The following is a 269,225-nucleotide window of genomic DNA, read 5'->3' as shown; positions in this document are numbered from 1 at the left end:
GGTATCCAAAACGCAATGCTTGGACCTTGGGGACCTTCCATAGAGTACGGCGACGTGCTAAGTAGAGGAATTATATACAAAGTACTATCTAATCGAGAGTAAAAACCACGTTAGGGAAAACCTCTCGTTAAATAGCTGAACACTTGTAAACCCCCTAAAAGCAATTCATAGTGCTGTGCGTCGAGTTTTCTCTCGACAACTGTCGAATACGTGTGGCCCTACGGGCGGCCTCGATCCGTATAGTACAAACATCGTTCTCTTTCGTCGAAGAGCTAAGAAGGCTCGCGTTCTTAGCCCTTGGATAGAGCCGGTGTGTTTGCAGAACGCTCTTTCGAAGGCGCAATACCGTGTTTACTGCGTAAGGGTTTAGCGCTTGGAAAATCGATTTAATAGTTTGTATGTAAACTTTTAGCTTTGTACGTCTCCGTACCCTTTAAAAGGTCTTAAGACGAGGAGCGCATGCTACGCTTATAATCCGCTAGACGTCGATAAATACGATAATAAACAACAATTTCCAGTCTTCCTCCTCCTCCCGTGCTTCCTCCCCATCTCGACGATTACCGTTTCGCGTCCCGGCTGGATCCCTCGCCACCACTACCACTACTGCCACTGCTGCCACCCCGCGTTGGACAAATCTCTCGCCTCCTCCTCCTCCTCCGCTTTGCTACAACGCAGCAGATCATTCGTCTCGCTCGAGTAATCAGGCACAGGCGCTTCGCCAGATATAATAGGCAGGTACAAACGCGAGAAGGAGAAAGGGGCCATGTTCATCCATCCATCCAGCGTGTACACAAGCAGACTAGCGACTATTTCCCCAGGACGCTGTTGTTGCGGAACCTCAAGATATGCTTCGGCCATAGGCGGAGGCGGAGGCGGAAAGCGAAACGTCGAAGACATCCCATGGAAGCTATCGATAGAAGATGCCGTTGGCGTACGTAGGAGAGAGATCAAGCCTTGGCGACATGGTCGACAGGTCTGACATAGGAGCTGAAGATCTCGTGACGACTTACTTCACGTTGGGCCACTGTTGATGTCCTATAGATGGATGACAGGCATTTTGGATAGTTGCGTGTATCGAGCTGTCTATCGTGGAAGCGGGCAGAGAAAAGATGCAAAGAATGCACAAATTGACATGAAGAGATCAGACGAGAAACTCTAGATCTCTGTACTTGCTACTCCTTCATGAGTTGTTCACAGCGGACTAGTATTATTTCGAGGAGCTTTATATATTATGATATAGTTGATTTCGATTCTTACATCGCGGAATGGATGCCGTTCAACATAACACTCACTCTGCACGCAATGAACCGAACCGGTGCCCGACCTCGACCTACTAGAGAGAATCTGCGACTGTTGATTGGAGTCGCCGAGACAGGTAGAAGCGCGTTTCACCGACTGGCTGACCAGATGTGGAAAAGTCGTAGTCACATAGCAGAAGGATGAGGATGATCTGGATGATCTGGATCACCTGACGGCGCCAGGGAGGATTTCAGAAGCGGACGTGACGGGAGGGCTATTGATACTATCAGTCCTGTGTGTCTCAGAAATTGGCAGAGGAATCTCTGAAAATCTGAGGAAGAAGAGATGTAAAACGAGAATTCCACGCATATGGCTTGTGTAACATGCCATTCTGTCAGACTTATAAGGCCAGTGACATGTCACGGTATACGCGAGGCCGTGGCAAAGATCGAAGAAGAAAGGCTGGCTGAGCGCTATCAAGCATAGATGCGAGACAAGACGTAGGAAAGGTGAATCTAGAAACCACAGAAGTAAGCAAAAGGAAGACAGAATGCAAACAAACCACTTGATACCTTGTTGACTATTCCAATGTCAAGATCTATCAAGCCAATTAAGACATGAGGCCTGATATTGCTGGATGCTAAAGACCAAATCGTTGAGGTCATATTGCGAATGCTCTTATTTCCTTGGTGTCCGGGTCCGTGGTATATGATAGATAGTTCCCCTCAAGCTCCCTTGGCATACATAGCTTACTGCGCGCGCATCTCCTGAACTCCATACTACCGTAATGGATCCCAAACAAAGCCTTTAGCATGCCAGCCAGCCGTTCGTCAAGTCGTGTCAGTTCCGCAATCACTCACATCTAGTAACCTTCCTTCCAGATCTCCTTCCTATACCCCTCGGTCAACCTAGGATCCTCGCCATATTTCTCCTGCCAGCCCACGAAACCCCTATCCAGCACGTAGACCTTCTGCTCATTCTGCTCCGCTCCCTCTACATCCTCCCAATCCCCGTCTTTCTCTCCCTCTCCCTCTCCCTCTCCTTCCTTATCCTTATTTTTCTTCAGAACCTGGCCAACACCACTCCCGCGATCCAGGTTCGCAGCCAGGCCTAGCAGCCTGTCCCGTTCCCGGATGTATCTTAGAGCAGCAGAGGGGCCTCGTTGCTGGGAGAGGGCGCAGTGGAAGACGACTGTTTCCTTGTCTTTGAGCTTGCGGACTAGTTCGGGGATCTTGTGGTCGAGAGTGTTTGAGGGAGCGTGGATGGAGTGTTTGATGTGGCCGCCGATATGATCTGTGTCCTGTCAGCGACGTTCAGATCAACAGGTTGAATGAGACGGCAGACCATCATCTCGGACATCGACGATGGCGATAGTGGATGGAGGGGTAGCAGCGTCGACGTTGGATGTTGCTGTGGAGAGAATTATCTTGGAGAGGTCGGTAGAGGAGAGCCGAGGGAGATTAGCAACGGAGTGCATAGACATCTTGCGCATCAGTTACTTTGGGTAGGGTTGTGTTGCGATGCTGAGATTTGAGATGTCTGATATTATTGTTGTTGCTATCGTTGTCGCTAAAGATTCAGAAGCTTGGACTTCGTGGCTTGGCGAGAAGACTATATCAACATATCATGCCCTTCCATTGACAACACCCTACCTTAGAATATGCGCTACAACCACCTTTCTTCGCTTTAAATTATTCTATAGAGACAAGCCCTCCGTTAGCTATCCTACTCCGATGGTCAACAGGCCGTTGTTGAACATACCTTGATATACACTCTATACATATGTATATATGTGCACATGTGATGCCCAGTAGCAGAAGAGGTCCAGCATCTTGTCTTACATGCGCTATCAGCCCTCCGGAAAACGTCATTGCAAGTACATTTATTCGAACCTCAAAAAAAAAATCTTCAAGTTTATCTAACCCGCGATAGGTGATGGCGCTGAGCTCTGCTTCAACTGCCTAAAATCCCGCGCTCATTACGAGCGAATATGAGGCCGATGCAAAGCTTATGGCGGTACAATAGAGTCTCAAAGACTCTGTGCTCATCAGACGGTACGACCACCAAGCCGCAATGCGGAGTCTGTTCCGCTAGTAGAGACCTCTCAGTCTCTGGCAGCTCCTAATCAACGAGATACAAGTCTTATTTATCTGTTGAAAACATGCCTCCTTTACATCCTCATTCAAACTTTCAAAAGAAAAAATTCCCTATGCCTTTTTCAACGAGATACACACAATCACCATGGGCAGACTGGGTGGTCTTCTACATCAGTGTGCCGCAGCAAGCATCGCTACGTGCGCTTTCCTAGCTATCGGGCTACCATACGAGCGAGTGTATGAGTAACATTAGCATCGAGGTACCTCGATCAATCCATTTCATAGCCAACCTTGGTGCAAGCTAGGCAGCTCGGTCACCGAAGAACCCTTCCTCACTGTACCAAAGTGGGTGGTCCATATCTCTTCTTACAGTGACAAAACCGCAACTGTTCATTCTCAAGCACAGATCAGGCTGTATCCCCGCCACGAACTAGATCTTCTACTTTATTCTTGCGATGACGCTTTTTCTTTCGTGTGCCAACATTGGATAGAGGTTATATTTGCTGTTTGTAATTCGAAATTTATTGCGACGTTTTCTTAGGGAGGGGAGGGGGGGTTGCTATTTTGGGGAGCCCAGAAACGCAGTTCAAGGAGCCGGGTGTGGGGGGGGGGGGGGGGGGGGGGGGGGGGGGGGGCTTTTTTTTTTTTTTTTTTTTTTTTTTTTAGCGGCGCCAGGAAATCCGATCAAGACTGAAGTGGGAATAATCCTGATTTTGGACAATGACGAGACGAAAATGACGACTGAGGTACGTTTTGAAGGCGTTATGCATGATGGTGGGAAAGAGGTCACAAGTGAGAGTGTACTCCTCGACGTTAGTGAAAATGGGTACTGAATCGCTGCGATATATTATTCGGCAAGACTAATATTAAGCGATCATATAAATTTCTATGTGACAGAGAGTACTCAAGTTTGGAAATCGACAAACCGTCAAGTGTTTACGAAGCGCCACTTCGATGATGCAAAGATAGGTGGACAAAGAAGAAACAAAATGGGCATAACGAGTATCTATCCATTTTAATCCCCGATATATGGTATCTTTCCTTCCAACCTTGAGCTCCAAATCATCTCAAACATTTATGCAAACTCCGCATAGAAACGCCACTGACCCAATTATATATAGAAATAAGCAACTTCTCGTCCAAGGCCAGCTACCTCAATACTCCGCCTCCTCCTTTCTCAAATCGTCTCCCCTCTACCTCCTTCCCGTCGACCCGCTTCAAACATCCTCGGTCGCGGTCTCAATGCGCGTCTTCTGCGGCCGCACCCTGCCAGGCCCACTCTGGGCCACAAGTCTAGTCCTGCTGAACCGTCCGCCGTTTAACGAAAGGCACCGAATACGCCATGGCGCTCGACCTCAGGATCAATTCCATATGGCCTTCGAGTGTCTCCTCCTACCATCGTGCCTCCCGCGCCGCGATGATCAAACCCCCCGCTCCGTGCAGCTGATTCTGGCTCGCGTCATCGTGCTCGTCCTCGTCGTCCTCCCCGCCGCAGGTCTGCGGATCCTCACTCAAGTCACGTCGATATGACTGATCAAACAAAGAGTTATTAGCTTTATGATAGTCTTCAGATGGGCCTCTTGCTCGCCTACCTTTTCCTTTGCCGAGAAGCCCCTTGACCCGCTGGCTCAGGGATCGCCTCACTCCACCTCGCTTCTTCTCCTGCTCCCCACTGGCCTCGGAGCCACGGCCGACTTTGTATCCCGATACCCTCACGAACGACGAGCTGTCGTGGGAATGGTGCTATGGAGGCGGGTCTCTCATCACCAGGTGTCCCAAGTCGGTCCACTAGGTGCTCTGGGACGCCAGGAACTCCTCCATGGTCGTGTGCAGCGCCATGGCGTTCACGATGTCGTACGGCGACCGCGCGTCCGAGCCTGGGGCCAGGCCGTTGATCGAGAAGCCCGTGGCGCCGGACGGGGCGAAGAGGTCGAGGAATTGGGGCACTTCTCTCTCGTTGGGTAAGGGGCCGTTGTTATTGGTTGGTGGTGGTGGTGGTGGTGGTGCTGCTGCTGCTGCTGCTGATTCCTCTCCTGGCGTTGGTTCTGGCGAGGAGCGACCTCGGGGCTTGAGCTTTTGGATGATCGCCTTGATCATCGACTTCTTGTCTGCTTCTTGTTGGTTAGTACAGCTCTTTTTGTTGGGGGTTTTTGATGCTCGGGGGGGAGGGGGGGGAGGGGGTGGCTCACTTTTTCGGGCGGATGGGGTTTGAGAATCTCTGATAGGCGACATGATTTCGAGAGGTCGATGTATAGATGTATAGGTGTATAGATGTATAGATGTATAGATGTATAGATGTATAGATGTATAGATGTATAGATATATAGATATATAGATATATTTATATTAAATGTGTGTATAGTCGTACAAGAAGTCCAGATGCATAAGGTAGATAGATGTACATTAAAATATGTATGTATATAGACGTCTCGAACTCCAGCGTGTAGGAGTCTCGACCGGCAGATATACGAACGTATGAAAATATCCTGATCTGGCAACAGCCGGGGAAACGGCAAGGGAATTTATAGCTCTTTTCTCTGCCGATGGGGAGTAGCTCTCGACCTGCCTTCTGGCTATCGTCGCGCGCTCCTGGACTATCTCCGATCGTTGTCGGTTTTGTCTTTTTTTTTTTTTTTTTCCCTCAAGCCTTGCATTAGAGGGACGCTTGACGAAAGAGAAAGAGAAAAAAAAAAGAAAAAAAAAAAAGGATTGCATTGTGGAGGCTAGCTCTCGAGCTTTACAGGTACGGGTTAGCCACAACGGCGGAGACGCAAGCCATCTTCTCTGCTTTCCCTGGTACCCTCCCTCCCTCCCTTTTTTTTTCTGTTTTTTTTTCCCCCCCCTTTTTCTTGTTTTGAGAATTAGACCACTCGATCAACACCTGACGGAAGGAAAAAAAAAAAAAAAAAATATATATATATATTTTTTTCCGTACTGTAGATGCTACCTACCGAGCTCTCCTCTCCAAGCGTATGTAGGCCGGCCCCCCGAGGGCAGAGACTGGCGCGGGTCCGACCTTCGCCCAGAACCTCTCCCGCGCCGTGGACCCTCTCGACGCGTGGTGGGGGGTCTTCTCCGACGCGGCTCGCGGTGTGTACCGGTACGCCTGCTGGAGAGCAGTCAGTTAGCACGCATGGTGAGGTCCTCTGCGAGGGCTCTCCGCTTCTACTCGCGGCGCTCTTCTCGGCCGTGGGGGGGTGATGATGATGATGGTCACGGAAGGAGAAGTTGGGAGATGGGTTTCGCTAGTGGCGTCTTTGACGTCTGATCGCTGGGCTTGCTCGGCGCCGTTATGGATCGCTGGGGCGCTGGTACCGAAGCAGGGCGGCGCACGGGTGAGGGGCGGGGGGGTGGTGTTTTATCTTACTGCTGCTATTCCTCAGCTGCCTCGGTAGCGAGCTGGATTTGCGGAGCTGCGAGGTGTGCGAGAGTACGGGGAGGCGCGGGTGTGGGTTCGAGGTGCCTGGGTATCGGTAGGTGGGGGAGAGTGCTGAAGGGGGAAGGTACGGTCAGTGTGACTGGAAGAGCTCGAGGAGGTCGGGAGTCAGAAAAACAGCAAGAGGGGGGGTTGTTGGTATCCACGTAACGTAGGGCGGTGTGCACACTGGTTGGAAGAGCTGGGTTACTTGAAGTTGTGCTGCCCACGAGATTCGCACTTGATGTTAGGTAGTGGACGCATCGACCGTCGAGGCTCCAACGTTCACTCCTAACGCCGTCCTCCCTCCCACCCAGAAATCAAAAACCCTTAGGTCTGTCCTGGCGCTGAATAGAGATTTCTTGCATGCTGCCATGTTACTGCGCACCGATTCTTGAGCTTTCAAAGTCCACAGTGACTATGGTGGCGAGCGAATACAGGAGCCACTTTCAAATTGATAGAACTTCTTTTTTGGATCATCCCGACGCTTGCAGATTGAAATTGCGCACACGTTGCTACGTGACTGTGCAAATGCACATGAGGCATGCCGGCCAGTCCTGTTGCTCCCCATTTTTATTTATTTCCGGAACTCATCTCCAAGGTCGAGAGAAATTCACTGCATGCTGCCTGCCGAGCTGCTGGAACCCACCCAGCTTTCAGCCTCTCGACCTCGACACGAACGGAGGGGAACGAGTGTGGAGTTTCAAGCGCACGCTTCCCAGCGGAATCTCGCGAGGATCGTCGTTGAGATGCGTATACCGTTACCCAGAAAGATCAGCGCCAGGTCTGGAGTGGAGATTGCGGTATTGCTCGGTAGATGTCCAGCTTTCTTCGGTCGACATAACATCTGTATTTAGGTATGAACATATGTGTCTATCATTTATGTGAGGTGAAAATCCCATCGCACAGTACAGCAATCGGAAGAGAGGCCGCAGAATTGAGCGTCGAAGAGTTTTTGAGCAATCATGCAAAAGGCGTACGCATGCTTGATCTCGATCTCGCAGATCGCCCCCCTCCTCCTCTGCTGGGTTTAAGCGAGACCCCTTTTTAAGGTAGGTACCGGTAGGTAGGTATCGGTCGGCAAGCGAGTCACGGGGTTCATGGTTGACGTGATGTGATAAGGCGCGTATACGTACGTACGTACGTTAGTATTATTATTATATAACTCGCGGAAATGGGTACCACTCCTCTGCTTGAACCAATTTCTAATAGCATCGTCAACTAAAGATTAAGAAAGGGAGAGAAAGGAAGAAGGGGGGAACGAAAGAGGAGACGTGTGGATAGAAGTCATTTGACTTAAATTTTGAGGAATCTGTTTAAACGGTATGAGGTGTACCTTTCGTTAGTGCTGGCTTGAGGATTTGATAGTCGCTAAATTGAAGGGGGAAGAAAAACATCGCTACCGGTTGCGAAAAAAAACATCATGTTGTCGACGCAACGAATCCGCAGGATCTAAAAGGTTCTCGGAATGCAGTCGACAAGGTTGCTCCAGTCTGCGCATCTAGGGATTACTAGACACTACTACTAGATCCCGATATAATAGTGGTTTTCTTAATAATATACCGCGTGTAAGTGTGTTTACCTAGGTATGCAGACGTGTTCAAGCGATAATACAGTAGTGGAAGGGTAAGGTCAAGTGACTCAACTCCCACTACTCCGTACTGTACGGAGTGTAACCTGTCTCCTCCTCGGCCACGTGGGCCCACGTGGGGCGCAGTACGGAAGTACGGAAGTGGATTGTGGCTGATCGGGAAAACTCGGAGACTGGGTTTTCCCACGGGGTACCTATTGTTTCGTCTACGTACTGAGCTCCGTCGTAAGTAAGCCTTCATGCAGATTGCAGATCGTTACATTATCGCGGTACTGTACTATCGGATGATCAGAAGGAGAGGAAGAGGGGAGGGGGAGGGGCGTGATCCATTTCTGCACCTCTTCCTGCATATACTTTCAAAGGACGGGGACCACGACTTGCTTGGAGAGCTCCTCCATTCCTTTCCATCTAGTTAGCTGTAGGTAGGTATCGGTAGTAGGACCGGTATGTCTTCTGGCTCCGATCGTTGGGCATTGAAATCGGAGAAAAAGGTTGACTGAGGATTTGACTTTTGGAAAGCGCCGCAGAGCAAGCAGGTGAGGATGGATTGTCTGTTCTTCCTACGTGGATGCAATACTCCGGAAGCGAGGGGTTACAAGAAATGGCTCATGAGTGCATGAGGGTAGGAATGTGGCCGAAGCGAGGCGAGGCGAAGCGAAGCGAGAGCCGTGCCCGTCTGGATTGAGGCTGTGTATAACCGGCCTTTCGCGATGTGTGTGTGTGTGTGTGTGTGTGTGTGCGTGTTGAACTGGGGCTGGGTCGCGCGCTATCTTCGGCTGAAACCTTGAATAATGAAATATAGTAGTACTACGTATAGAGTGCAACTACAAGTACGTAGTAAATGAATGCGATCTGTTTGGTCCGCGCAGCACGGACACGGACCGTATGCGTGCGAGCGGAGCGGAGGGAATCCGGGGATGAGTGGATAAATGCGTACCGGACGGCTGCGGGGAGGAGGTGGAGGCTGGAGGCTGGAGGCTGGAGGGGTACAGCTATATTGGAGGGATTGGAAGGGGGAGCTTCATATCAGGTAGAGTGGAGGCCAACATCGGTAATAGGCAAGTAATAGGTGGGTAAGGTAAGGCCGGGATAAATTCGATGGAGGATTGATGATGATCTGGTTTCCATGAGGCTGTTGTTATTCTCCTGTTCTATTGACATACCGAGACCAGGGCAGTACAGTTCTCGCTTTCCTTCTCCCAATCTCCCTCCTTCGACGATGGTCGGAGAATTTGGAGTCGGGTATTAGGGAGTCAGTAAACAAATCAATGCCTCGTCTCGTCTGGTTATCTCACGATAGCATCATTCTCGTCACTGTCATCAGACTTTCTTGGCCGGAGAAGGCCAGGAAGGGGAACGGGATGGCTATGGCTTCATGCGAGGCAATGCATGCACTTAAGTGAGGCTAATAAGTACTTACTCCAGACGTGTTGATACGTCCCAGTCCTCTCCGATTTCGATCGTTGCGATCGTTGCGATCGTCATCTCATCAAGCCACGAAACGAAGCGAGGAATGGGTGTGGATAGATATGGAGATGGAGATGGACAACAGGACATATCCGTTTTTTTTCTTTAAAAAAAATACACGATTTGAGAGTAGGTATCTCCCGACTGTACGCGACAGCTTAGTTACGCTTACATCCTCCGCTTACCTCCTACGCTTTGTTATACTACTACTAGTTGTAGTAAATTCAAGTCAAGTGTCTGAACTGAATGAAGTAAAGTGATCGGGGATCAACTTGGTATCCCTGCCCAGACCATATCCGGCGGTTTTTGCGTCATTTTGGGCGTTTAGCGTAGGATCTGCATCCCCCCGCAACCCAGGCCGATGCAATCCAGTTCAGACAAGACCAGACCAGACCAGACCAGGCCAGGCCAGTCCGTAGGGATACTCTGAATGACCTTCACGTTTAGTACCTTTAGTACCCATCCGTACCCCTCCTCCCCCTTCCTCACGATCGATACATGCTCGTCCCCAAGTATAAGTACTTGCCGGAGTCCTCTCTCGATCTAACTTTCAATCCCTCATAACAGCTTCCATCACTTCCTCACTCCACTTCATAACTATCTACTCACTCCATCATACTATATCATATCACATCATCATTACCCCTCATATCGTATCTTCCACCACCACCACCACCACCACCACCATCATGAAGGCTGTACATTTCGGTGCCGGTAACATCGGCCGAGGATTCGTCGCTGAATTGTAAGTTATCCCGCAGACAGCCCAGCCCGTCCAACCCGCAACCGACCCCCAGAATCAACACCGCAAACGGACCACTAACCTGCGACATCGACAGCCTCCACAATTCCGGATATGAAGTCGTCTTCTGCGATGTCATGGACAGCATCATCGACCAACTGCAACAATCCAAGTCATACAAGGTCATCCAAGTCGGAGCCGACGGAAACCAGACCACCACCATTTCCAACTACCGAGCCATCAACTCCAAAACCAACGAGGCCCAAGTCATCGCCGAGATCACGACCGCCGACATCGTCACCTGCTCTGTAGGCCCCAACATCCTGAAGTTCATCGCGCCGGTCATTGCCAAGGGCATTGATGCGAGACCGAACGACGCCAACCCAATCGCCGTGATTGCGTGTGAGAACGCCATTGGTGCGACCGATACTCTCGCGGAGCACATCAAGAATCCCAAGAACACCTCCCCGGACCGCCTCGCCGACCACCACAAGCGAGCACGCTACGCCAACTCGGCCATTGACCGCATCGTCCCTGCGCAGGATGCTGATGCCGGCTTGAACGTCAAGCTCGAGAAGTTCTACGAGTGGGTCGTCGACCGCTCGCCGTTCCGTGACCACGAGCCTCCGGCTATCGCGGGTATCAAGTGGGTCGACGACCTGATCCCCTACATCGAGCGCAAGCTGTTCACCGTGAACACCGGGCATGCGGCGGCGGCCTACCACGGATACTACCACCAGAAGACCACCGTCTTCGATGCGCTCCAAGACGAGAAAATCATTGACGAGGTCCGCAAGGCGCTGGCCGAGACGAGCTCGCTAATTGTGGGCAAGCATGGTATCCCGGAGCAGGAACAGAGAGATTATGTCGAGAAGATCATTACTCGTATCGGCAACCCGCATCTCGAAGATGCCGTGGAGCGTGTTGGCCGTGCTCCGCTGCGTAAGCTGAGCCGGAAAGAGAGATTCATCGGCCCGGCTGCCGAGCTTGCTGAGGAGGGCAAGCCCTTTGGTGCTTTGCTCGACGCTGCCGAGATGGCTTTCCGTTTCCAGAACGTGGAAGGGGACGCGGAGAGCGAGGAGCTGGCCAAGATCATGGCTGAGAACAAGGCAGAGGCTGTTGTTGAGAAGGTCTGCGGCTTGACCAAGGATGATAAATTATTTGAGCATGTTGTGAAGGTTGTAGAAAAGGTGCAGGCGGAGGCGTAAGTGGGTCGTTGATTGCTTTATTCAGGAGTTTGGTATGGGATTTGGAGCGATTTTTGGTGCATCTTGAGCGATTTATACTTTAGTCGCTCGTCGCCATATGTATACCCAGAGGATGGCATGACATTATATGGGCTGAGACCCTGATCTTGGAAGAAATGAAGAGCCACATCTGTCGACTTGAATCTTTGTCCTTGAAGCTATGCGAAATTGACCGCGCAATGATAAGTGGAATGGAAGGGGGATATGTGAAAAAAGAACCACGAAGAGTCACTAACAGCAGGAGGTCTTCAATAGAGCAGAAAGGAGATCCATCTTCTTGGAAAGCTTGGAAAGGACACTCGAAAAGAACACATTGGGCGCGCTCATTAAACGACGCGGCAGATTTCTCGACATGAACATGACCTGGCAAGAAAAATTGCATGTTGAGGGCGGGCTTGCAGCGAACTGGATAATAGATAGCACCTGGGACTCATAGCCGAAGTTACCCATAGCTCACCGACCAAATTGATGAACTGGAAAGAACAGGAAGAATAGTAAGAAGCCTGATAAATCCAAATCAATGCATTTGAAGTCATGAAGTGAGGTCTTGATGAAGTCGCACAACAGCAGAGCCAGATGCGAGCCCTTCTGCGCTAAACCAGATGGGAAATCTTCGGCAGTTTAGCGACAAGTCTGGAGCTGCCCGCTGCCGCTGCCCAAAGACCACGAATCTCCAAGACGTCAGCCTCATCACCTTTTCCTCCCTCCCTCCACCATACAACTGTGAATACTCTCACTCCGAAATAAGTCTGCAGACTGTGCTAGAACTGCACCGACTGAACACGACATCCCAATCCTGCAGAGCGGTCTCTGCGCGCCCACCGGCCACGTTTCCTCCCGCTCTCTCCCCTTACAGCACTCCCATCTGGTGTAGCAGCCACCACCAAAAGCAGACATGCGGTTGGACGTAAAGGTACGTTTCCCTTGGAACCTCCGTCTAATGCAGAGTCGCAGACGACAGGTGTTCTGGGAGCTGGCTGGATCTGCTTGACGGAGATGACCTTCCACCCCCCACAGCAGCCGAACAGGGCATTGGAATTGCGCGAGACAATTGTGGTGGGCAAGATGTCCACAAGCACTGCTAACTCGTCGTTTCAAATTCAGAGACAGCTGTTTGCCCGCAGCGAGCGTGTGAAGGGCATCGACTTCCATCCTGTGGAGCCATGGATTCTGACTACCCTCTACAGCGGTACGTCTCCCCAGCGCATCGCATGCTATGGCGTGGACTCGCACTGATGAATTGCAGGGCATGCGAACATCTGGTCCTACGAGACAGGAGTACGTAATTTTCCAGCATCTGCGGCGCATCGCTGGCTGACCTGACCCGTCACAGGTAGTAGTGAAGAGCTTTGAACTGACAGATGTCCCTGTGCGAGCTGGCCGATTCATTGCCCGGAAGAACTGGATTGTCTGCGGCTCGGATGATTTCCAGCTCCGAGTCTACAACTACAATACCTCTGAGAAGATCACATCCTTCGAAGCCCACCCGGATTACATTCGAGCGATCGTCGTACACCCTACTCAACCTTTTGTCCTTACCGCCTCCGATGACATGACTATCAAGCTGTGGGATTGGGACAAGGGATGGAAGTGCGTGCAAGTTTTCGAGGGTCACAGCCACTATGTCATGGGTCTGGCCATCAATCCCAAAGACACGAACACCTTTGCCTCGGCATGTTTGGATAGGACGGTCAAGATCTGGAGTCTGGGCTCTTCCACTGCCAACTTTACATTGGAAGCACATGAGCAAAAGGGTGTCAACCATGTCGACTACTACCCTCAATCCGACAAGCCATACCTTCTGACAACCTCAGACGATCGAACTGTTAAGATCTGGGACTACACCACCAAATCATTGATTGCCACTTTGGAGGGCCACACCAGCAATGTCTCCTTTGCGTGCTACCACCCGGAGCTCCCAGTCATCATTTCTGGATCCGAAGACGGGACTGTCAAGATTTGGCATGCCAATACATACCGACTGGAGCAATCCCTGAACTATGGTCTGGAGAGAGCTTGGTGTGTCAGCTACCAACGAGGCAAGCAAGGCGTGGCTGTTGGGTTTGATGAGGGGGCCGTTGTGGTGAAGATGGGTCGCGAGGAACCTGCGGTGTCGATGGATGGATCTGGAAAGTTGATCTGGGCAAGACACAGCGAGGTCGTTTCATCGATCATCAAGGGTGGAGGTACGTTTACATGCAATTTGGAAGTCTGGGAGATAAGCTAATCGGAGCAGATGCTTCCTTGAAAGACAACGAGCCCATTTCCCTTCCTACGAAAGATCTCGGCACCTGCGAAGTCTACCCACAGACTCTCCTCCACTCTGCTAACGGTCGGTTTGTTTCTGTCTGCGGCGATGGAGAATTCATCATCTACACTGCGCTCGCATGGAGAAATAAGGCGTTCGGCTCGGCGTTGGATTTTGTTTGGGGTCCGAAGGAAAACAGCAACGACTATGCGATCCGCGAATCTGCCACAAGTGTGAAAATCTTCAAAAACTTTGTCGAGAAGGCTGGGGGCTTGGATGTCGGCTTCCAAGCCGAGGGCCTCACTGGCGGTATTCTTCTCGGGGTCAAGGGCCAAGGTGGGGTTGCTTTCTACGATTGGCAAACGGGAGGCTTGGTCCGGAGGATTGAGGTCGACCCGATCCAGGTATACTGGTCCGAGAACGGAGAGCTCGTCTCGATTGCATGCGAAGATAGCTTCTACGTCTTGCGATTTTCGAGAGAGGACTACCTGGCCGCTGTTCAGTCAGGGGAAGTCGACGACGATGGAGTTGAGGCAGCCTTCGAGGTCGTCACCGATATCAACGAGAGGTAAGCTGGATGCTATACACATCTGCACATATCGCTAACATCCTCAAGTGTTCGAACCGGAGAGTGGGTTGGGGATTGCTTTATTTACACCAATAGTACGAATCGACTCAACTACCTGGTCGGTGACCAAACATACACCATTTCCCACTTCGATCAACCCATGTACCTTCTTGGATATATTCAACGAGACTCCCGGATATACCTGGCTGATAAGGATGTCAATGTCACCTCCTTCTCCCTCTCGCTCGCCGTCGTCGAGTACCAGACCCTTGTACTCCGTGACGATATGGAGACGGCAGCCGAACTGCTACCAACCATCCCCACAGACCAACTTAACAAGATTGCGCGGTTCCTGGAAGGCCAAGGTCACAAGGAACTTGCTCTTGAGGTTGCCACCGATCCCGAGCACAAATTCGATCTTGCTCTTGCACTCGGCCATCTTCAGATTGCTCTCGAACTCGCCAAAGAGGCCGATGTCGAGCACAAGTGGAAGACGGTTGGTGACGCTGCTCTTGCTGGCTGGGATGTTTCTCTCGCGGCTGAGTGCTTCACAAACGCAAAGGATCTTGGCTCGCTGCTCCTCCTCCACTCTTCCACGGGTGACCGTGACGGTCTGCGTGCTTTAAGTGGGCAGGCCCAATCGGTTGGAGCTCATAATGTCGCCTTTACTTGTTTGTGGCAGTTGGCAGACGTCGAAGGTTGCATAGACCTCTTGACCAAGACTGGTCGAACCGCAGAAGCAGTACTGTTCGCCCAGACCTACAAGCCCAGCGTGGCTCCCAAGACCGTTGCTCTGTGGAAGCAGTCGTTGGAGAAAGAAAAGAAGGGGCGTGTCGCGAAGACCGTCGGGGTGCCTGGCGAAGACAACGAGCTGTTCCCCGAATGGGACGAGTATTTAAGGCTAGAGACCGAAGGTGGCAGTTTGATCGATGTCAATGGAGACGAAGAGGTCAACGGTGAGGCTTCGGATCCTGAAGCCGCCGAGGGAGAGGAAGAAGAAGAAGAGGTTGAAGCGTAAAATTAAATAGATATAGTTCACGTTAAAATGATTCTTCGGGCAGTTGAGCTTCCAAAGCTGTATGAATAGGAAAATGACGGAAATAGCTAATCGTTTGGACAGCACTTTTTTGTGGTTTGGTTTTCCTTTTATATTAAGGTCTGCCCAATTTAACTGTCCGTTTGTTCACCAAGGATATTCGTAAACTCATAACTCCGTCAGTAGCAGTAAAGCGGCGTATTCAAAAGCAGCTGGGGAAGCGTTCAAATGATATTTACATAATCTCTTGATCACATAATCCGCTGACTGCCTGATATTTTAATTCCTACAATTACATAAAGAATGACGTCTTGAACTAACACATTGTATACATGTATTAGTACATATAAAATAATAATAACAATAATAAAGATTCCTTTTCCTTTTCCAAGCAGGATTCCCCCCCCCCCCCCCCCCCCCAAGCAGATAGAAGCGAGCGCGAGTGTGTGTTATTTTGTCATCTCATTCCATAACCAGGCTCTTTCTTTCTCGCTCGCTCGCTCCCTCGCTCGGAATAGAACTGAAGTGGCAGAATGGCAGAATGGACGTGAAGTGAAGTGAAGTGAAGTGAGGTGAAGTAAACGGAAATAGATACTGATTGTGTGTGTGTATGTATATATGTCATTATCTATCTATCAAGCTTTTGAATTTTCGAGCCCTTTAGGTGGTCGGTATTTACCTACTTACCTACTTAGCTACCTACCTGTCTACCTACCTACCTACCTACCTACTTGAGGTCAGGAAGGAGGGGCCTTTGACAATTTTTGGTAGGGGGATATCGATATTTTTGTGGAAAAAAAAGAAGAAAAAGAAGAAGAAAAAAAAAAAAAACACTTGAGACTGGTTGATACATCTCTTCTTGTTTCTTTCTTCTTACGTCTTTCTTCTCGAGGATCCGCGTGGAAGTGAAACGTAGACGGTAGATGCTGGATACGGAGCTGTTTTTGTTTTTGCATTTCGCATTTCCGTACTTCGTATGCTCAGCATTAGAGATTTTTACAACTTTTGTTACTGCGGATACCTACCTAGCTAGTTTAGTCTAGTCTAGCTCGGACTTCTTTGGCGATCATCATAGGTATGTAGGTGGTTGGGCAGCCTAAATAGATAAATACGCCAGCAGCAATTTCAAAGATTTCTTTTTATCTCTGGTTTAAGAACGCTTCTTGTTGGCCGCTGCGCATGCGGCGGTGAAGGCCTTGAGGAGCTTCTGTTTGTTGGTACGGAGTCAATAAGTACACTACGACACTGCAAACACTGCAATAGGGAAAAAAAGGGAGGGGAGAGAGAGAGAGAAACAGAGAGAGAGAGAGGAATGAGATGCTGTGCTGCGCTGTGCTGCCCTGTCCTGTAGCTTACCGAGAAATCATGGTCTGCCATGGATCCAAAGACGGGATCTTTGGATAGCTTCAGTGTAGTCACGCGGGGACTTGAGATGCCGAAAGCAACCCGGGTCAGGAATCGAGCGTCGTCCCGATCACTTACTCTGTCCAAGACGGCTTTCAGAGCTGCTAGGTTGAGATCTACCGGGGGCGGCAGCTGCTGGACGACGGCCTGGTGTGTCATGCACCAGGTGCAGTGTCCGCACTCGTCTCCACCAATGTCGTCTCCGAAATGGCGAGCGAGGGATTTGGAGAAGCATGCTTTGGATGTGATCAGCTCGAGCATGTCGTTGGTGCGTTGCAAGGCTTCTCTTTCACGCTTCTCCATGGTCGCATGGATCTGCTGAGCGAGACGTTCGATCTCGGCTTTCTTCGGTACCTTTTGCATGACCTTGTAGACGTTAAGGACCCCCGTGGGCTTCAGATCGATGACTCGGCTCTCGTTCCAGTCATTCAATTTCCGAATCAGCTCCGTCCGCTCTAGCCCGTACCTGCTTGAGGCAGCATCGACATCAATGTGATGCAGTTTTACAGCCTTCTTTGCAAACCCTCTGACGGCAATGGCAGCCGGGGACTGATCTCGGGAGACGGTTGATTCATATGAGGGGCCGGCAGCGTAGGAGTATTTTGTATACATAGGTGTAGTAGCTCGGATCAGGCCGTACGTGAGTTCTAACTGGGCGTAGATGTTTTTCAAAGTGCTGTCCCGAATATCATATTCTCTGGACTGTGTATAGAGGGAGAGCTTGATTTCACTTCCGACCTCGGCGTGAGCTGTGCTGAATATTTCCTCCAGAAGGTCCTGGACACCTTTGAGGCTTGGAAGATCACCACGAGCAAACATCTCTTCAGGAGAAGGCGTCAGTCAGCATTTGTGCCTGACCGGAGAAGATTTGGGAAAGGAAAAAGTCTTTTTTTAGATATCGCGGGGCAAGACATGAGTAGTGTTGGCTCCCACGGTACTTACCGCGTAGGTGAAGATCTTCTCCACAGACATAGAACATGCATTTGCTAATCTTGCCGTCTCTCCCAGACCTTCCAATCTCCTGACTATATGATTCAAGACTACTCGGGAGATTATAATGAACGACGTTGCGAATGTTTGCTTTATCGATGCCCATTCCGAAAGCAATAGTAGCCACAATGATCAAATCATCCCGACGCATAAATTCGTTCTGGAGAGCAGTCTTTGCAGCAGTCTCCATACCGGCGTGAAAGGATTTTGCATTAAAGCCTTGTCGCACTAGGTCCAGAGCCAACATTTCTGTCTGCTTCTGAATTGTAACATAAATGATTGTAGGGCCGGGATTTTGCTTTAAAAAGTTGAACAGCTTGGGGTATAGGTCCTGCTTGGTCTTACCGGACTCCGCCAAAAGCTGTAAGTTTTTTCGGTAGGTTGATGTTCTGAAGAGACCGGCCTCTTCGTCAATGTTGAACGCTTTGCAGATGTCTGAAGCAACTTGGGGAGTGGCGGTAGCCGTAAGGCAGACCACGCGTTCAGCTCTGATCTCAGTGGCAAATCTGGAAACCTCTGGATGGATGTGTCAGCTAGGGCTGAGGACATTGGAAGCTGCTACGTACTGAGATATTCTGGGCGAAAAGCATGCCCCCATTCAGAAATACAATGTGCCTCGTCCACCGCCAACAAACGAACCCCTCCTCGGACATGCATCATCTGCTGGAGAAAGCCTTCATTGTTGAGTCTCTCGGGGGCGCAGTACAGTATCTTTAACTCTCCGCTACGTAGCATCTCGCAGGTGTGCAGGTATTCCTCACGGGGCTTGGACGAATCGAATGATGCTGCTTTGATTCCGCGGCGGACGAGCGCATCGACTTGATCCTTCATCAACGCGATTAACGGAGACACAACCAAGGTGATACCACTCTCTCCCTCCCCCCGAATAGCAGTCCGCTTATCTTCCTCTGCGAATGCCAACGCTGGTATCTGGTAGCAGAGACTCTTTCCTCCTCCAGTCGGAAATACGACGGTGGCACTTTCTCCGCTCAATATCCGTGATATAACCTGTTCTTGCTTTGATCGAAATTCCTTCATTCCAAAGTTATTCTTAAGCGCTGTGATCGCGGAAGGGTATGATTGGGCCGCAATTCGTTTGGAAGGAAGGAGGTCGTCGGCGTCAGACAATTTCCTCTTGGTGTTTGTCGCGTCTATCAGTGCAACAAGATCAGCCTCGTCGCCGGAGCTGAAGCCGAATTCGTCGTCATCGTCGTCGTCGATGCCAATGGTCATTATTGCGATTGAGCGACGCGGGTTGCGAGTGAGTGGTGATGCAGTTGAGGTTGGGATTGTAATTTGGATTGAGGTTCTAAAGATCTGGCGTCGCGACAGTCCGATCGGATGATAACCGAACACATACGCCAGCTCACGTGACAACAAGTCGACTTTCTCTGTATCAATCGCGAATGCTACGTCAGGCTAGGTTCAAAGTTCTCATACCAATCAAGGACATGTAAGTCATAAAACATTGACATTGAATCGAACCATAAAGCTCTGCAAAGTGTGCCAATATCAAGGTAATCAAACCCGTCACAGCACATTCTCCACCATCGCCTTCCAATGTAGCAGCAAGATCCTACTCACAGTAAAGTAATTAGTCAGAGTTGGGACTTTGCTCTCCATATTGCTCGCATATCCGCGTTTTGTGTATTTCCTGGCTTCTTTCCCGGGTCCTGTTCCTCCCTCAACCTCGACCTGTAACCAGGTCAAGACGGTGTACTTGCTGATGCAGGGTACATTCGGATCGTATCTAGCTCGGTAACGATACTGTGAAATGCTCAAGCATCTTTGGCCATCTTCGGCTTCGGCAGAGTTCCTTAATCTATCTGAGTTGACTACCTTTTCCCATCCTTCGTTGCTTCCTCGTGCTTGCGCTTCTCTGCCTCTTTCGCTTGCTCTTTCTCCAACCTCAACTTCTCGCGCTCCTTCTCCAGTTGAAGCTGTTCAGCTCTTCTGGCTTTAGCCCAGGCCTTGAATTCGTCCTTGCGCCGAGTACAGAACAGTACGACCTCTCGGGTTGCAAAGACATCCTCCATGCAATCGTGAATCCCTTTCTTGTTCTTTCGGATCTCGATACCGGGCAGTTGCGAGCATAAGGCCTGCAAGCCACACTGCGGTCCCTTGCCAGCCGCACTTCGAGCCAGAATTCCCGAGTCGACGACTCGTCGATGAATCATACGCAGAACACCCAAATCATTGTCCAAAGCATGACCGATGAGTATCGTCTCCTCGTCAATGTGCTTCCATAGCTCTGCACGTGCACCTTCCCAACCGGCAAGCGCAATGCCGCGATTTCTTGCATCGTTGAGCGCAGCATAAGTGACTCCGTGACAACCGGTGCGCATCTGGGTAATAGGCTCCTCCGGGACAACGTAGTGGTTGAGGATGGTGACGCCAGTGATGTAGTCAATCGCGCAGATAAGAATAGGCTCACCCGTGGCGTTGCCCACCACGCCTGCCATTTCACAGTCCAGTACCACTGCACGAGCCTTGACTCGTCCATCGGGCGGTGGAGTCTCGCGGAAGTGGCAATATCTCGAGAATTGGGCTGCGAGTTGGAAGTCGTGCTTGTTAGCCATGGTGCAGCCTTTGCCTCCGGTGCTGGTGCAGCATTTGTAAGGCTTCTTAATGTTCTGAAAGGCGTGTGAGCATTAATTTCGGTTGATTCTATTTATTCAACCCACCATTGTCGGGGATCGAGACTCACGTATTTGTTCCGCTTGGAGGTGTGAAAGAAGCACTGTTGGTCCTCGTTGCCTTTGGGCTCAGCAGAATCTTCCTCAGTCGGTTCATGTTTATCAGCCTCGGGCCTGGGTCGAGGGGAGAGTTTGTCTCTAGCATTGCATCGTGTGCACTTGCGCGGGAGATGCGTGGTGCTCTCGGCAACGTATGGTTTGACAAGAAACTTGTTGGCCTCCAGTTCCTTCAGCGAGTGGGAATGTCCAGCGAGCAGTTCCAGTATCGATTGAGCCTCGGAATGGGGAATGACAGTCCATCGAGGAGCCGGGGGAAGCAATTCTCCACAGACCGGCATCTGGATCTGCATATGGGTCTCGGTCTGAGTCTGGTTCTGGGGAGTGTTAAAAATGGCACTAGAAAGCTTCCGTAATGGCAGTCGATCATTTCTCATGGGATTCGAGCATCTCGCGTTGCTGCTGGTGTGGATCATGTGCTGGGCCTGGGAACCTCGTGACTGGGCGTTTGCGGGTTGGAGGCGTGTCGGGGGAGATTTCGCATGTCGACGGGACAGTCGCAGATGCTGCTCTAAGTATTCTTGTTGCTCAAATGTCCTGTTGCACGGGGTGCAGTAGAGTGGCATCTTGACGGGTGATGAGGGGGAGGGGGAGGGGGAGGGGGAGGGGCGATGAAGATTGAAGAAGATAAGGACGAGGAAGAATTAGAAGAAGGGGAAGTAGAAAGGCAAGCAGAAGGACAAGAAATTATCTTAGCAAGGCGATTTAAGCATGCATTTGAGGAATATAAAGGAAGAGAAGCCGAAAGAAACTTGGAAAAGAAGAAAGGGGAAGGAGCGGGCAACTAGCGTCTCGGCTCGGCTCTTTGCAGGGTTGACTAAGCGAGTCACCTGACCTACAGACTGTAAAGGCGGGCCAAAATATCTGGAATGGTCGAGCCGCTTCTTATTAAATTATATAACAAGTATCCGTAAACTTTTCTCTTTACTTTTCCGATCTTATCTAAACTGATGCTCACTGCTTTCCACTAATTCTTAACCAATTGTTTTTCAAAAAGTAAAAAAAAAAAAAAGTTTGATTAAACTTTGCTATGGCACCAGGGAATCTGCAAGTCGCAAGTGAGCAACGACAAGTGGCGTTCATATTCTGGTCTCGAATATTGAGTTCCGTAATGGGCAGCCAGCAAAGCGACAATAATCGAAGCATTCCGCTTGCAGAAAACAGCCTTTTTGGCAAACATACCTGATGTTAGGGTACTGAGCTCCTAAAAGCGAGATGATGGCTTTGATTACATTGAGAACTTGTTTTTCTTCTTTGTACATTTATATATATATATATATACACATATATACACACGACTCACGATTTGACCGATCGATCTTACCATTAATAATAGGGTTTCACTGAGTAGCAGAGCGTTCGATCTTGCTCCTCCTTGTGCTAATTGTTTGATCCATCGGAATCTGATTCTGATTCTGAGATGCTTTGAAACTACTTATCGTCTGACTCATTTGATGGCCATCTTTGGAATTTGAGCTAGCTTAATGAGATTGCCCGCAACTGCAACGGTTTTGATGTCAACCCGAAATGAGACAGTCTGGAAATTGCATAGCTTAGCACTACGCGACACTTAATAGCTTCCAATACCAGAACGAGATACAGCCGGCCTCTTAAGAAGCAGGAGATGGGATTTATCTCATTCATTCGGAGAGCGACAGTGCAAGACAAAGATGCATACGTATCTGGGTGTTTTGAACAACACAGCTGTTGAGACATCATAGCAGTAGAGCGGCCTTCGACACGCTTTCTACTCTTACTAACATAGCCTTGCTGAACAGATTTTGGGCTTACTTGCATATCCTGAACCTCCTCTGCCAGTCCAAATCAATGCTAGTGGCCATAGGTCCCACTCTGGCTGGTGACGAGCCGAGCCGAACGATCTCTCTTCGGGGTTTTACGCTTGAATCGTTAGCGCCTTGGGCATATCGAATCGGTAGACTTCAAGGGGTTTTCCCTATCTGAAAACGTCAATTACAAATAGTCGGAGAAGCTATCCGAGAGCGTCCAGTGACTCTTAGTAAGGTATGAAGGTAGTCTTCGGTAATCCGAAAGAGATACGTACGTGGTGAGTCGTTAGCCAATTTTAAGCTAAGATCCTCTCTTCCACGCCCTTTTGCTTTAACTGGACGGTTATTGAAGATCTTCGGGAACCCTTAATTTCCTCTCCTTTCAAAGTTGAATGCCGTTATTTTATACTATTTTCTTCGTAGCCTGGGCTGGTCCAGAGTCAGCGTTTTGGCAATATCTAGCGTCTTCTAGGAAAACACAAGATACTCAAAAGCATATATATAACCATCAAAAGAAGGAATCAAGAAAGCCTACATGCTTGTGAGTTATCCCTCGTTATCCTATCCTGACGTGACGTGTTCACTTGCCCTCCCGCCGGCCGCGGTCTTTACAGTTCCCCAGGCTTAAATTGATGGAACTTTATAATTTGATTTGAGTTCAAATTTCCTGTTCATAAACCCAAGGTGAAGGCGAGGGTACGATATATGGGAGAAATCCCAGTCTAGATAAGGTAGGTAGATGATTGGGCAGGGTGGTACTGAGAATAAATGGTATCGAATCCGCCAAGGCCAGGGCGATATATAAAGCTCGCATTTAAAAGGAATGGAAGACTCATCGTCTAGACACTTAAGTCGACTGATATCCGAATACTTGAAGATAACTGGTTTATCTCGATATTTGACGTTTCTCTTTGGTGAAGGAAAGTGGAAGTGATAAGTGCGAGGTGGGAAATTCGAAGTCAAGTCCGTTCAATCTCTGGCTGACTAATCCCCACTCGATTCGGCTCCACCCCCCCAACCTCAAGCTCCCTCTCAATACCATATAAAAGTCAAACCACAATCCCACCACCACGACCGCCATCATGACAGTGTCCGAAACCCTCAAATCCGCAATTGGGATCTCTTCCGAGCCAGCGCGTATGTCTTCTCCGTCTCCTCCCTCTCCCACAGTCTCCCAATCTCTCCCCCAAATCCCAATCTATGGATCCAGGCCCAATCTCCATTCATTCTCTGTCAAAGTATCTGCTAACTAATTGGATTCCAAAAACAGCCGCGACACGGGAGGAGATGCGCGAAGCGCGGCTGCCGATTCAGTACCGGGACGGGTGCGCGAACCTGCTCATCCCGCTGAACAGGTGCCGGTTTGAGACGTATTACTTGCCGTGGAAATGTGAGGTGCGTCAACTTTCTATGTTTCGTGGAGGGGAGAGTATGGTAAAGGTTCTGAGAGTGGAGGGAGATGTAAAGATGAAAGATTGGGGAGCGGGGGGTTACAATGGGCTGGGGGAGTGGAGGGGGGGAGAAAGTGAGAGAGATAGGGTTGAGTTTCAGGGAGGAAGAGAAGTGGGATTGGAGGGAAAGAGAGATCGCGATGGGAAAAATGACACTGATTGAAACCGAACTACCAGACCGAGAGACACAGCTACGAAAAGTGCCAATACGACGAGTTCAAGAAGCGGGTAGCAAAGATGGATGAGCTGAGGGCCGCGAAGGGTGGAGAGAGGAGTAATTGAGGGGGGACACGAAGATGAGATGGCTAGGGAGGATAGGCGATGAGAGAGCCGGACTGCATTGGGCTGAGGTGGGCTTTGTACAGTTACCTACAGCATGCATACAAGAGCATGCGTGCATGAATATGACGGCACGGAATTGAGTCGACTGCCATAAGGGCACAAACGGGCATTAACAATTGAATATTGATGGACTGTGGATGTGTGCGCTATTGAGCTTATGTTATAATATGCAGAAGTAGCTATGAATATATGGGGACTATCTGGATTGGTACCTATGCCACGATGAGGGATGATGAGATCAGATTTGAGTTCTTCACCGACAGTAAGCTGTTAATAAGTAATAGATATTTTGGGCTGCATAACAGGGCTTGATAGCAGGCAGACAGACTATGCCGTGAAGATCTTACTGATGTGTCAGTAAAGCAGTGCTCGAGGCAGGCCTGGCGTAAGAAGACAATGGGATCAGAGCCTACCTAAAGAGGTTTTAAAGACGGCGTGGAGGATGAAAGAGAGAACACACCTACCAAACTCGCTCAGAGGTGCAGTCAAATTTCCACCGATATATGTCCAACCTACCATGAACGTCACCCACCTCATTTCTTCCTTGGTAGGGTCCTCATCAAGCCTTCCAGCAAGGCAATGCCCGCCTTGACACCATCCAATATATCAATCTCACCGGCCTCATACTCGCCCAACTCTTCGACCAAAGCCTCCTGGACAATATCCTCCAGGCCGACCATGCCTGCACAGCCCAAGCATATAACCTTGATATCCCTGTCCTTCACCAACCTCCTCGTCGCCTCCTTCATTCTCCGCGTAACCAGCTCCTTAGGCGCTGAATGCAGCTCCGCGGCCGTCAACCCCGTCGTCTCGACGCCTTTAAACCTCCCCGTCGCCTCTACGCTCTGTAAGTCCAGGAACAGCTTGAGGCCGTCCGACAGCTCCTTCTCCCACACCTTTCCCGTACTCACAATGCCGAACTTGTGGCGCGTCTCGAGGCGTTCTAGTGTCGGGTCTTCGTAGCGCATGGGCAGCAGGGCCAGGGCGGTGGTGATACTCGCCTCGAAGATGCCCGTGACGTGGATGCCATGAGCGACCTCGTCCTGCAGGCCGGCGACGAGGGGGTGCAGGCTATAGCAGGCAACTAGGAGGGCATCGTAGTCTTCTAGGCGGGAGCGCAGATCTTCGTATACGATGCGCGCGGATGCAAGGGCGTCGTCGGCGCTGTTAATGCTGGGTGGACCGGAAGGGGCCGTGTAGGTGGTGAATTGAGTGGTGGTTGGGAAGTCCGAGGTGAGGGTTCTGATTAGCTGGTCGAGGGACGCGGTGATAGATTTGGAGGTGTTGGGATTAATGACGAGGATCCTTTTCGGGGGCATGTTTGCTTATTTGTTTACACTGATGAGATATGAAGATTTCAGGGGAATCAGAAGGCAAGCAAAACATATATCCCGAAATGGCAACTACCTACTGCACGAGGCTGGCTTTGAGCCTCGCCTTGTTGGCGGGGAAGGGACATGACCAGCTCTTTACTCGCTCGTATTCGTACTCGTACTCGTATCCGTACCTTAAACTCCATCCCCACCCATCCTACGACCCTCCGCTCCCCTCCCTTCCCCTCGGCCCTACATATCGATCCAACCACATTCTGCACCACACCATGGCAGAGCCTCCCATAGGTATGTATATCCTTAATTCCTCCTCCTTCGGACACGCAGTAGCAACTCTCCACTGACTCCCCTCTTACAGTCCTGGACGGAGGGACCGGATTCCTCAAAGTCGGATACGCCGCCCAGGTATGCGCCATCTCTGCCTGATATAGACGTCTCACACCTAATATCTAACCTCTACCTTACTGCTCTTCTCACCCTAACATCCTGTCCGCAGAACTTTCCCGAGTTCCAGTATCCCTCCATCGTCGGCCGGCCTATCCTCCGCTCCGAAGAGCAGGGCAACGATGGCCTGGTTATCAAGGATATCATGTGCGGCGATGAGGCCGCAGCCGCCCGTACTATGCTGCAGGTCTCGTACCCGATGGAGAATGGTATCGTGAAGAAATGGGACGACATGCAGCATCTGTGGGACTACACCTTCTACGAAAAGATGAAGCTTGATCCGTCGGGCCGCAAGATTCTGCTCACCGAGCCGCCCATGAACCCGCTACGAAACCGCGAGAAGATGTGTGAGGTGATGTTCGAACGCTACCAGTTTGGGGGGGTGTATGTTGCCATCCAGGCCGTGCTGGCGCTGTACGCGCAGGGTGCGTACATTCTTGTTGATGGGGAGGTATGGATGGGTAAGGGCTATTTATACTAATGCGGAACTTTCAGGTCTCAGCTCGGGAGTGGTCGTCGATTCCGGCGACGGCGTAACCCACATCGTCCCTGTCTACGAATCCGTCGTACTCAACCACCTCACCCGCCGTCTGGACGTTGCCGGCCGAGACGTAACCCGCAACCTAATCGCGCTCCTTCTCCGCCGCGGATACGCCCTTAATCGCACAGCCGATTTCGAGACAGTTCGTCAGATCAAAGAGAAGCTCTGCTATGTTTCTTACGACCTGGAACTCGATCAACGACTTAGCGAAGACACGACAGTCCTGGTAGAAAGCTACACTCTGCCAGATGGAAGAGTCATCCGCGTTGGCAGCGAGCGCTTCGAGGCGCCCGAATGTCTCTTCCAGCCTCATCTCGTTGATGTCGAACAACCTGGCATCGCCGAGTTTCTCTTCAATACCATCCAAGCTGCAGACGTCGACGTGCGCTCCTCGCTCTACAAAGCTATTGTTCTCTCTGGTGGCAGCAGCATGTACCCTGGTCTCCCCTCACGCCTCGAGAAGGAGCTGAAGCAGTTGTGGTTGACCAAGGTACTGGGTGGAAATCCAGAGCGGTTGGGCAAGTTCAAAGTGAGGATTGAGGACCCGCCTAGGAGGAGACATATGGTGTTTTTAGGGGGAGCCGTGCTGGCAAATATCATGGCGGATAAGGAGGACATGTGGATTAGTAAGGCCGAGTGGGAGGAGCAGGGCCCGGCTAGATGTCTAGAGAAGCTGGGCCCTAGATAGGCCAGCGGGAGGGAGAAAGGAGATGATTATGAGGAACGGCAAAAAATAAAATGCGTTTGCTCTGTTTTCTCGATGCATTATTGGGTAGTTTCTCATGGATGACGTGAGGGAATCCGGTGAGATGATTAAGCGGAATGGAAAATCAGATGAAAAGAAAAGAAACGTATATCCTTGCTCTAACCTACCCCAATTCACACGTGCTAGGTAGTTTGGCTGGCTCTTGTAAGCGTTAAGATTGTATCATATACGCGTCATCAATGTATAATGAATACAGAAGCCGAAAACGCTGTGACTTCTTCTTCGGGCGGGGGGATTTCTTGGTATTTGCTTATTTGCTCGCTTAAGTCAAATCTGAAATGTCCTTTCGCTTACAGAAGAATGACAAATGGCGTTTTGTTTTGTTTTGAAAAACTACCGAGCTCAGTGACATAGGTATCATGGTGTCTTTGGTAAAGTGATAGTAGCTATGAAGGGAAGGTACCTACTCGTTTAAAGAAAGAAAGCTACTCCTTAAAGGAAGTAAGATATCTTGGTTTTGAGGTTCTGCGAATCTTTCTTTCTCTGATTCCGTCGCTGAAATATCCATATAATTCCTTTTTTTTTTCCCTTCCGATTCGGATCATAGTGTGGCATCCGAGGCTACACAGGGATGGTCGCAGATAAAGGTAACGGGGACTCTAATAATCTGCTCGGGATAGCCCTTATTTGGTTATAGCTTTATCGCTTTTCAACCAACTTTCAAGAAATAAGAAGTGAGACACCGGACGCCTTCTATATCCTCTGTATATACAAAATGCTGTCTTGGGAGTTTAGAGTCCATAACACGGTGCCAAATTCTCAAACAGATCTCCAACCACTACGTCAATACCACCGGCATGCTCGTCCTCGACGCCGAATCCAATAAGCAGCACATCGTCGAGATAGCCGTGGTATTTCAGTCCCTTCTGCTTCCAGGCGATGCTCGTCACGTAGACCATCTCGGTCTGCGTCCACTTACCAAGCCCCTCTTTCCAATTCGCATGCTTCTTGCCCGTCCCCTCGCCACCCCGGCCGTGAATCCACAGCGGTTTCTCCGAGATCGAATGCAGATCGAACGGGGCGGACTGCCGGAACATCATCACGTACGGCTCGTACTCCCCGTGATACTGGTAGTAGCTCTTGTAGTGGAACAGGGTGAAGATGAACGTGTTCTGCGCCGTCGCCTGGCACGCCGGGTCCGCACGCTTGCACATGGTGACGGCCAGCGAGTTGGTCGCCTGGTGGATCTCCTCGTGGTCGCGCGTAGCAGCGGGCATCCTCGCTTCTAGGCACTGCTCGTCTGTCGTAGCCCTTGATGCGAGGTCCTCGCCCACGGAGCCATCGTTGTTGAGCTGCGCGAAGGCGCGCCTCGGCGAGACGTGGTAGTGCGCGTAGTAGTTCCCCTGGAAGTCCCAGAACACGAACCAGTTCTTCTCCATGCCCGTGTAAGTGCCGGGGCGGCGCAACTTCGTCGCGTGGCGGTACTTGGTGTCGTCGTAGCTCTCCAGGCCCCAGTCGACCAGCACGCGGAAGTCCTCGATCCACATGCCCATGCAGGCCGTCTCGACGCCGTTGGAGCCAAAGATCACGTAGGGGCTCTTGGGCCCGTAGAAGATGCGCGCGTCGCGCGGGCCGATGGAATTCTCCAGATAGTCGAGCTTGGTGCCTCTGCACTTGTCGCCGGCGGTGGCGGTGACGGGCAGGATGCCGGGGGGCTCGATGCAGGAGAGCACGCGGGCGGCGGTGAACTGCGCGTTGCAGACGATCTCGGCAAACCACACGGTCTGGGGGATCTTGCTTTTCGGCTTCTGGGCGACGATAACCCAGGTGTCATTCCAGTGCGGATGGGGCACGAAGTTGACGTTCGCGGAGCCGTTGTGGTCGCCGAACTTGACGTCGAAGTATCGCCCGTCTGGAGTCGATACTGAGCGCAGGACCGTGTGTTTCTTGGTACCATCCAGATTTATCGGACTATCGATGTTGAAGGGCTGTGGAAAGCTGTGCTGGGAGTTGGAGATGATGCGTGTGACGGGAATGGAGAGGAGCGTGTTGTGGAAATTGCCGAGTACGGCAATGAAGATAATTGAGGACAAGGTTATTAAAACATGGCGAGTCTTCCCTTTGAGCAGTAACATGGTGCAAATAGATAATGATACCTCACTTGCGCGAGAGATAAAGATGAAGTTAAGGTGATGAATGTTGGAAGTCACGTCGCCAGACGAGTTGAAATATATTAAGAACCTTTGGAGCAGATGACTTCTAGTCCCTCTGGATAGTCCCTGCTAGTCGGTCTTTCAGCTAGCTAGCTCCGCCTCTCTCCTTTCTAGTTCCAGCTCACGGGAATGCCGATAAATACTAACTGAATGCAAACGTTGAGTGAGGAAATTGTACTTGTAGTGCGTCTTGTCAATCCGTGTGGTTTTCTGATATAGAGAGGAATAAAATACAATGCATTTCTTATATGCGCAAACAAACCTGCAACTATTGGACTCAAGTTACAGTTACAGCTAGCTGACTTACCAACAGAAAATCTAGTATCTACCACGTTATCCTCAAGGCCTCTCTCTACCATGTGCTACCCAACCAAACTACTAAATGTCTCCTATCGTGACCATTTATGTATCACTACAAAGATTTACTACTTTTACGTCCCTCTCTGCAGCCTCTTGTACAGATTCTGTCCAAACTTCACGCTGGGCGTATCAATAAACCTCGTGCAAATTTCTGCGAACCAGAGCGTAACCGGAAGAAGAATCAAGTTCGGGACCAAGAGCCCCCATTCCAGACCCAGAGGCCCAGCGTGGGATAATGGCCATGCGTTAACCCACTGCGGCATAGCCATCAAATGTTTGATTCTAGTCCAGCCCGCCGCAGAGTATAAGCGATCGCCAAGAATAAATAGCACCGGTCCATGACACAAATAGAGGCCGAATGAGATCCTGCCCAGGTATTGACAAAATCTGCCCTCGAAGAACCGCTTCAGCCATCCAACGTGCGGGACGGCTGCGACGGTAAATATGGCCGCCCAGAACATGTAGAACCACTTGTAGTCGAATACGGCCTGCGGCTTGAGGAAGGACAGGTAGTACCACCCGCGGGTGTTGCGCACGACGTTGAGATCCTGGTTGTGGGCTGGCACGCCACCGAGGTAGAGACCGATGATTAGCAAGTGGTAGGCGATGATCTCTCTGTAAGGCTCCAGACGGGCTAAAATGAGTGGGAGGTTCTTGTTGAGTGCTAGAAGATCCAGATGCGCGAGTAGTTGTCCGCCCATAAACATAGCGTAGAATGCGCCGTCGGAAATGTACAAGAAGTAGTAGATGAGTACCAGCTCGCAACAGAGCCGTGCATTTCTCGCACAGCGGGCGAGTGCAATGACCGAGAGGTAGATCACTATCGATCCCTTGAACTCCACGGGGATGGTCCAGATATGTCCGTTGAATGGGAAGAAAGGGTTCCCGCTCATGTCGAACATGAAGCTGAAATTCTTCGTTTGGACACACCATTCCCACACCTCCTCTCCGTACGTGGCCTTGTGGACATAGTCGTCGGTGTAGAAGCCGGGATAGTGGGCCAGAGTCATATAGATAAACGTCGTCGCCATAACGGGCATCCAGAGACGCAACCATCGGCGGAACAGAGCCGATGAGACATTGTCGCTGAATTTGCTATATTCCTCGGCTTCGCTCAATTGCAGTGGTTTCGCCGACAGAACGTATCCTGAAATCACAAAGAATATCGGAACTGCAAAGTGGCCGCCCGAGAAGAACAAGCGGATGAAGGGGAATGTCGCAAAATGATGTTTCCCATTGTAGCCGAATCCGTTCTCAAATATCTCTCCATCTCCGTCGGCTTCTCGCACCCAGAGCTCATGATGTTGGATATATACCAAGAGGGCTGCGAAGCCCCTCAAACCATCCAAATATGATGTTGGAAACAGCGGCTTATTTGCGGCGGGACCCTGGGTCAGAATGGAAGGGCGCACGATGTCCACGAATTTATGGAAGGCGCGTCGAAGATTCGGGTTTCTGGCTTCCGAATTGATGCCTTGCCAGTATCCTTTCTCGAGCAGGTCTTCGTGGCTGTCGTGAAATCTGTTGACCTTCCCCCAGCTGGTCGGGGAACCGAGGTTGAAGGTCGACGACGACATGTTTGCGGATTTGCCAAGGTCGCGATGTGATCTGAATTGGCACACATAGGACAGCTAGGGCCGATGGCAGGATTGCAGCCTTCACACAAGGGCTATCTCGACCAGGGCGATTTGCCAGCCAGAGGGATCCCAAGGTGAGGGGGTGGCAGGGGGTGAGGGGGCCGATCGGCCGTAGCAATAATAATATTTAGCATTTTCCGGAGTAGGACAGCTTCAAGATGCTTGTCGGAAAAGCGAGCCAAGAGTTCAAGACGTTGAAAACTACCCGGATTATCTAGCAGAAAAGCCTGTCCTAGCAGTCATCCGATTCTCGTAGTCTCGTATCTATAGCATGAGCCCTATATCAGCTATTCTAGCCTCGCAGTCTGAATGGCCGCTCAACTTAGCCTCGGACGCTACTGGCTGCTGGCACTTACTCGTATGTAGGTGTACGCACACAAGTACAAATAAGGCATACAGGGAAAAAGTATAGTAGCACAGTAGTTATAGACATTGAGCCTGGTAAAGATTTGTTGATTTCATTATCATTTCTCGGCTATGCTAACCAAGCAGAAAAAGGGGGTCGCTTAGCGAGCCCAACATTGGACAGCTGGCTACCCCTCACGACCAGCGAGAACGGAATACCTACCCAGGTACTACCTAGCTCCAGGAAGTATTCAATCGTCATTCACACCGGCCCCTTTAAGCAGAGAGACTGGAAAGAGCTACGTAATCAAATCCCACCCTACTCCTAGGCCTACTCTTAAGGTAGCTCGGAATCTTGTGACGGATTTTTTTTCTATCTAATTTATTCTCTGTAGACCACGATATACTTACTGTACACGGTTACCATTGTGCGGACGCTATGACAAAAAGACACACCCGACCGGACCCACTGTAGACTGTAGACCGTGGGCTGGAGACTGGATTAGTAGCAAGCTTGCAGCGATAGGAGAGACGGTTGTAGTTAGTGAGCCTAAATATTGACTTCTATGACTGCATTTGCGAGGACGCAGTTCCTTAGGGGGGGGTTTAGCATGTCAATGTTTTCTATTCCAAAAAGAGGGCGTGCTAGTAAGCGAGACTTGGCGCCGTTTTAGCGAATCGGCTCGATGCTTTTTCCGTTAGATAAGCCTCAACCTGTTCCTTTCTCTCTCCTGTTATCTTATCACCTTTCTATCTACTTAGCAGGCGTACCTCAAGGCAGCAATAAAATTTCAATAAAATTTCAATAAAATTTCGGACCGCCGTCAGATACAAGGGAAAAAAAAAACCTCACCCTTCTTTCTTTCCTTCTTTCCTTCCTTCTTTCTTTCGACAATCACGCTCGCTTACTCGACTATCCTTAAAAAACAGTACATCGACAGAAATGGAGAATCTCCGAGCCTCATCGTTATCAGTATCGCCAACTAGGAGCAAGTTTGTGAATCGTGTCCCTAAGCAGATCCAGCGGTGCCTACCGATGTATATTGCATTCATCGTCTTCATCATCTTGATTACGAATCTCGACGTCTGGGAATCATCCTCGACTTCGATAGACATTGTCAAACGGAATGTCGCTGTACAGCAACAACAATATGCCGCGGCGGCAGGAAGCACCAAGTTACCTGTTATACCGGAGACGTTCCCCCGGAAGATCTGGCAGACCTGGAAGGTTGATGTTCTAGCCTTTGAAGAGCGGGACTTGAACCGTGCTATGACATGGACTAAGAATAATCCTGGCCATCGGTATGAGGTGCTTACTGATAACAACGACATGTACTATGTCGAGACACACTTCGGTCGCAATGGCATGAACCGTCCGGACATTGTCGACATGTACCGATCACTTACTGCGAGAATCATTAAGGCGGATCTCTTGCGATACCTGATCATGTACGCAGACGGGGGAGTCTACGCGGATATCGATGTTGAGAACCTGAAGCCGATCGAGCGCTGGCTGCCCAAGCGCTTTGAAGAGAAGGACGTCGACATCGTGATTGGCGTCGAGGTCGACGAGCCCAGTTTCGCTGCGCATCCAATCCTCGGGCAAAAGTCCCGGTCATTCTGCCAATGGACTTTCATGTGCAAGCCTGGAAACCCGTTCATGCTGCGTTTGATCGATGGTATTCTGGACTGGCTCAATGGCATCGCTGAGAAGGAAGGCAAAGCCATTGGAGAGATCGTCTTGGAATTCGACGATGTTATTACGGGGACGGGCCCGTCTGCGTTCACCTTGGCCGCTCTGGCGGAAATGAGTAAGCGCGAGGGTAAGGAAATCACCTGGGACACCTTCCACAACCTGGACGAGGCCGTTCTGGTCAAGGGGATGCTGGTGATGAACGTGGAAGCCTTTGCTGCTGGTCAAGGCCACTCGGATTCTGGGGATCACAACTCGCGATTCGCGCTTGTCAAGCACCTATATCACGCATCGGCCTGGACGGACGCGCACCCGCGCCACACACATCCTGCTTACGGCGAGGTTGAGAAGTGCAACTGGGACCCCGAATGCGTCGCCATGTGGGATGTCAACACTGCCGCTTACGAGAAGCTCTTCGAGAAGGATAAGGCCAAGCTGATCGAGATCAAGAAGGCCACTGATGAAGCTGACAGGGTCAAGGCACAACAACAGGCGAGGTTCTTAGAGGGACTGAATAAGAAGGAGGAAGCAGCGAAACCCAAGTTCGATATACCCGTGCTTGAAGCCGCAATACCAGCAGCTGGCGAACAAGCACCGCTCGCCGATGGAGGACCAGCAGTAGCAGCACTTCTTGAGGCGGCCTGAATGAGCAAAGCAGTGGGAACTCACTGATCAGCGTGAGAGAACGAATCAGAATTCTTCCGAGCATCTTCCTTCGTCACGAGGGCATGACGGGCAACATTTGGAGGCCGGGGGGGGGGGGTCATCGCTATGTCATTTCAGCCTGTAGAATTCTGATTCTAGTTCAGGGTCATGTCAGGGTCATTGATTTAAGGGAAGGGCAAGGTCGCAAGAGTCCAGTCAGCTAGCCTTAGCAGTAGATTGGCTCAGTATTGGAGGTGAGGGCCGAGCTCAAGCGGAGCACGGAGTTGGCGTTGGCGTTGGCGTTGGCGTTTGCATGCTCGGAGATCGCCTTTTCGTTCTTGATAAATGGGAAATGGAAATTTGAGTGATCAACAAGATCATGGTCTGCCAGCCAGCCAGTCAAACTCCAATGGGGGGGTTTTTTTTTTTTCTTGATTTTTTTTTTTTTGAGAAACCATCACCCGCATTCTCGCACCGTCATTTCTCTCTCTTCTCTCTGCTCTTCTCCCGAGTTGCCGATGGACATACTCGTTGAGATGGAGGGAGAGAGAGAAGGGAGTGGATCTGACCGTTCTCGCTTAAAGAAAAATATACATTGGTGAGAGAGTCCGATTACATACTCATACCCGTACAGGCAAGCATGCAAAGGACAGGGCAAAATATATTCAGGGACAATCCCCCCTACCATGGGCTTGTGAGCCATGAGCCATGGAATAAACACAGAGAGCCTCGGCCTTCAAGCTTCTTCGGTCGAGGCTCCATAGATAGAGTGGGGCGGGGGGACGGAGGGGGCGTTAGTGCGTATCGTTAGTGTATATTGGTTACCACTAGTACATAGATCCCAAAAAGTATCTATCTTCTGATTGATATATTCCGCTCGTCCCCATCATCAAGATCGCTCGGACTATCTATTTCCCTACAACTTACCAATTAAACGGCTATTGTTTCCCTCGTCCTCCTGTCGACATGCCCGACCAGCTAGTCCTGCCACCTCACTACCACCTCGCTAGTGACTAGGGAACAATAGTCGGCTTATGACAATAAAATTGACATTGACAATCATCGTCACAATCACATTACTGGCAACATTCCCTATTCGGAGGTGGCTCACTCGCATATGCATACCAGCCTCTTGACAGTCGAGATCTGATCCCGTCCATATCGATATCCATATCAATACAGAAAGCTTTTACTCACCCATCCTCTCTTCGAGATACCCATCTGCTTTCTCCTGCATAGTATCCCTCCCCCTCCCCATCTCTCTCCCTCTCCCCCTCCCCCTCTCCCCCTCTCCCTCTCTCCCTCTCTCCCCCTCCATCGCAGCAAAACAAAACAAAGATGAAATTCTCTATCGCCATCGTCTTCGCCATCGTGGCATCACTCGTCTCTTCGCAGAGCGTCTCCAGCTTGGTCGCCCAGCTCCCGTCCTGCGCTATCAGCTGTCTAGCAACAGCCTCCTCCTCCGTCGGCTGCGGAATCTCGGACTATACATGTCAATGCGGCCTGAACAAGGACGCGGTCACCAGTGCTGCCACTTTCTGTGTTGTCAGCTCCTGCTCCTCAACCGATGCGCTGAGTACGTTCCCAAGTTCATAACTTTTTGACACATCCAATGCCCCAATCTCCCTTCGTATCGCAGAGCAGTGCACTAACCGCGGGAACTTCATCAGAAACAAACAGCATCACAGGCGACATCTGCAAAGCGGCGACGCAGATCCAAACGTCGGCGACCCACGGCGCCTCAGATGTTGTCGGCTCCATCTTCGCGATCGTTAATCACCCGTCCACGAGCACCGCCCCGGCGAGCGCGCCAACTACTGTTGCTACTAGTGTTAAGGGAATCACGGCGTCGGCAGCTTCAAACGCACCGGCTGCAGTCACGGGTGCTGCATTGAGGGTCCACGGAGGTGCTCTCGCGGCAGCAGCAGCCATGCTCGCCGCTCTCGCTCTGTAAGCGAGGAAGTCCTCCGTGGCACAGGTGGCAAGAGAACTTCTTGAAGTGGACTAAACCAGTGCCCTGATCCAGAAGTTCTCTCTTTCTTTTCATCTACTTCTATCAGGGGACGATTTCGGCTTGGGGAACATGGGAGCAGCCTCGTTCAGAGGAACTACTCATCCGATCTTACAATACTTTGTAGTGAAATTTCGAATCCTGGCGCGTAATAGAAGTTGTAGATTGAACATTTAATCCTGGGCTGAAGGGGGGAAGGCGGAGGGTGATCTTCTTCCGGTTTTTTTTCTTAATGTACTTACTCACTTACTTAATTAATATTTTGTGAATACCCAGATATCAGAAGTTTTTAATCGATTAAGCTCTAATTCCTTCATTTAATTATTTCATATTGTGACTTTCAGGTGATTCAATGTCCCGTTAGCAGTATTGAGATCACAGCAGGCTGATACTTGATAGGAAAGTTGATAGTTGAGAGAGTAAAATGGTGGTTTCGATAGATGGGTGGAGTCTGACGATAACAACAACAACAACAACAACAACAACAACAACAACAACAACAACAACAATTAGAGCAACAAGAACAAGAAGAAAAAAAACCATCCACCACGACCACCTCATCAACAAAATCAACAACATCAACAACATCAACAACCGGCATACCGACTGCCGTGATGCGATTTCAGGCGTAAACAGCAAGATAGGACCCCCGTTAGACACACATCATAACTGTCGGTATATTTATATCGACCTTAGCTAGTTAGTAGTAGTTGGGGGGAAGTTCACTCGTGAACCAAGATTCACGGGTCACTAGGCATGCCTCGCTTAGCTTGTCACAAGTCAAGGGACCCCCAACTTGCTTGTAAACCTATTATTTAGCTAGTACACGTGACTCCTTCTAATTGTATAGAAGGAGTCAGCTCCCTTGAACCTGGGAAAGAACAGAACAAGACAGAATTCAAATACCTTTACAACCGAGTGTTTTGCAATTGCAAGTACTTTAACGACCTTTACGAAGTTACGAATAATATATTTCCTAATCGCTTGGAAACAATCCAACAATAACAGCGAGCCTGGAATAAATCTCCCCTAACGACATTCGACAGAATTCTTGAGTCGTAACCCGCAAGCACACAGCCTCAAGACATCATCAGCAGCAGTAGTAGTGCGCGAGGCATCACCAGAGCTCGAGGCATCAGCAGTGTCCCTCAGAACAATACCCAAGACCAAGAAATCGAATGCGACAGAGGTCCGTGATTTCGGGAGCGATATCAAAACTGATGTGCCATCTCTAGTACTCTAACAAAAATCCCATCATGCTCCTCAAGATAAGAATTCTCTGAATGAGGACAAGGAGACACAGGGATGGGATACAAGGTTCGCTGTCCGCTGTTTCTCGTTACGTTACAGCTTTCTTTTTGACTCTGACACAAATTCCCAGGACTTGCTCATTTCTATTACCAGAGATGCGATCCGAGGTCTCACATTCGATTTCGGTGATAGAGGATGGCTGAACTCGGAGAAGAATGCATGGACCAGCATTAGTATCCAATATCACAATATGTTGAATTGTGTAGATGAGACGGAGGATGTTGCGCAAAAAGCAGTAAAGATCACCGAAATGCTTGATCAAAGGAAAGATTGAGGAATGATAGCTATCCGGCGGCTGTCATTTTCATTGGGATTGGGATTGGGATTCGGTGTGATGTACATTGTTCTGTAGTATTTATAACTGGACTTGAATAACCTGACCGCTGCAGCTGAAAGCAGAGGTAAGAGGAGATCCAATCACTAAGATTGGCAAAATCGCTCTTAGAAAGGTCACAATCCGGCCGACTTTCAGGCCTTCTTGACCACCACGGAGTTCTACTCCAAGCACTGCACCCGATGAGGGTGCTACTCTGGCCAACTGATACTGCTTCGGTAAGGAGAACGGGGTACGCTCCGCCTTACTTAAGCTGTAAAGGCTCGTCAGATCAATCGCGTGACGGGACTAGGACCTTAGGATAGCGTGGTGCGCTCCCGAGGGAATTCTTTCTGTCACTGATGTATTATATTGGGTTTTCTTTTGGAGTTTGGGCTTTCGTATTGGACCTTTTCCTTTGTACTCGGCTGACTTCGGTCCGGCCTCGACCCCCGTCGCCATGCGACTTAAACAGCTCGCTTTTAGCTAGCTACAGCAGTCTGTACCTGCTTGACTCTCCTTTTGTGGTTTTCCTTTGATGAAAGGTTTCTTTCTATGTGATCCATCCTATCTGTAAAGGAAAGGCGCATGCGACAGTAGCCCTCGCTACAGCACTTTGAATTGCTTTCTAAGGCCTTCTTGTATGTAACTCCTTAGCTTAGCACGTCGCCGTACCCCATGGGAAGTCCCAGGGCGGCAAGCTTCGCCTGCTACCCGCCCGACGTAAATTAATACAACAACAACAACAACAACAACAAATCGAGCCTGAATATTTGATCGAACCTTGGATGCAGTCGGGACCACTGTTTTAATTAGTTTTCTGACTTGAAATTAAAGGAAGGGATCTTACTCATAAAACTTGCATGATCTGTTCGAGGTTCGTAGCGTAAGGTGTAGTCTCTTAGTATTCCTTTGGCAGGTTCCGAGCTTCTTTGAAAGGTAAGGTCATCGTAGGAGGAGAGGAGGTGTATGATTCGCGTAGTTTCAAAAGTAGTGGAAGTGATAAAGGATGTTTCGAAAGTGGTATAAAAGGTAGTGGATGTTGCGCTGTCAGCGGAGTGGTAAGAAAGGTAGCTGCGAAGGTGATTAAAAAAAATGGCGCTTCGTAATTGGTATAAGAAGTAATTGCTTCGCAGCAGCGCGAAAGAAATGCTAGCCTTCCGACTGCTGGTCCGATTGCTAGTCCAATTGCTTTTTCAATTGCTGGTCTTTCGATTGCACTTCTAATTGTTGCTCCTTCACTTGTTGATCTTTTTGCTGATCTTCTATTTATAAGGTTAATTGAGCTAGCGGAGCTAGCCAACTTAACTGAGATCGTAGTCTTTATTCTTTTGACTAAAGGCGCGCATTTCGAAAATTTGGTCGAAAGGGGCAGGTGCGTCGAAGTTATTTTTGAGTACTAAAGGCGCGCGTCTTTAGTTTTAATAGAAATGAGCAGGTATCAAGGTGGATAGGTCTGATCGACATTTTAGCGTCGCATATGGAAAGCTGCTGATTGAAGTGTAGCTGATTGAAAGGAGTGAGGTAAAGTTGTATTTTAAAGCTTGCAAGGAGGTTTGAGATTCGAATTGCTTAGTGAAGAGATCGAAAATTAGTAGTTCGAATTCTTGTGTATAAGGAAAGGAATTCGTGAAAGGTTTGGTTCGAATTTGTATATAAAAGAGCTGATCCGATTAGTAGTTGGGGGTATAGTCGAAGAACCCCTGGCGTAGGCCGAAGGAGCAGTTCGAGTGATAGGAAAGTAGATCTTAGTCTTCTTTTAAAGTTATTCACTTTCTACAATTTTTTTTTACGCATGATAAAACACTAATTAATTTTTGTTTTTGAAGTTGTTTATCTTTAAATCACTTAGCTAATATTAGTGATACGTAACTTATACCATAAGATTTAAGATTGGCGGCAGTTTAGTAAAGAAGCGCTTTAGACTCAATCTGCTTCTTTTTTGTACTTTGCGAATCTATGGTTTACTGTCTACTAATCAGTATTAGTAAAAGGTGTATATGATATAAGAATAATCTCGCATCAATTAATTAGATTATTATATTGACAATGTTTGGTCTTGCTATAAAAGGTTGTAGTAGTTCCTTATAGGAAGCCACGGGGTCACGTGGCCCGTGACCTACGCTAATGCGGGCTACTTAGGGCTAACTCTTTATACATGTCTTAACCATTCTATTGTACTTAATCGTGTTCCGGTGTAAAATATAATAAACTTCACATTTCGCTTTTTCGTCGCAAACATATGTTAATATATGAATATTAGTGGTCAGCGCGCTGACAGTGAACCAGCGAAGGGAGTACTTTCTCGTTTCGACACTCTTTTGAATTGCATTCTAAGGTAATATAGGATGATATTAGGTCTATTCAAGAGAAGATTACAGCTGTACAAGGCTTTGGCGCTTAGAAGATCGATTTGATGGACTTTATATAAACCCTTAGCTTTGCACGTCTCCGTACTCCTTGGGAGGTCCCAGGACGAGGAGCGCATGCTACGCTTATAGTCCGCTAGACGTTAATTAATATAACAACAACAACAACAACAACAACAACAATAACAACGACAGTGAACCAGCGGGCTCTTGGTTACAGTCATGACAAGCAAGTGTCCCAGGTCAAGCAATTATCACATTTCAACTTGCATTAAAATAACTTAGCAACATATAGAGCTATAATATTGAAACTCGATCCCGCCGATAAATGTATCTTATCTTTAATAATATGGATCTTTTCGTTATTAAGTTATTTAAATTGCAAATCGAAAAAAAAAAGGATGTTTTTGAATTTCTAAAAAAAAAAACGAATATAACGATTTATATTAAGAATAAATCAACAACGAAAAAAGCTATGATAATAAAAGTTGGATACACGAATCGGCATAAGCGAGTCCTACTACATCTGGGTTCTCCATCTCCCACTCCTCCATTATCTACCTCCACCACGTTCTTTCCTCTTCTGTCAGTTTGGCTGATAATAGATAAGATCCTAGAGGATGCAACTGTGGGAAGTGTGAAATGGTCCTACAGGAAAAGGCCAAGACGTAAAAATAACGATAATAAGAAACCAAAAAAAAAAGAAAGCACAAATGAAAATATAAGCCAACGTGCAAGCTAACGTGCAAGTGCAAGTGCAATGATACGATAGAAAAAAAAAAACAAAAAAAAAAACACTGAATGTGCAACTTGCTGTGAACTTGCAACTTACTGTAATTAATCGAGAGCCAAGAGTATATTATAAGGAGGATCCTCCCCCTTAGACCCTCTAAGTGTAAGGGGATCGAAAAGGAATCCACTCTTCCGAACCTTGAGGAGCAGATAGAAATCAGCTACCATTTTTACCAACAGTTTTGCAATTAGCTACGTGCGCAGCACGCTAGTCATGAGAACGTTCGCTACCGGCGATCTAATAAAGCTGTTACTACTAACCTACCAACGTTCTTTCTATTCTACTATTGAACGAACCCATGCTAATACGAGCTTACATATATCATACTCGAATTTTTCGATAAGCTCCAATTTTTTTTATTTTTTTTTTAGTTTCATTACATATCGCAGTATTTAATATACGGCTTTATTAGTTTTCTTAAAAGCTCAATTTGAAAGAAAACAGGTAGCCACAGCATTTCTATATAAATGACGCGTCTTTTTTTTTAGAAAAAAAAATTGATCTTGCACGCGTACTTATATAACGCGTTGACGCGCCGCGGTACATAATTTATTAGAATAATTCCCCGTGTCTAGATGATTTATTATTATCCGTTTGTATTGATGTGCCGGCGTCGGATATAGTACAACGTCACAAGCGTCAGTGTTACACCCTGAGGATAAGGTAACCAGGGGGTTTATTTAGAGTGGAGATTTAAACTTTTAAGGCACCCTTAGGCTGTACTACGTACTTGGCAATTCGGGAGTGGTACTTTAATCTCTCTAACTTCTTTTGTTCCGGGCCGAACCGTTCCGAGAGATCAAGACCATGAAATACGGGCAATTAAAAAGCTTGGCACCGAGTCAATCCTATAAGAGCTTGTATAAAATAATCTTACCTAGCTGGATGATTCATTACTATCATAACCCTTAGAACTTATCTTAGATTAGCGTTAATGATAATACAGTAAGAAAATCGGTGCGGGGTGCAATCGCTTTGCGAGATAGAATTGTTTCGCCTTCTTTAAGAAAGGGCCCTTAAAGTTGTGACCTCAAGTCCTACTATCAGTAATTTGGCGTTATTGTTATTATTGTTATATTTATTAACGTCGGGCGGGTATCCGAAACGCAATGCTTGGACCCCAGGACCTCCTATGGGGTATGACGACGTGCTAAGTAAAAGAAAACCCCTTTGAAAGCATTTCATAAATATTTACGCCGAGTTTTCTTTTATAAACTATCGAATACGTATAGCCTTACGAGCGGCCTTGATCCTTACAAGTATAAACACCGTTCTTTTTTACCCTAAAGCTAAAAAAGGCTCGCGTTCGTTTGTATAAAGCCGGTTGCAAAACGCTCTTTCGAAAGCGCAATACCTTGTTTTCAATTAATTGAACTAAGCTTTTCTTATTTATTTTTCATACCCGTTTCTTTATTATCGCAAATCCTTTTAATCTTTTTAATCGGTATGCCCGTTAAGTATAGATCGTAATCGGCGTAGTATTCGAAGAGAAAAAGGAAGAAGGTTCGGAACCGCCGGTAAAGGAAGTTCTCTTCGAAGAGACGTCGCATATCGATGATCTAATTTCGCTTTCTAGATTCTTTGCCATAAGAGAGAGCTGAAGGTTCGTAAGAGGCATCTTGTATAGGTAAAGAATCGTAGCCTCCCTAATACTTTGGCGTGAGTTGTGCAAACTTCCTTTTCTCTACCTTCTACAACAACTCGCCAGATTTTGAAGAGAGCTTCCCAAGACTTTTCATTAAACAGGCTCTTGTAAATCAATTTTTTTTTTCGTAAGATTTATTGTATCCGCCGGCATCGTAATCGCCAGAAGCAGTCTTGGGAAATTTCTTGTCCTCTTTCGATAGCCCCTGATATAATTAAGAAGGCCTCGTAGTCATACATCTCTTATCGAGATTTGCAATCATCCCGAGTCTTTTTAGCGCCTCATTTCGCTCGTCGGGTTCTGGTAGTAATCGTCTGGATTCATAGATGGTGAGGCCTCGGAACAGATGGAAATTTGTAATACCGATTTTTTGGTCGCGTTTCCTAGAAATAAAGCTGTGACACTTAAATAATGAACGCGTGGTTTCGTTTTCTTCTGTAGGATCTACAAGCTCCTTAAATCCTTTACTTGGTGCGTTATATTTATGCTTCGAGTCCAGGCCAAGGCATATAACCATTCAGAGTACTCGTGCGGCCAGCATATCGTTCTCCATATCGAAAATCATCTCAAATATAGAGTCAAATTTATTAAATTTAAACGTAGCCAACCATACAGAGCGTTGCAATCGCTTTGCCCAGTTTGAAATGATCAACGCATAGGGACAGATATGCTGGCCACACGAGTACTGCTTGATCTTAACTTTTCAGTACCATGCTTTCAAAGGCCTGCAAATCTTCGATCCTATGTGAACAGATAATAGCATCTTAGGGGTCATCCTTTCCTAAGATACGAAGCGGCACAGTCCAATTTTCAAGGCTGTTTATTAAATTAAGATCTTAAGGTTCATATCGCTTTGCTAAGAGCTTGGTTGCTGGCTTTCAGAAATAATGACTCCTATGAAAGGCATAGCGGCGGCGAAAGTAGCGTTAGCGGTAGCGTTAGCGTACTTGAGTGCTCTTTAAGAGATACGTAGTAGAATGGCAAAGAGACATCAAACTACCACCTCAAAAGTTTAAATCTCCACTTTAAACCCCCTGGTTACCCTACCCTCAAGGTGTAAGTAACACTTACGCCTGTGACGTTGTAATACGAAGGTTGATCTTGTCTTACCGCCTTCGATAGGTCTGTATAGCATAGGGAGTGGGCTATACTTTCTGCTTAAAGAGGTGTACCTAGCCTAGGGCGGTGAAACAAGACTCGAGGCCTACCTATACCTCCGTAGAAAATTAGCCGTGCTTTTAAGCGAAATTGATGATATACCGGTAGCGCTTCCGGATGCATTTAGGTATTTAACCGAGTCCAAGCGCTACATTAAAATTTACGCGAACCTCGCTTCAAGGTAGTTTATATTATATGCTAAACCATCGTATTATCGAGACCTACAAAGGGAAACATGGTACTGAATAATGTAACCCCCTTGCTTACATGGAATTGAAGACTTAAGACCGTGCTTTTTACAAATAATTACATTGATCATTGTACAGTAAATTGGAAAGGAAAATTGCAATACTATGAATAGTTACTTAGCCAAGCGTGAATTCGATTCTACGGAGATCGGGCTAAAAATTCTTTACCTGTACGAAGTGCCCCTTACGAACCTTCAGCTCTTTTTCTTTCTTTTTTTTGCGGTAGAAAGAGAGATAAGAGTCTAAAGAGCCGAAATTGAATCATCGATATACGACGTCTTCTTAAAGAATTCTCTTTTACCGGCGATTCCGAACCTCCTTCCTCTTTCTTTTCGAATACTACGCCGACTACGATCTATACTTGACGAGCATGCCGATTAAAAAGACTAAAAGGATTTGCGATAAAAAAGGAACGTATATAAGAGATGAGATGAAAAAGGCTTAGTTCGATTGATCGAAAACACGGTATTGCGCTTTCGAAAGAGCGTTTTGCAAATATACCGGCTTTATTTAAAGGCTACGAACGCGAGCTTTCTTAGCTTTACGACGAAAGAGAACGATGTTTATATTATACGGATCGAGGCCGCTCGTAAGGCTATACGTATTCGATAGTTATCGAAAGAAAACTCGACGCATAGCACTATAAGTTGCTTTTAAAGGGTTTACAAGTATTCAGCTATTTGACGAAAGGTTTTCCTTAACGTGGTTTTTACTCTCGATTAGATAGTACTTTATATATAATTCTTTTACTTAGCACGTCGCCGTACCTTATAAGAGGTCCTTAAGGTCCAAGCATTGCGTTTTGGATACCCGCCCGACGTTAATAAATACAACAACAATAACAACAACAACAACGACTCTACGGAGATGCGCTGACTATTATTAGCCGCACGATTATTTATTTATAGCCGACGTAGAAATTTCACGTATTGTTTCAAAAAAAAGGTATATGTCGGTTCATCACTCATTGAACTCTGAGTCAATGACTTAGCTGATGAGAGGTTACGAGTCAGGGAGGTAGGGATGGATTGATTACTTACTCTCCCCCCCCATGAATAAATGTCGAAAGTATAATTTCGCAAGGGGATCTTACCAAGGCTTAAACCAATAAACTTATAAGGATTCAGCTTTAGAAAGTATCTTTGAGCCAGTATTTAGTCTATACAATGGAGTTGACAAGGCTTTGAGCTATTAAGAAACCACCGCTCTATGATTTATGGGCCTAAACCGGGTCGACATTTATTTATGGGGGGGGAGAGTACCTTAGTAATTACCCCTTTGGTATTCTCCAAGCTACGCGAAGAAGATACCCTTGAAGGTATTGTCTCGGAGCCTCAACTCCCGTTACACGGCCCCTTCGGAGCTACAACTTCCGATCTTTATTCACCCCTTAATCTAGTTGATAGGAATTAGGATGCTCTATGAATAGTTTGTTTTTGGTAGTTAGCATCAATCAAGAATCACCAAGACCAACTTTCATTACTGAAAAGACCCTATTTGTTACCTGTTGCAATACACAGAAGAAGCTTCATTCAATTGACGTTTATTTTTACCGGCAAACCAACAGTATATATTTCTTCTTCGCACATAGTTCAGTTCTTATGCATCACCCTCTTCCTCTGCGATCTTGTTCCCTTTCGTCAACTCGCAATGTCACCATCGAAGTCTATCTGCGCGATCTTGCTAGCCATGAGCTTTCTCTTTCATGGAGCTCAAGGAATAGTCATCGCCTATCGAACGGTTTCACCCGTAAGTCTATTAACTTCACTTGATTTATTTTATATAAGGTAAGCATATACTAATTAGGCGAACTATAGGCGGAAGCCGCCATTATCAATCAAAGCAACACGCTGTATAGAGATCCAAGCATCGATGACGATTCCCCATACTACCCTCAAATAGGAAATGGCATATATACGGGTGAGTTGATCTACGGTATACAGATCCTTACTTATCACACGGAGCTAATAGTCCAATTAGTACAAGAACCTGCTGGCTGGAGAACTCGAGGAAGCCAATGGTATTGTGCTATCGAAGCGGATAGTGACAAGTTCGATGCCGTAGACAAAGTATGGGTCCCGGAATATTGGGACGACCCAGAGACTGGGGAAGAAGAGAGCTTGTGGTCGGTAGCTGAGAGCGAAATCCTGCGATACATCGATACGTTGGTGTCAAATTCCGAGGACGCGCTGCGCTTCTCCCGTATCTCGGGTAATGAGAGTAAGCTGCAAATGCTTCTTCCAACGGACGTGGTAAATAACAATGATTTGGGGTTTTCGGCTATCTGCTTTGATAGCGAAAGGCAACTGAGGGGATATTCGAACGAAGTTATTGATTGGAGGGCTTGGCAAATTGAGGGAAGTCCTTGATCACCGAACACTTCTTTCCTTAAGTAGTACAATCCGAAGGGAGTGGGTCGTCAAGTGTATATTAGAACTCGGGCTCCAGGTCGTCATCTAGGTGAACCGAGACTCAACCATTTTCCCGTTCCATCTGTTCGCCTCCTTCTCTTATTATTATCTTAATGTTCAGAACCCAAGATCAAAACCTATCTCGACGTCTCAATATGAACGATGGATATTCTCTGTTCTAGTTCCCAGTTCTCTGGTAGCGGTAACATGTCGGGCGAGACTCTCCGGGATCAGATGTCACTCCAATTCACTTCGATTTAAAATTTTAGCCAATGCTATATTTTAAAATTGTAGATACAAATAGCTATTGCATTGAAGTCGTGTGTATCTTGTTTGGACAGTCAGAAATCCCTCACAACTTTTCCTTCCCGTCCTCCTTGTCATGCAATTCGCAGAAAGCCTTGAACGTAGTGAAATTCTCACTTTCGCTCTCCAATACTACTTCGGCAGTTGATCCTACAAAATACACATAGCCGGCCTTGACTTCCTCGACTTTTGGGCCGACACTAATCTTCCCGCTACCAGTTGTACAGATGAAAATACTCGGTCCAGCGATCTGCTCGAAGGTGGCCTTGGCACCCCTCTTCTTCAGGTCCGTTTTCACAACGCTGAACTCCTCAATTGGAGGGTCGTAGAGTACAGCAGCTGAAGCAGAACTGTATGCTGTCGGGTTGAGCGTGACGTATGGATAGTCGACTGGCTCCATCTTCTGCTCCTCAATAGGTGCGTAAGAGTATGTCAGCATATCGACCAACGTATCAACGTCCTTGAACTTCGGCGTGAAGCCTGCACGAACGACGTTGTCAGATGCCGCCATACACTCGATGATATCCCCGCTCAGATAGGCATGGATATCGTCTGCCTTGAGAAACATGGCCTCTCCGACCTCCAGCTTCACATAGTTTAAGAAAAAGAGAACAAAAAGCCCGACGTCTCCTGGAAACTGCTTGTCGAGTCTGACTACCAGATCTGCGAGCTCCTGGCCAGGTGTGGCTTCAACACCACCGCCTGCAAAATCGGCACCTTCTTGTGTCGCGGACTCGATCAATTCCTTGCCTGCTGCTTCTACGTCCTCTTTCTTTGCATTCATGAGAGCGCCAAAAGCTTTTTGTAAGGCCTCTTTGTTCTTTTCTTCGTCTTCGGGCTTATCAGACGTCTCTTGTCCCCTGACCGTAGATGTGAACGCTTCCACCTCACTCCCAACCAGCTTCTTGAGCGATGGCACCGTAGACAAGAAATGCGATATCTCGGCCAAAGGTCTGAACCCGCATAGTCCATCGAAGGGTGTAATCGCAATCGTCATCTCAGGTTTATGGTTGTCATCGGGATAGTTCTTGCTGTCCTTCGCATGCAGCTTCTCGGCTAGCTTCTTATTGGGATGTGCTTGGATGCTGAGCGCTTTTCCGATGGAGAGAACCTTGAAGAGAAAAGGAAGCTTGTGGCCGAACTTTTCGCCGACTGCTATTGAGAGGAGTGCCTGGTTGTCTTGAACGAGGTCGAGCAGAGATCGTTTCGTGATGAGGTCTTTGGAGGGGTTGGAGGGATGTGTGCCCATCCATAGCTGCTGGTGGTGAGAGGATGTGCGAGGAGGGTTGAATGGAGAAATACCTCGGCGTAAGGCTTGTCTTCTTGGATGGAGAAATCATCGGCGGGGGTTGCGGCGGCGAACATGGCCGCAGCGGACTCCTTGCCTACTTTGCCCCAGTCGTAGCTGTTGACTCCGCATTGGAGTCGGAATAGAGGGACTTGCATGATGATGGCGGTATAGCGGTGAAAGGGAGAGAATGAGAGAAATTTGAAGGAGTGAAGCTATTCAGAGAAGAGTAACGGAAGCTGAGGCGGGCGAATTTGAAGTTGGAGAAGCTTGTTGATATTATTTCGTGAATGTGAATCGTCGTCACTACAGAGTGGAGCACATACCGGTATACGGGACCCCGCGCTAAGAGGTGGGGTATCTAGTAGTAGCTTTTGAGGCACCCTCGAGGGGTAATACTTAGGCCTGTACCGTGGTATATGAATACCTTAGGTAATCAATCTATGGAGCTACAAGTGGGTCAAGTCCGATCAGTCAGCCAGGAAGCCAGTCACGTGGTTTCAATGCACCCAGGCTCGACTACTCAAGGCTGAACGTTAATCCGCGCCTTCATCGCCTCGTACGCCTGCTCATATGATCGATCACTCCCTCATCTCTCTCGGATCCGGACCCCTTTCTCTTTTCAGCATAAACTTATCTTAGCTTAATTAGGTACTCATTGCCTCTTTTCAATTTGAGGCAAAAACGAGACAGACTGGGCAGTATATCACACTTCTAAGTGCGTGGACCTCTCATCCTCTCCTCTCCCATAGCAACACCTCAATACGGAAAGACATCAATACAGCAATTCGGGACGTTTAGTAGAAAAATTCTGCTGACATTCAGACACTAGGTGGACTCGTGTCTCCCAATATTTCCCCCTCTCTGAACTGGAAATTCCAGGCAAGAAAATTTCCCAAGAAACCGTCCAGAGAAGACGCTAATTAGAATCCCAGAGACAGCACAGACAGAACCAACCGTATGCCATTTTCTCCCCCGGCCACACTTGAACCGAAAATCTGATTATTCTCACGGGTAGATCCGGCCTCCAGTCCTATCACCAGTCAGGAACCTTTGGCCCCGACACCCGACCCGGAACGTCTCTCTCTCTCTCTCACTGACGATAAGATGTCCCAACGGTCACGAAACAGAAAGGATCGCGAACCCTCACTAGATGTCTCGATGATGGAAGAACTCCGAGCTCACGTTTCCGTGATCCGGGAGAACGAGAGAAAGGTGATAGCCACGTGGGAGAAGATCTTAGCCTTGGAGCGGCGCATCAAACAGAATGAGGGCACTGGGTCTAGTTTGTCATGTCCTCACGCTTGCTGGTCACTTAGAAATTAACATCCGACAGGTCATTCAGCAACAGACTTGGCGGATCTAGAAGCTTACTACCGCGAGCTGGTCAAGATAAACGAGGAGCAGACAGCTCTGGCGAATGAGAACCGGGAACGCATCACCGTTTTGATGACGTTGGTCAAGAGAAAAGAAGAAGAGACGCCACAGTCTTCCGCGCGGAATGCCAGCTCCAGGTCCTCGGGTCTGGAATTGGATGGGCCGTCCGACTCGCCCGTTCCCTCGCCCGCAGAGAATAGAGCTCGCAAAATGGGTGGGTCCAGGACGAGCAGCCAGCCCCCACGCAGCAATACCGACGGTGCATCTGAAACCAATGAGCGAGTAGTCAAGCCAAAGATTGTGTACTCTTTGAAGGAAGAGGTCGCTTTCAAGAGAAAGGTCCCCGGCGGCAAGCCCGAAGACCAAGACTGGATCCAAGGGGAAGTGGTGAGAGTCATCGGGGATGGGAAGAGTCGACGGTACGAGGTCAAGGATATTGACCCCGAGGCCGCCGCGAGTGTGAACCCATTTTACAAGTCATCTGCGTCACAAATGGTTCCAATCCCCCCCGAAGGTGCTACCCTCGGTACATACGAGGTTGGTAAACAGGTTCTGGCCTTGTACCCTCAAGCTACGACGTTTTATCGCGCGGAGGTCAAGTCCACGATTGATGGAGGCGCCAGAGTACTTGTTTTGTTTGACGAAGAGGATGTCGAGAAGCCAGTTGCTCGGAGATTCGTCCTGGATCATAAGGGATAGGTCGAGGGACACTGCCTAGCCTTCTCGGGTGGATATTGACAACTACCGAGTTTGGTGACTTTGGTATAGGCGACGGCATTGTGTTTGGCGTTGGGCATGGTTTACGGCGCCCTTGGAGACATACTTATCTGTATGGGACGGTTTACAGGTTGAAGTGGCGACCCTCGGCGAAAGGATGGCGTGCGAGGCATTATGAGAGCTACAACGTAGACGCAAAATATATTGATTGACATATCCACATGCCAGTTGGCTTTGTGGGCGTGCATCAACAGCGAATCCCATCAGTGCACGGTTTTCGTCTGGCCGGCATCATCGCTATTTCGATCTTATATTATACATCCCTTACTAATACAGGGACGGCTTCTAATGCTTGACTGTTATCGTCTCCTTTCAGATCACATGATGTCCACCCATAACTACCTAGCGCGATGGCCCTTCCCCCTTAAACGCGCCAACCCTGAAACGACCGCGTCAAATGTGCGAAACGCCCCGATTGTAAGGATCCCAATCTCCAAAGCAGATTTCTCGGCGACCACAGTCAGCAACCCAAACACATGACCTCCCACCCACGATCACACCGTGATATCATACCTACCATACCTGACGTTTCAATTGAAATCACGACCACAGCATCCTCGAAAAGCCCTCAATCAAGACAGATCATCGACGCGGCGAAAGCAGGGACGAAAAATAATCAGGGGGTTTCAGCCTTGCGCAGACCACGGCTCAGGACACCCACAGAAGAGGCCGAGGGACCGACAATTGATTGCAGGGCTGGTGAACGGACGTCGACTCGAGGCTGTGTGCTACACTAAGCTACTACTCTAGCTGTGCTGTCGTGTTTGGCTGGGCGCGAACGAGCGGACGGACGACCAGCAATTAACCAACAAACGAACGAACGAACGAACGAACGAACGAACGAACGAACGAACGGGCGATCGCGCGGCGTTACAACATCCAACCTCATCTCTTTCTCACCACCCATAATCATCAATCCGCTTCTCGCTCTCCCCGACCTCGAGTTTCCTCTCTCCGGGATCGCCCTCTTCGAAATTCCCTCCGTCGTCTCCGACACCACCGCGAAAATGGGCGCCCAGATCTCCAAAGTGATGGGCAAGATCTTCGGATCCAAAGAGATGCGCCTCCTGATGCTGGGGCTCGACGCCGCCGGCAAAACGACCATCCTCTATAAGCTGAAGCTCAACCAAGATGTGACAACGATTCCCACGGTCGGCTTCAACGTTGAGACGGTCACTTACAAGAATGTGAAGTTCAATGTTTGGGATGTGGGTGGACAGGACAAGATTAGGCCGTTGTGGAGGCATTATTTCAGTGGTATGTTTAGTTCTTCTGCTGTGTCGAAGGGGGAAGCATGCGGAGATGTATGAGAAGGGAAGGGCATGGGATGAGGCGGTGATGGGAGAAGGGTGGGAAGTAAATGGGGGGGGGGGGGGGGGGACGGGGGGCACAAGTCTAATCCGATGTACAGGCACCCAAGGACTGATCTTCGTTATCGACTCCTCGGATAAGTCACGGATAGAGGAAGCAAGACAGGAATTGCACCGCATCATTAACGACCGAGAAATGAAGGAATCGTTACTGCTGGTATTCGCCAACAAGCAGGATATTGCGGGAGGTTCGTATTCCTCAATCACCCCCCCCCCCCTGCCTCACCAGTCACCGCAACTGAATCCCGGCAGCCATGAAACCGCAAGAAGTCACGGACGCTCTCAAGCTCACGCAACTGAAAGACAAGATCTGGTTCGTAGTGCCGAGCTGCGCGACCACAGGCGAGGGATTACTGGAAGGATTGGTACGGCCCTCCTACATGATCTTCTGCACCTCTCTCATACCAACCTGAATCAATAGGCCTGGCTTTCCAACAACGTCAAGTCACCCCCCGCAGGCACAGCAACGAACAAGAAATAGAGGCTCCCCTCTGACGGCAAATATCCATGCGAACACGTCCTCACTCCGCCCTATCAACGAACATACGAGGCCGACTTGCACTCACTCGTATGGCCCTGGAATCCGAAATGTACATTTCACGAATAGTTGATGCAGCGTCGTCCTCTCTCTCTCTCTCTCTCTCTCTCTCTCTCTCTCTCTCCTCTTTGCTTACTGCGGTGTTTTGCTTCTTTGCTCTTTTTGTTTCCCCCTCCCCCCTTCCCCCTTTTCCCGGCGACGATACCACACTTTCTACGATACCCGACTCTGGCTGGGAGTTGGGCTCGCATCCTTCGATATCACGCGTGGATAGCGGGGGCCAGGTTGCGCTCCATGGCTACGGGCTTCCGCTTCTCGCGGTTGATCATTCACGGGTGCGTGGACGAGGGGTGGTGGTTCCCGGAGGGGTGCGAGAAATCGCGGGCTTGGCGGAGGGAAGCACACGGATACGGTACTCGGAACTTCTTTATAATGCTAGGGTAGATAGATGCTTGTAATAGTAGGTATGCACGTCGCGGGTCTACGAGGAGAGAGCTGGAGATTAATGCCCCCGACGACGCACCCCTGCGCCTCTGCTCTCTCCTCTCTGGTTGCGGCCCACGCGTTCCCCTGGTCACGCATGCACTGGTCATGGTGGTCTCAGCCCCGGGTCACGGATCTGGTGCTCTTACGATGGATGGCTGGGAATGCAATGCATTTCATCACTGGGGTATCTCTCCGTCTCGATCTCTCCTGCAAGCTAGCTCGTGTTGTCCCGGTCCCGTCTCTCTGTGCACCACTCGCCCATCGACCGATTCGATGGTCACCCCCCGCCAGTCCCGCGAATGCACGCCTCCTGCCTGACAGGATGTAAGTATATCCATCGCATCACCACGTCACGTATCGATCGCATCGTCAGGCAACGAACGTATCGTAGCGTATCGTAGCGTAGCGTAGCGTAGCGTATCATATCATACCGTAACGCAAAGCTCTCTTCTCCTCTCTCCTCTCTCCTCTCTCTCCTCCCCTCTCATCCCCATCCCATGCCCATCCCATACCGCCGCTGCGCACCAAACCAGATACCGTCAGCGAGAGGACCGGAGAAGAAGTTTGCCAGCCAAAGCTAAGACGGCGCCTACGTCGAGACAAGAAAAAAAAAAAAAAAAAAAAAAGAAAAAGAAACGTACGTACCCCATGGGCGGATGGGAAGGGGGAGGGGGAGGGGGCCTCAGCGGAAGCAGTTCAGGCCGCAGCAGCGGAAGCGGAAGATGGGCCGGCGCAGGCCGTGGCGGTCGGCGGTGATGGTGGCGCCGGCGCGGCGACCGCCGATGCCTTTGCTGTAGAAGAAACCCATGGTGAGTGGCGGGGTGGGGTGGTTGTGGTTGAGGTTGAGGTTGAGGTTGAGGTTGAGGTTGAGGTTGAGGTTGAGGGGTGTTTGTGGTGGTGGTGGTGATGGTTGTTCGAGTGCGGTACCGGGGTAGGTTGTCGGTACGTCGAGGGTGGGTTGTACTTGTGCGGGTTGTGGATCTACTGTACGTGTTGAGGAGGGATGGGGGAGGGGAGAGGGGAGACGGGAGATGGGAGATGGCTTACCCTTTCTATACTTTTACTCCCCCCACCTTTGGGCTTCTACCAGTTCTGCATGTCTTATCAGTTGGCCCAGCACAGCCCCAGCCACCGCCTCAGCCACAGCCAGCCAGCTCGCTGCGTGCATGCACAGCCCCGATTCTGCTCTGCTCTACGTACTAGTTTATGCCTTCCGTCGGTACAGTACGTCCGTCCTCTCTGCTCCATCGTCGACTCACCGCATCGCCTGGGCCACCTTTCACCCTTCCCCCTTCCCTCGTCCCCCTTCCCCATTCCCCCTTCCCCACCCCCCCCCCCCCCCCCCCTGCATAACAACACAGACCGACCGACCTAAGCAGAACACTGTCACCCAGCAACCCAGCAACCCGGGACACCCACCACCATCCCTCCTTCTGCCCATGCCCATGCCCATGCCCATGCCCATGCCCATGCCCATGACCATGCATGCCATCGCGCGAAGATCCACCCACCGATCCCATCGCAGCTACCGGTATCCGCGCATTGGAAAAGCCGCACCGTCCTGAGCTAGACATCTCCCAACTCCCACAATCCAGATGATACGGATCCAGTCCATGACTGCGCTGGGTTAAAGCACCGAGTGGAAAACTGTTGGACCGACTTTTGGATCGACGGGTACGGCGGCACGGCACTCTGAGGTGCCTAGGTAGGTATAGGTAGGTAGATAGATGTTAGTTGCAAGTCCGCGCGCGGGCTGCTGGCTGCTCGGTTACCGGTACTACGGACTGTGGATGACCGACCGGTAGGTAGGTACCTGGCTCGAGCGGAGCGGTGCGGTGCGGTGCGGTCACCATGCTACGTACCGTAGTACAGTCAAGGCTAGGTACCTAGGTACCTCAACAAGGGATGCTGATGCTGATGCTGATGCTTCCCGTAGAACAGCCGGCTGATCGTCCGACGGCGATCGCTCTTAAGTACCTACCTACCTACAGTAGAGACGGTCCTACTTAGCTGTGCTGTCAGAGGTTGGTTAGCATACCGGTAGCTGGTGAATCAATCACTCACTCACTCACTTACTCACTCAACCAGCCTGCCGAGGTTTGGTTGTCGGTTGGGTAGCGTGAGGGTGAAGGTCGGCGGCACCACCGTTAAGTAAGGCGCGACAGTCCGGTGTGTCTTTACTTCTAGTGTAGTGTAGTATAGTAGTATATAAGAGATAGCAAATCAACCAAACCACCCACGACATCGTAATCATCGCTGCGTGAGGAGATGCGCACGTTTTAAATCATCCATTACCGTACCGGTACCGGTATCAACCAACTGACCCGTGCGCTGAGAGCGGCCCTCGCTTACCTACGGTCCTCGGCGGGCGTACCTACCTACTGGTACTGGTACTGTAGGGCTCAAAACTCCAACCTCATCAATGAAGAAGATTGCTCGATTACCCACTCTCGTCCTCGAGCCCTCGCTCACCACCACCCTGGATCACCACCGTCTGTGCAGCTTAACGACGGCCTTAGCATGAGTCAAATCAAGACGGAAAGAAAGAAAGAAAGAAAGAAGAAAAATCACGGTTATAAATAGCGGTAACGATAATGATATGATTGATATTTTTAAGTACTGTGTCCCTACGTATGCAACGTATGCGTATCGTACAGTAGATGTTTACACGTGCCGTGTGGGTAGCGGTACCGGTACCGGTACTAGAATAAGGGAGGATCGACGCGACCCGAACGAGGATATTACCTACCTAACACCAACATCACCCTCCTCGATTACGATCCGGAGCTTTGAGTTGGTCATGTACCGGTACACCTCCCTCCCTCAATCCCTCTCAGCATCCGGGCAGCGGCCGTACTCCGCCAGGTTCCGCAGCCCGTCGAAGCCATCCTCCAGCGACGACGAGAAGGCCTGCAGGTCGCACACCAGGTTCTCCGCCTCCTTGTTCGTCCAGCGGCCCAGCTCCGTCGCGAGAGCTTCCACCACCACCCGGAACGTCGCCGCCCGCGTCATCCTCCACGGCGACCTCCGGGTCCCGGGGCCCGTCGACGGGGATGGCACCGGCGTCCATCGGGAGGCCCGCCTGCCACCCGGCCCATCCCAGAGCCCACGCGCTTGCGGCTCTCGATGTCGCCGGCTGTGGCTCCGGGCCCCGGGGCCGGCGTGTTCCGCATGTGGTCGAGGTGTCCGCTGATGGATGGAGTCGCGGCCGCATGGTGCCGCCTCGTTGTACTTATTTGGCCTGGGTCCAGGGCATCGCCGTCGGATTCGGCCCGTGTTCCGCGGGGCGCTGGGGTGCTCTGCCATGGTGCAGGCGAGAGATTCTGATCCTGCGTCTGTTGTCCGCTTGTATGTCTTAAGGTCTACCGTGATGCCGTAGTACGTGGAGACGGATGCATTGGCATGAAGCGGAAAGGTCCAGCTCATGTACTTACTACGCACGAGACGAGGGGATTCCTCCGTTAAGGCCGCTGCAGATGTCTTGCTCTCATCCCACTCGCTGGATCATGCTGGCTGTGTGGAGAAAGACCAGCCCTTTATAGTCTCGAAGCGAAGACCACGATGGAAACTCAACTACTCTTTCAGGTCTGGACACAGTCCTTTCCGCGGGCTATGTCGCGAACCAGCTGGAAAATCCTCTCACTGCTGTAGTAACCGAAACCTCAGACTCCTTTGCCAGGCTCTCTACAGATCTGGCCTCCGGGTAGAAACTTCTCCTCTTCCAGAGAAGAACTGCTGTCCGTTTAATATTCTCGTACCGAGTCCCGTCCTAACGTCATGAGATTGGCTCAACCCATCGATTACACTGCCGTAATCCACCTGGAACGGCAGGCTCTCCAATCCTTTAGTTCTCGATCCTTTAGTTCTCGATCCTTGAGTATCCTCCTAATGCCTCCACAAATTCATGCTTCATAGGCTTCGAAGCATCTACATCTACCTCAGGGTCTTCGATGCATTCGGTGCCAAGCTTTCTGTCGTCCATATGGCTCGCAACAACGGCTCAGTGCATCGGCGAAGACCGAGAAGTTGATTCATCCGATGCTCGATCGGTGCTCTCGCACGTTGCGGAGCAGCATCATGGTAAGTCTGTTGGCCTTCAATCTTGGCGGCAAGGCCTTGGGGGGGGGGGGTTGAATAATGGGCTAGAAGAGCAGAAGAACCATTCGATAAGTAAACCTCCAGTCCCTTTCCCAGCAGAATATTCCGGAAGATGGGGACCGATGGCGGTAATGGGACTTGGAAGCAAACAATCGGAGGTTCAGGGGAAGCGATTCACGTGATTTTTGATTTTTTTTTTTACCACTCCTTTGTGTTCGAGTCTGGCTCTTGAGCCGAGTCGATAGGAAGTACACGGTGCGCGATTTTACGGCTTCGGCGTGTTGCTGAGGGTGGCATGCAATGCGACTCTACTTGCGCTTCTTGATTCGCCGTCGATAGTTGAGGACGTGAGACGTATCCGTGCAGCTAGCTGCATTACGCAGAGGCGATTGTTGGGTTCCTGCAGTTCGGGGGTCCGTCCGATTTCGAAGCCCGGAAGATCAGACCACCAGGACGGTGGATTCAGCTGGTATCTCGTATTTTGCTCTGTCCCATTCTTCTTCTTTTCATTCCTTGTATTTATCTTTAACCTCTCCCTTGTGCCTTTCTACATGTCCTCGGAATTGTCCCACCAGCGTATCTCTCCCCCTACAGGGCTGATGCAGCATTCGATCGTCCTGTTTGACTCGTCGATTTTATCCTGGTACCTGCGTTTCTATATTGCAGCCTCTTCATTTTCTTCCCGTCTTCTAGGCTCGTGTCCGGAGCCCATTCGCACACGTTGCCCCTGCCAAGCTTGGTCCTGCATCTTGATTCCATGCTTCGGTCTCCGAATAGCGTTCACTCCGGGAGCGAATCCCGTGCCGCTGGGTGTGCCGTGGTCATCCGTGGTCAGACTCGCGGTCCAGGCTCGCTGGCAGCGACCTGGACTATGGTGGCTCGGGTCGGATCCTGTAGCCAACCACGGTTTCTACAGGCACTGTAATTTCCACCGTCACATCTGATCTTTCACAACATCATGGAAAGATCCAATAGGAAAGCTATCCATCGCTACGATCTTCTGTCGCCACCTGCTCTTAGCGTGCAGCCTTACGATTTTCTTCGGGTTTCAAGAAAAAGCCTCAGTTCCGCCGCACGTCAAATACTCTGGATGGTCCCGAGAGAAATGGGCACGGCTACAATCGCATTCCAAAATGACTGCCTTCCAAGCTCTCTTTGCGTTGATCGTAACAAGGCTCCTCATCTTGCAAGTGTCTGCCGCGCATCTTCGTCACCACCACCCCCACCATCATGAGATGAACTCAACCTCGACGATTGAGGCTCGCTACACGCTTCCCTATCCATACAACCCTCTCAGCCAGCTTAAGCGAGGCCTCCCCTTCAACAATCCCCCGAAATATATTCAGAACTTCAAGGGCGCCAACAGCAAAGTATCATGGGCATACAGCTGGGACAGTTACATGGATCCTGCCTTCCCGCAGAATATCGAGTTCGTGCCCATGCTTTGGGGAGATGGAGTTGACCACACGGGAAATGTAGAGCGCCAAGCCCTGTACCATTAGAGATACGGGCAATGCTGACTTGTGGTAGTGGTTCAAGAATGTCGACAATGCTCTCAGTCGCGGTTCACGCCACATCGTCGCCTTCAACGAGCCCGATGGATGCAGCGGGGGCGGATCCTGCATGTCGCCTCAACAAGCAGTCAACGCCTACCGCACATACATCCAGCCTTTCAAAGGAAGAGCCTATCTCGGCGCACCAGCCGTCACCAACGGCCCCGCCGGTCTGCCGTGGCTCCAGGAGTTCCTCCGGCTCTGCACAGGCTGCCACGTCGATTTCCTCCCGGTTCACTGGTATGACAGTGCAAGCAACGACGCCTGGTTCAAGTTGTACATGTCACAGGCGTATGCCGCGACTGGAAGTCTCCAGCTCCGGCTCTGGATCACCGAGGTGGGTTTTGTTGTTGGCGGCCCCAGTTTTTTACGCGAGCCCGCGCAGGGGCTAACCGAGCGGGTGGTACTGTAGTTCAACGGCTCTGGCTCGGAGGCGGAGAAGACGGATTTCCTCCGCCGCATCATGCCGTGGATAGACGCCCAGAGCTATATCGCGAGGTACTCGTGGTTCTGGTGCGATCCTCAATCGACAATGGGGCCGCTGGTCCAGGCGGACGGCGCTCCGACCGGAATCGGCAATGTCTACACATACTCCTGACGGGCCGAAATCTGCGCATCGCTCTTATGAACTGACGAAATGATGAATTGTTCCGTAGACAGAATCGTGTTATCGGCGCTGAGATGGGGTCGAGCTCGGATCCATCGGTTTTTTCTGTGCGGGCTGGGTGAACGAACGGCGGTTGGCAGATGCTTTCTTCGACACCCTTTACTTTCTTCAGCGAGGCGCCTTGCCCTCGTCTCTCAGACTGTCACAGCCCGTTCCGAGTTTGTTCTTACCACGTTCAATGCCTTTTCAAACCCGATTGCTTTGTAGACCATACCTTGTTCACCATCTATCTCTTCTATGACCCTACATGACCCACTCTCCCCCCTCCATCCTCCCTCCTCTCTTTTATGTTACTCCTTGGACACTGCGGCAGAAGACAGACAGAAATCACATACCATTCAATACCATCATTTTGCAATTTCAACAGGGCACGTGCCGCCGCATGAGAGAGAGAGAGAGGGGGGGGGGGGGGGGGGGGGTTTCGCTACCGGCGAACCAACACACGTCCGCACGAAGAAGAGTAGCAGTACTTGACTTGACTTGACTTAACTTGACTTAAGGAGCTGAGTAAAACCGAAAACCTCTCCCCGAAGAAGAAGAAGGAAATTTCCCAACTCAAAGCTACCAAGTCCAAAGAAACCCCCCCCCCCCCCCCCCCCCCCGAAGGCTCTCCGACCTCCGAAGCTTCTTTGTTCCCGAAACTCAATCTTCTCAAGAAATCCCCAGCGCTCTCTAGAGAAGGAAAAGCGCGCCCCAAGGCCATCATCATCATCATCATCATCATCGCCGCCGCGTCGAACTCGCAGGCATCCCTCGCCCTCTGTCCGTGCAAGTCCCCCCCACCCCTCCGAAGCAGCGTCCCCCGAAAAGAGGCGTCTGCGACTTCTCTCTCGTGGTCAGGACGAGGTCTGTACGAGCACATGCAAAGACCCCTCCCTACCTCTGCTGATTCCTCCGTTTTTCCAGCCTTCGCAGAGCTGGGAACCCCTGTGTGAGGGCAGCACTTGTTCGAGAGGGGGGGAGTAATCGCCTGCTGTGAATCGATTTTTCTCGACACTCGCTCGTTGGCAGCGACTCTCAAGGCCGTTCCGGGAGACCTGGATCTCATCTTGGGGGTTTGGCTAAGATGCATAGTACTCGGAGACGGACTGATCCAGGTGCAGATCAAAACTGACGGGGTGTAGACATACTGGCGCGGATAAGAAGCCATCGCGGCACGGAAGGACGTGGAGCGAAAAAGTCACAATGGGTTCAGACCAGAGTGCAAGTATGAATGCGCTCGAAGGCGCGAGATTCACGTTCGAGCGACAGCGTCACACTTCCATGGCTGTCTCTACCAAACGCGATTTTGTGAATCACCACCACCCAAGAGATAGATCCTTGACGCAAGAACTCAGCAAACCGAACATCTGAGCCGTCCCGCCCATTGCAAAAGAGATAAAACATTTTTTTCTTTTTAAAATAAAAGCAATAGCTCTTCCCAGACACACACACACACACACACACACACACACACACACCGCAACGCAACGCAACGCAAGCGCTCCGCGAGTCCACAGAATGTCGAACGACCAGCCCCAAGACCGCACCCGAGGCCAGCGCGCCAGCCTCGCGACGCCACCGCAGGAATCCCCGCCGGAGCGGTACGTGCACCCGCGAGCGGACTTTCCCCTTTCGCACGCGCGCGTGCTGCCGTTCACCGACGGCCCGATGGCGCCCGCGCTCGCCGCCATCGAGGCGGCCGCGCTCGAGCACGCCGCGCGCGGCCGGGCCGAGCGCCCCGAGACGCTGCGTGCGCTCGGCGTGGCGATTGTCCGGGTCGAGATGACGCTCCCGTACGCGGCGGACGCGGAGGACGCGCCGGCCGAGGGCGCCGCGGCGCCGCGGCCGAGCTGCTCGAAGATCCCCATCGTCGAGCTGCTGTTCGACGAGGCGCAGAGGGTGGACCGGGGGAATCTGAGGCTGCTGCTGAGGTACGTGGGCGATCTGAGCGCGCGCTTCCAGGACGAGTTGGATGCGAAGGATCGGGAAGCGGCCGACAGCGCCGCGGAAGGGGAGGCCGAGTCTGGCGGCGTGATGGGGTCTCGGGGACCGAGAGCAACGTCCGGTACCTCACGTCGCTGGAAAGAGCCGGAACCGGTCCCCATGAAGGAGAACTTTCCCGGCTTGGATTGAGGGGGGCGTGGTAGCCGATGTCTTTTCGTTTTTTTTTTTTTTTTTTTTTTTTTTCCCAATCCCTTCCTCATCGTTGCTTTCCCGGATTGGCGTCAACTTATCCCCCCCGTGCATGTACTTAAAGAGTCTAATATGAGCGCCAGCCATTGTGGCAGCGGATACATGAGCTACATCCTCGAAATCGACACCCGCTGCTTAGTCTCCGGAGTGGTGAAATCTTCTTAGCCACTTTACATTCTGCGAAGCAAAAGGTTCCAATGTTGCCTGTTCCCACCTCCAGAAAGTTGACAATGAGGTAACATCATCTTCGTAGAATCAGGACTTGGTGGCCGAGTCAAATCGATCTTCGTAAGGCTTCATAAGAACCCCAGGTCGCGGCATCGCTCAATGAACGCTAACCTTAGCTGCCATTGCTATGTATCTTTTTACTCTATGTACTTCTTCAAGTCTCTCAGCCTCTCCTTGGCCCTCTCCAAAACATCATCCTCTTTGCAGACAGCAAAGCGCAACCAATCCTCACCAATATGCGCATTTTCGTCCGTATAAAATTCTGTCGGCGGGATGGCCGCAACCCCAACCTCTTGAATCAAGAACCAACTGAGCTTGAAATCTCGCGGTCTATCCTTGGCCTGAGCGGGGAACGGATAATCCGCAGGGATTTTGACCTTCTTCATGTTGACCAACACGAAGTACCCACCTTCGGGGTCAGAGAATGGAAGACTCAACTCCTTCCAGATTTCATTAAACCGATCCATCTTGCCTTTCATCTCTCTCTTGGCTGTCTCCCAGAAGTTTTCGGCGTCGGCTTGCTCGAAACCCACGGCGGCTGCTTCTTGCAAAGGAGAGACGGAGGAATAGCAGATTCGTGTGTGAGCGGCGGCGACGTAATGGATGAGTTCTGGAGGGCCGATGAGCCAGCCTACGCGCCAGCCTGTGGCGTAGAAGTTCTTGCCGGCCGAGCCAACGGTCAGAGTAAGCTTCTCGATCTCCGGAGACAGGGTAGCCATTCGGGTGAACGGGACGTAGAAGAGACGGTCGTAGACCTCGTCAGACAGAATCAGAATCTGGTTCTTGACGCAGAGCTCGCCGATCTTGAGGAGTTCTTCTTTGGAGAAAACCTTTCCAATCGGATTGTGAGGTGTGTTGATGACAATCATCTTGGTCCGTGGGGTGATGGCGGCTTCGAGCTCAGCAAAGTCAATAGTCCACTCCCCGGCGGAGGTGTTTTGGGTAGCGCCTTTGGGCGGAGGATGGAGCGGGACACAGACGATCTTTCCGCCGGGCATTTCGATATTGCTCAAGTACTGGTCGAAGAATGGCTCGAAGATGATAACCTCATCGCCCTCTTCGATGAAACCCATGAAGGCACTCAGCATGCCTACCCAAATCAGCGTTTCCTCTTGCATTTAATCTTTCCGATCGTCCTACCTTCGTTCGCCCCCGTCGTAATGGTAACCTCCGTCTCAGGATTCAGCTTCCTTCCCCATAGCGGCGAGTATGCATCCGCAAGAGCCTTCTTTAGACGTGGCCGTCCCTTCGTAGGAGAATACTGGTTGCATTCGACCTTGTTGAGAGCCTCCTTCGCAGCGTTTAAGATGAATTGGGGAGGGTTGTATCCGAAGAAGCCCTGGCCCATGTTGACAATGGGCTGGACGGGGGAAGCTGCTGCGGCTTCGTTGACGATTGTCCTGCATCTTCGGTTTAGTTGATGGGATTTCGATAGATCCGGAGGTAGAATTTGCAGAAAATGGGTGTGAGCTATGGGACCCGCTCCCACTCCAGCCCAGCCAGCTACACCGCCCTCCATTGCTCTTCGAGGAGCTGAAGTTTCCCCAGGAAGGCTGAGAGGAGCGAAGAGAAGAAAGAGGGTTCATCCGTACCAGACATCTTGCTTCCTACCGGCAACTCGCTGGGCAGGCTTGATCTTCTCGTGGGTAGGCATGGTCGAGGTGAAGTGTCGGAGACCAAGGCCGCGTGAGGAGAGAGGGCCCTTGAACGCCGTTCGTTGCCAAGTTGTCGACAGTTGGAGCAAAGACGTTGAAGACTTCATGAAGCTTTGGCGGTGCAAGGCAAAATTGACTACCTTATTTTCTGTTCAATACATTCATGTATTACAGGCTGAGATTACCGCACCTATCGAAATGTTCGTTGTGTACATCAACCATACTTAAGTCGTCGTTGTTGACCCCTACCACGCTAGAGCCTCGGTTCGGGACAACGACATTCGGCGAGGTATCGTTTCTCTAATCATGCATTTTCTACCACCTTTACTCACCAAGGTACCTGAACCGCGGAAATAATGCCGACCCCACGACCTCCTTGAGAGCGTATCAGCTAAGCAGTCTACGACTCTATCCAAAAAAAAAAACAAACAACGAACAAAAGAGCCAGCCATGGCCTCCCTCGCCCCCTCGGGCGCAGAGCCAACCCCTCTCCTCATCACAATTAGATTCACAACCTCGATCCCTGACCTTTTGCTCGACATCCCCTCCCCAGACGAAACAACAGTCGTAGCTCTCAAGCAGCGCCTCCGCTCCCATCTCGACGCGCCCACCTCGCAGCACCGCCTCCGGCTCATCCACAGCGGCAAGCTCCTCCAAGACGACGACATCCTCTCGGACGTCCTCAAGATTCCCCTGCCGTCCCCTCCACCCACCGATCCAAAGGGCAAGGGCAAATCAGTCGAGCCGCCCTCGCCGCGCGTGTACATCAACTGCTCGATCGGCGATGCGTTGACCACGTCGGAATTGTCCGCCGAGGCGCTGGCTGCCGCCTCCACGAGCGCGACGCCGCGGAAGAGGGGAAAGAGCGAGACGCGGAATGGAGGAGGGGCTGCGCAAGCGTCAACCACGACCCCTGCGCCGCGAGGCTTCGAGAGACTGCTGTCGGGGGGTTTCTCGCCGGCAGAGGTAAACCAGCTGCGGTTGCAGTTCCGCTCTATTCAGTCGAATATCCACACCCCGGAGACTATGCCCTCGACGGATACATTGCTACGTATGGAGGACGCTTGGATAGACGATAATGCAGGCGGGAATGGTGGAGGAGGGGCCGATACGGGGGGGTTCGATTTCGGGGATGGAGAGGGCGCTTTGGATGACTTGCTGTGGGGCAATATCATGGGGTTCTTATGGCCGTTGGGGTGTATGGGCTGGCTTGTGCGGGAGGACGGGGTTTGGTCAGGTAGGAAGAAAGTCGCTGTTGCTACAGGATTCATGCTCAGCGTGACGTTTGGCATGCTGAGGGTTTTATCGTGAGGCGCTACTGCGGCTTTGGTTTGTATTTCAAGGGCGTTGCTGGTTTTTTCTTTTTGATACCCGTTTCCAGACTTTTATTGGATCCTACAAGCCTGGCCGCCATTTAATTTTTCTCCAAGATACTTCGAAGGTTCTATGCTGGTCTTTCGTCAAGCGAGATTATCCTTTTTTTTAAAGAGCTACGGAAACGTTTCCCGGCTCATCTGCCCCCCCCCCCCCCCCCCCCCCCCCTTTTTTTTTTTTTTTTTTTTTTTTTTTTGGGGGGGAGGGGAGGGATTTTGGGGGAGGTGCCCAGTGGCCCTTTGCGGAATTCTCCTCGCGCAATTTTTTCTTACAACCGTCTATCTACCTGCCAAACAAGACGAAAAAATACCAATTGATGAAGAAAAGATGAGGCTGGAGATGAAGATGGATTGAAGAGCCGAGTATATCTGCCAAACACATCAAACGTGCGGTGAAGGTTGAAGACAAGACCGATAAGCGAAGACCAGATCAGCCCCATCAGAACCAAAAAAAAAAAAAAAAAAAAAAAAAAAAAAAACATGTCAACAACCTTCAATTCATCGATACGCCCAGTTCGGTTTCCGAGTTTTGTTGGTCTGACCTCGCAAGCAAAGCGAATCAGTATACTCTAGCGGTTTTGATCCGCATCGCATCGCATGCATGCCCGATGGCTCTCTCTGGCCATGATCAAGAAACTGATTAGTTAATCAGGTATCCTTCTCAAGTGTTGTGCTGCACGGTATCCATCTGATCTTCTGTCCGTTCAATACTAAAGAGTTGCTGCCCTGCAGCATCTTGCATAGCGTATATCTGAACAACGTTAGAGTATTGAGACTAGGTAGGGACTTACTTGTTTGTGTAAAGAAATAAGCAAACTGGTGAAAAGCCAGGCTAATTGGTTTGGGGGTCTAAGCTTTGGTGAGTATCCTGTTTGAATCTAAAGGAAGAGGGAGAGAGAAGATGGGAATATAGCATTATCATTCTTGTTAAATCACGACTTAGATAGAAGGGTCACGAGAGGGAGAGAAACTAACGCCGCAATTGTCTCCCAGATACCCATGGTATGCCCAGACCCCAGATTTTCCTGCACACCCAATTTCCCAGCCCCAATTTGTCACCTTCCAATTCCCAGGTCCTGGTTCTCTATGCTTTGCCAGCGCATTAAGCCACCTTCTTAATCTTGCCCATCGGGGCACCATACACCCGCTTCCGGCGATCAACTCTACAGACCATCTCGACAAACTCAACAAATGACTGCACGGCCATAATCGCCAGCCGCAGCGCCTGGTCCGCAATCCCTAGCTCAGGTTTCCGGCCACGGCTGAAAGTGCTGTCCTTGAACCGGAAGGGCAGCCTCGCGCCCAGGTGGTCTTGCGCAGCCTGCAGCCCAGACGAGAAGCCGTCCTCGTGGAAGCCGTATTTGGTCCAGGCGCCGCAGTAACTGATGCCGCGCGTGTTTTGAATGCGAGGTAGGAGGCTCTGGGAGTGGATCGCGGCGGCGTTGTACAGCGGGTGCGTGTACGTGTAGCGTCCCTGCACAGTCTCCGGCGGGGGGAGGTGCAGGGGGTTAAGCGTGACAAGAACGTTGCCGAAGACGGCCGGTTCAATGTGCTGCAGGATATTCATGTTATATGTTAGACACACTTGGTCGACGTTGGCACCCGTCGGCGAGGATTTTGTGATGTAGTTCCAGCTCGACCAGGCTTTTCGTGATCTCGGCATCAGGGAAAGGTCGGAGTGCAGAATGGCAGTGTTTTGGCTAGTTTTGAACCCTCCGAGGATGTACTTCTCCTCCTGGTCTGCTTCGGCGTTGATGAGAGAGAGGGCTTCGTCGCCGTGTGTGGCGAGAATAACGTGGTCATAGACTTCTGATTTTGCATCAGGGAGGTGCAGGCGCACTTTTCCGTCAGAATCGTTGGTGATGGATTGAACTGGGGAGTTGAGGAAGATGTGGTTGGGTGGAAAGCCTTTCATGACGGCGTCGATGTAGGATTTTGCGCCGTATTTCAGAGTCAGCCATTGGGGCCTCGCGGCGACGGTGCTGAGGAGGTGGTGGTTCCACCTAGACTTGTAAGCGATAATTCTCTCACAAGATCTCAAGAGAAACGAAACCTACATGAACCGCACCAACGTCACGGCAGGAAATTCCAGCGTGCATTTATCCGGACTCGTGCTCCAGACCGCAGCGGTCATTGGAATAAGGTAGTCGTCCTTGAACGCATCCGAGTAGCCCTCCCGGTCCAGGTATTCCCCAATCGTCTCCTGTTTCTCGGCATGATGCCACCCGTTCCCGTTCGAGTGCCCGTTCTCTTTTCCAGCCACGTATTCCTCGCTTCTCTCTTCCGCTTGCAGGAGGTCCAGAGCGAACTGGTTGAAGCGTATTATATCGAAGATCATCCTCCACACCCTCGGCGACAGTAGATTCCTCCTCTGCGCAAACACAGCAGCTAGCGACGTCCCGGCCCATTCAAACAAGCCATCGTCCCTCGAAACTCCAAAAGTCATCTCCGTTGGTACTGTAGGAACATGGACGGCGTTGAGAAAATTGATAAAGTTCGCTGTGTAAGATTAGCATGTGCAATTTGCTTCAGCGCAAAGAGAACACACGATAAGTGGCAGTATTCAGAACAATGAATCCCGTGTCAACCAAAGTCTTGAATTTCCCATTGTGAAATTCCACCGTGTTGGAGTGGCCACCAAGTCTGTCGGCGGCTTCGTATAGGTAGACATCGTGATGGGTGCGGTTGAGGGCCCAGAGCGCACCGATGCCCGCACTGCCACTGCCTATGATAGCAACCTTCTTCCTGGGCACCGGATTTCTATTAGATCTTGGAGGGGCCATGGTGGATGTTTCTAAAGGGAGTCGGGTTGGGGAGAAGAAGGGGGAGGAGAATCGACATAGGAAGGAAAGGTGAAATTCACAGATCATCACTCGCTGCAGCTGGCGATGAGCTGGGGTTGGAGTTGGAGTTGGAGCTGGAGCTAGAGCTGGAGCTGGAGCTGGAGGCGTCCATGAGAGACGGCGTCATGGCTTTTTCGTGACCGTAGGACTGGGACTAAGCTGAGCTGGGCTGGTCTTGTTTTGGTTTCGAAGTACACAAAGGCTGGGGATTTTCATGCGCAAAAGAAATGCACGACAGATGGGTGGACGGCAAAGGTGGTTGGTGGTTGGTGGGGTGGTGGTTGGGGTTGGCAGTTGTCGTCAATGTCGATTGGTGGTGTTGGTGGTGTATCTTGTAGATCTGTTGAAGAAAGCGTCTAAGCGTATCCCGTATCATAGCTCAGATCTCTTCAAAGCTTGAGTTGAGATAGGCTTGAATATAATCGCCAAGCCCGGATCGGCCACCCCAACGCCCCGAGCCGAGCCATCGCCGGACCTCACACGTCAAGTCCAAGTCAATGTCTAACAACAACGACAACGACAACGACAACGACAACGACGACGACGACGACGACGACTACGCCCCTCTCCAACCACACTCAAACCCATACTCACACTCCCAACCTCCACCCCCACGACCGCCCACTATCACAACCATGTCCAACCCCCTCGATACCGACGCCGGCTCCGAACTCTTCAGCAGCTACGAAGCCGAGCTGAAACTCGTACAGGCAGATCTCTCCCAGAAGCTCGACCAGATTCCCGACCTCACAGGCGAGCCACGCAAGGCTGCCATCCTGTCCGCAGAGCGGGCCTTGGAGGAAGGTCATGAACTCGTACATCCCCTTGCCCTTGCCCTTCCCCCGTACCCCAAATGCGAAAGAGAGGATCATTGTTGACGGACCACCTGCCCCATCCAGCTCGACCAGATGCGCCTCGAGAAGCAGAACATCCCATCCACCACGCGCAGCAAAATCAACGCCCGCTTCCGTAACCACGAGTCGGACATCGATGCCTCGAAGCGCAAGCTGCTCGCCCTGGCTTCCGACCGCTCCGCCCTCTTCGGGTCCCGCTATTCTGACAACCCGGGCGGCAACGACGTGCAGCTCGAGCAGCGCCAGCAGCTCCTCTCCGGTACCGACCGCCTAGACCGGAGCAGCCAGCGGCTGAAGAACAGTGCCGCGCTCGCGCTCGAGACGGAAGCCATTGGTGCCAGCACGCTAGCGGATCTGCATCGCCAGAGAGAGACCATCCAGCATACGGGCGACATCCTGCACGAGAGCGAGGGCTATGTGGACCGCAGTGTCAAGACGCTGAGGGGGATGGCGCGGAGGTATGATTGACAACCTTTCTCTCGGGGCTTCCAAAGGCTGTGAAAGAGGAGGTACTGATTCAGAATAGGATGGCTACAAATCGGATCATAACGATTGCAATTATCACCGTGCTGGTGCTGCTCATTATTGCGGTCATCTACAGCAAGTTCAGTTAGGCGGGCCTGGGAAAATGGGGCTGGCTAGGCGAAAATCAGGGCGTTTCGGTGCTTGGGAAAAGAGGTTTGTGCTGCGGTGTAGGACTAGATGGGATTGGTTGAATGATTGGGTCCTGGAGCTCTTGTACACATATCTGAGGCGAGGGGTAATGGCATGAGATGTTCACGATCCCAGGTTGGACATTGGGCCAGGTGAATCCAGTGAGCGACCACTGCTGTAGGCACGCTAAGATATATCGTTGGACGCTTTAGAAGAGGCACAATGTCTTATTGCAGCATCTACCCACCTACCCACCTCCCCCCTTCCATCATCCCCATACTGCAATTCATTAAACGGCGGCGTATACTCGATGCGGTAACGGCAAGCGTAAACATATATACATACAAAGGCGGTGGGTTTGTTGTAAGGTACCATCGTTTCTTACAAAAAGGAAAAAGGAAAGAAAAGAAAAACTTGAAAAAATCTATTAAACTGACAGCAAAGACACAAAAGGTATTGCAAAACATAACATACAACTGCAGGTATTCGCTGGTGGTCACCTACCCAACTACTAACCTGCCGATCTGAGGCTTGTAAATGGCAGAGCGGACGGGATGCCCCATACTCCTCAGTCTGTGGTCGTGCGTATCTGCTAGCGCGTTATGTGGTTAATTATCCATAGAGAGGGGAGGGGAATGGGGGGTGGGTAGCGGGAAGAAAGCAAGTGGAAAGGGAAGGGATTGGCTATTAAGTTTTATTCTGATCTTGATCTGCGAAGTGGAAGGAGGTCTTTGATATCTCTCGCCTGGGGGGATCGCTTCACTGGCTATGGTTTTCTTTTTCGAAATTTTTACCTTATTTACTTCTTTGGTTTCTGAGCGAGCGGGCTGCGATTATCGGGAGGGACGGGAGGGGAGGAGTGCGATGGAGTTAGTTGGTCCAGTATTAAGCAAGCAGCTTTCTGATCTCGTGAGTCTTTGTAATGGGTGGGTATTATGAGTGGGATTTTAGTTATCGCACTGGATTCCAGGGGATTGGATTGGATTTCTGCGTGGGTAGTTTTGATTGAGATTTAAGCTTGGGGAGGTTTTTTTTAAAAAAAAAAAAGGATTGGAGGATTGTAACGCGGGGGGGGGGGGGGGGGGGGGGGGGGGGGGGGGGGGGTGAATGAATGAAATAATTGAATGAGTGACTAGATTGATTACTCGGCTGGCTGACTGGCTCTTTTGATCCAGGTCTGTACCGATTATTCAATCGGGCGTTGCGCCTAGCGATTTCTGAGGAAAGACTCTTTTGATACAACTACCTTAAAGGCAGGTGGTTATTTAAACCGTCAGCTGACAATCCGATGACGGTCTCTTTAAAAGACGATTTTAAGAGGTTGGCATAGCTAGTGGATCACCTTAAGCCGATACTCCAAATTGAATAGAATTTGAAAACAAACGATTTAAATTATTTAAATCGTAGCTAAAATAAAATTATTTCAATCGATTAAATCGTTTTTTATAAGAGCTCGTCTTTTCGTTAAAAGATTATTACTAAAATAAGATTGTTTTAATCGATTAAATAGTCGTTTATAAAAGTCGGTCTTTTTACGAAAAGACCGTTTTAAGACCGTTTTGTAGCCGTTTTGTAGCCGTCCGAAGGCCGTCTCCGAACTTGAAACCGCCCGGAAAACGTTGATTAATAAGCTTTTTTTTTTTTTCAATTACTTAGCAGTCTACCCTTTGCTAGGTATACCACCCTCTTATTACACCTACTCCGCGGTTAGCGTAAAGGGTGCACCTGCGCGGGTGAACTTTTACTAAATCGATCGATTCCGATCATTAAAAATTTAAAGCATTGATATATAAGCCGTACCAGCGATACCGAGAAATATCTTGGCATCGAATTTATTAAATCATTATTTAAACGATTTTATTTAAAAAACGATTTTTATTTATAATTATATTTTCTTTAAAATAATCATCAAACTATTTTAATTTTTTAGAACGAGCTTATTAATAAACTTGTTTTAAAAATATAGACGGGGACGGCCATAAGACGGCTATAGAACGATCTTAAGCTCGGGGACGATTAAAAAGGTGAGTTATTCTTGATTTGTAATTAACACTGACTTTAAATGGTTTAATAACCGTCTTTTATAAAAAAGGGTCAGAGGACCGCTCAAATAACCCTTTACCTGCCTTTAAGGTATGATTGCTTTACGTAGCTCCGGGTATAAATCCTAAAAAATCCCCCCCCAAAAAATTGAAAGAAAAAAAATTTAAAAGAAAAAAAACTTATATACATATAAATTTCATCCTTTAATCGTCGATTTCCTTAAATTCAATTCGAAAACATTGACCGAGTTGCTACAGCGAGTCGGTACCACCAAAGCGGGACACCCACCAAGGCGGGACAGTAAAATTTGCCCTTTTGAAATAAACAAATGATCAATTAATTATTATTTCGTAATTATTTCTATATAAAAGAATATATCGTATTGACATTAATGATAATTAATTAATCGGATTTTAATTATAAGTTGTTATTCCTGTATTATATCAAGTTAAAGTGATAAATATAGTACTTTTGATATATACTTTTCGACCTTGCTAGTGTGTATATATCAGAATTGCCGTGCAAATACTATCTAGAATAAGCGAGGAACACGAGAATCGGACTTTTATTTAAACCTTTAAAAAGAATACGTGCATTACTACCAACTTTTATTTAATAATTATTACTTATATCATAGATTGAATCTTTTGTTCTCGATCTATGTGATGTTTTTTTTAATTAAAATCGTAGTTGTTAAGTTATTCGCAATAAACAAGTAAATTCGAATTATTTGGGACAGTTTTTAGCTATATTTTCATTACATTTTAATGTATTATATCATCAAAAATAAATGCATTTTTATATTTTTAATTCCTATTTATAAGGAAAAGTTTTTTAAGCATAGAAATATTTTTTTTCTTTTTATTTGTATTAGTAGTTGTTGTTTAAGAAGTGGTATACCGTTATTGTCCCGCCTTGCTGGGTGTCCCGCCTTGGTGGTGCGCCAGGTCGGGATTTTTTACAAATTAAATTCAAGGTAACCGACGATTAATCGTAAAAAGTTGAAGCTTTCATATAGACAAGTTCTGGTGTGAAATGAGTGTTTATGCATTGTTTTTTCTAGGTCACTGTATCCAGTCATCTGTTCTATATAGTTCTGTTTTACCTCCTGACTTTCTTTCCAATTTTCCCATCTTCGTCTAGCTTGTTTCTCACTGATTACTGCTTACTTAAGAAGAAGTCGCAGTACCGTTAGGAGGAGGTGCAGTGCCGTTGAAGCCCCCACCGCCCATGCCAGACCCGGGTGCGCCACCAACGCCCGACTCGGTGTTCTGGTGTCCGCCGTCAGCTTGGATGGTGCCAGCAACGGCGTAGTAGCTCGACGAGGACTGGTCCGCCGTGACGTTGATGCCGATCTGGATCCACGCAAAGAGGCCCTCCTCGATGCCGTTGCCGAGATAGATGTACTCCGGGTACGGGTCGTAGTTGGTACCCGCTTGGACGATGGACCACATGTCGTCGGCGTTGGAGGTGATGGCCTGGGTGTTGGTGTTGTACGGGTACGTCTCTTCGACGGCGGACCGGAGCGTCTCCTGCCAGAACAGCTGGCCGATGTGGGATACGGCGCCGCCTTGGATGGTGCCGTTCGCCATCACCGTCACGTTGCTGTGCGATAGCAAGTGCGTGTGGGTGGCCCGGCCATCGTAGTGGCCTGGGAATATGGTCTCGAAGGATGCGACTCCGTCCGAGTCGGTGGCTTGGATGCCGCGCAGAAAGGTCGTATCCCAGGACTCCTCGTTGCCGGTAGCCACAACTCCGCTGTTTGTTGTCAGCCTACCGTTTTCGGCGCTATGTCAAGCGGGGCTCTTGCTTACCTGTATAAGCCGGTGGCATTGCAGTTCCAGATGTCAACGTAGATCTCGGGGACTGGTTCACAGGTGGTGATATCCACGTACTGGACTTCGAGGTAGAGAGGGATACCGATCTGACCCTCTGTTACATTCTTGCGGATGAGCTCGCCGAGGATGTAGTATGGGCCATCGGTGACTTCTGGGCTGAGAACGGTGCTGGTGCTCGCAGAATAGACCGTAGCCTCCTCGGTGGAGCTGTCATAGTACAGAGCATCCGTCTGATTGTGGTTGACAGCCTCAAAGGCCTCGAGGGTTGCCAGATCACGGCGGTACTTTTGGGGCTCTGAGGGAAGTTTTAGTAAGTGGTAAGATTCGAGTATGTTGGAGCGGGTCAGAATAAGAGACTTACTGGACTGGATGTTTCGCTTCTGGCGAAGGTCGCGGACAGCCTCAGCGCGGCGAGCGAGCGAGCGAGAGTTGAGCTCACGAGCCTTGACTGAGGTGGAACAGGTGTCGATGGATCGTTTGGCCGCGGAAGCCATCTGGTCGCGGGCTTTGATCTGTTGCTTGATGTCCTCGAGATCATGGTGCTCACCAGGATGAGCGACGACTAAGGAAGCAAGGTAGGCAGCGGCCACAGCACCGGCGAACTTGGATATGTAGACCATTATAGCGATTGAGGAAGATCGAATAAATAGCTACTACTGAAGGATTGATTGCAAACAAGTTTGACTGCAGGAAATGAGGAGAGGAGAGAAGAAATTAGGATGAGGATGAGGATGAGGATGAGCGTGAGTGTGAGGAAGGAATTGGTCTACAATTATCAGTGCCATTCTTATACAAACCACCAAATCCATTATTCTGTTGAAGGTAACCGTAGCGGCAATCTTATCCCACTTTCAGGTTGTTCACGCGGCTCAACCTCCGCATTGTCGTAAGAATCCGTAGTGCAAAAGGGTTCTTTCGAAATGAAGAGCCTTTGATTGGTCTTCTTTCTGGCCGCTCTCCATTCCCGGGCCTCTTCAGCTCCATTGAATGCTAGTCCGGAGGTAAAGAGTGCAGCATCAAAGGTGATGGCTGACGAGTCACGTCGCGGTACAACGGGGGTCCCGGGCTTGAATCAATGACAAGCTATTTTCAAGCTCGGCTCGGCCCCGATAAGCTCTTTCAGACGGCAAGATATTGCAAGCTTGAGCTATTAATTGGCCAATGGCTGTCGGATTATCACTATTTCTTCCAAGTTTCCGAGTTCCTGGTATCAGGGATCGTGGGAGGAAGAATGCCGATCCCAAAAGCTTACCTCTTAGCAGAAGGGATTTGCAACCAGGCGATCTGGCATTGTAGAGTCTGGATCTGTTATGATCCATGCATGACCAGACCATTCGTCACCATCAAAGCTATGATCATTGGACGCGAGGAGGCCGTGAATAGTTCTGGGTCCAGGGCGAGGGCCGCGTCATGCTTGGAGGTTCCAGTAATAAATATACAAAATACACGTGACATCTGTCAAGCGAGCCCCTTTCTCATGGTCTCGCCTCGGTCAGGCCGTCGATATCTTTTGGAGGAAAGGCTTGTCGCTCTGAAGCACCAAGATCGCCCTTGCCGCCTCTCTCGGCCTGAAGCCGTTCCATAATTCAGACACGTTCAGCTTTGTCGGGTCTTAACACAGCATCGTAGGGGTTCATCCGTTTTTAAGACACGGTAGGGTACACAATACCTTAAAGGCAGGTAGAAGGTTATTTAAACCGTCAGTTGACAATCCGATGACGGTCTCTTTAAAAGATGGTCTTAAAAAGTTAGCATAATTAATGGATCACTTTAAGCCGATACTTAAGATTAAAAAAAATCGGAAAACAAATGATTCGAATTATTTAAATCGTAGCTAGAATAAAATCACTTTGATCGGTTAGATCGTCGGTTATAAAAGTCGGTCTTTTTACGAAAAGACCGTCTCCGAGCGTTTTAGGACCATTTTAAGACCGTCCTATAGCCGTCCTAAAGCCGTCATCGAATTTTTGTTACGATACTGGTAGGCCTCAGGCCTTGGCGTGGTTGGGGGATTGGTTAATGGATTAGTCATCCGAGACTAGCGGCCGCCCCACGGTACAAGACCTCTCGGCCCTCCTGTATTGTAGTTCTTTCCTTCTTCGTCTTTCTTTCACACTACGTAGCGTACAGACTGGTAGCTACTACCATACTACCTTTCCTCAACCGTAACAATTTTAAACCGTTTCGAAGGACTTAAATTAATAAGCAAATAAATAATAAAAACATGCTTTTCAATTCTCCTTTCCTTTTACTTACCCCCTTCCTTTGATTCACCTTCTCCTAATCCTTGGTAAGCGAGGGAGATACACGGTAAAAAGCATGCTTTTATTAAATCGATCGATTCCGATTATATAAATTTTAAAGCATTAATATGTAAGCCGCAGCAGCGATACCGAGGAACATCTTAGCATCGATTTCATTAAATGATTATTAAAACGATACTATAAGAAAAAAACTTTCCATATTTCAATCGTATTTCATTATAAACGAGCATTAGATTATCTTAAATATTTAAAACGAATCTTTAATTGACGTATTTTAAAAATCTAGTTTTAGACGGTCCAATTACCGTTTTTTATAAAAGGTCAGAGGATCGCTCAAATGACCCCCTACCAGCCTTAAAGTAATTACAGAGCGCTATAGCCCAATCTACTACGTCGCAGGCGTAAGTATTACCCCTCGAGGGTATGGAAAACAGGGGGTTTAAAGTGGAAACTAAACTTTTGAGGCACCCTCGAGGGGTAATACTTAGGCCTGTACCGTGGTACTACGTCGCAGGCGTAAGTATTACCCCTCGAGGGTAGGGAAAACAGGGGGTTTAAAGTGGAAACTAAACTTTTAAGGCACCCTCGAGGGGTAATACGTAGTAAGTACATCAATTGTACCATTTTAACTTGATTAATCCAGCATAATAGTGGAGCAGCTATAAAAAATTACAATTATATTAATAGGTTATTATTAAAATTGATAGGTAAATTCTTCAATAGAAGAATAATTAAGATATGATAAGTGGTTGATTTTCTACCGATCTTATAAGGGCGAAAATACGTGTCCCGCCTTAGTAGTTCGGACCTAGCGCAGCCAGGTCGGTAATTTTTCAATAGTACGTTAGGCAACCGACGATTACATCGCAATGTTTTGACTTGCGTTAAATAAATGCATCTTCATCTCTACGATACATAATTGTAGAGTAATTTTTGTTAAAGCATATATCTATTTTTTTTTTTCTATGTTTTGATTGATAATTTTTACTTAATGAGGGTTTTAATTAAAGTGTCAGGGCAAGACGGATCAATTTTACAAGAATTATTTAAGATCATCAAAGCAAGCTTGCGAAGCTTTGTATTACCGGAGAGCTCCTTCCCCTATAAGGGGGAATGTGGCCTCATGAAAAAATGCAAATAGCTTTTTTTAGCGAATGGAATTGATTGGTCAGTCAAAAAGTGCGCGTGGTGACGGGCGGCAGAATCCCAAAATAGCATAAAACGTGATTGGATTTCATATGATTAAATTCTATAAACTACATTCAATTACATACATAAGTATACGTTGGTAGGTGCACTTCCAAGCTCGCTTTGGAATTACGTAAGCTGCTTGCCATTTACGTCAACTTACTTGATAAACGATTAGCATTGATATTTAAAGCCTCGGAAGGCAGCCTTGAATATACCACGGTACAGGCCTAAGTATTACCCCCTCGAGGGTGCCTCAAAAGTCTAGTTTCCTCTTTAAACCCCCTAGTTACCCTACCCTCGAGGGGTAATACTTACACCTGGGACGTAGTACTTCGTATTAGCGACCGTTGCGAAGCGAGGTCCCTTGTACTACGTCGCAGTCGTAAGTATTACCCCTCGAGGGTAGGGTAACTAGGGGGTTTAAAGAGGAAACTAAACTTTTAAGGCACCCTCGAGGGGTAATACTTACGCCTGTACCGTGGTAATTACGCCAATCTTTTAAGATTGGAAAGGAAGATTTCAATATTATGAATGCTTACCTATCCAAGCGTAAATTCGACTAGGTATTAAGAATACCCTTCGATATACCACTAAAAGCAAAGAGACAAATAGAACAATCAGTGCGCTGATTATTACTAGCCGCACGATTATTTATAGCCGACGTAGAAATTTCGAATACGGTTCACGAAAGAGATATATAGTTCTTCTTGTACCTGCTTCGTCCTTTTCCTTCACAAGCAGCAAGTTTATTCTCTCTCGACATCTCGCATCATCAAAAGACTTATACAAACACTGTTCTCTCTTGACATCTCGCATTATCAAAAGACTTATACAAACACTGTTCTCTCGACATCTCGCATCATCAAAAGACCTCAACAAACACAATGCTACGACCGAATTTTATTCTCGCGATCTTGATAGCCTTGAGCTTTCTCTTTGATAGAGCTCAAGCAGTATTCGGACTCCGTCCAGGAATGTTTCGAGGAGAAGTCATCGGCTATGCATCAGTTTTGGAAGTAAGTTTTAGTATTTGATTGATATGACATAAGCTTATGCTAATTACGCGAATCATAGGACGAGGCTATACGCATCAATCAAAACAATAAGCCATTTGTGGAGAACCCCACACGCCAAGCTCAATTAGGAGAAGGTTTTTATATGGGTAAATTGATCTATATTGAATCGTTACTTATTACGCGGAGCTAATAATTTAAATAGTAAGCAGGCCTGGTATCTGGAGAGGTATAGAAGGAGCGTGGTATTGTGCTGTCAGGGCGAATACGGAGAAGATGAAAGGAATCGACAAAATCTACATCCCGGAATATTATCGGGCAGTGCCTTCGAATAAACGGCAAAGGTTATATAGCCAAGGCGAAGATGTTATCATGGAATACCTCGCGTCAGAGGACTTATTAACACCTGGGGAAGCGCTGCGCTTTGGACCGATTTTAGGTTCTCATTCGCAATTGCAGATGCTTATTCCAACGACAGTGATAAATGACGATAAGTTGAGCCTATGGGCTAAATGCTTTAAGTCGGAATTTGAGCTGAGGGAATATACGAACGAGGAAATTGATTGGCAACATAGGGAAGATTGGGAGATTAAAGGAATACCGGTACCTGAGTAGCTCGTCGACTTTGGGCTGGATTTCTTGGGTGTAGCTTGGCAGAATCAAGTGTCGATATTCTGACTCGATCGGGGGCGGAATCATGTATTATATATGTATTGTATATCAAGGCAGTTAACGTAAATATTAAGCAGCTTCCGTAAACCAAAAGCGAGCTTGGAATTACTCTTAACGTTAAATTGAAAGCAGTGCATACGGAGGTACAGTGGTCATCTTTCGGTCCCTGTTTAGCGACCAGGCAAGGGTCCTTAATAGCGCCTGTCTTGATCGAGCAGTTTCTAAACTATTCACTGCAAGATGTAAACAACATAGCAATTCAGCAGTTCAATAAGATAAAGCCAGCAACGAAGCCTACGTTAATTAAAAGTATGCCAGCACGTTCTTAAGCCGTAATTGATGTCGAAGGCCGGCATATCAAATATCAATATATTAGTTATCGAATTCTATACAATTTTCAATGCCAATTTGTACCGAGAGCATTCATTACACATTTAAATTTAATCGAGGCTGCTCGCTAAACAAGGGACCGAAAGATAACCGCTGTAATCGTCGGTTACCTTGAATTGAATTTGTAAAAAATCCCGACCTGGCGCAGCCAGGTCTGCACCACCAAGGCGGGACAATAAAGGTATACCACTTATTAAACAACAACTATTATTATAAAAAAATTGAAAATAAATCTTTATATGCTTAGAAAATTTTTCTTTACAAACGTGAATTAAAATTATAAAGATCCATTTATTTATAGTAATCTATTACATTGAAATGTAATAAAAAATGGTCAAAAACTGTCCCAAATATTTCAAATTTACTTGTTTATTGCAAATATCTTAATAGCTACAACCTTAATTCAAAAAAACGTCACATAATGATTTAATATATTATATTGCTAACGGTAATAATTATTAAATAAAAGTTGGTAGTGATGCACTTATTTTTTTGATAGATTTGAATAAAAGTCCGATTTTCGTGTTCCTCGCTTATTCTAATATATACGCGGCAATTCTGATATATACGCATTACAAAAATCGAAAAGAATATACCAAAAGTACTATTTTTAGTACTTTAACTCAACACAATAAAGGAATAACAACTGGTAATTAAAATTCAATTAATTGATCAATATCAAACTCAATACGGCGCATCTTTTTATACAAAGATAATTATTATATAACAGTTAGTTGATATTCTATTTATTAAAAAGGAGCAAGTTTTACTGTCCCGCCTTGCTGGGTGTCCCGCCTTAATGGTGCCGACTTGCTACAGCAAGTCGGTCAATTCTTTCGAATTAAAATTTAAGGAAACCGACGATTACCTCCGAAGAGTTTCAATGGGCTTATTTGTTTAAATAATTTAAATTTCGAAATAATAATATGTCTTAAATCTTCAATTCAATAAAGAGAGGTCTGGCAATGCTATAGATATCACAAACGAAATTGCCTTGGGCACGGGAATCTAGAGAGGCGATATTTTGAATGCCTTTCTGTATACCGGTAGCCTGGATCTCTCGAAGGGTCGCAATCTCTTGTATCCTAGTTCATTCCTGAGGGAGCGTATTACATCGCAATGTTCTGACCTGCAATAAATAGATGCATCTTTATATCATCAATAGATAATTATAAAGCAGTTTTTTCTAAGCATACTTTCTTTATTATCAATAGTTGTTATTTAATAAGTGTTTTGATGAGAGTGTCCCGGGCTGCTGGGTGTCCCGGACTGCTGGGTATCTCGGTTTTGTGGTCCAGGTCGGTATTTTCTACCTAATCTAATATGACCTCTTCTAATCTAATATCTAATCTAATGTTGAGCTAAATGTGGATCCTGGCTAAGATCGTAAACTGTTAAAAATGCGGTCACCTGACCTACGCCCGTAACGTTGATTAAGTGCATTCATTTAAGCTCAGGTCATCGAGGAATATTAAAAACATAACTAATTACTTATTAATATAGAAAATGAAAATCTTGCGAATGTAACGAGTTTGCGCTTTTGCGATTGAAATCTACCTTTTATTTATTTTTTTATTTTTTAATTTTTTTAGACCTATTATTATAAACTCTTTTCACTTGATTAATAGCTAATTAATAAAAAGAAAATTCTCGAAAACCAGCTTTTTGCATCGCCTTAAGAAGGTTTATTGCTATAAATTAAATGCCCGAAGGATAGCTAGCTGCATCGGGCTGAAAAATGTTATTGCTATAAATTAGATACTCGAAAAGTAGCTGGCTGCATCACGCGGGAAAAAGCTATTCTATAGGAAAAGGGCTGTTCTATATGAAAAAAGCTATTGCTATAAAGAAAATATTCGAGAGATAGCTGGTGCGTTATAAGAAGCTATTATTATAGATTATAAAGCTACGAATATTACACCGCGAAGTCCGGAAAACTTACCCCGGAGCTTGCGGAAGGCCGTGAGTTTTAGCTTGCGGCCGGGCTAAAGCGTCACATTTTCTTTACATTCTTTTAAAGCGTATTACTTATAGAAAATCGATGTAGCGTTAATGCGGAAGGCAGCTTCGCACCACGACCGGGCGAAGCAAGGTCTAGCCCCGGAGCTTGCGGAGGGCAGCCAGAGGCAAGACCTTGTTTCATACTAATACTCAAGGCAACCGACGATTAGCTTGCGCCGGAGCTTAGAAATTCGTTATGTTATGGTCCGGAAAACACGTTCACATCCTTCTCACATAATCTTAAGGCGTATTTCGTATATAAAAGTGAAGGCAGCCTTATACTCGCGACCGTTGCGAAGCGAGGTCCACGGAGGTTGCTAGAGGAGGGCCGCCAGGGAATAATAATAGACTTCTTATATAAGTAATCACGTTGATCTTTATAAAGAAGATTGCATTGTTATTAATAGTCAGCTAAGTGTAAATTTGATTGTATTAAGGTATTTCAATATACTATTAAAGACAAAAAGATTAATATAATAATACCTTAGGCTTTACGCAAGGGTTTATTAATATATCTTTATTAGTTAAAGCTTAAGTCTTTGCCAATACAGGCCGTGCGTCGATCTTGTAGAGTCAACAGCCCGCGCTCCATTTTGATAAGCTTACATAGTAATCAAAAAGCTGATTATTATTAGCTGCACGATTACCGGTAGTTATAGCCGACGAAGAAATTTCGAAAACGAATACGATCCTTAAAACATATATATTTCTTCTTGCACTTGCTTCAAAGACTAATTCATCACTATCTTTCTTTTTCTACAAATTTAATCCATCATTCTTTTTTTTCTCGTCAAACTCGCATTATATATATATAAACATTATGTTTCAATTGATATCTATCCTCGCGATCTTCTTAGCTTTCAGCTCTTTCTTTAGTGAAGTTCAAGGAGGAAAGAGAAAGTCGATGGAGCCGCCAGATTTCTCACATTGGAATGAACAAATAGTCATCGGCTATGCAAGAGTTCCCGAAGTAAGTTTTACTTGATTTTGTAAAAGTGTAAGCTTATACTAATTTAATTACGCGAATTATAGGACCAAGCCGAGCGCATCAATAAAGACAATAGGCTATTTGTAGACGAAACCGCAAGAAGGGAATTAGGAATTGGCTTTGATATAGGTAACGCTGATCTATATAGAGTCTTTGTTCTATAACGCGGAGCTAATAATCTGAATAGTGGAGTACCCTGGTTACGGAGTTAAAGAAGGGGATTGGTATTGTGCTGTCACAGCGAATTCGATGCATTTGGGACGTATCGACAAAGTCTACATCCCTCATTATAACACATATCCTGGGCCTATAAAATATTTATGGGACCAAGGCGACGAAGTCATCGTGGACTACATCAAGGAAAAGGGATTTGCGCAAGACCCTTTTACAGCGCTACGCATCTCATACATAGGGACGGACGACTTGCAGATGCAAATGCTTATCCCAGCGATAGTGATAGAGCAAGATTATTTGATTTTAAGGGCTAAATGCTTTGATTCGGTAGACGATCTAAAGACGTTTTCGCGTTTTAGCATGAATTGGCGCGATGAAATGGACGTTAAAGGATGGTGATAACCACCGGGCCTTGCATCCTTTTCGAAGGTGGCACAATCAGGAAGGAGTGGCTCGTCAACTTTGGGCTGGGTATGTTTCGCGTAGCTTGGATTAACCAAGCGTTGATATTCTGTTTCGATCGGGGCGGAATCATGTATGATAAGGGAGAGCTGTACGAAGTAGCGGGTGTGAGAATGGATATGCGGCGATTGCGTTTGAAAGTTCGGTTTTCAGTAGCTTGCTTGCTTTCTATTTCCGAGTGTGGTCCATGCTGAAGATTTTATAATGACTCTCAGTCCAGGGCGAATAGGTGAGCTCCGTAGACCGTAGACCAGAATTTCTTTCAGATGCCCACCCGTCTCTCTGGCCAGCAGGCCCTCCCTCCGCCTCAAATACCAAACCGAAATGTTAATCCATACTTTCCAAACATTGTCCGGACATAAACGAAACCTTTCTTAGACTTACCTTCACCGCCCAGGAACCATTCAACCAGATCCTGCCTGACGCGGTGAACAATAAGCAGCTATAATTTACTGATTTTTCAAGAACTTCTCTCAAGACAGAACGAAGTCCTAGACTCCGACCAACAAATGCCTGTCACTCCGCTAACTCAATCTTTTTTGTCTCTGGACCTGGTAGAGAAGCTCTGAGATGTTCGATCATAAGTTCAGGTGTCGAATCGGATATCTCACGAGCCCCGCCGCGCGCATTCACACATATTCATCCATCTCACAATGTATTCAGGGAAACGAGAGAGGGGGAGAGAGGAGGAAAGAGAGGGGGTCGAGCTGGAGGGGGAAACACAAACATAAACACACAGAAACAGAATTGAAAAGAAATCGGCATCATCTCGATTCTCGCAACAGCACGCAGGCTGCTCTCTTTCCCTTCCGGCCAACTATACCCCGACGCCAAACCAGCCCGTGGAAAACGCCCCATCAGCTGGCTCGCTGACCGAGAAAAGAGAAAGAAGCAGCAGAAAGAGAAAGAAATAAAAGAGGAAGAGAGATTCTATCATACACTTCGATCGATTTTATTTTGGTTTTTACTTCTCTGTCCCTCGCCCATTCCCATGTCCATCCGCCCCTTTCCTGAGAATCACTTCTCGTAAGAAATTTCCGCAGAAAGGGAGTACGAAGACTCGGAAACAGGGAAAGTGGCGGCACGAAAAGAATGCCCGTAGAGCCCTATTTGCCCTTATGCATAAGACTCTTAAACCAAGTCGCAGCGAGGTTCATGCTATCCCTCCCGCCGATCGATGCATAGATCAGCAACTATCCCAAAGGTTTAGCAAGAACGGCAGAAGTCCCCTCCCTCCATAACCATGCACACCATCTACCCATCATGGAAGACAGTTCGGGTCGTCGTGGAAATCAGAAGTTGTAAAAGACGTGATGTCGTGAAAGGAAAGAAAGCCGTGGTAAAATACAAGGACGGAAAAAGGGGGGCGAGGAATATGGTACAGGTCGAGAAAGAGGACGAGGGTCATGGCAGAAGATTTGGTTTGAATTCAAGTCGAGTCGCTGAGTCAAAATCTCTACTCTTCTTCCGAATCAGATTCGTCGCCGCTGGACATATCCTCGGTTTGCTCGACCGCTGGACAAGGGTTAGCAATTGAAATCACTCTTGCTAGAGTGAGGGGGATCTACTCTGCAGGACAGGTTCCTGAGAGTGCGAGCCGGAGCTTGCCCTCTCGTAGGTTCCAAGCTTCTGTTGAAGCGCCTTGATATTCTGCTCCTGGGCCTCTTTGCTCATCGGCTTGTTCTTCTTCTTGGTGGGGGCCGCCTTGGCAACAACACGGGGGCTCTCGCGCTCTTGCATCGCCGACTTGACCGTCTCGAGAACTTCTGGTCGGTGGTGCATAATCAGATGGTAGATTTCCCAAAGAAGCTCAAGACTGATGACATCAATGTCAAGCTCCAAGGTACCATCCTCGCCAGGCTGGAAAAGTGGTCAGCACGTGATATTTTTGGAAGGCGGTGAGGGGCAAAACTTACGTCGATTCCAGGACGTTCTCGCTTGATCTTGTCCAGGACGACGAGAGACACGTCATCAGGGAGGTCCATGAGCCCAGCAGAAATGACTTCCTTCTCGAGCGAACCCATGAACTTGGGCTTGGGAGGCTTCTTGGGTTGAACGGGTCTCTTGGGAGCGGCCACAGCTTTCTTGGGAGCCTTCGAAGACTTGAGCTTCTTACCCTTTCTCTTCTCCACCTGATCTTCCTCCGCCTGTACGCGCTTCTGAACCGTGGCGACCAAGTCTTGTTGCATGGAGATGACAAACTCGTCCCGGTTCTTGGCGCTCATCAGAGCGATGAGTTTCTGTTGATGCTCGAGTAGGATGTTCTTTGCAGCACCGAGGGAGTTCTTCGAAGCATTGTTTGAGGCATCGTCGTCATCTTCCTCGTCATCTTCATCCTCGGATTCTGGCATGCTAGCTGGGCTGGCGGCAGCAGGAGCGTGGTCGTGAACCCATTGGTCCTTCTGTTCCCACTGCTTGTTAAACAGCTCCTCAAATCTCTTACCCAGTTCGTTGACCATGTTTGGAGGCGGGTTGAACTTGTAGCAGTTGGCGAGCATCAGGCGCATATCTTTCTCAAACTCACTCGCATTGCCGTAACTGCCACTCTTGAGCTTGTTAGACATCGTAGAGAGATCCATCGGCTTCTTGATAATGGTGAAGTACGTTGGGATGTTTAAGGCGACCGGATCAACTGGAAATTGGAATATGTGGTTGAACTGCGCATACCTATCCTTTCGTACCTCCTCCAGGACCATCTCACAGAACTTGAGCTCGGTAGAATGCTTCTTGTTCTTTGGGCGGCTTGGGTGGGCGTACACCAGATCCTTACTCTTCGGAGGATGGATCTCTCGCTTGGGTCGACCACCATCAGCCTTGGTAGAATCTCGACGAATCAATGGCATGCTGGTTGTTGGGTCCAGGGCAAAGGTAGGAGCCGGGGCCGCCGAGTGCGATGGAGCGGGAAGCGGATCTCGAGATTCTTGGCGAGGCTTCGGGGCTCTAGATGCAGTATTGGGAGCCGGGCTTGAGCGCTTTGCCTTCTTGTCCCGCTTTGGCGCCTTGATGGGCTCGCTGGGAGTGTTCTCGATCTTATTGAGAAGATTGCCCCGAATGACGAACGCAGCTTTAGAGACGTCGTGAAACTGACCATTGAAGGTCAGAGTGTTGTTGTAGAGCAGGTGAAGATCGGACGTGAACTCTTCCATGAACCGATACACACCCGAAGTCAACTTGTGGTCCATGGTCTTCAGATCAATTGGCTTCGAGATCCTCGAGAGGTAGTTAGTCTTGATATCGGGCCAGAGTTCAACGACAGGACCTCTGAAGTTAAGGCCATTTCTATTCTTGCATGCACTCTTCAGGGCTTGGCTGAGTTGCTGGACTTGGTACGGCGAGATTGGGGTGCCGGTTGTCCGCTCTGCTGCCTCGCCATTCGGTGTGGGCGCAGCCTCATCGGCCATTGACTCGTCCTCGGTCTTGGGTCGTTTGGCCGAAGGCTCCATCTCGTCGTCGTCTTCGCGCTCGCGGGCGATCTTGGCTGATGTACTTTCGGGCTGCGGCGCATCCAGCATCTCGGTGTCATTCACCATTGTATCGGGGGGGATCGCTTGCTCAGGCGAAGTGAAGTTCGGATCGTCGATGGCAGCAGACGCAGGTGGCGGAGGTGAATTTTGTAGATCAAGGGGCGGCTCAGGAATAGCTTGCGGTTGGTCGAAAGTGAGGTCGGACACGTCGGCGCTAATGCTAGCAACCTCCGATTCCTTCTCTGGTTGGGGTGTAGGCAACTGTGCGCTGTTAGGATCGAGATCGGGGTCGAGAGTGGTAGCCTGGGTTGATTGCGCGGAAGGTGAAGTATGTCTGAGATCGGATTCTTGAGACTCGATGACAGGGAGTACCGCGGTTGGGGCGGAGAGATGATCGACTGCTGCCTCGACTGCCTCGTCTGCCGGGGAGATCTGCGTGGTGCTTTCAAGAAGCGCAGAGTCTGCACCAACTGATACTTGCGCCTCGGTGGTGGTGGTCGTCGTGTCGGTCGAGGGAGGGAGCGCAGAGACCGACGAAGAAGATTTTGCCGTTTGCGACTCGACGGAAGGATTTATAGGCTCTCCGGCGACTTCCTGGTTTGCCGCGAAGGCAGAAACATTTGCGGACCCATTCACTTCAGGCATCTCGAGAGGGTCGGCAGCAGCTAAAGGTGAGGGCGCAGACTTGGTCAAGAGGGGTTCAGAGGGCTCGGCATTAAGAGTGGTCTCATCTTGAGGTGAAGCTCTGCAATTGTATTTCATTAAGTATGGGTACATGGTAAGACGGCAGAAGGAGGAAGGGAACAAAAGGCAAGGGAAGGAGCAGGGCAGTGCAAGGCAGGAGAGATGGCAGGAGAGAAGAGCAGAGGAGGAGAGGAGAGGAAAGGAAAAGAAAGGAAAGGAATGGAAAAGGAATGGAAAGGGACGGGAAATAAATGGTAGAAGCTCGCGGGAGTGAGACTCACCCGTTGATGTCTAAATCCAAAGCCATCTTGTCATCTGATGGAACGGGCTGTGTCTTCTGCTCGAATGCGACTCTTTCTGAATGCTGCGAGCTCATGACGGCCATTAACAAACCAACCTCTGCGGGCAGAGGCTACGCTACACAACAAGCGAGAGACGGACCCCGACCTTGAGCGTGAGCGTGAGCTTGAGCCCGACTCGGAACTTGGTAACGCGTTTGCAGCTCTAGAATGCGACCAGCGGCGCGACACCAGTATCTGGGCTGGGCTCTAGGCGACGGCGGCGACAAGTTGTGTTTAATCTGTCAGCCTTGCGCAGATCTGTATCTTCGATCTCGCAGCCTTGTCGGGCGCGGAGCGGCAAAGCAACTCGAATCGCGCCGAAGACGTGTCCTCGAGCCGAGTGAATGCGACGCGCTCACAATCGAGGCGAGGGCAAGGAGAAGAATTGGATGCGCCGGTGATGCGGGATGTCAATGCCGAGGCCGACGAGGCAACGGCGACGATGTGTGTTTGAGTGGTTGGGTGTTTGTTTTGTTTTGCTCTGCTCTGCTCTGCTCTGCTCTGGTGTCGTGACTCTTACTCAAGTACGCGACGGGACGCGCGTCGGGATGGATGGAAAGGAGAGTACACCTAGCGAAAGAGACCCAATAGAAAGATTTAGAAAATTTCAGCGACGGCTGGCCAGGCGCAACAAGCGAATGATGCGAGGCGTGGCGTGCAAAGCAACGTGGGCGATACGATGCGACGGCGACGGCGATGAGATCAATGCCGACCGACGTGTGGGTTGGGGGGGGGGGGGGAAGGGATAGTAGCAGAGGCTCCTTTTTTTGATTTCCCCTTTTGAATGCCCGGGTTCGGGTCCGGGTAAAGTCAAGGGAGATAAGTCAGTCAGTCCAATCAGAGTTGTGCAGGGCAGGGCAGTGTGGTGTGGTGTTGTTGTGTTGTGTTGTGTTGTGTTGTGTTGTTTTATTATTATTGCGCTGTGTTGTGCTTTGGAGAATTGGGATCATGTGGTCGTGGTCGTGATCGTGGTCGTGGTCGTGATTGTGGTTGTGGCCGCCGGAAAAGGTGACGAATAAGGGCGGCGCTGAGGAATCAAGAGAAAACTCCATCATGGAAGAGGAACAGGAACGACGAAGCTCTTTATTAACGAGACGGATTTCCCAGAGACCCCACTAGCGCGCTAGTCGTAAGCGAGTCCAATCAAGAGCTGACCTGAGTGGGTCCCCGACCCCCAGCCCCCCCCCCGCCCCGCCACTTTGACCAAGTTTCCATGCAAGTGTCATTACCCACGTGATCTACGGCAGAAAAAAAAAATTCAAAAAAATTAATCCAAGATCCGGGTGGACTTCGACATCTGAGCCTGCTGCCGCCGGGAATCTCTCCCCCCTCCCTCGAGGCCTCGCCATTCTATCCCATCGAATCATACCTATCGGTACCTATACCTAATACCTCCCAAAGTTTCTATCCACCTCTTCTCCCACCAATCCCACCCCATCCCCACCAATCCCATCAGATACCCAGATACCAGACGCCAATAAACCATGGCGACGCAGCGGAAACAGCCCATGAAGATTGGCCTGCCCAGCGTAAAGCAGAGCGCAAAACCTCTGGGAAAGAACAGCACCGTGGACGAGTCGAGAACCGTGGTGTCAGGTGGAGGCTACGCAACCAAAGCCGCACAGGAAGTTTTCAGCATCTCCAGCGACTCCTCAAGTAACCATGACGCCGACGATTCAGATGATGCAGCAGCGGAAGATTTCTCCATGGAAGATGCAGCCGAGCCCGCGAATCTCAACGAAGACGAACACGACGACGGAGAACTGGCAGAGCCCTCCTTCGGCGATCGCATACAGGCCCTCGCAGACGAGCCCATAGACGTCGCCGCAGCCTTTCACGACCCGTCCCAAGCCCTCACCATCCCCGGCACGCAAATACAACCTCCGACCGGCGCATCGCTCGGCATCACCCTCTCCCAAGCCCTGAAGACCAACGACGTCGCGCTCCTTGAGGTGTGTCTCTCGACGACCGACCCCAACACCATCCGCGCCACGATACAGCGTCTAGAGTCGCCGCTCGCAGGTATCCTGCTACAGAAGATTGCAGACAGGCTGTTCAAGAGACCGGGCAGGGCAGGCAGCTTGATGGTGTGGGTGCAGTGGACGGCAGTCACGCATGGCGGATATCTAGCCACGCAGCGCGACTTGATCAAGAAGCTGGCCGAGCTGGACAGAGTTGTAGACGGCCGGAGCATGGCGCTGCGGCCTGTGCTAGCGTTGAAGGGAAAGCTGGACATGATGGGCGCGCAGTTGGAGTACCGCAGAAGCATGCAAGATCAGAGAAGGCGATCAGATGAAGATGAAGAGGATGAGAACGTCATTTACGTGGAAGGGGAGGAGGACGCGGAGGGAGGTCTGAAGCTACAGAATGGAGATATTCAAGATCTGGATAGTGACATGGAGGATGATATGCCGATGACGAACGGCGCCAACTCGGACTCGGAAGATGACTCCAGCGATGATGCCGGGGAAGGGCTTTTCGACGACCAGGCGGAGGAGACAGACGCGGATACGGGGGACGAGGACGAGGTCGACATGGAAGATGACTCCCGCGGCGAGGAAGACGACGATAGCGATGCCGGGCCTCCGCCTGCGAAGTTGTGCAAGACCAAATCGGCATTTTCGAAGAGGAGGTAGAAGGCAAAACGGGCTGGCTGGCTAGGCGGTGGCACTCGGCGTTTAGTTGCATGGATAGGCGTTTTGTTTCGTCTTGTTGATTGTACGTTGTCAAGAGAGCATACATGAACCGATAGATATATGTAATACCTCTGATACCTAGACGCCTCATTTCAATGGCTAAGGCTAAATAAAGCACCCTTGGCCCAAGATGAGGCATCGGGCTAGGTACATTGTACAGATCAGCTATACAAGAGATTAAGTATCTCGAAGTAGTAGCTGGTAATCCTATACCATACATACTGCTTCTAACCCCGGAACCTATCTAATCCAACCCATCTAACCGATCAATACAAGCTCAACCGTCCAAATCGGCAATCTTTTCGCCTTCTTCTTCTACTGTTTTCATCTCTCTTTCACTTTTCTCTTCTCTTCTCTCTCTCTGTTTCTCTTCTTTTATTCATCCCGATTAATGGATGGATACATGCACACCCATCAATGAAGGAAACGCGTCCCGCCGTCACGCGATCAGGCTCCATCTGTCTCCCTTGACCCCTCTCCCTTCCTTTTTTTTTCTTTCTTTTTTGTGTGTACCTATGTGTGTGTTTTTCCCTTCTCCTTTCTCTCCTCCTTTCTAAGGTCCCACATTCCAATCCTAGCTTCCCCCCCCCCCCCCCCCCTTTTCTTCTATTCTTCCATTCCACAACAAAAACAAAAACAAAAAACCCCCCCCTTTTCCATTGCCATTCCAACTTCCAACCTCTCCCGCGGTATGTATGTACGAGCCCAATCCAGTCTAATCAAATCCTGTCTCATCACGTCACATGCTATTCTATTCACCACCGATTTCGGTCTTCTGGGCTAGTTTAGCTAGCTAGCTAGCCTTTCGGAACCAGATCCGGAACCGGGATCAGAACCAGACCCGTTTCCGGGGAAGAGGTAAGTATTGAACCCAATTTTTTTTTCTCTTTCCTTCATTTAACAATCAGTGGACCTTTGATCTTTCTTTTTCTTTTTTTGGCCATTGATTTATTTTATTTCGTTCGCTTAGATGTGTGCCTGTGTGTCCGTGCGAAGCATATTATATACCTACATACCTTACACGTCCAAGGCCATTTTTCGTCTCGTTTTGTGCTCATGGGAAATAGATCTTGGGCGGGTGTAGTCCGTTCGGTCTGGTCTGGTCTTATAAAGGGGAAGAAGATGATGAAATTGCTTCTCTTCTCCGATTTCTATATGTCTAGTAGGTGTAGGTATACAAGGTCTGATTCCTGGCGGCCCTCCGCATGCTCCGGGGCCAGGAGACCTTGCTTCGCTCGGTCGTGGTGCAAGGCTGCCTTCCGCATCAACGCTACATCAATTTTCTATTGTATAAGAAATACGCTTTAAAAGAATATAGAGAAAATGTAACGCTTCAGCCCGGCCGCAAAGCTAAAACTTACGGCCCTTCGCAAGCTCCGGGATAAGTTTTCCGGATTTCGCGATACAATATTCGTAGCTATGTAACTTATAATAAAAGCTTCTTTCAGCGCGATGCAGCCAGCTATCTCTCGAGCATTTTATTTATAGTAGTAGCCCTATCTCGCGCGATGCAGCTAACTATTCCTCGAGCCTTTAGATCATAATCTTAGCCTCTCTTAGTGCGATGCAGCCAGCTATCCTTCAAGCGTTTAATCTATAGCATTGGCTTTTCTCAGCTCGATGCATCCAGCTATTTTTCAAGCATCCAATTCCAAGCAACAGCTTTTTTCAGCCCGATGCAAGCAGCTATTTTTCGAGCATCCAATTCAAAGCAATAAGTTAATAACCCACCCCTTTCAGCCCGATGCAGCTAGCTACCCCGCGAGCATTTAACCTATAGCAGTAGCCCTTTTTAAGACGATGCAGCAAGCTGTTATTCGAGCATTTCTCTTTTTATTATGAATTGGGTATTAATCGAGTGTTCGAAAAGAGAAGAGTCTATAATCGTAGTTCTTAATCTCAAAAGGTGGATTTCGATTGCAAGAATACAAATGTAGCTTATTGATAAGATTCCCTTTTTTTTTTATATTAATAAACGATTAATTAAATTTTCAGTATTCTTAATCGCAAAAGGTGAATTTCGATTGCAACAGTGCAAATGTAGCTTACTAAACTCGCAAGAATCCTTTTATTCGTATCAACCGCGAAAGTTTGATTTCGATTGCAAGAGTGCTAGTACAGCTTATTAAACCAGCAAGACTGTATTTTTTCGTATTAATAAGCGATATAAATAAGCGATTGATCACAATTTTAAATTCCTTTGTAGCTTCAGCTCAAATGGATGCACCCAATCAACGTCACGGCCGTAGGTCAGGTGACCTCATTTTGAATAGTTTACGGGATCCATATTTAGCTCAAAATTATATTAGAGAAGAAGATAGATTAGATAGATAGATCAGCCGTGGCAGCGAGCGATACCGAAGAAATATATTGGGCACAAATATCGGCTCAATGAGCAGAGCAAAGCAATCTTTTCAAACGAATTCATTTTCATTCGAATTGGTTGAACAAATATTCTAGATGGTGAAAATTTGGACGGGGACGGCCGTGGGATTGCCATGGGACGGTCTATTTGGTAAACTATTCCTGAATAGGTGACCACTGAAATGACCCCCGACCTGCTTTTAAGGTACCCATGATCCACAAAACGCATAATATCATATGCAAGTATATATATCTCGTACTATACTAAACTATTTATAAGATTTACATGCTTCTAAACCCTTCTTTAAAATCTTCCTTCTAAATCCTTCTTTTTAAACCCTTCCATTCCTTTGGTACTTTATACTTAGATTTGCTACTTTGTACTTAGATCCGATCAGTTTTTAGCAGCTTATGCTTCGAGTCCAGGCCAGGGCATATAACCGTCTTTTAGAATATTTTATGTACGTAGTATTTAAGGATCTGACCCACACTCCTACCCAATCCCACCTATTGTTGTAATTACTTTCGTTGGTTTTTGTTGAAAGGAGAGGTACTTGGTACATGCCCGAAATAATGTAGTAGTACAAACGCTGTCTGAGCGCAATTCTAGAGGTTTCCGTTGACAAGGCTCTTGTGCAAGGGGAATTATCAATGATATAACGATAACAATTCAAGCAGCATTGCCAAGTATCTAGTGTTCATAGACTAGAATTGTACATTAGTTACCCATAGTACGATAGATTGCAGTTACTATGAATAAAGAACTTAAGCGTAAGTTGAAATTTATATTTAAGAAGATCTTCTATGTAAGAGCCGCTGGATTGCAAAGAGCCGAACGTAGAAATTCCAAATACGATTTTAGAAAAAGAAAAAGACATATATATTCCTTCTTGCACTTGCTGCCAGATTTTGATTCAACATCCTCTTACGGTACCTGCTTCAGATTTTTTCAATTCATCATCCTCTTTCTTTTGCAAGATGCTACGATCGAATTATTTCCTCACCACCTTGCTAGCCTCGGGCCTTGTCTTTAGTAGAGCTCAAGCATTTCTGCTAGATTCAGTTATCGGCTATGCAACTGTTTCTGCTGTAAGTCTTTAATGGACTTATATAGCATAAGCTTATACTAATTACGAGAATTACAGGAGGCTGCTGAGTCTAACAATCTAAATAATGAGTTATATTTCGATGAAACCATCACTCGCTTAGGAGCTGGCGTATATGTGGGTGAGTTGATTTATCTCGATCGTTACTCATTACACGGGGCTGATAATTTAAATAGTAAACAACCCTTTGCACTTGGAAAGTGAAGGTTGGGCTTGTGTTATCAAGGCGGATACGGTCAAGTTCAACCAAGTCGGCAAAGTATGGATCCCGAAATCTTATCAGAGGATGACTGCGGATGATCCGAGGGAGCAAGAAAACATATGGGACGAAAGCGAAGAAGTTATCGTGGATTACATCCAAACATTGATGCCAGAGCCCGGAAAGGCGCTGCGCTTCTCATGGGTTCGAAATCGTACTAATTGGCAGTTGCGAATGCTTATTCCAACGAAAGTGGTAGAAAGAGATGATTTGGATTTACGGGCCGACTGCTTTGAATCAAGAGATATGATGATAAATGAGGTGGGCGATATCGTTCCTTGGTTAACTTGGACTATTCAAGGACAGTCAGGTGGTGGAGCACCGAGCCTTAAGTAGCATAATCCAAAGGGAGTGCCTCGTCAATTGTATATTAGAACTCATGTACTGCCGTTCTTTTTGGGTTAAAAGAGTTAGTCATCATTTCCAGCCAATCGGCTACTTTTCGCCGTTGTCCGTCCTTGGCTGTTGTGGCCCCAGGCCACCAGGCGACTAAGGTGTACAGACCACTGAGGAGGAGGATATAACCTCACGTTGCTTTAAGCTCCTTAGAAAACAATCAGTTCACCTTTGCTACCTCTATCTTATCCTCCTTGTCTGTGGCCTTTCTCGTGTCGTTGCTTGTTTATTAGAGAGAAATCCTGCTTGGGCTGGTAGAGAAAGAGAGAGAGAGAAGAAGAAAGGAGAAGATAAGCAATAAAAGGCTTCTTCTCCGGTTATTACTTTCAGATCCTTACGGACTTGCCGTGACAGCCAAGGGGGGGGGGGGGGGGCCGCTGGAGTCGATAACATTATAGGACGGGCCGATCAAGGTGAGCAGGCAGGTCGGTACGTTGTAGTTCCATATTGTTGTTTTTGACTGTTGTTTTCGACTTATCCTCTAGGTTAAATTTTCCTTCTTATTTTCATTCTGGTGAGATTGGGAACTCGAGTTTCATCAGCTCCGGGGGAAGGTTCTTTTTTTCATCCAGATAACTGAACGTGAGAAGGGGCTGGCTGTTTTGTATTTGGCCGGCGCGGTGTCTGTGGTGGGATGCTTTTGGGGTTGGGGAGGTGGTTGGGGAGAGGATTGGGAGGGAGGTTGCTGAGAGGGTTAGGGGGTGGAGGGAAGGGATGAAGGAGGAGGAGCGAGTGAGTGAACAGAAGGCACTGTACGCTTGAAGGGTTATAATATCTTAAGGAGGAAGGGGTCGGATCTCAACGGCGTATTTATTGATTCATATATATATATATATATATATATATACATAAGGTAGCTAGCTCTTGGCGCAGTAGCGGCGGCATTTTTTGGCGTTGGGTTGGGTTGGGAGCTGGAAGTCGGGAGTTGGAATAGAAGGGGATAGCATATCGTGCATCGGCGTTCACGTCTAGAATTTTGTTATAAGTATACCATGGCCGATCATCCATACATATACATATACACAAATATGCTCATATCAATGTATAAATACAAATCTACAAATACCCACACCCGTACCAACCCTCACTCATACTTAACCACCCCAGCAGAGCACCAACCTTAGAAGCTAGCTAGCTAGCCAGCCAGCCTACTTAATAGTAGGACTTGACATCGCATCTTTAAAGGCCCTTCGCTAAGGTGGGCGAAACAATCATGTCCCGTACCGATATTTTTTGATAATATTAGATTGCAAAGAAACTATAACCTTTTAAAACAATTTTTTTTTTGGTTAAATAATGACCCCTGTATTTTAATAAAAGTCGAGTATTTTGTATTTAAAATTGTAATTAGTAGTATTCTATTATAAATATTATTCAAAGCTTTAAAGCTAAATATATTATTATATCGTTCGTACGAAATTTTTGTACGATTCGCAAGCAAACTTTTATAAATCCCGATATTAAATACGCTTTCTGAAATGCTAGAATATAGCTTATTTGTCTCTTTTAAATTTAATATAGATTAAAAGAATACATAAAAACCAAAATTGCATATGCTCGAAAATAAAGAAATAATCGTCGGTTACCTTGCTTTTAATTTGTAAAAAATCCCGACCTGGCGATCGATTGTATACAAATGGAAACGGAATTCCTTTTTCCAATAACGGTTAATTTAACGAATTATTTCTTTTTTCTTTCCTTTAACCTTTTTGATTATACTAAGATTCAATATAACAACTTGACGAGTGTTACGGCTGTCGAAGGCAGTATGATTGTATTGCTACCTAAGAGTACGCTCTGTAATGAGAAAGAAAGATGAAGAGGGAAAGGAAGAGAATGAGTGCAGAAGAAGAGGTCTTGTAGGCTGTCTTGCCAAGACGGGAGCCCAAGGTCACGAGGTAACGTGTGACCCTTAGGCATGTAGCTACGTGACCTCCGCGTGACCGCCATTACTACCGTAACAACGAGTTAGATAAAAAATTGAAATAATGCTTTCTTCTTTACTGAGGTCGAAAGGATTGCGTTTATATTTTATCCGAACGAGAAATCTTTATTCAAGACCGCGAAAAGCAATTTATAAAAAAAGACTTATATCATTACTTTCTTTTCTTTTCGAAACGCAATTGCAAGCGAGGAAGCTGCGTTAAAAAACCTCTTTTTTAACAAAGAGCTTGCTAAATTCGCATAGACCTTGTATCCGATCGACTCTTAAGTCTTCATAAATAAAAAACGCTTTCGAATTAAATAAAATCTGTTGACTTATATTTAAATTAGCGATAACGACAAAAACTGTAAGCAATTAATATGATATCATTATTACTTTTAATAGCAATAATACTTAAAGATAAATAAAGCTTGAATAAAAAGTTGAGAAAAGCAAATCGGACTCGCTACAGCTGTAACGTACAGCTTTTTTTAGACTTAATTTAAAAGATACGCAATATCACACCCAAAAAGTCGGCTTAATTAAATCTAATAATAATATATATACATATATATTAAGTTATATAATTAATAAGTTGATTAAAAGACATATTTGATTTCTTTTTTATTTTATAAGCGACGCGGGATACAATTGTTTCGCGGGACATAATTGTTTCGCCCACTTCAGGAAAGCGCCCTTAAAGTTGCGACGTTGTGGTGGCCTTAAGCTACTAGGCTACTATAGGTGGCACAGACCACCAAGAGAGGTATATAGCAGCCTCACGCTTGCTCCGAGCTTCGAAGAATAACAACCATCTTGCTCTCTACTATTATCTCCTTATATTATCTGGTGACCATACGCAGAGGAGCTCGACTGCAAATTTCTTTCTTTCGATTCGCAATCAAGGCGATGAAATATTGATCGAACCCAGACCCAGCTTGTTCGCAGCCTGCTCGGGACCACGGAATCGACTATTCTATTACCCTCCTCTTTATCGACATCTCCTCTTTTCATCGGTCGATCTCTACCTCGACCTCTTTCTCACACCAATTCAAGACTCTATAACGAATCGACGTTATCGGTTCATTCAAATTCGAAGGTTTACACGGTCTATTCGATGATTCTCGACGTTTTCACGATACAACACAACACATACAATCAAAAGGGAACGATACGAGTGGTCGGGTCTTGTTTAGGACTACGGATAGCTGCCTAGAGGCTCCACATGCGTTGCATACGCTAGAGGTTTACCTTGCTGGTGTACAGCTTGAACGGGGTTAGAGTTTAGTTGCTACGGATACCGATATCGATCGATTACGAAGGATTCGAATGAAGGTTTCCGATTTGGCTAAGCTAAGCCTATTTATCACTACGGACAGCTGTTTAGAAGCTCCATATGCGTTGTTGCATACGCTCGAGGTTTACCTTGCTAGTGTACAGCTTGAACGAGGCTAAGGATTAGTTGATAGAGGTATCGGCGAGTTAGTTTCGGAAGGTTCAGTTGTGAGAGATACGGAGACGAAAAGAAAGGTGGAATAGCTGAGAAAGCTGAAGAGATAAATCAAAGGTTTGAATAAGAGTCTGAAGTTCTCGGGGCGAGAACTATTGGGTAAGGGACTTGTGGTGGCCTTAAGCTACTAAGCTACTATAAGTGGCACAGACCACCAATAGAAGTATATAGCAGCCTCACGCTTGCTCTGAGCTTCGAAGAATAACAACCATCTTGCTCTCCACTATTATCTCCTTATATTATCTGACGTCAAGTCCCACTATTATTTCTTTGCTATCTCTCTTTCTCTCTCTCTCTTTTCTACCAAAGTCCTCACAAGCGAGCCTTGGCATAGATGGCTCCTTCCCAAAAGACCCAACCCAAAAGAAAGACCAATAGTGCGACCATCAACTTTACACTTTAAAACCCTGTTATCTACCACATAACAAGAATTTAATCACCCTTTCTACCCCTTAAATCTTGGGCACCAGGGACAGGAGGATATGGCCCATCTGTCTAGTTTCTATTCTATTTTATGTTCGATTTCGTTTTTGTGAATTCGGCTTCGGCTTAGGCTCCCTCTTCTTCTTCTTCTTCTTCTTCTTCTTCTTCTTCCCCGACTGTAACACATGCAAATTAAATTATTCCCCTACCTCCAATCAATCATTTTAGAGCTCTCATTTCTTGGGTTGTTGGTGTTATTATTGGTGTCCAAAAAAAATTCGGCAGGCAAAGATACAACCAAGCAAGCAATCTGTTCGAATGTCTGTAAATCTTGATTGCTTTTGGAACTTGATCGAAGCCTGACTTATAAAAACACTGGTATTGCGATCAAACGCCTATCAGCCACAAGGGGCGTTGCGCAAACGTTCTGGCAATCAGGCCGCTATACAAATGACCTCCTAAGGTCAGACAACATAGATTCCCGTTTGTAGCTCAGCGAGAATCATTTATATGGCTCGCTTTTCCTCATTGTTAGAAGCATGCAAAATCTGACTATATTTAAGAATACGTATTCAGTTGCAAGCCCCCTCCCCTTGTAATACCAACAGAGATGATGATATCCATGACTTTGATAACAAAGCTGATGTGAATCCATATGTTTTAGCTATATTAGGCCTCTAGCTATACATCTTCACAGGAGACTTGAGAGAATTGTAGCGGGGAGTATTGAATGGAACGTACGACTGATGGCCTGCCTACTATATTGAATAAAGTGTGTCTTTATGTTGCAGTCACCTGGGATCAAAGACTTGGGCCTGTCTCCGGGCCCCATTTCTAAGACATAGGAAGGTCGAGGATAGCCTAGTGTAAGTGGTCCAAGTCTTGTACCTGAAGCCAATCTGAATACAAAAGCGGGGAGCTCCTTTTGCTGCTACTTTTGAAACACCAACCGATCCTAATGCGAGTTGTTGCCAAAAAAAAAAAAAAAAAAAAAAAAAAAAAAAAAAAAAACACTTGTTTGCTCCTAAATTGGGATGTGAATAAAGAGTTCAATGCAGGGAAGACTGGAGGTCACGAGGGTGCTAACTCGCTAGCGCACTAGAGCAGCTTCACCAACAATCTACCGGTATTCCTTTCCTCGAACTTCACATCAACCTCAATCTCGACAACAACCAACAATATCAATCTCGATCCTGATAACAGCCAACCCGGTCATGATGTCACTCATCGTCCATCTGATCAGTCTCGCCGACCTCCTCCACCGTCTGATGCCCATCTACTATGCGGTCCTTGGTATCATGCTTCTTTTCTACGGAAGCAGCCCTTACGGTACACCCCTCTCGAGGCTCCCCTGCCCGACTAAACCTACATCCCACAGGCGTTGACATTTCTCTAGTACCTCTCCTCGGCACCATGATCGGCCTCTACTTCCTCTACGGGTATGATTATTTCCACACTGGGATTGAGAACGCCGACGCACCCTATATGATGCTCCTCGGTGATGTCGTTTGCGGCTTGGCCTTCGCTGCTCTCGTTCACTACAACCACGGAAACTACCAACGAAAATTCGCTCGACATTACAAACTTGTTCGTCGCCAGGGATATCGACGCCCGGGATATCGACGCCCGGCGTCTGTTCCGCTTTCACGCTCACCTGCCGCTAGGGAGGAAGAGCGTGTTCCTACTTACGCCGAGGTCTTAAAGTCCTAGACTTCTGGAATACTCTGCGAAGATGGACGGGGGGAATTCAGACAGGGAGGAGAGGGTACGCGTTGTAGAAGTGGTGGAATGCTTGAGATTCTGCCTTTGAGGTCTCTGGGATACCGGGTTGCGGGCTCTACTTGAGTAACGGGAATGGATTGTGAAGGATGTGTCAGTTTGGAGGCTTGGAAAAAAGAATCTGGGAGGTTTGAGATCTTTCAATCCTCCTGCAGAATGTCTCTTGCTTCGCCAATGCAAGAATATCGGCACCTTTCATAGACCAAACCTGAAACTCACCTTTGATGAACCTGCCCTTTCATGCCCTCGGAAGCGACCACTGCTTCAATTTTCAAATTCAGAAATATTCTCCCACGATAAAACCTGTTGTTTCCTAATGCCGTTACCCAGTCAACACAGACACAGTTTTTCCATGTAAACAACAAATGCGCCAAGACCAACCCAGCAAGAGTCACTCCCTCCAACGTATCTATCTCAAAAACCAGGCAACAACCACCAGCCCTAGATAACGAGTCCAACCCAAGGTCAAACACCTAGTATTCACTATTGCCATTTTAAGACCGAATCTGACTCTGAGCAATTAAGTCAAGAATCTCTCTCTCCAACCTTCACGGTATTTCTCCGCGCTAGCTGAATTAAGCGAGCTCACTGCACCTCCGCTCTTCCGCCTCCTCGTCCTTCCTATTCGATAACAGCCCAGCTCAGCTCAGTTCGGATCCAAGAAACTCTTTCGAAAATTACAACAGCAGCTCTGCTTCTGATTCTCACTCTGACCCCGAAGAACCGAACGACCGTCTTCGCAGAACAAGCAAGTAAGCAGACACTCAACTGCTCGATCAATCTCCACCCACAGAAGAAACAGTAAGAACAAAATAAAGATACCTCGACAAAATCAAGCCGAGCAGAGTCGATTTATATTCTTGGATCAATACCAGCACTATGAGCGGCGCCTTTGCGATCCCCGATGATATACAGGATGATATTTCTGGCAGTGAGTATAAGTAATCCCCCCATCCTCTCAAACCAACAATTGCCCGATGGCAGCCGTTCCCAATGAATAATCAGCTAAATGAACGAATTAAAAAAAACCCAGTCATCCAGATCCTCCCCATCGCGCTCCTCGCAGCCGCCATCGTAGCCTCGAGCGCGTCCTCCTACTCGCAGTGTACGTACATACCATACCATTATCTGAAACATATTATATCCGATACACATCTACCTACGTCATCAAAACACCACCCTACTTCGAAGCTCTGCAAGAGGACGCCTTACTCTCTCTCTCTCTCTCTCTCCTTCTTGCATGTACCTATCTTGCGCGGGATAGGAGAGATAGAGATAGATCGATAGGGTTTCTCATATAATCACTTAGCTGACAAGAGCCCCAAACCCAGACTCGGTCCCCGCCTTCCTCCTAACCGCCATCTACATCTTCCTCGTCTTCACCCCAAGCCTGGACCTCTCGCTCGCGCAGTACCTACAGCACTACGCCTTCTACGGGGCCATGATCTGCGCGGTCACTTTCAGATCTGAATTCGATCTCGGATGGCGTGGGATTTGTCAGAGAGGGGTTTGGTTCTTGTCAAACGTACGGTCGGAGGTTGGGCGTGTATGTGAATTCATATACATACTGATTCGTGGCGGGGATTGGTGATGATGATTCTGGCAGGGGATAACTCTCAGCCGTAGCAAAGAAAAGTGTGATCTTTTTTATTCTTGTGATGAGATTGGTTGGGGGAAAGGAAAGTGAGCACCAGTCGTCGCCCGGGTGGGGAGCAGGGGCAAAAAAAAAATTTAAATTTAAAATTTTTTTTAAAAAATAAAAATTATAAAATTGCAAAACTCAACTGGAAGCTCATATACTATCATGAGGTTCCAGTTTACAAACCTAATTGAATAGGTTTTTCGATAATTGACGAATCTACGATCAAGCTTACGAGAGAGGAGGTGTGACTCTGACAGGCTAGCTGTGTGCCCGCTGAGCCACCGCAACTTCTCTCTCAAGCTTGATATAAGACGGCCATGGAATTTGTTTACATCAAGTGGGTGAAGATATTTCTGCGCGGGAGAAGCTCGGCCGGCTTGCTGCTGTGTGTACGGAAATCCGAGAAATTGTCACTTGCTATACAATAAGTTACAACACAATACAATACAATACAGATGCTCACATACAACAAAGTATAGCGTTCCAAGTACTTCTATCTATAAAAAAAAATACATTAAAAAAAAAATTCAAAAAGGAAGAAGAAAAAGAAAAACGGACTAGCCTCTCATGGCCTCTATCTTGTCTTTTCTATTATTCTTCGCTTGCCCCTTCGAAAACGTATTCGATATCTACAATTTTCCATCTCAAATTTTACAGGTTGATCTGATGTGATGATGTAACCACGCGCTCCTTCCCGATGCATCCAGTCAAGCAGCCAATCCAATCCAATCCATCTCTCCACAAAAATCTCCATCTCTCACCTAAACTAAGCTTTCTCTCCACATATAAATATGATATGATACGGGTACGTATAAGTATGCGTAGCGAGTCAGAGTAGTCTGTCTGTATTTATGCGGGTATTTATCTTTCACATTTGTATTTGGTATATATTGTTGATTAGTTTGTAGAAGGGGAGAAATAGAAGAGTCAAGAAATCCTCGCTTTAAGAAAGCAGGCGCATACCTGTTATACATACCCGTACTGTACCTATCTACTACATGCGGGGAGAAGATTTTATTTTTTTTAGAAAAAAATCCCAGATTCAACGTTAACGATTCCGACAAGGAATCAGAATCGAATTTCTGCAAGAATACATACACGTGCCACTACTCCGGCGACAACCTTGAACGATACCAGTCCCATCGATTCATATCTCCCCAGCCCTTATGTCGATGACTGCAACAAACCCCGTCAGTCATATTCTACGCTATCTACACCACACCGCTCATCTAAGCCCCATATGTGCCTGCCTGCCTTTAAAAACCACCAGAATTGACTCCTAAACTCCGCCGACCGTGGAAATGAAAGAGAGAGAGGGAGAGGCTTGGCTTAGCTTAGCTTCTACCGCCACCCGCATGGATTCTGACACTCCTTGCCCTTGTGACAGCCCGCCGCGCATCGCTGCCCGTATACCAAACAACTGCATGTGCCTCTCGTACAGCCTCCTTGGCAACGGCACGCGAGTGCGTTGGCCGAAATCTTCTTGCAGTCCTCCTTTAACTTCTCGATTTCTTCTGGTAGGAAGCCACATCCTTGCGGGTCGTTGATGATTACGCGCTCGAGGTAATCGATCACGGCCCGGGTCTGCTTCGGCATCTTCTCGTTGGTGCAGTGCGGGTTATCCGTGCAGGATTTCCACTGTCGGGAGTTAGCCATGTATATATTTATATACTTTTTTTTTTTCGCTGTTTGACAAAGTGGTTTTGGAAACCTGACTGCAACATGTGTTCCGGCTACAGGGTGTTGGAAATTCACGCAACAGGGTGTACGTACATAGACGAGGGAAGTCTTCAGGAACCGCTTTTGTATCGCCATCCCTCCCCGAAACAAGCAATCGGTCACGGTGATCGGAGCGTGGATCGTGCCGGGTGGCATAATCAGCGTATCGTATCTGGTCAAGGCAAGAACCTTGATCCACTCTGGCGGCGGGTTCCAATCCTCTCCCTCCTTGAGGAAAGCCTTCCTGGCGGCAGCTTCATCCTCCGGGGTACGCGTGGAAATAATCGCCCACAGCTTCAGAACGCTCTCGTCTTGTTTTGTCGAAAAGAAAGTGTCTTCCTTCCTCAGAGACTCCTCGGGATCGTACATGGGCTCGGCGTTTGGTTCCAGCGTGACCCAGGTTGAGACTCCCATGTTGTCCATGTGCCAGGATGAGATGGCGCCAGCTTGACCGTTGATCTGGAATTTGATACAGGACTGGATATCGACCGCGTGCCTGTGGACGGTATCTACGACCTTCTTGCCGAGATCGGTCATCTGGCCCACTTGACGTGCAGCTTGGGATGAGGCGTAGCGGGTAGCATTGATGAGCTCCTTGCAGTGTGCGTAGAGTGGCGGCGGGATCAAAAGGCTGCGACATGTTTGTTTTAGTAGATGCGCTGTTGAAGCCTGTGCCGAATAGATAGAAAGCCCAGGGCCGAGAAGAAACGACTGACTTACTCATCCTTGCATTCGATGTTTAGTAGGTTGATGGGAGCAGATACACGATCTTGCATCCGCAGTATGGCCTCCTGGAGTCTGACCGAGGTCACCGAAGGGGAGGTAGAAGAGTATTTCTGTCCCAGATCCTGGACATCGAGGTGCATTTCCGGGTCGATGAAGGCGGCTTCGTGCAGCATACCAGACGAGGTCGTTGCGGGACGATTGGTCGCCCACGGCCGGTCTCTCAAGAGGACCACCTTGTCACCTGAACCATTCCGCAGCCACCAGTCCAGCTCGACGAGATTCAGGGCGATGAAATCGGCCTCGTGATAATTCTCGCTCGTTTGGGCCGGTTGTCCAAACTCCAGAATATGCTTCCCATGTTTGGCCAAGCGGGCAAAAAAGGTGCGAGGGTACACTTCTCCGGCCGTCTGGTAGGTCTTCAGCAGGGCTCGGGCTCGTGGGTCGTGGAAGAGGCGCTTTTGCTGGTCGTTGACGGTATCAATTCGATCGTATTGGTCCTCGTCTCGTGACTTGCGCGGCTCGAATTCGGGGGTCGGGTACGAGGTAGGCAGGTACGCGGGGAGGGGGGACCGACGGACTGCTGGGCCTGAGCGCGGGGAGAGCGGCGGCGAGTGTTCCAGCATGTCCATCTCCACCTCCATCTTTATCTTCATCTTCATCCTCATAGCCATAGCTGGCTTGACTTACCTAGTAGTAGCACGTGATCGAAAGAACTTTCCTCTGGGTCGGCGGTCGGCGCAAGAGATATCGGCATTATTGAAAGGGATTCAGACACCAAGATTGATAGTCCGTGAAGAACCACTAGGGCGACGGGCCATCGGGCTCACCAAGGCGGAGTGGAGTATTGCGCAATATCAAAAGAGGTGATCTCGAGTCGAGTCGCGTTCGGTCTTTGATTACCTATGAAGATGCGATGCCTTTAGTCGCACGGATCACGGGGATACATAAGGCCGACGACACGTGATATTCGCGCTTTTATGCAATTGCCAATTGCAGGTAATTTTTGAAGGAAATATAACATTTTAATATATAACATGCTTATACAAATTCAAAAGTCAGATGGAAGGGTGGAAACTTATCCGGGGCTGTAGTAACGAGTAATTCAGCAAACAAAGGCCATACCAAGCACTCTCTGGAGAGGCATCTGAATGCCTCTCCAGACTTTCTTTCCAAGGAGTGCCTGATCTTCCTCGCGTTTTGCTATCTGAAAACAAGACGACCAATGTAAGTCCGGCTCTGAAGAGACGCAGGGGCCTGGCCGTGTAAGCATTCCGCAAAACCGATATCCACGAGGGAGGGTAGGAGTTACTAGGCCTCGAGATATACTGACTGCACTAAGAGGTCTGCTTTGCAAAAGATCTAAAGCTGACAAGAGTCTTGCGTTAGTTAATCACACCACTTGAAGCTAAGTTTCCGCCATTCACCTTCTCGCCTATCTCATGGCGCTAGAGCTGGTAAATGACTGTCATAGCCTGTTTATGACAGCTGCTGACTGACAACCTGATCTACAGATAGTAACAAAAGTATGCCAACTAAGAGAAGTTTAGCGTTGCTCAATGTACTCGGCTTGCAACATTTGCGATTTTATAATTGAATTCAGCTAAATTTTGCAGAACCACAACATTCAAGCCCTCTTTGGTCATTTGAAAGGGCATAATCTATTGTCAGAGAGTAAAATCTGAGCTTATATGTAAACACCTCTCTACCAGCATTACATAACGTGGCTTCAAGAATTTAGTCCAAGTCTCTGTCCGGGGTAGAACCTGGTGCAAAATCTCAGCCGCCGTCGAGGCACTATTCCATAGTCTTGGACTTATTAGCTCGATGATACATTGACCGACAAGCGTTTACCTTTTCAGACGGTATATGGATTATCACCTTCTCAGCAAATAGGTCGGCCTAGTTACGTAGGATGTCATATGATCAGCGAGATAGGTCCACCGGCCACTAGATAGGTAGGGCCTGGGCACGCCTATAAAGCAGGCTCCGGGCCCCTTTGCAAAACTTCGTCTATCCTTCCTATATCTACGCACCACGCAAAATTAAAGATCCATCAACGCTTCCGCAGCCGAGTCTAAAAGCCCACCCATCAAAGAGCCACCATTCTACGACTCAGCAGTCGAGCCAAAAATCTCACCCATCAAAGAACTCGCCCCGAGCACACTCCTGTGGCTCCAGACTATGTCTGAATGCCATGCTTATCTTGCAGCCGTATAAAAGCTTTTTTTTTTTTTTTTTTTTTTTTTTTTTTTTTTTACTCTGAGCCGATGAAGCAGTCGAGCTAGCAGGCGAATCCATAGCTTTTGGCCCTGCTATATACCGACGACACCAGCTCGATTGGATCCGGCATCTTGGGATAGAGCGAGGAGATACTCTGTATAATATGATTCTGATGAAGAGGAGACAGCCAGGCGGGGTACCAGGTGGAATGCGTATCGGCCACAGCGACGCGAAATAATGAGAGCTCCTGAAAATCGAATGTTCAAGCTATAGGCTTGTACTGTCAAAAAGTTTGCATCGATGTATCAGGTGAGGTGAGCCTGGCTTCAGATCTATTTTCGCTCTTCTTCGGAGCAATAACATTGACTGAAACTTTTGGATAAGGTAGGTGTTCGAGAGCATCGTTGTGGGTCTAGCGTCCAGGCTACATCAACCCCCCATTTCCTGTATGCAATGGATATATCATTCCATACTCCTCTGATATAGAGGCTCTATCTACTCTAGATTTGATCAAGACCTGACATCGCTCCAATCTCTCCCATTGTTAGGTACTTCTCGTCTATGTTGCACATTAGATCGGAGAAGGTGGATCGATTGGTTGTATTTCTGCATTTGCTCATTCCGACTATGACTTGAAGTCGAAGGCAGAAGTGTGCGCAATGAAATGATAGGTGGGCATCCGCTCGGTATCACATCCCAGAGGTATGTCTGCGGGGAGCGCCTTTCCCATCCCTCTTTCCATTTCGCGCAACGCAACTTACCTTTTAAACGTCACGTCAAACGTCACGTCAAACGTCACGTCAAACGTTACGTTAATTCCCCACCTTGTATCCTATATTATACTTCACCTCGTACTTTTCACTTTACACTTCCTTCTCCTCACACATCACAACTTCAACTCATGATGCTGTATAACTCACACTTCGCAACTCAACCTCCACACTTCACGCTCCCATCACCCTCTTTGCTATCCCTCTTATTCCCTCTCCCTTGCCGGATGGAGGGATATCCGAACGTATGTCGGAAGCCACTGCCGCCCATTTTACAGCTGCTGACGATTCTGATTTTAGAAACCCGAGAGATTAACGGGGAATCAAACGCAAAGTTAGTGATGTTCGTTATTTTATTCAACAGATTGCTAAGTCTGCTCATCAAGAAGCCCAAAAAGATGCCCAGGTCAAAGATGCCAGACTGTAAGTGCTCCTTTCCAGTTCCATGAAGCATGACAGCTTTCTGACTGATTGGAATGCAGGAAACGGCTGTGAGTTGAACTCTTGATTGATCACACTAATGAATATTGATTTACATCAAGCACCAAAGCCACGGAGAAATTGTAGGTTGAATGGCTTGCCCAGAGCGACTTTCTGCTAACTTTCATAAAGGACGGCAAAGATCGAGGAGCTGTTAATACAATTCTTCTCAAACATTCCCTGTTCGGGAAATTTAACGCCAATACATCTGTCAAATTACTAGAGAGAAGAGACTTGCCGGGGTGTGAGTTTTACCTACTCAAATATTCGGGTCTGCAACTGCAGCTGCCAGTGCCTTCCTCTTTGCTCCGGTAAACATGTTCTGGGATGACATCATTCGAATGGGATAAATGAAATTTCAGAATCAAAATCGAGGATTATCTGCCCGTATAGAAGTAAAAGTATATTTCTGTCCCAAGCTAGTGGGCGCCATGACGTCAAGATGTCGGTTGTGTCAAATAAACAATCTAGCGTTTAGCGTTTAGCGTTGCGTTTGAGCGCATCCAGGGTCATGGTCAGGTGATAGCTATCCATTTCTTGTCTGAGTGCATACCTAGTATCTACCGGTACTCCGTACGGTAGCTACGGAGGCTCGCTTATTTCAAAGGACCCGGGAAAAGGGGCGGGTGGAAAGGAGCCCGTACAACAAACAATAACGCATGTCACGCCCGACCGCACCATCATCACCCAACAGTCAGTAAGTACGCTTCCTGTGTAACCCGCGAGCCCTAGACCATTTCTTGGGCATGCTACTTTGCCCCTGGGACATGGCATAGCATACAAAATAAATGGCACCCTCCCCACGTCCGTGTCGGTCTTGCATGGATGGATTAATGGCTCTGTGCTTTGGTGGATAAAGAAAGATAGACCAAGGGGTTGGAATTGCTTTATTTTAATCCTTTTATTTCAAAAGCATTAACTAGGTAGGTGCTAGTCCTCATCTTACAAATTTTTGGCGAGCAAAAGGTATATATATGAACGAATGACTCCTCAACGCCAGATGCTGCTGCCCCTTCCGCTCTTTTTCGTAGCGCCAGCTTCGCTCAAAAAAGGGAAGGTGGGGGAATCCGGCTGAACAAAAATAAAATCTTCAAACACCTGCAACGCTCTTTCTCACGTCTCATATCTTTGACAGATAAAGTCATAGGCCAAGAAAGAAAGAAAGAAAGAAAATAGATCTGACAATAAAATGCGCCCCAAACCCAAAAGCCGCACTCAACGCTCAACTGCTCATTGCACATTCAAAAACAACTCGTCGCCCCTCCTAGTCGGTGTCAGCTTCGGCACCCACCCAGGTGTAACAGGCAACTCGATCCTCTCAAACTCCCACCCTCCTCTCGGACTCGGATTCAAAAACATTCCGGTCCCAGTCCCAGTCGCCGTCTCATCGCCGGCTTCCCGCCCTAGCATGGGCTTCCATCCGTCACTCTTAGCGTTATCAATCTCTTCACGCTTCAGCACCCGCCATTTCGCAATCTGATTTCTGTGGTCCTCCTCGCTTCTCAGCGTGAGGGAAGGGGTCAAGGCAGACGCTCGCGAGGCGCCGAGGCGTTTTTGTAAGAGGGAGCTACTGGAAGTCGAGGTGGAGGTTTCCGAGGAAGAGCGAGTGAATATTAGGGAGGGGTGAGAGGTGAGTGGTTCTGGGATAGGGCGGAGGGGTATTGAGGATCGCCCGTCTTGACCTTGGTGGGAGAGAGCGAGGGGATAAAAGGGGGAGGTGGTGGTCGTAGGGGTGGTGGATTGCGGCACTGGAACTAGGACGGGTTCGTTGGGTGCTTCGGGTTGTGGTTGGAGGGATGTTTGGAGAGGGGGTAGGCCATGGGTTATATGGGCACGGATGAAGGGTGCTGGGACGGGTCTGGGTGGTGAGGGATTCGTGGAAGGGTGCTCTTGTGGTATTGGGTAGCGCTGCTGGTTCGGCTCATTTGGGGCTTGGCTTGGTGACTGTTTCCAACCTTCTCGATTTAGCTGTGAGGTAGATCGCAGAAGAGGCCCAGGATTTGGTTTCTCTGGCGGCGACTCAGTTGATGTCCGCAGTCCAGTCTGGGACGGAGAAGGTGGGCTCTTAGCTCCCCTCTGCAACTGCGAACGCGATGGGAGCAGAGGTGCCGGCACAAGACTCGACCGCGAAGCCGAGCGGGATATATACGGCGAAGGAATCGCCGGTGGAGGACTTATCTGCGAGTGTCCTGGGATGAGAGCTGGTACTGGGGGTTGAGGGAATGCAAATACAGCCGGAGAGGGCTCAGCTGCCTCTCTGACCTCTACCGATCGCTGACGTTGATGGCCCAGTCTTTGTCTCGGGTTTTGCAGCACAGCTTGAGCTTGAGCTTGAGCTTGATTCTGGCTCCGCTGGAGTATTGACCTCTCCCTCTCAACCTGGGCAGCAATCTCTGCCTGTCGCCATGGCTTCCCTGCTCCGAGTGCTTTTGTGAAATCCGGCTGTGCTGGCGGAGGGACTAGGCGTATTGTTGCTTGGCTTAATATTCGTGGTCCACCTGGTGGCGGGATCTTGGGATAGCTGACAGGGCTACGGCCACTAGCTGGAGATTCCACGACTGGGGAGAGCGTAAGTTCCGTAGCTGCTACTCGCGGCTGCTTTTGTGAGACTGAATCTTGATGGTCGTCAGGGCCCGGCTGGTAGGAGAGGTTTTTCTCACGAGTGAAGGCATTGTTAACATTGTTACTCCCACTTTCTTCGGCGCTCTTGGCGGAGCCGGAATTCGAGTATAGGGGAGAAGACATCGCTATGCCGCGAGGCTCTTCTGCAACAAAAAGCTGCTGTGGGTCATGTGGTCGTGTGTTCGTATCCTGTGCCCTTAATTGTGGGAAGCTTCCAATTTTACGTCCGCCTACGCTCAGAGGCCTTATGTAGTAGTCTGGATTGGTCGTTGTACTGTTAGGGTTTTGGCCTGGTCTCCAAGCCAAGGCGATAGTATTATGTTCTGGGTCGACTTTCCTGATCGTTTGCCAGCTGCCTGTCTTCGCGCCCAGGACTTGGTTCGTGGGTTTCGCGGTCCAGTAGTCATCGGCTGCTACTGCTGTGTGGGCACTCTCATCGTAATCTTCTTCGAATTGAGTGGCGGTGCTCTGCCTACTGATTACCGAAGGCTGGATGATAGATTGATTAAAGGAAAACCCATTGTTCTGGTAACCAGTATGTTTTGGAACCTTCAGCGTCAATGTTGGCTTCTCAGGAAGCAGTTTCGAGGGTCTCCGTTGTTTCTTTTCCACCGAAACATTCTGGTCAGGTGAGACCGCAAGTCCAATCGTATCCGGCCTGACACTCCTCCGCGAGAACATGTTTGGACTCGATGCATCTACCCTTGGAGGAATGCGTGGTGGAATTCTAGCTGCTATCCCATTCCTGGTTCCTCCCGGTATCCTCCCCGTTGGCTCTTTGAAACTCTTGTACTTGTGCTTTTTAGTTTCTATGACATGATTGGGCTCCAACTGGAACGGAATCAAGTCGCTTTCCCGCGATCTCTTGTTTCGTTGTCTTCGGCAGCAGATCAACAGGACAAGAAGTCCGACAACGAGCGCACCTCCTAGAATGGAAGCCACGATAATGCCTACAATCTGGTCCTTGGTGAGGACTGGCTGTGGAGCAGACGTCTCGGAGGCTACTGAGATGGATGAAAATGTGCTAGATGTGCTGGCTATGCTGGTTCTGCTGGAGCCCACTGGACTAGAAGTTTTAACGCTGCTCGTCGCAAAAGAAGTACTTGATGAGGTCCTGGCACTTGTAATTGTTAAGACCAACGAGCTTGTTGCGATTGACAAACTCGTTGCAGCCGTCGAGCTTGTTACAGTCGTCGAGCTTGCTGCAGGCGTCGGGCTTCTGGACACACTCGAGAACGTAGCCGGCGATGGAGGTACCAACACACTCGGCGTCGAGGTGTGGATAAAAAACGTCGCCGTAATCGTTGCATGGGTATTTGGCAATGCATTCGGCTGCTCCGAACACATACCATATGCATCGTGCACCATGTTACCTGTCACAAATCAGCATTCTCCAACTCACTATTCCAAGAAACACACACATACCTTTCGCATCACCTCCTCTACATAACCCAATATTGATCTCCGAGACAATACACTGCACCGCTCCTTCGCCCACGGTATACCCAGACGAGCTATTCCTCGAGCAAAGGCAATCCAGCATCGGCTTGCTCGAGCACACGCTGGTGGGGAAGTTCGACTCTAAGAAGGAAACGAAGCATTGTTGCGCGCAGGCAGGAATGAGCCTTGCGAGCTCGGATGAGAGGTTGTAGGCTGCGTTGGCGAGTGTTGAGAATGCGGATATCAGGAGGACTAGGCGTGGCCAGCACAATGCCATCCTCGTCACTGTGATTCAGAATCGTCAGCATACTTGGTAGGCATAGTGTCCTGCTTTGAGGTGTGCTGCGGTGACAGGTACCGCTGTATTTGAACACCCAGAGCCGAGACATAATGTCATGAACTCTGCAAAGCCCTCATTCTCGTCATCACAACCGAGATCCGGCTTCTGCCAAACAGCCCCCTAAAGTATGGAACATGAAGATAACAACCAAGAGGAGAGATATAACTGACCTGAAAGAACCAATTATTAGAGGAGAGGCGACCAGCGTCTCATACATAATTACAAAGGAGGATGTAGCACGGCAAAACAATCAACAGCCCATTCTAGATTCCGGGTCTCAAAAACGTACAGCAGAAAAAAATGAAGGGCAAATTGTAAGGAGCTAGAAACGAATTGGCCCACTATCCCTATGCTCAAATCTCGCAATAGTACGATAGGAAAACAACGAGAAGGGAGAACAAGATTGAAGGAGGAAAAGATGATACAAACCACGCGCTGCAGCACGTTTGCATCACTATTAGAGAACTCTCCTCTATCACCACCGTGCATCGTCGTATCGCCGTCGCCCCAGAACACATCTGCAGCGGGCTATTTCGAGCACCAATGGGCCGCTCAGGTGGCCAGCGTCTGACATCATGGCCGCTCTTTTACCCGGTGGCGTCGGCAGCAAAGTCTCAATTGCAGGAGTTATCCATTTAACTACGCGCTGTCGTGGTATCGGTGGTTGCTTTGCAGTTATTCTTGGTGTGAATAGGACGACTGATGGTTGGGTGTCGTCTGCGCGCTTAAGAATGGGCGGTTAGCGAGGGAGTCACGTGGGACTCTAGTTTTTGCACGATGAAAGTATTGACCGTCGGAGACGAGGCGATGCAGGCGATGCAGGCGAGATATGGGGCTTAATCTGCAGAAGTTCTTGCGTAGAAAGGCTTTTTGTATGCTAATACCGCTCAGAGACGACGATCATCGATCGTAGAGCCCTGGAATGGCTGTAACACATTACAGCTCTCTGCAGCAGTCAGGGAGAGCTCCCGAATACATCTAGCCAAAGCTCAAATTCGAAAGATTATTACGATTTCCTCGGCGTACTGTCTTTCTGTTTCCTATCCAGAGGGCCTGCGTGAAAAATCTCGCTATAATTGTGGTATCTGTGTGTGCATCCGCTGTAGCACTACAAACGCTCTAGTTCTCTTGAGACACTCCTGTCGGCAAATAGGCCCCCGCCCCAACAGACACGAGTAGTGGTTATTGTTCCACCCCTGCTATCTATCGAAAGCGATGCAACGCCCGCTTTTTGCGGAACGTTAGTGGTGCGAAAGCCAAGGGGTTTCATCCTTGCCATCTGCCTTCACATCTGGAGATTGGTACCAGCGCGACTCGACTTGATAACAGCCTTGACAACCTGCTCTGTCTTGTCCCAGTCTTCCTGATCCAGTTGGATCAGATCAATACCGTAATGTTCGGCGATAGAGGCGAGTGCGCTGAAACTGGTTCTATCGAAGACGAATGAGATACTGACACCAACACGCCCGAATCTTCCTGTGCGACCAATTCTGTGGAGATAGGTCTCTGGGTCTGGCTCAGTCTCACTACGACCCTTCATGGGAATATCGTAATTGATCACCATCGAAACGGAAGAAACGTCGATACCTCTGGCGAGAACATTGGTGGTAATGAGAACTTTGGCTTCCCCACTGCGGAATTTTTGCAGAATGTTGTCGCGCTCTGTGCCGTCGAATGCACTATGAACAGCAACGACTTTGTGCCCCTCCGAGATCAAACGCTCGGAAATCTTGTTTGCAGTGTCTCTTCTCTGCGAATTGGTTATTATTAGGCGCACAATCATGAGAGGTATCATTCACCTTGACAAAAATGATGGAAGATCCAATAGTCATTAGGCCATAGAGCATGGCGAGGCAATCGTACTTTCCTTCGTCGGATGGGCAGTCCATATACATCTGCTTTATGCCTCCAACCGTGAGCTCATCACGCTTTAGCTTTATTTCGTGCGCTCTAGGGCTGAATTGTTGCGCGTATGTCATGACTTCGTCGGGGAAGGTCGCGGAGAAGAGGAGGATTTGGTCGATCTTGGGCATCATTCTGCACGACGTCAGTTGAAGCCTACTATAAGAAAAACTCTCCAAACATACGATTTAACACGGAGACACTGATCGCCAAGTCCTTGCTGGTCCAGCATGTTATCTGCTTCATCCAAGCAAAGGACTTTCATATTGGAGACATCGAATTGTCTTCTTTTAATGAGATCCATAGCAGTACCTGGAGTACCCACAACAACCATCGCGCTGACCCTAGTATTCCGCTCCACAGCGCCAGGAACTGCGGCTTGAACAGTAAGGCCTGTCACGAATTGACCAATGCTTCTCACGACACCCTCAATCTGACGCGCAAGCTCACGACTGGGCGCAAGGCACAAAGCTTGCGGTTGATGGGGTTTGGAATAGTCTAATCTAGAGAGGATTGTGATGATGAAAGCAGCGGTCTTGCCCGTTCCTGATTGTGATTGAGCGATCATATTCATCGGAGGATCCATGAGTAGCAGAGGGAGGGCTTTCTCCTGAATCTTAGAGGGCTTTTTGAAGTTCATTGAATAAATTCCCTTCAAAATCTCTTCGTTGCTATCCCCCATCAGCTAACGAACAAATAGGGATGGAATCCTCAACGACTCACATTCCTAGACTCTCAAATGTGCTGACGGAGAACAGTGGACTACTTTCGTCGCCCTGAATGTCGCTCAACTTCACCTCGACTTCATACTGCGCATCGTGCAGACCCGAGCCACCGTGAGGTAGTGATGAGCCATCTAGTTGAGCGTCACCCAGGGAAGACTCTGGCTTGCCGACAGCAGCAGGTGGTTTGGGCTCATCCGACCAAGATGGTCCGCCGGGTGTGGTCGAAGAGGTAGCGTCGAGAGGCTTTGCGCCCATGCGGTCCTCAAGACTGGCAGCTTTGGGTGTTTCGGCCATTATGAATCCCGGGTAGGTTGTTCGAGTTTGAGATGAAATTATTGTAGTTTGAAATATCGGCAGTGAAATGCGGGCTGTTTGCAGATGAGGACGGGACGGGACGGAAAAGCCGCGATGATGTCAGAGAGCGAATCGAATCTAGAGAATAATGTTGGTAATTTGGCATTTCTGGGAGCGATATTCACTGACCTGGCTGTTCGTCCGAAGGGCAAATTCAGAGTACTGCTGGTTGTGAACACAGGCGCAACCAGAAGATGGTGGCGTTGATAAACAATACAACGGAGCATTGGAAATTTGGACACAAAGCCCACCCCGCCATGAAAAGTGGGGGCCTACGAAGCAGATCACCTGAATGCCAAGACCCGACTAGCCAATCGCCCCGGCTCCTCCCTTGGCAGCGGATTTTCGGAGCAAGCCGACCGGGATCTGAGGTCGAGCTCGCATTCAGCCTTCATGCGGAGAGCGGAAATACTCTTTCATGGAAAGTACTTAGTGGGGGTGCTGCGCCCTTCAACCAAAATACCATCACATCGCCACGGCTTATGCGCCCCTTCGCTCTCTATTGCAAATTCCATGATTCTACATTTGGTGCTTCATCGCTCGGGTTGCTAAATCATGGCAGATGTTGATATCAGTCCCAATTTTGGGCTGGAACTGAAAGTACGCGGCCTCGAGATATTTATTCCCCTGACTGAGACTGATGTTGTGTTCTTGATTCTAGGATGCCTTCAAGCCCGTGAACGCATGGGTCACCAACGGCATCTACTGGCTCGACGATATTCAGCAGTTCTATCGGGACAGAAGTGCCATTGAGAAGGAGTACAGCGCGAAGCTCACTGCGCTGGCGAAGAAGTACTATGAGAAGAAGTCCCAAAAATCGAGCAGCTTGAGTGTGGGGAATACACCGGCTATGACCCCCGGCTCGTTGGAGAGGTAGGGCGAAGCATCCAGTCCTGCGATGTGTACTTGCTGACATCGCCGGCTGGCTATCAGTGCATCCCTCACGACTTGGACCACACAACTCACGACCGTCGAGTCTCGCGCCGCGGAACACGACGGATATGGGAACGACTTGATAAACAAGGTCGCAGAGCCGCTCCGTGTTGTGCAAGCCCGCTTTGAAGAGGTGCGAAAGCGCCACGCGGAATACGCGGGCAAGCTCGAAGCCGAAAGAGAAGCTACGTACGCGGATCTGCGGAAAATGAAGAGCAAATACGACGCGGCCTGTCAAGAAGTTGAGAGCAAACGGAAGAAGGCCGAGTCCGCGTTCGATTACTCCAAGACGAAGGCACAGAACGCATACCAGCAGCAGGTTCTCGACATGCACAATGTCAAGAACAGCTACCTGATTGCCATCAACGTTACGAACAAGCAGAAGGAGAAGTACTATCATGAGTATGTGCCGGACCTGCTGGACAGCATGCAGGATCTCTCGGAGTCGAGGACGGTAAAGCTCAACAGCATTTGGACGCTGGCCGCACAGCTTGAAAGTGGCATGTTGAAGCGCAGCACTGATCTCGTGGCGCATCTGACCCAGGAGATTCCAAGAAACCAGCCTGCTCTAGATTCCATGATGTTTGCTAGACACAATGCTGGACCTTGGCAAGAGCCTTCTGAGAAAGTCTTTGAGCCAAGTCCAATTTGGCATGACGATGATGCTATGGTGGTGGACGACACGGCGAAGGTGTTCCTCCGGAATGTGCTAGGAAAATCTAAATCGCAATTAGGTGACCTGAGGAGAGATATCGACAAGAAGCGGCGCGAAGTTGAAAATATGAAGAAGATCAAGCAAGAGATTAGAGAGGGCAAGGACAAGCGAGACGAGGTCGAAGTTGTAAAGGCTTTATTGTCAATGCAGGAGGATCTCCATCAAGTCGATCGCAAGCGATTGACGGCAGAAGTCGAAACGGTGACTATCACATTGGCCGTGGGAGACGTGACGGTGGGAGCAAAGAGTCACAATTTTAAATCCCAAACCTTCAAGATCCCGACGAATTGCGATCTTTGCGGGGAGCGCATTTGGGGGCTTTCAGCAAAGGGTTTTGACTGCCGAGAGTGTGGTTACACATGCCACAGCAAGTGTGAGATGAAGGTTCCAGCGGAATGTCCAGGGGAGCAAACAAAAGACGAGAGGAAGAAGCTGAAGGCAGAAAGGCAGGAACGGGCAGCATCGCTCAAGAGCCCAGTAGGTATCACGAAGGAGGGCGTCTCAGAGCCGCCCTCGATGACTCGGACCAATACCATGAACTCGTTGAGCTCTGGCTACGCAGCGAGTGCAAACCGATCAGTTACTGGGAGCGGCCCAAGATCACCAGCGGAAGAAATCTTTTCCGAAAGAGGGAACACTTTGAAAAAGAATAGAGTAGTGGCACCTCCTCCGTCAGGCTACGTCAGTGAGCTACCTGGCAGCGCACCAACAAACGGATCGAACGAGCAAAGAGGAAAAATGCTGTACGCCTATGACGCTAACGGTGATGGCGAACTCACAATCTCAGAAGGCAAAGAAGTCACGATCCTTGAACCAGACGGTAAGCTCCTCCCCGATGATCCACCACTCTTCTTCTGCCCTTTTCTCTTACCAACTCTCTCCCCCTTCACTTCCATCCAGTTAGAACTAACGAGCACCAGACGCTGGCTGGGTCAAGGTCAAGTCCGGCTTCAACACCGGCCTTGTCCCTACCGCTTACGTCGAAATTCTTGCCTCTTTACCAGTACGTCCGGTCTCCGTCTACTCCAACTCCGGGTCCTCCTTCTCAGGCAGCGTCACCAAGAAACAAGGGCCGGCCGTAGCGCCGAAGCGCGGTGCAAAGAAGCTCAATTACGTGGAGGCGCTGTATGATTACACGGCCGGTAGCGATGCGGAGCATTGCATGAATGAAGGGGAGAGATACGTGCTTATCAAAGACGATCCCGGGGATGGGTGGGCGGAGGTTGAGAAGGGGGGGGTAGTGAAGAGTGTGCCGGCGAATTATTTGCGGGCCGTATAGATGGCAAGCGAGCGTCCAGTCAGGTGGTGGAACGGAAGTATTCTGAAGTCGGCGTGAAGGATTTGAAGCGTATTGCATGGCAGCGGGCGTTACTTCTTAACGTTATGGGATGCATTCTTGGTGTAGGTATGTAGTTAGCGACGGGAAGGCGTGAGTGATAGAAAGAAGGAAAGCGTGCGGCACTGCTGTTGTTTCTGTCTGTAGAACTAAGCTTGTAGGTCGTGGCGAAGATTCGACGAGTGCATAGAAGAGGGAAGAGGAGGGGATAGAGATGAGAAGAGAGGGAACGAGCAGGAGGAGGAGCGATGAATTCCAACGCGCAGAGCCTCAACAGCATCAAGATCATTGATGATTGATATAAGTTGAAGCTTTTCCCATTTCGGTTATTATCCAGTTCTTCTCGGCCGCAGTGCGCCCTTCTCTCCCTCATACGTCTGCATACGGGTTGGGCCCCGACAGCAGCCGGCCAGATCTTTTAGCCATTCCTGACTGGTAGGTTACAGTCCTGAATTGGTTGTAGCCCAGCCGCAGATCAGATCTAGGCCTCTGAACCCATCCTTCTTCCGTTCCATTGCCTCTCCTGGGTGATACATACATACATACATGCTGGACGTGCATATCTGACAAGTAAGTATCCAGGGACTCGATTCGACACGGATTGCTTGCTGCTACGAGATCATAAGGAGCCTGATGTAGTCATCAAGATAGCGTGTGCAAAGAGGCCTAGCAATCAGTGACAGAATCCGACAAAAACGAAGGGCCGAACTGGGAATCGGATCCAGGACCTCTGTTCAAACCGCCTCCTGAACATCTTGTGAGATTTATGGCTCGGTGGAGGGCTTTCGATCTGAGGTGAGCAGCAAGGATGAATCCCCACAGTAGCAACTTCGGCCAGAGACATTGCAGAATCCTACCTAGATACTTGATCAAATACACCTGAAAGTTCTCAGCCAAATACTTCATCATTTGTAATCGGGCAGATATGTTTTCTGAGAAGCAGCCGCAGAGTTACTATTTACACGTGACTTACCCGTTAGCGCCAAAACTTGTCTTGTTTACTGCTTCCATCCTGGATCGTCAAGACCAGGCAAAGTGTGACAATACGCCCAACGATCCACCAACCCACGATACTCACGCAGATCGAGAGACTTCAGCTCAGTATTTGGAAAGCCAATTGACGCGAAACTCTCTTTGACCCACACGTTACATCCCGAGCATCGCGACATAGCACCCTCCCTTGATCATCCCCCCCTCATGCAGATGCGCTGCCGAACCTGGAATCAATGACTACTATCGTACGCACGCGAAATCCTTTAGAAACTTTGAGCATGAGCCAACAGCCATCGGCGCGAAGGAGAAGCAAGCGGCTTGCGGGTAAGATACTCCAGATGCCCTGTTTGCGCCCCGAGCGCTAGATGGGCCAGGATACTAACAACATTCATAGCATACGACGAGCAGGATGGAGACTTCGAATTTACGCGTGGACCGAAACGAGCGAAGACCGCGCCGGCACCGCCAGAACCTCTACCTACAGTGGCTCCAGCTCCGTCGGCAAAGAGGGGTAGGAAGCCGAAAGAGAAGGAACGTGACGATGAGCCAGCCGCGACAGCCAAAACCCCCGGGGTCCGGAAGATGAGCTTCTCGACCCCGACTGCTGAGAAGACTTCCCTAGCGGTGCCCAAGAAGCGGAAAATGACGCGTTCCTCCACCAGCAAAGCTCCACATGAAGATGAGAACGGAGATATGTCCAGGGCGAACCCGGCAGAAGACGAGCGCGTCGATGTAGTGGGTGGCACGAATATAGATGCCGTGGGGTCATTTGTGGATCACAGCAAGCAGTCTACCACAATCGCGCTTCCTTTCAGCGACACGCCCATAATAAATCGTAACAAGGAACTGAGGAAGAAGGGGGGAAAGGGGCCACGGAGAAGTAGTCTGGGGCTTCGAGGGCGGAGGGCAAGCTCTTTGATAGATAATGGACACAGCGCGATTCCGCACCGCGAGGTGGAAACATCGGAGTTCTACAAGCACATTGAGGCGGAAGGATTGAGCGAGCCCAGGAGGATGAAACAGCTGTTGACTTGGACTGGAGAGAGATGCATGGGCGAGAAACCGTCCTATGGAGATTTGAATACCAAGGAATTATTAGCAGGTAAGAATTTAGATTTTCGCAAGAGGGGGCCTAGCTAACACATGCAGCGCGGATGGTCCAGGATACAGCGCGAATGGTTCAAGAAGCTTTGTTGAAAGATTTTGCGAACAAATCTGAATTCTCTGACTGGTTTAATCGAGAAGAATCGGCGCCGAGAAAGGTCATCAAGAAGCCCAATCCTCGAAACACCGAGCTCGAAGAGAACCTTGGCGGGCTAGAAGCACGAATAAAGTTGTACGTGGATCTCGAGCGGTATCCCTTCTCCGCATCGGCCTTACTGACTGTGACTTCTAGACTGCGAGAAGAACGAGATCAATGGAAGGTACTCTCGAAACCGACACCCTCACTTCCTCCAATAATTTCCGAAGACACAGCCGAACTGGGCCCTTCGCACATTGACGCCTCACTCTTGACACCCGAACAAGCCGCAATACTCTCGGAGATCTCCTCCTCGTCTGCGCTGGAAACCAGGAAACAGGCATCCGAGCGACTACAGACTTTACAATCGGATCTAGAATTCAACGTGGACCGATTCGCGGACGGGGTGCACAAGTTAGAACAATATCAGCAAACTGTCGGAAGAGTGGCCGACAAAATACTAGCACTGAGTGCTGTGAGATTAGAGGAAAGAGACCGAAGAGAAAGGGCGGAAATCGGTACACGAGATCTGCCTATGCAAGAAGTGCTGCGCAGTCTGAGTCGGATACTGCCAGAGGGAACCAAAGGGAAGTGATGTTATATCCTGACATCAGAACAATATCACTGGCATGCGAGTTTGGGGAGTTGCTGGAGCATTGGGACGGGAATACCTGGAGGCGGATCGGGATTGGAGATTGGCCTCGATGAGGGACGACTTTTCATGCAAGCAATGGTGTTCAGGTGGCATTTATGTTATGTTCTTTTCTGTACAGATTGTTGGAATACAACGAATGGAACGAAGGCTGGTTCAAGTTGGGTCAGCTCGAATCGAATGATGATTATATCCGCCTTGAAATCGCTCAGTTCCTTCGCGTGTTGCATTTCGCTAAACCTTGGCTTATAGAGCAGAAAAAATGATTCACGTCCAGAGAAGCCGGCGGAGTAGTCAAATGCAATGTCATAAGCAGGTTTTGAACCCGATTCAAGCAGTGTTGCTTTAATAACTAGATGGTATGTCTCGTCAAGATTCAGGCGTCCTCTTCCCACAGCAGGTCAGATCTTCTCCGTCCTGCACACAAGATACGCACTATAGAAGCGAGCCCCATCAGCACTGCACTCGCTCCAGATCCGACGCTACCACCACAATCCAGCATAGTTTTAGTTTTCATTTATCGTTCAGCTCACGCGCCAGGATATGGTATCATCTATCTGCCTCGCCCCTAGGCGGGATGTCGTCTCATCGAGACTCTTATATGTCCGGCCCCTCGCTAAAGGAGGCTTCATCTTTGTCAACACAGCATCCATCTTTGCAACCCTCCCATGCACTGTCTCTTGGCCTTGCAGTCTGCACATATCCGTCAGCCTTGTCTCGGTGTCTATACATATAGACACTGCGAAAGTATTTGGAACGTACGAGGTGCCACCTCACATGCATTTTCTCTGCAGACGCATCCTTTCTTGCACTGCGCACTGCCCGAGCACTCTGCGTTATATCGCCAAGTCAATTCCTCGAATCAAACCACAACATTCTCTCCTCTTCTCTTCTCCTTTCTTCTTCTCTCTTCTTCTCTTTCGAGGGCAGAGATGGACTTACCATGCAAATTGGATGTCAGCGGCGGCGGTGGCGACGGCGACGCCGGCGTGAACACGGCTTGCGCTGCGTCTTCTTCCTCTGCAGCTGCTTTCTCCATACGTCCGCCAGCTGAGGCGCAGCGCTTGTTTCTGCAGACGTCGGTGCCAGGGCATTCGTAGTCGCCCGCGCACGTTGCCGTGATGGGAGCGAAGGGCATGCCGAGGTCTTCGTCCTATGCCGGGTTAGCTAGCTGGTTGATCAGGAGTGTGTGCAGGTGCGAGAGAGAGAGAGAGTTTGTGTGTGTGTGTGTGTGTAGTGGGCAAGGGCTTATCTACGGAGAATGTGATGGTTATGTTGATGTCTTCGTTAAGGTCGGGGAGAGCTGCTGCTAGTGCTGCTGGGAGCATGGCCACGAGGGCGACGAGGAGATGATGCATGTTTTTGATCTGTGTCAGGTCAGTTATGAGGTTGCTGGTTGCTGGGTTCGCGGTGGTGCTTTCCTTGGGCTTGAAATCGAGCTGAGTTGAATTGAATTTAGATCGGACTCTTAAGTGTCTCTTTTTTCTGCATGTTATAAGTTGTATTTGTTTGTTTGCTGTGGTCTAGATTACCCGGAGACTCGGGAAAGGGCTGGACTCTCCAGGTTTGCTGATCTGAACTGCTCAACTTCTTACCAATCAATCGGAGGTGGTAAAGTTACGGCTGACTACCTACGGGTTTAGGAGACCTGCTTGGTCGCCAAAGCTTTTTCGTGCTTCCTGTATTCTGTAAACCCTCGAGCCCTCGAGTGCCTCGTCTCTCCCCTGCCGGCCTAGCTTATATATGGATCTATACCGGCAACCGACTCCGGGGATCAGGTTCATGCGGTGTGCCATGGTTCACGTCGCTCAAGATCGTGACGCCCCTCCATCGTATACGTCCGGGCTGCGATGGAGTAGTACAAGATCAGGCTCGGGAGGCGTACAGTAGCTGTGGAACCCTACGCTCCAACCCGTTGGGGATGGAGTGCCAATATTCCGTCGAGATACTCCCCGGATCTATTTAAATGGATTCTTGCATGCCAGAGATCATGCCACTCGAGCTTCGCTCGCTGGTCTGCTGGCTCGTATTGAGTAAGGTGGGTAGCCGTTGTTTACTTTCCATGGACAACTATTTCTGTCGCTGATCGGCCATAGTGCTGAAATACACCACTTCCACGGTAATAATCTCAAATTGGAAGTTAGGAGCTACATCAGTAGCCTAGTGTGAGATTCTATGGAGCGATAACGGTCAACTTCGCTCAGGATAGAAGATTAGTCAGGAGAGATGACTTGGTGGTAGTCTACCCAGATATCAGGGAACGCTACTGTCGGCTGTTTCCCCGAAATCTAGACACTTCTTGGTCGATGAAATTGTCCTCTTGATGGTTGATAGTCAGTCAGATACGATTCAGCAGCAGGTATAGCCTTGAGAGAAATCCAATAGAACTCATACATATTGAATCTTATCCTGAGATCGAGCAATTCCAGCTTCCTCTAGATCATGGCTTTCAGATTAACATGTAGAGCTCGGTACCAGCCGGGCATATTGAGGCGCCTCCCAGTATTGGATGCTGGTTAAGATAAAGTGGCCTCAGTCTATGCTCTTTCCCGCACTCTAGACGGCGCAACGCAGCATCAAAATCGAAAGGGCCGACTACTTGGGATCTGTGGATTCCCAGAACGAATCCCAAGTCCCCGGATGTTGACAGCCGCTGGGACTTGCGCTAGAGCGGTTTTCTAGCGCCACACTTTCATGCCCATTCCCCAGGCAAAGTTTGTTGGTTCGTTTCTCTCATTATAATCGTCAAAAGTGTGATGGTATATCTATGAGCTCGAGCTCTCTCCATTGTTATACAGTTGTATTGGAATCCCGCGCGCCCTGTGAACTATTGCTAGCTTCAGCCTTCAGTCATTGCTCCTACTCGAGAGAGGTATCATCAAGGATGGTGAACAAAGCAGTACGCTCCTCCAGTCCACCAAAATAAGCCAGGAACCCTTGTTCCCGCACGAGATCCCTCTTCATTTTTTCCTCAGAGCCATATCTACTTCTTTCTTTCAGAATATTTTCCTATACACGTTAGAGAATGCAGATACTTACCAGAAGCACAACTAAGGTCGTCGTGCCCGTCGCCATCCTGGCTGTCGTCGCAGTAGCCATACTACTGCTCATATGCTGGTGGTTTCCTCGCGCCTGGGCCAAAGGGACCGCTGCCGATCGAGCGGAGATGGATGAGAACAAGAGACGGCGAGAGGCGGCTGAGGATACGGCGGTGAGAAGTGGTGGCGAGGCAGATATTGAGCTCTATAATCGTGCTGGAGCTGATAGAGGTGGTGATGGGAAGGAAAATTGTGCTAGCGCTGTTGGATATGCGCCACCGGTGACACCGTATTAGGAGGATGGAATACGGATGCGGTCGGTAGGGCTTTTCGGAGAAAGAGTGCGTGCGTGTTTCTGGTGGGTGTAGGCATTATTTCAAGATGGTCTTTCTGTTCCTATATAAGAGTGCTGCACTGAATGGAGTAATGCACGATTTTGTGGCGGGAGCTGAGGCTCTTCTTAATAGTTGAAACTTATATCGTCGGCTTCTGATCCCCGATTGTTGTAGTGCGAGGCCGATGAGGTCGCTTTCTTTCTGCTCACTCATCATCTCATACCCAAAAAGACTTGTACTAGGTGCGCCCTTATGGTAATTTGTTGTGACGTTCCGCAAGTCAGTGACTCCTTGGCGAATGTCGTCGTCACTTAAACGAATGTAAACAAAAGCATCCCAGCACAGAATTCCCGGTCGAACTTTTACATCTCGGACTGACGATTTATCAGGGAATCGGTTGAGTCTTACTTGATACCGCAAGAGAAAATGCGACATCAATAATATTGGAAGTGTACTGCCGGAGTGAGTCCGTGGCTCGACCTCGCCCTCGTCCGTATTTCCAAGCAATATTCTCGAAGCTAGAACAGGGCTCGTATTTCCACAAGCCTACCACATACTTGTCTTTGGAACATAAACCAATTCTGAAGACACACCTTCCCCTGCACCCAATCTATAGTTGTCCAGAGATATTTAGGTCACAAAGTTACCGGACTCGGCTCTCTGGATTTATTTTCTTCTCCTCCTAAGGAAGCGAGAGAAGATCATGACTTTCGGATTGAGCATATAAAGGCGACAGATAGCCCCAAGAACCCGAGGCAAAATTCGATGTCTTTGTTCCATTGCCGCAAAGTGACGAAATCTTTCTTTGTGCCACCGACGCGGCCACAACCCACATCAGTACCTGCTCCCTACCTCTCTTTGAAATCTCTCGATCGCACAACCATGAAAAGGAAAGTCTCCAGCTGAGACCCGTACGCACTTCCACTCTCGTCGAGCTGAGCTGAGCTGACCGGTAATAGATACCAGAACATGTTACAACATAGCACGTCAACAAGCTGCAGCCTCGGGTCCAGCTTCTTCCAGATCCTCTCCCTTCTCACCGCGGCAGCTAATCTGGTGCACGCCCTCGAGGCAGTACCTGCCATCACCACCACCAACAACGGTTCGTACGCCAAGCTGCTCCCCGAGCCCGAGTACAAAATACTGGCACCGCAGCTCGCGGCACGCGGTGGCGAGATGGCCGATGCGGGATTCGCCGACGACGCGCAGTTCCAGTCGCAGCTCGTCAGCGACCACGTCTGGTACCGCGCCCAGCACGGCGCCGGCCCCGTAACCTGGAGCGACGAGCTAGCCCGGTCGAGCAGTACGTGGATCGAGAATTGCAAATTCGGACACTCGGTAAGGAAGAAAAATCAAACCTGGCATAGCATTGCATATACTGCCCCCCCCCCCCCCCCCCCTTTTTTTGGGGGGGTACCGGTTACGGTTTTTGCTTGGTTTACTGTTCCGAATCGATGACGAGGGTCTCCATGAGATTTCCCAAGGCTGACGGAGGGGACGTTTCTTTTTTTGATTAAATAGGGCACACCAGGAGTCGGGGAGAATATTGCGCTCGGGTACTCGAAGCTGGTCGATGCCGTTAACGCGTGGGGACTGGAACGCGTGAACTACGACTTTGCCGCACCGGGATTCTCGTCTGGAACGGGCCATTTGTAAGTGAAAGAGAAAAAAAAGAAGAGATGGGAGACTCAATTCAATCATTTCTCTAGAGATATATGTTTATGTTTATGTTTTTGTAAAGCCGGGAAACGAGTTTTAAGCGAGCGAGCGAGCAACGGCTAACCTCTCTACTCTTCTGCACAAGCAGCACGCAGATGGTTTGGAAAGCTACAACCAAAATAGGATGTGCGAAGAAACAGTGCAGTTAGTTTTTCGTTTTCGTTTCGTTGGTTCGATCGATCGATCGCGCTGCACATACATACATACATACATTTTATGTATATGTATATGTATGCTACTTGATAAACGAGTTACTGATGCGGGAGAGACAGCCGTGCCCGGCTTTGGCAACGGGGGTCCGGCGTGGTATCTCGTGTGCCAGTATTCCGCGCAGGGCAACATCGTCAACGCCGGCTTCTTCGAGACGAACGTGGGAAGGCAGGTATCGGGGGACCCGAAGGTCGGCATCGTGGGTACGCTTCCGGTTGTCGTTCCTCCTTCACCGACAACAGTCGCAAAACCTCCTCCTCTTCCTTCGTCACAGACGCAGACGCACGCCACAACGACCACACCAGCACCAGCACCAGCAAACCCTCCCGTAGTGACGGTCACTATAACGAAAACCGTAGTGGGAGTAGGATTAGGACCAGAAGTCCCTACACCATCTCCTCCCTCGTCCCATTCCCATTCAGCAACAGCAGCATCAAAGCCAACATTCAAACCCGGCCACAGCAGTCTCGGTTTCGACGACGCCCGAGCCAATGAAGAAGCAAAAGCTGCAACATCAACGACACCATCGTCATCCTCAACCAGTGTAAGCTACCCTCCATTCATCCCATTCATCCTCGGAAAGAGCGAGGCAGCAAGAAGCGTCAACAGCAGCAGCAGCCACAGGTCAGCATGCCAGACCTCCCCCCCCTTTTTTTTTTCTTTCTTTGATTACCCACCCACGACTCTACTTCAAGACCATGAAGAGGATATCTATTCCCAAACCCAAGAACTCTCTCTCTCTCAAAAAGGCCATGCTCGCTTAACTGATGCCCCCCTTTGAACCCCAAAGAAAAGAAAGAAGATAGAGAAGAAAAAACAATACAAGGAACAAGAAAGAAGGGAGGAGGAAAAAAAAGGATGATGCTAATCCGTGAAAACAGGAAAAAGGGGAATGCTCTAGCCGGCTTTGTCGGTCTCTTCTTGGGTTTTTGAACCGTCTGCGATGAAAAAAAAAAAAAAAAAAAAAAAAAAAAAAAAAGCTTCATCAATCATGGTTGAGGAGTAAGTATCTCGTTCGCCTTCGGATAGTTAGACACCCAAGAGTTTTGTGTGGGGTGGAGGGGTCAATTTCGGCTCACTTGTTTAACTTAAATGTTGTTTAACTCAGTCAAAATCCGTAGGGGTTCTCTGTGCACTCGCATGCGCTGGACCCACTCACTGTCGTCGGGGAAGGCTTCCATTCTACAAGCACGGAGAAAATCAGAGCATGTAGGCTGGGGGTACACATCAAGCGAGGCAATCTACTACATGCATAAAGTGAAGGTACAGAGGAATGAATGCCTTTCTGTCTATCCGGTTTCTTCATTATTTACATTATTCTCGGTCTCATCTACCTAGCTATCTACGAATAAACATTCTCCTCTCCTCTCCGCACCTCTTCCCTTCCCTTCCCTCGAATGACAGACCGTCCAGATCCGCACAGAGATGCATGCATGAGCAAATTTATATACAGAAATAGGAAGGGTATATCAAACAACAATATTAACAGATCCTCGGGATTCGAAAACTTGAGAAAATCTAACACTAGATGACAAGTTTGAAAAAGAGCAGCCGCGCCAGAAGGGTATAGGTAGCAAGAAGCAAAACAGCCGCGCCTATGCAAGGTAGCAAAACTGGTGACAGATGCAAAACCACTACTGTCAAGTGCGAAACCCTAGGATTTTGGCCACTAGCAAGGAGGAGGCCGTTTCTTTTAGCTTTGTCGGATCGAGGTATGGTGTAGGCGTTCCTCGCTCGCTCTGGTTCTCTCCATTCTCTCACATCATCATCAACCTGGTCGTCCTCCTCTCCATCCTGTTCGTTTCTCCCCATCTTCCCCCAGGGCCCAGCGACCTTCCCTGCTGTGCCCTCCTGAAAGCATCCTTTTCGCAAAATGCTCTGCCATTAATCTCAAAATAATCGTTCTTTAGACTTCGCCTGCAGTCCGCACATGTCAGACAACTCGGATGGAACTTCTCTCTTCTCTCGCTTTCCAGGTACTGTCCTTCGATACCGCGGTCACAGGATTTGCAAACGCTGCCGTTGAGCTTGTGGTAGTGGCGCTCGCAATAGGGCGCATCATCGATCACGTAGAAGGTAGCAGTTTGGAAGGGCTCGAAGCAGGTGGCGCAGACGAAGCAGTGTTTGTGGTAGCGGCCTGTGAGGCGGCCATCGGCTGATGAGACGGATCTGCCCTTGATGGGGAGACTGCAGCCTTTGCAGTTACCCTTCGAGCTGGCTGGACGCTTACCCGTATCAGGATGTGCAGATGGCAAGGAGCCACTGCTGTTTGCTGTTGAAGGTCGTTGGTGAGGATGCCCAAACGGCGAGGGGGGGCGTCTTTGGGCTAGTGGTGCTGGGGAGAGAGAACGATTGGTATTTGCCGTTGAGAACTGATGAAAATTAGACTCTTGGGGTCGGCTTCTATCAGGTGACGATGGACGTCTTTGAGTCAGCGGTGCTGGGGAGAGAGAACGATTGGTATTTGATGTGGAGGGTCGTGGAATTGCGGGCTCCCCAGGTCGGACTTCAAAGGGTGACGGAAGACGTTTTGTGAGTGGCGCCGGAGAGAGACGGCCTTTTCCTTGTTGGATTGCCAGGTCCATGAGCATAGACGGCGACAAGTTACCCGGCCTATCTTTTGTTTTGTTAGGAATTGTCCTTATATTCCTCGAGGGCGAAGGCGGAAGGTTGGGCAAGTTCTTTGGTTCCAGATCAGATATTGAATTCTCCAAGTCGGCTATCAGGTGATCCATTTTTAGACCATCAGCTGGCTGCCGGCGTACGGATCGCGGTGGACTCGAGTGGGAGCTTGCTTTGCTAAGGTCGCTGTAGCCGGAACTATTCGATGACGAAGACTCGTTTGACGTGTGGTATGGGTTGTTGATGCCAAATTCTGCGGCTAGATTGAGGTTTGATGGTGCAAGAGGTTTATCGCCTAGTCTGGAGTCTTGTCGAGGCCTGATCAGACTTACTCCTTGTGGCGGTGGAGCTCTTGAGCGATCCGGGCCCGACATGGAAGGCTTCTTCATTGTCGTCGCGGGCGGGCCTGGTCGCCCGCCATCATTCGAGGGGTGGTGCGATCGCGGGTCCGAAGGTCCTCTGAAGAGCTCGTCTTGGCTGTCATTCCGTGGGGGGAACGCCTGAGATCTGTTCTCGTGGGTGAGAGGCTCTCTCTGGCCATCATCCCCGAGTGGTGCACCGAAGCCACCATATCCTTTCTTTCTTGGTTGTCTGGGGGCCACGATGCCGGATCTCGAACCATGCGAGCTATGCGTGTCATTCGTGGAGGTCCGAGAATGACCTCCAGGTCCTCCAGTTGCAGACGGATGTGCTACACTTTCTCCCACTGTATAAATCTTATTGGACAGTGTAATATCTGCCAAACTCCCAGAAGTTCCATTTTCCCTGTAGCCTGGGCTACTCGGTATTCGCCCGTCAAACGGACCCGGGGCGATAGTATCCATCCTCTGAAGAAGACCACCAACAGTCACCGTCCTTGGACTGACAGGCGCATAAATGCTGTCTGGAGTACCCTTTCCACTGCTTCCACCACTTTTTTCATTTCTCGGCGATACCAACGCCGGACTTCTGAAAGGAGAAAACGAAGAATCCATGTTGGACGAAAGGGATTCGGGTGATGGCGATGCTCTCGGTATAGTTAAAGTTGTACTTCGCAAGCCGTGGTAGGATCCGAACGGTGCTCTTTGGCCATCACCGGGTGACATGGGCGAGGCACCTGGAGATGGCGATGTGCTGACTGGTGTCAACTCGTCGTGCCTATAATATTGACGGTCTAGTATGTTAGCACTTTCTCAATGTGTATTGAATAGGGCTGCATACTGGCTGCATGAGTATCTACTTTCGGCGGTAATGCGCGCCCCGGCTTCAGATATCTCGCGCCATCTTTCGCATTCTGCTTGGATGACATTCGGTCAAAGATGCCATGAGATTCTGGAGGAGGCGTCGCTGCTATCGTTAGCTTTTGAACACTCGAAAGGTACCATGTTAACATACATCCTTTCGTCGGTGAATGTGGTACATCTGGCCCTGGTGGCACTTCTCGCGGCAATTCTCGTGGCATTTCTCGTGCTGGTTCAGGGCTTCCACAGACATGATCTCCCATGTGGAAGATCTCGATATCTTTCGCGCACATGGAACATTTTATCGTTGGCAGATAACTCAAAGGTCGTTCGTTGTATGCCATCCTTCGTCGACCTCTCTGCCTCGAGACCTTCGGTCATTCAAGGCAAAATCACGAAAACATGCGGCAGTGCCGTCCCTGATGCAGCGTTGCGCTTTCTCCTGGATTCTTTCTATCCAAGCGTGGTTGACTGAGCGCTTCCTTCTTCTACCAGAGGGCACCCTTATGATCGATCGATTTCCCCCCCAAACACGGCAGGCAGAGTTTGATGCTGGTCGAGCTGGCAGATCGGATGGCAAGCCTGATGTTGTCTCTTTTGGTTCGTCCGACAGGAGGGAGGGAGTCGCGCTGGGTCGTTCGTGGGAGAAGAATGGGATGGATGTGCGCTGGGCGGATCTAGCTGGCGAGATGGAACGACCGACTGGCCAGGCTGTTGCACCTTGCCTGGAGGAAAGCTGGAACGAAGGGTAGAGGGAGAGAAACGTGTCGGGATTCCAGGGAGTGGGAGTGGAGGGAGTGGAGGGAGTGGTGGGAGTGGTGGGAGTGGTGGGAGTGGTAGGAGTAGTGGGAGACGTCGGAGGTATGTAGGGACTGAAACAATGCGTTGTTGGAGGCTGCCCAGGCCTATCTATTAATCCGGACGGGAATCCAAGCTTCATCTCCCCTGGTACTTACAGACTGGTACAGTAAGTAGCTCAGGGGCTGAACGGGCGCCGGGCCGTAATAGGGTCAAGTGCAATTTCTCATAATTGAGGTCTGCATATTAATCAAAAGACCCACTCCATTTATAGAAGATATCGTACAGTAGTTATGCTTCATTTTGGAAGTTATGCGGTCGACGCTTACAAGGTCGATCGATGGATATATCCTATCTTCATCTCTCCCTTATCCTGCCTGCATAGTATTCGTCTCTGAGTGGTACTTTTCGATATACAGTCAGTCATGGTGGATCCCTCACCCCCCCCTTTCAACAGTCTCTATAAGTACTATACATCCGTAACCGCCGAGATGATAGTCGGCTGCCTCATCTCAACCAACAAGCGAAATCTGAGTACTGGACGGGCGATGATGCCGTTTTTGTCTTGGGCGTTAAAGTTTCTTTATCAGACTGAGACTGAGACTGAGACTGACCGAACGACCGACGGACGGACCGACGGAATGTATAGAGTAACTCTGTATGGAGGAGACGAATACTGCTTCGACATCTATAATTATGGTCCTAGCTCATTCAGTACAACACGATCTCGCTCTTCATAACACGTAGTATATCGAACTATAACTTTTGATTTTGCTAAAACCCGTATCCGTACGTCGCTAAAGACAACCAGCCTTTCCAAAGGATCTATAAGATTTATGCCCGCGCGCACGCTTGGGCCTTCATCAGTCGTCCACTCAACGTAGAAATTTATCGACAATTGAATACCTACCGGTAGCTACATACCTAGCCAGCTCAATTGTGCAATCGTGGTGATGATGAGGCCGTACGTTGCTAAACCCACCGTTCACTTACTTACTTCTCTTGCCTGTGCGAAACCCCTATGAGCTCCAAGTACAGCTAGCTAAGCTACCACTACAAATATTCAGAACAAGGTCCGTCGTCTATCCGCCTTTACTTACGGCCTTTGCTTTAAGGTACGGTTATCTGCAGAGAATTCGACTAAAATAGATGCGGTACTTACGATAGGTGCATAGCTGCTGGTAGGTGATCCCCCGCATCCCCCACATCCAAGGTGAAACGGTACCTATTTTGCTTCAATCTACTCGACCCTAGCTCTCTCCCAAGAGCGACCTGCATATTTCCTCTTGTGATAACTGGTTTTCTATCTCATGCTTTTTTCACTCTCTTGCCGATAGTAGCAGTACGTAGAAGTAGTACTAGTAGGTAGTAATCGTCGGCTCAGACTGAAAGGATGTAACGAGGCCCACCTAAGCGAGCCGACGATTATTGATTTACGTAGTACGTCGGGCGGGTACGGTATCCAAAACGCAATGCTTGGACCCTGTGGACCTCCCATGGGGCACGGCGACGTGCTAAGTAGAGGAATTATATACAAAGTACTATTCAATCGAGCTCTCTTGCCGATAAGAGCGTGTGGCGGGGACGTTTCCTGGTGTTGGATAGGTACCTAGTTAGGTCGGTAGGTAATAATAGATGGATTTTGGAGCCGAGTTGACTCACTGAGTTATCCTAATTTTAGAGTCAGCACCAAGGCCAAAAGTCTGGTAAGGTGGACAAACTCAGAAGCTAATCATTGACCTAATCGTCGGTTGCCTTGAGTATACTTGTAAAAAATCGGCACTACAGGATACTTTCATCGACGCACAACAACCATTAATAGAAACAATAGTATGAGAAAATATCTAAATGCTTGGAAAATATGGCTTTACAAATGTATCTCATATATATAAAGATTTATCTATTCACTGCAAGTCAAAACACTGCGATGTAGTGAAAATATGGCTTAAAACCGTCCCAAGAAATCAAATATTACCTATCCGTCTCGAATATCCTAGCAATTACATATATATGTATATATAGATCGACAAGAAACTATCGATTCTATTTCACCGCCACAGGCAATAATTACTAAATGAACGTTGGTGTGTAAAAAATCTAGTCTTAAAAAAAGAAGTCCGATTTTCGTATTCCTCGCCTATTTCCAGTATTTACACGGCTACGCCTAGGTAGTCAGCGCACGGATGGAACAACTCTATATAATTAGAACTTTATCAATTGATTATTATTAAACTCGATGAACTCAATGACATGCATATTTTTATACAAGGAAGATTACGATATACGTAGTAGTCAGTGGTTTATTTTCTATCGATTTTATAAAGGCCAATAGTAGGTGTTCCGGGCTGCTTGCTGAGTATACCGCTTTGGTCGTGCCAGGTGGGATTTTTTTTTAAAAGAAAAAATCCAAGGTAATGATGATACTTGACGTCGCAAGAAGGGCCCCAAAAGTTGCGACGTCAAGTTCCCACATATTAATCGACGATTATGACCCATCGACCTGCGTGGGGGGGTTTTTTTTCTTCCGATTTATCATCTCGATCGGCGGATACTACCTCGGTACAGGCCTGAGTATTACCCCTCGAGGGTGCCTCAAAAGTGTAGTCTCCACTTTAATCCCCCTGGTTACACTACCTTACACTCGAGGGGTAATACTTACGCCTGGGACGTAGTACTACGTATATTTGGCTTATCAGTCTGCATATCGTTCTGCTTCGAAGCTACCGGTACTACTAATTCCGTGCTCTGGCCTCTACTGTGAGCTGACGTCATAGGGTTAAGTACCTACCTACGTATACAACTACTACGTACTACGTATGTTGTGTCCTGCACTATAATTGTGCATCCGTAAACCATCAGGACAAATACTACTAAGTTCTTGATTATAAATATCAATCCTCTTCGAAGCGCGGGCCGAAACCTTCCATATTGAATTAGCTTTTAGTTCAGATAACTAAGCAAATCGATTGAGCCTTCGAGGTACCTTTTTGTAAATAAACCCAATTCATTAATTGTGGGCTGAACTATGATGTTTACGCAGGTTGAATTTTCCGGTGATGGACGTCGCTTATCCCATTGGAAGATGGATGTTACCGGAACTGAAGGCGGTTTATTCTTGATTCGGTAGGAGGGATTGTTTATTGGTGAGAAGAGGCGGGCTCGCTCAATTAAAGCCAAGTTGTAAGTACTGCCGGCGGCTAACGGCGCAGGGGAATTCATCTAGGGCAGTTGAAACATTCCTAGACCACGAATCGTTTGAAGCGCCGGCCGGGTGTTGAGAGTTAATCGGAGAGGAGATACCGTATGAGACTGACTGTACGTAATTGTGAAGAAGGGCGTGGATCGAAGCGCTAATGTCTCTCTCCCTTCCTTTCTTTCTGGTGGTCCGACCTCGTCTCAATGTGGAGCACGAATGTACTTACTTACTACGCAAGTGCAATTTATAAGCTCCAACCCTAATTCTAGTTGGCTTCATCGAAGTTTTCCATCCTTCCTTACTTCATGGATTTAATTCATGCCAACTAGAGAGCAAACCTGGTCCGGCCTCGAACTATCTCGATAATCGACACCGATATACGTTACTTACGTTATAACTTATTATTACGGCTTTCCCTTCGATATAAGACTCTATCTTTTCTGCGATCTATTCTATTTATAAAAAAAAGCATAGTCGAAAGAAGCTGCGCTGCACCAACTTGACTTGCTTTTAAAAGGCTTCTAAAGATTGTAGAACAACGCGGGATCAAAACCCGGTGCTATTTGAAAAGAAAATTTTCGTTAAGGTGGTTTCCACTTTCGATTAGAAAGTACTTTGTATATAATTTCTCTACTTAGCACGTCACCGCACCCTATGGGAGGTCCTAGGGCGGCAGGCAAAGCCTGCCACCCGCCCGACGTTAATAAATACAACAACAACAACGATGACGACGACAGCAACATAGAAACACGGAGACTATGGAGTACCTGATGCAGTACTCAGCCATGTCTCAGCGTAGGCTATCCAGGTTATGGAACAACATTCGCTTCGTCTTTGAGCCAGGTAGGTAGCCTTTCAAAAAAAAAAAAAAAAAAAAAAAAAAACAAGGACAAAAATGTTCTATTCATGACGAGACAACAAACACAAGAACAAGGCCAATCACAACAAGGATAAGAGCAGCTTCCGAAATCCTCAGATGCTGTATATACACTTGCCTTGGAAAGCTTAGCGACATGGCTATACGTGAGACACAGACGACAATCATCTCCCACTTCGTCAAGGTACAACCACAGACATATACACACACTCGAGTACCAGGCATCATGAAGAACACACACACCACCCTACCCGTCTGGTTCCCAGAAAGAGAACCACGAGTCTGCATCATCTTCTGGCTGTTGAACAGCTGCGGCTGCGTCCGCAACAGCGACCACGACATCGCCCTCCACACCTCGCCATGCAAGCAGCGAATCGCCGGCCGGCCGTGGAAGAAGTGCCAAGAGCCCCAGAAGAAACTCTGGGCCTGGGAAGACCAGCCCTGTGCCGACTGCGCAGCCATCCCCTTGAGAATCACCATCGAGCCCGAAACCCCGCGGCCACGGAGCCCGGACCCGGGCCCAGAGAGCTGGGTCATGCTGCAAGGAGACAGCGAATCCCCAGTCGCGCAAGGCACCGAGACGCTGTGGACCGAGATCCCGAACGGCCAGTCGCCGAGCGGCTTCAGACGCATGTGGAGCGAGTCGAACCGGCCGGGCGCGAGCCCTGCGCCGACGGCCGAACATGTCAAGCTGCTCATCAAAATCCAGCGAGGGAAGCGCGCCGAGGCGGCACGCAGACGCTCGGCGGTCATTGAGGCTGCGTTCGAGAGCTACGCTGCTCGGGAACGTGCTCGAGACCCGGCACTGGTCATCATGCCTCCACGGGTGTTCAAAGACCGTGACGAGATGCCGTTGAATGTGGCGGCTGGCCTTCCCGCAAATGCGAGATGGTAGACGCACCGCAAATGCTTGAGGTGCCGGGTAGGGGGAGGGGGAAAGAGACTGACTGACATGAGAGGAGCCTGCCAAAGGTAAGAGATGTGCTTGGACTTGATCGCATGGCGTGCTTGAAAGTTCCTGATTGCTGACTTTGACTTACTCGCTTGTACTGTTTACAGCGGGAGAGCGAGGGGTTCCCGCCTTGTTGACCTTATGCCTGCTTGCCTGCCTGTGCGAGGCACCTTTGAAATTGATTTGATATCCAAAAAACGAGTCCCATCATCGATTTAAAGTGACTAAAACAGTGATAATCCAAATCTCGGCTCTTATGGCTTCTACCTGAGGTCAGAAGGACTTGAAATAATCAATAGCCGATAATAGCGAATCCCAGGGAGATTTCTGTCTTGGCCTGTAGGCATATAAATCATCGGCTGCGATAAATATTGAATACCAGCGGTCATGTTCTTACACACGCATGGGCGTAAGCCGAAATGGCAAGGCTAAACCCCTTTTCACACCTGCATAGCCTCGCTTGTAGTTCCAATTATGGAAGTACACGTTGCTCGTTATTCGTATCCGCAAGTTATTTCGCTGCGCTTCACTCTAGACTACGTTTTCTCGCACCAAACGAAGAGCATCCAAGCTCTTTCAGACCGCCATGCCACCCTCTCCTCCCAGCATCATCAAACTTCTCGCCTGAATCTCAGTTAGTGTCGATTCGCCAACTCTCTAAAGCTGCTGGCTCACCAAACCGGTTCACGCTTCTGAACCGACGGGGTGCTGATGACAGCGTTTCGATCCGCAAAAGGATCATTCTCGTCTTCCTCCTCAACATCGTCTTCATCTTCTTCGGGTTGCGGAATGACAGGCCTTGGTGGTTTTCTTGGCGGTGGCGGTGCACGCTTGCCAATAGATAGACCTGCGAGTTGCTGAGCTGCTTCATTTTCTTTACCCTTTTCGGACATCACTATCATTATATTAGCCATATGGAGAAAGAACCTTCTCTGTTACCTGTACCTTTATACATGTGTTGTTGGGTGGCTAACTCGTCATCAGAATCGCTGTCGGCATCAATAGAACGATCAAGCTGCTCAAACGTCATGAGAGCCTCGACAAGCTGGTCGTTAGCATTCAGCAGAGACCCAAGATACTCGTCTCCGGGAACAAGTTGGATCTGAGATCAATTCAGTACAGACAACGTTCAATCAAATGACTTGCACTTACGTATCGCAAAATCTGACGCCGGAGTGCCTTGCAAACGTCGAACTCACGTTGAACATTCTCGTTTTCTGAAACTTGCTCTCGTTCGCGGTTGACCGTTCTCAAGGCATTCAGCAAGTTTGTAGATGCAATAGACGAGTCGGCAATATTCTCCTTCATTTTACCTTTCTCCGCCTCGAGGTTGAAAGTCTTCGCGTTTTTCTTTTTCTTGTCCTTCTTCGCTTTTTTATCATTGGCGTGAGATGACATCAGCGGTATGTGAGCAAAGCTTGGTTTTGAACTTTTGCTGGATTGACCAAGTGAGGTTTGACGAGCATGAGTTACTGGAGCAGGAGTTTCCTCTTCGTCATCTTCGTCTTCGAATGGGTTTTCGGTCTCTTTCAGCACCTTCGACTTTTCCTGAGTGACCATCTGCTTACGACGAGGCAGTTGCTGACTCTCTATTAGCCAGTCCTCTGGGCAGCTGCGAAGATCAGTCTACCTTGTAAAGACCCGCAATTTGCTCAAGCCCACGAACATTCTTGTACTCCACTGCCCATTGTCTGAAGAGCTCCATGCATTTGTTTTTAACCTGAGGGTCAGAAAGATCGGAGCTTCCACACACACGGAGACGTTCCAACAACATTTCATCAGCAAAGGTTCGCTGGAAACGTGCCCCTGCATTTGAGATCAGACCATCCAGAAGGGTGAGAGCTCGAATCTGTTGATGTACATTGCCGTACTTTAGCTTCTTCCGAATGGAGCGGGCAGCTTCTGCTGGACCTGTTGCTTGAAGCGTGATGGCCTCTACCAGGCCTGGAATTCCGGCAAGATCATCTGCCTCGTGGCTCCCACTTGTGAGATTCTCGACCGCAACGGTCACCGCCGAGTACGGTTTTTTCTGTAAATTATTTGATCAGCCTTGTTCCAGCCTGATATTGTAATTCTATAGAACGCCCTGACCCTTCATAGGTATCTTGACGGCAACATAGGCAACAGGTAACGTTGGGCAGAAATCGAACAACATGTACAGTGTCGAGAAGAAAAAAGACGTACGTTTGAGAACATGGGACTTTCTTATTATTCTTGCAAACGATGAACTGGTTTCCCGTGGTGAGTTGTATTCAGGCTCCTCGATAGGAAGCCGTCCTACCTAGCTAGGTATCTAGGTTGATAACCATCCAACGAGACTCGGGCTCTCGATCCGATCAATGGGAGGCCAAGACTCAAGCTGTGGCTAATTTCGCGAGCCTCCGTATGAAAAGGAGAACTATAGGCTGCCGACAGAAGGATGGGTTTATTTGTTGCTGCTCTTTTTCAAAGCGAGGGCCAAGGCCGGGGGTGGGTAGTCGTCGTCGTTAACGTGACTTGTGAAAGCCGAAATTTTTGGGGTGTTGTATATTGAGGCTTGGTTCAGAATATCAATATTGCCCTGGATCTGTTGTATTCAAAGAATGTGAATTAGAAGTATGGAAGACCGGAGGCGATGGGGACATGTCCCATGTAGGTTGGAGGGAAAGAATGAATGCCCGGTTCTGAGTCATGCATGTGACCGCATTGCCGAGAGCTTCAGCCTTGTCTTGCCCTTTCCACTTCTTCGGGCTTGCTGGCGTGCGCCTCTCTCTCTCTCGGGCCTAGGCGTCGGCATCCATCAATACCTACATAGATACTGCATGACACGATTGACCAGCGTCTGCCGAGCGGCACAGCCATAAGGTCGGGAGGTGCAGGGAATTCACACAGGATGTCGACATCTCAAGGCCGGGATAAGGTGGAGGAGGAGATGCAGCAGGTAGCGGCATCAGCATTGACCTCGACCTCGACCTCGTGCGTATGTTTACTGCTGGCTTACCCATCAACTAATGTGTACGCTGCAGAGATGGAAATTCATGTGGGGCGCTATCAGCATTTACACCTGTCAACGCAAATCGAGCTTCCATTGAATTTATCAGTCCGTTGACGACACCCCAGGAAACCCGAGTGGGACAAGACATCCCCGAGGAGCCAGCACTCAAACGGAGGAAGGGGGGAGCTGCGCAGGCGAACAAAGGGCGTGCTGTTTCGATAGCACAAGTGTGGCAATATAGGGACGAAGGGGATGTCGTGGCTCACAATGCAGGGGCCGATTTCCAGGCATCCTTCCCCAAGAGAAAAAAGTCAGCACCAGCCAAACGCTCCAAGGCTGCCCCAGGACAATCAGAGAAGCTCGATCAAGTGTGCGGTCAAGATGGCCCAACTTCGTCGTCTATGCAGGACTCTGAATACCGCGGCCAGCAACAGGGTTCTCGGATGATAACGCGTCCTGATTCAGGAACACGGCTCACGAAAAGAGCGGTGTCTTTGAAGGCACAGAACCCAAAATTCAAGCCGGGTCCATTCCGCAATAGTGTGATTACAAAACCGTCAGTATCTCGCGAAGGCTATGGGCTCGTCACAAAGCCTGTTACCATACTCCAGGGGTGGACAAGCACAGAGGAGACTATGAAGTCGCTATCGAACGGAATATCAAAGACGACACTTGATAGGTTGACCGCCTTCAGATTTAGGCCAACTGCAGCTCTACCAAGCCCCGGCCATTCGCTTCCCCAGAGTGACCATGTGCCAGGGAACGAATCCGAAGAACTGTACGTCGGGGCACCTTTTTCACCACCGTCGATTGACGATGGACCGATTCCTAGCTATGACTCCATTTTCGATACATACCATCAGATGGACCAAGAAAATGAACCCATTGTTGTTCCTCAAGGAACTCAAGTTGAACAGTCGCAAAAGCCAATATGGGGCAATGAAACCGGCGGACACGCCAACTTTTGCAATAGCGCTTCATGGGACATCAGATCAAGTCGTGCAGCCGATGATATGTATCTTTTAAAACCACACGGTACCCCGGTTCCAATCAACTGCACCCCTAGCAAGCTTTTACAAAATGAAGAAGCCTCAAGGCTCTTCCCACTAGTGGCAAATGTTGGGCTTGAAATTCCGCAGCATGCCTCTGACTTCGGAGAACCCTCGTCAAGTGGTTTTCAAGCCTTGACGGGCCTAGAAGATGAAGCTCACGGCATACATCACAACAACAGGCTGCTTACCGATGCCCTTCTACCAGAGCACTCAAATCCAGAAGAAGCTCAAGACACTGATGGGTGCGGTATCAAACACAATTCGGATGATCCAGCCAAAGTCCAGGTCGATGTTGCAGGTTTCTCTTCGATTGAAGCAGATGATCCAGCCGAGGTTCCAGCATATCGCAAAACCTTCGATGACAACCAGCCTGTTTCTCGCCATCTCGCAGATCTAGAACAAGTTCAAGTTGAAGAATCCGACGCAGATGATTGCGAAATGGTACAGAGGGGCGGCCCTAACGACTATGACTTTGATGAGTTTGGAGGCGACGAGCTCGATGACGCTGATTTGCTCGCGATCACATCGGATCAAGCCATGCCAGAGACACGGCCTGAAGCTGAAATCAAGAATAGTTGTGGTGGCCTAGGAACCAGTGGGTTTCATGCCTCTGTTCCGGTCCATGCACCATCGACAGGGAGTCGCCAGGATCAGCCTACAATTCCCAAAACATTGCCAGAGATAATCGACCTAGATGACGAGTATCCATTGGAAGAAGGACTCGAGGAAGAAGACATGATTTCGCTGCCAGAGCATTTTAATGGGGTGGTAGAGAGCTTTCAAGCTCCTCCTAGTCTTCAATTTCCTTTCAGCGACGACTCGATTTCTGGGGAAGTATATGACAGATCTCTTCAATTCTCACCTCCAAAAAAGCGACCGTTATCTGCATCGCCTGGGAAACCGGCCGATGGGTCTTCTACTAACGCAAATAGTCCGAGTAAAGCCGGCAATACTGACCTCGTTCCAGGCGCTATGTACGAGGAGGACTGGTCTTTCATTCGATCGAACAACGTTGATGATTCTAACGCGCCTCCTATATCTGATCGTGCCACTGAAAGACATAGTGCTGTCAGTGCCGGCCAGGTTATAAAGCGCATAATATCTCTAGGACCCCAAAAACGGCGACTTCCATCAACCCCTACCAAGACTCAACAAGCTACTCAAAAATCCATTCTTGGCTTAACCATAGATGACAGCCGCGACTTCGAACCTCTCAAACCATTTGCTCGACCAGCTTTTCCTGATACGGTGGCTGACCGTTGTCCAATCACGGGCGTTTCGCCTCAATCCATCCTTCGGGTTTGCTTTCGAGTTGGTGAAATGTTCAAGGAAGGCGCTAGGTGCGATGCTCTTAAGCAGGACGTTGTCATTGAGCTATTCGCAAAAGTCACTTTCTCATCTCGTGAGCAAGGTACCACGAAGCAGCACTTCCAATTTGCGGACCTTTGGCATGACCGACCTCCTTTTCCTAACGGGATCCTGCCCAACTACAAGGGTACTGAGTTGGCCGAAAGTGAGAGCAGGGTTTTCGTCGATGCTGGGAAGCATATGATGGCAAGATGCATCGGAAGGTTGAAGAGGGACAAGAAAATGGTCACCGGTTGGCTGCTGGACATTATCAATATCCGGCCGACTGACTGGGAGGAGATCAAGTGGACGAAGAGAATTGTGAGTGCGGGTCTTGTAAAGTCCGAAAAGATGGGTGTATAAGGTCAGTGAAGGGAGGGTGCGACGGAGAGAGATGGTGTGCTATCTTTGCTATCATATCTTGCCAGCCATCCATTTGGCTGAACTGACATGTAGCACAACTAACCTCAAAGCTACCACCTATATCTTAGACAGCTTTTTGCAGATATTAAACGTACCTGGCTAGCGTATATCAAATGGAAAAAAATCTCTTAGCCAAGTAACCCAAGTCCAATCTTCTACAACGCCTGTTGTATTCAGCGAATTACCCCTTCCTGCCAACCATATTCTCGCCTTGATGCGGATGAGGCCGATGTGTCTTGGGGATCGCCTCAATAATAAACATCGCCGTCAACCAAGGTGTAGAAGCTTCGACTTTCTGTTCGCATCTGTGATGAATCTCCCAAATATTTGCCATGTGTTTGGGAACCCGAGGAGCAGCTATTGGCTATTACATCTCCGCTTGGAAACAGTAACTGCTGTGATATGTGAATCGTCAACCTTATTCATGCGTCCCCATTAGGTCATTGGCAGCTTGAGCCCTATGCCAAAGCTTGACATATCTCTAGGCTCAGCTCCCTCACTCGTCTCAAACTCCTTCGCAGCCCACTCCATCCTCGCTTTCCACATCCCCTCACCAGGCAACATGTCCACCAGCGTCCAGAACTGGCCTCTCGTCATCTGGGGGAGCCACCACACCTTATCCAAGATGCGGAGCAGCATGAAGAAATATCCCACGATGGTGAGGGTCCTCGGGTCCTTGGCCTCGAGCAGCTCCACGAACTTCGGCGGGACTTTGGTGGTGAACTTGAAGACGTACTCGCTCCGAGGGTTGTGGTACATGCATGTGAGCCACAAGACGCTGAGGTCGTAGGCGTGCAATGCTTCTGGGTCTGTGGTCTCCCGGTCCAGGTCTTGGAGGAGGAAGTCAAATACGGGGACCTTGTCGTGGTCGAGTTTTGGCGGGATTTGGTTAGTGCGTTCGTGCTCGAGCAGGGTCTTGAATTCCCCGTGGCTGAGATGGTTCCAGGAGGCGGTCGCTACCGCCCTGACGCCCTGCCATGGTTTGAACCAGCTACATAGACGACCGAGTGATCAGCAAACCGTACAAGAGGAATTTGGAGTGATACGGCGTAGGCAGTTACTACTCAGCAGTGATATTCCGGTGATGGACGAGAATGTAAAGAAAGTAAGGCTTTTCTTTTGATCACTCACTGTAGAGGGAGCCGAGCGTCTTCATTGGAAGATATATACTGCTCACTGCTGATGGTGGTAAACGCGATGAGGCAGGCAGTAGCGAAAGCCGTTTCCCCGTTGCTATCACCGATTCCCCTGTTGAGATCTGCTACGTGAGCTGATATTGCTCTTGTCATGTACGCGTGTGAGGCCTGCGAGAGTTTCCTATTCGTCGAGTCCAGGTTTCGAAGGCTGAAGGCTGAGAAGCCGAGGAGAGCATCCATGAGGTGCTCATTGGTGAGTGAGAGCCGGACAACCCAGTCGACATAGATGTTCCTTTTTGATGCCAGTTGATCTGTGGCCTGCCCGACTAAGCCTGTACCGATGAGTCTGAAATAAGTTTGTTCGCTCATGCTGACGAAGTGATGCATCAACCTATGCTCAAGGAGTCGATCAAAAGGCGTGTCCATGTGCGCTGGTAGCGAGAATCCATTTTGGGCTATCGAAATCTCCTCAGAGTGTTTGGACTGATTACCACGGGATGAGGTGACTTCCACTCTTCTAAGCAGCGTTGCGGTCGAGGGCGAGGACGGGGTTGACGTTGGCCCTGGCAAACAATGCAAAGAATTATGGAGTCTACGCTGCGGCGGTATCCTCACTGGCGGTATCCGCACCGGAGGTAGAGCCACCGGGAACCGCTTCTCTCTGGAGGGAGTGAAGTCGCATTCGAAGTTGTGTCGCTCGCAATTCAGACCTGGATCATGTATTAACATCAATTTAAACCCAGCTGATATTCAGATACGCTTTCCGTGGCAACTTACATGTTGGATGGGTTTCGTCACACTGCCGCCTGTCAGCAACTTACGGACTTCATCCCAACATCAAATGGATTGAAATGGTTAGGACGAACCTTTATTCGCCGTACTGAGATGAGATTCGTTAGCAGTCGACGACCGACCACGTCTGTGTGTGTGTGTGTATATATATATATATATCTACCTAGCTAGGTATACAGGATTCTGGACTGAGACTGACCTTTACATCGCTTGCATCCAAGCCGGGATTTTCGATGATGCCTGCGGCTCGCCATAACGATCCAGCACGATTCCAACTCAGAACGAGATGCGGTCAGCGTGACTGGCTTTCCGAGCTAGATTGAAGAAATTTAACAGATATGGAAAGATGACGGGATGAATAAAGGCTGATAGAAGAAAGCCGGAGCAAGTGTATCTTCCCAAATCATCGTCCTACCGATACTCAATCGGGTCGGCATGGAGTAACCACTGTCCGAAGCTGCCAGCCGAGGTGGAATCTTTCAAGTTTCCTGTTGTCTACGAAGATGAAGAACGTGCACAAGGATGAATTTCAGCAAGCAAGCAGCAAGAAAACCATCCAAATTTGGGCATATCACCAGGTAGTACAGGAAGTAAGTAGTACTTCTCATTCATTAGAGATACCACCTTTGGACGACGCAATATATTAAATATATTCGTGATGGGTGTTCATTTTGGAGGTTGTGCTACCGTTGCCCAGATGCGATAACATATCGGACGATCGCGTCTTCCTTTAACGCGTCCCGCTTTGGCTTTTCGAACATCACCAGAAGCCAACGACGACAACATAACAGCATTGCAAAAAGACCACACCTACAATGTCGAACAGAAGACTTGTTAACAGGGCTCGTGCCAACGAACCTGCTTCTCACGCCTCTTCTCACCGCCAACCTCGAGCCTCTGAGACACCTGCTCGCCAGCAGCAGGCGCGTCAACTAGAGCTGCCTCCCTACGAACCCCCGGCTTGCCCTTTGTCTGCAGATGCCCAGCAGAAGCTGCGCGATCTGCAGAATCCTCATGTCTATGCGAAATACAAGTCTCATATTGTGGGCGCCATCAAGGTTCTGACCAACGCCACAGCAGACGTCAACGATAGATATGCTGTCCGAAAACGGGCACTTGAGATAAATAAGGGCAAACGCCAACGTGATGGGGTGCCCGACGAGAACAGAACAGAAGACGAGAAATCGAATGCGATGTGGACCAAGCAGCTAGGCAAGAAGGCCCCGGAGGAAACGGAAAGGGCCGAGGCAGCCGTAAGGGAATTGATTGACTATGGGGATGAATTGGCGATGCAGGAAGGCATTGTCAAAGACGTGAGCATGAAGATTGCATCCGCAGCTGTCCCTCGGCCTGTAGCTTCTCGGATACCTAGGCCTCCTGTTGGGGGCCATGATGAGAACGAGGACGAAGAGGATGAACCCGAGCGTGAAATCCGGGCTGAGGAGGTTGAGAATGTGAGCGCAGTTGAATTGCTCCGGAAGGCAAAGGAAGACTATGCAAATAATTACAACTCAAAAAGCAAGACGTCAAGGTACGCGTCTTTCTTCAAGATCTACTTGGCAAACCACTAATGTCACTCTCAAGATACGCCAGCCACAATGAATACATAGGTTTCAAGGCTTCTGTACACGATGCCCAGACCCAAGACTCCGGAGCTCCTGCTCCTCCCGCGAGCACTTGGTTTCCAGACGAGGCTCCAGCTTCCGGCGCTGGGTCTCGGAGACGTCGTAACAATCTCACGGACAATACAGATAACGGCGATGAGAGTGATGACGACGTCGTTATTGCCAGTGCCTCGGAAATCCTAAAGTGCCCTCTCACTCTCAGATACTTCGAAGAGCCTTACAGCAACAAGAAATGCAAGCACACTTTTGAGAAGCAGCCCATCCTCGAATATCACCGCAATAATGCCATCCAGTTCAGAGGAACCGAGAAGATTGTCAAGTGCCCTCAGACAGGCTGCGACGTGGTAAATTATCACTCAAACGAGCACGCGAATGGGGAGACACTTGGCTAATGTTTTCTAGATGCTTGCGTTGAGCGACTTCAGAGATGACCCAGCCATTATGAGGAAAGTGCAACGAGCGCAGCGGAGAGAACTCGCCGACGCTCAAGATGATGACGATGGTGGACCCCGTGGGACGCAATCCAATCGTCCGGAGCAAATTGACGACGACGAAGATGATGATGATGGTGCTGTCGACATCGACGAGGAAGACTAGAGGGAGAAGGTGGCAAGAATCAAGCGCGAGCGTGCGAGAAGTCGTGATTGAGTACGGCTCCTAGTCAGAGTCAAAGAGGAGGGGCCGGTTACGATCCTGATGAGTAAATGGCGATCTTGGATTAGGGTCAGGTTAGATGGCATTGAATAGCCAGTGATCGAAAAGTATGATCGCTTTCACAGCTCGGCTACGGAAACTGAACCTTGGTCTTCGGTCGCCTCTCAAGGACGCTCGTAAAATGCGTCAATTACACGCACGATACGATTTGACTTCATGTTACGAATTGAGATAGATCAGACCCGAGTCTACCTCGCATCTTCTCAGAGATCAATCAATAAATCTGAATGAGCAAGAAAATGAGTTTTCAAGTATTGTCTGTCTGTCTGTCTGTCTGTCTGTCTCTCTGTCTACCTACACCACGTCCCTCCCTGACTGACATGAAATCGCGTTTTTAGGAAACGAATGAGAGGGATACATACCCTATTGCGGTATCCGATCCGATCCGATCTTCAGCAAGCGGAGAAGTAAAAGGACAAGCAAACGGAGGACGACTGGGTGAGATGGGCGACTCTTCTCCTCTCCTTCTTTCCTGCTCAGAATCAAAAGTCTTCCTCCTCCTGCTTTCGCAACCATAGCCGCACCCGCGACCGCAACCGCATAAAATAGAGACGCGCAGGAGAGAGTGCGAGGAGCCCGCTGTGCTTGTCTCTTCTCCTTCTCCTTCTCCTTCTCCTTCTCCTTCTCCTTTTCCTTTACCTTTACCGTTACCGTTACCGGTACCTAAGCCAAACTGAGTTCCTCCGGTCCCCTGTCAAGATAGGTAGGTAGGTAGGTAGGTAGGTAGGTATGCATCCCATCCTATCCTCCTCATTTATTTATTTCCGACGTTGGAACTTTCACCGGGGGAAAACAAAGAGGGGGGTGGTGGTGGTGGTGATGGGAATTATCGCCCAAGTTAAAGCCGATTGATTGATCTCAACCTGAGCAAGGCAAGGCAAGGCAAGCAAACTAACTGTCTCTTCCTTCTCATAGATAAATCCATTTACTCCGTTCCTTTGCCCAACAAGAGAAAAAAAAAATCAAAATTTAATAAAAATATTTAATAAAAAATATAAACAATTTTTTTATTTTAAATATGTACATGTATAAAAAGGGAGCAGACCTTAAAAGATTCGCCTTCTTCAACCACGTGAATTCTTCTTGGTAAATACCTGTATCGTTATTTACCGCCGAAAGTCCCCCGGAATTAGAGTTGCCAGACTAGATAAATTAGCTTTCGGCTAGAGCCGGCTGCAGCAAAACTTGACATCACAAGAACGGTCACGTCGGTGGCAAGATAATCACCCCAAGCGAAACACCATTCATTCATTTTCTTGACCCCCTTCTCCACCTCAGGGGCGGATTGAAAAAAATAAATAAAAAATCGTCCTGAAAAGAGATTTCAGACAGACAGGAAAAAATGGCGTCTGAGAAGGAACTAGAGGCGCTCTCCCGCCCCGAGTGTATGCACCTGTCAATCTAAATTTCCATCCCTTCAACCTTTACTTGTGATGAAAAATACGTGCTGATTTCTGCCGAGAAGTCTGGGATTTGCGCTACGCGACCGAGAAGGGAGAGACAGACGAGGGTGCGGATATGAAGTCTTTCGAGTGGTTCCGTGATTTCGGGAAGCTGAAGAGCTTCTTTGAGACGTGGTTGCCGGCTCCGGGTGGGTCGGAGGTGCTGCTGCATCTGGGGTGTGGAAATTCTGTTTGTTGATCCCGTTTCTTTCCGACAGTCCCGTCTTCCCTTGGTTCGTGTGGATAGCGAGTGTGAACTCAACTGATTGGGTCCAGACCTTGACACATGACCTCTACCGAGAAGGATACCAGCATCAGATCTGTGTGGACTTCTCGCAAGTAGTGATAAATGCGATGAAGGCCAAGTACGCCGAGTTAGGGCAGCTATGGCTTGTTATGGATGTGCGAAAGTTGGAGCTTGCGGACGACACTATAGATGTGGCGATTGATAAGGGGACTCTGGACGCTTTCATCCATGGAAGTCTATGGGATCCGCCGCAGGACGTGAGGACTAACGTCGGGGCTTATGTTGACGAGGTATGCATCTCTACCACCCCAAGGGTATCTTTGAGCTGGATGGAAAGTGGCTCGAAGGAGAGGGGCCCGGTGCTGATTGTGGTGTAGGTTGCGAGAGTCTTGAAGCCGGGTGGGAAATGGTTGTATATCACTTACCGACAGCCCCATTTCATGAAACCGTTGCTGGAGAGAGCGGGTAAGTGGAAGCTGGAGGTCCATGTCATTGAAGATCCCGACGGGGCTGGAGGCTTCGAATACTTCTCATTTATCATGACCAAACATGAACACCACACGTTCTGACCCTGGCAAACCGTATTCAAGAGAGAAATACATACCCAGTTCTGCACAATCTGACACCGTGAGTGAAAACATTGCTAGAGAATGGAGTCTTCAGGGTATCTATCTATAATCCGGCTTCTAGTTGAGCAACACTTACTTCTTAATGCCAATGACCCAAGTCATGTACCCGGTAGGCCAGGTATGCTGCTCCTGCCCATTCTTGACAGTCCAGCCATCACATGAAGCTCCACACTGCTTCATCAACGCTTGTACCTCTTCAGCGCTCCTTGTGCGTAACGAAGAGACGTAGCCATCGAAGACAAGAACAAACGGAATAATTGGTATAATGTATGTGAAAAAAAGATGACCTGGTGAGCGCCAAAAATAGAATGGGGTAATGCCGAACATCAACGGTCCCATAGCAAAGACGGTGAGTAGGGAAAAGAAGGTCCTCTCTTGAAGCTCAAAAATACTGCGGAGTTTTCTTAGCATGTCCCACTTCAAAGCTTTGGAGCAGTCTTTTACCCAAACCCATCAGCAGTCTCGATTGTGTTCTTCAATATATCCATCCCGAGCTTGTCCTCAAAGTGGTGGAATGCAAGGTTGTACAGGCGGAAGATTTTCCTCCCATCGGCCCCATTGAGACTTGAAGGTGCATTGGCAGCATCTACCGGATCAGATACAAAGCTCAGGTTCTCACTACGCTTTGAAGCATCCGTCCAGTCTGGTATGTGAGGATGTAAATCCGTCAAGATGAATTGCACTTCTCCTCTCGTAGGTGCCAGAGTTTTTGACAGCCGCGTGTTCGATACCGCTTTGGAGCCGTTGGCAGAGGTTTTATTGGGCGAAGCGGGTGTGTGTGGGCTCAACTGAGCGTTCAGGTCCTTCTCGATGAAGGGTGTAGGGCCTCCTGCGCCGGCGCAAAAGTCGACGTAGGTATAATTCGTAACATCGTCAGCGAGCGTTCGGTAGAGGGTGCTGGCGACAAGCTGGGCTGGCGAAGCCTTCTGCAAGAAAGGGACTCGGAAGGTCCAGCAGAGGGTGAGGCAGGATTGGACCTTTTCCCGGAGGTATTGAGGGAACCTGGTGTTGTTGAGTTCGTAAGTAGAGCTTTGGAAATGGCTTGAGGGGCTTTAGGTTTGGGTATAGATACCAGGTTTGGTCGTTGATCTCGTAGAAATGAATGCGGGGGCAAAGGAGAACCATCGTGCCTTCGAATGGAAATCAATTGAGGATATCAACATTTACACAGTAGAAGATGCTCCGGGGATGATGCTCCAGATCCAGTCATCATGTCACGTGTCGAGAGGATGCCTTCCTTGACGAGTCACGACCCCAATGGAAACACTCCCTGATCCTGATCTGATCCTGATCCTGATCCTGATGCTTACATCATGATCAAGAAATGCATTCGTCAACCCTTTCAGTCTTGTCGATGTTCATTTGTTCTGCCGTGTATTTTCTGTTTCGAAATCCTGCAATCAAACGCAATGGGCGAACGTTGAGGTAAGTAAGCTTTGAACTTATTTCACCATGCACTCTACTTGACGACGAGCGTTTATTGCTTCTTTAATTGTATCTCGCCCTCGGAATCAGATATGATGCTCTCAAGAGAGTGCTGACAACCACGTGAAGACGTCCTCCCAACACCCTACCACTTGTTGGAAACGGTATCCTGTTTTTACAGGCGCGCCATAAGCTATTTTCCTGGTTCGTAAAATGCGAGCGGCAATTCGGATTCGAAACGTTCCAAATAGCAGTCCCATCTCTACCTCCGGGAGTGGTGATCAACGATCCGAAGAATCTCGAGTATGTTTTCAAGAACGAGGGGATATTCGCCAAAGGGAACTTCTTCAAAAGACGGTCATGGGATCTCTTTGGTACCTTGGCTTGCCTTGTTCCAAAGGCTCAGTACTTACAAGCGGCAGGAAATGGCATCATCAATGCGGACGGTGAGCTTTGGAGAGTCCAGCGAAAAGCCGGTCTCCATTTTCTGAACAACGCCAATTTGAAAGTCTTGACGGATATAGCTCTTCCGGCCTATCTCAAAGAGACGGTGAAAAGCCTTAAAGATGTTGGAAGTGGAAGCACGATCGATTTGGAGGAAGTTCTTCACGAACTAACCACGCAAATTATGGGCAAAATGGCGTACGATGTATGCCGGTCTTTTCTTTCACTGCTCAGTCATCAACTTCATGCGAAGACTTGCAGCTGAATGTTTCACAGATGGATATTCATAACTCGGATTCCTTCTCCCAGGCCTTTGACTATGCCTCAGGCGCCACTGGTGAGCGCTTCCAAAACCCACTATGGCAGATGACAGAAATTTTCCTTGGAGCAGAGTTCAGGAAATCTGTCTATAGAGTCAAAGAATTTGGTTCCAGGATTGTTGCCAATGCTATCCGAACCAGAAAGAGCAAAGAAAACGAGGTCGAAACCGAGAAAGGTCATTTGGCCTTGGCATCTATGTCTGGAAGCTTGATCAATTCTTTACTGGATTCGATCGATGACCAAGACATGGTTGCGGATGCTGCCCTGAACTATCTCTCCGCTGGTAAGCTTGATCTGGAACTAAACATTCTGATAGTTGACTGTTCGTAGGGAGAGATACGACGGCCCAAGCACTGACGTGGACTTTCTATCTTCTCATGCGAAATCCCACGAAAGCCGAGACGATCAGACGCGAGGTTATGCAGCTGATTGAGATTTACGTTTCGAAAGAGCCAGATACACCCAGTTGCATTGACCAAGATATTGACACCAACATTTTTCGACCAACATCCCTCCCGTATGTCACCGCTACATTTTACGAGGCGTTGAGGTTGTACCCCCCTGTGCCGTTCGAACTCAAGCAATGCGAGAAAAATACGACACTCCCAGACGGCACCTTTCTACCAAAGTCGTCCATTCTGCTGTGGTGTAATTGGGCTATGAATAGATCTAAGCTGATCTGGGGTGAAGATTCCGAAGAGTTCAAACCCGAAAGATGGTTGGTAGACGGGGTTCTAGTATCAAAAACCGCGTTCGAATACCCTGTTTTCAACGGCGGTCCACGCACATGCTTGGGGAAATCGATGGCGGTTGCGGTTGCTGTACAGGTGATTGCTACTCTGCAAATCAAGTTAGACATCGAGCTCGCCGAAGACAGGGAGAGGATCAGCAAGAATAGCCTCACGCTGCCAATGGAAGGAGGTCTTCCTTGCCGCGTGAGGTCGCGAAACCAAGCTGTTTCGGGATGATGTTTACTGGTCATTGAATGATCACGCGAAGGATAGCATTGAATATTGTACGAAGCTATAGGTCACTGGTTACTAACCTCCATCACCGGACTGCATGTCCTTCTGCCTGGGAGGGGGAGGGGCGGGATAGTGATAGATAAAAAGAGAGTGCTTAGCGAAATGCACTCACTCACTACATGAGGTTCTGGCCATGGACAGCGAGACAGAGAGAAAAGGGAGGAGTACAGGGACAGACAATTGCTCGACAAAGATGTCGCATGGTCGAGTGGCGGATTTGGGATCTCATGACAGAGGGGGTTTGGTTGAGGTGGGTGGTATCTTAGCGGGTGGATGACTCGGGGGTGGGTGGGTGTGCCATTATGCTGGCTGGCTGGCCGGCTGGCGAGAAGAGGAGGTATAGCTGGCAGCTGGGGCGGGGACCAGGGGCAAAAAGAAAGCAAAACGAACGGCCTGTCTTTAAGTCTGTCTTGCAAAAGATAGATAGAACGATAAAGCAGAGCCGTTGGATCCTGGAGTTTGCCTTTTGGAAGAGGAATATAACTTTGAAACTTCTCGAATCGACACGGAAAAAAGCTCTCCGGCTTCTGGAGGGTCTCTTGTCTGATATTCGAGAGACATTGTAATAATACAATACAGGACGAGATATACGCCATTCGGCGGACTTAGATGCTAGCGATACCAAGCCCATCCCGCACCCGTACAGAGTATGCACCGACGCTTGCCTCCTCCATTCCCAACGCCTCGAGGGGAGAAAAACGCAACCAAATCAAAAATGCTCATTCCGCAAGCTACTCGGCTTATGCTTCAAACCTGAAATCCCCCATTCGCCACCTCTAGCCTGGCCTAACCTACTAAGCGTCGAGTATGGCTTCCCTAAGCCACCATCCGGTGTATACGCCTCCCCATCAGGCTGATCCTTTCCATCCCAATGATCCGGAATGTGCTTCTCTACCAACCCTGCCGCTTTACTCTTGGCTTCCATCTCTCTCAGCCGTTCAAGGGCATCTTTCAAGGCTTCCCAGCTTTCAAACTGTCCATCAGCTGCACTGATTTCGCAGTCGCAGTCGCAGCCGCCTGGGCACATTGTGTCTCCTGATGCGTGATAGTCGGATAGACAGTCCACGTGAGTCGCACAGCCGCAAGACAGGCAAGGCGCGAAGACGGCACTGATGGGCTCCAAGCAGATCGTGCAGCGGAGTTGGCGCTGGGTAATCTTGCACCTCTCACAGTGTCCAACAGCACCTCCAAACTTGGTACCTGCCAGGGGCTCGAGGCGGGTCTCATGCTTGAGGCAGTAGCCTGTCACGTCAAGTCCGAATCCTGCATTTAGTAAAGGCGACATCTGTTGATACTGGTCTATCTTGCCAAGGATAATTGGTGATGGCGGCGGAGAATCCTGGTTTAAGGCTTGAGCGTCGATGGAGTGTATGGATGGAGCGAGGGGTTTGTTATGTGGCATTTCTGTTTCGGTAAAGTAATCCTTTAGGCCATTGAACTTCAGAATCTCAAGACGTGCTAGTGGATGACCCCATATGTAAAGGAGCTCGGCATAAACCTTTCGGTAATCTGCATATAAGACTGTTTGACGAGTGTCCAACAAAGGGGTGCTCATACAACCCTCGTCATCAAAAACGTTCTGATTCCCCATGGTGAGACTGATCCCAGTACAGATGGGGGATTTGCAATCAATCTTGTTGCTCTCTTCATCGGAGTAAGTTGATCTATCAGTAATGCTCTGTTCTTTCACGCTCCCAAGAACAGTGGTGTTGCCCCATGTAATGGCACTAGGTGCCAGAGAATTCAACATATTTTCAACCGGGCTTGGACGTTTCCGGCTTGGGGGATACGGAGGCGATGACGGAGCAGTCGTGGAGAATGGGCGAGAAAAGCTTGCAGCAAAACTATGAGCAATCCCCGAGTTGGATCTACGAAAGCTCCGAGGGTTCTCGGGTGATGTCGACAAGCTTTGGGTCTGCTGTTGATTGAGATACTCCAAGCTTGCTCGGTTGGAACGTAAAGGAGGCGTCTCCCCACATGAGTATGGTGTCAACGCAGGGTCACTTCCCCAAGCTCCGATCGAGGACCCGACAGATCCATAAAGACCAGAAGGAGTGTGAGCCACCCTGGGCGTCGATACGAGAGAGGTGATCGGGGTCTTCTGATACATGCTCCATGCTGCCGTATCGGATGGGAAGTAGTCGAGAGAGAATGCTGGAGTTTTCATAGATAATGGTGTACGAGGCTGTGACAGTTGCGTCTCTGCGTGCGAAGCTGCGTCCCTCGCGAGAGGTTCGCTAAAAATACATGATAGCATGGCTAGCATCTGGACGTCTGCAAGGCGCTCAAAATATGCAAACAGATTACCGATCAAATCTCGAGCAATTGGATTGGTGCCCCATTTGACTCTGCCCGATAGCCTGTCTTCCCGAGTGCTGCAATCATGAGATACGTCCACGCCACTATCGGAGCCGCTGCTTCGACGTTTACTCATGACGGCCTCTGTCTTTTTTCTGACAGCCTCCTTCGCAATAACAAGTAACGGTTCATTTCTATGAGTCTGTTTCAGGACCTCAAGAGGCACCTCATTATGTAATAAGATAGCAGCATATCTCCAGATATCTGCTAGCTCCTTGTATCCTTGTTTCTGGGCAGCCTTCGCGTTATGTTCGCAGACATCTGGTCCATCGCCAAATATGGCATAAGTCTTAGCGAGCGCGGGCTTAGACGGCAGTAAACAGCTGATGTCGTGTAGGGAGAGAAGGTTTTTGGGTTTCGAGGATCTGACTCGTCCGAGTCCTGTACCAGTGCCGGTGCCAGTTCCTGTTCCACCGGCACTGGATCTCTGTGAGAGTACGGTTGGGGAGCCTTTTCTGAATTGTCTCCGACCAGTGCGGCGGAAATAGTCCGACATTGGGAAGCGAGCAATGCGGAAGTGAGAGGAATCAGAATCGCTTGATGAAGACTCACCAGAGTCGTCAGATACTTCCGAATCCGTCTTGCTCTCCGAAGCAAGGGACATGGCTTTGATTCGGGGGATAGGTGAGGTATTGTTGTTCAGACGACCAAACGTCTCGAACACAGGATCTCCTTTGGATCTTGCATTGTTCTTGACCACCAGAGTCTCGAGAAGTGACTTTACTTTCTCTTCTTTTGGAGGGAAGAAGCACGTAAGTTTCCCATTCGCAGAGAATCGGGCTCCGCATAGTCGCGGGAGAGGTACGTTTGCATTGGAATACCTTGTTGGGGGCCGTAATCCTGTCACGGTCTGGCCAATTTCCTGAGATGCGATCATTGGTGGGTCATCGCCTTCGTCGTCCTCGCTGGAGCTTTCATCAGCTAATGCATCCATATCATCATCCAGATCTCCAAAATCTTTGAAGAAAGTCGTGCTCGTCTCAAGATCGACCTCTCCCAGCAAGTAGCAAAGAACTGCATCCAAGCAGCCTTCTTTCCGAGGAACAAAACTAGCGGCGATCAGATGAACCTCTCGTTTTAATTTTGCATACGTATCATTCGGCATAAGGGACGTCTTGCCTAGGGTGAAGCTGGGAGCCTTCGATTCGGGATACTGCGCAGGAAAGACGATGGTAATCTTGATGTAAATGGCATTCCCGTCGTGGCCCCAAGGCCCATTCATCGAGGCAACCACTGTTCTGTTGTCCATATTGACATCTTCGAATGTGATTTTAGGAAGTTGGTCGTGAATGCGGATGATTTCATCATGCAGAGACTCTGGCTGCCCCCAATCACCATCCTCATCGAATTCTGGATCAAGGAGAGAAAGCCGTCTTGATGTTGGACGCTTAAGAGAAGTACTGTCGACCTTGGCTGCAAACTTGATGCCACTCATCCAACCAATCTGCTTCTGGTTTTGATCATCTTGTTTGCATGACTTCTCTCTGCCCTTCATAGCCGATGCTCGTAGGATCATATGTGTTCGAGCAGGATGGGGCACATTCACTTTCTTCATGCCCGTACTCAAGGCACTGATTTTGAGACCAGAGCTTCCTGGCCGAGGACCGGTGATTGTTGCAGCTCGCTTTTCTGTCGAAGTGGTCTCTACTGTTCGGAAAGTCTTATAGACGGCACCTTTACGAGTGACATTCAGCTTCTTCCTCACTTGAGCACCCTTGACATACCCTACAGCCTGAAGGCTTGCAGGGTCTACGTGCTGCAGCCGTAACTGATTATCTTCGCCCCATGATACCAGCTGGAATTCTCTGTTGTCGATTCCATCATCAATGTTCCCTCGACTTCTCCACAGGAATTCCTTGACTTTGAAGGCCCCATGTCCGGGAAACTTGGTCACTGCATGAGCGTAGGAATCCTTGTCCCCTCCACTCAGCCGGCAGTCATAGAGATGGAGGTTGCCCGGAGTATCTTGGGGCATCGCTAACACGCCCCATCCAAATGGAGTGTGTCGAGCTCGCCAAACAGGGAAATCTGTACGGATAATGCGTTCTGGCTCGTCAATATCGTTACCATAGTCCCAGAATTTGATGCTTCTATCCAAAGAACATGTTACTATCCCGGTAGATCTTGTCCGATTCCAATCCACTCCATAGATCTTTGATTCGTGCGCATTGATGGACCTCAGAGGGGCAGCCCCCTTTCGATCATCCCATATTCGCAGCCACCTATCATGAGATGAAGCAAGGATGTGTGAGTCCTGTCGATTGTATTTGACTTGTGTTGCTCCAGCGAACCAATCACAGAAAGTCAAAACTGGTTGTTTCGGCCGGCGCAAGTCCCAACAGTGTACGTAGCCATCTACAGCACATGTTGCAAGTATGTCAGGGTGGTGGGCTGAAAAATTGATGTCCGTAATTGCTCTTGTGTGTCCATACAGTGTATGTTCAATTGCCCCTTGCGACGATTCTTCTGGCATATTCAGATTCCATACCAAGGCCTTCTGATTTGCCGTACTGACTACCCAGTTCTCTCGAGCGGCAAAAGGGGACCATTGCACATCTGCAACGAGCCACGGGAGACCGTGTCGAAGATGGCGAGGTGGGTTCAATGGGTGATCAAGGTCAATTATATCAAGCCCGTCGGTACTGCACTTTATCGTCAGGCCAACCTCTAGATAAGGAAATATATAAGGATGTATATGAGTATATATATATATATATATATATATATATATACACATATCCATAAACGGACTCACGATGCAAGTGCGACATCGCGTCCGGACGGCGAGATTGTCGCGGATCCAACCTTGCGCTCGACATGGATCGACACATCTGCGTCGAAGGTGGTGCTGTCGAAAGCAGACCTGATCACCTTCCCTTTCCTCGGCTCATCCATCATAGCGGTCGAGGATGTGTCGCTGCATCTTCGAGCCGTGATCCGCAGCAGGAAGTGATGTTTGTATGGTACGGATTCGAATGCGCGGTTCCGCGATGCATGGTACAGGAGAAGTCCTAGGTACGGTACCGGTGGTGGGACGGAGTACGTAGAAGTTGGGTTTCGCTAAATAGGAACGGGCCGACCTGAGACCGTCGCCGCCTCCAAAGTCGGATGCCAGGGCAAGGCTTGAGCTGAGGAGTAGGTAGGTACCGGTACCTAGTCAACGTTCACAATACACGCACGTATCCCATCAACTTGACAAGATCACCCACCACCTTCAAGGGCAACGGAGCAACGATCAACGATCGACAATCAAAGACCAAAGATCAAAGACCGGTGAATCAATCCACCCGTATTCCGTCACAACATCGATCTGTGAGCCTCAATCTTGCAATAACCTCTCGAGCGTTGCCCCGCCCCCACCAAGCCCCAACTTCCTCCATCGGTTTGACGCTCTCAACTCCGAGATTCTACGTATCGAGGCTGCAGTACCTTTGGGAATTCATCGGCATCTGCCTGGCCTTACTTCACAAACAAACTCCCCAAGGCTTCCCCTCGACACGATGGCTGCTTTGCCCAAACGGATTATCAAGGAGACTGAGAGACTGATGGCAGAGCCGTATGTCTCCATACCCCCAGAGCTTATGATATTATACTGACATTTCATCTGCATAGTGTCCCAGGTATCAGCGCAGTTCCCCATGAAGACAACCTCCGATACTTCGATGTTTCGATACATGGTCCTTCCCAGTCCCCATACGAAGGTCAGATATGCTTTGAGGATCAATAGAAACCGTCGACTCTGACTTTCAATAGGCGGAATCTTCAAACTTGAGCTTTTCCTGCCAGATGACTACCCTATGTGTCCACCAAAGATTCGGTTCTTGACCAAAATCTACCACCCCAACATTGACAAGCTTGGCCGTATCTGTCTCGATGTGCTCAAGAGTAGGTCCATTCCTGTGCTCTGGCACTTCTTCACTCTATTGCATAAGACTATATGCTGACATGACCATCACAGGCAACTGGTCTCCAGCTCTCCAAATCCGAACTATCCTCCTCTCGATCCAAGCGCTCCTCGGTGCCCCGAACCCCGACGACCCATTAGCCCCAGAGGTTGCAAAGAGATGGAAGGAGGATGAGCCAGCTGCTATCGCAACTGCGAAAGAGTGGACTAGGACACATGCTATCAATTAGTGTACGCCCACTTTTCAGCTTTACGATTCACGAACGGCAAAGACAGAGTCATGGAGGCTTCGGGCGGGAATGGGAGGAGAAATCGTACTTGCGTTGAACGAAATGAAGCACTTTAAACGCTATCGATAGCAATGCGGCTGTTTTGCGTGCCATGAAACTTTCCCTACTGGCGTTGGTTGGGAATAAGATCCTTTAGAAAGGAGGTACTTCACAATACCCTATCAAACATAGGCTTGCCTGTTCCTGCACTATCTTGTCCCTTTTCGAGTCAGGACTTCTATACGGTGGGTACTTGCGTGGTCTTACCCTTCTGCTTAATTGCGGAAGGTACCAGCAAGAATATATTGCTTCTGCAATCATCGCTTCGATACCGTATCAGTACAATGTCCTTGTCAGGAATGATGGCTATTATTATGACACCGACAAGCTAATAGTGGAGAAAGTCCTGCCTCAGTTCAGTCGCGGCTCATGAATTTGAGTGTTCAGCCGCTGCCAAGGAGCTCGCTGGTTCTGCAATCTTCATGTCAAAAAGACGTTATGCCTCCGAGGCTCAGCAGGATCGTGTGGTTTACCATCGAGCTCTGAGGAAAAGCGATTGAGTCCTCGTCTCCGAAGAACCAGTACGTTCCACCTCTACCACTGCACGGGTAGGGTACCAACTACCTCTCCATCCATTTCTAAGGCTCATTCATGATTTGCACAATTCACTCATAGGAACAGCCGGTCCTGCGAGTTTTTACGTCCTTTAATCGTGCTTCGTCACGGGGTACGAAAATTTTGAGGATTCGAGAAACACTTCGGCGCCCGAGACTGCTAATGTTCTTTAGAGGCTCGCGACATTAGACCGAATGGATTCTATGTGGTGGCAACAATATAAACGCCCCCTTGAGAGGCTTACCCTCCAAACAGGGTGTGGAGGGCGAAGCTTTTACAAGTGGAAGTTTACGATCACCACGATCACCACGATCACCACCATTACTACTGCTGCTGCTGCTGCTGCTGCTGCTACTAGATCTCGATCTTCAGCAAGTGACCGCATGTAAGTGTGGCCTGCGGCTGCTACTGGGTGGTGCTTGCGGCGTTAGCCGTCTCGTCAAGCCTGGACTTTCAAAGAGACCATCTGGGTTAACCCCCCTTATTTCCTATGCCTTGACTCTATGATACGAGCGTGGCCTACTCCTAATAACCTGTGGATTCTGAGGATAGGTACAGAGACATGTTAATCTCAAAAGCTTCGGGAAGCAGCTTTATTCGCGACCTTGCGAAGCGAAGTCTTTTGGCCCGATGCTAATATCAATTTCAGAAAAGGTTCATCACTCTCATAAGGGCCATCGAGATTGAAGCAAGCACTGAAAAAGCGAGACTGCTATTACGAGAAGGATGGTCTACGAACATACGGTGACGGTGAAGACCATGATCATGAATCTCCCGTACGTTGACCTAATCATACAATGAAAAGCTGAGAGTTGCTAACAAGCTATTTAGATAGCTTTAACTCACATGATGTCCTTGATCGCGATGGCTTTCCTGTGGACTGGATCTCAAATCCCTCTCTATCTCTTCAGTAAGCTCGGTGGCGCGTAAAGATAGCAACGTGACGATTTGGAAAAATTGTCCATGCGCATGCTTATCCGCGTGTCTACTATGCCTCGATCGCTTCCGGCACTATCTCTGTCATTGCTGCATGTTTCCTGGAAGATATCTCGCCGTATATGGACGATCATGTTGCTGCTGTCATGCATTAAGCGTATACCCCGCTCTTGATGCGGCGAAGAGAAACGAAGGTGCTTTCATTAAGCCTCAGTAAGACTAAGATGCTGAAAGAGGGTATAGATTCCTGTAAGGAGCAGGACTTCGCGGCTACTGGAAGGCTCGTCCTGGTTTCCATAGATACGATGCATACGAAAATGAATTTATGAATTCAAAATACAGATCCATTTTTCCCAACCCCCCTCCCCGACGCACGCTTGTTCGGGAGGCATTGCCTGCTTTGCCAGGAAGGGATAAATTAACTTTTCTCTTATTTTTCACTCTAGGTCTCCAGAACGATGGAGGCCTCCTTCTATTCTTTAAAAAAAAAAAAAAAAAAAAAAAAAAAAAAAGGGGGGGGGGGGGGGGTCCTCGTCCGTAATAAAGAAGCCAATATCAACAATACTTAGCGAAGAAGCGAACGAGCGAACGAATAAATGTCAATAAACTCGGACTCGGCAAATTGGGTAAAAAAGGGGGCTGATCTAGTCTCGCTTAATTAGCTAGACTTGGACCCCGGGATCGAAACGACTTGTACGTTATTTCACGGCCTCGGGCCGTCATCACTTCAAAACCCTTCCCCCCCAAGAAAGAAACTCAAGAAAGCACCAATACGTTGCTAGCACTACACACATACACATACACACATACCCATATCTATCAATATCACGGGGAAAGATGCCCCCCTTCCCGGATTTCGGCGACACCACCCGCTTTCCCCCCTTCCTGGCTTGCCCCCCAGCCAACAGCAGCGACAACAACAATGATACCCATAAATTACCACCTCTAGCTCCTCCTGCTACCGACGACCCAATAACAAGCAGGTATCAGGCCCTCTCCCTCTCTCAAAGCAAGAAACAAATTAACAACCAGTCTTTCATAGGAGCAACAGTGGCAGTGGCACAGCTAGTACTACTCCCTCTACCACCACCACCACCAGCAGCAGCCCTGCAGGCACATCATCATCATCATCACCACCATCAAACTACTACCTCCTCGGCACCATCGCCGAGAACATGACCGTCTCGACATCACCAACCTTCATCCTCCACGACCGCGCCGGCACCGCCTTCGCGCTGACGCTGCGCGTGCCCCCGGCCCAGCGCCGGGACGACGTGCCCGGCGGCGGGTTCGACGCCCGGCGGTTCCGGCGGGGGTTCACGCTGGTGGTGCCCGGCGCGCGGCGGAGCGGGAGCGGGAGGGAGGGAACGGAGGGGAAGGCCGGGTTTGTGGAGGTGCCAAGTGGGGACGTGAGGGTGAGTGGGAACTGATCTCTTTTTTTTTCTAAATCTTTTTTTATCTGTCGATAGCTACTATCTTTCTATCTATCTATCTATCTATTTAATTACCCGTCCCCTGAATGCAATGCAATGAAATCCTGCGGGAGAGAGCGAGGGCGAGGGCGAGGGCGAGGGTGAAAGTGAGGGAGAGCTGGCGAGCTGACGGGGAAATGCTCGCAGATGGTCCCGACCAGCGTCGAGAAGCTGCTCGCGATGAGCGCGCAGGAGAAAGACAGGGCGGACGCCCTGGCCAGCGGGGAGGAGGAAGAAGAGAAGGAGGAGAAGGGATGGTGCCAGGGCTGTCGAGAGGTGAAAGCCGTAGCGGCTCTGGCACGGTGTAAGGGGTGTGGGAGCGTCTGGTACTGCGACAAGGTATGTAATGCTATGACATTCGATTAAACTCAGTGTATGCCCAGATATATATGTCTCCCTCCTCCCCTCTCCCCCCCTCGGGACTCAGAGGCCCAGCTGGTCGGTGGTGGTTCGGTTGTTGGACGTGGTGTCGATTAGCTAACTAACTTTTTACCTGTGTTTTTTCCTACCTAGAACTGTCAGACCACAGGCTGGAGCGAGAAAGGCCACAAGAGCGACTGCAAGGTTTTCAGAGCCGTGGAGGAGATTTTTTGATTTTTTTTTTCTTCTCTTTTCTTTCCCTTCTCCCGACTTAGCTACCTAGCTGTCCTAAACTAATCAATTCATTCATCGCAGACCCAATTTTTCCTTCTCATATATCGCTCACCCACGAAAACATATCTATTCTATACAAAGTGCCTAGGTAACCAATAACCCCCCCTCCCCCCCCCTCTTAAAGTCATCTCAGTCATCTCAGTCACCTCAGTCACCTCAGTCACCTCAGTCATCCAATCCAATCCAATCTATCCCTCCAACACCTGATATACAATGAATGCCCTTAACACCAACACTACCATCATACTCCCTCCTCCCCTCCTCCATGAGACCACATTCTTAGCCACATCAAATACATTCGGCTCGGCTCCGGCTCCCGCTGGCTCAAGTATTTACTTGCGTGAGAAAGGTTGCAACTTGTTGGCGCCAGACAACAAACAACAAACAACGACGAGTCAGGCCCCATTCATTTATGGATGCATGCACGACCCTTTCCACCAGAGAGCCCGAGCCCGAGCCCGAGCACGAGCCCTTGGACATGATTCTACCTCCTGCAGCAGGCCAGTAATTAGTTGCCAGCTGCCCTTCATGCTCGTGGTCGTAAGTAGGTATATTACGACTACATATCTCCGAGCTGTACGGAGGCTCTATCAATTTTTTCCCGCCGTATGGTAACGAAAGTCTATACCCGATACCGGTTCGAGACCAGCCGCCACAGAGGCAGCTACTGACTCGCGAGTTTCCAGCTATCCTCTGGCACTAACGCCTGAATGTATATACACGGTGCTTCGATTTGGGCGCTGCACGCTTCTATCCCGAGCTAGCTAGACCGCAACTCCCCGTTTGCTCCACCCACCGGGGCCCTTCCAGGCCCAGATCCACACCGCACACCCGATCCAAACACTGACAGCCATCGCCCAGAACGCCGGCGCATAGCACTTCTTCCCATGACATAGCACGTCCTCTCCATCCAGCGCAAACGGCTGGGCCTTGGTTGCCGCTTCGTAGACATGGGAATATACCACCCCCCAGAACGTAGCTCCCGCTGCCGGTACCATAGCTACAATGCCCCAGTTAGTACCGAAGTTCTCGACGCCCCAGATCACGCTGATAATGAGGGGGGTGAGAGAGAATAGGGCGCCATAGCCGATGCCGATGAGAGAGGAGATGACCCAGAAACGCTCGGCATGTTCTTGGATGAGGCCCGATGCGAGGAGCACTTGGCCGATGGAGAGGACTAGGGCGGACAGGAGGAGGAATGTCACCCGTGAGATCGAGAAGCGGGAGGTGCGAGGTGGGAGGGAGGCGAGGGAATTGGAGGCTGAGGCGTAGTGGTGGGTGGTTGATTGTGGGGCGAGCAGATCTGTGAGGGTTCCGAAGAGAATACGGGCTACTGTTGATGTGACTGCTACGATTGAGACGTGTGTAGCTGCTGTAGTTGGGACGCGGTTTGGATCTGGGTAGGGAGGATACAGGGTTCCAATAATGGTTCCCAGGTTGGTAATGAACGCCTCGCCAGGACCTAAATCGACAGGTTAGCCTTTGAGCACAGTGATCCAGCCAGTAAGTACGTGCCAGAAACAAAGAAGAATCCCGCAGCCAGCCACCACATAGTATGGTCCTTGAGAGACCTGCTAGTCTCCTCATTCAACAGCCATGTCTTCTTGCGCGCCGCTTCCTCCTGCTGGGCCTTGACCAGATCCGCTGTCCTCATCTCCGCACCCTCCTCATTAGAACCCCTTTCAAAACTCCCATAGCCCGTCTCGGCCCCCCTAAAGAATTCACTATCCTCTAACAATCTGCTCCTCGCCAGCTCCTCAACAGCCTCATCAATCAGCTCCTCCTCGTCCACAATCTTTAAGAAGAACGTCCCTAGCAGCCCCACCGCCAGCAACGTGAGTGCCAAAAACACAAAGTACCGGAAGACATCGACGTCGCCTCTCGACCCATCCGGCCTCCTCTCATACAGGACCCTGCTGCCAATTTGGCTCTGCCACATCCCACTCAGCCCAAACGCCGCAATGGGACTCGCGAGCGCCAAACCCTTATGCCTCCCCCTCCCAAAGTTCTTCGCGCATGTCGTAACGCCGCTCAAGTACATGCATGTGGTCGCAAGCCCGATGATCACAAAGGCGGTGACCATGACCCAGAGCGGCCAACCACGCTCGGCCGTGTATCCATAGACGTCCTTCGCGCCGCTCTTGTACGCAAAGGCCGCAAGCAGATAGCCCACCGCGAACAGGATAGCAGACGCGAATGATAGCGGTGCAGGGCCGTGCCGGTCACAGAGGTATCCGAAGAGAGGAACTGGGAGGTACAGGGCGAGCTCCGCGGCGATGACTACGATGTTGACCTGTAGCTGGGTGTAGCGCAGCCGTTCCTGGAACAAGTGCCCGTAGAGCGAGTATGCAGTGATGGAGCCTGCGCAAAGACAGGAGGCAATGGCTGATGCGAAGGAGAAGCAGCGGACGAGATCTTGTTTGCGTCTTTGCTCCTTGCGGGTAACGGAGGAGAAGGAGCTCGAGGAGTGGAGGGAGTCCCGGTCGTTGGAGAGGAGTGGGGTTCGCTGCGTAGCCATGGTGCTGACGGGCTTGAGCACCGTTGCATAGAGCGGTCGCAGATTAAAGCTATCTCATCCAATCGAAGGGAAGTGGTTGGTGTCAAGATAGTTTATGTCGGTATCCTTTGATAGTAAAGTACCTACGTAGACCATGACATCCCGACTTTTACTCAGTAAATACCACTTAACTCCGAGCCGAGTAGCGAGGTGCTAGCGCCAAATCATAACCGCCCCTCCTCCTCCTCCTCCTCCTCGAGACTTTCACACTTCGCATGACTGTTGCTCTTGCTGTATTATCAGATGACGCGCGATTGAAACTTGGACTGGAAGATGGCAAGGTGTATTGGTTTCAATCTAACGTCCATTGGATACGGTGCAAAGACCAGTTTCAAAACCACTATTTGTAATGAAAGACTTTCTAACAACTATTCTGTGAAGCTTGCGGACATTCTAAGATGTATCGGTAACTTCACTGATCACTTCAAGTATGAGACGACAGAGCAGTATATCAGATGCATGTCTAAGCATGAGAATGTCTAAGTCCTCGAATACAACTTTCTCACGCTTAGATTGTGTCCAACAATGGTGATAGAAAATCCAAGCGACACCATACTCCCTTGCTCAGGATTTCCTCTTTGCCCATCCCATAATAACCCTTGATAGTCCAAGGTAAAACACCATCTCATGCTGATACCCAAGTCTATGGTCTATCCTATAATCCAGTGCGCCGATATATGCATAGTACACGCTAACACGCTCAGGTCGAAAATCCATGTTCACACGCAAGTTCCTCCCAATTGTACGTACATTAGACGCTGTCAAACCGCTCTCAGAGTCGCCACTGGTTTTACATCACATGCGGGGGTAGCTAGTGGTTCCCATTGTCATTAGCCACAGGAAGCGGTGGGTGTATCGGTGTGTGCTGGGTGGGCGGGTGTCTTCTTCGCTCGCGATGAGTCGCCGGGGAACTGAATCCTCGTTCCGGGCTTGGAGGAGCAGAAATGGCATAATTGTAGTCGGGCACCACATCAGTGTAGCTTATACCCCTGACAGGCGTCCTGACCGCAGTGTCGTAGGATGGAACTCTGCTAAGATCTCCTAGATTGGTCGTTTGCTGGCCACTTCTCGTCCCTGGAGTCCCTGGACTGGGCGTTTGCTGGCCACTTCTTATGCCCGAAGTCCCTGGATCGGGCGTTTGCTGGCCACTTCTCAAGCCTGGGGCCCGGCGGTGTTGCTCATCACTCGCTTGTGGGCCCAAGGGGTCGTCGCTATTCAGGTCGGTGTGAGGCAATTCGAATTGACTTGGCTCGTTTTCTGGATGTCGCTGCGTGGAGGGGGTGTTCGATCCGGATCCATGCAGCCGCCCAAAACTGCGGTTACGAGAGTTTGCGCTCAAGTCCAGGTTCTGCAGCCTGGAGGACAACGCTGCCGGAGCAAACGCGGCCGTCAGGCTAGCTATCCCGTCAAGAGACGCCAGATTCTCACGCGAGCCGTTTCGAGATAAGTCGACATAGGGCGTGTTTATGGCAGTGTTTATGGCAGAACCAGGTGCTGGGGACATGATTCCAGGGGGACTCAGACCAGCATAAAGCTGATCAAGCACATGCTCTCCGTAGAGCGGTGGGGCATGCTGACCTACACCCATCGAGAGATTGGCAGCCATCGGGGTCTGGTCAATCAGCTCCCCATTCTCGTTGAGAGGCTTATTTGGAGAGATGAAAAGCGTTACAGGTAGAGTTGCACGGAGCTAGAGGTGTCAGTCAGCCTTGAAACTTTGGAACAGATCAACAGACGCACCTCTGACGTGTGCCCATCTGGGTTGTGTAGAGCAACGATGAACTTGACTTTGTGCCGAATCTTGATGCCATGAACGTTGACATCTTGCATGCATTCACTCAAGGTTTTGGGTAATTCCATCGATTCTTTGAGGGTGTAGCCATTCCGGCCCTCCTCGTCCATAGCCTCTTCATAATGTTCGTCGGTCAACTCGAATTCCCAGTTCTTGATGTCCTTTGTAATACTGATTACTTTTTCTGAGCGAGTTGATGTTCTGGGCATGGTCACCTCGTGCGACTCGAGAAGTTGACATAGGATTTTGCCAATTACCAACCCCTTGAGAAGGGAGGTAAACCTCATGATTACCACAATCGCGGTTCCGAAAACGATCGCCTTCTGCGGTATGTTGATTTCGTACATAATCTTGTTCGCCCAGATGTTCTCTACGGTCATGGCATGGGCCAATTCCAACGCTGATGGATCCAGAGTTCGCACAATTCGAACACGTTTGTAGGCATGCCAATCGTGGGCAAACTTTCCTCGGGCGACCGTCGCCTTCAATTTGTAGGTGATGTGACTATCCGTCTGGCCCTCCACGCTCTCTGCCATGTTCCCTGGTATGACGAGTTCGAATGGCCATTCGTAGTTCCCCGATGGAAGATTTACGTTTCTGGAATTAGAGCCCCCAGTGTTTGCTACGAAGGGCGTCCATCGATGGATGAAGATATTGCTATTCTCACAGTTGCCAAAAGTCTGGTTTCCATTGTTGGGGGTATCTGTCTGTATGCGCCATCTGCGGACCGACAAATAAGCCTGGTGCAACCAGTCGCAGGGAACTAGCTACCTGGGTACCTCGACTCACCCAAGTTTCAGATCGCCAGTCATCCGCAAATGCACGTCTTGTACATTCTGTGCTTGGGGGAGACACAGAATCACCGTGCCTTTGAGCAGTTGGCTCGCGGCGTCGTCTACGCCACCACGGAGCACTATGAACTCATTTTCGAGGCTGCGAGGTATCAGTCAAAGAAGCCATTGAGCGTTAGGCAGCTTGGATAAGCAAATTGAGCATAAATACCGGATCTCAAAGAGACTTGGACCTGGGTTTCTGCCAGCAGTCACGCCAAAGAAGCTGGGCATCTTAGCGATCATCTAGCTATCTTTTTGTCTCATGCGAATCGAATGAAAAATCTGATAACGGAGGGTGGGGGGATGAAGTGAGTCGTTGTCGTTGTCAGATTACCGGTAGATTGGAGAGAGAGAGGAAGGCCGGCAGGGAAAAAAAGGCCGTGGCAAAGCATAGATAACAAGAGAGAGCCGCCAGTAGTGTAGTGGCAGCAGTAGAGTTTGCGGTGGGAGGCCAGAGGTACCGGTAGGTAGGCGATTCCGTGATTGATTGATTGAGTTCATGCAAATGCAATGCAAATGTGATGATCCCCTTGCTTCGTTCATGGTGTCCGGAGCTGAAAGCGGCCATCGCTGGAGTTGATGGATGGGTAGAGGTGGGGGTCACCGCCGGCAAACGGCCGATAGTTTCTTATGCTTCAGGATACGGTATACGTAGTGGAGCATGTTTTCGCATACCTCAACACTTTAAATTGAATGCCGCTCTACGGGGCTGCGAATTTTTATCCTACGGAATGCGTCCCGCATAACCCTTGTGATATATTGACTTTTATCTCAGCCCGAAGTAAGCCAATTCCGTGCTTACGGAAGTTGAAAAGGCTTCCGGCACTATAAATATCAATAATCATAAGCGAATAATCTAGCGAAGTATTCTCATACTACCTATTCAGCTCATGGGCTAGTTTTGCAAGCGAATAATTAAAGGTTGGTTCTGCTCGTAATAAGATTAATGTTGTGCAGTATACCGTAACCTCATGTCTCCATATGTACAGTCACTTCTGACTGCCAATGCATAGACTTTTTACTTCGCATCAGTATTCTTTGCATTTGATAGCTTAAACTATCTTCAACCATAAGCTTTAAAAGGTAAATAAAAATTACTACGTACTACGTACTACGTACAAACATTTTAGTAAAATTGAATAGCTTATAACTTAAAGACGACTTTATTTTGTTCTGTATTAGGATTTAATAAAGTTCATTAAAGCAGAAATATAGAAAGTTGGCTTTCGCTTGACTTCAGAAGAAGTCTTACAAAAAGGGGAGACTTCAGCTTTATCTTTCGCATCTAGGTCTAATCAAACAATTACTACGTCCCAGGCGTAAGTATTACCCCTTGAGGATACGAAACAGGAGTTTCTACCAGGGGAAATAGGATTTTCGAAAGGGTCGAAGCAGATCGGAGAAGCGTCCTATTGGATCGGGAATATACGTAGTAGCAAAAGCGTATCGAATAGGTTTAAACTCTAATTGATGGGTATTTTAACGCTGCTTTTTGCTACCTTTTTTTCCCAGCTTCATCTTCCGATCTTAACCCGATCGAGATATTTGGTTGTGGATAAAGGATTACATTGAAGAAAAATATCCTGAAGTTTATTAAAGCTATCTTCGATTAAGAATGGTTGTTCAAGAAGCGTGGAATTCGGTCAAAAAAGATAAAATTATTGCATCAATCAAAACTACGTAGTATAAGACAGCGTTGTTTAGACGTAATCGCGGCGGAAGGGTGGTACATAGCCTGGTAAAATAAAAGCTTATAAAAACAGCGAGGATCTATCCTCGAGGGGTAATACTTACGCCTGTACCGTGGTATATTTACGTAGTAAGATTGATGGTCTCAATAACTCCTTCCCCGAAGATAGAATTGATAGACACCGGCTGATGTTGGGTTTTTTTTTTTTTTCGAAGTGTTAATTAACCCTTAGTTTTGGTGCGAAAAGTGGTTTTATGCATTGGCAGTTACCTAGTACTGTACCGTACTTATTGACAATTGCTCTCCCTCTCTCTTGGATAGACTAAGACTTCCTCTTTATATAAGCAGTACTAGTAAGCAGCTAGAGTGGCACTATCAGCAAGTACAATGCTTAAAATAGAATTTCGTGATGATCATCAAGGCTTAATGGTCAGCCGGTTTGCTAAAAACGCCTTAAGAAAGTCGTAGGCTTTCGAGATGGTGCTTAGTAAAGTCTTTAGTCGAGTTTCTTTTAGCTAAGAAAAAATGCCCCGTCGTACTACGTATAAAGCGATAAAAGGCGAGGTGCTAAAGGGACTTGCGTTTGCCGCAAGCGCATCTCAAGTTAGCGTGGTGGTGCTGAAACCTTGTAAAAGAAATGTCGTGAGGGCTCGAGCTTCGGGAGGGGTTGAACTAAATAGTACGAAAGTCCTTATTTCTGGTAAAAGCTGAAGAGCTTCGTAGAGCTTGCGCTCCACTGGTCATCCCGTGCTTTGTCACGTACGTAGTACGTAGCATATCACGGTAAAGAATGCGAATGCTGTTAACATTAGGTTGCGAGGCAAGACCAGTATCTTAGTCAGGCTTCCTCGCTCTTAAGTCTGCCAGCTTATCCGCTCGCTCGTTCCCTTTGATCTCTATATGCCTAACTGACTTTGTGAATAGCTTCAGTTCGGCTTTTTTTAGAGTACGGTCGGCCCAGCTTTTTTACTTCAAAGGGCAGGGAGCGCACGGAAGAAGTCTGCGCTAGCATAGAGCGGCATTCAAGTTAAGATATTGAGGCATGCGAAAACAGACTTCACTAACGTCGATGTCGAGGAACTTTCCCATCTGATCGGGACGGGACGGCGCTGTATTTAGTCGGTATTGATCCGTATATTGATGTATTGATTTTATTGATTTTTCATAGATTTTATTGATTCCTTATTGACATTAACAATCATAATGATATTGATATTTCAGTAATATTCTTGTAATCTTTCCGTCTTGTATCATGACCACTATAGTCTGTCCATATCACGCCCGATGATGCAGAGTAGCGTCACTTGCATATCTCTCTCCCTTTGCGGCTACTTATTAATCAATCAGCTGTCCATCCATCTCACTCACCACATCAGTCTATTGATCCTGATCCACATCCGTATATTGAATATGATACAACTACCGGTGCTATAGCACACGGGCCCTCGGCACTTGATAAGCAGCAACCCTACCTTAGATGGCAGATGTGGACCTGGAAAACCCCCTCTGCAACACGTAAGGGAAGCGAGACACACACATCTTACGAAAGAAAAAATGACTGACTGGATTTTTTTCTTTCGTCAAGAAAAAAATGCATTCCTTCGCTTCTTCGCTTCACTCTTAATTGAAGTATCTACTCCGTATCTTACGCCGAAAAGTAAAAGGTGGGACAGGGGAGAAACGAAAACAACAAGAACAACAATAACAAAGAAAGGTGAAATGTAGGATTTCGTCTGAACCATCAGACACCAACAAAAGAAACATGTGAAAGTCCGAAGGAATAGGGGAGGGACACGTGCATGTAAATATTTGCCATAGCATGTGCACTTTTCACAGCAGGAGTAAGATAATCGTCGGCTCGCTTAGTTGGGCCTCCATTCATCCAAGACTGGAGAGAGGCAAGCAAGTCAGTCAGTTCCCAGAGCTCGCTAAATAAACGCGCCCCCTGATATGATTTGTTAACGGTAAGTCGTTAGCCGAGATAGCTTTCGTGTTTTTATATTGTTTATATTTTTTGATCTCCCTGCTTTTTTTTTTCAGTTCATGAACCATCAAGGAGCAGCAGCACAGGGCCGATTCCGCAGATGGAGCGAACCATGTCTGCGGTCCCAAGCACTGTGGACCCCCCCCCCCCCCCCCCCCCCCCAAAAAAACCTTTTCCGACCCAGGCTTGCGATATTACATGGGACGAACCGATTGAAATCCATCAATTTCCATCAAGACAGAGAGACAGGCAGGCAGGCAAGCAGGCAGAGACAGGCAGTCGTGGAATGCATAACACATTCCACACTCCCGCGCCAGCTTGACCCTCAGATCCTCAGACCCTCAAGCCCCGACCTTTCAACTCCGACGAAATGCCACCTCCTGGCACATTCGCCCTGCCACCCTCCTCCACACCCCGTCCCGCATCAAAGCTCTTGTTGCTGCTCTTCCCAATCAGCGTGCTCTTAGGAATCGCCGACGTCCGCCGACTCGGCGTCGCGTACGTCCGCTTCATGTCTTTCGTGCGCCTCAGTCTCTGCGCCTTCTGCGCCGCGATGGCCTCCCGTTCCATGCGCCGCAGGTAATCGATCTCGCTCCTGTCTCGGCTAATGCTGGTTGGGAGCTCAAGGTGTAGGGAGCTGAGCTCCTCGTCGACTTCCAGCTCCTCCTCTGGTTCTCCTGCGTCTCCCCCATATCTTCCTCGCTCAGGTGATTTCTTGGTGGTAAAGATCTTGCTGCCGATAGAGGAGATGGACGATGCGAGGCGGGAGAGTAGATGGGGGCGCGGTCTGGAGAGCGAGGTGGACGTGCTGCTGAGAGAAGGCTTGCGGCGCGAAGGAAGCGAGGATTTCCTGGTCAGATTGCTGCTGGAGCAAGTGAGCGCGGGGAAAGAGATCCGGCGGAGAGGCGGGGGAGGCTTTGAGGGTGAGGAGAAGGGGTCGTAGAAGCGGCTTGAGTTGGTGCGTGGGATGACTGGTCGTGGTCTGGGTGCTGCTGCTGGACTTTGTGGGAAATCAGGATCGTAGGGGGGTGAGCTGTGGGTGAAACTCAAAGAACCTGGTGGTCCATGGGTGGGAGCTTTGGATCTGATGGTGGACTGTGGGTTGGACAGTGAGGGTTTGATGCTGCGCTGGAAGAGGATCTGCCTGGAATTTGAAGCTTCGCCCTGGGTTCCCAGGTTGGCCTCCGATCGTGAGTGCATATTGCACCTTTCAGTATAGAAGCTTCAAAATTGTGAGATCAAAAAGCAGAGAGAATTAAATGATCGGACTTCCTAGCTTTTACTTACAGACATAGGCGTCCCACCCCAGGTCAAGAACGTCCATCACATTTCAAATTCTTTCATGAGATGGCCAGAATCAGGATCTTGAAGATTCTCGTCTCATGGACTTGGTGCTCCTTTGTAGATGTGGCCGAGTCCAGACCGTTGGTTTCCACGTGCGTCAAGTACCGTGGTATCGTGCTTTGTCCACCTGGGATACCAACTACTTACTCCGTAGGTGGCGAATGCGTCCACACCAGCGATAGTATCAACGTGTTGTGCAGCCACGTTCCCCACGACTCCTATTGGCGTATTTTACGAGCAGTCATTCGATTTCCACGATCCTGGGTCGGATGCGTCCATCGGGGTCTGAGACTCCACCAGGTGTAATTGTCAGGCCAGCTAATTCTCGAAGCGAGGTCTGTTCTCTTTGTGTCGGCGGTGGGATTAGGGCATTGATCTCCCAAGCTTCGAGCCCTTCGATCGTGTCGCGAGCATGCTGTCGTACTAATCCGTCGACATCGGTCCCTTCGATGTATTCCAAGACTCTGCGGACATCGTCGAGACTTTGACCCACGAATCCGAACCCCAACCTCTTACCCTCTGATCTTGCCGTATCGAGCGCTTTTACGAAATTCATAATGAGCCGGATCCCAGAGCGACGCAAGATGCCTTTCTCCGGCTCCGGCTCCAGAGTTAGAATATGAATACTCAGATCTACAGCGGCAGAGATTATTAGTGAGCCCATGCCTTCGATATTTGCCTCGATCGCCGAGCCGAGAATCGAGATCGCGGAGGCCCTGATCCGTACATCTTCCTGTCCACGCTTGCTTTCCCAACCTGCAACAATCTGAGAGAGGATCTCATTATCCTCATGGGACTCTCCGAGTACTTCATCGAGTTGAGGAACTTCGCCACCCCAAGCCTCGTCCGCTTCGCTGTTCTGCTTGCGCTTGAGCTTGTTCTTCTTCTCCTGTTGCTGCTCCGCCTGTGGGCGATATCCTCGGCGGCCAGCTACGAATAGGAGGCCTTGGCAGACAGATTTCGAAGTCTTGCTGTTGAACGCGAGAGGATTGCACTGGATAACTTGAAGTAGTGCTTCACCAAGTCTTAGCCGCTGATCCAGTCCACTCTCTTCTTGGGAGTCGACATAGCGTTCGATTAGATCTCCCATCACGGACTTTGGATGTCTATGGGACAGCTGGATGAAAGACTTGATGGCCCGAAGATAGATGTATTCCTCGTCATCTTGTAGGAGTGATGAGAACAGGACCAGCAGCGCTGGGATGTCCAATATTGCACTGCCTGCTCGGATCAAAGCCGACAGCAGCTCCAAACCTTGGGCTCGAACAGGTGGCGGCGAGTCTGTTGCAGTCAGATATGACATAGCAAGACTGTAGCTCTTTCTATCTTCAACCTGTCGTTCTGTCGGAGTGGCCATGCTGTTAGGTTCCGCATCGTTGATAGAATCGCGAAACCTCAATAGCATAAGTAGATTCTGCGCAGTCGATGAAACATCTAATGGCTTCCGGCTCACCGAACCTAAACAATCTTCGATTGATGCCAAGCAAGAGTTGATGTTTGGAGTCTCCTTGAAGCTTGGAGACGTGAGAACAATGTTGAGGAGGCTCAAAGCAACTGCAACAATATCCTCATTACCTGACCCACCACCGGTGGTTGCTAGAAAGTCCAACAAGACTTCGTTGACGAGTTCCAGCACCTGACGAGAGTCATCAACCAGATTTTCTGGAAATGAAGTCATCATCTTATGCATAACTTTAGCTTCGATGAGGCTACTCTCAACAGTGTCAACTTTGCGATCGTCTGTCCGTCCAAGACGGGTAATAATAACAGGCTCGCTGGTTCTTGCGCTCTCTGCAAGCCATTTCTTGCATAGATGCATGAAGAGTGACGATATTTCGGGCTTAAAGTCAGGCGTATCCTGCAGCAAGGAGATGAAAGAATCGGTGGCAGTATCGATGCTCACAAGGTCCAGTTGGCTACTGGCTCCGGTTTTCGAGGTTCTTACCTCTTCAATCTGAACACCGCCGTCCTTGCTGGAAGCATAACTCCAATGCGGCTGGCGTGACTCTGATCTGCCCTTAAATGTGATGTTCTCTAGTATCGATAAAAGAAGGTCACGTGTAGATGGTGGACCGCGTGTCTCGGTAGATGTAGGTGATAGCTGTAGTAAGGTCTTTAGAAGTCGCCTGGCTGGTTCACATATTTCCCTCTCGGTTTTTTGGTTACCTTGACTCCGGCATGAAAGGGACCACAAGGGCAGCAGGATTGGTCGCAGAAGCCGCTTCGACAGGGAAGGATGGGGGTGAGAGGTAAGTAATGTGTATAATCTGTGAATGCCCTTCTTGACGTCCCCAGAGAGCACAAGAACTTTCATACCTCCCAAGAATTCTATAGAATCTGGAGAAGTTCTACTATCGGTGTCTCGAATATTGGTAGAAACGGCAGTGGGATCGATATCTCCCAATATTGGATCAACAAAAGCATTCCACCCTGGCGTACCTACTCCGGTCAGTACCAGTCATATGAATATAAGCATGTACATACCAGGTGCCCCAAATTGCTTCCTCCCGAGAACACCAAACCCGATGATGAATGCAGCAGCTCTTTCCATCCCAGGCTCCCCTTCACCATCAAGTAGTGATAGGAGCTGAGGAGCGATGCCACTGAACCAGTCCTCAGGCAACATTCCAGCTGGTGGTGACGATAGAAGCCGAGAGGCAGAGTTCAAAGCTTCGTGCGAAATACTAGCCCCTCTTCCCGTACTTGCCGATGCACTATTGCTAGGGTGGACTTGAAGGACGAACTCGATAGTGTGATGTACCCCTCGAGGCCGCAGAGGCAGGCGTGCAAGAGCTGAGACCAAGGGGGAACGGAGCCATGGCTGGACTCGAGAAGGCTGTATGAGAAGGTTCAAAACTGGTATGAGTGATAGTGTACTTGAACTACAGAATGTTAATAAAATTTCCAAGACCGGTACATGTGAACTCACCTTTCAAGAAGAGCATTGAACTTCTGACGATTTGAATTTCTGGTATCCTCCGTTTCTTGGGGATCGAAAGCTGGCTTCCCAAGTTGCAGAATACTATCAACCAGTGGCGGCTGAGCGTTTTCGCTTTTGCTTTTGCTTTTGCTTTTGCTTGGCTCACCTGCTTCCATTGTTGCTGCTGGGCTTTCCTAGGTCAACAGTCAACAGTCAAGAGGCCTTTGCAAGACGGGTTATGTGGTGCTACTGTCCAGCACCGTGATGTGGGCTGATTGGTCTCCTTAGAGGCATGAGATTTTGAATGCTCTGGAAAATGTGTTCAAAAGACCAGATGGTACTTCGATACGACATGTTGAAGCTGGCGGTCATGAGCTGCGAGCTTGAAATGAATCTCGGGTCACGTTTTGTCGTGAATCTCGGCATTTCTAAGCGCCGATCCGGCCATACATGTCCGTCGCGTCTCCACCTCTTCTCTTCTCTCCTCTTCCCTTCCTCTCCTCTACATCCACATCAACCACTTCCTCTCGAATGTCGATTGCAACGCTCTGCAGCCCCTTCTCCTCATCTTTCTACCGAACCTCTACCGCGCTCGATCCCGGCTAGCAACAGCTTCAAAACCAATTTGCAGCACCAAATACGCGATACACCCCCTTTGATGCCACCAGATACCTCGTCACCACACGCAGCCACGAAGTTTCTCTCGCTCCTCGGAGCACATGCAAACAAAGCACTTCTCCCTCCCGACAGTCCTCTGATTCTACTTTCCGAAAGGAAGGACATGGATCAGAACTTAACCCTAAGTAATTGTTGGCTCTAGTTCTGCGGTCACAGTTGTTCTTCCAGAATATTAGATGCTCGCCGGCTGAGTGACAACTGTGACGCCGAAAGGTGGAGCAGCTCGATCAAGGCTTGGGCATTGAAAGGCTGGAGGGATAGTCCAGATGTCGCGAGACGTAAAACAGATTTCTCCTATGAGCCGTTCTGGTAATACCTCCACGCGGGGGAGCTCGTCAGGGTCTTCGGCTGGGCGTTATACTCTGATTATCATGGATCGTCTCTGTCGATGCGGAAATGGATGGTATGGAAAGGAGATACGATTCGGAGGGGTACAGGCTCTTCTTCGAGAAGCGGTCTTTGGGATCTTCGGCAAACTGTTAGAATCGATCGATGCGTTCTCTACACACTCCGACGACAAGGTGGCTCGGACTCGGTGGGATACATGATTGAGCACGATACTTCCTTTGGAGAGTCTACAAACAGATTATCTCCCCTGCGTGTGTTTCCACTTCCTCGCGGTCGTGATTGGCGTTGATCTCACTCGTCTGAACCATCTGCTTGCAGGTGCCGCGAGATTTCGACTGCTTTCAAACAGAAATACTTCGCATGAGATGGTCCTTCACGTGCTCCAGCACTGCGAAGTTTTGACATATCGGCCTTGCTCCCGAACTCATGCACTCTCATTTGATTACCCCTTCCACGGCGTCTACAGAGATGGGTTCGCTCGGTTCTGTTCAGTGAAGACGTTCCGTACCTCTTCTTCCTGCAGCTTCGGCAGTCAGGACATCGTTTCCACCCTTTCCAAACCCCAGAAACTCGCGTCCAACGCGCAGTCAGCTCACAAGACCATCGCCGCGGCACCCGCCCCAGGCTTTGTCACGTTGTGTGATCCCAATCAGCCGCATCAACCTTCTCTCACAGGCCCCGTCCTGTGGTGACGGAGGACGCCGACACAACGTCTTACATCTTTGATGCTAGACATCCCTACCTCCCCGTATCATCTTCCTCATAGATGGAAACGACTGAGACGATAGCGGCTTTTGTTGATGTATTTTGTCCGTCTTTGCCCTGCTTGGCTTCTAGCTACGCAGAGGAAACATAAAACTAATCTCAAAGGGTCCTGCTATCCAAACAGAGAGAAACTTCGTCGGCTACGTCGGGGTAGCTGAGCGTCCTTGGCCTGGTCTACTGCATGTCCGGTCAACTGCTGGTTTCGAGTCCAGCTGAAACGAGATGTCGATTCAATCACTTCGGCGAGGTACGGTCGAGGGATCAGATGAATGGGTGGTGGGGTGCGAAAGACTAGATGTTGTGGTAAGGGTGCCTTGTTTTGCTCATACCGCATCCACAGACTTGGTGCTTTCAGTCCAAGAGGAAAGGAGATCGCTCAGCGTCCAGAATGGGACCCATCTCGAGTTGGTGTCAAAGTCTAGTGCTTGTCTGTTCTGGGAAGCGCGGGGTAGTCTGCCTGACTTCTTGGGTGGGAGGTTCTTCTTGGGTGGTGCTGTGGTGGGTTGTGTGCATTCTTGGATGCTGGGTGTTACTTTTTGCTGGCCTATCGTTGAATTCTGGACAGGCCTGGTGGTGGGCAGTCCTGGGTTGTCCCTCGTCTGTTGATACAGGCTTCGGGCAGCCCCTCCTTTTTGGGGATAAGTCTACCTCTATTACCCTCGGTTGAAAGAGGTGCTAACATATGCGTAGTTAGCTACTACGACTCGGAGATTGGATGGGAGAAGGGGATGGGGTGTCTTCAAAGGGCTAACGGTGTCATTTACTATGCGGAGTAGAAGTAGACGAGCGGACAGAAGTTTAGCATTAGAAATGATAATTCTCTTGAGTATCAAGTCCCCGCTGTTGCTCGGGTCATACTCGAGAGCTCCCTAACACTCACTCAACTACCTTGTCAAGTTTTCAAACTCCAGCTTCAGGGAAGCTACTGCATGCAGTATGACATGCAATCAGCCATGCGATTAAATTTGCGAAGGTTATATTTAGGGTGTACTTTTGTATGGAACAAATTCCTATTTAGTTGAATCTTAAGTATCATAACCCTCGAGCTGAACTCGCAAACTTACTTGCTCGTTGTCTTTTTCGAAGCTCATTATTCGATTGTTTACATGCAGCCTTGTTCAGCCTCGTCCCTGCGCTAGTAAGCGATCCACGTCTGCGCTCACTGCCTCTCTCCAAAGCTACCATTACCCAACTTCCGTCTCACACCACACCTAAAAAAAAAATTACATCCTTACTCCGAGACCCAAAACCCCTCAAGCTCCAACAACGAACCGGCTGACTACTCACCTCATCATGAACCCCTACGAAGGTCAGGCAAATTCCCCCTTCCCCCTACCTCAATCCCGCTCCCTACAGAGACCATCACATCACAACCCCTCTAACACCAACCACCCAGTCGAGCACAACATAAAAGCCACGCCGCAAGCACGCAGCCGCCGGCCCGACATGTCAACCTTCTTCTCGCACCTGGCACAAATCGAAACGCCCAGCGCCCAAACGAACACCCACGCGACGCCCACGCCCGTCGCCATCGCAGCCGCAGAGCGCCTCCTCCAAGAGCAATTCCAGGCCCTGCAGCAGAACCTCGCCGCGGGGTCCAGCACCGGTGCCCCAGACGCGCACGTCGCCGTCCTCGAGGGCCTGATCGCCACCCTGCAGGCGGACATCGAGGCGCCGCCGCGCAAGAGCCCCGGCGTGCCGCAGAGCTACCTCGATGAGCTGGACAGGGTGCCGAAGAAGGCGCTGAGGAGCGGGGACGTGTGCCCGATTTGTAACGAGGAGTTCCTCGACGATGCGTTCCCGCTTGTGGTGCAACTGCCGTGTCATGCGAGTCATCGGTTTGATCTGGAGTGCGTGGGCCCGTGGTTGAGGTTGCAGGGGACGTGTCCGTTGGATCGGAAGGAGATGCTGAAGAAGAAGGAGGTGGTGAAGGTGGTGGAAGAGGAGCAGGAGGAGGAGGACTATGATGAGATGTTTGCGTGAAACTGGGGGCGAGAGGGGAGGGAGTGTGATATCCTGAGTTTGAATGTGCACTGGGGTCTTTATTGAGCGAGGCGTTGTGCGTTAGGTTTGTTCTCTCTCTCTGGAGTTACAGAGAAGCGCCTATTCGATCGCTCCTCGAGCTTTGAAAGGTTCTTCGGCAGAGCTCCATAATAGCTGGGTCAACTACAGACAGCAGGGCTCACATGAGGCTATTCCGCAGTCTTGACATACGTTGAAGTCTTCGAAATTGAGCCCGGACGAAATCTACGAGGATGAAGCCTAATTCTCCAACCTTGCAGATAATCGCACAAAGGCCACGTAGAGAGCGATATCGTTGAGCTCGTAAATTCATTCAGAATATTCAGACGTTTCTATACGCAGAAACTCCGAGGCGCACCTCTTCTCCCATTCTCTCAAAGATAGCCGGAACAAACAAGCGAACATTAAAAAGAGCCCGGTACACACCTGTGAAGTGGAGTCAACCCTCGGATTGTCTATTAAAACGGACGGTATGTAGAGAAAAATGCCGCAAGGGTGCCCCTGCCTCCCATTATCTCCCTCCCAAGGCCTTTCCCATAAAAAAATCTGCAACCGTGCATCTGTGCTATTGATGATTTCTAACACTGTCTATGCCTTTCCCTCTTGGCTCTGGGTGAACTTGTAAGCTCCATAAGCAAGAGCACCGCCGAGAAGAATGATAGCGTAGAGACCAATGCCCATGCCCGTGGAGTCGCCCGAGGATACTGGGGAGGGAGTATGTGTTGTAGTCTTGGGGACTGGGTCGCCGGGCTACCAAGGGTAACAATTTTAGCTGGCTGTCTGGATGTCTGGCTGGGCCTGACGGGTCGAAAGAGGCAGCGATTCTTACCATGCGCTTTAAATCTCCTACTAGTAGACCCTCGAGAACCTCGCGTGCCTCGTCACTGTGTCCAACATCCTCGAAAGCCTCGGTTGCATCTTGCCCTCCAACGTCGAGCAGGACCTCCTCGCCACCTCTGCGATGTAGTCAGCCTACAGTCGTTGTACTCGATGATCTCGGTGGCCGTGCGCGGATGGCAACAAAAGGTGTTTCCAGAACATTCTGTAGTGGAAATGCTACTCACGGGTGCTCATCAATGAAAGGTGTAGTATCGTAGACCTTGTCGTGAATAACCATATATAGATCCTTCTTCGAGTTATGGGCCGCAATCTCGGCATAGGTGAGCTCCTTGGCCTCTGACTCTGACATGATGGGCGTATTGTCCTTGAAGTTGACAATTGTTGAGGTCGGGCAAGAGTTCGCACGAAGTTGCGTAGCAGGAGGACAGATTGGTCGCAGACGGGATGGGAGAAGATACACCTGTAAGCTTGTAGATGTAGAGGCGGGATTTGATACTACAAAGGAGTGTTGAGAGAAGACAGAGCGAGAGGCAGAGGGGGGCTTTCAAAGCATTAGGTGGGAGAGTGGAACAGTTTACAGCCGTTTACTGAATGGTACAGTACCGGGTACAGTAGCACCAGTACCCGAACCCGTATCCTTGAAGGGCCAGAGACCGGATTACGGAATATCCGCTGGGGCGAGGCGCTAGAGCAAAGCATCACCTCGGTCAGCAAAAACAAAGCCCACCTTCATGATTGGTTGCTTGACTCAGCGGATAAGTACTACGTACTTACCGGTAGCTCCTCCGTACAACTCCATGTGGGGAAGCATCCGCACCCAAGAATTACAACGTACTTCGTATTCCGGCTCGTCTGAAGAAGCAGCAATCAGGATCTTGTGCTGTCAAAATCATTCGAAAAGACATAGCTCTGCTCCAGAGCTTCTGTAATGCAGGATCTTGCGTTGACGTTGACACCTGGTGTGAGGCTCTTGTACGTACGAATCCAGATGCCAATCTAGAAACCCATTTTCAAAATGGTGGCAGAGATAGGTACATACGATGCCTACCTAGCCTTCCAGAAGTGCAAAAGAGCGGATCAAGACGGCAACTGCTGCGGCATTTCTTGGGTATCTGGTCACCTGTGAAATCGTGGTGCCTACGATTGAGTCCAGCATGCATGAGTATGTCCAAAGTGGAGCAGCAATAATCTTCTCAAGTATGAAATGCTACTCGAGCATATCTCGGTTCCATACCTAAGTACCTACCTAGCAGCCAGCACTTCCCTGGCCTAGCATACGTGATACCTCCCACACATATTCAAGATTCACCGACAAATAGGGCATATGGTATCTCCTGCGCACCACATCTTCTTGGCTGGATCATCTTCGCATTTGCTGTCAGGCTAAAACCCGTCACAAGGTTATCTCTTCGTACTACCTCCCCCAATATCCTGACCCAGACGATACCCGGCGATTTTGTCCCATTCAATCTTCTGTCTGGTGATCGGTAGTTGTCTCCTCAATCCCTTGAATGCTCCCTCGCTTAAGTTGTTGAAGCCTTTGTTGACTTCCTCTTGGTACTTCTTCTCGGCAACAGTGATTTCTCGGACAATCGCGGCTGCAGACGCAGAGGGAATGGATGCCGAAACTGGCTTAGTGGTTAGGAGACGGACATTGCCATCCTCGTAGTAGTGTACATCGATTTTGATAGTTCCGGAGAGGGAGGATGAGGATGGATCGAATATGTAAAGCGAGCGCCACCGACCGTTCCTGCATGATGTTAGCCTCGTTCAGTACAAAACAGTTGGATTTGACGCACCAGAAGTTGTTCGGGCTATATTTGTTTGCAACCACTAGGATCGCAATCTTCGAGTCGGATTCGATGGGATAGACGCCGTACGAGGCATTTGAATAATGCTCATTGACATGCGAGCCTAAGGCCTTCGAGAGCGATTTACTATGAAATCTGTCAGCACCTAAACAACTTGGCGGTTTGAACAACATACACAAGATCAGATAGACTGCTCTCCAGGACATGGCTTTGGACAGCGCTTGCTTTCTGTCACCAATCAGTACTCCCGCTACCGTGTCCCGGGACTAGAAGCATGCCTGTGTGCTGTGATCGAAAGCGAAGCTAGACGAGCTCTCCACATCGTAGTATCTTCCATCTCCAAGAGAGTTATGCGAGCTGACTATGACCTTGGGGACTAATCAGCGCATTTTTTTGTATAATCCAGCAGTCCTTCACTAACGTGTTGACTGCTACCTGGCAGCTTGACTGTCGCGAACTGTTCCTCGTTGTATTTCTCGAAAGCCGGACCTAGTTGGGATACGATTGAAGGAGTATCGATCGTGAGGGCTTTGATATCTTTTGAATTATATACTTAGCTTCGTACGGACCGCATTTCGAATGGGCTATCTACCTGCAATGACATCTGCCAGCTTGAACGAGGTCAGTAGGAGTGACTTGCGGTAAGGACAATCAGAGGCTTACCTCTCCCGGGGGAGCTCCTTCTACAAAAGCGGAAACTGTAGCTAAAGGAGAAGACATTGCAGAAAGATTCGATTGAGAGGATTCCGTAGTCACTTCCAATGAGTCGGTCAAGTCAGGTCAATATTGAAGTCGGTGCTGGGGAGGAGACAAGTTGCACTGATGACCCCGCGAATTGTGGCTGAGGACGGGTGTGGCTGGTTACCGCATGGACAGCAGTTTATTCAGTCTAAAGGGTACGTAGAATCACAAATAGTTGTTCGATAGGCCTTTATATCTAGATGTTTTCCGAATGCTCATATGGGAATCCTGAAGACATGCTTTCTCTCTCTTTCTCAGGTTTCATTTCATGCTGACCATGGTATCTCATGAGCGCTGCTAGGATCGTGAGAATCCCTCCTAGCAAACCGCTGGTGACATCCATGAATGTCACTCCTTTCACAACTGCTTCTTTTAATACTCGACAGTCCGTTTTATAGTATCGTAAACTCCTAAGAATTTATTAGACTTTAGCACTGGATCATAGTTTATGCACTTACTTGCAACATCTGGAATATTAAACCGTTCGAACATCAAAGCCATATGCACACTCCATCCCGCTACTCTCATAACAGGAGCCTCTAGTCTTAAGAAAGTCTCCTTATCCTCTTGTATACTCGCAGCAACCTCAGCTCCAATACCAGCATTCACCATACTCTCATGAACGACCATACACCTACCCGTCTTCCTAACACTCTTCAAAACACACTCCTTATCCCAAGGATACACGGTTCTCAGATCTATCAGCTCAATGCTGATACCAAGGTCTTTCTCGGCCTTCTCAATGGCAGCGCTACAGGTGTATATCGGGTTTCCATACGATACAATCGTCAAATCGGACCCTTCTTTCAGGATCTCTGCCTTGGAAAGCGGAAGGTAGTAGGATCCAGTCGGGACCTGCTCGACTGCAGCTCGATACAAAGCTTTCGGCTCCATAAACACACATGGATCATTACTGGCAATAGCTGAGAGAAGCAATCCCTTCGCTTGAACAGGAGATCTAGGCATAATCACCCGCAGACCTGGGATGTGTGTAAACAAGCTTTCCGGTGATTGGGAATGGTATCTGCAGATGTTAGTTTCGTACTACGTGTATACACAGTGACCAAACTCACAATGCTCCATGGCCAACACCACCGCATGGCATTCTAACCGTCAAACCTCCAGAATGCCGGCCTTCTATGCCATCTCTGTAGCGGAACTTCGCTGCCTCGTTGACCAATTGATCAAATGCCGGGTAGACATAATCCGCAAATTGTATCTCGGCGACTGCCTTCATTCCCTCAGCAGCAGCACCAATTCCAAAGCCCACAATCCCCTGTTCACTCAGCGGTGTGTTGAAGACCCGTTCAGTACCAAAATTCTCCGCGAGGCCCATAGAGCAACGAAACACGCCTCCAAAGGCTACATCCTCGCCGAACAGGATCACGGACTCGTCTGCTGCCAGAGCAAGACTGAGAGCGTCATTTATCGACTGGAACAAGTTCATCCGCTTCGTAGTTCCATTTCGAATATCTGGAGGAAGTTCGGGATTCTGGAGAGTCGATTGGGCGCTATGGTTAAGTATGGATGTTGTGGAGAAGTCGGTGGGGATGTTGAGACGGGCCGCTGACGGGTGGGTAGAGTAGAACCGATGCTGCTGCACCGGAGTTTTGGTTTTGGTTCTGGTTCTGGTTTTGGTTTTGGTTTTCGTCGAGTATGAACAAGGACTTGGAGAAAGCAATCCTTTAGGGATGGGTATCGCCTTGTGAAGTCGCATCTTGGGTTGAGCGTCGCATCTCCAGGAAGGGATCTGGGGCAGTCATGCTACCTTTATCCGACATCGTAGAGCCGCGAACAGCCGAATGTACCTACGTCACTAATCCCCCTCAAACGCAACCCAAGATCCAATCGATAATCACCCGGTCAACCAGAAAGAAAACACGGTTTCGACGGCATCAATACCGCATACGAGCTGGGCAGTCTGAGAAGTTAAGAAATATTGCTTCAGAAATGAGCGACTCTGCTTGTGCCACACGACTGTTTTTTACCGTGAACTGGTCCAAAAAAAGATATGGCACCCCACGGGTCACCAAGAAGACCCCGAGAACGAAGCCACCGTCACGACAAAAAACGAAGTGCACGAAGATCTAAATACGAATCCACCTCCTCGGGAGCGAGCACGCATGTCCTGTCCGCAAATGCACTAGCGCAACTCGATCATCTCAACCAACAACGTCCGCCGAGGACAAGAAGAGCAGCGGAGGAGGTAACACCCACGAAGCCGAGGAGGAAGCGGCATAGAGAGGTTCGGGATGAGACAGTCGTAGTTGAGAAGAGAAGGCAACGCAAAAGAAGGAAGGGAAGAGTGGTTAGCGGAGCTCTTCTTGAAGAAGGGAACAGCTCAAAATTGAGGGGATTGAGGGGTGGCGCAAGATCTGAGAAAGATGAAGAATATGAGGATAGAGCAGGAGGAAAGAGAAAGAAATGTATGATATTTTCGGCAGAATCGTGCTACATCTGTGCTAATACATTCCTAGGGATATGGGTAGGAGTCGGTCTGATTATCCTAATCATTATCATAATCGTTGTTGCGGTGGTTGTCAGCCAAAACAACAACTCAGGATCTAGCTCTTCAAGCTCAAGTCCGACGTCGTCCTCAGGCGACAGCAGGCCTTCGAATTCAAATCTCGATGGCATATCGGAATCGAGTATACCAGCTGACGCCAAAGGAACGGAGCTTGATCCATTCTCTTGGTACGATACTACCGACTTCAATGTTACATATACAGATGTTACGGTGGGAGGGCTTCCGATCATGGGACTCATGTCGGATTGGGACGACTCAAAAAGTGCGAATTCGAACACGCCTCCAATTTCAACGCCATGGGGTTCATATGCCGATACACCCGCTCGAGGTGTTAATTTAGGAGGCTGGCTCTCCCTAGAACCTTTCATCGCACCATCTATGTTCAACTATCCCGGTGTAGTTGATGAGTATACATTGACGACACATCTGGGGGCAGATGCAAAGGCCACTTTGGAGAAGCACTATGCAACGTTCGTGACAGAGCAGACGTTCAAGGATATTGCAGCTGCTGGTCTTGACCACGTTCGGATCCCTTTTTCCTACTGGGCAGTGACGATATATGACGGCGACCCGTATGTTTATCGGGTATCATGGAGATATCTCCTCAGGGCTATCGAGTGGGCTCGTAAGTACGGCCTTCGCATTAACCTTGATCTTCATGGATTTCCCGGAAGCCAGAATGGGTGGAACCACAGTGGGCGTCTGGGTGCAATAGGATGGTTGAACGGTCCCGATGGCGCGTTAAACGCTAACCGCTCGCTCGCTATTCACGATCAGCTTTCTCAATTCTTCGCCCAGGACCGTTACAAGAACATCATTGCCTTCTACGGCTTAGTGAACGAGCCGAAGATGATCTCACTCCCACAATCAGATGTGGTCAGCTGGACCGCGACCGCATTTGATCTGGTGCGGAAGAATGGCATCACTGCCTATGTAGTGTTCGGGGATGGGTTCATGGGTCTCGACAATTGGCAAGGACAACTTACGGAGTACGATGGTCTCGTTCTGGACGTCCACCAATACGTGATTTTCAACCAGAATCAGATCGACTTTAACCGCACAAAGAAAATCGATTACGCCTGCTCGGAATGGAGTTCACAAGCAGAGCAAAGTATGAGCGTAGCGACCGGCTTCGGACCTACCATATTTGCTGAATGGTCCCAAGCCGACACAGACTGCGCGCCATACCTAACTAATGTTGGCTGGGGAAATCGTTGGGAAGGGACGTACGATGCGGGGGACCCGTCGCTGGATGTTCTGACCCCAGACTGCCCGGCTCAGAATGACCAATGCACTTGTAAACAAGCCAACGCCGATCCGAGCACCTATAGCCCTTCGTACAAGAAGTTCTTGCAAATGTTTGCCGAGGCTCAGATGCATAGTTTCGAGAAGGGATGGGGCTGGTTTTACTGGACCTGGCGGACAGAGAGTGCGACACAGTGGAGCTACGAGAAGGGTCTTGCTGCTGGAATTCTGCCCAAGAAGGCCTATGCGCCGGAGTTCAACTGCTCAGCGGCGATACCGAGCTTTTCGGACCTGCCAGAGTACCAGTGATTTTTGAATGTCATGATATGATGTGTTGATGTACAAAGGAACGAGAGCATGTATACGGTAAAACCCTGGCAAGGACATATTGCGGATGGCCTGGTATCTCGAGGCGTCGATGTGGAGTTCAGGATTTGATTAGAGAGAGCGCACACAGCCTTGGAGTTAGCGAAACGTCGATGAACTTGGGTTGTTTACTGTGATAAGAGGCTAAGCGAATGCCGAACTGGAGATATATAATTATGGGCTTATCATTCCCTCAGTCCAGTGTAACTTGTCTTTCATTGCAACAATCGCATACTTCACTCTCCTTGTGTTCAAACAAAGATGAAGCTTTTAACTCCATTTCAGCATGCTCCGCCCTGACGAAAAGAAAACCCTCTCTTGCAGCAACCAATACTTCTCTTCTCCGAGCGGCCTACCTGTCTCTGAAGATCTTCCTGAATCCCTGTACGCGTACTTTGTACATGTGAAGCCCTTGGCCTGTACTCGCTCGCCGAGTGAGACCTCTGCCGGATGCAAAACGTAAAAGTACGGGCTACAAACGACAGCACTTGGGCTCCTGGAAATTTACGACCGATACCCTTTCCAGCCCCCTGAAACTTTCAGTAGCTCCAGAATCATTGTTTACTCGATCTCGCTTAACACAAGTGGGTTCCGAAGCTCAGGGGAAGTTTCAGGGGGCTGCTCTCTACTATGAGCGGGGTTTTATTCTAGCGTTTCCAGATCTGAGTTCCGTCGGCCATATCAGGCGCATCTTACTTATGGCCTTTATGAGCACTGTGACAATTTTTGCTTCTCCTATCAGCGAGGCGGAGGTCGTTGGATTTGCTACCAGATATTTCGAAAACGAAATGGGTTGTCTCTATAACCTAGACATTTCATATATTCACGTCTTTGTCGCCTAACTCCAATAGTCGAGGGATAAAACTTCCCCCCGCAGTCTCTATGGCGGGAGTAATACCCTGCTTTGCGCCATGCAGCTCCCAATGAATCCTACCCTATCGTCGGATTATTCGGATCTGATGTAGCAGTCATCCGACCGGGACTCTACCAAGGCGCATCAGCGCAGCGACCTGCATTACCAAATTTATGACACATTGAGAACTCCGTCCCTTACCAGCTGAAGATTGTCTCGAGATTAAATCGGCCGTTGAGTATCCTCGATCTATAAAAATGGCTATCTCTTTCATCCTTATGGCTCTAGTCGCCTGGGACCTTTTCGTAGTATCTGCAGCGGGTGCACACCTCCCGTCTGGCCCTCTGCTACGCAATATTTACACCTTCCCGCCCAACCACTTCATCGAGAACATCGCCGTGCGCTCTAATAGCCATCTGATTCTGACTTCGATGAGCGTGAGCACGCTCTTCACTCTCGACCCCACTGTGGCTTCACCAAATGTCTCTGTCCTTCACACCTTTCCCGATGGCCATGGACTGATGGGAATTACTGAGTAAGCTCCTACTTGACCCAAAATTTGGGTTCTCCGAGCCGTACTCATCAACAGAGCACGTTGGCCCTGTTTCTGTCGGCAATATGAAAGGTTGACATCCTTCTTCAGGCTCGCACCTGATCTCTTTGTCGTCATCTCAGGTATCTGGGATCTCGCCCTTACTCGAGCAGCGCTGGGCTCTCTCACCGTGTGGACCGTCAACTTATGCTCTTCCACTCCATCTGTCACGAAAGTAACCACAATCGCAACCTCGGTTCAGTTAAACGGTCTGGCACCCGTGCCAGGCTCCAACAAACTCGTCCTCGCAGCAGGTAAGCGACGGATCTGGACCCTATTCGAGACATCGACAATTTTCATTCCCAGAAGCTTTTCCTCGTTACGCATAATTGACAACAACTGACTGACTCCCCATGATCCAGACGCCGACGTAGGTGCCGTATACCGTATCAACATCCAGACAGGCGCCTACTCAATCACCTTCTCGGACCCTCTCTTCGAGCCCATCAATCGAACGCTTCCAGGCCAGCACCTGGGAATCAACGGAATCCGCACCAGAGGTTCACATCTCTACTTCGCGTCGTCGGCCAGACAGCATTTCGGCCGTGTCGCCATCAATGCCCTCGGGGATAAGATTGGTCCCGCCATCATCATTTCCAACAACACCGTCGCCGGCGGCGCATTCGGCTCTCAATACGATGATTTCGGTCTCGACGCGGCTAGAAACGCCTGGGTTGCGACGCACCCGAACCATGTTGTCAGGGTTACTCCCGATGGCGAGCAGACGGTCGTTGAGGATACGCAGTTGCTGCTGAATCCGACTAGTGCGCAGTTTGGCAGAGGGAGTGCGAAGGAGAGGAGGACGCTTTACGTTACGAACGGGGGCTGGTTTACTGAAGACTTGACGCTGATCAATGAAGGGGTTGTTTCATTGGATACCGCACAGGTTGCGCGGGTTTGAGACGCTCGTCGTGGTCATTACTCACATCGGCCTGGACGAAAGATCAGATCTGCTGCCATGCAGGGAGTATATATTGAGCGTGAAAATTGCTCTCGTGCGCCAAACTTGAATATTACAACTTCAATGATGATGAAGTCGTGCACGGATGTCGTCGAATTACCAGGAGGCTTATGGCTCATCTGGACGCTGCTCGCCGTATTGATGCTAATGAAACTGAGCAGCGAGGTAGTGAAAGGAAGCTGGGCCGAGACGAAGATTGCCATAAAGTAAACATGGGCAGTGCTGCTTTCTTTCAGTTCGGGCAAGCCTGGAGCAATCAATTGCTGATGTCGGAAAACATTTTAAACCCAGAAACTGTGCCCCCCCGGCGAGTATCATTTAAAAGCCTACAGATCTTAGTCAAGCCTCGAAGAAAGGCTTTGCTTATCCTCACTAACCCCTTCTAGATATCTTGAACCCCATGCCAATCGCATAAACGAGATGAGTTCCGCGCGAGTATCCGTAGATATTAACGAGCTGCAGGCTCTACAAGATATTTTATCTTATGTATATAGGAACTATCTGCGCGTCTATATACCCTTCGGGAGGTAACAGGATTCGCCTTAAGCGACCCGTGGACGTTAAACGAATACTACTACTACTACTACTACTACTACTACTACTACTACTACAAGACAGTTTGTATCGACAGAAGAATTCATAGAGCCAAAAATATGCACAAAGGAGCAAAAACAAGGTCAGCGAGCGCAGAGTATAACTCAAGCAAAATCCCCTCTCCCCCTACCCCCAGTGATGTCCAACAACTTTGCCACAAGCGAAGTCCAGCTCTCCAAATCAACAAACCAGTTCCACATTTCCACGTGCCATCTCCCTCCCCTGTCATCCGCCTCGGGCCGAAAAAATCGCGAATAGAAACTATCTACCCAGGGCATCTATAACCTCACGCGCAAGCTCGAGTTTCCCCAATTCCTCCCCTCCAGCTACCCCAAACCCACTCCTCCTACCCATCTCACGATGGCGAAGAAAGGTATATATACCCATCTATCCATCCATTCACCCTCAATCCCCAATCCCCAATCCCCCAACCAACCCCCCTCACACACACACCTCATCCTCCCTCCCTCCCCTCTTTCCTCCTCCAAGCAAATACAATAAAAACCCCCCAAAAAAATAAAACCAAAAACTAACCCCATCCTCTCAACGCCCCCTAGCCAAATCCCGCACCATCGCCGTGCGCCTCGTCTCCATGGCCCTGACCGGGTACTACAAGACCCTCGTCCGGCCGCGCACCCACCGGCCGCTGAGCATGCTCAAGTATGATCCTGTCGGTACGTTACGTTTGAACCTGACTACACTACGGGTTTCTCTTCATGTGGGGAGGGGAGGAAGAGAGAGAGAGAGAGAGAGAGAGGGGGGGGGGGGGGGGGGGGGGGGGGGGGGGTGTATGGCACAGGCTTTTGTTGAAGGTTCGGATTCGGATAGCTGCTTATGGTGAATTAAGAGTGGGTGTGAGAGGGAAAGAGAGGCATGAGGCAGGCTATGGACGTGGACATGGGAATGGGATATTCTGCTGCTGAGATTGCTGAGGGGGGGGGGGGGGGGGGGGGGGGGGGCGGCATACACTGTGCCTGTGTGGTGGAACGCAGGACTGGTGATGAAAAAAGTACATTGGCTGACGATTTTTTTTGTGTAGTTCGAAAGAAGGTCCTCTTCCTGGAACAAAAGCGTGGTGGGCGGTAGTGATGCAGAGCTTCGACATGCGAAAAAGACTATTACTACGTGGCAAAATTGTCGAATGTGATGAGTGGTGCATCATTGGTCGGGTCGGGATCCGAAGCCGAAGCCGAAGCCAGACTTTGTATTATACTCGGGAGTTGTATTATGAGAAGTCATTGCAGGCGTTTCGGGAGATGCATCACTTGGACTGGAAGTCTGGGATGTACAATTATGATTCAGCAAATCTCTATAAATCTAGCGAGTACAATCACAGCAATTGGTGAGCAATATGTACAAGCGACCAGTACAACATAACTTCCGTCCAGGCACACGCGGCCACCCACCATGAGCGCTCCACATGCTCTGCTACTTCCCTCGCACATCAGGCTAGTATCCATCATGGGTGTCACGCCCATCCCACATCTTTCATGCCTCCTCGTTGTCCTACATTTTCGGCCGCGAAAGCAACGGTGCAGACATAACTGCCCACTACCTCAGGCGGATCCGACCAAAGATAAAACTCCACAAGCATATGCTTCAGCTCGATGGAAAGACAATGACTTGGGGCAGTGTATAGTATAATAACGGAAATTTTTCTTTCATCTTTGGAGTGGTTGGCTAGGCTTATTGGGAATCTGGGATGACGGATCTCGAGGGCTTGCGGTTAACAGTGCTTAAACGGCGCTTTCTTGCCGGGCCAGTTGCGTCATCTGAAGCATTTCTCTTGTTGTTGAAATTGAGGCGGAGCCCCATGAGTGGGATAGGTGATCGGTCGGCGGGTGGTAGCTCTGGCGCGCCGTTCTGTTGTCGGTGGTTTGATGTAGCATTTGATCCAACCCGACTACCACTGATAGCACCCTGGAAGTGCTCTGGACGACGCTCCTGGCGCGGAAGCATGTTGCTTGAGTCTGTCCCTCTCATCTCTGCCTGGGCCTTGATCGAAGACTCGGTGAAGGAGATGCGATTCTGCCCAGATACCTGTGTGGCTAGCCTTTTCATGGCGGACTTCAAGGGCTTTGCGGACGCTGGATTAGGCTCCTTTGTTGCGCCGACAGTACGCTTGATAAGGGTCACCTGCGATTGATCCCCAGAGGCATTGGTCACAACATCCGGTCCGTCGTCGGAGCCAAATCGGTGCTCCAACAAGTCAGGTTCAGTAAGAGGACTTGTGTCTATGGACGATGATGCGATATCTGAGAAGCGCTTGACTGGTGTATCGGCACTCTGTGAAGCTCGCAGTCGAGATGGGTGCTGAGAAGTAGACCCGGAGCCGTTTAGTTCCTGATTTCTTCTTTCTCGAAACTGTGGCGTGGTAAGGTTGGTTCTTGTAGCGGAAGCGGAAGAGCTGTAAGCCACGGCGGCGTAACTGGCTCTCAGCTCGGCCTTTCTTACTTGCTGACGAAGTGTCTCCTCAGGCGTAGCTATAGCAGCAGTGGAATTAATTCCAGGGGGTCGAGAAGGTTTCAGACCTTTCATATGCATGTTCGCAGGCGAGCTCTGTACATGAGTCACTTGTGACCGATATATGCCAAGGCTGGCGTCAGTATCTTGCTGAGTTTGTCGAGCTAAGGCTTCAGACAAGCTCTCGACCTTGTTCTTTAGATCGAAATTTTGCTCTTTGAGCGAGTCCTTCTCGATTTCCAGTAAAGCGACGGCTCGAAGTTTTGCCTCGACTTCTCTATGTTCTCTGGCAGCAGCCTCGATGGTTCGGTCAGTTTCGCCAACAGCAGTTTGGAACATTTTCTGAATCTCGCTTGACTCCTTTCTGATGAATTGGAGGTCTTTGGAAATATTTGTAGAGATCTTCTTGTTACTCTCGCTCAGCTGTCTCATTTGTGCCAAAGTTTGCATCGATCTCTCCGTGAGCTGAGCGATATCTTTTTGAGCATTAGCCGAAGCACTGACAGAAGCATCGTACTCAGCTTGAAGTCGTTGCAGCTTCTCCTTGGTAGTGGTAAGCTCCGACTCCTTCTCTCTGCATCTTTGCTCAAAGTTTTTGACCTCGGACTCAAGCTTCAATTTCAGTGTTGCCTTTTGTACCTCTGCTTTTTTCGTCAACTCTTGGCAAGTAGCTTTGTTTTCCTGCTCTTTAGTAGCGATGTACTTGTCCCGCTCTTCATCAAAGTTGTTGATTCTCTTCTGGGCATCGTTGAATCGCTGCTCTAGAGCCTTGAATTGCTGCTCCTTGAGCTGAAAGCTCTGGCGTATGGAATTAGCCTCCTCTTTGGCCTCAGATGCTTCCTGATTGGCACTCATGAGCTGGTCCTCGATCTTATTCTTGGCGCTTTCGAGCTCTTGGATTTTCGCCTTCAATCGAGGATCCTCCTTGGGCACAGCACGAGCAGCAGAAAGTTCTTCATTGTAGGTGCTCAGCTGATTGCGGTACTCTGCAGCTTCCCGCTTGAGTTCCTCGAGCTGCTGTGTGATACTCAGGATCTCTTGATCACGCGCGGATTTTTCAGCAGATAGGGTATCCTTGGAATTTTCTAGGCTTGCGATACGATTTGTGTAGGAAATTTCGGTGTCTTTGTCGAGCCGAATCTGCCGTAGGCTCTCTTTGAGCTCTTCCAGAGCCTTGAAATTAGCTTCCAGGAAAGACGAATGCCCAGCCTCCGAGTTTTCTTCTCTGCTCTCAAGTCTATCAGATCATTAGAACAAGGTTTCACAGCAACCAAAGGCTGTAAACTTCACCTAGAGAAGAGATCTTGAATGAGCTTGATCAGCGACGCTGGTGGTTCTGGCTCGAGGGAGTTCAGAGCATTGATAAGCGATGTAACCTCATTAATCCTGGTCTTATCAGTCTAAAAGCTACCAAATGCATTGAGAATTTACTCACTTGGCGTGTGTTGCATTCTCTGCACCAAGTATTTTTGCTAAGATTGCCCCTTCCTGCTGAAGCTGTTCGGACACCACGCCAGGAAGCTGCTTCATTTGTTCAACCAGTCGTTCGGAGACGGCATTCTGACTATCAAGTTGTCTCTGAAGTTGCTCTTTTTCATGTCTTTCACGAGAGAGATCTTGGAGTTGTCGATCAATAACCTTCTGGAGCTGGGTATTTACTGTTTGATGATCTTCAAGTTGTCGATCAGTATCCTTCTGGAGCTGGGTATTCACTGTTCGATGTTAGCTCATAAGCAGGTTCGCGTATGCCATTGAAACTTGCCCGCCTCGATATCTCTTTTGGAACTCTCCATCTCTGCCTTTTCTTTCACAAGCTTCTGGTTCTCGATGGATGCTTGTTGTCGTTAGTATATGGACGGGAAGCGGGGCCTATTTACATGCCAGCTGAGAGCTTTGCCTCAAGAGTCTGAACGGTTGCACCAATCTTCTTGGCTTCTTGGATAGCAGCCTTCATCCGGTCCAGATTTGCCTCCTTCTTGCTTTGAGCAGCAATGTACCCTGTCAGTGCATCTCTGATCTCAGATGATTCTTTAAGAATCTCATTTGCTTCTTTCTTTAGAAAATTCTGAGATTTCACAACATCGTTAATGTGATTCTTGTACTTCGAACTTTTACCGGCAAACTTTTGTATCTTCTGTGTGAGATCTGCTTTCTGGGCTTCCAATGCCTCAATCTGTTTTCTCGATGAGTCTTGTACCTGCTGAAGATTCGTTATATCGAGTTGCTGAGATTCTATAAGCGCCTTCTGTTCATCATAGCCTCTAATGACCTCCTCAAATCCTACACCTTGTTTGAGGAAGTTTTGGTAACCGGTCAATATAGTGCCATTCTTTGGTGCTAGAGAATTTGGGCGGACTGCACCACTACCCTGGGCTTGACGATTGACCGCCTTCGTGACCTTCATGACTCTAGATGCATTATGGGGATTCATACCCACTTCAAAGTAACCCTGAGAAGTAGTCTCGCCGAGACACGCACGTCTGTTTATAGCTCTCCCTTGGTTGCTTTGCGGCGACTGTCCTCTCGCCTCAAGATATTCTCGAGAAGGAGCTCTATGGAGTCCAGAAGCTTCCGAAAGAACAGTGTCGCTTTCAGGAACACGGCTTTGGGCCCGAGGCTGCGTTGTAGTAGCTGACCCAGATCGTACCGGAGACTGTTGATCAATGGCAGCAGCGGGCAAGGGCTCGTGTTCGAGGTGATGACCATCGTTCAGTTTTGCTTCGTCTGCTCCTGCAAGTGCGTTCTCCGAATCATCTGCAATATTTCGAGGGTCACCATTAGGAGAGGTGGCAGGAATATGACACTGATCACTGGTCTTATTGAAATTTTGTTGCGGGGGAAGCTGTTGAAGCTGGTTGATGAAGCCTGCTTCGGAACCTTCAGCATGCGTAGAGACACGATGGGTCCATAGTTCCGGGCTACCATTAATTTGTAATGTCTGTGCAAAGTCTTGCGCGATCCTTTGAGCTGCCGCCGTCTGCGCTTGCGCATCAATTTGCTGTGGCCCATCGTGCTTGGAAGACGTGTCAGCAACAGGGCCATCTTTGAGAGAGTTGTTCAAGTGCCCTGAATCAGGCACAATAGTCTCTTGTGCAGACGAATGGAGACGCTGTTGCTCTGATGGGTGGCAATGGTTGCTCTGAGGGGTTGCAGCCTCAGGAAAAGGGACTCTTCGCTGAAGATTCCTAAGAGTTCATTAGTTCCAAGGTGGGTTTACGAATAAGCGGAATAATGTGCTTACTTGCTATGAGCTCTTGAAATAATTCTCGGATTTTTTCTCCCTCGTAGAGGCGTCAATGGCTCTCGCTGTGGCAGTGGGAACACGACTGGTTCCCACGGGGCTTTCTGTGTGAAGATAGGTGTATTTTGAGCCATATTACGGGAAATTATGATCACTGGGGGGAGTCCAATGCTGTTATCACTTTTTGGTGGCTGCCTTTGGCCTGGAACTGCACTTTTGAAGCCCGGCTCGGATGAGGGGGTACTGCTGATGCGAACAGGATTATCTTGTTGAGAAACAGGCAGTGGCATATTCTCACTTCGGACTGTGTTCAAACTATGGCGCCCTGTTTTTGGTGGGAAACCGGCTGCGGGTGGGGTTTGCTGCAGGTTGATGGGTAGTCGAGTAGCTGTTGAAATATCATGACTGACTGCTGCATTTTCTTGGGGATCTGAAACATCCGATGAGGTGCGATCAGCTACTCGAAAATTTGAAAGAACTCTTCGACTCGGTCCAATCAGCTGTCTGCTTGAAGTAGAGCGCGAAACTGCTGGCGGAGCATCTTCTACGAGGCACTTATTGCTTGAGATCTGTAATGGGGTGTGCTCCGAGGTTTTTGGACCAGGAATCACAATCTCTTGAGGTGAAGGCCGACTCTTGTTTCCATCCTCCTTCGATGCAGATTGGTGGTTTTTGGCAGCAGCTTGGGGTAGTGCATGCACTGTTGGGCCTATGAGTTTCTATCAACCATGAAGATCAAAAGCAAAAGGGACAACTCACGGTCGATGATTGAGCCTGGGGTGGTGGCCGAAGCCGAATCTGTATGCAGTCCAGTATCGGAGCTCTGAGGCTGGACTCGAACAACAGGATTCTTGTTGGAAATAACAAATTTGTTCTTGGACGCCACCGACATCTTGAAGTCGGCTGCAATGTCCTGAGGATCGACTGCGATTGGACGCTGGATTTGAAATAACGGTGTAGAAGGGCTGTTCCCGATAGCTGGAAGATTGGAGGGCCGGATGTCTAAGACGGCTCCTTTGCTCTGTTTTTCTTTCTGTGTATTGAAGTCAAAGAAGCCGTCCATCACTCGATTCTCGGCTTCACGGGCATCATGTTCGACAGCTACATTGGTGGGCTGGGTAATAGCTTGGGTGTCTGCCTCAAGGACGGCGAGTTGAGTTTCTCCAACCCGGGATAGCATGCTCTCGTGATTGGATTGGTGGGCAGCTTCAGCGTTTACCTGAGTGTCGGCCTGAGTGTCAACCTCTAGGGTAACGTTCTGGGTCTCTTCAATTCGGGAGCGAAGACTGTCTTGCTCGGGGCTAGCAACCCATCTCACATTGTCATGGCTGAGTGGTTGACCAGGTCCCTCGCTTCCGCAGTCTTCGTGGCTACCGGGTTGGTGAACGTCAAGGCCATCGAAGTGATCTGGGTCTACAATTTGACTTTCCTGGTCATCTTGATTAAGATTGGGACGAAACATCGCAGCAATCTACACAGCCATTAGCCTCCTTGGTAGCCAACGCAAGGTGTGGGTAGGGACGGACAGGCACCGTAAGGAAGGTAACACAAGGTATAGGTTCACTGGATATTAGATAAGACGGCGTTACAATTGCAGCATGAGTAGTACAGAGATATCGTGAAATCTTTCGTGGCGCAAGTTCGAGCTTGGTTGACCGTAAGGTTGGCAAGAGACGTTGGAGCAACGACAGCGCGCCTACCACAACGAGATGGCTTCAGTGTAGACACCAGGAAGGTGAACAGCCTCCAACGAGGCGTTGGCGACGCAGAGGAACTCCCACGGGAGCACAGAAGATGATCTAGAGATAGTCTAGGAGCATTAATGGCGAAAGTGACGAGAAGTGAAAGAAGTTGGGTAGAGGAGAGGAGAAGCAGAAACACTTCATTCAACCAGGCTCGCTCGTCAGAGTGCCAAGACCCACACTAGCCCTTATGTAAGCCATCTCTGATGTCAGCGATCACAGAAGATGGGCTGCCCAAATTGCAAGAGGTAAGAGGTTCTATCTTGAGTGACTGACTGCGTGCTGAAAGGTAAGGATGCGAGAGGGGGGAGGGACACGTGACTTAGTCTTTCTTGAAGGCCTTTCTGGATCTCGTTTGAAGAAGAGAGATCTGCCGATTGATGACTGAGAAATGAAAAGGAAAGTCTTGAGACATTTTCGAGCCAAAAGAATGCAAAATTGACAGGAAACGATGATGATAGATTGGACTTGATTTCAAACATCCACAGCTCACGCAGATAGATAGAAACGATTCTAATCCAAAGAGAGCCAGATATAATCTGCCTCACTATCCACTGGTCGTAGGGCAACTTCGATATGTCTATGGTGGCCCATCATAAATAGTCATGAGATATCTCCACTGGCGTGCTGGCTACTCACTCAGAGCCTCCAAGTGCTGCAAGACAAGTTAGCCGAATGATAATAAGCCTCAGAGATAGCGACAAGTATCGAAACATATTTACATATTTGTATGTAATTCGTTCGTGGGCATGGAAGTCTTGACTTGACCTGCTTAAGCAGGAAAAGCCTCGGTCTGGTATGGGTGAGTGGCATAAATATACCGTAGATAGCTCCAGGGCAACGTTACAGTAAAAGCGCGTACCGGAGCAGATACAAATAGCACGCTTGCTACATGCGAGGTGAGACTACTCAGGAGTCGCGGTCGTCAATTGAAGACCATTCGCTATCCGCTCACCACTTACCACACACACTCGCATCCCCAAATAGAATAGGAACAGGATCTCCACAACCTCGCTGCCACATGGCCCATACCGGCTGCATAGCTGCCGCCCGCAGTTGCAGGCCCTGACGACGTGAGGTTGAAGTTGGAAAGAAAAGAAAAGAAACCCTCTTTCGCTAAACCTGCCCGCCCCCTGCAGCATAGCAGCACAGCAGCAAGCAAGCCTCTCTCCCTCTCTCTCTTTAATTGGCCCCTAAAGACATCCCCCAAGACAAATCCCCAGGAATAGCCCAAAATAACCGCCCGGCCATCAACGCCCGCATCCCTTCGATACCAATCACCACCCCGAAGCTATGCAACCTGTGCAACCCCAAGCAGAAGCCAGACCATGCTTGATGCCCATCCATATCACTCACACCTTTACCCGTCCTCTTGTTTCGGATAATCTTTCCTGCGTTCTCGAGGGAAAGATTCGGTGTTTTTTATTTTTTTCAAAAGGCCCAATAACAGGCCAGGATGCACGCGCTTCCAACTATTAAGACCTGGGTCATTCCCCCATACCATCATCACATTTCCCCTTCCACTATCGCCGCAGCGTCTCCTCACTTTCTCGTCACAGTCGCATCCGGATCCGGCGGCAGAAGTATCTAGGAGCATCCTTCGTGTGATATATACTACCTGGCCAGCGTGTGCGGCACGATGAAGCCGATTCTCTCTTTGGGTCTATTGCTGCTGCATTGTCTCTTCTCTACTGCTAGAGCGCAGGATAATTATATACCTTCGCCTTCCCCTACAATTTCTGTCTCCATGACACCGGAGATGTCTGCAGCGTCGGTCTCCTCTGTCTTCAATGCTCTGAAGACGTCTACGCCTCAGCAACCTGGTAATGGTAGATCTAGTCCCCGTCCTATTCCGGGAAAAGTGAAAGCTGAACTTTCGACAGGGCCAGTGGCAGGAGACGCTGGGTCATCAGCTTCAACCACCGATTCAAATGCAGGGGCCAGTGGTTCAGATGGTGGGTCTGTTAGCATTTCAAGAGGTGGAATCATTGCAATCATCGCTATAGCTGTATCTGTCTGCATCATTGGAGGTGAGATTCCCAACACCCCACTCCGCTAGAGACAAGGGGTTGTTGACAACTAGCAGCGGTATCAGCAGTGCTTTTCTACCTCGCCAAAAAACGAGACTGGCAGGTCCGAAAAAGCATTCGCAGATCAGCACGAAAGGTCGCTACCGCTTTGACACCGCGAAGGACGACATTCCCAAAAGATGTGCACAGCAGGAAGGGTTTGACAAAGATAGACGAGGTGCCGAGCCCGCCAGGATCGAAGCCTGCAGATGTCGAAAAGGCGAATCCTAAGCTGATGGCGTTTGAGATGTCGGATCCACCACCATCGAAAGGTTCGAAGTGGGCGAAGAAGTTTAGAAGATGAAAGCTGGACAGTCATCGATTATGCTTTTATGATACTGGTCGGGGTAAATCTGGCGTTGCCTATGGTGGCCTGGGTATCAAATTTTGAGCCATTGAGAACTCAGGATCGGGGTCTGGAAATGGAAATGAAGAACGATCATAACCTCCTGAAGACATTGCCACTGGCAGACCTCCTCCCTCTATCGCGTCTCTCATTGCGTGCTGGTGCCGCTTCCTCCTTCAATCTCTTTCCGGCGGGCGCAAATGTGATGGAACGCTCACCAACAACATCACCCTTATTCTTACTAATGCGACCGGTGCCTTGTGTCCGAGAGCCAAGAGCTTTGTCACGCCGCTGGTGCCCAGACTTCTTGTACGAAGACGAGGATATACGCATCTCGGGCTTGGGTTTCGTGGTGATGTGATCTTCCTCCTCACTGTCTCTGTCACTGCCATCGCTACTAGCAGGCGCGGGTGCCGCTGCGCCAACCTTTGTACTAGGGTTGAGTGCCTGGAATTCTCTGCTCCTTTCATCGACAGCAAACTCATCGTCCTCGAATAATTTCCCGAAACGACTATCTCCGAGAACGCCCATACTCTCGTCAACCGTCTCTCTGCGTGCTTGCTTCTTGAGCAGCTTATCGACCAAATTCTGATTGACCTTGACCTTCTTACTTCCTCTGATTCTGGTAGCTCTCTCTTTCTCGACTTTCTCCTTGATTCTTTTGTTTCTCTCATCCTCCAAGATGTATGGATTGGCAATAAGTCGAGCCTCCTCGTAGAGTCGAGACTGAATGAAGTATCCATGCATGTATGGGCGTAACAAGTTTGTCGTTCCAACAAGATGGCCTAGGTTGATTGCCTTCAATTCAGGAAGAGTCAAGAATTTGTAGTTATCGTAGGTCTCAGCCGGGGCTTCTTCTGCCATCTCCTCGACCATGTTGTCCAAGAAGCTACACCACTTCGGAGCTGGCCCAAGTTGGGGAATGAAGAATGCGTGTTGCTGTTTGCCTTCATTGGCCGTCAGGATCATACCGCTATCTTTGCACCATGCAACTGAGTTTATGTCGACTGCTGGCTCAACCGAAGTCCACGCCTTTCCATCAGCCTCGTCCCACAGCTTGATAATCCGCTTGTCGGCCGAAAGGATCTTCTTCTCTCGGGACGATGTTGTCATGTGCATGAGGGTTTTGATCGCGTATCCGTATCCTTGGTCCTTCCGTAGCAGTGGTACTGGCTTCCGGAGGTCGAAAAGTTGGACCACACCTTCTGAGTTTCCTGTCGCCAGAGACTCACCAGTCCGACTGAAGTCAAGAGCGGTGACCGCTCCTCCTTGCCCAGCCAGAATTCCAACCTTCCCCTTAGATCTAGGGTCCCAAAATTCCACCGTGCCGATCGAGGTCCCGAAGGCGAGCAGATTATGGCTATCCTCTGCAATCGCAGCAGCATTGACACTCCCTACATGGATTCCTCCTTGCAATGCTCCACCTCCAGAGGTGGTCATGTCGTCACCGCCTACATCCACCTGGTAAGGTTTCATGTATCTTCCAACCTCAAGATTTAGACGGTATACCTCTCCACTACCCTCAGCGTTCACACCAACCGCAGGTACCAAGGCCTCCGCCGAATGTCTGTCGTATATGAGGTCGCGCCCATATCTTGGAAGTCGGGTCTGATAGTGGCAGCCGCCAGGAGTGTGAAATTCGAGCCTTCTGTCAATCTGCAGATGCAAGGACTTCGAATAATCGGAGGACAAGAGGATGAAGGAATGATTTAAAGTCGTTGTATGGCGAGAAAATTGAAGCGCAAGATTTGGTAGATAGTGAGCATGGATCTGCGGCTTATATGTCCCCGTACTCATCACCCATTCTCCATCTTCGCTCACTCTTACACACGCGCTGGATTCCTCGAATTCAAAATCCTGGAGAAGGTCGACTCGGTTAGCGTACTCCGGATCATTTTTCAAGCTGCGCTTCCTCTGGCGAGCCAGCCAGTCAGGTAGAGGTCTCGCAGTAGATGCACCAGATATGGTGTATACCTGCACGTCGTTGGAGTTGGTGAGCTTCATCGTGGCAGAGGTGGTGTATTTTGCATGTCGCAATTGCGAGTGCTTGAAAAATATTTTGGTAGTTCGGCGCGGAGCGGCCGCACTTTAGCTCAGCCGTCCCGAACTCCGTACAGCCTCATCAGTCCGATGTTTCGCTATCGCGAGCAACAACAACGTCGACGGCGTTGCAAAGTCACAATCGCCACAACGAGTTTCATCGACTCTCCGCCTTCTCCGATCCGATTTCTCTCCCACGGCTTGTCAGCTGCAGGGAATGCTCTGGCTTTAGTACTAAGTCCCAAGTCTGTCGGTTGAGATGGAGCCCTGCAAATCCTACGTCAGACCCGAATTCGAGATCCACCTAGTCAGATCCTATACAGACTGTTCGCCAAATTTTGAGAGTCCGAGGTGACCTATGCCAGCCCCAAAAATATTGGCGCGCAAACAATTGTGGCGTATGGACGTGGACGCGGTGGCTACAGATATTACTCATGGTTGAAGATTACAATGGAGCTCAGCGAATGCCCCACGAACGTAATAGCCTGTGTAATTATCCATCCATAATTGCCGATATAAAAATGTTTGCTGATCGTCACGTAGAGCAACTTCGCTTCTGTTCAGTACGAATATTTCGAGTCGCAAACAGGTTCTCCGGGGGTCACCAAGCAACATCTTCAGAGAATCGAAAGAGGATGGAGGCACGAGGGAAAACTTGTGCATTATGATTCTAGCAGGGAAGGCATCTGGATGTTCCAGACAGGCGGAGATACCGGACCCCTGATCAAGCATTCCGATCAATGCGATGTTGACATACAAGGGCTTGGGATTTTTCAAAAAGACAAAGGAACATACGAACCCGCCAGTCTTGCCAGGAGCAGCAAACAAGCCTCAAATGCTATAACCACACCCAATACGAGCTCTTCGCCATCTTCGTCTTCGCTGGAAAATGCACTTCGAAATGTGCAAGCTCTTAATGCGAGGTCTGTCCAGACAAATTCCAACCTTGGCCTGACCCAAGAGTCGTCAACTCCGTCTCCTGGAGCCAAGACGGTCTTCGTTTCCCTCAAGGATATACATGAGTATTTCATATCTTCAGTGCTAAGCTCAATTGTCTACTTTCTCTGCCACGACCATGACTTTATCCCTCTGAACTCGCGGACTTTGATCATGCCTTCATCTGAGTCTTTAGAGCCGGGTGTCGGGCTTGGAAATGGCATTGAGCTTGCTACCTTGGATATTAGTCTTACTTCATTGGGCGTACTCGTAATCAAGGCACATACTGATACAGCACCTGGTCTTCAAACATCGGTCAATACTTTGATACCAGGTAAACCTCCAGCTGCCATGTCCCTAGGTGCTGCTCTGTGGCTTGCACCTAGTGGAAGTGCTGCCAGACTCTACAGTGTTCCGGATGATAAGCCGCTACCTGGTAACTTGCCAGTTTCTCAAATTCAGGAGGTCGATTCACGACTTAATGGCATTGATACTCTCACCATCACATCATGGAAATCAAAGTGTCTGGAATGGTTATCCACCATGGGCCTGGAATCAAAAACTCTTGAGGCCAGTGGCTGGCTCTATGTCCAGATTATTGGCGGCCATCTTCCATATTTTAATGCCGACACCCAAGCGATACCGATGCTGGAGGAGTTGGCTATTGTTCCTTGGCCAGCCATATTGTGTTTTCAGACCTCAAGCACCGAAACCCAAGACTCCAATATCTGGATATCAGGCTCTTTTTCTTACCGTGATCCCCTGTTATTTGCAGAGGAGTGGTTCACATCCAGGGAGGAGAGAGCTGCGACTGTATCCAAGCGACAGAAAGAAAGACAAGCTCATGCGGATGCTTTGTTAAGAGAACAGGCAGACACCGAAGCTCGTGCTCTACAATCTCACACCTACTATCCAGCTGCTTTGCGCAGAAGCAGCAATGCTGGTGCAATGTATCCGACCCCACCAGATGCACCGCAACCTCACATTGGGGCCACACCATCTTTTGATGGTAATGTTTCTACACCGGGAAATCAGAGCCATGCTGTTGCTCATGATACAAGTGGTATTCAACCTTCGAATCCTATTGCGGCGGACGTCGACACTGACATGTGGGCTGCCTCAGGCAAGAGGCAGCGGATGAGTTCGGGAAATACGTACAACGATAACGACAACGACAACGATAACGATAATGAGAATGACAACAGCAACCTCTTTGGTGACCTCGGCGGCGATATGTTTGGGACACATATCACAGATGATGACTTCAACTTCTTCGATGAGCCTGATCTTGACGAATTCGACCATAAGACCCTCTTACCGCCACCTGGAAAACTACCAGACGTACAGAATGTAGTGCCATTAGCAAAAAAATCTTTTCTCAACGATACAATGGAGACTTTGGGACCTGTCGTTTCTGAGATGTCTCTTAAGGCCCAAGATGATAGGTTGTTGGAGCAGAAGCATGAGCCAAACACAAAGGAGCTGAAAGAAAGAAAACCGCAAATATCAATCCCAGACCATGCCAACTTCAAGGTAGAAACTGCGACTTTACCTCCGCCTTCTATCAATCTCCCATTCAACAAAGAAATTATTTTCCATCGATTGGCACAAGAATCGATAGTGTCAAGGTCGCACGAACAGCCCAGGCGGAAGAGTGTTTTCAATCAGGTTTATTTCGAGGACTCGCTCCAATCGGTCAATGAAAAGTATGGTCCTCGGGGCCAGTTCAACTTCACTCTCCAGAGAAAAAGTCCCGTGGAAAATCTCGTTGATGGGCTTCCGCAGACGGCTTATTTTACCAGTAGGCGGAAGACCCACGAGAAAATTGTTGAAGTGAGTAAAATCGCCCAAATATTGGGCGAGAAAGAGACCTGTAATTCTCCAAAGATAGACGACCCCATGGAATATCTTACAGCTTCTGTTGGAGGGAGTCCAATATCCGAACAGGACGACAGTAGCCATACTACAGAGGAACCTTTGACTTCACCCACCCTTGGCCTCAAGCGTAAATGGGAGGGCGATGACAAGGATGATATAACATCGACCTTCGATGCTCTCGCAATGGAGTTTGAGCATTCTGCTGGTACTCCTCAGTCAGTAGGCGGCTCACAAATGCATCTCCTCGATGCTGACCCTGCAGCTTGGGCATTGAATACCTATTTCTCTTCTCCAGAGCCTGCTACGGAACCCAATACGCTCTCCGACTTGGAGTGCATTGCAGGGGCACAGGTTCTCGCTGATCAGGCTATTTCAGGGACACTCCGTCTGCCCGGCTCAGCTACCAATGAGCCAGCCATTTCTCTGGACATGACCTTCACCACGAGGCAGCTTATTCATCGACTTTCGAAAGCCGCAAAGTCATGTCTGAAAGATGGAACAACATGCACATTGCGTTCTTTCTTGGATATCCAAGGCATACCTGCTTTAAATCAGGCACTTCGTCTACCCCCGCGCCCGATGTCGATCCCACGAGCACCTATAGATTCCCGACCAAACAACATATTTCCCATACCTCCTCCGCAAATCGAGGTCCGCCGATCAGAGTCGAAATTGTCTATTCTCCCCGCCTCGGTGCCCTTCTGGGAGAATCTAGGCCTCGCCCCTTCGACAGGCACAAAAGATGTAGATGCTGTTTGTGTGTATCCGAACTTCGAGGGTCTAGCTGCGAATGCTACCACGTTCCTCGATCAGATGAGAAGTGTTTATGAATCCTCGAGATTCGGTATTCATGACAGGCTCGTAACTAAGGATATAGGTAACGGCCTCCTGCCTTATACTATTGATTTGACGTCGCAGAACAGAATGCAGCATTTGACCTCTCTCATGGAGACGGCCGCACGACTAAGCAAGAACTTCGCGTCTTCACCAGTCAGCGAAAAGAACTTCGTGGTCTATTTCGTGTATCCAATTGATAATAGTGTACTTTTAGTCCATATCTGCTCTGCTTTTCAGCATCTGTTCAACCTCTACCGGAAAGCGCTCTCCGAAAGACGAGCGAATGCCGCCAATGAGTTGGTCCTTCAACTGGTTCCGTTGGACTTTATCGCATCACCGACCTCTATGGCTATTCCCTTGCCTTCGAAATGTTTTCAGTTGTCTATGGAGGTATACGACCGATGCATGGACTTCGCATCGTCGTCGTCATCTCCTGCTATCGTTCTAGAGCAACCGTTACCCCGAACCATCGACTTTAAGATAAACACGAATCCATCAGCGTCCTTGCTTCACGAGAACACCTGCCTACACATTGCATATGCTCATAGCATCGACGATAGATGGATCACTGCTGCATGGACCGATAATCGAGGAACTCGACAGATGACGGCATCTTATTGTCTAGGGAGGAGATGCGAACCTGTTACAACGCCATTCGTGGATATCGCCAATGAGATATGGCAGACTACACTCCAAGTCATCTCAGGCAGAAAGATCCACTGGCGAATATTTATCGCAAAAATTGGGGTTATGGATGCTTCCGAGCTAGATTTTTGGACCGGACTTGCATCGACTGAATCAAACGCTCAGATCAGCTTGACGCTGGTGACAGTTCAAACTGATCCTTCACTACGACTGCTGCCACCATATGTCACTTTAGCACCAAACGGCACTGCGGCGCAATCGGTCCTCACTCCAGTCTCGACTCCACAGGCTTTACAATCATCAACTGGCTCGCCAGACAATGCATCGACACCAGTTCGTGGGGGAGTAGGCACTGGACCACCCGCAGAGTCTTCAGTCGAACCTGACAGCGATGCACGACTGATCGATCACACCGATCAAAGCTGGGGAGCCATTCTCTCCCACCGCCTGAACAACTCAAACTCGCTGATGGAGGTCAACCCAGCACTCATTAGTGGATATCTCCTAAAACGCGGGGGGGTGAATATTGATGATCCTCCTATTATAATGGAGGTCAACATTTTGCATAGCGAGGTCGTTGGAAATCCAAGGACATTCCACGAGTCTCTTTTGCGAGAATTACTTGGGTATTACAGGGGGCTTGGGACCATCGCTCGAACGAGAGGGCTGGTTGATGCAGTGAAAGATGTAAGACCTTGGCATATTGCTGCAGCGGAAAAGGCGGTCAAAGCTTTGTACATGTCGATGTGATGCTGATATAGTGAGCCTCCCGGGCCAGTTCAGAATAGCGTTGCTGAGGCTGGTTTGTGATTCCGAGCTACATTAACAACCTAAAAATAGTCTAGAGAGAGAAGACGAAGAGTAAATAGTCCAGACTTGATAGATATAATGAAAAAAAAAAAACCATTCAAACCAAGAAAACGAAGGTCGAATATATTTTCCTGTCTGCGTGCCGTCCTCAAGCCAATTACCAGCTGCTGCTAATTCTATCATTTACACCGAGCACTAATATCAGAGCTTCACCAATATCGAAGCTGCAGAGGATGTACGGAGCAATATATCAAAGCCGTAGGCTTCAACAAGGCTAAGAGCTCGTTGTCCGGTAACAAATCTTCCTCCTCTTCCGTCTCTGCCTTGGTCTCTCCATCCCCTTCTCCATCGCTGCCAACTGACGTCGTCGCATTTACAAGGCTGGCCTCCCTTTTCCGCCCGAGCTTTCTCCGCTATCTCATTCTCCATTCCGCTCCTTTATCTATTTTTCCCATTTCGACATCGTGTTAGTTTAGGTACCTATATGAAAAAATCAACCGCCAGCAACGTCCTCTAAACTCTCGCAGCCAAGTAGCATCTCCCCATCGCTCCTCTCCAGAAAGCGCGCAGCGACCTCTGGTACTGCTGGACCGTGGAGGTCCCGCTGAGGATATCCACGATGGATCATATCCATGCCCCGTCGATGTCTTTTTCAGCAAAGGAGAACAGAGACGCTCGGCGAATTGATGCGTCGAGAAGGAGGCGCTTTCCGACGTGGTGGTACGGACGCAGGAAGGTGCATCTTGTGGCTTGTGTGACTCGGGGAAGTTCTCGAGATGCAGGGATTTGGTGTCGGGAGTCGAGTTTTTTTTTGTCTGGTTTGGCGAGAGTGCATTCGATAAATGTGTTTGTTTAGGTAGATCGATGCATCGGGATTCGCGCTCCTATGTCTGCCGTGTGAGGTCGCTTCGCTTTGGACTACTTTCGCTGTATTCGATCTTCTTTGGGAGAGCCCGTTTGCGGGTCACTCGTGCTTTGGCGAAATCTCCAACACCAACACGATTTTGATGCCTGGAGACAAGGCAGAGACATTTAGAAAATACCTAGCAAGTGCGATTACAGGATCCGGTTGGGAAGGAAGCTCTCAATTCACGCCTGATTTCAGATCCCAAGCAAGCTGTACAAAGACGGGGAGCCTGAAGCACTTTGCCCGAGGATTTTTCGGTTAGAGATTTGTGATTGTGAATGACAGCAAGCCTCGGTCTGACAGCTCTCAATTCTCGACACAGCCTTCGCTACTTACGAAATATTCTCTTTTGAAGAGTTTGCTAAGTCAGTCTGGGTCCGGGCCGGCGATGAAGTCGGTTACGAGTCACGACCTACAGCCGCGTTCTAATGAGCTTCAGTCTACTTTAATATGAGGATATAGCTTGACCACTCACGGTTCGTAGGATGAATGGATAAGGTCCCAGCGGCAGAGGACAATTGGAAATGAAAAGCGTTATCATTAATCATCTATTGATCTGCCATACTGTACCATGCAATGCAAGTACTCCCGAACACCACTATTCCTAAACGCCGGCCTAGGACGCTTAAAATTCTTCGACATCCTCATCATCATATTCATTAATTCCCTCCCGATCCTCAAATCGCATGAAGGAAGACATATCTGCCTCTTCCATAACTGATTTCCATTGCGTCTCGACCTCTTCGAGCATTTCATCGTTGAAGGCCAGGTCAATGGAAGCTTCGGAGAGTTCACCGCTAGACTTGAAAGTCTGCTCTTGCTCGTAGTAGAGGATATACAGAGCATCCCCACCCTCTTCGGCAGATTTGAGGAAGGTCACCAAGGCAGTCTCGAGGTGTGATTTGCTATCGTCAGAATGCAAGGTCGTGCCGTAAATAACACCTGTTTGATGATTAGCTATCTTGCCTATCGTCATAGTTGCTAGTGTGTAGGAGAGAGAGAAGAGCACCATCAGTATGTCAGAGGTATTTATCGTCAATGGAGTTCAGACAATGTAGATAAGTATTCATAAGTTGAATCATCATATAATGCAGGGAAGAGAGCAGCAGAAAGAAGGAGAATACTGACATTGACCATTTGGACATTCGCCGGTTTCGCTGGAGTGTACCATCAGGTGAACAGGGTTGGGTTGAGATACGCCTTCGACGGCAAGTGAGCTCGGAGGAAATAGCACGACTGAGACCGCAGCCAAGGGGGAGCCTTCGACAGAGCTCCTGAACAGCGAGGTCAGAGGCGATGAAACCACGGCGACAACCTTGGAAACAAGTTTGGCGTCTAGTGAAGGACTATCGGGAGCCTGAACTAGATGTTTGGTCTTGACCACCTCGTGATTTGAAAGATGTACTTCAGTACGTTCTTCGTCGGACGAGATCTTGTAGCTCGTGACACCAGTTCCAAGTACATAGATACCGCCTCCAACAGCTCCGGCTCGACAAGCGACCTGTGATATCTCAGCACCACCACCCCACTTCGCTACGACAGCTCCAAACCCAGGTCCGAAGACGCCAAGCGAGGAGAGGTGTCGAGAGACACGCGGTAAAGCCCACTTCACAGGGATGATATCGGGAGGATCCAGTGACAAAGTCAGCGCGGCGATGACGATCTGCAGGTTTGGAGGGAGCTGGAACTGCGATGAGAGGAACCCAGCAAGCCCACTATCACTGTGGGATTGCCAGACCTCAGTTTGGTTCTCGTAGTCGACGACAAATTTTAAAAACCTCATCAAGCTTCGCTTTGCACGGTTGTCGATGTTCTTGTCTTGAAATATATCTTCCCTGCCATTTGGCAAACGCTTTAAGGGTGCGCCATCTTGTCCATCGAAGATCCACCAGTTGCCAACTGCTTGAAACTCGAGGTGGCGGTAGACCTTCGACGCTACAAGCTGGGAGAGAAGCTTTGATCTTGTGTAGATGATTTGCGGCGAGAGGGTCAGGGAGTATGCCCTTGAGAACGACAGCTTGGACTCATTCGGAGATTCGACGGCCGGCTTCCACAGAGAGGCATTTCGAAATGGCTTGGAAGGATCTGGAACGCGTCAGCTTCAACCACGAGGACATTCGGGGCGATAGTGCGTACCTTGATTGACCTTCTCTACCCACTCATCGACCTCCTGCAGACTGAACGCAGCTTCAGCGCCGCCATAGTATTCGTTCGGGTCGACGTGGAGGATTTTCTTGTTAGATCGGGACAGGGCTCTTCATGGACAGCTAGGTCAGTCAGAGATGATCCACGATTCCCAAGGCTAGAATCATAGTCTCACAAGGCAAGCAGAGAATGCTGGAGTCCCGTGCCGGATATAACGACATCCCATTTTGTTTGGCTGAGAGATTCCATGGTGACACTGTGCGAGAGAAGAGGCCTTCTTATGGTTGGAAACTCGAGAAATCAAAATTGATGAGGCTAGCGGGGCGCTTGTGCCGATTTGGGATAGGGGATAAATCTCGTGATCTCGTGCACGGGATCAAAGCTCGGGAATTTGCCGTCGTCAATTTTTTTTCTCTTCTCTCTCATCCGTCCGACCACCTTCACAGCTCTGCCTTACAACAGAGACTCGTGTGGTGAGAGGCTCTTTCATTAGAGTCCTCGCTGGTGGACGGCAGACCAACGTTTCGCACCCGTCCCGTATCTACTGCTCATGAATATCGGAGATCTGAAAGAGCAGTTCGAAGTGGACGGTACATCTTAACTTGAAAATGTGTTCTCTGTATGCGGGCAGTCTGGGACTGGAACAACGGAGGCCGTTGAAGGGAAATGGCATGGCTTGTTGCGGGAAGTTTTGTCTGAGGAACACCAACTATCCTTCTCTATCATGCATTCTCGCAACTCTTTACAACTGGGCCGATTTTGATGACCATCTTAATAGGCATACTCTTCGTGGCTGGAAATTTTACATATCTGCCCGCCAGACACTGGTTCCCGCGAATTAGTCCATTGTGATTGATTTTCCTTTTTGCAAATTACGCCTTTAGAGATGGACAACGGGTTTATAAATTCTATTCCATATGAACCCGTGGTTATCATTCTGTACTTTGCACAATCTTGCCTTTTACTCCTACCAACAAATTCTCCTTGCTCTCTTTGACTCCAAATGCGTCGATGTCGTTGATCCATGTCCATACCTCCAACTCCTCTGCAATAGTCCGAGCATCCCATCTCTGGAAGAGTGAGGGAGTGGCTTGCTGGCCGCCTGGCTCTGCTCTGGATTGCTTTTTGTCATCCTGATGTCGCTAGATCTCCTTGTGCTTTTGGGTTTTTTTGTTATGCGTGCGGTATACACCTATCTATCTATCTATCTATCTATCTATCCATCAATCTATCCATTCATCCATCTACCGGTACTTGTCCCCCTTTCCTTAGGTCTTGGTGAACGAACGACCGACTGCTGTAAGTACCTACGGGGCTTTACTTATTCATGATAAGCAAGCTGTATATTGACTTGATAGCATGCCATGCTATGCTAGATGCGGTGCCTCCAGCGATAGTACAGAGTATACATTATAGCGTTGTCGACTGAGAATTAGATTTTCTGTTTACATACATTCATCTTAAATCTCACACGCTCCAAAATCGATCTGCATCAAGGCTGAGTGAGGAAGTACATTCTAACAGCGAAAAACGTCCGCGCTTGATTTAGAGCGCCATGTCATGTGTTCACTTCGTAAATTACAATATAGTTAAGTAGGTAAGTAGCTAAATCCATCCGTATCTACAAAGGTATCTCCCATCTTCTTCCGTCTGAAAACAACCAGCCACAACCCTCATGGCCAAAGACCACCAATCCAAAAGCCATCCTCCCTCCCTCGCGAGCACCCACTCAGATCGCATAATTCTCCGTATGCAAGAAAATCTCATCTTTGCTATCATCGCCCCAGATATCCGCCTGCAGCCGCGCCACCGTATTCGCGACATCAACCCGCATGCTCGGCGGCCCGCACACAAAGACGCACGTCCGGCGCCCGAAGATGCCCTTCCCATCCGCGCCCCCCGTCGCCATCTCCTTCAGCATGTAGCCCAGCTCCGGCCGGCCGTACTCCGTCGACCAGCCCTCCTTCTTCTTGGCGCCCACGAAGGCGAAACGCATCAGGTTCTTCTGGAACTCGGTCGGCGTGCTCGGGAAGCCGAAGCTCGCGGAAGCGGTCTGCGACTGGCACTGGGAATGGGAGGTTGGGATCTGGATGTGGAGATCGCTAGGTTGGGGTCGGGTGTGTGCCGCTGCGGGCGGTGTTGGCTCGGAGCTTAGCGGAGGAGGGGCGAATGCGGATTGGGGGGGTGGGAAGGGCTCGGAGGGCATGTTGTAGGATTGGGGTCGCGAGTTGGGGTTGGAGTCGGAGGGCGTGTTGGATGCGGCTCTGTTGTGGACGTTGGGAGGCGGTCCTGGAGGAGGCGGAGGATAGTTTGCCGGGGCGTAGGAGCCTGTGCTGATGCTGCTCAGGCGGTTGGGGTCGGGAGATGGAGGCGCGAACTGGAAGTGTGGTGTGTCGTGCCGGGGAGAGGGTGGTGGCAAGTGGGACTCCCCTGGGCGTAGGTTGGGGGAGAGGAATTTCCGGGTTGCTTCGTGGCTATCGGTTTCGATGCTTGCTTTTTCTTTTTCCTTGCCTTCGGGCTTCTCTGTAGCGTTTTCTCGAAACGCCTGTTGAGGCGGTGGCGGGAAGAATACTCTTGGTGGAAGTAGAGGTGGGAGCACTTTGTGCTGTAAGTGTTTTGGATGTGGGAGGGAAGTGATTGCGTCTTCGTCCTCCTGTCTGAGTTCTCTCTCACGATCCTCGTCTCCTTGAGCTTCATCCCGGATAAATTGCGAGTTTCGTTTCGGCGCAATCCCAGCCACGAAGCCATCGAGCTTGTCGTGGAAGACCGTACTAATGGGTCTCGGTGCCCTCTCGCTCACCCCATTTCTCGGCTGCCTCTTTGCAGATGTCACGTAGAACTGGCAGGTCACCGAGTCCGGAGGGGCGTACTCTCTGCAAATCCGGAGCTCTTCCTTGAACCAATCCATGGATTCAAGTCTCTTCAGAGCCCAGATAACCTCAATCTTTCTCGTCACAGCCTTGCCGTCTCGCATCCTCTTAATGAGGTTCAACAGTTGTGAGACAATGGCTGTGATACCGCTTCCTCCGGCAAAAAAGATGACTGTATCAAAAGCAGCCAGTTCTCGCTGCATTCCACCGTATGGCCCTTCCAAGTATGCACGATACGTCTTGAATGGGCCTTTCTCGATAGCAGTTTCCAGCACTCTTCTGGTGAACCCACCAAACGGTCGGAAGACCAGAGTACAGTCTCTGTACAGATCGCCGTACTCCGATGGGAAGTCTTCGCTGCAAAGTGACGATATCGTGAAAGGATGGTTCTCGAAGACCGAGATTCCTGGCATTCTGAGGTAGACATATTGGCCAGGCCTCCAGGTCATCTGGGTCGGTATTGTTACCTTAATGGCATTCTCCGCCATCAGAGTAACGGCAGCTTCATCGCCGATCAACCACGCATTTCTCCAGGGCTTCATCCAGTTCAGGCTGAACAGTCGCACAAAGTACGAAAACGCCCAGATGGAAACGGTCGCATACAGATAGTTCCGTGATAGAAGGTAGTTCCTGCAATGCCAGAAGAGCATACCGACGTAAATGGCTGCAGCTGGGATATGTAGCATAGTGAAGAGTTCGTAAGCGAGGGATCGGATAAATGGTAAGGATGCGGTGCATAGCCATCCGAGCGGAACAAGACATGCGATTCCGCTGCCGTATATGATTCCGCTGCCGGGAGGGAAGAGCTTTGCGAAGACGGTCATGCCGCCATCCTCCCAGACTGGCTGGACGTAGAAGGGAATCGTGTGGACCAAAGACAAGAACAGGCAGAGGTATCCGCCCCATCGATGAAAGACGCCGAGTCTCTCATGGCTGATTCCTGTGACAAATGTAACGAGGTTTGCTTTCATGCTTGTTGCGACTATCCAAGGTGTCATTGCAATTGCGATCATGCCGGCTCGGACTGCCAGTGGCGGAGATCCGTATCGAATGCTTTGCCAGTACAGCGGCTGAGGTAGAAAGCAATAGAGGGTCACGAATGCCGTTGCGATAACCAGGATGGCAATGACTGCCAAAGACGGGAAGCTGAGAATTATCCCCTTCTTCCATTTTATCTCAGGCACTGGCCGGTAAAATATCCATCGGAACAAAGCTAGCGTATCGTTCACAAAACCAAACGAGGACCAGTGCGACTGTCCTCTGGTAAGAACGAAAGACTTCTCGTCGTTTTCCCGGGGGAAGAGTTGTTGCCCGGTTCCTCCCGTTACAATATTTCCCATGGCATAATCCGAGTCGGGCGAATAGGTCATCATGTGTTGCTCCACCTCATGCTTGTGCATCGCCTGCCTCAGTTTGTCGGTCCAGAGATGGTAACATCTTGTAACGCCTACGAGCACAACCAGAACCAAACAGAAGTATGTCCATCCAAGCCCGTACTTACCAGACTTATCAAAAGGATCGACTGTATTCGCTTCGATTAATCCTGGGGGACTTGTTGCTGTGAGGGGTATGTTTATGCGCTTCGAAATCTCAACGAGTGTCTGGGAACCAGCCCTTTCCGCAGAAATCTGTCCAAATATTGAAGGCATTGTCGCAAATGCTGATGTTCAGATTTAAGTCTTCTATCTGGGAGTAGATTTGGGGTCCAGAGCAACTAATAAGTGCCAGAGGCTTGTGAGATTTTGTCAGCTTAGGGCAGTCTCAGGGTAAGCTTGACTTTTCACACCTGTGATGTAGACTCTGACGTTGCCAAGGTATAAATTCACTATACCGAGGCCACTAAAGTCGGCCTATTCGCGGTGGGACGGATGCGAGTAAAATGCTTTCAAACGCTCCTATGCAGAGATGCGAGGAATACCGGAATCCCCAACTAGCACGATATAATAGAGCGAGGAAATCAATAACTGAGCGCAAAAACCAAAACCAAAAACAAAAGGCAGATGGAAGCACAAATTCAGAGAGAAATTTCGTGTACGGGTCGGCAGGCGATGGTCCGATATGTATGTGGTGGGTCGGTAAGGTGTGGGGGATTGCGGCCAGCTCGAGTGCCACAAGCTTCGTCCTGCAGGTGGAGGCCAGGCCATCACCCCTGCGCCGGGTCTACTATTGCTTTCGAACCAGAGAGAATTTGCGCTGCTCAAGTCTTTAAAGATCCGATAGAGCCAGTCAGATTGATATTTGGCGTTTTTGAGTTCTAGCAAGAGGCGTCGAATTTGCGACGGCGGTTCAGGGCGAGCCTATATTGGCCCTGGACCCCAGTTGCCAATACCGCTCTTATCGAAGAGCGCCAGTGCTGTAGCTGCTGCTATGACGCATGCAATATAGAGGGTATGTTAATCACCAAAAAGTGCTTGCATATGTTCGGAGGAACAGGCCTTCTTTTGGGTGGCAAGAGAGGGGAGAGGAGAGAGGTTGGGTACTTTGACTTCACTAGTTGAAGAAGACGCAGACTTGGTATCTTTGAAAGATTTCCGGCGCAGTTTGGCTTCGGATCAGAGTTCTCATGCAACTCCAGAGAGTGACTTACTTCCAACAAGCAACGATAGACAAGATGGCAGAAGCGATGGAAAGGTATGACCTTGGCCAGTGTTGAAATCAACTTCCGTGCGCAAGCAGAAAGCTTGCGCAACCACAAGAGCCGAGAAGCTCTAAGTAGAAGCTGAAAAAGTACATGCAGCAATATGGGTGGCAGAAGGGTGTTCCTCGATGTTTTCTGCGTGCAGATGAGCGGCAACAGATTGATGTTGATTCGTTCAGCCTTTCTCGCTTAGAATTCGCCCTGCAGGAGGATCCGGCTCGAGCCATTAAGAAGCTTGGCCATGTTGGGCGTGAACGTGACCGCTTCTCTTGTGCAACTTCGCAACTTCGCAACTTCTAACTCGCAATTGACGATTCATGATCCCTTGGGAGCTTTTACCGCGGGCTTTCCCTTTGGAGACTCGTCTGCATCTCAACAGGCAGTTACCGTAGAACTTAGACTGACTGGTAGGATGCAGTCGATCAGATAGGGCTATGGGGTCACGAGTGAGTCGTAATATGGTAAACGGAAGTGCTAGATAAATTTTATAGATTCATTATGTAAGGCGTACGTGTGCAGCATCTGAATACGAAAGTGGAAGGAACCTAGCGATGGTGTCACGTGACAGCAATAAGTCGATATATCTTTGCTTCGATTTGCTCTAGTCAAGGTTTTAAGCCATTGAAGAAGTGCGTGCCTCAGAGCTCTAAGGATGCGTGCCAGTCTGCTCAGCTAAAGCGTGCAGGCAAGGGATTTCTCATTGAGAGTTTACTTAACTCCCAGCAGGATGTATGTACGCCGTATGAATGAACACCCAAGAACTAGCGCTGGGATACAGTGTATAATGGAGAAACGCTATAGTGAAAAGCAATATAATGCAAGCGAAATAGAAAAGGGAAGTGAATAATTCATACATCGAGCTGTGCTACTTCAAGTGAACTTCACCTAAAGAAGAGGTGCGGCGTGAGCCAGCGGAAAGGGAGGAAGTTTCATGGGATGCAAGAGAGAAGGAATTAGAGCTGATCAAGAAGGAAGATGCGAAATCAGAATTGTCATGTTGGAGTTCCGGGGCTTGTTTATTCTGGATGCAACTTCATCTTTCAGCCTCGTCGATGCCTCGCTTCTCATTGGTTTGTGGATTGACTTTCGGCGTTTGACTGGGTCCCTCGAAAAGAAATCCGATCACCAAATATTTCGCCTCGTCCCGACCTTTCCTCCCATCCACCATTCATTCCACTCTTCCATACTCACTTCCACTCCAACAACCTCCGCAATGGCATCCGCCGGCCCTCCCTCGACACTATCTTTCCCCAGAGAAACTTTCGCAAAGCTCTCTCCTCACCCATACCTCCTCGCGCATCTCCAGCCGTCTTCCTCGAATGTCCCATCCACCCGCGCAAACGGCAGAACACCAACCCAGTTCAGAACCCCACACATCAACAATGGCTCGCTGACACACGCCGAGGGCAGCGCCGTGGTACGGATAGGGGATACGACTGTAGTCTGCGGTATTCGGGGCGAGATCTTGCTTGCTAGCAACGTGGCGGGGTATCGAGTAGACAACGCGACGACAGCGCCTTCGGCCCAACCTGGATACAATGAGGCGAAGGAGTTGGATTTGCTGGTTCCCAATATCGAGCTAGCTACCGGATGTTCACCAGCATTCATGCCAGGTCAGCCCCCGAGTACGTTGGCGCAGAGCCTGAGTACGAGGATCTATTCGCTTCTGCATTCGAGCGGCTTGGTTGACGGCGAGGAATTGAGAATATGGTATCAGCCACCGGACCTTGGCGACCAAGACCGGATGGAGGAAGATGATCCGGAGGACCTAGAGCCCGAGGTCAAGGCGTTCTGGGTCCTGTACATCGATATCCTGTTCATCTCACTTGACGGAAACCCCTTCGATGCGGCATGGGCGGCGGTGGTATCAGCTCTGAAGGATGTGCGTTTGCCAAAGGCTTACTGGGATGCAGACCGGGGGATGATTCTTTGCGAAGACTCCGTGTCGATTTCGAAGAAGCTCACGTTGAGAGGCATGCCGATTGCTGTCACAACCTTGGTTTTCAGGGCGAAGGAGCAAATACAGGGTCGGGACAAGAAACACTGGATATTGGTTGACCCGGACACATTTGAGGAGGGACTATGTGACGAGAATGTTACGATCGTCGTCGATTGTGGGGGTAAGAAGACTAAGTTACTGGGCATATCAAAGTCTGGTGGGACGATTGTTGGAAGCGAGGAGATGGGTGAACTGGTGGGCTTGGCTGAGAAGAGGTGGAAGGAACTCAGCACGCTACTGGAACGATGATAATCGAAGCAGCTGTCAAGCTGTTTGATGTGATTGCCTGGACTTATGAGCCACGGAAAGGACCATGTAAGCTTACGACTTGGGTCTTTGCTGCCGCAGATCATACGGCAAAATACACCATTGGCTCAGCAAGTATAAGCAGCTTGGTTGTTGAAGCTAGATGACTATTCGCAATCCACGGTCGAGTGAGCGCCTGGATCGAAGGTCAGGCGGGTGTGCCTTTGACAAGATATTGCTGCGATGTACTTGTCCGAGTATACTTATTGACCGAGGTCAACAACACAAAGGCTTCAACAAATGAAAATATACCCGCCCTTCTATCTTTTTTTCTTTTTTCTTGGTTTCTCCTCCTTTGGCTTTAATGTTTGTATCTCAGGCATCTGCATCATGAGGCTTTGACTAGACCTTGGGCAACGACACCCACGGTAGTCCTAGCGCTCGACTACGAAATAACCTCGAGACTCAGAGTCTCAATACTCCTAAGCTTCCTAAAGTCATTCTCTCTTCGGCATCGATACCAGCGCTCCCGGCCGAGACTATAAATTCCCAATCCATGAAATCTCCCTCCCCCATCCCTTGATTACTTCCGCCGGCTACAAAGACCATGGAGGTGTAGATCCGATGACGCCGCTCGATACTCTTACCTGCTCACATTCTTCAAGGAAGGGCAAGATATTCCGTTCTTTTTTTCTTTCCCTTGCTCCTTATCCTTTGTTTTCCTTTTCTACCCAAGCGTAACAGGACAACAAACTGACGACGAGCTACGACCAGCCAATTTCACGCCCCAGGATATGATGCATGAAGATCTTGAGCAAGTCGGCGGCGGCACATACTCTGGTCAGCTCCTGCCCCCGATTACTAGGAGGTCTAGCCCATCCTCGTTGCAGGCTGCAATAGCGTCCTCCACGCCGCCTCCGGCTTCTACATCGTGGCTGCAACGTTCACCTGCATTGGGACCCTTCTCGGATTCGCTACCGTCACCGTGCTCGCGCTAGGCTGGACGGCCGTCGCGCCGCTGGCATTATTCACGGCGTCGATGACCAGCTCCATCCGTATTGGGGCGCGGCTATTATGGGGAAACGTGAAGAAGGTGCGGATGGTTCGATGTACTACGGCAAAGCTTCGCGTCGCTCAGCGGGTATCCATCGAGACCTCGAGGAAGAGGGTAATGGACTTGAAGATTGAGAGACTCTCGTGCGGGCGAAAGGGTCCACAACTGGTGAGATACTCGATGAGGATATAGGGAAATCGGTTCCTTCCTAACCTCAGACTTGCAGTGCGAGACGTTGCTAGGATGATGTGATGCATTGCTCCTTGTGCGGTCGGGACAGCTCTGGCAGACCGAGAAGACAGACACGTTTGGCTCTCTCCTTCATCCTCGATATAGAAGCGTCCGAGCTCTGTCCTGTGCTGCTGCTGCGATCCGGCAATATGTGAGTGGTGAGCCTCAATGATACATACAGTAAAGAAAGTCAAGCCAGACCCACTTTTCAAGTCTAAGCGAGATTTTTCTTTAAAAAAAAGGAGGGAAACAAAACAATGAAGTTATTACCACTACCACTACTGCTACTACTACTAGTACTACTACTGTTCTCCACCACGCAACAGCAGCCGAACTCATGCCTCCTTTTCAACCTGTAAGCTGTACCCAGCGCCGAAAGAATCTTCGTAGCGCGCGGTGACTCTTCCATCGCGACTCGAGGCTTGCTAAAGCTCAGAGAGACCGACTGCGACGAGCGCGCGAGAACTACCTAGCGCTTCTTGACCCAGGATGCAGATGGAATACGATTGACTCATCCCGAAAAAGGAAAAAAAAAGGGGGGGGCTATCGTCGAGCCCGGCTACATCCACTCACTTACTTGCAGCCTGTGTCCACCTGCAGTCTGTTTTACTCAAACTGGACATCTCAGCAATTTGTATGTATATATATATGTATATACATATCCTCAAGTGTTAACACTAGCGCTCGCAAGAGCCCCATCTTACGCTTTTGATTTCTATTGCTTTCTTTCTCTCTTCCTTTCCGTTCGGCTTTTATCTAGATCTAGATCTGGGTCTGCACCGGAGGAGCTTCAGATGGGGCTTTCTGTCGTCTTCATCCCAGGGCTCTATCTTCATCACGGATACATATATCTGGTCTCTACGCAATATTTGTTTTTTTAATCGCGCGGTATCTAGGCTGGCCTGGGCTGGGCTAGGCTAGGCTAGTCTAGACAGACTCCCCTCTGTAGTTTTACAACAAACCAACCCAGGTCCAGCCTCAGCGACGAAAGCGAAAGGTCTGCCTTTTCCTGCCCTCCTTCCAGGTGCTCTTCTCGTTCTTTCCGAGAGATCCTGGTGTCGTGAGGAAGTTGCAGATGGTGCATCTCTTTTCATTTTCTCGCGTGCTTTCTGGTCGGCTTTATTCTAGACCTGTTCAAGAAAAGGAGGGGTAGGGAGAAAGAAGTTCGTAAGGATTGGAATGATGTGGAGGGTGGAGAATTGTTTTCCTGAATTGAATTGTAGGGGAGACGGACATGAGTTAAGTACGTGATGCTAGCGGCTAAGCAGCAGATGTGAGTGCTGAAGATGGAGGGTTGGAGAGGTAGTGCTAGAGCTGGCTTAAAAGATGCGATGTGCTTCATGCAGGACGGTATTGACGAGGATGAGGGTGAGGATGATGAAGAAGAAGAAGAAGAAGAAGAAGAAGAAGCCGACGATTGGAAACGGTGTAGGAACTCGGATCTTTTTCCGGCTTCACTATCCGGACTTTTCTCGCCTTCCTCTCAGACGCCTCTAAACACAAAACGGAAAGTAAATCACCTGGTCACATAAACAAATTCTAGAACCGTCTTCCGTCAGCTGGCGGAACTCGGGACGATAAGCTCAGCGATTAAGCCGCATGGCTCACAGCCCCAAAGGTTCCTAAGTATCCAGATTTGTGTACTCCGTTGAGATTCGCGCGAGATCGTACACTACCGGGGAAAAAAAAAAAAAAAACCTATTGAGTAAGGTTTGTAGACTGAAACTTCATATCATTATCCTCTATCCGATGATACTACTATGAGCTTTCAGCTGAGTTTTGCATTTAAAATTTGAAATATGTTTTTGCTAAAAAAAAATTGCAATCTAACAAGATGAAAGTACCTAAGGTTATACCCATCCCGTACTTCGTTTATGCTCTTGGGTTGGGATACCGAATGTATATATCATTGCTCTTACCGATGGCCCGATTAGTGCTTATGCAAGCGATAGCTTTTCTGTACGAAGTACGAAGTAAATAGTCTGGACTTCCGTATGTACTACTAGCGAGCATGCGAGTTCCTGGCGAGAGACTGACTGACTCAGGTGACGTTTTCTAACGCTTCTCCCGAACTTCGCGAGCATACACACTCCGCATTCATGTTTGAGAAACACTCGGACTGGGGTTCTGTCACCACATGGCGGACTACTTGATATCTTTCTTATCGGACGCTATCGTGAGAGATGCTTGCATATTTTTTCATTGGAGGAGGTCCAGTAGGTAGCTGACGTACGGACAGGGTGACGCTCTGACAAGCAGGTGTCAAGTCGAAGTATATTCAAGCCGTAGTTTTCCGTTCCCGCTGTCAGGAACGCCAGAGTGTACTTGACGTGTTTCGACTCCAAACGTTAAAACCGCATCCTTAAGCCGAGCGAGCTTCTCGATTGGAGGATAGTGCTTGATCAACTGTGAAACGTTTCAGATGCGAGAGTGAGAAAAGCTCGGTTGGAGAAGCCTTTTGAGAGAGAGGGGGGGGGGGGAGAGAGGTGATTCTTGGCCAGATGAGAAATGGAATGATATGGCGATCTAGAATAGTCTCTGTCGATCTACAATAATGAAAAAATCTCTTGGAGAAAACTTTGAGGCTTCATATGGTGGCAGGCATATGGGCGCTTTTTACGGCCGAGCAGGTCTGTGGTGGACGAGAGGTAGCTCAAGTTGATGTGCGAAGAGAGTACACGGCTTGGGACACTCGTGCTTCCACAACTCATATTGAGACGTCCAGTATCCGAAGGCCTCATACGTAGTATATCGGTGGGGCTGCTGGTTCACGGAGTAGTTCAGAGCCCCGGCTTGAGACTCTGACCTCGTCATAGCGAAGCGATCATGGGGAAATGGGCCCCGTTGATCTCTCCCTTGTTTGATGATTGGCAAAAAGCCGTGATGTTACGCGAATTCCCAAAGTGGGAGAAGAGCCCTTTCAGCCAAAAAAAAAAGAAGAAAAAAAAAAGAACATATGCACGCATAGCTCTGAGGCAGAACTGGTCATTTCCTGCTCATCGACCCCGAAAGACACTGAGGCCAAATGGATCAACATGCATTTTCGATCTGGCTGCAAATATGATGCCTGTGTCCCGTCCGCACCATTATGGGAGAGGGAGAGCTTTTAGTAGGTCAGAAAGTGCCCAGCCATTATTGACCCATATCTTGCCGCCCACTCGAGAAAAGCGAATGATTCTCAGATTGTTCAGGAAAGCTGAACGAGCAAAGAAGTGCCCCGAGATGAAGACTCGTCAGCCGGGCCAGGCACGCCTAACCTATACGGTCTCGATTTCCGTCTTGGATCCATGAGCCTGTCTCTCTTTTCTTTTGATCAATCCTAGCAACACGCTATAGAATGCTACATGTAGGAATTGACCCGTCGAAACTGGAGTCGCTACTCAGCGGTACACGGGGAGCTTGAGACATCTGGGAACACACGATACGCGAGGGATGGGGGGGGGGATCGTGGGCCTTGCCTTTACTGTGCAGCGTGGTGATGATCCAGCTTGCGGGGGACGCGCATTTCTGTGGAAAAGAAAAGCAAAAGGAGAAGAAAAAGAAAAGAGAAAACGTGCCCAGCCGCCGGGAGTTATACCCTACTCCGTAACTCCCCAATATCTGCCATCTCTCTTTCTCTGCCCAGGGGGGTTGGCACCTTGACTCGAGGTTCCATGGGAACATCCAGCCGGATAATCAACTTTACCATGCCTCCATCCACTCCGCGTATCGCGAATTGGGCGATAAGGTTCGAGCTCCTGACAAGTTTCTCTACGCCTGATTGGATAATCGAGAGAGTTTGAAGTTTCCTGTTGGCCATGAACAGAGCGGTTCCGTTCAAAAGGGCGGTCTGGTGAACATGCCGCTCCAGGCGACAAAAGTCTGGGGACGTTGGTAATAGTTGTAACAATATTGAAGTGCGTCCCAATCAAAACTGTAGCAGTAGTTTTCCCCATGGCGAAGATCCCACCAAGTCCGACTGGTCACACCGGACTTCTCATTCGTGCAAGCTCCGAAAAGAAAATTTGTTGATGGTTTTCGCGAGATACGAACAAGATGCAAAGCAAAACTCCAAATAGCCTCATGATGATCCGTCTGTGCAGATCTGGGTGACAGATTACCAGAATAGTAGAGGCCCTGTCGCCAGATGAGAGCGCCTCCAACAGGGGAGTTCTCCGGTAAACATGATCGACAGCAGGTCCAAGTTTCAGGGGTCCAAACCAACACTTGACTCGAAAACTCACTCTCCACAGAGTTCAATTGTGCGGTTGACCCTTCGAGCAAATCTTGCCGCATTGCTCCGCGATCAAAGCGAAATCTCCACATGGAATTGATGCCGGGAACCACCCCTGATCTGGACCGACTTCTGCAGACTCTCGGGATCGCACTCTGTGTAGTGGCAGGAAACGGGAGTGGATTTAATGCTCAGTAGCTCTCGGCTAGGGCGCGACGTTGAAAGCACGCGTGCGAAGTGTACGGGGTAGGTAAGTATGGAAGGCGTTAATAACGGTAAGGATACGGAGTCAGTCAGGCATGGATGTATTCCATACAGAGTAGTACTATCCCTGTCGGGCCAGATAATAGCCTGGAGAGAGACTTTTCAGGGCGATATATCGAAGAGTCTATTGGCCAAAGCTCTTGTAAAGCCCCTTGCAAGATTACACTTTCACCCTTCATTTTAAGGGGAGTAGCAATCGTGGGCGCTTTGGGACACTGGCGGCCGGCCCTTTCTCCTGCTGGAGTACTTGGACCACCACTCTAGCCGAAAGGACTGGTGGTGGTCGAAGGCACGATTATCTATGAAGGTTTTCGAGAAGCAATCGTGCCAGGAGACGATGGTGATGCGCTTGGGCTTCCAAACTTCCAAACAAAGACTCGTTGTCGCGCCTATTCAGGTCGACTCTTGGTCGATTTAGAAAGCCACCTTTAACATGGGCTGGCTTCCTTGACGTCGTTGGACCATGATCTCTTCAGGGGCATAATTTATGGCTCGTCGATCCCAAGGTTCAAGGGGAGGGCCATACGTACTACGTAGTAGCTGGGTCACCGGATCAAGGCCAAGTGAGTTGATCTGCTGACGGAGATGCTGCTTCAATAGGATTAGGTTGTGAGACGCTCACCTGAGGATCCGCAGTGAAGTGCAGCTCAAATCTGACAATGCTGCCACGGCGTCGGGAAAACCAAGGGAAAGGCCCCCGAGGTGAGCAGTTTTTATCGAGTGATCGACGACCCGCGTGGCAAAAGTTGCCCTTCTCCTGGCCTCTGGGATCATCGAGATCCAATATATGCAGGAGATGTATTTTCACCTGTGCTGTGTCGAAACCGCCGCCGTACGAGGCAGTGTAACCACATCTCGGAGCTCAAGACGTGTTTACACGTGTGACAAAGTGGAATCTCTTTCTTCCGAAGGGATCCCGTACACTGGCCAGAATTTGTCGTGGCGGTGGCGCCTGTCAAGACTCAAGGGGGCTCACAAGTGCCCCGTGCGAGACCCATCCTGAACTTCCCTGGTACTGGGATTCTCGCATACAGCCTCTGAAGAGACCTCTGAAGAGATGGTAATACTACAAGTATGAGATGCAATCGAGAGCAGCACACCAGTGCCACAGAGAGGTGCCGACGGCCAAACGTACCTGTCGATACGAAGATCAAGCTTCTTCCTTGCTCAGGGCCTTGGCTCGTTGGATCTGAAGATCTCCATGCAGCAGCAGGAGAAATGCTCAAGTTCTAAGTAAAGCCAGTCGGTGGCCGCCAGTATCGGCTGACGATGACGACGGTAATGCGAGAAAATCGCCTGCCGTGAATCTTGAGCTGAGAGAACCTGGGCCCCCGGATTCTGGTAAGTATAAACAGGCATGACCCGGACGATATCGTGGATGCATGTATTCGAAACCGCTCCTACGGTCCTGCTTTATTTCCATGTTAGCTGTATGCTATTTTGGACAGTACCGTATACTTTCTACCCGAGTATAACAAGTTATGCCAGTAGACTCCGTACGGAGCAAATATGCCAGCACTCACCTGGCTGCAGCCCTCCTTGCAAAGGGGGAATCATCTCCGAGAATTCCGTAAGGGAACTGATCGCAGGCCCCGCCCATCCCATTCCCCTGTTCTCTGGACTCTTGAATGCCCGGCCCTGACTCTTGCCTCCATCACGCTGCAGGCGCCACGACAAGGTGTCATCATGCCCGGCTTGAAGGTAGCTTGAAGTTGAGCAGCATTCTGAGGCAATCCACAGGATCATACAGTAGGGGGATTTCATGGTGGTAGGGTAGGCTCTGTGACCCGCTGCGATTCTGTGTTACGACGACGGCATCGGAGCTGGAGCTGGAGCTGGAGCTGGATCTGCATCTGGATCTGTGGTTGACGTTGACGTTGACGGCGACCATCGTATCTGTTCTGTATCCGCCGTAAGCACTGTATCCAAGACAGCGCTAGGGATAAAAGGGGTTCGGGCAGATCAAGCGAGCAGCGATGTTGACAACATGAGATGGACGTGAAACTCTTAACTTTGCCCATGTCCACTCACGAAACACATCTCGTCGCATCGTGATAAGATTAGTACTTTCTTGTACTACTGTACGTACTTGCAGAGCACAACTACTACCTATCGTACTACTATCAGCCAAGTCCCATCAATCCTCCGTACTTCTGTCGACCACGTCAATGCGGTGCAGTCTACCGGCATGAGAGTGGAAGGGAATAAGAAATCAAATTTCAAATGAACTATTGAACGAACGCAGCGTCAGACAGCTCGCATCGCAGGCTGAGCAGCCCAGGGTATCACTTGCAGGGAGGGATGAAGCCGGACCAAGTGACTTCTGTTCTTTCGGTCAACCGGTCGGCTGCCAACAGCCCACGAGCAAGAGGAGTGTACAACTACCGGTACAACTACTACAACGACTACTACCTCCTACAACTACTCTGTACGGAATTCCGTAGTGCCGGGATGCAAGCTGCCCCCAGCGCTTCTCGCAAGAGCTGCTCGTTGAGTGTGCTCCGGGTGAGGGCTTTTGTCAAGAGAATAAATAGTCTCTCCACAGCCCCCGAACTCTCTTTCGCCCACCCACGGTCCATGGTCCACGGTCCACCACCACCTGCCGAGGGACAGTGACGAGGATACTGATACTACGTACCTGTAACAGTACGGAGCCCCCTTTCCTTCCGCTCCGTACCCACTGCACCTGGGAGCAGAGTACGGAGACAGATACCTGATCTACACTACCCGAAGGCGAGGGTTGGCGACGGCGCTGTTAGCGCATCATGGATAATGACTAGGGACCCCGACTCCCTGGGCGTAACAGGGGCATCCGACTCGAGTCGACACGGTAATGCCTGGCTGGATGCGCCCAAGGATCATGGAGCCGAAAAGACTCGTGGTTCTGTAGCCGAGGGAGAGGCATGAGTGAGTGCTCGGCCCTGGTAGATATAAAGTTTAACTTCACCTCCCTGCGTCACCGTCACGAAGAAGGCGGCGCCATCTTGAAGCTAAGACGCTCCGAGAACTTCTTCCGATGGGCGTTGAGTCGAGTTGAGGCGATGTTTTCCAGTCCTCGGGCATACGGAGCGGAAGCCATTCGCCCATGAGAGCGAACTGTACGGTATGCTTCAGACGGCGGCGTCCAGACAGCCCCGACGGGAGAGGACGGAGAACACAGCTACGTGGTGCAAGCAAAACACTTGGACGGGCTTCTAGGTTGTTCCAGGCTTGCCAGGCTTTCCAGAATCTCACGTCCAACAATCCGGACTCGGTCCAAGGCTGCGAACCGATGCTCTCCCGCGTGCGTGTACGGGATCGATGCAACGGTGGCAGAAGAGAAGCGTGCCATAGGTGGCCCGTCGCGTGGTTGACAGGCAGGCCCCATAGTGGGTAGTCGTACAGTACCCGCTGCCAATTATTGTTCTGCTCGTGCCAGCCGGCCAGTTGTAGTACCTGGCTCTCATACTACGTATGTCTCCACCGACGACCGCCGTCACATTTTTCAGCCAGCGATCTGCAACGCTTGATTCTAGCGGCGGCTCGTCTTTCCCTCACGGCATCTCGCATGTCTCTTGATATGTAGTATTTCGTACGTACGGTCTTGTTACTCAGGACCGTCATTGAATCCTTGAGGTGCAGCCGAGGATCCAATACAGAGGAAACAATGCATCGCATCAATCCCATTTTGGGAGAGGACTTGGACGCCAACCAGACCCTGCTGCTTATCATCTCACTCCCGGTTGACAACTAGTAATAGTTGTCCGTAGTTGTACCACTAGGTAGGGTAGCTGTAGAACGAATTGGGTATTATTAGTAGTACGTAGTACTTCTACGGGACTTCTACGTCGTACTTTAATCAGGGCTCATGGGCCTCTGACCGAGTCGTCCAAGCGATTGTTGGTAGCGTGGATCGCTAATACGTAAATACGGTGTAGGATTGCACTAGGCGCCCTTCCAGACAGTCAGGTAATATATTCTAAACAGCATTTATTCTTCGCAACAACGAGCCTTCGTAGGGCCATGAACCTTTACTGATCATCAAACGGGCGAACAGACAATCCCCGTCGGCGAAGTCTAGCTAAATTATACGCTGGAAAAACGAGATTGCCCTCCCTCTCTCTCTCTCTCTGACACTTTTAGAACTCTTCAAAGACCAAGCTTAGAGGCTCGAGAGGGGGGACTTTGGAGTGAGCTTCGTACAACTACAGATAGCTATATATAGAGAGAGAGGGAGAGAGAGAGAGATAAATATATATATACATATATATGCATATGTATATATATATCTGCCGGGGGACCAAGCACCCATCAGGCGCATCAGAGCTCACTTTCCGTCACCCAGCCGAATCGTCCCATGTTCTTCGGCTCGCCTGTCAAGATTCAAGACTCTCAAACACCTACTCAAGGTGGCAGGCAGGGAAAGGCTGAAAACTGGATCATCAAGTGGACTTCTGGCTCGCCTCAAAAGGGACCTTTCTCCGAGGGCAGGCCTGCAATGAACAAGCATTAAACCCTGGGGGCTCTCCACTCCGGGTGCATGCCAACGGCCGTCGCAGGCATGGCATCGGAGATCCTGAATCGTTCCCTGCACCACCCTCGTTCGCTTTGTCCAAATGTAGGACCTTCACCGGTGTCCGGACGGTGCGGTAAAGCCCACTGCTGCTCCGGATCATCCCAACCTTCGAGGGCGGACGAGGAGGTCGTTCAAGGTTTGGGGCACCTGGCACCGTGAAGTCAGTGTCCGTCCCAGCTCTCGACCCACACCAATTTGTGACAACATTGTTACCTTATTCTCTACCGGGATCCCTATGGTGGATTTACATTGGATCTCCCATACAGTCCTGGGGAGATCTGATATATAGTATCAATCCCTCGCGCACCTCTCGAGCCCTGCATCTGTAGTTGCATTCACAGGCGCGCCGTATCCATCATCAACGGCTTCCGAAGATTACCTGGGGAGGAATCGAGCATCCGTAATATCCTAATCAGCAAAGACACGCACGAACGAACCGAACGAACGAACGAGCGAACGACACCCTTCCACTTTCTATACGTAGCATACACCATCAATCGACTTTTTCATTCAATTCCACCACCAGAGCAGACCTCTGATACCGTCGTCCATTCCACTATTCATTCTCCTCTTCTATTCTTTTTCCACGCTCGACGTTCCCGATTCCTCTGGGTCAATGAACCTCTCCAGTCTCGTTCACGCGGGTAGACATCAAGTAGAGCAACACTTTCACCCATATCCCTCTCGACCACACCACACGATGGCTTCGTCTCTGGTGTCCAACCCGTACACCGCTCAACCGCTCCTCCAGAATCCCGCCTACACATATGTCACCGCCCCTCAGCCGCCCCCGTCACCTCCCGTGGACGAGGTAGCGAAATGCTCCTTGCCCTCCATCTCGAGCCTCTTCAGCTTTGCCGATGGATCGAGCCCCCTCGAGCAACAGGCACCACAGCAGCAGAGCCCGCAACCAGGTGAGTAGTGTCGGTGGGAAGAACGTCGTGACAGCTCCGCTCACAGACCACAGCAGCGCAAGCATCTCAGAAGAGCGAGCACCGCCCGGAGTCGGCGCAGCCGCCGTACGGCCCATCGCCGGTCATGGCCTCGAGGGGCGCTCTCCCTCCCACGCCGCCGATGCACTCCGATGCGGGCTACGATGGGCGCCACTCCCCCTCTGCGGCCTCGAGTTCCAGCTACTCTGCGGCTTCTGCGCCCGGCTACTACTTTTCCCCTTCAGGAGCGTCGCCGATCAACAGCAACGTTGAGCCTTCCGCTCAGCGCCCACAGGCGCCGCCCCTTCAGCGACAAGCGTCGCTGCCTTCGGCGAACTTGTCCTATGCTCCAACCCCTTATAATAACAACACGACGCCATACGCCGTCTCCCCCCAGCAATCCATGGGCGCCTACTACCCCAACCCCATGCAGCCCGCGGCTCCGGCCCCATCTCACATGTCTGGATTATACTACCAGCGTCCCCTCCCTCAGGTACGGCTTCTCCCCCGCCGTCTCGTCTCTGGCCGCCTCGCTAACGTCCCCCGCAGCAGTTCCCCCCGCCGTTGATGCCCGTCGCCGTCACCCTCACCCCGTCGTCGGGCGCGAACCCGTGGCAGCACCACCACTACATCTCGCCCTCGTCGGCGGCCTCCTTCCCCCAGAGCCAAGACCGCTACATCTGCCAGACGTGCAACAAGGCCTTCTCCCGGCCGTCCAGCCTGCGCATCCACTCGCACTCGCACACGGGCGAGAAGCCGTTCAAGTGCCCGCACCACGGCTGCGGCAAGGCGTTCAGCGTCCGGAGCAACATGAAGCGGCACGAGCGGGGATGTCACAGCTTCGAAGGCGGCGCCATGATGTGATTTCGACCGGTCTCTGATTCTCAGACGGATCGGTCGATTCAGAAGCATCCCTCCTTCTCTTCTTCCTCTTCCTCCTCCTCCTCCTCCTCCCCCTCCTCCCCGGCTTCAAGACACACAACGATGTTACGAGAGCGAGCGTCCACCAAAGACATAATTCCCATGCCGTAATGTATAAAGTACCACCTATTCACTTCATCTTTCCTGGTTGTTATTTTCTTGCTGTTAGAGTGGCCGCTCGTCATGGATACCCACTCCTCGTCGTTGTCGTTCCTGTTGCTGTTGCTGTTATCTGGGCGGTGGTGAGTGGTGGTGGTAGTGTTTGCCACCATCACGAAACCGGGGGGGGCCCGGGGGGCCGGGGGGGGGGGGGGGGGGGGGGGGGGGGGGGGAGGGGCGTTGGTGGATCATAATGGAATCTCGCATATACACCGGAGTTCAACGGCTACTTTTATTACTCCTTGAGGCACGGGGCCTCGCAGGCACGGGGACGGGATTGAGAGACGGAACGTGGATGGTGGATGGTGGATGGTGGATGGTGGATGGTGGATGGGGGGATGTGGGATCTGGTGTTATAGCGAGGATCGCAAGATCTGGATGGGATGAATGGGATGGGATGGGATGGGATGGGGCGGGTGTCCCGGGGGTGGAGGGAGAGGGGAGGGACGCTCGGAGGAGGAAGATGCTTGCTGGTTCATCATCAATCACCACACCCATTCATTCACCCTCTGCCCGCAGAGAAGATCGCTGTTAGGGGGAAGGTGGAAGGGAGGAAGAGGGGGAAAGGGCAAAGGGCAAAGGGGGGGGGGGGGGGGGGGGGGGGGGGGGGGGGGGGGGGGGGCGGGGTTTCCCGCCCCCGAGCCCGAGGCAGCAGACGGGGGGGGGTTAACTTGGAGGAGGCCCGGCAAACAGTTTTCCACCACTGTCCCGTAATGGCGGATGAGACGAACGGGCTTTCAAGGGTGGACGCTGCCTCGGCAAATGAAAATCTCGCTTTTTTTTTCTTCGCTACCTACCGTACCTACCTACCGTTACCTACCGTACCTTCCTCCCTTCCTCTTCCCACGGGAGGAAAGGGAATCCCGGTTTAATGACAAGAATTTTTTCCTCTTTTATTTTTGAAAAACCACATATCCCATGCGGTCGCAGTGTCCCTTCCGCTCGTTCAGATGCCGTAGGTACCGGTAGTTCTAATTCATGCGTGGAAATGTAGTAGTACACGTGCGTCTATAAATACATATATATATACCTATACACCTTGAATCAAACCCGCTCGGGCCAGAAAAGAAAAAGAAAAAAAGGGGGGTAGGTACCTATCGCACGAGCCGTCCATCTCCCACTACGGTACCTACCTACCTACCTCCTACCTACCTACCTACCTCAGTCCCAGCCACGCACGGAATGGGCCCCTCTCCGTCTCCCTTCCCTTTCGTTCGTTCGTTCGTTCGTTCGTTCGTTCGTTCGTCTGAAGTCGCGCAACCGTTCAAACCAAAATCCAAAATCCAAAAATCCAAAAACGAAAAACGAACAAAAAAAGCCCCAATTTTTTATTTTTTTTTTAATCTTTCAAGTTTCAATTTTTCTTTCCAACTAGTACCCACCCCACCCACGCACCTACCCACGCACCTACCGGCACCTACTACTAGTACTAGTACGTAGTACGTACTTACTTACTTACTTACCTACCTACCCTTCCAACAGACACACAACAGACGTAGGTACCGGTACCGGTAGGTATCCCGATATCGGCCACGCACCCACGCACCCACGCACCCACGGGCCGCCGCAGAAAAAGAAGAACTAACTACCTACCTACCTACCTCCCAACCGAAACGACGGGTAACACGGGATTTTAACCCTTTTATAATTTTTTTTTCTTACCCTTTTCGTTTGTCCTTTTCCCTTTTTTTTTCTCCTTTTTTGCTTTTGCTTTCTCCTTTTTTTCCTATCTTGCTTTTTTTTCCTATCTTCTTGCTTTCCCCTTTCCCTTCTTCTTGCTTTCCCTTTCCCTTCTCCCATCTTGCCTTTTCTTGCCTTTTCTTCCTTTTTTTGCTTTGTTGCTTTCTAGAATTATTTTCTCGTCGTGCATGCATAAGTGAGCGTAAGTGTGTACAAGTGTGCATGTATAAGTAAGTCAGTATGAGTAAGTGTGCATGTATAAGTGAGCATAAGTAAGCGTGTATTCATTTCCATCTCCCGCTCCATGTAAACACGTCCGTCGTCTTTCATTCTTCTTCGTCCGTACGTAACTCACAGGCGTGCTTATCTGCGTGCGTGCGTGCTATGCTCTGCTCTGCTCTGCTCTGCTTGAGTCGAGCCTCGTTGGCGTCGTCGCATGTAGATAGATAGATGGGATGGATTTGCCTTTGCCTTTGCCTTTTGTTGGTCGTTTGCGTACAGACATACCGAGCGATGTTGGTGTTGATATTGATAGTGGTGTTGGTGTTGGTGTTGAGAGTGATAGTAAGAGTGATATTAATATTTTTGTCTTTATTCACATATATGCATCCGGCATGTGTTTCACGCCCCTCCACCATTCCACTATTCGCCCACTCCCACCCACTCCCTCTCCCTCTCCCTCCTCTCCTTGACCTTCGCGCCCCCAGACATCAGTCAAGTACTACGTACGTACGTACGGTACGGTACGGAGCGGAGACACAGAATGACGTAACCTCCCTCCAACCCCCCAACCGGGTTTCCCCCTGCAGGGCTCTCTTGTCCCCTCCTCCTCCTCCTCCTCTTCCTCCTCCTTCTCCACCTCCACCACGTTTTCCGGTCTTTTTCCTTTCTTCCTTTCCCCCTTTGCCCCTCTTCCCCTCTTCCCCGGCTTGTCAGCTCGGGATCCAGGCGACGAGATGGGAGGGAGGGATGATCCCTGTTTGGAGCCTGGTGTCTGGTGCCTGGTGTCTGGTGTCTGGTGCCCTCAGCCCTGTCATCTATCTATTTATCTATCTAACTCCCAATCTATCTATCCGTCTTCCGTCTTCCGTCTTTCCGCTCATCCATCAATCAATCAACCTTCCACCTCTGCCTCATCGGACAAAAGTAAGTATCCAGACGGAGACACACACACACACACACACACACCGGCAGCGTTGTCGGTCTATCAATCAGACTTTGGAAACCAAGCCTACCCATCTACCCATCTACAGTATCTGTACTCTCTCTGCGGCAAACTCTGTCGATAAATGAGATGAATGTAATGCGATGCAGTGCAGTGCGATGCAAGGCAGGGCAGGGCAGGGCAATCTAATGTGGTCAGGTGGGGATAGGATGGGATGGAATAGAATAGGATGTAATATAATATCGTTAATGCGGCCAGCGTCGCGGTTGAAAGCTACGTAGAGTGCGGACATATATACATTCTCTAGATAGATGGATGGATGGACAGATAGATACTACTACGTCGCAGGCGTAAGTATTACCCCTCGAGGGTATGGAAAACAGGGGGTTTAAAGTGGAAACTAAACTTTTAAGGCACCCTCGAGGGGTAATACTTAGGCCTGTACCGTGGTAGATAGGCAGACAGACAGACACGCGAGCATCTTCCGTCCCTTTTAAGCGGCACTCAAAGTTGCCCTCCGTACTACTACTACTACGTACTACGTAAATGAGTTCATTCTGTTACACTACATGCGTGCATGCATTGCATTGCATCTGATCCAATCCAGTCCAGTCCAATCCAATCCCATCCAATCCAATCCAACCCAATCCCCCTTTCCCTTCCACCATCACTTCCACCATCACTTCCACCATCCCTCACTCGCCTACCGGTAAACCACAACCTCAAGCGCCGCTCCTGATTGGCCTCACCCACCGGAAGATCTCCTCGTCACCTGCCACCTCTCACCTCTCACCTCTCACCTCTCACCTCTCACCTCTCACCTCTCACCTATCACCTCTCACCTCTCACCCAAAAAAAGAAAAGGAAAAAAAAAAAACACAAAGAAATCGAAAACCTCAGCTCCACCTCTGGGTCCAGCCGTCTTCGCATGCATGGCATGGCATGGCATGGCATGGCATGGGCAGGCAGGCAGGCAGGCAAGCGAGCAACTCACGCAAACAAGAGAGATGCATCCCATCTCCATCCCCATCTGATCGCCACCCGAGCGAATGTTCCACGCCCTGAAAATCATGACTTCCAAGCCCCGCCTGCCTGCCCGCCCGCCTTCCTTCCTTTCCTTGTTCTGATTAGGTGGGTAGGAGGGTAGGTGGGTGCTACGTAATTGCCACCGGACACCGGTGGACGGCTGGACGGCTGGACGGTACCTACTCTGGACGGTGGATGGATGCATGGCAGAGAGCCAGCAAGCAGGCAAGCAGGCATTACCCTTCTCTCTCTCTCTCTCTCTCTCTTTCCCCCCCTCCCTCCTTCGAATGTTCGAATGTTCGGGATGGCGGGGTTCTGGGCAGCGGGCCTGGGAGGGCGGAACGGAGGGAGAAGAACAGGACAAGGAGGATTTGTCCGGCGGAGGGTCGGTTTGGTAGGTGCCGGTTGTATGCTACTACTACTACTACTACTACTACTACTACTACATACAGTATGTGTGTGGATGACCATCGACTTGAAACGGGTGGGCGGCCTCTGTCTGGGTTGGCCCTACGTACTAGGTACTAGGTACAGTACCACCACCGTTGGTAAGCACTGTGCGGCCGGAAGAGGAGGGGCGGGGGAGAAGGGTCTTCAGAGTCTAATAGTAGTACTACTCTCCCCCCCCATGAATAAATGTCGAAAGTATAATTTCGCAAGGAATCTTACCAGGGCTTAAACCAATCAACTTATAAGGATTCAGCTTTGAAAAGCATCTTTGAGCCAGTATTTAGCCTATACAGTGGAGTTGACAGGGCTTTGAGCCATTAAGAAACCACAGCTCTATGATTTATGGGCCTAAACTGGGTCCGACATTTATTCATGGGGGGGGAGAGTAGTACTTAGTACCACGGTACAGGCCTAAGTATTACCCCTCGAGGGTGCCTTAAAAGTTTAGTTTCCACTTTAAACCCCCTGTTTTCCCTACCCTCGAGGGGTAATACTTACGCCTGCGACGTAGTAGATCTCCACTTTGAACCCTTTGCTAAGTACGTAGTACTACCCCTGCCCTCCCTCAGGGTAGGAGTGGTGAGTGACCCTTTCCGTCCCTGGGACTTTGGGGGGACTGCTTAGGGCAGGAGATAGTACGTACTAAATCTTATGGAAAATCTTATGGGGAAATCTAATACTACTACAGTAGATAATCTGATAAGAAAAATTCAATGGGAAAATCTAATTGACAAAGTGTCAACGGATAGGGAAGGAGAGAGGAGAGAGAGAGAGCCCTACGGCGAGGGGGGGGGGGGGGGGGGGGTGTATGTAAGGTACCACGGTACAGGCCTAAGTATTACCCCTCGAGGGTGCCTCAAAAGTCTAGTTTCCACTTTAAAACCCCTGTTTTCCGTACCCTCGAGGGGTAATACTTACGCCTGCGACGTAGTACGTAGTAGGTGATATTCGAAACCGTGCCGGATCGAGTCGTGTGATGGAGTTGGGTTGGGTTGGGAAGGGGGGGGGGAGGGGGGTATTAATATCGCGCCGGAGGGGGAACTATTCATCCAATCCATGTCCTAGGTCGTAGGTCCTAGGTCCTAGGTCCCAGGTCGTCCCTGGAGAAAGGGGAGAGAGGACGGCACGGCACGGCATGGGATGGGATGGGATGGGATGGCACGGCATGGGAACCATGTCATGTCATGTCATGTCAGGCTGGACGGCTACGGGGTACCAGGTTACGTAGTAGTAGTAGTAGTAGGACTAGTAATTGAATTGAATTGCATTCCGCGCCAAAGGGACCCTCGCGCGAACTCACGAACGGACGGGCCACGGGCTGAAACTTGAAGGGAGGGAAGGGGAAGGGGGAAGGGGGAAGGGTAGGTAGGTAAAGGTCAATTCAGAGTTTCAAAGTCAACATGAACCCTGCCCTGCCCTGCCTTGGCTGCTCGCTGTCTGAAAAGAGAAGGGAAGGTGGGGAAGAAAAGGAAAAAGAAGAAAAAGAATTAGAAAAAAGAAAAGGAAAAAGAAAAAGAAAAAAGAAAAGAAAAGAAAAGGAAAAAAAAAGAATTAGAATTAGAAAGGGAAGGAGAGGAAAGGAAACTGTAATGTAATGTAATGTAAAAACTACTGTATAAGAATGAGAAAGAGAAGAGGAAAGAGAGAAGAGAAGAGAAGACAAACTGTAAAGAGAAAAAGGGAGAAGAAAGAATCTACAGTAATGGGGGATTTAGGTAAGGATATGGAGGACCCTTGGATGGTCTTGAGGGTGGGAGGTACGTACGTAGTAGTAGTTGTGATACCGTACCGGTAATCGTCGTGGTGGTAATAGTGAGTGAGTGGTAAGTGAGTCAGTGAGTACCTTAAAGGCAGGTAGGGGGTCATTTAAACCGTCAGCTGATAATCCGATGACGGTCTCTTTAAAAGACGATTCCAAGAGGTTGGCATAGCTAGTGGATCACCCTAAGCCGATACTTGAAATTGAATAGAATCTGAAAACAAACCATTTAAATTATTTAAATCGTAGCTAAAATAAAACTATTTCAATCGATTGAATCGTTTTTTATAAGAGCTCGTCTTTTCGCTAAAAGATTATTATTAAAATAAGATTGTTTTGATCGATTAAATAGTCGTTTATAAAAGTCGGTCTTTTTACGAAAAGATCGTTTCAAGACCGTCCGGTGGCCGTCCTGTGGCCGTCCTAAGGCCGTCCCCGAACTTGAAACCGTCTCGGTAAACGTTGATTAATAAGCAAATAATTTTTTTTTTTCAATTGCTTAGCAGTCTACCCTTTACTACCTATAGGTATACTACCTTATTGTCACACCACCACCTTTACAAGCGTCAAGGGTGCATTGATGCGGGTGAGCTTTTACTGAATCGATCGATTCCGATTATTAAAAATTTAAAGCGTTGATATATAAGCCGTAGTAGCGATACCGAGAAATATCTTGGCATCGAATTTATTAAATTATTATTAAAACGATTCCATTTAAGAAGTAATTTTTATTTACAACTATACTTTTTTTAAAATAAATATCGAACTATTTCAATTTTTTAAAACGAGCTTATTAATAAGCCTGCTTTAAGAATATGGACGGGGACGGCCATGAGACGGCCATAAGACGGTCCTAAGCTCGGGGACGATCAAAAAGATGAACTATTCTTGATTTGTAACTAGTACTGATTTTAAACGGTCTAATAATCGTCTTTTATAAAAGAGGGTCAGAGGACCGCTCAAATGACCCCCTACCTGCCTTTAAGGTAGAGACGAACGCAGAAGTCGTAGGTAGGTAAGGTAGGTAGGTTACCAGTACTAATACTAATACTAGCACTAGCACTAATTAATACTCGCAGCCGCTGCATCGCCGACGTGCATATAGGTACCTAGGTACCTAGGTAGACACGAATGGATATTCAAGTACTTTACTTTCAGAGATCGATGGTTGGCCCGGCTAGGCCAGGCCAGCTTGACGGAGAGCCATGGTTTTTTCTTCCCTAGGTACTTACTGTATGTATGTATGTATGTACCTATGTAGGGGTCCTACTTACTACCCGTGAATCCAGGATATACCGGTACTAGGTAGCTAGCTCCAGTACGGATAGGATAGGATAGGTAGCGGAGCGTAAAGGGCCAGATGTGAACAGCAGATACTCGTATAATACATACATAGTATACTACTATTTACCGGTAGAATGATTTGCGACCCGGGGAAGGGGGGGCAGGTACGGTGAGACAGATATATTACCAGTATTACTAGGTACTAGGTACTACGTACGACGTCTACCGCCCTTTTATGAGTGAGAGTCTATAAGTCTAGGTACTACTTACTTGCTTGCTTGCTTGCTACGACGTATATCCTTCAAGACTGAAAGGAGGTCCTTCGTATCATACATATCACGGGTGAATAACCTACCATTCTAGTCCGTGCACATGAGAAGATCCTACCTAGGCAATGCTGCTTGCTGCTGCTGCTGCTGCTGCTGCTGCTGTTTTATTGGAGTTGTAAGCACAGGTACGTAGTAAGTAAGCATACCTAGGTACCGGCACGCCGAACGAAGGCTCCATCCATGACATAACGAGAGTGCCAATCTGCAGCGCAACAAACCAGCCGCGGCTCACCATCGTGATACCGACCTACCTACCTTACCTACTGTATCATTAGTAGTCGTCGTCGTCGTCGTCGTCGTACTCCCGGCACGAGAGCCCTGTCGACGGAACCCTCTACCTACCTACTTCCTTCCCGTACGTACGAGGACGTACTACGTAGAATTAATGGCGCTCTGACAGCGTCTGTACTACCGGTACCTACTGCTTTCTTTCTTTGCGGGCTCGTACCGAGGAAGGAGGCATAGGTATGCGAGCGCAGATTTACGTCCTGGCGCTGCTCGTATTTTTTATTTTGTACACTGTACCGGTACCATGTCGCTATCGATGAAAGGTATAGATGCATAAGGTACATACGATATTGCCGAGCCACTTCGCCGTCCCGTCCCAAGTACCTATATAACACGAGCGATTCCTTTGCTGCTATAATACCTTACACTCTTTTTAGAAGCTCCACTCGGTGAAAACGCTCAGCTTGATCGACTGACATCTATCGATCTATCCATCTATGATGCGTTTCAACACCCCCCTCCTCGTGCTCGCCTCCCTCCTCGGCGCCGCCACCGCCTTCCGCCGCACCTGCAGGCCCAACACCAGCAGCGGCATCACCGGCAGCGGCTTCTACACCCTCGTCGCAGGCGACACGTGGCGCGCGATCGCGGCCGACTTCTGCACCTCCGCGTCGGAGCTGCAGAACATGAACAACCGCACCCCGTTCCGGACCGGCGCCTACTTCCAGGTCCCGTGCCGGCCGCGGAAGCGCGACTGCGCCCGCATCCCCGGCAGCAACTTCGGCTACTACAGGGTCGTTAAGGGCGACAAGTTGACCTTCATCGCGGAGGACTTCTGCACGAACGCCGATGGCATGCTCGTGTTGAACTCGGAGGTTATCAAGAGCTATAATCTCCCCTCGGGCACCATCCTGAGGGTTCCTTGTGCGTGGAACTAGCTAGGTAGGTAGGTACTATACTGTGATAAAAAAAAGGCCTCGCTCGCTTTGCCTGTTGCGGGGCTGTGAGAGGCGTGGGAGTGGGATTTGGTGACGGAATGGGTTGTGGGTTGGACTCTATCTTTCTGCTCTAGAGCTGAGATCTATGAGGCAGCTCGACTGCTCCTTTTTCTTCGACAGCAGAGTTGAGCTCAATTTATTTCGGAGAGAGGAAAGGAGGTAAAGAGATAGAAACTAAGCCTCTCTGTACGATAAGATGTTGAGGACTTGATTGTCAATAGATAAAAGGGACGTACGTGTCTGTGTATATATATATATATATATATATATAGATGGAATTGCGATAACTGTTCTTGCTAGTGCGTACTTCTTCATAACACGAGGTCAGAGGAGGAAGCTTCTGATGAGTGTGGTTGTGGTTGTGGTTGTGCTTGATGATTGACTTGACTTCGGAGAAGAGCGTCTTCGTTCCCGTCTTTCCCCGCCGCCCATCGTCGGCGGTCGCAATTGAGTTTCTGCTGCTGCTCCGCCGGAGTGCAGCTCGTCCGATTGCCGATGCTGGGGTGGGGGAGGGGAAAAGAGCGAGCGCGAGAAAAGATGAAACCAGGTACTACTATTTACTTCGGTCGCTGGTCAGTCAGTCACCTCGACGAGAGATCCAGTACAGAGGGTAGGTACCGTAGGTACCCAAGCGCGGAAGGGTCAAAGACCGGATCCGACGTCTTGCGTCTTGCGTCTTGCGTCTTGCAGCCCTAGGTCGCAGGCCTGTCGGGCTCAGGCGATTTTAGTAGTACTTACTCTGACTTACTTTCGGGAATCGGACGACGTGCACAGGCAGGTGCGCTATCGGGGCCCGGCGCGTAGGGCGATGTGTAATACCGGTAACGCAATGCGAAAAGCACCGATGCTACTGTACGTACGGTACCAGGTAGTCGTAGTCTAACAGTAACAGCGGGCCCTGCCTGGGTAGGTAGACCCGCACAGTAGCCCGTGAGCTGAATTCTAAAAAAGGGACTAGAACACCACGCTGGGTTGTGGCAGGCTGAGAGATAACGTTGGCCCGAACAGATACTACGTAGGTAGATAGGCCTACTAGTAGTCCGACTACTGATGTACTAGTATATCCGTATAGTACCGTAAAGAAGACATCGTGATCCCAGGCAACCAACCAACCGCCCAGATCCCCCTGCCGTGCTCTTCCCGCCCAAACCACTCCCGCAGCGAGCGAGCGAGGCAGAAAAAGCGCAGAAGTGAAATCCCGCCCTCTTTGTCCGTAGACGAGTCCGAGAGAGAGAGAGAGAGAGAGAGAGAGAGAGAGAGAGAGAGAGAGAGAGAGAGAGAGAACTATCGGGCTCAGAACACACTCCGCTGCTCCGTCGCCCTGCGATGACAAACCCACTCCCTCGCTCGAGCAGAGACTCCACTCACGTCGTCTCGCAGTAGGGCAGGCCCTGCAGGCCACAAACAGCAGCGCGCCGCGGATGTCATGCCGCCTGCGAAACCGGGTTCGAGTCCTCCCTCTCCTGGCAGATGGCATGACGACTCATCGATCGACCGGTCGTACCTTCCCTTCTGAGCGAGAGGCCGAGAGCGAGATCCACCCCTCCCCCTCCCTTTCCTTCCCCACCAACGTGACGTGACGTGACGTGACCTGACGTGACTGTATATGTCGACCCCTTTTCCACACCTGCAACCCCGCCTATGCCACCTGCACTCGAGCAAGGCTTGGAGTCTCTCCGTCTGAGAAGTTCTTTGCGACTGCGCCTCTCTCGCTTCTCCTGCACAGATGGGTGGGTGCTTGTGGCTTTTGACTGGGGCTGCTGCCTGTGGGTGTCTCAGAGCTGGTCGACGACAAAGACGACGACGTGCGCGACGAGACGACCTTTGCGCGGGGATTGGGAGCGGCGTGGTCGGGATCGCTAGCTGTGTCGCGGCGGAGGTGAGAAGATAGAGGGGGGTTCTTCTGAGGGGGGAGAGAGAAAGAGAGAAAGAGAGAAAGAAAGAAACATGTCCGACATGATAAAGAGGAGGAAATGAGAACATAGACCATCCCATCCCGTGCCGTCTTCTCTGAAATCAGTCGGCCACTTGCCTGCCTGCCTGTTTCGGAAGGCACACCCCTTCGCTCACGTGCCAGGTCAGTTTCCGAGCGTGTCCCTTCGAGACGACATCGCAGCACGCTAGCTGTGCCTTTATCTCGGGTACCAGGTCAGATGAGGATGCTTTCTGCCCTTCTATGGCAATACGCAGAGAGAGAGAGAGAGAGAGAGAGAGAGAGAGAGAGAGAGAGAGAGGCTTGGAAGCAGAGGCTAAAAGGGTCCATTCATTGCAGAAAGAAGTATCTATCCCTCGCGTTTGTTTCTTTTCACTGACCTAGCTAACCTCAAAGAAAGAAAATACCCAGGACTGCGTGAGCAGCCAGCGGCTATTTTGTTTTGCCTCGAGAGCAAGAGCAAAAGTAAGCCTCAGGGCCACCCAGAGATAGCCAAGCCAGAGCTTGCTGCGGTGGAATGACCATGGTCGAGACCACCCACGAGATCCTTCATGGCAGGTATCCGCTCCGCACCGCATATCTACTTCTACTGACCTGCCGTCCCGCGCCCGCCTCCTACGCCAATTCGTTAAGCGCAGATCGCAGCGGCGGCCGACCCTCTCCCATCTCAGCCGTACGCGGATAGCCATACTCCCCGGGCCCCAACCCGTCCTGAACGCCCGACTCGGCCAACGGCTGCTCCTTCTTCTCCTGCTCCTCCGCCGCCGCCGCCGCCTCCGCGACGACGTCCGCCCGCTGGTAGCTGAGACCGTTGTGCGTGGCCATGCCCGGCAGCATGATCATCGAGCCCCGGTTGGACCGCACCGAGCGCGCGTCCGCGGCGGCTTGCTTCTCGGCGGCCTTGCGGCGGTAGCGCAGCCCGAGGAAGAGAGCCAGCAGCGAGGCCGCGGTGGCGCCTACTGATATACCGACCCAGGTGCCGACCGAGCTGGCGATGGTTCTCGGAGCGCGTCCCGTGTATGCGGCTGCGGGAGGGCTCGTGTGGGTCAGGGAGGCGGAGGGTTGCGAGGTCGGTGGTGGGGGCGTGCTTGACGGGGTGGTGGTTGACGGTGTGGTGGTTGATGGCTGGGGGGCACCGGTCGAGCCAGGCGTTGGTGTAGATCGTGAGGTTAGCAAGGGCAGATGCGAGATGGGAGCCTCAGAGGTCGGCGTCGAAACTGGACTCAGTGTCGTGCTGGTTGAGTCGCCGACCGGGATGGTTTCCCCAGCTTGTCCAGTGCGGGTAGGTACTTTATCCGTGGCCGTGGTCGTCGAGACGCGCGCCTGGGTCGACGACGCAGCAGTGACTCTTACGGGTGGTTGGTACCCATCCGGATCCGACGAGGGGCAGTTGTCCATGATGTCGCTCTGGCACTCGACCTGCTTGCCGCCATCCAGCTTGTTGTCGTTGAAGCACTCCATGTAGGTCCGCTGGCACTTGAGGGATTGCATCGAGCCGGTGTAGAGCGCAAGGTCGGGGGTCTCGTAGTACGAGCACTGGCAGCTCTGCGCGAGGGTATCCGTCGAGCAGTCGTTCTGGATGGTGTGCGCCTGGCAGAGGGTGGAACAGGTGCCCTCGGCCTCCTTGCACCATGCGTTTCGGTCGGCGAGGCTGACAGACGTGGGATCGAAGGCGAAGGTGACTCCTTGCGCGTCGACGACTGTCGCGAGGAGAGCAGGAGCGAGCGCGAGCGCGATCGCGAGGATGGCGGAGGACCGCATGCTGAGGGCTTTGCAGCAGGAGTGTGTTCGGGGATATCGAAGAATTCGTTTCCTCAGTCTGGAGAGGGTTCGGAAATCTAGGGTCGTGTGGCCGACCAGGTTCTGTCGAGTTCGTCGAGTTGGTCGCGAGGGCGGCGCCAAGACGTCGGGCATAAGCGAGGTGTTTTGTTTACCACTAGCGCCCGAAGGGGAGTATTCTTGCTTCGCGGCCCGCAACGACAATACGAAGCCAGATCGACTACAAGATACGGCGGATGATGAGTCTCGAGCGGAAGGGGGGTTTGGTCTGGGTCGCCACGCAGCTCCGATATAGAGGTGCGCGCAGGGAACTTCTTATCGCAGGAACCAGGGCTAGCATGGGCAGTATCTTCAGCTACAAAGGGAATGCAACATCTCAGGATCGGTCGGAGGGAAGGGTCACCAGGAGACAACAGATCGCTAGAATCTCATTCTGCATACGAGAGGTTCTGTCCTTAGTCTACCCACTCCGCCACGCCTGAAGCGGGGGAAACACGTGTTGCCGCTCACCCAGTGGGTATTTATCACTCGACAATCAGAGCCAGCCTCACGAATCTTGCCCGGCCGGCCCTTGGATACTACCCGCGCACACCGACGCATCGATCGCGTTCCGGAGTCTGGACCCCATCGGTCGGTAGGTGGTTTGCCTTTGCCTTTCTCTCTGCATCGCAGACACGGCAGGGTTCCCTCTTTGCACTGCCAGCCCCCCCTGGTATATTTACACATTCGGGAATCTCCACCATCATCTGGCCTTGGACTTTTATCTCTGACGAGGTGGCATACCGCGATAGATTCACAGCTTCTGCTGTCTTGAGAATTGGCGGTGGCAGTATAAAGATGGGTGAGATGTGGAGCATTAGGTGAAGAGATGAATAGTCAAATTGGGCAGATGGAGTCGGTGTGCTTGAAGATAGGGTTTACTCGTTTCATACGTATTCTTGTATTGTTCCATACTCTTGTATTCTAAGAGGATTGGACCTTTTCCGGAGGAGAAGATCGATGCCGTTTTATCGTCGTTCGTGTCACTGAGCGACTTCTGCGCTGGTTGGTTGGTTGGTTGGTATGTTGGTATGCTACATGGCTTCCTTGTGTGGGTGAGTAAGTAAGTCAAGTCAAGTCACTTGTGCATAGCTAGGTAGCTAGCTGGGTGTGGACCGTCAGCGGCCGGTTGTAGACGTTCAGATCGTTATTAACGTGGCTGACACTGCTAGCAATGCTTGCTATGTTGTTAGGAGATCTTGGGAATACATTATTAAGCAAGTTTAGCGTTGGTTCGTTGGTTGGTTGGTTGGTTTCTTCTAGTTGATCTATATGGCTTTCTTGTGTGGGTAGGGTGAGTAAGTTACTTGTGCATAGCTAGGTACCTAGCTAGCTGGGTTTGGACCGTTGGCGGCTGGTTGGCGTTGTAAGGAGGCGTTTTGATAGTTATTGGCGTGGGTGAGATTGCTAACGATGTTCGCTATGTTGTTAAGAGAGAGACCTTGTGAATAAACTTGTCGGATAACAGTTCGAGGCAGTCTGTGTTGTGCTTCTACTGCCGGGACGGGTCTATAGATTTACTGTGGATACTTGGCTGTATCGGATTATCCCTAATAAGTTGAAATGGCAGCAGCATTCTCGCAAGCACGAGCATGGACCCGGAAGTGTGTGCTGTGTGCCATGTTCTAAAAGGGCCTTCCCTTTGACGACGATGGCGCATCTCTGGCTTGGGAATCGAGATGAGCTGAATTGAGGCCACTACCTTGGAGGGACTACTACTTACAGCTCTAATGTTGATAGGAGCTGTGGCAGCTACGGAAACTATCGATAGGCATAAGTCAATGCTGACGACCATGAACGTATGCCCATCAATCCAGGATTCGAATTGGGTATAGCTGACCGAGCCGACCGTGTTCATTTTACATGCGATCTGCTCTTGAAAGTTGAGTACATGGTGAGGACCGGTGCACATATCATGAGTTAAGTACTCCTGTCCATGAGGCAGAGTCAATCCTAACTTCAGCTTCCCTCAAGCTCCGTCTCGCAGAGCTCGAAGATGAATAGAACAAAAGGGGTGTGGTGGACCCAGTCACTGATCGAGCGAGGGACCGTATCGATGTCGAAAAACCCATGCTTGTTGGATCGTTGAGCTTCTCAGGACATGTTAGTACTCGGGTCATGTGGAGGAACGGTATAGCCTACCACACAACGCCCGGCGGGATCCGACATCCAGGTCGGCGAATGGAGATCTCAAATCGCAGCTGCGAAGATGCCTAACTTGGGAAACCCACATTGCACAGCAAAGTGATTGTGGAACCGAGACGGCCCAGATTGGGCGACTTGCAAGTTTGATGCACCAGAATCGAACGTTTTCAAATCTCGCTGAAATACCACTCTGTTACCGGATGCTTTTCATCATCGGGAAGGAAACTGGGTGGCTCCAGGGAAACCATCCTTCCTAGTGCGAATCGAGCTGTCGAATACCGTGCTAGAGGACTGGATGGCGGCCGTTCAGGTGGGTGAGAATTTTATACACTGTATACTGTAGTCGCCAGAAGTAAACACCTGAACAGCTTAATACGATCTTCATTTAAATAGTGGGTACCGACTCAGTATCCGCCCAACCTGCCCGGCCGGATGCGAAGATGCGAAGCCACTACTTCCGTCGGCAGGTCACATGCTACATACAGTACGAAAGTATCCACCTTGGGCGGTCGAAGGCTAACGTTGCCGTCGCTGCTCTGTAGTCCTTGAGTTTTTGTATAACATATGCTTGCTTATCCGTCTTGCGCGGGAGAGCTGTACGATTACGGTCATGGTGACTAACACGTGATCCATGGTCACGAGGATCATGGCCTTTTCCGAAACCTAATTGGCGCTAAGTTAGCGCCTCCCCGGATTCGAGATCAAGATTGCCCCGGCCGAGAAACCCAGAAAATCGAAACGACCGAGGGATCTTCCTCGCAACGAGCGTCTATCCAACCTATGAAGCCGCCTCGCGCGACGCCCATCATCGGTTCACCTATCTATCGCATCGCATCTGGATGTGTCAGGAAGGAGGGCGTCTTAGCCTCCTTGATCTGGGGATATATATATCCATATACGCCCTGGATCTCCCCCGCAGACTCGAGCCACGGACCTAGGACCTAGAATCTGGACGGACCAGGTCTCAGCTGATCCAGGCTGTCACCATTTTGATCAAAGCGAAAAAGAAATATCCGGCCTGTGTAATACCGACCCTCGGCTTCGATCGCACCTCACGGTCTACATCCTTTGACCTCAACTCGGGGAGCTTCTGCAATGGTCCACCCAGCATCGCAATTACCATGAGGTTTACAGCACCTTCGCAGCTGCTCTCTGTGAGGGTGTCGTTGCCCTCATCTATTGCTCTGTCCCCGAGACTCCCACGCACACGCACCGAGAAGAAGAAGCCGTTATGGCATCAACAGCCAATGCAGTTCCCGATACCCAGCTCGGTCTGACCAACGATGAGATTACTCTCCTGCGGCATCACCAACAGCAAGCTGCCGCATCTGGGGGATCCTCCCGTGCAGCCTCCCGCGCATCCTCGCAGGGACTTCTACTGCTCGACGGCACCTCCCTTACCGCTCTCGGCCGGCATTTTGATCGATTGATGCAACAGATCCAAGAACGACTCGACTACCTGTCTGAGCAGTCGCAGATGGTGGCTCAGCAACAGTACGACAGGGCTGGCAATGCGATCGCCGTTGCGGACTCGGAGATTGCCCGGTTCCACGACATCTTGAGGCAAATCGACGAGTTAGAGGTGGACTTTGACAGGATAAAACACATCAGAGATATTGTGAGGGGCTATCGGCAGAGGGTGGAACAGATGGAGCAGCAGATGGAACAGAGTGGTTCTGGTGGCCGACATAGGTCTCGTCACCACGGAGAGAACTCCGGAAGCTCGAGTAGGCGGCACAGGAGATAATATGAATGCCTCCGTAATGGAGGAGACATGGCGAAGACAGGATCGGTCCTACGGCTAAAGGAACAGTACGAAGGAAGTTTGGAAATACCAGGCATCCTCGGTCATGGAAGCAAGAGAATAGGCCTCGCGGCTGGGAAGATGGATCAGCCTCGCGGCTCACTGATGTTGGCGTTCTATTCATGTTGGTTTTTTTTTTTTTTTGGACTTGTATTCGTCTAGCGTCAATACCCCAAAAGCGTCTTGGAATGTTGTGGGGGGGTGGAGGAGGGGCTGTAAGATTTTGTTTGGATTTTGGAAAGGTATATTCTGGGAGGTCTTCCTGCCCCAGCGACGCATAATGTCGTCTCGGTTCGGCTCTTGTCTTCTAATATCAATATGGCTTACTCTTCTTGGTGGCTATGCCGGGCTGCACACCAGCACAAGGCTTGAAATATTTTCGCAATATATTCCTTGTTCCAGTTTTGCACGAAACCAAAGGTACTCTGGAGCATGGTATCTTTTCTTCTGGATGGCTACAACGAGGGAGTATATTTTTGTACTTGCGGTCCCGGCCAGAGAGTTTCCTGTGTCGCATCGACTACTATCACCACAAAGGGTATGCCCCAATATCTAGAGTAGTGATATCATTCCTGGTCATCGATCTGGATATACCAACTCGCCGGGCTGAGGCATTCATCTGCTGGTAGAGGCCAACTGCTACCTAGACATAAGTGTATTCAAGTCCAACAAGGCTCGGCAAGGCTGATGATATTCACCCATGAGCGTCTTGGCATTCCGGCTCCTTGGGTAAGTTTTATGCTGCAGTGATATTTAACCTCGCCTCGGATCCAATACGACAACAACGACACCACCACTACCACTTTTTTTCCTCAGAGACACAATGGATTCTGGGGATAGAGACCACGACATGGCCGATGCCCCCCCAGTGGTCGACTCAAACGATGTAAAGCCCCCTCTCCAACTGTTATGTACGGCGATTGCCCCAGTCAACTGAGCTCCAGGTTTATTGCTTTAAGCTACCTGGAGCCTCCTGTTGCTTTCACTTCGACTTCTGTACATAGATACATACATTGCTAACATTACTTCTTCTTCCAGGCTAGCAAATCAGCCGAGATGAGTCGCCAACCAAGCCCCGAATCTGCGCCCTCCTCCTCGAAACCCCAGTCTTTTGTGTTCAATACTGGTACTGCGGACACAAATGAACCCGTTGGAAGCTTGGGGATTACCGACCCCGAGCACCCATTTTTCGTGCATTCCAACAACTCGCCCACCTTCAAATACAAGTACCCGCAGGCCAAACCTACTCCGGACGGCGAGGACGACCTTACGTGGAACAGGATTTACACAGCAGCAGACTCTCGCATGTATAACAAACATCACAAATCCGCCAACGAGTCAAGAAAGTACCGCGAGTCGGGCGAAACCCGTATACTTGCGATTCGCATGCTCGCAGAGAACAAGGAAAAGCATGCTCGAGCCGTGGCTGCTGCTCTGGCAGGTGGCCAGCCGTACGTTCCCAAGGCGCCACCAAAGCCAAGAGCCACAGCTGTGAAGTCCGAGTCGATTGGCATAAAGAAAGAGACGCCTGAGGAATCTTGGGAGTTGGCGCCAGGTGCGGTACCAATGAGCATATCGGAGAAGATAAAGAGCGAAGGTCGCAAGAGAAAAACACCCTCAGACACACCCTCTTCTCAGCAGAGCACACCTGCTCCGCCTGCCATCCAGCAAAATAGCAGTCCTGCCCCACGGACGGGTAGCCCTGCTCCACCCAAGGCTGAGAAGCCAGCTCCGAAGAAAAAGGCCACAGCTGCTCCGAACAGGAGAACCGGTCCGCCTAAGAAACCCCTGACAGATGGTACGTTGCATTCGAGCCTTGCCGTTGAGATTTTCTAACATTTTGCAGCTGATAAGACTCACACACCCGCAAGCTCTCGTCGCGCCAGTGCCTCCCCACTTGGTAGTCCCGAAAGCAACGATGGCGGAGAATACTGCATCTGCCGGGGACCAGATGATCACCGCATGATGGTGTTCTGCGATGGAGGCTGCGAGGATTGGTACCACTGCTCATGCGTCAATATCGACGAGGGAGATGCCAGAGAGCTCTTGGACCGCTACATCTGCCCGAAATGTACGACCAATGAACTGAAGACTACCTGGAAGCGCATTTGCCGTTACAGCAACTGCGACAATGGCTGTAGGAAGGCGGCTCGTGTGAACGAGACTAGCAAGTATTGTAGTGAAGAGCACTTGAACGCATTCTTCGAGTGGTGTTACAAGAAGCTCCGTGGTGACGACGCCCCGTCCATGGGAAGCGCCTTGAACCGCCAGGAAGTTGCGGATCTACTGACATCAATTTCAACTGTTGAAGAGCTTCATGCGCTGGGGAAGAAGCCAAGACTGGCTGTTGCGGAGGGCACCAACCCAGGTAAGCTTTGCAGCAGGTCCCTATCGATGGCAGTCAGCTGACACGAGCATTGTAGATCGACCTGTTGGGCTCGATTACATTACAGCTGAGGAGAAATCGACTATTGACGATATCCAGCAGAAGAAGCGCGTGATCGAGGCCCAGATCCAGGGCTACAGAAACCAAAAGAAGCTTCTCATCATGATCGATGAGCGGTCCAAGCACGCTGTAAAGCACCCGGCCGTGGAGCTCAAGGCCATCTGTGGCTACGATAGCCGTCTAGCTATGAACGAAGCCGAGTTCAAGGAATGGTTTGAATCACCCGAAGGACAAAATGCCTTTAAAACCGGCATCCTCGGCCCACGATCAGTTGAGACGAAAGACATGGTTGCGCATATCCCTTACCCTGGCCAGAATCTGCCCGAGGCACTCAAGATTTCCGACGCACTTGAGAACGTCTGCTTGAAAGCGCCCAAGAAGTGCAAGCACAACGCTTGGCGAGAAATCCATAACGGAGATTTTACGGTCATGATAAACAGCTTGACGGCGCAATTGAACAGACTCACCGATCAGGAAGAGGACATTATCGACGATGCTGAGACACGGGAGGCGACAAAGGATTACTATGCGGATAATGTTACTGTCCAGCTCTTCTAAATAGAAGACGGAGAGATTTGGACACGGCCGGAACATTGCTATCTTCCAGGCTGACGATAAATGGTTTAGCGTTCTTGGAACATGATACTCAACATGGAGTGTGGCGTTATATGGTCCTCGTAGGTGGCAGGAGACCGCGGCGGAGGCAACAACTACTGTTGGCATGGTAGGAGGGCGTTCAGGTTGCGAGGCCAACCGGGAAATGGACGAATGAAGACACAAGGTAGCGGCGTACTGCGGAAGGAAATACCCCAATGATGGATCTAGAACTGCATATCGAATAATACTTTCATGGAAACACGTGCTGGGCCGTTTATCAGGAAGGTGGATGTGTGTGTGATTTGGCCGAAGGCCGATCGATACCAAATGACAAGTACCGGTATCCAATCCCCTGTCGTTCTCCGACTGACTCCTTGCGTCTGTTCTGTCTGTAAACCAGATAGGGAGCCCCCTCCCTCCCTCCCTCTCTTCTCCCTCCCTCTCTCTGTTTTTCATTTTTCGTTTTCCGTTTTTCATTTCATTCTTCTCCCCCTCCCCCCCCCCCCCGAAGAATCGCTGGAGGGCAGGCCGGGCAGATAGATAGATAGATGGATGGTTGGATGGATGGATAGATGGATGGATAGATAGATGGATGTCAGGGAACTGCTCCGCTTGGGATAGGTAGGTGGATCTACCGGTACATGGGCTGGGTGACGATCTAGCTTGCGAAGCTAGCGAAGAGAGAGGGAGAGGGGGGGAGAGGGAGGGAGGGAGAAGAAATGAAAATGAAAATGAAAATGAAAATGACAATTTCTCTCTCCCGCTCTGTAGCCACCCCTCTCTCCCTCTCGCTCTCACGTTGTACCTCATAACTATCTCCATCAAGAGAAATGACTGTGGCCGCGGTCCCACGATACACTTACTACCTAGGTACGCACCTACCTATGCCTATGCAAGCACTCAAAGTACCAAAGACGACTTGGTGGGGGGAAGCACATCGCATCGCATTCATCGCTCATGCTATCTCTCATCATCATCATCATCATCATCCACCGACTTTCCCCAATACTCTCCTAGATACAGGCCATCCAGAGAAACTGAATCGATGCGTCACTTGACACAAACAGTACCCCATCAGACCCTAACATTTCTCCTCCTCCACCATGCTCGATCCCTGATCCCTCAACCCCACCATTCTCGACGCCAGAGTCTATTCAGCTCCATCCGGCACGCCCCCATCCAAAAAGCCAGCCAACCACCCAGCGCCTTCGGACCCAGTCGGTCGATCAAAGTGCGCCTTGCGTACATACATAGCTGTCCGTGAAAAATTTCATCCCTGAGCATGGTTCCCGGGGAGAGGCACCAACCTCGTTCATCGAGAGTTGGGCGATACAAGATTGTTTCGTGACGACGTCGGGGGCTTATTCCGTTCTCTCATTCTCACCTCCGCTCCTCATCGGGTGTCGTGCCGGGTAAATCTCCGCCGGTGTATCCCTTTCTAGCCCTTCGGTCGAAACGAAACATTGTGCGTTGATGGAAGGGGTATTGGTAATGTGTAGTGGCGCGGTTCTCAAAAAGGGGAGCTCTTGTACAAGTTATCTGTGCTGTGCTGTTAAGTGTTGATTGGTGCTGTGCCGAAAAATATGTTGCGAAATCATCGTCAGATCTGCCTCGCTCGTTGATGCGATTCGCGTCGACTTCGCCGGAATCCGAGGGAGGTGCGATAACAATCGTGATTGTTCGCGTGCGTTGAGTATGTTTCGGGGGGTTGCTTGGGGGGAGGGGATGGTAAACAAAGAACGCCGTAGCTGACTCGATCGAGGACAAGAACCCTCTGCTGACCGGTCGTTACACAAAGGAAGAAAAATTGGAATGTGGGAGGAATCGAAGGAGACCAAGACCACTTGAGGATCCCGCTTGATGTGGTTGCGCTGATCCTAGGGTATTACAAGCGGTCATCTTGGAAGCGTCATCTTTCTCAAGAGAGAGAAGATCAGGTCTGTTGGATACCTTGGGAGCCTCCGATTTGACGCTTCACTTGTTCCCGAGCCCAGCGAGCTGTGTCCATTGTTCTGGCTTGGAAGTCGCGGTTTTGGCGTGTCTCCTTGATCATTTGAGTGAGCCACTCGGCGCGGTAGAAGTTGGAGAATTCGCCCTCAGGGAAAGCATCAGCGAGATCACTAGTCTTATTAGCAAGTACGTAAAACTTCGTGATCGTTCAGTAGGCTCACCCAATAACACCCATGGATGATCTCATAAGCGCATCGCTTCTGTTCGAGTCCAAGTACACAATGTTGAGAAGATGGAAGATCGACTCGACGTATGGTTGGAGCAATGCGGCTATAGCATATTAGCGAATGTCCCAGACCAAAGTCGTCGCGTGACATACTCTTTTCACCAGACTTCATGGAGCCAATGATTCCGCCCCAGGCATCCATGATACCCTCACGCAGCGAAATGACATAGTCGAACATCTCATACGATCCGTCGGGACTGGCTTGCACTCCGGCGGCTTGCTGAAGAACCTGCGCAACAACAGAGAGGTAGGTCTCAAAATGGCCTCCGATAGCTCCTGCGATATCTCCAAAGCACTGAAGGATCGCGGGTTTGAACTGGTTGGCAAGCGCTGTACTCTGTTGACGGGTTAGTGGATGTCCATGACTTGAACGAAAAGCACGGCTTTCAATGTCGCAAGAGCTTACTCTCAGATTGTTCAACAGGTAGTTCATAAATGTATCGCAATATGGCTGACAGGGAGGGCCCATCGACCGAGTGATATCGCTGACAAGGCCAATAGCCATCGAGCAGAGAGCAGGCTCCTCCTGGTTGCCAAGGGCATTGTACAGGTAGGGCGAGAAGTGTTCCATGTACTTGGCAAAATCATCCTCTAAAGCGTTGGCCAAACTGCTAACAGTGGCGAATACCGCGTCGGGTACGCTCGACTTTGGACCGGCAGTTCCGAGAATTTGGAGGAGAACGGCCATGATACGGTCGCCTTGGGGTGCAACTTCTTTCTCGAGACGTTGGATGATGGCCAGAAGAACAGAGCACAAGCTGGTTTGCATCTCCTCGAGAGTAATCTTGTCCTCAACGCTAACAACTTGTGATTGAAGGGGGATTGTGCCCTCCAACCGCTTGAGAATGATCTCAGAGAGGGAGGCAACAGCTGACAAGCTGTCGTTGGCCGCATTTTGGACGAACGTGTTCAGTACCTCGTAGGCAGCAGTTCGCAGTTGATTATCCGCGTCCGGTCGCTCGGTAACTTGCAGAAGGTGTGTGATGCTCTCGTTGAAGTGGACGGTGAGTGGGTTTTGTTGGCAGCCGATGTCACCAGAGAAACGCTCGGCAAGGTTCATCAAAGCCCAGCAGCAAGATCCAGCCATCTTGGGACTGCTGACCAAGCCATCGAAGAGAGACTTGATCAGTACAGGAAGGTGCAGCTCCGGGTCGATGGCCTCTGAGCATGCCTCGGTGATACGTCCAAGAGCGTAAGCCGTAGAATCCTTGACGTGAATGACAGGGTCATCCATCATCTTAATAACAACTGGAAGAGCCTGCTTTACGATTGGCGCAATGACCTTCTCTTCCGGACCTTCCATAATGGCGCCAAACGCGGAGACAGCAGCATCTCTGTGGTGCCAATCTTCGTGTCGCAGGTTGGTCTCAACAAATGAAAGCACTGGCTGAACCACTGTACCACCAACAGCCTGAGCGTAAAGCTGAAGACATTGATACGCAGCTCTCGAGATGTTGTATTCATCATCAGCCGCATCCTCGTCTTGCTTCGTCAAAAGCTGGAGTAAGACCGGAACAACCTCGCTTGTCGCAACAGCGCAAAAGTGGAAAATCTCCCGCATCTGGTCGACATTCTCAATCTGATCGACTATCAGCATCTTATCCGAACGGAGGGGCCTCGAAATCTTACTTGTGCGTTATCATCCTCGAGGGAAATTTCCTCCTCAGCAACAGTGCTCCAGAACTCAACCGCAAGCTTGGCAACGTCCTCCTCATCGCTCTTCATGCCCATAATTGTGAGACCAAAGAGAGCCTTCTCCATGTAAAACCGCATCAGCTCGTAGTACAGAGCCATAATCCTATTGAGGCATCCAAAAGCACCCTGCTGTATCCGCGAGTCCGGAGCCTGTGTGGCCTCGCAGATAACTTGCATAATATAGTTTCGCTCGCCTTCATTTTTGAAATTGCTGTCCACGAACTCCAGCGAGTCACCAAGCGCGTAGATGGCAGCCAGACGGACTTCTGGGTTTGGCTCCTCCTTGCGAGCACCTTGCACAACAGCAGTGAGGATAGCATTAGAGTGCTGCACGAGACTGGAGCGTAGATCTCCATCTTGACTCTCGCAGATGAAGCCGATAGTCGTCAAGGAAGTCTGCTTGAGATAGTCGTTGCCCTCGCCAACATTGCGTACCAAAGTGGACATCAGCTCCGGCCATTGATTGCGAGGCAGCTCAATAGCGGCTATCGACGCGACGACTTGCGCACTCGCAGCACCAGCCTGTGCGTTGTTCGAGGCGAGCGCTTGCAGCGTCAGCTCCTTCACGCGCGTCTTCGTATCAGGGTCCAGTTGGATCCATTTCTCTGCGAGCTCGGATATTCTAGCATATTCGCGTGCGGTAAAAGCGTTCTTGAGCGCAATACCAGCCGCGGCTCGAACGGGCCCTTGGGCTTCCTCGTTTGCGAGCTCCTGGACGAGGGTGGTAAGGTATCCGGACTGGAGGGCGAGGCGGGTTAGCAGGCGTTCTATTGCGCGTGCATGGAGCTTCTGTCGCTCAAGGGAGAACTCACAAAATTGGTCTCAGCAGCTTGTGTGAGTTGTGCTTCAGCAGTGCCTCGAATAGAGGCATCTTTGGGCGAGTTAGCATCTCGGCCTTTAGCACGGCGAGCAGGATCGGGGGGTGGACTGACCTGTGGAGAAGGTGTTCAGGAGCACAGAGTTGACGTCCATGATGGCGGTTCACAGCCGGAGAGCTGTGTGTGCAGAGCGTCGGTGTGGACAAAGGGTATGGAGGGGGAGGGGGGGGCTCAAGGGAAGATGAGCTGTCACTTCGGTTTGATCTCCGGCCAAAGTCTCGAGGGAGCGAGACGGTGGTGGGTGGTCGGAAAATGGAGATGGAGATCTAGGTGGATTGGATTGTTTGTTTTGAGGGCGAGTTTTGGTGAAAGTCCGTACGTCTGCCGCACTGTGCTTCTAGAAGGTGCTGCCGGTGAGATCCCGTTCGAGGGGCAATTCAATGGGCTGCAACCAAGTTGGGCAAAGAAGTGCTGAGAGTAGAGGGGATTAGGGCAGAGGGTAGGAAGATGATTAAGTAGAGTAGAGAATCCAACACTGAATTTTATGTCAACGAAGTCTCTCATCTGCAGCTTTCACATTCATTTCCCTTCATCACCGTGGTTTTGGATCTAAGCCGCTTACGCACTAGCGGCATCCCCACGAAAAATTTCCTACTGGGAAAGGGGATGTTCAATAAGGACAATTCTTAGGTAATAATAGACTCTACGGAATTATGGGAAATACAACTAAGTAGTTGTCATGGCAATCAATATATTGCATCCGCATCCCTATTCACTTTTTGAACTTGTGCAGATGCGATCCCAATGCGCCCAAATCGCAGATGGAAGCGGGCGGAATTTACCCCTCCATCAGAACTCCAGAAACCAAGGACGGCCAGCTCCCCGTGCTCACTTCACAAGTCCGTTCACCTTTTCTTCCAGAAGATGCACTGCGTCCGATCCGCTTCGTGGAGTGCCGTTGGGCTTGGGTATCGCGAGAGCTTGGTTCTCCCTGCCCCTCGGGCTGCCATTGATGTCGATGTCGAGGTCTTGGCCCAAGGTCGGCCCGTGCTTCCCTTTCAACAAGAGAGGCGTGTTTGGTCTTGATGTTACGAACTACGCCCAGTTAGCAGGCGGATCTATGCATATATCTTGAACCCGAAACTCACGTTGCTAGCGGCGCTCAAAAGAGCAATCAAAGAACTCTGCACCACATCCTCATCAACACCTACGCCCCAAACTTTCTGATTCGACCCAGCGGCCGTACACTCAATGTAACTGGCAGCCTTGACATCTTTCCCGCCCCCAATAGCATGCTCCTTGTAATCCGCAACGTCGAGATCAATACCGACAGAAGAGAGAGCGTTAGCTAAGCTGGAGATGGGTCCATTTCCGGACCCCTGTAACTGATGTTCCTGGCCGTCGACGGAAATCACACCTTCGAAGCGTCTCTTCGACGAGGTGGTGTCTTGCGTCTTTCCCGGCACCGGAGGAGCGGGAGAAGCTGATCGGTCTGTCGTAATGCTATAGTCCACAAGTTTAAATCTGGGGTTTTGCTTGAGGAAGTATGTCTGCTCGAACAAGTCTTGGATCTCGTTGGCGAGAAGTTCTCTGCCGACTCTGTCTGCGTGTTTCTGTACGATTTTGCTGAAGGAGATTTGTAGACCACGAGGGAGATCAAGCTCGAGGTTGCGGAGGATGATCCAGGCTGCTCCTCCCTTGCCACTCTGAGAGTTGACACGGATGACAGCTTCGTATGTCCTGCCGATATCCTGAGGATCTAGTGGGAGGTATGGCACCTGCCAATGGCTTCCATCATCCGCACCTTCCTTCTTCCGGATCTGGAAGCCCTTTTTGATGGCATCTTGGTGAGAGCCGCTGAAAGCACACACAACAAGAGATCCACCATACGGAGCTCGAGGATGCACCGGGATCTTGTTGCTGACTTCCACAACATCAATAACCCGGTTGAGATCCGAGAAATCAATATTGGGATGGATACCCTGCGTGTAGAGGTTCAAGGCCAATGTAACAAGATCAACATTTCCCGTCCTTTCTCCGTTCCCAAAAAGACACCCCTCAACTCTGTCCGCGCCCGCCATCTGCGCCAACTCCGCAGCCGCGACGGCACACCCACGGTCGTTGTGCGGATGCAAGCTAACACAGAACTTCTCCCTCTCTGTCATATTCCTGCAGAAATACTCAATCTGATCGGCATACACATTCGGCGTCGACATCTCCACCGTCGCGGGCAGGTTGAATATGATCGGCACCTCTTTCGAGGGGCCCCAGGCTTGCTTGACAGCCTCGCAGACCTTAATCACGTACTCCGGTCTGGAATCCGAGAACGTCTCCGGCGAGAACTCGAAGGCCCACTCCGTCCCAGCCTGCTCTGGATCATCCTTGGTAATGGACCGCGCGTACTCCGTGCACTTGACTGCCAAAGCCAGACCTTCGTCTTCTGACATCCCAAACACGATCCGCTGGAAGCACTCGCTCGTCGCAAGGTAGATATGGAGGAGTGCCTTCTTGGCACCCTTGAGGGACTCGACGGTACGCTTGATGAGCTCCTCTCGGCACGGAGACAAGACCTGGAGCCAGACATCATCGGGGACGGCGCCGGGCGTCTCGACGAGGCGGCGTGTGAAGTCGAAGTCAGTCTGCGAGGCGGAGGGAAAGGAAACCTCGATTTCTTTGTAGCCCAGCTCCACCAGCATTTTGAAGTATCGCCATTTTTGCTCGCCGTCCTATAGTGCACCGAATATTAGGGCCTGCCAGTGTCTAGAGATTTCAATGGTCAATGGGGGAAGGGGATCAGGCACGCACCATGGGATCGACTAAGCTCTGGTTGCCATCGCGCAAATCGGTCGAGAGCCAGCGCGGGGGTTTGTCGATGGTTTTGTTCGGCCATTGTCTATCGGTGAGTTGAAGAGGGGGAAACCTCTTATATTTCTTGGAGGGATCTTTGAGCCTACCGTGACGCCAATTAGCTTTCGTTCCGGCCAAAAGCGTATAGAGAAAAGAAGACGACGAGGCTGCGAAAAAAAAAAAAGGTTCTTACATCGGCATGTTGCCTATAGCGGGGTCGACGTCGACGAAAGCAACGGACGAAGAAGATCAGACGAATTTTTTCGGTGCAGTGCTGCGATTCAACCTCCTGGTCTCGGAATACGAGTATGTTGTTCTCAAAATATATCAGACAACGAGGAAGTCCCCAGTAGCGGTGATACAAGAACGGGCAGCAGGCACAATTTTTGGGTGGCAGATTAGCGAAATTCGAGTGACCACCCCCACCACCCCAAGTGCCTGAAAAGGTACCATCTATCGAAAGCTACTGGAGCTAGTGGCGGAATCCATTGACGCCTACCTAGGTAACCTACCGGTATATCGGTAGTCTTTACTGGTCAAAGCCACCCCCTGTCCACAAATAAACGCAGAAATTCCTACATTGACTCACAAAGTAAAGTAACCAATCCAGAAGGATGTAAAGTAACCAATTAAAAAAAAACCGTGTTATTTATTACGTCATGTCAATGCCTTTTTTTCTAATCCGGTCATTTTCGATGGTTGGTCAGACAATGGGCATGATGAATGTGAATCCCACTGAAACAAGCTGGATATTTCCATATCTGAACTTCGCTTTACCGTTGATAGCATCATATCACATCACTCAACAGGAAACAAAGGTGTTATTTATCAAGGAAGCGAGACGGAGTTCAGCTTCTATCCTATCACAACTATCCCAGCCATCTCCGCTCATCCATCTCTCATCTCTCCCTCCCTTTCTCTCTCCCCCCTCCCGCCCCCGCCCTCCCCATATCTCTCTTCTGTCCGTGCAACGGGACGTATTTCTTATTATACAAGATTTTAGACAAAAATACACGTTTCAGAGATTGAATGTCCAGCGGGTCGCTGCTCCATGTTTGATCCGTGGTCGAAGAAAATAGGAAAATTAGGTGCAGGAAAAATCGTGCCTTCCGTCCATTTGCAAAAGGTGCGCTGGTCGCTGCTCTTGTGCTCATTCATCCAATACAGCAGCGACTCAAGGCGCAGTCTATCGTGTACTCGTAGCTTCGCTTCCAAGCGTGACTAGAAATCCAGAGGCCGAGGTAAGGGTTGCTCGACAGGAGTCCATTGATTAATTAGAGGAAGCGAAGACTTGCAGGCGCAAAGTGGCCCCGGAAAAGCTCTGGGCGCTTTGAACATCGGGGGCTTTCTCTTCTACTACCAGGTGAAGGACTCCTCGATGAAATCCACCACGCCGTCTTCTTGGACCTCCCGCACCGCTTCTCTCACGTTGTCGGCCAGACCACCGGGTCCACAAACAGTGACAACCATGGCACCGCATTGAACCTTAACTTCACCCTCCATGATGAGCTTGATATTAGGGCGGCCGGGATACATCTGGACCGTCGCTGAGGGGGAGATGATCTCGCGAGGATTTTTCGGTCTTGTGACGTATAGCTTGATTTGGAGACAGTCACGGCGTCCGTCAAGACGGAGAATCTGGTCCATCCAGGGGCGGACCCATTCGAGATGTTCCGAGTCGCGCACGATCCAGACCAGGGTAATCTTTCTCGTTGCGATCGTCTCGTTGTGGAAGCCGTCGATCAGGTGTTTCACGTAGCTCAACTGATGGGTGATTCCAGTGGCACCGGCAAAAAGCACGCAGTGGCCGTAGGAGTCCAAAGAGTGGTGCCCTCCGTAGGGTCCCTCCAGGACCGCCTTGAGTTTCAAAACGCGCGGGGAGGATTCGCTGGCTTTGTTGAAGAGCTTCCTCGTGAATCCGCTCTGAGCGCCAATGACGAAGGAGACATCTGTAGCCATGTCACAATCGCGAAGCTTGACTTCATCGTCCTTCTTCTCCGTGACCGGAAGCGAGAGATTGTTGGGGTTGTGCTCAGTCCAGGCGACAGAGAAGGGATGGCATTCCAAAGGGTTGATCGCGGCGAATCTAAGGTAGGCGTGGCTTCCTGGATTGATACGGACCTTTTTGGGGAGGTGCATTGTGACTCTGCAAGCCTCTCCTGGCAGAGCCTCAACGGTGGCGTGAGTCCATCCCTGTTTGCGGTTGACCGATATGATTATGACGAATCGGTAGATACGTTCGCAAACCCAGAGGGTAGCAAGAGCCGTGACATAATGCACCGCCGGAATCTTGGCCAATTTGCAGTGGATCCAAGTAGCGACCATGCAGACTGCGGCGAGGACGATGTGGATGTCCAGAAAGGTCTCGTAGAATGCGTGCCGAACTGGCGAAAATGCACTGGTGAAGATCACGATCATGCAAACAGTGCCGACCGCTCCCCACCCAGCGAAGGGGTCTACTGAAATTTGATCGAAGATTCCAGACCATCCTGTTGCGGCGTGTTTGACGTATACCCAGCAGGTGGTATGGATAAGGCTCGAGGCAACAACGATCCTTCCCAGCCATCGGTGCATCAAGTTGTAAGTATCAAAACTGATCTGTAACCAGGAAATCAGAGGGTTGTTGCGAGCGGCAAAGATGACCAACGGGATCATGTTCGTCACCGCGATGATACCGGTTCTTCCTCTCATCTCGGCAGCCCGTCTGTATTTGTTCGGGTCTTCCCAGGTGATATCGAAGGCATAAAAGACGTTGCTGGCAATATAGAGGACGATTAAGATCGTGTGGAACCTGGACGGTAGTGTGCCCATATTCATTGCCGAGGACAATCTGAACTCTCGGTTGTGACGCTTGTTCCACAGTGGCGCGTATAGCACATACTTCTTGAATTTCCAGAACGCCGGTGTCGTGTGCGTAGACCAGTATGCCTGAACGGCTCTTCCCATAGTCGAGACGAGTCGAATGTAGGCGTGAAACCTCTGAATAATTCTGATGGTGACGATGATCACGCCCACCATGCCGATGCTAAACCAGGAGATTCTCTTGTACCTATCGTTCGTGGTTTGATCCACTCCATTGAGCAGCGATGCGTACGGTGCAATGGTAGCCATAGGCCCGCTGAAGCTGGTCGCGTACGGTGCAATAGTCACCGAAGGCCCGGTGTAACTGGCTGTTATCGCTGCCCTCTCAGCGAGCATGTTGTCTGCTGACATGGTGTTATAGTTGTAAAGTTGGTGCTTCGAGCGAGGCGGAATCGCAAGAATAAAAAAGGGCTTTGTAGACCTGTAAGTAGTGTAAGTTGCGGAGGTTCTCGAACAGCTGATGTTGCTCTTGTAGGGTTGCTTGCTATTGTGGATGGGGGTGATTCGAATCTCAGCAAAGGTTCACAAACCTTCGAGTATCGACGATCTATGAATGTGAATCAGGTCCTTTGTCTGATTGTTTTCTACCGAGACACAATGAGTGTTGTCCACAAGGTGCACAATGGCATTGTCTGATACCTGTTGGCGCGTTTGTTGATCGTGTTCAGTCCAAGGGAAGGATGCTGTTCGGTGATCCCGACTTTTCCGCGCTTGGAATCGAAGAGGCTGGAAGCGAGTGAACTTTCGATCTGTCTCCAGGACTGGAATGAGCGGATGTGAGGCCTGGGCTACAGGACCACGGGGTTGGAACGAGAGTGTGTAGCTTGTGTAGTTGTATGGCTGAGTGAGCGCGGGACGCAGGCTTGGACAAAAGAGGAGCAGCCGCCCAAGTTAAAGAATGGCTGGCCGTCCGTTTTGGGGCGACGACAAATTGGTAGTTTTTCTCGGGTGTCGATAAATTGGCAGTAATCTATATGAGTATAGAGTATCTCGGAGTGGGGCAGTGCGATTTACTTTACGAGACGCTCGGAAGGCTTGGTAACAGAAGTGCTGGGATGTGTGTGGTTCGTCCGTACAAGGACCTGAGACGATATTTCTTCTGGGGGGGTTCTTGTGAGTCAAGTGGTAACGGTCCAGACGCGGCGGTCGCTGGTGATGATGTTGTGAAGCGAGGGAGGATTGATATCGCGATCGGATCGATGCTGGCCGGCAGCTACCTAAGGTATGGAGGGATGGAAAGATGGAAGGATGAAAGGATGGTCGGACGGAATGAGATTGATGCAAAGGACAGTGATAGACAAGTATCAACCGCGCGACGTTGTCAAGAGAGGAGAGAACAATGAATGGAGAGAGAGAGAATCGCGAATCGCGAATCTCGAGATCCAAGCGGTGCGGTAGTAAAGGTAAGAGGTGAGAGGTGAACAGCACCAACCGACCACTGACTGAGCGCGTGACTTGCGGAGATCACGGGACGCCGTCTAGATCCGGGATGTACGTCTGGAGGATAGATAATGAAAGTCAATCGCATCATCTTATCATCTCATTATCAACTCATAACAAACCCGACTCTTCTTTTTTCGTCTGCACTTGCCTTGTTCTGAGCTATGCGTACAGACAGTCACCGTCCTCGGACGCATTCGCCAACACAGGCACTTTAGATAACTTCGAACGTGTGAAACAAAGTGCAAGGGACATCAGAACTCCGTCCGTCCAAAGAGGAAATGCACCAAGAGCAGCTATCGATGCTTGATATGGGATGACAGGCCTAATGCTCTTCTTTCAGATAGGTATCCCGTTAGTCAGGTCTTGACTTGTAAACTAGGGCCGCCTGCGATCTAGTTTTGGCAGCGGGAAGGTTTCAGCCCAGGATGCACGGAAAAACGGACTTCTAAGTCTAAATAAGTACCAGCATGCCGGTATAAATAAACTAAACCAACGCAAACACCCGCATCCAGATCTGGATACCGACATCTACAACTAGTAGATGCAAATGTCCGCGTGTGGCAGAGGCGCCGGGGGAGGTGTTTGTGCGTCAGGCCCGAGAATAGATTGCGTTTGTATACGGAACGCCTAATTCTCTCTATCAGTATTCTATAACTACTACTAAATTCTTCTTTTTTTTCCCCTTCAACTTCGTTTAAATGTCGGACCCCGTTTAGGCCCATAAATAGTAGAGCGGTGGTTTCTGAATGGCTCCAAGCCCTGTCAGCTCAATTGCACAGACTAAATACGGACCTAGAGATACTACGTTCTTTGCAAGGCTGGATTCTCATTAGCTGATTGTTATAAGCCCTGGTAAGATCTCTTGCAAAATTACCTTACCTTCAACATGTATTTATGGAGTGGGTAAGTTTTTCGCACCCGAGCAACGAGGCCGATCCCTGCGCGCAGCCTGCGGTTAAAACTATGTCCGGCCTAAACTAATCTACACGTGACCGTGCCGGGAATTGCGAGTTTGAGCCTCACAGGCAGAGCCTCACACGCAGAGCCTCACAGGTGAACGCATGATTCCGCCTCTCCTCTCAGCCCTTGAACCCCCCCGACTGACATCACATCATATCAGGATGGGTTCCGCATCTTCCAAACAAGCGGAGACGACTCCCAAGACCCAAGTATGGACCAGGTATGTCGTTCTCCCCTTCTACCGCCCACCAGACCGCTCACTGACGTACTGGCCAGCGAGACGCCCGTCCGCTTCTCCCAGGGACTGGTAGACTCCTTGCAATCGAGCTCGGAGGTACGTACGCCTCACTCCCTGATCTTTGTGTTGCTTTTTTTTTTTTTTTTTTCGGAGTCGCGGTTGCCAGAGGGTGCTGACGGACAAGCGCACCACAGTCTGATTCCACCCGCGCCAAAGCCCTCGAGCTGCACATCCAGTCGCGCGTCTCGGAGGAGCTCAAGAAGCTGCAAGACCGCGCCGCCAGGGACTTTGAGGAGCTCTCGGCCAAGATCTCCGCCGCCGAAGACGCCTCTACTACCAATCAGCAGTCCGCCGCCGCCGCCAATCTATCCGAGGGTGACCAGCTCCGGCAGCTCGGCCGGGAGGCGGTACAGAATGACGTCGCGGAGCTGAAGAGGAAGCTTGAGGGGAGGAAGAAGCTGGCTGATGTGGGCGAGGGGGTGGAGAAGGCGAAGAGCGAGGTCGTGAGGTGCTTGAGGGAGAATGATCGCCGGCCGCTGGATTGCTGGAAGGAGGTGGAGGGGTTTAGGAGGGAGGTGAAGCGCTTGGAGGATACGTGGGTGGAGAAGATTGTGCGATAGGCGACAAGAATGGATGAGGAGGGTCAGGGCTGAAGGGGTGTAGAATATCGGATTAGGAGACATTTGTCGGCATCAACGCGGATGTGTGGCGTGTATTATCCCCGGGAGGTGCAGTTAGATTGAACTGAGGGTTTCATGTTACAGGATGCGAGAGGCGAGAGGCGAAACATACGATACGGCTCAAAATTCAGAACGTCATGTATTACCATCTAGAATCCCAAGATCAAGCCCGTCTCCGGCCAACCCAGAATCTTTCTTCGCTTGCCCAGCTTTCCTCATCTCCTCAGCTCTTTCCAACCCCTCCTTCCGCTTCCTCTCTCTCCTCGCCCCAGCGTCCTCCCACTCCGCCCCATCCTGCCCCTTCCTCTTCTCCTCCCTACTACCGTCTCCTGACATCTCCTTCAGAAGGCTTCTAAACCGCTCAATCCTCTTCGCATTCTCCACAAACCTCTGGTTCGAAATCTCAAGCAGGGTCCGCAGCTGCCACTCCGGCACCATGCAGTACACCCTGCCCGCACTCTCAAAGCCCACGACCGATTCGAGAGCCAGGCCCATGGAGCGGATCCCGACCATCGGCGTCGGCGGCTCGGCGGCAGAAGAAGAAGAGGAAGAAGAAGAAGAAGAAGAAGTCAGATTCAAGGCGCCGCTTTCGCGGAAGCCGGCTTGCAGGGCGGCGGAGAGGACTGTCTGGGCGTGGGCGAGAGATGCAGTGAGGACATGGAGGATCTACCACCCAGTCAACACCAGTATCAACATGAAAATTAATATCAGAACAGAACCCTCGCGCCGCCATAGAAAGTGACACATGATGCATGAGGAATGATAAGGGGGGGGGGCTGCACCATAGGCTCGAACTTGAAATGCACCAGTCTCGTCTTCCCCGTCACGTTCCCCATCGCCCTCTGCAATGCCTCCTGCTCCTGCTCCTGTTCCTGTTCCTGACCCTCAGAGCGGAGACGCTGCATCCCCAGCCTCCGCGCCCACGTCTCCTCCCCAGCGCAGCCGGCAGCGACATCGACCGGGTCGTGGGAGACGAACAGCCAGCGCCCGCCAGCGCCCTTGCCGCCTACCCCGGCTGTTTTCTCTCTCACACCTTCACCCTCACCCTCTCCCTCACCCTCTCCCTCCTCATTCCCATTCCCATTCCTCCCCAAGCCATCACCATCATCACCTCCCGCCGCCACAGCTTTCCTCCTCCCCTCGAAAAACACACTGATCCGGCCCGCGCAGCTGCTCGTCGTCACGCACCCGGCCCGCGCGTTGACCTCGTCGATCAGCGGCCGGATCTGCTCGTCGACCGAGCCCTTGGGCGAGAGGTCGCCGCCGGGTGAGGGTGCCGTGAGCTGGGCGTGGATGAGGGCTTTTTTGGCGAGGAAGGAGGCTGGGAGGGGGAGGGTGGGAGGAGGGGCAGAGGGGGGGTTGGGGGTGGAGGGGGTCATGGGGGAGAGCATCAGGTTTCTTTTTTGGGGCGGGGGGGTTGGTGAGAGCGTGATTGTGGGAGTGAGAGTGAGAGTCGGATGTTGGGATGTTGGATGATGGATGATGATGGGGGTGGTGCTTGATATTAGATGGTGGTAGGGTTGTTTTTTAGTTGGTTTACTCACCTTACTTTCGGTAGGAGGACAGGACACGTGAGCGAGCGAGCGAGCGATCTACCTTACCCTAATTTCATGGTTCCTTTCTGTTCCTGCCCAAGTGAAAATCTCTCTCGGCGAAAGAGGTTCTCCACACGAAGTTCTGGTCTGGTTTGGTTTTGGTTTATAAGCCTTTTCATTTGTGTGCTTTTGCTAGCTAGCTACCTGCACGGTAAGTGTCCGTAAAGGACGACGTGACGACGTGGTTGTCATCATCCATCAATAATTGCAATTCTCATGATCAAAATGATCACATTCAGGAAACTCATAAGATATGTTTTGTTTTCTCCATCCCTCCATCCATTCATCCCAATCAATCAATCATTCAAGGAATCGATCAAAATCAAAATCGAACCCATCCATCCATTGATTGATCGATTGATCGATTGTGTAGGTGTGTGTGGAATTTTCCATCATGTCAAGTACGCCAAATCAAAAAAAGAAGCCGAGAAAAGCTGGGAGTTGAAGAGAGAATAGAGTAGTAGTGTGTGACACCATCATCATGTCTCTTCATCTTGTTTTCTCTCTTGTAGAATCTTTCGTCAGGAAATCGTTCAATTGGGGAAGGTGTAAAAAAGGGGGCAGAAAAGAAAAGGAATTGGGGTTTTTTTTGGTCATCTTCATCATCATCTTGATCTTCATCTTCTCTTTCTTCTTCGACACGTGAAATGAGACACTGGGGATGGTCATCATTGCCGTTTGTCGATGGAGTGGAGAGGAAAGAAGGGAAGGGAAGAGAAGAGAAAAGAAGAGAGAGGGAGACCTGGTCTGGAACCACCTCAGGCGGAAGGTCCAGCCATCAGGGCCGGGGTCAAGGCGCGACGCAAGACACTCTCGATGACTCCCCACTCGATCAGGGCGATCTGGGCCAGCGTCGAGTTGTTGAGGTCCTGCTTGGTGCGCGGCATGTCGGTCATCAGGCTGGTGATCTGGCCGAAGAGGTCGGGGTGGGCGGGGATGAAGCCGTTGGCGGCCTTTTGGGCGAGGGTCATCTCGGGCTTGTCGCCGATGGCCTCACGCATGAGGGCGGCGTAGTACTGGACCCGTGTTAGTTCTGTTTTTCCTCGTTTCTTCTCTCGGGTTGCGGCTTTCGGTCTTGGTTTCTGGAAAGAGGAGGAAGAAGGAGAAGAAGGAGAAGAAGAGGACGAAGACGGAAAAAAAAATTTACCATAATGAGATCCGTGGGAGCTCCAGGCTTGGGGCCGATGCACCAGAAGTCCTTCCAGTAGGGGGCGTACATAGGAACACCCATCTCGTGAGCGAGCTGGTCGTCAACACCACATACGAACGCAATGTCATCCTTCATGGCGGGGCTGAAGCCGGGGCACTTCAACCCAGCACGCCAGACGCGCTTGAGCAGCATCGGGGTCAGGTGGACAACATCAAACTGGTTGGCGATGCGGTCTTGAAGGAGGCCGATCAGTTGGAGGGTGGTCTGGAACAGCTGGCTGCGATCGTCAATGGTGATGTAGTCGACCATGTACCATGGATACTACCGGCGGTTAGCAGAATATCGGCAGTTACGGTATCTGGACATGATGGCGGATGGACTGGGACATGGACGTGGACTTGGACGTCGACGTACCTTGAGCAAGGTGCTGATGAGACACTCGAATGGACGCTGCGGGCAATCCTTGGAGAACGGCGACTGCTTCTTGTCAGTTTCTGCGCCGCGGGGGGTGGGCATCAGATCGGGGCGCGAGAAGAGAAGAACCTACTCGATGGGGCGTCTCAACATGCTTGATCAACATGACCAGCTCCTCCTTGCTGATGAAACCCTGGAAGCCGGAGTTGTAGGCGTCTCCAGGGACTCGGGGCTTGATGACGGGTCTCGATCCGTACCAGGTGACGTTCTTGGCCTTGGGGAACAGATCACACATGAGCTGCTCCTGGCTGGACAACTCAACATCGACATGGCGGTGACCAAGACGGCCTCCACGACCGCCGTTGCGGTTGCTCTCGAAGCGATTGATGGCGTTGACGGCCTCGCCCAAGGTGGTGAACTCAACGTAGCAGTCCAGGGTCTTGCTGGTGACGCGCTCCATGACGATGTGGACGGGCTCGTACTGTTGCTCACTGATGATGCGGGCGTTGCGGCCAAGGAAGGCGAGGACCTCAGCACGGTTCACGGAGTAGGGAATCTACCCGATCGACAAGTGTTAGCACCGCTCTCATGTTGGGTTAAGCAATCTGGATTGGCGGTAGACTTACGTTCTTGATCTTGATGACACCCCAGCGATCCTCTCTGGCGTTTCGGCAGTACTCGACGAACGGTAGGGTAGTAGGCTCAAGAGCGTCGCCCACAGCTGGCTTGCCAGAACTCCCCAGGGTGAGGCGTCTCAGATCGGCGCTCATGGTGGGTGGAGGAATCACCATCCCACCACCCCAGGAGTTGGCATGAGCAGGTGGACCGAACGGGTTGGTCTGCACCAATTGGAGAGCTGAGCTAGCACGGGGATCCACGAACGGATCACTGGTGTGATAAGCGCCATTGTCATTGTTGACGGGAGTCAAGGTCTGGGGATCGAGACCGCCAGCCTTGAACAGATCCATCATCTGGGGGGGAGTAGCCTTCAGCTTTGCACCGAGGGACTCGCCGTTGGGCTGAGGAGTGACATTCTCGAGCCAGCTCTCCATAATAGCCTGATCGGTGGTGCGAGCGATACTCTGGCCTCGTCTCGATCTGAGGGTGCGGATCTCGCCGTGGCGGTGATTGTCAGAGGTGATCTCATGGAGGCGACGAGGAGCTGGGGTTGGGCTGATCACAGAGTCACTACCTCCGGTTGAGTGGCTGATAGAGGAAGATTGCTCAGCATCGGATGAGCCGCGGGTCGAGAGTCTGCTGTTTGCTCGACTGCCCATATTCATCTCGGAAGAGGGGGTTCTCGATGGAATCTTGACAGCATGGTCATTCTGAACCTGGTTATTGGCAAACTCGGCGCGGTTTTTGAGGTTGTTTACTCGACTACCCGTATTCACCTCAGCAGAAGGGGTTCTCGATGGAATCTTGACAGCATGGTCGTTCTGAACCTGGTTTTTGGCAAACTCGGCGCGGTTGTTGAGGTTGTTTACTCGACTACCCATATTCACCTCAGCAGAGGGGGTTCTCGATGGAATCTTGACAGCATGGTCATTCTGAACCTGGTTATTGGCAAACTCGGCGCGGTTGTCGAAGTTGGCAGTGCGAATGGCGGCGGTTTGGGACAGTGGCTTGTATTCGGGGGCAGCAGCGTTGAACGTGGAGTTTCTGTAGACTGGTGCTCCGGCAGGCTTGCCACGGTTGGCGTTCGCAGGGTTGACCCAGTCTACAGCTCCAGGTTCTTGAACGGAATACTGGGCCATGGATGGAGGGTTGCCATAACCTTGAGATGCGTAGGTACCTCCAACTGGACCGTAGGTGTTGGGAGCATAGCTTCCGCCATTGGTATAACCTCCGCCATTGGTATAGCCTCCTCCGTAAGTAGCAGGTAGGTTTGGTTGAGGTTGGTATGCGCCAAATCGGTTCTCACCTTGTCCGTAATTGCCGAATGGGTCTGGGTTCGAGTTGCCATATGGGTTTGAGTTCAGGTTGCCATATGGGTTTGGGTTCAGGTTGCCAAACTGGTTTGGGTTCGAGCTGCCATAAGTGAAAGCATACTGACCAACGTTTGCGCCTTGAGCATTCACTTCTTGTCCGTAGGGGTTGGGAGCCTGGTAGGCAGAAGCGGAACCCATGTGAGCGGCGGTTTGGTACTGACCATAGCTGGGCGCACCGGAGTTGGTAGGAAGGACACCGTAAGCAGCATGAACATAACCGTTGTTAGGAGGGGCAAATGAGGCAGAGCCTGGGTTCAGCGATGTTGGCACCGGGGCTTGGAAGGGGTGGATGACCGGGACGGTCATGTCTGGCCCACCGAATGATGCTTGATATCCACCTGGCTGCTCTTGCGTACCGCCGTGCTGGAACTCTTGCTGTTGAGCGCCAAATGGCAGGTAGAATGGCATGGGGACTTGGGTCAAGATCGAATCGGTAGAGCTATTGCTACCGTTGCTCAGGGTGGATCCTTGCGATAGATATTGAGGGATGGGTGCGGGAGCACTGCCAGCGCTGCCCGAAGGCAAGGCGACCGTACGTCTCGACATCACCTTTGTGGTGACTCGAGATCGAGCCGGCTTGTGTGGGGATGTTTGTTTGAAGGTGTTGGAAGTGTTATTGAAGGCGAAGCAAAGATATCAAAGAGTAGGAATCCGTTGTTGCGGATGAGGGGTTGTAAGGTTGAGGAGAGAGAAGGAGATAACCTGGACGGTCCCAAGGTGAAATAGCTCCACAGGGACGCGCTAGTTGGCAAAGTATTGTTGTGGGGCTAGTCTCATTCGAAATCTCATGCGTGATCTTGGTCGTAACCTTCACAAATGTAAGCAGAAGCGAGTTTCTGAGGAGTATGAATAGTTGGGACGTTGAAGTTGCTTGGAGGAGAAGAACGGGAGAAGTCAATGGGGTCGACTATGCTGGTCGTCTTTTAGCGTCGATTAGCCGAGCCTGCTTTGTTTATTTTACCACGTGACTTCTACTTTTGTCGGATTGCAGTCACTAACTAGTTTTTGTTTCAGGTGCTGTCTACTCAATAAATAAAGTCCCACCTCCTTCTTGGTGCTTCTTGGTCTTCTTTCTGGGTGAATAAGCATGGCGTGGATTCTTCTTCTTCCTCTTCTTTTAAATACATAATCATGCCGGTCTCTCAGAGGAAATGGGAGAAATAAGAGGAGGGTGTACACAAAAAAAGACGCCACAAAAGAATTCAGGCCATCTCTTCCTCCTTCCTTTATGAGAGAAGAGGCCACTTATAGGACGCCATCAACCGCCGATATCGTGAGATTCTATTGTTGCCTTCAGCCTCAGCCTGTGACCAGCCCTCTGCAGCATCTGGGATTTCCCCCGCTGCACCATCCCCTCTCCCATAACTGATATAGCGTCGCCCAACATATCAAGATGCAAATAGATACATATCTATGGCAAATGCATGCGTTTGTCTCTCAGGTCCCCATTACGCCTGGGTGCCCTTGATAGACGTCGACGAATTCTTCGAAACCTCCCGCACGATATGGCCCTCCAACCTTCGCGAATGCAACGGAAGTGCCCCCCCCCCCAGTTTGGTCATAATATAGGATCAAGGAGTCAAAACTGAACAAGTCAAGTAAATCAGGGGAAGGGGAGACGAACGGAGAGAGAGACATCATGAGTTTGGGGGTTAGACGTCTATGTGAATCTTTCCGCGAATAAGACGCCCTAAATCCCTCGCAACCTGTCTGTCAATGATGACAAATTGTGTTGCTTTTCTCTCTCCAGAACTCGTCTGGATCACTAAACAGTGTCCTTCCTCCATCTTAAACTGTACGTCCCCTTTTTTGATTCGGGAAACGACGGTCGGTGCTTTGATACAGACATGGCCTTCGACAATCTTGGCAATTCCAGGCTTGGCGTATTCACCGAACTTCGCTGGCATTGGATCACTAGGTATTTCGCCTTTTTTACTCCGCCAGACGAATTCCTTCCAATCGCGCCCGTACCAGAGTTCAGCCCGCTGTGTAGAATCAAGAAAAGTCTGTGGAACCTGGATCTTCAATATCCACGGCTGAGCGCCGAGGACTCGGTAAAATCACATTGACTGCTGCTAGCTAGGGCCGTCATGTTCACCATGCCTTCTGAGTCTAGAAGACTAGAATCCCTAGGTATTTCTGCAGCGGATCTGCCTTTGTACAACATGATATGTCCGTCAAGCAAAGGTAGTGGAAGACGCGATAGCGACATACGGTGTAGCAGACAATCCTGTTTCTACCTCATCGGTAGTTTCTTTTCCAAGGGTGAGTTCAATGCCGCGAACCGGCGAAACCGATCTAGAAATCGTTCTCGAATGCGATGAAGTCTGCGTCTCCTCGGTAGCCGAGCCGATAAATTTCCAAGGCTTCTTTCTTCTCTATCTCTTCCTGCGTCAGAGGTATTTCGGGGATGGAGACCCGATTTGAGTAAGTCGATGTCGGAGGCCGCGATGAACTGGGGCTGCAGCAGCAAGTGCATCCATCATGTTGCAGAACAAGTTTCAATCTATTCTCCTGCAAGTATAAAGAGGTCTCGCAGCAGCAGCCGCTGCTTGGGATCCTAAAGAAGGAGAGGAGGACCTTTCGTGATGTGTCTATCTATCTCTCTGTCTGTATGGTTATATAGTTCCTAGAAGCTTATGCTGGACCTGAGCAAAAAAATGGGCGAATGCTCTC

The 269,225-nt window shown here is 49.8% G+C and overlaps 83 protein-coding genes across 90 annotated transcripts; 43 read left to right on the top strand and 40 right to left on the bottom strand.

Annotated features, from left to right (window-relative positions):
• Window positions 1-1,715: 1,715 nt before the first annotated feature.
• On the bottom strand, window positions 1,716-2,731 carry L3040_001695 (uncharacterized protein; the record flags this gene model as incomplete). Its single annotated transcript, XM_007294369.2, has 4 exons — window positions 1,716-1,754; window positions 1,812-1,837; window positions 2,110-2,532; window positions 2,584-2,731. 4 exons carry the CDS (start codon window positions 2,729-2,731, stop codon window positions 1,716-1,718), a joined length of 636 nt encoding a protein of 211 aa, XP_007294431.2.
• Window positions 2,732-4,577: 1,846 nt separating this feature from the next.
• Window positions 4,578-4,865, top strand: L3040_001694 (uncharacterized protein; the record flags this gene model as incomplete). The annotated part of the gene is made up of 1 exon (XM_066156854.1): window positions 4,578-4,865. The coding sequence occupies one exon, from the start codon at window positions 4,578-4,580 to the stop codon at window positions 4,863-4,865; it is 288 nt and encodes a 95-aa protein (XP_066012863.1).
• A 258-nt stretch (window positions 4,866-5,123) lies between these two features.
• Window positions 5,124-5,567, bottom strand: L3040_001693 (uncharacterized protein; the record flags this gene model as incomplete). Its single annotated transcript, XM_007294368.2, has 2 exons — window positions 5,124-5,443; window positions 5,525-5,567. 2 exons carry the CDS (start codon window positions 5,565-5,567, stop codon window positions 5,124-5,126), a joined length of 363 nt encoding a protein of 120 aa, XP_007294430.2.
• A 4,930-nt stretch (window positions 5,568-10,497) lies between these two features.
• On the top strand, window positions 10,498-11,758 carry L3040_001692 (uncharacterized protein; the record flags this gene model as incomplete). The annotated part of the gene is made up of 2 exons (XM_007294367.1): window positions 10,498-10,553; window positions 10,648-11,758. 2 exons carry the CDS (start codon window positions 10,498-10,500, stop codon window positions 11,756-11,758), a joined length of 1,167 nt encoding a protein of 388 aa, XP_007294429.1.
• Window positions 11,759-12,692: 934 nt separating this feature from the next.
• Window positions 12,693-15,631, top strand: L3040_001691 (uncharacterized protein; the record flags this gene model as incomplete). Its single annotated transcript, XM_066156853.1, has 6 exons — window positions 12,693-12,710; window positions 12,902-12,986; window positions 13,044-13,075; window positions 13,131-13,983; window positions 14,034-14,613; window positions 14,662-15,631. The coding sequence occupies 6 exons, from the start codon at window positions 12,693-12,695 to the stop codon at window positions 15,629-15,631; spliced, it is 2,538 nt and encodes an 845-aa protein (XP_066012862.1).
• Window positions 15,632-16,799: 1,168 nt separating this feature from the next.
• L3040_001690 (uncharacterized protein) lies at window positions 16,800-19,276 on the bottom strand (the record flags this gene model as incomplete). Its single annotated transcript, XM_066156852.1, has 4 exons — window positions 16,800-16,856; window positions 17,006-17,874; window positions 17,996-18,559; window positions 18,610-19,276. 4 exons carry the CDS (start codon window positions 19,274-19,276, stop codon window positions 16,800-16,802), a joined length of 2,157 nt encoding a protein of 718 aa, XP_066012861.1.
• A 297-nt stretch (window positions 19,277-19,573) lies between these two features.
• Window positions 19,574-21,362, bottom strand: L3040_001689 (uncharacterized protein; the record flags this gene model as incomplete). The annotated part of the gene is made up of 3 exons (XM_066156851.1): window positions 19,574-19,793; window positions 19,883-20,676; window positions 20,751-21,362. The coding sequence occupies 3 exons, from the start codon at window positions 21,360-21,362 to the stop codon at window positions 19,574-19,576; spliced, it is 1,626 nt and encodes a 541-aa protein (XP_066012860.1).
• A 2,303-nt stretch (window positions 21,363-23,665) lies between these two features.
• On the top strand, window positions 23,666-24,316 carry L3040_001688 (uncharacterized protein; the record flags this gene model as incomplete). The annotated part of the gene is made up of 3 exons (XM_007294364.1): window positions 23,666-23,720; window positions 23,854-23,978; window positions 24,212-24,316. 3 exons carry the CDS (start codon window positions 23,666-23,668, stop codon window positions 24,314-24,316), a joined length of 285 nt encoding a protein of 94 aa, XP_007294426.1.
• A 593-nt stretch (window positions 24,317-24,909) lies between these two features.
• Window positions 24,910-25,695, bottom strand: L3040_001687 (uncharacterized protein; the record flags this gene model as incomplete). The annotated part of the gene is made up of 1 exon (XM_007294363.1): window positions 24,910-25,695. One exon carries the CDS (start codon window positions 25,693-25,695, stop codon window positions 24,910-24,912), a length of 786 nt encoding a protein of 261 aa, XP_007294425.1.
• A 281-nt stretch (window positions 25,696-25,976) lies between these two features.
• On the top strand, window positions 25,977-27,380 carry L3040_001686 (uncharacterized protein; the record flags this gene model as incomplete). Its single annotated transcript, XM_007294362.1, has 4 exons — window positions 25,977-25,995; window positions 26,066-26,112; window positions 26,204-26,576; window positions 26,647-27,380. 4 exons carry the CDS (start codon window positions 25,977-25,979, stop codon window positions 27,378-27,380), a joined length of 1,173 nt encoding a protein of 390 aa, XP_007294424.1.
• An 809-nt stretch (window positions 27,381-28,189) lies between these two features.
• L3040_001685 (uncharacterized protein) lies at window positions 28,190-29,533 on the bottom strand (the record flags this gene model as incomplete). Its single annotated transcript, XM_007294361.1, has 1 exon — window positions 28,190-29,533. One exon carries the CDS (start codon window positions 29,531-29,533, stop codon window positions 28,190-28,192), a length of 1,344 nt encoding a protein of 447 aa, XP_007294423.1.
• A 509-nt stretch (window positions 29,534-30,042) lies between these two features.
• Window positions 30,043-31,548, bottom strand: L3040_001684 (uncharacterized protein; the record flags this gene model as incomplete). Its single annotated transcript, XM_007294360.1, has 1 exon — window positions 30,043-31,548. The coding sequence occupies one exon, from the start codon at window positions 31,546-31,548 to the stop codon at window positions 30,043-30,045; it is 1,506 nt and encodes a 501-aa protein (XP_007294422.1).
• Window positions 31,549-32,896: 1,348 nt separating this feature from the next.
• L3040_001683 (uncharacterized protein) lies at window positions 32,897-34,291 on the top strand (the record flags this gene model as incomplete). Its single annotated transcript, XM_007294359.1, has 1 exon — window positions 32,897-34,291. The coding sequence occupies one exon, from the start codon at window positions 32,897-32,899 to the stop codon at window positions 34,289-34,291; it is 1,395 nt and encodes a 464-aa protein (XP_007294421.1).
• A 1,338-nt stretch (window positions 34,292-35,629) lies between these two features.
• Window positions 35,630-36,245, top strand: L3040_001682 (uncharacterized protein; the record flags this gene model as incomplete). The annotated part of the gene is made up of 2 exons (XM_066156850.1): window positions 35,630-35,867; window positions 35,980-36,245. 2 exons carry the CDS (start codon window positions 35,630-35,632, stop codon window positions 36,243-36,245), a joined length of 504 nt encoding a protein of 167 aa, XP_066012859.1.
• Window positions 36,246-45,789: 9,544 nt separating this feature from the next.
• L3040_001681 (uncharacterized protein) lies at window positions 45,790-46,508 on the top strand (the record flags this gene model as incomplete). The annotated part of the gene is made up of 3 exons (XM_007294357.1): window positions 45,790-45,888; window positions 45,957-46,059; window positions 46,120-46,508. 3 exons carry the CDS (start codon window positions 45,790-45,792, stop codon window positions 46,506-46,508), a joined length of 591 nt encoding a protein of 196 aa, XP_007294419.1.
• Window positions 46,509-46,902: 394 nt separating this feature from the next.
• On the bottom strand, window positions 46,903-48,302 carry L3040_001680 (uncharacterized protein; the record flags this gene model as incomplete). Its single annotated transcript, XM_007294356.1, has 2 exons — window positions 46,903-48,111; window positions 48,159-48,302. 2 exons carry the CDS (start codon window positions 48,300-48,302, stop codon window positions 46,903-46,905), a joined length of 1,353 nt encoding a protein of 450 aa, XP_007294418.1.
• A 285-nt stretch (window positions 48,303-48,587) lies between these two features.
• On the top strand, window positions 48,588-50,220 carry L3040_001679 (uncharacterized protein; the record flags this gene model as incomplete). Its single annotated transcript, XM_007294355.2, has 6 exons — window positions 48,588-48,599; window positions 48,970-49,026; window positions 49,080-49,102; window positions 49,163-49,222; window positions 49,275-49,429; window positions 49,481-50,220. The coding sequence occupies 6 exons, from the start codon at window positions 48,588-48,590 to the stop codon at window positions 50,218-50,220; spliced, it is 1,047 nt and encodes a 348-aa protein (XP_007294417.2).
• Window positions 50,221-51,305: 1,085 nt separating this feature from the next.
• Window positions 51,306-52,149, top strand: L3040_001678 (uncharacterized protein; the record flags this gene model as incomplete). Its single annotated transcript, XM_066156848.1, has 4 exons — window positions 51,306-51,555; window positions 51,710-51,856; window positions 51,921-52,033; window positions 52,090-52,149. The coding sequence occupies 4 exons, from the start codon at window positions 51,306-51,308 to the stop codon at window positions 52,147-52,149; spliced, it is 570 nt and encodes a 189-aa protein (XP_066012858.1).
• Window positions 52,150-55,515: 3,366 nt separating this feature from the next.
• Window positions 55,516-55,998, bottom strand: L3040_001677 (uncharacterized protein; the record flags this gene model as incomplete). The annotated part of the gene is made up of 1 exon (XM_007294352.2): window positions 55,516-55,998. One exon carries the CDS (start codon window positions 55,996-55,998, stop codon window positions 55,516-55,518), a length of 483 nt encoding a protein of 160 aa, XP_007294414.2.
• A 1,925-nt stretch (window positions 55,999-57,923) lies between these two features.
• L3040_001676 (uncharacterized protein) lies at window positions 57,924-58,941 on the top strand (the record flags this gene model as incomplete). Its single annotated transcript, XM_007294351.1, has 3 exons — window positions 57,924-58,265; window positions 58,321-58,680; window positions 58,756-58,941. The coding sequence occupies 3 exons, from the start codon at window positions 57,924-57,926 to the stop codon at window positions 58,939-58,941; spliced, it is 888 nt and encodes a 295-aa protein (XP_007294413.1).
• Window positions 58,942-60,510: 1,569 nt separating this feature from the next.
• Window positions 60,511-61,125, top strand: L3040_001675 (uncharacterized protein; the record flags this gene model as incomplete). The annotated part of the gene is made up of 1 exon (XM_007294350.2): window positions 60,511-61,125. One exon carries the CDS (start codon window positions 60,511-60,513, stop codon window positions 61,123-61,125), a length of 615 nt encoding a protein of 204 aa, XP_007294412.2.
• Window positions 61,126-61,550: 425 nt separating this feature from the next.
• Window positions 61,551-63,067, bottom strand: L3040_001674 (uncharacterized protein; the record flags this gene model as incomplete). The annotated part of the gene is made up of 3 exons (XM_007294349.1): window positions 61,551-62,503; window positions 62,554-62,813; window positions 63,006-63,067. The coding sequence occupies 3 exons, from the start codon at window positions 63,065-63,067 to the stop codon at window positions 61,551-61,553; spliced, it is 1,275 nt and encodes a 424-aa protein (XP_007294411.1).
• A 451-nt stretch (window positions 63,068-63,518) lies between these two features.
• L3040_001673 (uncharacterized protein) lies at window positions 63,519-64,379 on the top strand (the record flags this gene model as incomplete). The annotated part of the gene is made up of 1 exon (XM_007294348.1): window positions 63,519-64,379. One exon carries the CDS (start codon window positions 63,519-63,521, stop codon window positions 64,377-64,379), a length of 861 nt encoding a protein of 286 aa, XP_007294410.1.
• Window positions 64,380-65,543: 1,164 nt separating this feature from the next.
• L3040_001672 (uncharacterized protein) lies at window positions 65,544-67,224 on the bottom strand (the record flags this gene model as incomplete). Its single annotated transcript, XM_007294347.1, has 3 exons — window positions 65,544-66,444; window positions 66,499-66,940; window positions 66,990-67,224. The coding sequence occupies 3 exons, from the start codon at window positions 67,222-67,224 to the stop codon at window positions 65,544-65,546; spliced, it is 1,578 nt and encodes a 525-aa protein (XP_007294409.1).
• Window positions 67,225-67,919: 695 nt separating this feature from the next.
• Window positions 67,920-68,752, top strand: L3040_001671 (uncharacterized protein; the record flags this gene model as incomplete). The annotated part of the gene is made up of 3 exons (XM_007294346.2): window positions 67,920-68,099; window positions 68,184-68,596; window positions 68,665-68,752. The coding sequence occupies 3 exons, from the start codon at window positions 67,920-67,922 to the stop codon at window positions 68,750-68,752; spliced, it is 681 nt and encodes a 226-aa protein (XP_007294408.2).
• A 3,252-nt stretch (window positions 68,753-72,004) lies between these two features.
• L3040_001670 (uncharacterized protein) lies at window positions 72,005-73,293 on the bottom strand (the record flags this gene model as incomplete). Its single annotated transcript, XM_007294345.1, has 3 exons — window positions 72,005-72,593; window positions 72,650-72,968; window positions 73,035-73,293. The coding sequence occupies 3 exons, from the start codon at window positions 73,291-73,293 to the stop codon at window positions 72,005-72,007; spliced, it is 1,167 nt and encodes a 388-aa protein (XP_007294407.1).
• Window positions 73,294-77,012: 3,719 nt separating this feature from the next.
• On the top strand, window positions 77,013-77,756 carry L3040_001669 (uncharacterized protein; the record flags this gene model as incomplete). The annotated part of the gene is made up of 3 exons (XM_007294344.1): window positions 77,013-77,144; window positions 77,203-77,290; window positions 77,347-77,756. The coding sequence occupies 3 exons, from the start codon at window positions 77,013-77,015 to the stop codon at window positions 77,754-77,756; spliced, it is 630 nt and encodes a 209-aa protein (XP_007294406.1).
• A 3,352-nt stretch (window positions 77,757-81,108) lies between these two features.
• On the top strand, window positions 81,109-81,765 carry L3040_001668 (uncharacterized protein; the record flags this gene model as incomplete). The annotated part of the gene is made up of 3 exons (XM_007294343.2): window positions 81,109-81,174; window positions 81,237-81,321; window positions 81,380-81,765. The coding sequence occupies 3 exons, from the start codon at window positions 81,109-81,111 to the stop codon at window positions 81,763-81,765; spliced, it is 537 nt and encodes a 178-aa protein (XP_007294405.2).
• Window positions 81,766-83,284: 1,519 nt separating this feature from the next.
• Window positions 83,285-86,069, bottom strand: L3040_001667 (uncharacterized protein; the record flags this gene model as incomplete). Its single annotated transcript, XM_007294342.2, has 3 exons — window positions 83,285-83,343; window positions 83,397-83,688; window positions 83,745-86,069. The coding sequence occupies 3 exons, from the start codon at window positions 86,067-86,069 to the stop codon at window positions 83,285-83,287; spliced, it is 2,676 nt and encodes an 891-aa protein (XP_007294404.2).
• Window positions 86,070-87,801: 1,732 nt separating this feature from the next.
• On the top strand, window positions 87,802-88,953 carry L3040_001666 (uncharacterized protein; the record flags this gene model as incomplete). The annotated part of the gene is made up of 1 exon (XM_007294341.1): window positions 87,802-88,953. One exon carries the CDS (start codon window positions 87,802-87,804, stop codon window positions 88,951-88,953), a length of 1,152 nt encoding a protein of 383 aa, XP_007294403.1.
• Window positions 88,954-98,209: 9,256 nt separating this feature from the next.
• Window positions 98,210-98,705, top strand: L3040_001665 (uncharacterized protein; the record flags this gene model as incomplete). The annotated part of the gene is made up of 2 exons (XM_007294339.2): window positions 98,210-98,324; window positions 98,392-98,705. The coding sequence occupies 2 exons, from the start codon at window positions 98,210-98,212 to the stop codon at window positions 98,703-98,705; spliced, it is 429 nt and encodes a 142-aa protein (XP_007294401.2).
• A 948-nt stretch (window positions 98,706-99,653) lies between these two features.
• L3040_001664 (uncharacterized protein) lies at window positions 99,654-100,400 on the top strand (the record flags this gene model as incomplete). Its single annotated transcript, XM_066156846.1, has 4 exons — window positions 99,654-99,705; window positions 99,808-99,879; window positions 100,106-100,270; window positions 100,381-100,400. The coding sequence occupies 4 exons, from the start codon at window positions 99,654-99,656 to the stop codon at window positions 100,398-100,400; spliced, it is 309 nt and encodes a 102-aa protein (XP_066012857.1).
• A 1,163-nt stretch (window positions 100,401-101,563) lies between these two features.
• Window positions 101,564-103,615, bottom strand: L3040_001663 (uncharacterized protein; the record flags this gene model as incomplete). Its single annotated transcript, XM_007294338.2, has 5 exons — window positions 101,564-101,592; window positions 101,856-102,054; window positions 102,190-102,766; window positions 102,856-103,447; window positions 103,549-103,615. The coding sequence occupies 5 exons, from the start codon at window positions 103,613-103,615 to the stop codon at window positions 101,564-101,566; spliced, it is 1,464 nt and encodes a 487-aa protein (XP_007294400.2).
• Window positions 103,616-106,078: 2,463 nt separating this feature from the next.
• On the top strand, window positions 106,079-106,554 carry L3040_001662 (uncharacterized protein; the record flags this gene model as incomplete). Its single annotated transcript, XM_066156845.1, has 6 exons — window positions 106,079-106,096; window positions 106,152-106,185; window positions 106,238-106,274; window positions 106,334-106,342; window positions 106,394-106,414; window positions 106,464-106,554. 6 exons carry the CDS (start codon window positions 106,079-106,081, stop codon window positions 106,552-106,554), a joined length of 210 nt encoding a protein of 69 aa, XP_066012856.1.
• A 1,007-nt stretch (window positions 106,555-107,561) lies between these two features.
• L3040_001661 (uncharacterized protein) lies at window positions 107,562-110,950 on the bottom strand (the record flags this gene model as incomplete). Its single annotated transcript, XM_066156843.1, has 6 exons — window positions 107,562-109,977; window positions 110,057-110,172; window positions 110,303-110,326; window positions 110,379-110,395; window positions 110,515-110,678; window positions 110,904-110,950. The coding sequence occupies 6 exons, from the start codon at window positions 110,948-110,950 to the stop codon at window positions 107,562-107,564; spliced, it is 2,784 nt and encodes a 927-aa protein (XP_066012855.1).
• Window positions 110,951-112,018: 1,068 nt separating this feature from the next.
• L3040_001660 (uncharacterized protein) lies at window positions 112,019-113,654 on the bottom strand (the record flags this gene model as incomplete). The annotated part of the gene is made up of 4 exons (XM_007294336.1): window positions 112,019-112,483; window positions 112,533-112,770; window positions 112,821-113,306; window positions 113,359-113,654. The coding sequence occupies 4 exons, from the start codon at window positions 113,652-113,654 to the stop codon at window positions 112,019-112,021; spliced, it is 1,485 nt and encodes a 494-aa protein (XP_007294398.1).
• A 615-nt stretch (window positions 113,655-114,269) lies between these two features.
• L3040_001659 (uncharacterized protein) lies at window positions 114,270-116,641 on the top strand (the record flags this gene model as incomplete). Its single annotated transcript, XM_007294335.1, has 4 exons — window positions 114,270-114,314; window positions 114,376-114,587; window positions 114,648-116,182; window positions 116,283-116,641. 4 exons carry the CDS (start codon window positions 114,270-114,272, stop codon window positions 116,639-116,641), a joined length of 2,151 nt encoding a protein of 716 aa, XP_007294397.1.
• Window positions 116,642-117,969: 1,328 nt separating this feature from the next.
• On the top strand, window positions 117,970-119,526 carry L3040_001658 (uncharacterized protein; the record flags this gene model as incomplete). The annotated part of the gene is made up of 4 exons (XM_007294334.2): window positions 117,970-118,015; window positions 118,086-118,793; window positions 118,841-119,027; window positions 119,088-119,526. The coding sequence occupies 4 exons, from the start codon at window positions 117,970-117,972 to the stop codon at window positions 119,524-119,526; spliced, it is 1,380 nt and encodes a 459-aa protein (XP_007294396.2).
• Window positions 119,527-120,220: 694 nt separating this feature from the next.
• Window positions 120,221-120,941, bottom strand: L3040_001657 (uncharacterized protein; the record flags this gene model as incomplete). Its single annotated transcript, XM_066156842.1, has 4 exons — window positions 120,221-120,276; window positions 120,346-120,414; window positions 120,526-120,736; window positions 120,840-120,941. 4 exons carry the CDS (start codon window positions 120,939-120,941, stop codon window positions 120,221-120,223), a joined length of 438 nt encoding a protein of 145 aa, XP_066012854.1.
• Window positions 120,942-122,608: 1,667 nt separating this feature from the next.
• L3040_001656 (uncharacterized protein) lies at window positions 122,609-122,917 on the top strand (the record flags this gene model as incomplete). Its single annotated transcript, XM_007294332.1, has 1 exon — window positions 122,609-122,917. One exon carries the CDS (start codon window positions 122,609-122,611, stop codon window positions 122,915-122,917), a length of 309 nt encoding a protein of 102 aa, XP_007294394.1.
• Window positions 122,918-123,925: 1,008 nt separating this feature from the next.
• L3040_001655 (uncharacterized protein) lies at window positions 123,926-125,818 on the top strand (the record flags this gene model as incomplete). Its single annotated transcript, XM_066156841.1, has 5 exons — window positions 123,926-124,294; window positions 124,478-124,608; window positions 124,761-124,819; window positions 124,948-125,509; window positions 125,767-125,818. The coding sequence occupies 5 exons, from the start codon at window positions 123,926-123,928 to the stop codon at window positions 125,816-125,818; spliced, it is 1,173 nt and encodes a 390-aa protein (XP_066012853.1).
• An 824-nt stretch (window positions 125,819-126,642) lies between these two features.
• Window positions 126,643-128,948, bottom strand: L3040_001654 (uncharacterized protein; the record flags this gene model as incomplete). Its single annotated transcript, XM_007294330.2, has 3 exons — window positions 126,643-128,660; window positions 128,708-128,833; window positions 128,882-128,948. The coding sequence occupies 3 exons, from the start codon at window positions 128,946-128,948 to the stop codon at window positions 126,643-126,645; spliced, it is 2,211 nt and encodes a 736-aa protein (XP_007294392.2).
• A 4,876-nt stretch (window positions 128,949-133,824) lies between these two features.
• L3040_001653 (uncharacterized protein) lies at window positions 133,825-134,493 on the top strand (the record flags this gene model as incomplete). The annotated part of the gene is made up of 1 exon (XM_007294329.2): window positions 133,825-134,493. One exon carries the CDS (start codon window positions 133,825-133,827, stop codon window positions 134,491-134,493), a length of 669 nt encoding a protein of 222 aa, XP_007294391.2.
• Window positions 134,494-135,161: 668 nt separating this feature from the next.
• On the bottom strand, window positions 135,162-136,746 carry L3040_001652 (uncharacterized protein; the record flags this gene model as incomplete). The annotated part of the gene is made up of 6 exons (XM_007294328.2): window positions 135,162-135,174; window positions 135,226-135,445; window positions 135,496-135,652; window positions 135,703-136,131; window positions 136,181-136,579; window positions 136,735-136,746. The coding sequence occupies 6 exons, from the start codon at window positions 136,744-136,746 to the stop codon at window positions 135,162-135,164; spliced, it is 1,230 nt and encodes a 409-aa protein (XP_007294390.2).
• Window positions 136,747-137,422: 676 nt separating this feature from the next.
• L3040_001651 (uncharacterized protein) lies at window positions 137,423-140,286 on the top strand (the record flags this gene model as incomplete). Its single annotated transcript, XM_007294327.2, has 2 exons — window positions 137,423-137,505; window positions 137,556-140,286. 2 exons carry the CDS (start codon window positions 137,423-137,425, stop codon window positions 140,284-140,286), a joined length of 2,814 nt encoding a protein of 937 aa, XP_007294389.2.
• Window positions 140,287-140,781: 495 nt separating this feature from the next.
• On the bottom strand, window positions 140,782-142,528 carry L3040_001650 (uncharacterized protein; the record flags this gene model as incomplete). Its single annotated transcript, XM_066156840.1, has 5 exons — window positions 140,782-141,337; window positions 141,478-142,192; window positions 142,260-142,281; window positions 142,349-142,362; window positions 142,474-142,528. The coding sequence occupies 5 exons, from the start codon at window positions 142,526-142,528 to the stop codon at window positions 140,782-140,784; spliced, it is 1,362 nt and encodes a 453-aa protein (XP_066012852.1).
• A 561-nt stretch (window positions 142,529-143,089) lies between these two features.
• Window positions 143,090-144,496, top strand: L3040_001649 (uncharacterized protein; the record flags this gene model as incomplete). Its single annotated transcript, XM_007294325.2, has 3 exons — window positions 143,090-143,805; window positions 143,859-144,243; window positions 144,302-144,496. The coding sequence occupies 3 exons, from the start codon at window positions 143,090-143,092 to the stop codon at window positions 144,494-144,496; spliced, it is 1,296 nt and encodes a 431-aa protein (XP_007294387.1).
• A 1,459-nt stretch (window positions 144,497-145,955) lies between these two features.
• On the top strand, window positions 145,956-146,871 carry L3040_001648 (uncharacterized protein; the record flags this gene model as incomplete). The annotated part of the gene is made up of 4 exons (XM_007294324.2): window positions 145,956-145,998; window positions 146,079-146,245; window positions 146,332-146,592; window positions 146,680-146,871. The coding sequence occupies 4 exons, from the start codon at window positions 145,956-145,958 to the stop codon at window positions 146,869-146,871; spliced, it is 663 nt and encodes a 220-aa protein (XP_007294386.2).
• A 16-nt stretch (window positions 146,872-146,887) lies between these two features.
• L3040_001647 (uncharacterized protein) lies at window positions 146,888-148,056 on the bottom strand (the record flags this gene model as incomplete). The annotated part of the gene is made up of 4 exons (XM_007294323.2): window positions 146,888-146,921; window positions 147,008-147,322; window positions 147,376-147,933; window positions 148,004-148,056. The coding sequence occupies 4 exons, from the start codon at window positions 148,054-148,056 to the stop codon at window positions 146,888-146,890; spliced, it is 960 nt and encodes a 319-aa protein (XP_007294385.2).
• A 229-nt stretch (window positions 148,057-148,285) lies between these two features.
• On the top strand, window positions 148,286-150,089 carry L3040_001646 (uncharacterized protein; the record flags this gene model as incomplete). Its single annotated transcript, XM_007294322.2, has 5 exons — window positions 148,286-148,356; window positions 148,486-148,730; window positions 148,779-149,005; window positions 149,077-149,404; window positions 149,452-150,089. 5 exons carry the CDS (start codon window positions 148,286-148,288, stop codon window positions 150,087-150,089), a joined length of 1,509 nt encoding a protein of 502 aa, XP_007294384.1.
• A 766-nt stretch (window positions 150,090-150,855) lies between these two features.
• On the bottom strand, window positions 150,856-155,402 carry L3040_001645 (uncharacterized protein; the record flags this gene model as incomplete). Its single annotated transcript, XM_066156839.1, has 3 exons — window positions 150,856-154,594; window positions 154,937-155,146; window positions 155,260-155,402. 3 exons carry the CDS (start codon window positions 155,400-155,402, stop codon window positions 150,856-150,858), a joined length of 4,092 nt encoding a protein of 1,363 aa, XP_066012851.1.
• Window positions 155,403-156,004: 602 nt separating this feature from the next.
• On the top strand, window positions 156,005-156,638 carry L3040_001644 (uncharacterized protein; the record flags this gene model as incomplete). The annotated part of the gene is made up of 4 exons (XM_007294320.2): window positions 156,005-156,060; window positions 156,117-156,205; window positions 156,258-156,389; window positions 156,463-156,638. The coding sequence occupies 4 exons, from the start codon at window positions 156,005-156,007 to the stop codon at window positions 156,636-156,638; spliced, it is 453 nt and encodes a 150-aa protein (XP_007294382.2).
• Window positions 156,639-159,065: 2,427 nt separating this feature from the next.
• L3040_001643 (uncharacterized protein) lies at window positions 159,066-160,294 on the top strand (the record flags this gene model as incomplete). Its single annotated transcript, XM_007294318.2, has 4 exons — window positions 159,066-159,211; window positions 159,271-159,643; window positions 159,848-160,039; window positions 160,214-160,294. 4 exons carry the CDS (start codon window positions 159,066-159,068, stop codon window positions 160,292-160,294), a joined length of 792 nt encoding a protein of 263 aa, XP_007294380.2.
• An 824-nt stretch (window positions 160,295-161,118) lies between these two features.
• On the bottom strand, window positions 161,119-162,872 carry L3040_001642 (uncharacterized protein; the record flags this gene model as incomplete). The annotated part of the gene is made up of 2 exons (XM_066156838.1): window positions 161,119-161,816; window positions 161,870-162,872. The coding sequence occupies 2 exons, from the start codon at window positions 162,870-162,872 to the stop codon at window positions 161,119-161,121; spliced, it is 1,701 nt and encodes a 566-aa protein (XP_066012850.1).
• Window positions 162,873-163,722: 850 nt separating this feature from the next.
• On the bottom strand, window positions 163,723-165,767 carry L3040_001641 (uncharacterized protein; the record flags this gene model as incomplete). The annotated part of the gene is made up of 4 exons (XM_007294316.2): window positions 163,723-164,601; window positions 164,652-165,423; window positions 165,493-165,636; window positions 165,706-165,767. The coding sequence occupies 4 exons, from the start codon at window positions 165,765-165,767 to the stop codon at window positions 163,723-163,725; spliced, it is 1,857 nt and encodes a 618-aa protein (XP_007294378.2).
• A 3,776-nt stretch (window positions 165,768-169,543) lies between these two features.
• Window positions 169,544-170,534, bottom strand: L3040_001640 (uncharacterized protein; the record flags this gene model as incomplete). Its single annotated transcript, XM_007294315.2, has 3 exons — window positions 169,544-170,367; window positions 170,418-170,432; window positions 170,498-170,534. The coding sequence occupies 3 exons, from the start codon at window positions 170,532-170,534 to the stop codon at window positions 169,544-169,546; spliced, it is 876 nt and encodes a 291-aa protein (XP_007294377.2).
• A 261-nt stretch (window positions 170,535-170,795) lies between these two features.
• On the bottom strand, window positions 170,796-173,650 carry L3040_001639 (uncharacterized protein; the record flags this gene model as incomplete). The annotated part of the gene is made up of 5 exons (XM_066156837.1): window positions 170,796-172,588; window positions 172,871-172,993; window positions 173,039-173,436; window positions 173,484-173,538; window positions 173,641-173,650. The coding sequence occupies 5 exons, from the start codon at window positions 173,648-173,650 to the stop codon at window positions 170,796-170,798; spliced, it is 2,379 nt and encodes a 792-aa protein (XP_066012849.1).
• A 2,908-nt stretch (window positions 173,651-176,558) lies between these two features.
• Window positions 176,559-177,248, top strand: L3040_001638 (uncharacterized protein; the record flags this gene model as incomplete). Its single annotated transcript, XM_066156836.1, has 2 exons — window positions 176,559-176,574; window positions 176,662-177,248. The coding sequence occupies 2 exons, from the start codon at window positions 176,559-176,561 to the stop codon at window positions 177,246-177,248; spliced, it is 603 nt and encodes a 200-aa protein (XP_066012848.1).
• Window positions 177,249-177,875: 627 nt separating this feature from the next.
• L3040_001637 (uncharacterized protein) lies at window positions 177,876-178,476 on the bottom strand (the record flags this gene model as incomplete). The annotated part of the gene is made up of 3 exons (XM_007294312.2): window positions 177,876-178,037; window positions 178,117-178,243; window positions 178,352-178,476. The coding sequence occupies 3 exons, from the start codon at window positions 178,474-178,476 to the stop codon at window positions 177,876-177,878; spliced, it is 414 nt and encodes a 137-aa protein (XP_007294374.2).
• A 1,052-nt stretch (window positions 178,477-179,528) lies between these two features.
• L3040_001636 (uncharacterized protein) lies at window positions 179,529-180,658 on the bottom strand (the record flags this gene model as incomplete). Its single annotated transcript, XM_066156835.1, has 7 exons — window positions 179,529-179,877; window positions 179,927-180,064; window positions 180,114-180,166; window positions 180,217-180,306; window positions 180,360-180,475; window positions 180,531-180,549; window positions 180,602-180,658. The coding sequence occupies 7 exons, from the start codon at window positions 180,656-180,658 to the stop codon at window positions 179,529-179,531; spliced, it is 822 nt and encodes a 273-aa protein (XP_066012847.1).
• A 393-nt stretch (window positions 180,659-181,051) lies between these two features.
• Window positions 181,052-182,396, bottom strand: L3040_001635 (uncharacterized protein; the record flags this gene model as incomplete). The annotated part of the gene is made up of 3 exons (XM_007294310.2): window positions 181,052-181,089; window positions 181,138-181,703; window positions 181,753-182,396. The coding sequence occupies 3 exons, from the start codon at window positions 182,394-182,396 to the stop codon at window positions 181,052-181,054; spliced, it is 1,248 nt and encodes a 415-aa protein (XP_007294372.2).
• Window positions 182,397-182,690: 294 nt separating this feature from the next.
• On the top strand, window positions 182,691-184,760 carry L3040_001634 (uncharacterized protein; the record flags this gene model as incomplete). Its single annotated transcript, XM_007294309.2, has 2 exons — window positions 182,691-183,105; window positions 183,157-184,760. 2 exons carry the CDS (start codon window positions 182,691-182,693, stop codon window positions 184,758-184,760), a joined length of 2,019 nt encoding a protein of 672 aa, XP_007294371.2.
• A 1,167-nt stretch (window positions 184,761-185,927) lies between these two features.
• Window positions 185,928-187,163, top strand: L3040_001633 (uncharacterized protein; the record flags this gene model as incomplete). Of its 2 annotated transcripts, none has more annotated exons than XM_007294308.2 (3): window positions 185,928-186,205; window positions 186,314-186,516; window positions 186,625-187,163. In XM_007294308.2, the coding sequence occupies 3 exons, from the start codon at window positions 185,928-185,930 to the stop codon at window positions 187,161-187,163; spliced, it is 1,020 nt and encodes a 339-aa protein (XP_007294370.2). The 2 variants fall into 2 exon arrangements, with proteins under 2 accessions (XP_007294370.2, XP_066012846.1); XM_066156834.1 differs by having other exon boundaries at window positions 186,192-186,205.
• Window positions 187,164-189,503: 2,340 nt separating this feature from the next.
• On the bottom strand, window positions 189,504-196,304 carry L3040_001632 (uncharacterized protein; the record flags this gene model as incomplete). 2 transcript variants are annotated; one of them, XM_066156833.1, is made up of 13 exons in its annotated part: window positions 189,504-191,517; window positions 191,571-191,666; window positions 191,716-191,992; window positions 192,092-192,114; window positions 192,158-193,465; window positions 193,522-194,230; window positions 194,281-194,992; window positions 195,048-195,084; window positions 195,222-195,331; window positions 195,812-195,843; window positions 195,903-195,918; window positions 196,126-196,151; window positions 196,226-196,304. In XM_066156833.1, 13 exons carry the CDS (start codon window positions 196,302-196,304, stop codon window positions 189,504-189,506), a joined length of 5,439 nt encoding a protein of 1,812 aa, XP_066012845.1. The 2 variants fall into 2 exon arrangements, with proteins under 2 accessions (XP_066012845.1, XP_007294368.2); XM_007294306.2 differs by lacking the exon at window positions 195,812-195,843 and adding an exon at window positions 195,986-196,056 and having other exon boundaries at window positions 195,222-195,320; window positions 196,226-196,240.
• A 706-nt stretch (window positions 196,305-197,010) lies between these two features.
• Window positions 197,011-197,636, top strand: L3040_001631 (uncharacterized protein; the record flags this gene model as incomplete). Of its 2 annotated transcripts, none has more annotated exons than XM_066156832.1 (3): window positions 197,011-197,086; window positions 197,147-197,293; window positions 197,350-197,636. In XM_066156832.1, 3 exons carry the CDS (start codon window positions 197,011-197,013, stop codon window positions 197,634-197,636), a joined length of 510 nt encoding a protein of 169 aa, XP_066012844.1. The 2 variants fall into 2 exon arrangements, with proteins under 2 accessions (XP_066012844.1, XP_007294367.2); XM_007294305.2 differs by having other exon boundaries at window positions 197,011-197,092.
• A 135-nt stretch (window positions 197,637-197,771) lies between these two features.
• Window positions 197,772-199,682, bottom strand: L3040_001630 (uncharacterized protein; the record flags this gene model as incomplete). 2 transcript variants are annotated; one of them, XM_007294304.2, is made up of 1 exon in its annotated part: window positions 197,772-199,682. In XM_007294304.2, one exon carries the CDS (start codon window positions 199,680-199,682, stop codon window positions 197,772-197,774), a length of 1,911 nt encoding a protein of 636 aa, XP_007294366.2. The 2 variants fall into 2 exon arrangements, with proteins under 2 accessions (XP_007294366.2, XP_066012843.1); XM_066156831.1 differs by having other exon boundaries at window positions 197,772-199,154.
• A 486-nt stretch (window positions 199,683-200,168) lies between these two features.
• On the top strand, window positions 200,169-204,764 carry L3040_001629 (uncharacterized protein; the record flags this gene model as incomplete). The annotated part of the gene is made up of 2 exons (XM_007294303.2): window positions 200,169-200,207; window positions 200,262-204,764. 2 exons carry the CDS (start codon window positions 200,169-200,171, stop codon window positions 204,762-204,764), a joined length of 4,542 nt encoding a protein of 1,513 aa, XP_007294365.2.
• A 1,592-nt stretch (window positions 204,765-206,356) lies between these two features.
• On the bottom strand, window positions 206,357-208,125 carry L3040_001628 (uncharacterized protein; the record flags this gene model as incomplete). Its single annotated transcript, XM_007294302.2, has 4 exons — window positions 206,357-206,673; window positions 206,860-207,816; window positions 207,868-207,986; window positions 208,052-208,125. 4 exons carry the CDS (start codon window positions 208,123-208,125, stop codon window positions 206,357-206,359), a joined length of 1,467 nt encoding a protein of 488 aa, XP_007294364.2.
• A 1,480-nt stretch (window positions 208,126-209,605) lies between these two features.
• On the bottom strand, window positions 209,606-212,395 carry L3040_001627 (uncharacterized protein; the record flags this gene model as incomplete). 2 transcript variants are annotated; one of them, XM_007294301.2, is made up of 1 exon in its annotated part: window positions 209,606-212,395. In XM_007294301.2, the coding sequence occupies one exon, from the start codon at window positions 212,393-212,395 to the stop codon at window positions 209,606-209,608; it is 2,790 nt and encodes a 929-aa protein (XP_007294363.2). The 2 variants fall into 2 exon arrangements, with proteins under 2 accessions (XP_007294363.2, XP_066012842.1); XM_066156830.1 differs by having other exon boundaries at window positions 209,606-211,432.
• Window positions 212,396-214,597: 2,202 nt separating this feature from the next.
• On the top strand, window positions 214,598-215,632 carry L3040_001626 (uncharacterized protein; the record flags this gene model as incomplete). Its single annotated transcript, XM_007294300.2, has 1 exon — window positions 214,598-215,632. The coding sequence occupies one exon, from the start codon at window positions 214,598-214,600 to the stop codon at window positions 215,630-215,632; it is 1,035 nt and encodes a 344-aa protein (XP_007294362.2).
• Window positions 215,633-216,426: 794 nt separating this feature from the next.
• L3040_001625 (uncharacterized protein) lies at window positions 216,427-216,875 on the top strand (the record flags this gene model as incomplete). Its single annotated transcript, XM_066156829.1, has 2 exons — window positions 216,427-216,469; window positions 216,520-216,875. The coding sequence occupies 2 exons, from the start codon at window positions 216,427-216,429 to the stop codon at window positions 216,873-216,875; spliced, it is 399 nt and encodes a 132-aa protein (XP_066012841.1).
• A 9,771-nt stretch (window positions 216,876-226,646) lies between these two features.
• On the top strand, window positions 226,647-227,742 carry L3040_001624 (uncharacterized protein; the record flags this gene model as incomplete). Its single annotated transcript, XM_066156828.1, has 3 exons — window positions 226,647-226,860; window positions 226,914-227,371; window positions 227,428-227,742. The coding sequence occupies 3 exons, from the start codon at window positions 226,647-226,649 to the stop codon at window positions 227,740-227,742; spliced, it is 987 nt and encodes a 328-aa protein (XP_066012840.1).
• Window positions 227,743-236,379: 8,637 nt separating this feature from the next.
• L3040_001623 (uncharacterized protein) lies at window positions 236,380-236,817 on the top strand (the record flags this gene model as incomplete). The annotated part of the gene is made up of 1 exon (XM_007294297.1): window positions 236,380-236,817. The coding sequence occupies one exon, from the start codon at window positions 236,380-236,382 to the stop codon at window positions 236,815-236,817; it is 438 nt and encodes a 145-aa protein (XP_007294359.1).
• Window positions 236,818-239,425: 2,608 nt separating this feature from the next.
• L3040_001622 (uncharacterized protein) lies at window positions 239,426-240,724 on the bottom strand (the record flags this gene model as incomplete). 2 transcript variants are annotated; one of them, XM_066156827.1, is made up of 2 exons in its annotated part: window positions 240,009-240,044; window positions 240,101-240,724. In XM_066156827.1, 2 exons carry the CDS (start codon window positions 240,722-240,724, stop codon window positions 240,009-240,011), a joined length of 660 nt encoding a protein of 219 aa, XP_066012839.1. The 2 variants fall into 2 exon arrangements, with proteins under 2 accessions (XP_007294358.2, XP_066012839.1); XM_007294296.2 differs by having other exon boundaries at window positions 239,426-240,724.
• Window positions 240,725-242,587: 1,863 nt separating this feature from the next.
• On the bottom strand, window positions 242,588-242,861 carry L3040_001621 (uncharacterized protein; the record flags this gene model as incomplete). 2 transcript variants are annotated; one of them, XM_066156824.1, is made up of 2 exons in its annotated part: window positions 242,588-242,721; window positions 242,771-242,861. In XM_066156824.1, the coding sequence occupies 2 exons, from the start codon at window positions 242,859-242,861 to the stop codon at window positions 242,588-242,590; spliced, it is 225 nt and encodes a 74-aa protein (XP_066012837.1). The 2 variants fall into 2 exon arrangements, with proteins under 2 accessions (XP_066012837.1, XP_066012838.1); XM_066156825.1 differs by having other exon boundaries at window positions 242,588-242,718.
• A 1,143-nt stretch (window positions 242,862-244,004) lies between these two features.
• On the top strand, window positions 244,005-244,520 carry L3040_001620 (uncharacterized protein; the record flags this gene model as incomplete). Its single annotated transcript, XM_007294295.2, has 1 exon — window positions 244,005-244,520. One exon carries the CDS (start codon window positions 244,005-244,007, stop codon window positions 244,518-244,520), a length of 516 nt encoding a protein of 171 aa, XP_007294357.2.
• Window positions 244,521-245,400: 880 nt separating this feature from the next.
• Window positions 245,401-247,581, top strand: L3040_001619 (uncharacterized protein; the record flags this gene model as incomplete). Its single annotated transcript, XM_066156823.1, has 4 exons — window positions 245,401-245,463; window positions 245,616-246,375; window positions 246,424-246,945; window positions 247,001-247,581. 4 exons carry the CDS (start codon window positions 245,401-245,403, stop codon window positions 247,579-247,581), a joined length of 1,926 nt encoding a protein of 641 aa, XP_066012836.1.
• A 1,972-nt stretch (window positions 247,582-249,553) lies between these two features.
• L3040_001618 (uncharacterized protein) lies at window positions 249,554-252,523 on the bottom strand (the record flags this gene model as incomplete). Its single annotated transcript, XM_007294293.2, has 7 exons — window positions 249,554-249,740; window positions 249,792-249,900; window positions 249,950-250,193; window positions 250,263-251,435; window positions 251,486-252,289; window positions 252,364-252,422; window positions 252,484-252,523. 7 exons carry the CDS (start codon window positions 252,521-252,523, stop codon window positions 249,554-249,556), a joined length of 2,616 nt encoding a protein of 871 aa, XP_007294355.1.
• A 734-nt stretch (window positions 252,524-253,257) lies between these two features.
• L3040_001617 (uncharacterized protein) lies at window positions 253,258-255,417 on the bottom strand (the record flags this gene model as incomplete). Its single annotated transcript, XM_007294292.2, has 4 exons — window positions 253,258-253,464; window positions 253,518-255,095; window positions 255,175-255,319; window positions 255,410-255,417. 4 exons carry the CDS (start codon window positions 255,415-255,417, stop codon window positions 253,258-253,260), a joined length of 1,938 nt encoding a protein of 645 aa, XP_007294354.2.
• A 1,155-nt stretch (window positions 255,418-256,572) lies between these two features.
• On the bottom strand, window positions 256,573-258,429 carry L3040_001616 (uncharacterized protein; the record flags this gene model as incomplete). The annotated part of the gene is made up of 1 exon (XM_007294291.2): window positions 256,573-258,429. One exon carries the CDS (start codon window positions 258,427-258,429, stop codon window positions 256,573-256,575), a length of 1,857 nt encoding a protein of 618 aa, XP_007294353.2.
• Window positions 258,430-260,407: 1,978 nt separating this feature from the next.
• L3040_001615 (uncharacterized protein) lies at window positions 260,408-261,339 on the top strand (the record flags this gene model as incomplete). Its single annotated transcript, XM_007294290.2, has 5 exons — window positions 260,408-260,424; window positions 260,533-260,574; window positions 260,642-260,701; window positions 260,758-260,815; window positions 260,914-261,339. 5 exons carry the CDS (start codon window positions 260,408-260,410, stop codon window positions 261,337-261,339), a joined length of 603 nt encoding a protein of 200 aa, XP_007294352.2.
• Window positions 261,340-261,534: 195 nt separating this feature from the next.
• L3040_001614 (uncharacterized protein) lies at window positions 261,535-262,778 on the bottom strand (the record flags this gene model as incomplete). The annotated part of the gene is made up of 3 exons (XM_066156822.1): window positions 261,535-262,065; window positions 262,182-262,405; window positions 262,511-262,778. The coding sequence occupies 3 exons, from the start codon at window positions 262,776-262,778 to the stop codon at window positions 261,535-261,537; spliced, it is 1,023 nt and encodes a 340-aa protein (XP_066012835.1).
• Window positions 262,779-263,752: 974 nt separating this feature from the next.
• Window positions 263,753-267,095, bottom strand: L3040_001613 (uncharacterized protein; the record flags this gene model as incomplete). The annotated part of the gene is made up of 5 exons (XM_066156821.1): window positions 263,753-264,010; window positions 264,142-264,465; window positions 264,559-264,621; window positions 264,692-265,114; window positions 265,185-267,095. 5 exons carry the CDS (start codon window positions 267,093-267,095, stop codon window positions 263,753-263,755), a joined length of 2,979 nt encoding a protein of 992 aa, XP_066012834.1.
• Window positions 267,096-269,225: the final 2,130 nt, after the last annotated feature.

This window comes from Drepanopeziza brunnea, assembly GCF_022702325.1.
Source record: "Drepanopeziza brunnea f. sp. 'multigermtubi' strain 214-2 chromosome Unknown ctg2, whole genome shotgun sequence".
Classification (NCBI taxonomy): Eukaryota; Fungi; Ascomycota; class Leotiomycetes; order Helotiales; family Drepanopezizaceae; genus Drepanopeziza; species Drepanopeziza brunnea.
The sequence above is the reverse complement of the archived record's forward strand: the minus strand, read 5'-3'. Positions and strand labels throughout refer to the sequence as shown.